Source organism: Lichenostomus cassidix, chromosome 14, assembly GCF_008360975.1.
Source record: "Lichenostomus cassidix isolate B80296 chromosome 14, HeHo_3.0, whole genome shotgun sequence".
Classification (NCBI taxonomy): Eukaryota; Metazoa; Chordata; class Aves; order Passeriformes; family Meliphagidae; genus Lichenostomus; species Lichenostomus cassidix.
This window is the reverse complement of record NC_139495.1, coordinates 8,158,632-8,446,989: the sequence shown is the minus strand read 5'-3', so window position 1 is coordinate 8,446,989 and position 288,358 is coordinate 8,158,632. Positions and strand designations below refer to the sequence as shown.

Genomic DNA, 288,358 nt, shown 5'->3' with positions numbered 1-288,358 from the left:
ATAACTAAATGTTTACAGTGAATTTGTCCCTTTGGTGCTGAGAGTTGAGGATTGCCTATGGAGGCAAGGCAAGGTGAGGTTTGTGATGGTAACTGCATGCAGTGCTTAGAGTCAGCTTGCTTTCCCTGGGTGATGCTGCTCAGTAAATGAATATTCTGATTTAAGGGTGTTCTCAGGGCAGTTACAGCTCCATGGGGAAGGACTTGAAGAATTGCACCTGTGTTAAAGTGTAAGAGTGGTTTGAATTGGGGTAACCACAGAATTGGCCTGGAGCTGCCAGGACATCCTGTTTGCTGCAGCTGGTTGTGTCTGCAGATTTTGGAACATTTGAAGCTAAATCACCAGGTGATTTTTTTTTTCTTGTTCTTTAGTTTTATTTCTCTTTCAAGCTGTTGCTCTCAATACTGATTCTAGTATCTGTCAATTTAATTTGTTTTCACCAAGTACCTTACATAGTAGCTTACCACAGCATAAATGTAATGATTTGTTACATTTTTGTACTGCCAGAAGTTTACCTGTCTGGGACCACAAGTCTGTTTGATTTTGTTTATTACATCAGTGTCTTCATGACATAAAGCAAAGAGGCACTAGAAATGCAAGAGCTCAGTCACAGTGCTCCAGGCAAGAGATAATGGTGCACACACAGGAGGAGGGCAAAGTCTCGCAGGGAATATTCAGGCAGAAAGCAGAATAAGCATTCCAGCTCACAGTGCTTCTGACAGGAACATGCTTGGGATTGTCTCAACTTCACATCTGGTTTGCAAACTGTGGACACAGAGTGTGGGATGCCTGAGGGCAGAGAGATGCAAACCAGAGTAACCTCTGACCACAATACACCTGGATTTGGGATTTTTGCATAAAGTGCTCAGGTTGGACATGTCATGCAGCATATGTCTAGGCAGTGTGTGGTTGATGAAAGAGCATGTTAGAGAGGAGTGTGTTAAGTTGTAAAAGACAGAGGTTGAGCTGTGAGCAGATGAAGACAAGATATGATCAGTGTGTATCTTCCTCCAAAAAGTTAGCTGTAGGGAAAATATAAATGGTGGTGGATAAGTTTGTGATGCCATAAGGCTGTTGTCAGTCACCTGGGGAGGCTGTTCCTAGAACAGCTGCTGCTGAAAAGCTCCTTCCCTTTGTGTTCCTCTGCAGTGACTCTTTGCACAGCTCTCGATGGCTGCTCTGGAGAGTTTTCTTCTGAACCCATCTGCCGCTGGGAGACTGGGGGAGGTGGCAGCACTGTTTTAGGAAGGAAGACTTAAAACCAATTTATTTTGGTTAATAAAATGTGTGCCTGTATGACTAATGGAGTGAAGAGAGAGACCATCTTTCTCCTAATTCAGTTATTACTTTTTTCTCTCCTCCAGCAGCTTTTCATTCAGTCCAAGAGGGGAAAATGTCCACAGGTGAAAAGTGAGACTTTTCAATATTTGGTGACCCCCTCACTTTTCAATATTTGGTGACCTCCAAAGCAAGCATCTGTAAGCAAAAGTAAAAGATATATTGCCGTAGGTATTACTTAATAAATGAAATGAAACAAGTTTTTTGATTTGTTTTAAAGGGCTTTAGAAGAGTTCATCATTCTGGGGAGGTCATCATCACTGAGTTCTTGATCCATTGCTCTTTTTCCTGTTGGAAACAGAAGAAGGAAGTATGTCCTAATGAGTCTCTTTTGTGACAATGTTATACTTTGCTACCACCTGGAGACAGGAGCAAGAACAAGGACAAGGGGCATAGGGCATCTAGAGACAGCTGGTGTCTAAAAATACCATTTAAAGAGATGAGATGCTGGGCTCACTGTAATATAGAAAAGGAAATGCAGGCTGCCTGAGGGACTGGATGTGACAGGAGTCTGTGTGCATTGGCAATGTCATGTAAAAGTGGGAGAGAATTCTTCCAGAATTCTTCACTTCCAGCCTTGGAGAAGCAGATGGGATAAAAAGTGAGATTGTAATTGTTTTAATGCTGTGAGATGTTTAATGTGTGGATGAAATTTTCATGAATTAGTTTATCCTTAGCAATAAATCTTTTAAAAACACTCTCCTTGGTGAGCCCCATTTCCAGTATGCAATGGAAGTTAGAAAATAAAGCTGAGGGGAAATGCCATGCTGAGCACAGCTAATGTTTGCCTGACAGCAGTGATAAACAGCCAGAAAGCTGTGTTTATGCATGAAAATTGTCCTTCTGGCTTTAGTTACTTTTTAAAAAGTACTTTTGAAAATAGCCTAAGAGGTCTTTTTTTTTGCCCAGGACTCTGTGGAGCTCATGTTGCAGCCTTGCACTGGAGTTCCAAACCCACAGAGCAGAGCACATTATGTGAAATAATTGGAAAATGGAGCTTTGCAAAAATGTCTTTTGAAGCAATGTGGAATTGGCTGGTTGCCTTCTATTTGCTTCTAAGTTCTCCAATTGTTTAAATACCACCTTTTGTAACAACAGTGCCATTCACTTGACAATTTGTCTCTTTATTCCTGATAATGTGCATGTTGGGGACAAAAATAGCCATTCTACTTGTGATCATCACACTTTAGCTGGATTTCAGACAAAGAATTTGGCAGATCTCCAGATAAAATATTACAGAGCAGCTCAAGCAGGCATTAATATTTGTTGCTTATACACTTGGTGCTTTGAAATCTCTATTGCTTCTGACATGTTCAAAAATAACAAGCTATTGTTCCTCTAAAACACAGCTTGAAGTACATCTGAATTGAATATTGCATTATTTTTGGATGGGGATATGTCTAGTGGAACAAAGACTAAATGTTATAGTGCAGGAGAGTTTTACTGAGCTCCTCTCTCCCTGCAGAGGTTTGCAGGGTGCTGGTGTAGCTTGAGCTTGTCCTGTTTCAGTTTGGAAAAATTCTTACCTCAGTCTCATACCATTCTTTCTGTGCTCAGAGGAGTGAGCTCTGCTCACAGAAATCAATTTGTCTAAAAGAGTGTGATCCTAATCAAGCACACCCCTGTCTTGTGGCTTTAGTAGGACGAGTTCATTTAAGTTACTCAGGTGTTGGAGAGCTGGAAATCCAGTAGTTGGAATTTCAGCCTTTTGCTCTTTTGAGATACCCTTAGTTTCTCTGTCTTTGAATGTTACAAATGTAATTCCTGATTTATTACCTCCATTTCTTGTAGTTAATTAAATCAAAACTATTAATTTTGAATATATAGAATGCAGCAACCCCCTATTTTGCAAAGCTATATTTGGTACAGTAATGCTGACTATGAGCTCAGTGAGCAAACTGCAGAAATAGTCCTAGAACTTCACTACTTATTTTCCAAAAGCACTGGAATACAGTGATTTCTTAATCACTCTGAATGTAATTAGCTGTAAAAAATAAATGCACCTGATTTCTGATCATAAATCCATACTTAAATTATGAGATATTTTAAAGCTGCACATTTGAAGGATTAGAGAGTGGAAGGAAAGCAGCATTGTTTCTTTATCTTCAAGCCACATGCAAACTGTGGCATCCAAGGACTGTCTTTTTGATAAGCTCAATATGGCTTATCTCCCAATAGAAGTATACATTGTTCTTCCCTTTAAATATATTCTGGGATTTAGATTACTTTCAGCTATTCCCTTTCTCCCCTTCTCAGTCTCCAACTTCGTTTTGTTTTTAACATGCAGAGAAAATGGTTTGCTTCAAAATATGTATCTTTTCATAACATAAATTCAAGGAGTGGATGGGGAAAGATGTATATGCTTGGCTGAGCTAATGAGAAAATGACTCAGTCTGTGTGTCTAACATCTCATATCACATAAAGTGGTTGACAAAGAAAAATGGATTTTGCCTTAAATACTTGGAGCCGCCACAATAACTGATCATATTTTGTAGATTACAATAGGCTTAAAGCAGCAATGAACCACGAGCCTCACTGCCTGCTCTCTCAGAAGTTTATAAATACCAAATGCAGCTCAGTAACAAATCCTTGATTTGCATTTACGTAAAAACGTATTTTGGTGACATTAAAAACCCTAATTGAAAGAGGAGAGAAGAAAGGCAGAGCTATAACCTTATCACCTCTCCCAGGAGAATATTTCCAAGTTATGGGGATACTGTATGAGCAAGTTGGCTGCTTCAAACCTTAGCCTTGTATTTACTGAGGGCAAGGGGAGGAACTGCTTGGTCCTGTGAAAACACAAGATATTCAGCCTGCTATTGACACTTGGGCTAAAATTTCACAGCCAAGCACTCCTGTAACTGCTAGCACAGGTTGCATTACAGACCATCACTGCCATTTTTATTGCTATTCCATTTTAATGAAGTCATCATGATGAACAGGTTTTCAATAAGGCCATGTATTTTGGTTGTTCACAGTTCTTCCAGTTCCCCCTTCTCATCAGATGGTGTATGATGTGAATTCAGTTTCTCCTCTGTGTGGGGATTCCCTGCTCCTTGTTGAATCCATCCATAAATGAAGACATCTTGTCTGCAGGGAAGTGGAACACCAACCTCTGTTATGGAGCATTCAGGCACTACTGATGGAGCACATGGTGCACTAAACCACTGACACTGCTTGAGTAACTAGAACTTAATGAAAGTGGAAAATTTCTAAGCCTGGAAAATGGGAGGGAAGATCAATATTTCTGGAAATTTCTATGTTGCTTTTCTTCCTCAATAAGGATTTTTTAATGATCTAGCATGTGAATAACATAAAGAAATGTTATGACTATTTTATGGTTGGAAAGTAACTTATTTCTAGATATTTCTATGGCATGTTTCTTATGGTTATTTCTCTATCCTGATTTTGCCCATTCTATACAATGTAAATGTATGCACATGTCCATTTATGAGTTTAGCTTCAATTTCGTCATCTCCTTTCTTGTATGATTTTTGCACAGGAAAATGGCTGTAGCATGACCTGAATTTTTAATCTTAAATTGCTTTTTATACTGATCTAGTTCTACCAAGGTAAAAGGGAGTATGTGAATGTGAGAGGTGAGAGGGATTTACTGCATTCTTTCAAAGTTAGATGCTATTGATCTCCTTAAGTGTGACTTGTTAAAGACATTGTTCATTACTGTAGTTTTTCTTCTGTATTGCTTACTCTGTAAGATAAACTTACTGAGGCCATCTGTGAGTTTAGAACTTAGTAAATTAAGAGCAAAATAGACAAGAGCAGTTGATGAGAGAGCAAATGTTTGGCAGGAACAGAACAAGGATATAACTAATAAATCCTGTAATGCTGAGGTTTGGTTTTGGTGACATTTAAAATAACGATCCAGACGTCTCTGAACATTCACATTTTGCCATCTCTAAGGGGGTAGAGAGGATCTCACTTTCTGCAGTGGTAATTTTTATGAAAAGTAGAAAAGAATTGGTAGCATGATGCTGGAATTTAAAAAAGAAAATGCAGCAAACTCTTGGTATCAATTTCCAGTGGAGATCCTGCTTGTGATTTCAGTGTTCCACTCTTTACAAGCCTTGCACATTTTTATAGTATCTTACACGTATTTTTTAATGCACATTAAACTTTTGGCATTGGTAATAATTTTTATGTGCTTTTAATTTCCTCTGCAGGAAAGAAGGTGATACAATTATGACTTGCAAATGGGGAGGTCATGGAAAGACTAGAGCAGAATTTAGGTTGGGTTGGTGGCTTTAGTGTTTAACCCAAAACAGTATTTTAACAAGACTCAGCATCCAGCTCTCCATTTCCTGCATTGTCAGGTCAGAAATGATGCCAGGCTGAGCACACATAAAACTGATCCTTTTTGTTTGGTGTCACATCCCAACACCGAGTAACTCCTTCTCCAGACCCCGTGCCAGCAAAGCTAATTCACTCAGAGTCAGTCCCCAGTGTTGGCAGCACATCCTAATGTCCCACAGTCCCTGAGGAGCACCACTGAGTTCAATGCAGGACTTGTGCAAAAAAAGAAGAAGCCAAATAACCCTCTGCAGCAGCTGATCAAAATAATGATATTTTACCATGCAGAAAAGTCCCTTCAGTGGGTGTGCAGCAGAACCACTGTTACCCATAGCAGGGGGTTATTTGGCTCCTCCCTGTGCAGTGCCAGTCATGGATGTCCCTTGGGACAGCAGAGCCACCTGAGGACAGCAGAGACCTGCCTGGGGCAGGGGGGCTGCAGAGCTGCTGGGAGGAAAATATGAAGCAATTGGAAAACTGCATTTTTCACACCTTTAACATTTCAGTGTGGTTGTTTATTACCCATCCTACATTCCTACTGGCAGCAGGGATCTGGGCAGAGAGCAGGATGTGCTCTCACGCTGTGCCAAAGAGGGCACAAGGGACATGTCTGTGCTGCTCAGATAGGCACATGCAGGGCTGTGGCACCAGCCACGTGCCTGTGAGTGTGGCCACATTATGGGCACTCAGTAGCTTTGTGAATGAGATATTATTGCACTCCTTGGTGCTGGGAAGCTGGTTTGCATACAGCTGCATGTCTTTAAATACCATTAACTGAAATTAATTAGGTAGCTGCTCCTTAAGTCTTTTGACTGTAATCCCATATCACAAGAGTACCATATTCAATCTGGCACAAGCTGCTCACAGGAGAGGCCCAGACCTAAATTAGCATCTAATCTAAATTAGTTTTAACCACTTGGAAGACTGGCTCATCTAGCCTGGGTTAAAGTCATTAGTGGTGAACTCTGAGAGTGCTGGGCTTGGCCTGTGCTGCAAGCATTGATGTAAAGGTCAAACCTGTGCTTCTTTGGTGTTAATCAATTGTAACTGAATGCTATGGCTTTGGTGATGTCGTTTAGAAAGGCAGGAGGATGTGGGATTCCTGAAAGCCAGGGTGAGAACTGAGATTTCATCTGTCTAGGATTCAGGGGGCATGTGTGCTTTCACCAGAGTGAACCCAGGCTCACTAATGACATCTGTTCAATTGCTGTAATTGGTGAATGGTTAGATTAATAGTAAGGGGATAATTTCCATTTAGCAATGGGTGGTTCTGCCATTAAAACATAAAATATATCGGAGAAATTTTGTTTGGAGAACATTTTTTCCTTTCCTTGTGCTTGAAATCATACAGTGGAACAACTTAGACTTTGTGCACTGATGCTTAGAAGTAAATACCAATTTTAGGAGAAAAAGAAATCGTTCAAATCAACCCCACATCCATTTGTGATTATAGCAGACAATCATTAGAAGAAGTGGGGCCAGAACAAATAAACCCTTCATAAATAGAAGTATTCCTCTGAGTGAAATAACTGTGCTGAGGTCAAAAGGTCTACTTTTATATGTAGTGATCATTTGTATAGTTATGGCTTTATGTTTTAGCAGGCAAAAATTTACATTGCTTATTACTTATAAAGAACATTGTACTGCTGAAGTTGTTAGTCTGGTGATCCTTAGCTCTAAATATGACATAAAGTAGGGTGGGTTTATTATTTAAATAGCTATTCAGCTGTGAATCCTTGAGCTGTCTCAGTGCATGAACCATTGGCATTTTGCCATTTTTCATTATGATCAATGGGCTGATTTGCCAGGCAAGAATCCTGCATCCCTTCCAGCACATGGCAATGTGCACTGTGCCTTTGGATATGGAAATATGCCTTACAACAGATGGACAAATGTTATCACTAGGCAACTGCATGAAGACAAAATAATCCTTCTACAAAATTGCTCATGGAGCTTTATGCAATCAGAGGATGCATTTTGTCTGTGTTTGTGTGCTAGGGAAAAACAATTTTTTGTTTGGTTCATTGCCCTGTAGTACTGATGTTCTGGTGGTCTATGCCACTGCTTTGTGGCTGGTGTAAGAAATACCATAGTGATAACTATGAAAAGGTGGTCTTTATTTTTCTCCATTACCTGGATGTTCATATCTTCCTGAACAGATGGCAGATATTCTTGTTTCCACAGGTCCTACTCCAGTGTCCTGCACGAGGTGCATCAGCTCTTACAGGAGTTGATAGCCAGGGTGTGTTGGGTGGTTCTGCTGTGCACACAGTGACTCCTCTCCTCATGGCTCTGTGTTCCCTTTGGTCTGTGGCAGTGCTGCAGTTTAGCCTGATTTTGGTTGCAGGAGAAGTTGTGTTTGCCTCAGGTGAAGTGTTCAGAGAAACCAAATGTAGCTACAGGCAGGAGGAGAATTTGGGTTTGAGTGCAGGCTGTTTGCTGCTGTCACATTTGGTATTGCAGTTGGATCAGAGATCCTCCCTCTGAATTCAGGGCTGCCTTTTGCCTGGTGTTGTGCAGCCACAGAAAGCTCTGATCACTGCCCTGATGACTCTCTTGGGTAGATAGATGAGAAACACAAAGGCTTGAAAAAAGGCAAAACAATGATTTTTATCATCCAGGTGACTAATAACAGCCCAAGAAGAGTGTGATTTAATAAGGTGCCACTGGAAGCCAGACAGTCCCACAGACCTTTTGTTTTAGAGCCTGGAGCAAGACAAACCTCTGCCAGAGCCTGAGTGGGGTACAGAAACACAGCGTTGCTTAGGAACTGGATTCCTCCTGGTTTCCCTGATTTGTTTGTCCTTGATAGCAGCACAAAAACTGGTGAGTGGCCTTGCGGAGGAGAACGATGTCACCATTACCTCTGAGGTTTCTGTTACCGTCAGTGCTGCCATAGAAATAAGACTTTCCACTTCTGTGATGTTTATTTTAATCTCTTTTCACAGATATTATGTGTGAATGAGGTATTAAATATTATGACTTAAGTTTGAGAGCGTAGATGAATAAATTGCACAGAGGAGAGGTCCTTGTTAAGGCTGCTTTCAGCTGAGGTCCTTAAACCTAGCTGACCACAGTGAAAGAGGTTGGTGGTGTTGTGAACCAGGCCCAAAGAATCAAGATGGGAGCAGACTTCTCTTTTTCAAGACCTCTTAGAAGGAAAAAGGTAGTACTGCCTCTAAGTGTTCTGCAATTTGATGTTGAATTCTGCTTTTCTTTTATACATTCCTATCTTATCAGATGTTGGCCTCATCCATCTAAGGGCTAAATGCTCGTAAAGAATTTTGATCCTTTCTGTCAAACAATTATTTATATGTTCATTTATTCACTGCTGATTCTCGTGGGTTTTATGATGCTTTAGGTGTGTACTGAGATAGCTACGAGACTCATCTCACAGAAATTTCAGCAGGAATTGTGATTAAGGTTTGCGTGATTTAACTCCTCTAAAATTACTCAAGTGTGGTTTGTGGGCTGATTGTAGTTCTCAGTCTTTAACCATGAGGTAAATGCTTTTTCTGTTGCTCTATTCCCAACTGTTGTAGAAAACAATTGATTACAATCAGTCTTCTAGCATTTGTATTCAGGTGTGGATTTTTTAAAAAGTCCTAATACATCAGAATTGCTTTTTCTGAAATAGCAGCCTCAGGAAAATTTAAAAGGTAATACTACCATGATCGCTAGACCTTGGAAGTTTTCCATCTATCTTCTTTCTCCTACCTGGCTCTGTGCCTGTCACTGTGGCTCTGCTGTAGTTGTCAAACTGGGTATGTCATTGCTCCCTGGGAATAGCTGGTACCTGTTCCTAAGACCATTGCTCCTGCTTGTTCCCTCAAAGCAGCCTCCTCTCCTCTTGGCTCTGGTTTTTGCTCAATAATTTTGAAGCTAAATCTCTCTCTGGTATGTTTAGGAGGCCAGCACCTTTTTTGACAGGTTGTCATTTGAACCAGAACTGTTCTCTTTTGTGCATGGGGTTTCTGCAGTCTCCTGGTTCACACTGATTGTATCTTTACAGATACTTTGTTTGCTGGATGTGACTCTTACCCTCCCACTTGATTTAAACATTCTTTTCTCCGAAGGCAGAAGTGTCCAAGGCCATCCTTAGTGCTAGCAAAAAATCCCAATCTTTTGTGCATAAAGTTTTTAAAATCTCCCTCAAATTATTTTGTCTGACAGAGATGCGCTCATGTCCAGATGCATTTCGAGTTTACTCGCCTAGTTGAAATAAATTGAGGAAAAATGCAGGTTGGGCACACAGAGCTTGTGAAGATTTTGGGTAGTTTTGCCTTAGATTAAGAAAAAAGAGCCAAGCCTGTAAACCCCTGTGTGTTCAGTAGCTGTGCAGCTCCCTGCTGTTCCCAGAGAGGAACAAACACTGTTGTGGGCAGAGCATGATAAATGAAAAGGTTTTTGAAATTACGTGGAGCTAAAAAATGAATTAATTTCTCCCGATGAGTACTAGGGAAAGGGAAGAAGCAAACACTGCTAGAGAGAATGGGGTGAGGGAGGAGGAGAAGGAGCTGTTTCCAGGCAGCTGTGGATAATCCTCAGTGCAGAATGAATGACAGACGAGTTTGGCTTTCATAACTCGTGGAGCTGAGCTTGCTGAGAGCACAGATTGCAGCTATATTGGAAAACTTCTCTCATAACTGAGAAAGTAAAAATACCAGGTAACAGTCACTGATGCCCTTTGTTTCATAGACCTCATTTAAGAGGAAAAACACCTAGCAATAGTAGGAGAGACTTTTAATACACTGAAGGCAGGGAGAATGTATTATATCAAAAGGATGACATAACAGGTGTGCCAACAGCAAAGTGCAGAAGATGACATTTTTATTACTGCAGTACTGCACACAGCATTGCTGAATTTGGTAAATATGAGAAGTTTGGAAGAGAATTAGCTGGGGTGAACTTTGGTTGGCTTAAGGGACTTGAGTATATTTGTGCTTTTTTCACTAGGCCCATCTCAGAGTGGAAAATGTTGTTGCAAGAGGAAATGCAGTAGTGGTGGTGTAAGGGTTAGGGTAATTTTGTAATTTTAACATTTAACAACTGTAGTTAATTTCTTTCACATATTAAAATCTGCTCTCTTATGTTCTCTCTAAGACTGCTAATCTAGCTTGCCAAATGCAAAAAAGTCTTTTCCAAAAAGTCCCATTAAAAAAATAGCATTTTCTTTTTTAATATGCACGTTAGTCATTGAGCTGCTTATAAATATATATAAACTGATATTTTATTAATATAGTGATTTAATGTGAGAAAACTATGAACATTCAGAGTAATTTTTTTAAGAAATACACAGTTTTAAGGAGCAGCAATTACATGTTTTTCATTCTGCATTTTTTTATGCTAGTAGGAGCATTTTTAGAGTTGCACATGGCTTTTAGCAAGCTCTCTCTTTGTCATTTCTGAAGATATGGATCAGCTACCCACATTACTTATATTGTTACTCAAGCTATCTTTCTTTGGTTTCATTGTTCACAATCAGTCAGAAATATCTAATTAAAATAAAATGCTTTTTAAAATTTTGGCAGATCATTATTTAAAAATAATATTGAATTTGATGTAATGAAGGGAGCATGCTATGGGAGCAGGTAAGGGAAAAAAACAAACTAGTATTGGAAACAAATAATTCAACATTGTGGTGCCAAGAGGAGCTGTGCATCTCTACTGACTACTTCTGAAGCAGCTCCAACCCCATCATATGCTGCTAATATCTCTTTTTCAGTGGGTCTTAGTGGGCCTTGGGTTCCCAAACCCCTGACTCTGAAATCCTGGAGCTCATCACTTCTCCAAAGGCTCCAACAGTGGGACCACGTTCCCTGGCTGCTGCCCAAAGGTTCTTACAGCAGCAGTAAATGAGCTGAGTAAGCACAGTAAGTCATTTTGGCTCCCATTGCATACACATTGGTGACACATCCACTGCCTGGCTTGGCAAACTCTTCCTCAGCCACAATCACAACCACAGCTCATGTTGGTGCCATGTAATAATAGCTCTCAAATATCAGAATTCTCCAAATGTATCAGCTGAGACTGTAGGAGTTGCAGCTCTGCATTTACAGATGAGCAAAAGGCTGAGGTAAGAGGAAGTGTGAGCTAACCTGGTTCCAGGTGTTTGTGGCTCCAGGTGTGCTGTGACTGCTTTGTCACACACAGCAGTAACTCAGGCTTTACCTTTTGCATCCATTTAGCAGTTGCTCACTAAAGCTTCAGAAATACTCTTTCTTCTGAATAACTGTTAGGGAGAATCTTGATCTACAACATCAGTATTCTGTCACCTGCTATATAAGTTTATAATTAACCTGTTATTGAAGTGTCATCTTTCTCTTGGCCTCCACAATGATCAGGCACGGAAAGGATGCAATTGGGTCCCTGGAAAGTAAATCAAGCTGTGGATGTGATGGTTACATCTCACACAGACAGAAACTTTGCATCTCCTCTGAACTTAATTCACTGCTCTCTGCCTTTCTGGGCTGTGGGCACCGAGATTATTTGGCAGCTGCTTGCCGTAGCAGTAAATTTGGAAATAATTCAGTGAGCTCTAGTAGGAAGCCAAGGCTTCTGACAATTGCCTGAGGCTTCTGCAATCCTCTGGTGCTACAAATCATCACGACCTTGCGATGCCACCCTGAGTGCAGAGTGCTGGAGAGGAGGAGTGCCCGACGTGCTGTGCTCTGGGGAGAGACATCAGCCTCTGCCGTGCCTCCCTCTTTCTGCTGCCACCTAATTGTTTGGGGAATTGGGAGAACCATAAATAAAAGAGATTAAATTCTGCCGCTTGGACAGAAGTTTGGCTTTAAAAAAATATCATGAGTTCCAGAGGAGTCATGCTTACATGCAGGATGGCTGTGTAATTCTGGGACAGATAATCATAATTTGTAGATCATTTGGAGCCTGTGATTGCTTGTAAATCATGATTTAGGATGCTGAAGTTGCTCTTTTGGTGAGGCTTTGTTTGGGGGTGATAAGTGTTTCCACAGTACCTGTTGTAAAATAATATTTCCATGATAGCCACTGTCATAGTTTATTTTTTGAGTTACATTTGAACAGGCGTGTCTGATGACATATCTGTTCTTGAATCAGCTGAGCTCTCAGGGTATAAGTGCCCATTGCAATTACAAGCATTAGATGTTTTTCTAAGTGTAAATATTTACATATTCTGAAAGCATGGGGAATTGGTCTTTCCTTGACATGACTTTCCTTGTCTAGAAGGTTTTCACTCTGTAGTTTACGCATTACCTATTATTTTAGAATTTTATTTTCAGTATTTTTGTCCAAATGCTGCAAACAAGAAGATTTAAAGCCCAGAAAGTCTGGAGCAGTATCATTTTCTCTTGATGATAAATGTTTTCACTCCAGACACAGTGTGCTGCTAGTGCTGTTTGCTCCCACATTTAATTCTTGTAAGCTGAGACCACCTCGTTGTGTTAGCAAGGATGCCAGCATTGCTGACTCACAGTCTAACTCATATTAATGAACCTTTCTTCACAACTAGTTGCAATTTTAATGAGATTTGCATTTCTGAGGCCTCCAGCACTTTCCACAATTATCTTGAGCTTGAAAAGTCTTTGAGAGAATGTTTATATTAACATTATCAAGTAAAAATATATTTTGTGGCACTGGGGATGCTGATGGGTGGGTGAAGATTCTTCAGTTCATTCTATGATCTTTAAAAATGTTGATTTAAAAGAGCTCTGCCTCTTGCCATGATCATATCTGCCCATCAGTAATTCTTGGTGACACAGTTCCATAGAGGTGGCATTCAGCTGACCAGGAGACCTGTCAGACCCACCACCCACACAGCTCACTCCATGAATCCTTGCTCTGCCTGGCTCTCCTTTTAGATCACTTGCACTCACAACCTGGGCAGGTTCTGTAAAGTAAAGCTGGGCTGGATAAGCCACAATCAAACTAAAACATGCCACTCATTTTTCAGTACAAAGAACAGAAGCGGAATAAGTGGTGGAAAAAGAAAAAAGGTCTCTCCTGAAAATGAACAAGGGTGGATTTTCAATGTTAGTCTTGCAAGAATGCAGATGCTAACCTTTATGTCTCTTATTGAATAGGCTGTAAATTAGGACAGTGCTCTCTCTGAAAGCAAGTGTAATGCTAAGTGTTGGGGAGTTCTTTTTTAGATGATATAATAAACCTGCAGAGATTTGAGGCTGAGTTATTTTCTAAATTTTGAGTGGAAAACTGAATGCTTGCCGCTGTGATTGCATTCCAGGTAGAAGTCCTGTTTTCACCTCCCACTCCTGTTTCCCAGGATTAGCCTATGTCTCTTTTATTGTATCCTGAATTATAATGTCAAGATTTACTTTTTACTGGAAAAATGAAAACCAGTTATGTTCACTGACCCATGTCAGGTGCCTGTCTCACATCATTTTCATTTGAATAGCTTTCCATTTGATCCCATAAGCCTCTCACTCTACAAGCTCAGAAGCACTTGCTTTGTTTCATGGTGTGGTTTGGTTCCACTGATTCAGCAGAGCTGCAGCTGCAGGGAATGCAGAGAATGCTCATAAAGCATGGTGGGATTTGGTCCTTAAGTTAGATATATGGAATTATTGCCTTGTTCGGTGCTAGTCTGTTACACAATCTTTTGTGGTCATTCCAGGAAATCCTAGCTCTTCATAATGATTTTTTTCCTGCAAGTTCCTTCTTTTCTTGTCCCCATTTTGCCAGGAGCATTGCATGGCTTAGAATGGAAAGCATTCCAAGAAGTCTGAATTGTTGGATAAATTACAGTATAATCAGTTTGCCCGTGTCCTTTGAAGAAACAACATGCTATTAAATAGAAGCTAAATCACTTCCTTGTATCTCAGCATGTACCTGAGAACACAGGTGCTTGTATCCTTCAGTGGCAACAATTGGGTAAGCACAGAACCAATTTCCTGCCCATTCTGCATCTCAGCATGCAGCTTTCACAGTGACCACCCAATTCCCAGATTTAGAAGTATTTCTTGACATTACTTATATAAGGGTGAAATTATCTAGCACTTACCTGGATTATTTAATAGTACACAAATCATTTTTAAAGTCTATAGAATCTGTAGGCATTTTATTTATGTAGATTTTTCACAAGAAAGAATGCATTTCAGCTTTCCTAGGATGAAGGTTAAAATTTTTGCTGGACTAACTACATTATTTTTGAGTTGTTCTGGGAAATAAAAGGTAACTTATAGTGTATATTGTTCTTGACTTAGATGTTTCTTCATTGAAACTCTCCTTGAGATTGGTAGTGATAAAAAGCATTTTTCATCCAGTGCATGATAAGTGACACATGTGAAAGGAGTTTATTTATTAGGTAAAGATTTACAGAGCTGTACTGCTACAAGACCAATATTTTTCTCACTATTTGCATTTATAGAAGCAATAAAGATCTTGAGATGTGGGCTAACTAAAATTCTGAGCATAGCTGGAGTTGAGATTTGCAAAATTTACACTAAAACTTTATTACTAGAATTTCAGTAATCTTGGTAGAAGGTCCTTGTGCATTGCTTGGCTCAAAACTGCACTTGGCCACATATTGGGTTTGTAATATAAAAATCTATTTCAGATTGATCAAAGCCTTTGTAATTTCTTAGATAAAGTTAGTTTCAACTGCAGGTTTACAAGAAAACCTTTACTCAAACCACTTTCAGGCGTTGTTACTACATTTTTTTACAGCCTTTTGCTACAGCTTCTGTGCTTGGGTGCTTGATTGCTCCTGGAGTGGATATTGACTTTCTGCTGAGACAGACATGGCAAGCTGATGTGTTTTGTTTAATGTTTAAAAGCTACTCAGGCAGCCTGAGGTTCACATCCACCTTGGGACAGGAGGGAGAGAACAGAAAAGCAAGATGGAAAGAAAAAAGAATCCGAAAAAAAAAAGGATTGTAAAAACAGTTCTTGTTCAATAAATTCAAATCTGTCTCTGAATAATGGAAAAGCAGATTTTGAAAAGCTTTTAAATTGTTCCCTGAACTGAGGTCAAGGAAGAAAATAATGCCATTCATAGTAGAACACCGATCAATAAGAAATCCAAATAGGATGGTGATTTTTATTGTGGTTATGTTTGACAGCATGAGTCAATGTGGAGATTCAGACACTCAGGTTAGAAGCCTGAGTTTTCTGTATAAATGAGAGATGTGTTTCCCACAGGCCGTTTGTGTCAAAGCTAAATGCCTGAAGTTATGCAGCTTCTCTCAGTTACCTTTCATTTGTTTCTGCATCTTAGCACAGCAATGCTCCCTTGAAAACATGCCTAGTTTAGAAATCCCACTTGTAGCATGACTTGCCTTTGCCAAACTGTTTTCTGCTGATGTTAGAGGAGTAATCTGCTGGTACAGACATTGGTTTTCTAGCTCAGGTCTCACCCTCTCCCAGCCTGCAGAAACCTCCATTGCCACTTGGGAAGATGCTGTGTTTGGAAGCACCTCGTGGTCCTTGTGGAGCTTGGTGCAAGCAGTGCTCTGCTGAGCTTCCAACAGCCTCAACCCTCTGCAGCTCCCTGAATGTGGGGCTGGAACTGATTAACTATATCACATTCATAAAGAGACTTGGGGTTGTCAGTTTTAGCACAAATGAGTTTAATGAAAGGAAGCAAAGAAAGAGAAAAATAAAAGTTATTTCAGTGGAAGAATTTCAGGGTCGTGTATTAAAGCATGTGAACAAAGGAATGTCTTGAATTCCCAGATCCAGTATGGCCTTGCAGAAGGTTGTGGTTTTAGTGAGAGTTGATGTGTGTATCTCCCTGCACTGCAGTCCATGTTCTGAGTGCCTGTTGGGAGCTGAGCCAGTAGGCTCAGGGCAGTTTCCACAATTTGGCAATTGCTGGACAAACCTGCTCTTACAAAGCATTCAACAAAAAAAGTTTACAATATTTGCCATCACTGAAAAGAAGTTAGAACACTTTTTCCCTTCATTTTGTTAAGACAAGAAATTCTATAAATTTTCTAAGGAAAAGCAGTAAACCATGTTGTGGCACTTTACTGTTAGTGTCATGTGCCAAAGCCATTATTCCTTCCCTCAGTTCAGCCTTTCCCTCCAGTCCATCTTTCCAGTGTGTCACTGTGAGCCACCTATTTGAAAATTTTCCATGTTGCCACTTCCACATAAGCCCATCACACCATCAGGACTAAAATACCTCCAAATATTTCTGCTGGGAAAAAATCTGGGACACTGTGCATTAAACCACTAAGCTTTCATAAATCAGTGCTGTTTCTTCATGCCTTGATATGCTTGGCCTTTTAAAAATTTGGGTTTTTTTTCATATTTTAATTGGAAGTTATTTGGAAGAAAGAAAAGTAATAATTTAACTTCATCCTGTTTTATAGAGTAGCCACCAAAGTGTGATATCTGCCATGGCTGGAGATCTTTCACTTGTTAAAAATTAAGAACTTGCTAGTGTTTGAAAGCAAAAAATGAGTAGCTCAGTTTTTATGTCTATCTGCTCCAACTGGCCCAGCTTTAATTTCAGGTTATTAAAATTCAGTCACAGTAACACTAAATATGGTTAATTCATAGGAATTTAGATTAAGTGTTTTGAGCCTGCAGACCAAGTTAGATTAAATAATACTGCCATGTGCCAATAAATTTTTGTCTTCCAGGATTCTACCCACAAAGATATTACATTAGAAAATTGAGGCAGTTGCTAGGGTTTCAGGCATATAAATTCGGAAGTATTTTAACTTTGAAAGATGTCAAAAAACGAGCCTGAAATGATTCTCTGTGTTCTATTCTTATCAAATTATCCATTTGAGAAGCTGCATCTGTAGAGTTTCATTAGCATTGCTTCCGAACCCTGTTACCACCTGCCTTTCTGGTTCTTTACTGATGGAGTTATTGAATTCCTCACTGGATGAGGTTATCTGGAGCCCTGAGGATAAAATTCTGAGAGAGCTTATTGCTCTGATAGAATTTGGATGGATTACTTACTATCACAAGACTGTTTCTTTTGTTATTTATATATATGTTTATGACATCTCATATAAATTTACAAACAAGAAAAGGATAGTACACTTATAAGGGATTTCAGTAGACATTCTGCTAAAGTTCTATGGCTTGCCATAGTCCTTCTGTATCATTTTAGCAAACTGACTAATAAGATGTTAAATGAGCTGTTTGGTGTTTCCATGGACTTCAAAGTGCCTGAAACTTGGATACAGTCTGTATTTTGCATAAGCTTTCCTCTTCTTCATCACCTTAGTCTGACTCTCCAATGTGTTAATTCTTCTCATTTATGATTTTTGATATAATAAAAACAGCTTGCATAGCAGAGAGAGCCTTAATTGCACATCAAACTGCCTTCTTTGCTGAGCTGAGAGAACTTGATATAGGGCAAATTTGAATTAAAATAGTGCTGGCCATGCTCAGAATTCATTAGCTGTTTAAAAATCTTAGTACTGTTAGCTAAACTGATGTGGCTTTGAATGCTGATAAGCCTGGAGGCATAAATGTTGTATGTGCAACACTGCTGGGCTGTAGAAAGAATGGCTGAACGTGAACTCTGTCTTCTAAATATGCCCAATTTCAGTGGATTAATGTCTGTAAAGAGAAATTAAGATTTCCCATCCATACAGAGAAACAAAACATTCTTTGCTCATGGCAGACTAGTTATGAACTGCTCTGCAGCTGCCTCTTGTGTGCCCATAAAACTGACACCAGCCTGCTCCCAGAACTGGGAACTTGCTGGGAGCAATATCCTGCTGCCTGGTAGAAAATCACAGCAGCCTTTTAACACTGTCAAGAGCCAAACTTCCCTATTACTTTACGACAGGATTACGTTATAGAATACTGATGTCCATTAAGAAGTAATAAAACAGTTTAACAACTCTAAGCTACATTTTTTTTTTCTTAGCTAGACACATGGGCTCCATCTACTACCCTGTAGCACCTCCTTATTGATCTCTATTGCACTGCATGGAATAGGCCAAGCTGTCATTGAAGGCACCTGGGCTGGCTCCAGGCAGATGATGAATTGATAGGTTAAATTTAATTGATGTGGTGTATTACTCTGAATGACTAAACTTGGCCGTATGTTACAGTGGAAGTGTACCTTTTATCTTTGTTTTCCTGGGTCTTAGGCTATAAAATTCTGGGCTACATCCTTTACTCAGGCTTACTGTACATTTCTGATACCATAGTGCTCTAATATCTTGCTGTATGTCACTGTCATCTGGGCTGCAAGACTAATGCAAGAATTCATCTTGGCTGTGTTGCCCATATATCCTTTGCACAAGGCAAAAATATTTACCAGACTAGAGATAGAAGGAGCAGTAGCTGAGTAATGTGTGTGCAAAATGATCTATGAATGCAGACCTCGATTGACTGGAAATGAAATACTGTGATAAAAATCCCATTTTTGAAATGTGTGGTTGTGCCAAGGAGTACATTGCCTGCTCTAGGTTTTTATAGAAGTTGTACAGTTTAAGCATTATTTTTTATATACTCACTGGAACATTGAGAAAGTGTACTTGTGGGTTTGGAAAAACAGTTATTGTAAGCCTATTGCCAAATTACCCAGTTAGACTTTACTGTGTGCACTTTACAGCATTCTGTTTCTTATGCCATTCTGGATTACAAAAGCTTTTAAACAAGGGAGGGAAGGTGTCAAGAGATGGCAGAACTGAGGATATTAAAATACTTATAAATTAAAACATTTGACTTACTTCAAGCTCATGATGTTTGTAGTAAAAGATCTACTTTTGAGACACTTGCTCTTTAAGCTGGCAACAAAACAGCTCATGGAAAAAACACTGTTTGGCTTTTAGCTGGGCTGTTGTTATGCTGATGGACGTGTACAGTCTAGAAATCATCACAGCAGACTTAGAGACTGATACCCACACCAGCTTCCTTCACTTGGGCTAAGAATAGGAAACTCCAAATGTACCTTCTCTGAAAGAAAGCTGAAGTATCCAAAGACCAGAGTGTGCCCAAACAGAGGCACAGTATCAATTTGATTTTCTTCTGTCATTTGCACAGGTATGGAAGCACCTCAAAGCAGCAGAGAGTAACATGGAAAACAGGAGAAAACACCAAGCAAGAGGCAAAGGCAGGGGTTCCCTTGCTACAGCCCGTGGGTGTGTGGAGAGCTGTTGAGCTGGCAGGGAAGGTAAGAGGAATTTCTGTCCCAGAACAAGGGAATTTCAGTGCAGTGCCTCCGAAACGTGTAATGGTTCTTCTTATTCCTGCGCTCACCTCCCTGCTCTGCAGGCACAGGGCACAAGAGATGACTCCAGCTGGGGACTTTTGCTTTCTTGTGCTTTTCCTGTAAGTCAGGTTCTGTTCAATGAAGAGTTACCTGCTTCATGGAGCTGCTGAGGATTTGCAGGAATAGGCAGTAAAGGGAGTGGGGCAGAGCTGTGTGGGGGATGAGAGCTCAGGGGGTGTACAGAGCTGTCTTGGTTAAAGCTTTGCAGGAATACCCTGATTCCTGGCATGTTGTGATAAGTTTTGGAAGGTTTTCAAATTCTGAGTGTGGGATTTTAGAGGGGATAAAAGCTCTAATTGCTGTGGGTGGTGTTTGGAGCCCCTTGGCCCAAGAAAGGAGAGTGGGAGACCTCTGGGAACCTGTGTGAAAAGGTGGCTGGGGCTGAAAGAGGTTCCAGCCCATGTGTTTTTTCTTTATATCTGCCAGAAGTTTAGTGTTGCTTTAAGTATGATACATTATGGAGAAAAGCTCATATCTATGAAAACACTTTCTCTTCTAAAGTGGCCTGGAGCCCTTCAGATCCAGGCTGCTGTGGTACAACCTGCAAATGGCAGCTCCTGCTCCCAAGAAAGGGGAGATTCATGGAGAGTGACCTTTCAGCCCTTCAGATATTCCATAAATGTGCTCTCCTGAGGTGCTGTTATTTAACTACAGGCATCAGAACGTGTTCTCCTGCTGGCTTGGCAGCTCTTGCTCATTGACAGGTTAGAGCAATTGACACAATCCCCACCAAGCCAAGGCTTTGGAAAGGTCATGCACAACCCAGCAAAGCCTGTCCCTTGACTTTTAATAGCAGTGGGAATCAAATCTTGTCAGAAACTGTGACCAAGAGAGCTACAGGAGACACAGCTTAATATTCTATTACAGATTAGAACTGCTGGGAAAACCTTTGAAGTAAAACAAGGAAGAAACAAACAAAAAAAAAAATTAAACTCTTTAAGGCTGGAGTCTTTTTGCATCCAGTCTGTCAGTACAGACTCTTTTTGATAATCTGTTGTATGTAAGGGAAAGGGTTGTGTTGTATGTAAGAGCTCAGAGTTGCACCTCTTTGGAGGTTTAGAGGCAAGATGCACTGTCAGCGATAGGAAATTAAAAGTTCATTAGCAGCCCTGGAACCACACTGAGTAGAACATTTTTGTTCTCTGTGGAATGTCCAAGCATCTGCTTTGCAATCAGGAAATGTCTTTTCAGTGTAGTAATGGGAGTGGGCACTGCTAAAATTGCTGGGAGTGCGAGCAGTACCAGAAATTAGTTTAACTAAAATTCATCAGCCATATGCAGTGTGTATACCACAGGTACCTCATGCTTCAGGATGGTGAAAATCTGCAGAAGCAACACTAAGCACATTAGTTAGTTCAGTATCTGTCATAAGCAGGTATACTCTTAAAAACAGGTTCTGTTCCCCAGCTGAAAAAGTTACCTGGAAGGAAGTGATGCTGAACTAAGTGATTGGTGTGTGCACTCTCAGTCAGAAGGGCTGTGGTTGCACATAAATAAATTTGTCACATATGCAGGCAACAGATAGATTATCCTGATTTGCTTGGTTGGATTTGTCTAAGGTACATTATTAAAAACAGGACTTTTTGCCTGCCTTGGAAGTCGTGTTCTAAAGCCATTTCCTAATTATGGTGAACCTAGTTCATGACTTCTGAAGGTCTGCTTGAACATCAGTGAAGCTAGATACAAGTATAAGCTGCTTCTGAAACTGGTGCTTAGCACTTGTAAAATCCTGCTAAAATGTGTAAGCTGAAGCATTCAGAACTGGAGGAAGGTTTTAAATTCAGCTGTCCTGTGTTCACTTGTAAAATGAGTATTGGTTTTCATGGAGTACAATGCATATATACAGTAGTGTTTTGAGGGCCTCTGCCATATGAACAGATATAAGTAGAATGAAGAGAGAAAAGGAGGTTTCCTGTCTGCTTTGGGATTTGGCTTTAGTTTGATTTATTTGTTTATATGGCCCCAAGGGCAGGCAGTGTGAGATGAGCTTCTGCTGCCACGGTTATGCACATTAAACTTGATGGAAGGCAACAGAAAAGGTTGATAGCAATGGTGTCTATTGCCAGCCATAAAGGCCTGCACAGTGTTCTTGCATTACACCTCACTGCCTGGGTTAGAATGCACTTGGTTCCTCACAGCCAATCTATATAAAAACGTGCTGCTTTTAAAACTGTAGAAAAATTCAGATGGCAGCTTGGTACTTCTGGTAATAAAGTGCTGCTACATTCATCCCATAAAGCAGCTCCAGCAGAATTCTGGAGTAGCCTCAGCCAGGGCTCTGCACAGCCCTGCCAGGCTGCCTCTCCTCTCCTTGCTGCTGTAGCAGCACTGAGCCAGAAGCAGGAGCTGTAAACTTTAAAATATGACTTTTCAGCCAGAAAGCCTTTTCTTGCAGCACTGAAAGCTTTTCCTGCATTTCAAGTGAGTGGGAGATTGTTTCCCCAGTCATAAGTCTGACTCCAAATACTATAGCAACCAAAATTAGGCCATACATCTTCCTAATAGTAGTTTTCAAAGGATTCTTTACAGGATCAGTTCAGACCATACAAAGCAGCAAGGTTTTGAGCCCAGACACCAAGAACAGCACCTTCATTAATGTATCACAGGATGAAAGGGGCTTGGGTGGAAACAGCACTGCAAAACTGCAGGAAGAGCATGGATAGGATGTTGACTCTGTTTCATCTGTTGGTTTGTGTGATGGTGCTTGGCATTATGGTACCTTCTCCATGGCTTTTATCAGAACAGCACTTGCTGTCTCCCTGCCTCTCCTGAGGGAAATCTCAGCATGATTTGGGTTGAAGGGATCTTTCAAGATCACCAAGCACACACTCCGTGGAGAAGGCTTTTAGGAGAGCAAGGTCTATAAATGTCAGAGGCATCTGTCTGCCCAGCAGCCTTGCTGGTTACTGTGTGTGTTGGGCTCTTTCCACATCCTGAGCCTGGCTGGCCTCACTGGACTCCTGGATCTTGTGAAGTGATGTGCATGGAGCTCACAGCTCCTAGAAGTACAAGTTCTTGCCAAAGCAGTGAGGATGGGTGCATACACTTGATAAGGGATCTCTGGAAATATTTCTTTCCATAAATAGCTGCTAGGCAAGTCTGCAGATAGATATGAAGTTAAGGCCAAATTTATCACACCGGTAGGCTTTGCTGGGAATACTAAATATTGATGTTTATTGTTAGCACGTGCATCACATTATGTGCCATTCATCTCAATATAAATACTGAAGTGTCTGACAAGGCATTACTCACCATGTATAACCTGTCAGAGCATGTCACTGTAAATCATTCATACTGTTGCAACCTCATTAATTAATGGTTAAGGAAAAAAAAAAACCCAACCGATTTTTATTCTTGCATGAGGAGCAAAGTTATGTTTTATTAAAGCAGTCACAGTGTGTTAACCTAGTGAAGTTCCCTGACTAGTTTTATGTGTTTCTGTACACATTTACAGTCATTCTTAAAATATCTCCAAAGGTGGGTTTTTTAGAATTTTCATAGTTGAAAATTACATATCTGATAAAAATTAATGAAAATTGTGTTCTTAAATCCTTGGGAAAAATCCTTGGGAAAAGCCAGTGAAATACTCTTAGATTTTAAGGACTAGTGCAGCCTCACAAGGAAAATCCTTAAATATTTTAGATTCCAGTGCCACTTACCTTAGAGTAATAACCCTAGTGCAAATCACCCTGGATTTTTGGCCCACAGACAACTTTTCTGTTAAAGAGTAGAACTTTATAATAAATATTTATTGGATCCTGCCTTTAAGCAGGCTCTTTGCTGCTGCATGGGTGGTGTGAGTTTTCTCTCTGGTGGAGCTCATGTACCACCAGGAGGACAGGGCCAGAGCTGCTGTGCTTCACTTGATTTTAGTCATTTGATACAACTTCCCTTCCTTCCCCAGCTTGGATTTTTGTACACATGAAGCTGAAGTCAATTGGTTATAAAAGGTTATCAAACACTGGCTAATCTATCCAGTATGTGTAATTAGAACTTAGAATCTTGTGGAAGCATTAGCAATCCTGGAGAAAATAATTAAAGCTGAAATATTAATATAGTAATGCCCCTCAAGAGGGGCAAAATCAATCACATTATTGCATTGAAAGAAAGATTCTGAACCTTGACTTAGATACCCTTTGTGTTCTGAATTACACAGCCTCCATCTGCCTCTGTTTTTTTTTAAAGTTAAATTAACTAGTAGGCGATTCTCCAAGAATAACAACTAGTGGATGGTGATTTTTTTTTTAAAAGGAAAAACATGTTATTTGCACTTGTGATGCAGGACCTGGGAAGCCCAAGTGTCAACTCCTTTCTGCAGAGGTGCAGCAGGAATAAATCTACAACATTCCCAGAGTTCCATCAGTGTAAGTGAGGGCAGAACAAAGCTGCAGTAGGGTAACCACTCCCTTGCTAATACCCAGCTCTTGCTGCAGGAGAGGTGCCAGGGCCATAAGTTCCCACACAGGAGCTGTGCCAGGGGAGGATGGTGCAGGGAAACAGCTCAGCTTCCTCAGCCGAGCCTGATCTCACCCAGGTGCATCACCTGCACATTCCACTGCCCCACGGAGGTCCCTAGAAACAAACCACATGTCGCTCCCAGATACCCCAGGGAGTCTGAGCTAATCATTTTGCTTTGTTTCATTAGCCCAGCTGTAATGTAGCAGAGCTAATGCAGTCATATCCCAGTTAAGGTACCAAGCAGCTTTAGCTGCTTATCTGCCATGGAAAGAACCACATTCACTTTTGCGATGAAAATTAAATGTGGAAATAATTCCCTTTTCCTTTTTGGAATATTACTGTGCTATTAAATAGGCTTAAGACCATTAAAGAGTAATGACATGAAGTTGCATGCATCATTATTTTATAGGAGATTGAATGAAAATATACTGTCTATCTGTTCCAGCCCTTGCCTAATCCTCAGTTTAATAGAGATTTGTAAGGGCCATGATGCACAGCCATTTAGTAATGAAGCAGTCCTCAGTCTCTGAAGCAAGAGTTTTAGTATCACCACTATGAATGAAGTAAGCATAAAAGATATCAAAGATCCCGTTTTCTCAGTCTCAGTAAGTTCAAAGTTTTTCTGTTAAATAGTGTAGTCATACCTAGAGAAATGAAATGCAAAATAATAGTAGAATATCAGATCCTTTGCTCTCCATTACTTAATGCAGCAGCTGGTTACAACCAAGTTTTCAGGGTGGCTGAAAACTTGATAGAGGTTCCTTTTTTGCTCCTGTTTTGAGAGAAAAGGATGTAGCTGTGCACACAAACACAGAGAAAGCTCTCTGAAGGGCTGCAGATCAACTCACAGCCGTGCACAATCCTTCAGCAATGTGTATGTTCTGTGCTGGCAGCAATTCTGCAAACCATGGAGAGGCAGGTCCTGCCCTGGGACTCACAGAAGGCTGGGAAGATGCATCCAGGGAGTGAAGTGCCTGCAGTTCCCCCAGCCTGTGGGTCTGGGAGGATTTGGTTTTTTTGAGACACTGCACTTCAAAATTTGATTTAGAAATAGAACTAGATTATATCAGTCAGAAACCTTCACACCTGTGTGTTGTTCTTTCAAAGTAAGGGCTGAAATGGAAAAGGAAATATTGCCAAATAACTGGAACATATATTCAGAATAAAATATTCATACAAGGAGGAAATGGGGTCTGTGCTTAATAAAAAAAGTGATTGTATGCTGTGGTAGCAATTATATATGTTCAAATATTGTGCTTTTCTTCAAATCTTGGTTATAAATCCAAAATATATAATTAATGATCCTATCAATAATGCATTTCTAATCTTAAGGTATGAAAGAAAATCCCCTTGCTCATTTTTATAGGCTGGCCCCTTTAGAAAAGTATTTCTTGGCATTGGGTCTTATCACGAGACACAAAGAAAAGATCAAGAGGCTGAAACCTATGATAAATTGACAGGGAAGTTCCTCTTTGGAGAATGCAAAGTGTTTGAAGTTTTTACAGATCCCAACTTTCCTTTTACCACAAAAGGAAAAAAGTGATTGCAAGATGAAAGCACCTCGTTGGCTGTGCAGACCCGTGATGGAATGCAATTTTATCTCCTTCAGTCACCATCTCTGCTCTGAACACGTTAAAACAGAAACCCATTAATGTTTGATTGCTGCATAAAATAAATTTGTGGGTTCAGACTCACCAAGAGCAGACCTGCTGCCTGTTCTATGAAAACTACCCTTACAGGTGATTCTAAATTGGTACTTTAGTGAGCTGTCTCAGCTCGACAGTGAGTCTAAGGCAGATGAGAAGTGAAGGTTGCCTTTATCAAGGGACTATTTCTGTCTGTTCTGTTGGTTTCATAGTGCTCGTTACTCTGCACTGATGTCCTAATTCTCTGTGACATATCTGGGGTAGTGCAATCCTACAGGGTCTGGTGTGAAGTGTAACATGGATGAATTTCCATGGATGCTCATCTGTAAAAGGTGCAACAATGAGTTGCCATTGTTCCAAAAGCCTTGTTCATGTTGTTCTTGAGGCAGATTGACAAGTGGTTTGGCTTAAGAGAAACATTACAGTCAATGTAAGGGAAAACCAAGATAGAGTTAGGAAATAGGGAAATCCTGCAGGCTGGGATGTGACCCTCCACTTCTCCTCACCAGGTCTGTGAGGCTCCCTTTCTTTTCACAGGGCTGTTTCTAATGACATGTGGTCACTCAAGTGACCTCCCAGCACAGTCAGGATTTGTGAATTGTCACAGAGTTAATGAATTCTCACAAATCCCGATGCCTCCACTTGGGAACAATGCATTCCTGTCAGCCTTCGTGCTGCTGGGAAGAGGCAAAAGCTGCTGCAGATGATGTGGGGAGAAAAGGAACCACTTGAGCACTGCTAACAACTGCTGTGTCCCCACTTCTGCCTCTGCTGAGTGTGTCACAGTGAGACTAAGTTATTCTCTTGACAGAGTTATTTATACACTCTGTGACTCAGCTGTCTTCTGAGGGATGGCAGCTTGCCTGCCTGAGCTACAAACTTTGTGCTGCCACTTTGTTGTTTTTTCCTTAAAATGCTCATTCCATGATCTTAGATCAGTGATGGAAGTGATACAAGCACTAAAACAGTGATGGGGGAAAAAAAAGTGGCAATTGTTTTATGTTAATCTTAAACTGAAAAGAGGGAAAAAATTGCTTTGCTGTTTGCGTTTTCCCTCCTTGTGTCAATAACAAAAGACCTTCTGCTGCAGGAGGATTAAAAAATAGGGAGTCAGTGTTTCCTCTTGAGCTTGAACTTCATTTTCTATCTGCAGAGTTTGTGTCTTGGTACAGTAATTTCAGTGGCTGCTGTGAAATAGTTCCTCATTTATAATAACAATGAAAAATCAGGATCAGCTCTTCCTTTGTTGCCATGCATTATGAAATTATTTTCTTTTGTGTGAGGCACAGGTACAGCTTCCTGAGATGTTCCTTGGCTTTTTGCCTGGGCTGTTTGGTCGAGTGAGCAAAATTTAAGGTGGGAAGAATATTCCCATTATTCTTGGGAGAACTCAGTTTGTAAGTCTTTGTATTACACCACTTCACTCTGGGTTTTGTGATGTCATTTTGCTGTGTGTTTTCATTCATTTGTAAGCATAAAGCTTTTTTTTTCCCCTTTTTTTTTTCTTTTTTTCTTTATTTTTTCCTCTGGACAGAATTTCTCCTCATATCCTGTGGTCTTTTTTTATTCTGTAACAGTAATTGTTTTGTGTTTCCTTGAGGCAATGAGCCATTCCACTGGTGGGAGATAATATTTTTTTCTTTGCAGTGAGATATGTGTATGAAAAGGCAGAGTATGTGGATTGGGTTTTAACCTTCAGTGCTGTTGGTTTTCACTTTTTTCAGTCTTCTCTCCACAGTCTTTTTTAGCCTAGTTTCTAGTGATTTGGTGGTGTTGCCTTTGTTTTTGCTGCAAGATAACTGAAGCTTAGCTGTGTCAGACGTTTGCATGCCCGTTCCTTTAATCCAAGTAAATTCATCTTTATGAATTCAAAATCATCCTTATTCATATTGCCCTTGTTGTTCATTTAAAATAGAAATCCCTTACCAGTGCAGCAGTGCATTCAAATAAGAATTCAGAATACTTACAGCCTGATTATTTTGGTGATATGTTGTGCTCTTGTACCAATACCTGGAGCCTCTTGGCTATACTACTTGTTACTGGGAGGGAAAATTGTGGTGGGGACTGAGGATATGTTCACTTTGACTGCAGGTAAACATGCCAGTCTGTTTGATCTTCAGCTCAATTATGTGGAGACAGATTTTTTTTTTTTTTAAGTAGATCCCTTGATGAGAAGGAGCTAATTGCTGGCCAAGGGTGCTCTTAGCTTGCTTCAAGATTCTGCCTAGCATGAGTCTGTTGCAGGTTCTTTGTGCTGACTGGATCTGAATAATCACTCATGAAATGAAAGTAGAGTGTGTAGGAGAGGAAATCCTGTGCAGAGGGGGATGGAATACTGATCAGCCATGTGTGAGTCATGACCTTATATCCTAGATGGCAGACTCTCAACCTTTATTTTACCTTGGAATTGGGTAAATACTGCCCATGTGCAATGAGGTTTCCTCTGCTGCATAGGAAATGCTGAGAAACATGAGAAACATGCTTCTGTCTTTTCTGGATTTGGTGTACTGATTGTGCCTCATGTCCTTGAGAAGGACATTTACTGCTCATGATGACAGTGTAGGTGGCTGTGGGTGGCTGAAAACAATACCTAAAGCCAAGAAGATCAGAAGGGACATTTCACTTGGGCTAGATTAAAGTGGAAAAGTCAGGCTAATTCTAATGTTTCACAGGTGGAAAAGCACAGAATATTTGACAAGCTGAAAGCTCAATGTGATTTCAGTTACACAGACACTAATGTCAAATAAGCAATTATACAGAAGTCAAATTTCTCCTGTAAATTTGTAACACAGTAGAAGAACATTATGCATAATTGCGTTACATATCGTTTTAAGGATGAAACTCATATTCCAGGCTCCATTAGCTTTCAGAGTCTTTGTAATATATCTGTTGAACACATCCTAAAAAGTTAGAGACAAGATTATCATTGATTTTTATTCACAGCGAGAGATTTAGTGAAGAATTGATGCTGCAGTTTCAGTTCTATTTCTTTAAATACCTGATGCCTTAAATTTTGATATCTCTATCCTCACAATCCTCACATTACACCAGTTATGATTCTGGGTGTAGTTTTTAACCCAGTTAACAGTGACTCAGCCATTGCTGCTCCTGGGTTCCAGCTCTGCCCTGTTGCCAGAAGTTACAGCCTGTGCAGCAGAGATGCTGGAGGCAAATCTCTGATTCTGTCTTGCCCCTGCGATTCACAGTCTGACATTTTAATGTGAATAGCAGTTTAAATATCCTAGGCCGTGAGCTGGAGTGACTGAGGAAAGGGCTCATGGGATAGTGATCTGAATGTGAAAGTAGCTTAAAATCAGTTTAGTCACCTGCAATCCCATTATCCCTTTTCTCCTGGCAACTTCGGACCAAACACTGAGCTTGTTCTATCCTTATCTGCACTAAATGTCCACTGTTTCTACACACATAATGGTTATTATCTAGAGTCAGAAAGTTGCCTTGGAGATGTGTCTATCTCAGAGGTGTTATGAAGATGATGACCCCTGGAAAAGACTAAAGATCAGCTGATCATCTGATACCAGATTACAAATAAGGTTATTATTCTTCTATGTCATGAAAAGCAGCTCAGGTGTGTGGTCTCAACTGTCTTAGGTCTAAAGCTGGAAAGTTTTTTGTACCTGGGGATGGTGATGTACTGAAAAAGGGGATGGTGGCTGTGTTTCCCAGTATGCATTGTCCTTAATGTAATGGTATTTCCATTAGACATGTAAATTCTAAACTAGGAAGAGTCTTATTTCTAGATAGTGTTAAATGTAGATACTGCTGCTTTAAATCAATGGGATTGATCAATTCTTTCTGTCTGTTATGTTCTCTAATTTCTGTTCCTCTGAGTTGTTTTGTTTTGCCACCACAGTGTGTCAATTTAGGTTTGTGGTTCTGGGTTAGAAATGGGGCTCCCTCTGTTCCCATCAGCTCTTCAACTTTTGAAAACTAAAAGCCTTTTATATTGCTCTCTTTTTAAGCTTATTTCTTAATAAGAATAATACAATATAAATAGCTGGCAAAAATAACTTTCTGCTGAAATGTGGTTCAGAAGCAGAAATTCAATTCTGAAAGTCGAAGCACTGATAGGAAAACCTGTAGATTCATAGCAGAAAAATTACTAATCTGATTTTGATGCAGAATTACGGTTTAATGAGAGACATTCCACAAATGTTGGATAACATAAAAGAAATAGAAAACTAGTATTCCTGCTCACCTTTATAGAGATACTTACCTGTTTTTAAAACAAAGTCATGACCAACCTGTGGAAGCCATAACACAGCTAGAATAACACAACACAAATTGCCTCATCCTCATGGATTAATCTATTTATTGCTGTGCAGCCTTGCCCTGCCTCCATTGTGGTCCAGAGTGGCAGCTGATAATGGGAGATACACAGTAACATAATGCTTTCTAGTGCTTTATCATATTCGGAATTTCTGTATTGTTGTAACACTGATTTTGTTGATCCATGCTGTGAGTACTGACCTGATCTTTTCCTTTCTCTGTCTCAATCACACTGTAAATAGAGGAACACAGTAATTTTCAGGAATGGATATGATTCAATAGCAGCAAAAGCATGTTCTCCATTTGCTCTGTGATGAAAAGCTGTATAAGAACCCCTCTGTAACAGGCTACTGACCCTTATAAAATGCTTTTGTACAAGTATACTCATTATCAGCCACTGTCAAAGAAACAAATTCTTTCTTTCCTCTCGAGGTAAGGTGCTCTGAATGACAAGCACAAGAGAAATAATACAGTAATTTGCTGATTTAAGGTGTGGGAAGTTGATTCACAGTTTACAGAAACAGCAGTGATGTCAGTCTACCAAGAAAAGATTTTTAGACTTCAGATAAAGGGATGCTTTTGACTGTATTTTGCACTAGAGTTTGTTACATGGAGATACAAAATGAACACCTAGTTTGTGTTGTTGACAGTCAGAGTTTGCATAGACAGCTGTAATATTTGAAATGCCTCTTTATTCTGTAGATAGACAAATTTACAGATCCTGCTGGTGACCACTGTCCTGTAATGGTAACAACTGCTGACAATATTACACCAAGCTACAGAATGCTTCCCCTTTATTGCATTGTTTTCTGCAAAACTATTACATGTTTTCTGCAAAGGCTGGGTTGAGTCATACATCTCTTTTGACTCCTTTATTAGTATTCTGGTTCTTTCAGACAGGTTGAACAACCCTGCTGACAGCATTTGGAATTCTCCTGGAAGCTCATTCTCCAGGTGTAGCTCTTGCAAGAGCTGTGCTTGTAGGGCTATCCTAAAAGTGGGAGATTTTGGGCTGCATCCTTCAACCTCCAGTTCTGGATGGGGTACAAGATAATGAGAGAATGGATCTGGAGGGAAAAGGAGACTGAGAAGAAACAAATATTCTTTCCTCTGTGGCAGCTCCCTGACTTTGCTGCTGGGCTTACAGGAAGATGTGAGGAGCGCTTGGTTCCTGCAGTCACACAGCACAGCTTTTGGAAATGTCAGGCTCGCTCCTGGCTCCCGCTGAGCACCAGCCGTGGCAGGCAGCCAGGCAGGCAGGCAGCCCCTGGATTTGGCTTCCCTTTGAGTCCCCAGCTGAACCAGGCACTGTGAGCATCCCTCCCAGGCACAGCTCTGAATGCACACAAGCGGAGGTGTGTGTTTCTGGAGGAGGTGAAGACTTGATAGAAAACGTTTGCTCTGTTTCAGATACTGCAGAGATAGCAGTTCACTCGCATCTTAAAACTGCCCTTAAGGAAAGGTATAAGTCAATATTATTTCAGGCTGAATAAAAGGTAGAGTGTGTTAATGGAATAATAATGACCGAAGCAGTGAAAGGCTGCCTTATTGCCTGAGATAACTTTGCTGCAGCAAGGCAGAGCTAGTGCCAAACCATTAGCTTGTTTCCAAAGGTGTTCTCTGTGCCCCTGAGCCATTGTGTGGGTACCTCACCTGCCCAGTGCACAGCTGGTGGCCACAGTGGCCAGTAGAGTTGGGCAGGTCCTGTGTCCCCAACAGGAGCTGAGCTGAGCTGCTGAGCCTTGCAGTGACACTGAGTGCCTGAATGTCCACGGGGGCTGTGCTGCCCTGTGGGGTGACCTGACTGCAGCTCCCCTTGTGTTGGGGGTTGAGAATTCCTCCCCATTCCTGTTGCCAGGTAACAAACGATCCGATGTTCAGAGTGATCAAGCCTTTTGTAAAAGACAATGGCTAGGTTTTGGGCAGGGCTAGGTAAGGGAGAGCCTGCTGGGGAACACTCTCTCTCGTGGTTCGGACGCTGAGGGGAGAGGCTGCTGCCTCCTGGCTTTCCAGCTGCTACCAGAGGAGATCCAACTGTGCCCTGTTTCTCTTCCCTCCTGGCTGGGTGAGCTTTGATTCAACTTTTCTCCTCACGGGGAAGGGCACGTTTCCCCCCCCCCCGGGCTGCGTTCCCTCGTGGCTGCTGCCGGGAGAGTCCCGCGGCCTCTGCTGCCTGCCCCCGCCCTCTGCCGCACGAGACCGCGGCGTTTGCTGTAACTGCAGAAATTCTCGCTGGCCGGAGAGAGAGAGAGAGCGCCCGCTCCTGCTGCCCTGTTCCCTCGCTGCCCTGAGCTGTTTCCTGCTGCGCTGCGTGTTCCTCAGCCCGTCGCCATTGCAGTTGCCGGACAGTGACCTGACCCTGCGCCACAGCGCCACCTGCAGCCGCTCGGGAGTCAGTGCACCTGCCCTGGCCAGCCGGGAGCTCAACAGCGCCCCTGCTGCTTGCAACCGTGATTACACCACACGGGAGAAAGTTCAGCAGCTCACATTATCTGCTGTTTGGTTTTCTGGTTCTAGTTGTGGCTTGCTCTTATTGTTATTGTTTGTTTATAGATACTAGTAAAGAACTGATACTCCTTTTTTCCCATACCTTTGCCTGAAATCCCTTGATTTATTAAATTAAATAATTCGGAGGGAGGAGGGGAAGGAAAATCACATCCTCTGCTCTAGGGGAGGGTTCAGCCTCTCTTGGCAGACACCTGTCTTTCAAACCAAGACAGATCTTGGCGCCCAACGTGGGGCACGAAGGCATTGGAAGAAAAGGAATAACAGTTTCTGTGAGACCTATTTTAGTGTGGTGAACATGAAAATCTCATTGAGTGGTACTATGCTGAGTATACCCTGGTTTGGTTGGCACATAATTGTGACCACATTTTTCCCATTTGCAGCTCCCTACCTAAACATGGGTCCTATAACTAAGGTTATTGTGGCTGTCATCCAGTTTGCACAATGGGCCAATAGGGTGAAGAACCTCTGGATCTTTCAGTTCATTTTAACGGCAGGCACATGGCTACAGTTTTTTGACACCGTCAGTACATGTTTTTGGAGTTTATTTGGTAATGGTACCTTTTGTGAGGAGATAACACCAGGAGAAGGTTCCTCTCAACCTTTTATTCATTATTTTGGGCCTACTCAACTAATGCTCGAAAGGTTTGGAAATTCTCTAAATGCTTATGATATCATACAGTGCCTGGTTTTGCTGTGGCTGATAGGTTTATCCTACCTTGCATTCCGGGATAAGGTGAAAATACCCTGGGTAACCATTCCAACACCTGTGCCAGGGAACAGGGATGCAGCCACAGAGCCCAAGGCTGTTGCAGAGCCTGGGGATACCCCACAGCCTGACTCTGTCCAACAGCCTGCCTCAGAAACAAACCGTCCAGAATGGGTGGGGGTGCTAGTGGAGGAGATGATACACAGAATACACCAGCTGCTGAAGGAATACATCTCCCTAGCAGGTATAAAACCCTCTTCTCGCCCCAAAGGGAAAGAGTCTGATGGTGCAGCAGTGGAACCTACAGATGTTACGACCATCCAGGTTCCAGCTGAATCCCAAGAGCAGCCACAGCCAGCCAAAGTTGCCTCTCTGGTGCGTACAAAGTATAAGACCAAATCAGTACGCCCAGTTAATGATGATGGGGAGCCATTGCCCTCACAACCAGCAGTAGAATCCGAGCCCATAATCATCACTGAGTCCTTCAACTTTGATACTCTCCGTAAGCTGCGAGATGATGTTAAGAGACGGACACACGAAGCCTTCCTAACCTGGTTACTTCGGGTTTGGGACCTTATGGGCCGAGGAGTGCAGCTGGATAATAATGAAGCAAAGAATTTGGGACCCTTGGCCCAAGACCCGGCTGTTGACAAAGTGTTCGCGAGGGAGACAGGGCCCCTTTCTCTCTGGGAGAGGCTTTTAATGGGTGTAAGAGAGAAGTTTGACGACAAAGACCAAATGCATGATCCCTACCGTAAATTGTCCTGGAAGACCATTGAGGAAGGAATCCAACGGCTGAGAGAAGCAGCCATAATGGAGATGCTCTTTGGGGGGGATGGACAGCACGAAAATGACCCTGATAAGGTCAGGTGCACCACGCCAATGATGTGGAACTTTATAAGGCGAGGGCCAGACCATCATGCCCCTTACCTTGCAACTATTAATGTTGCTGGCAATCGAGAGACGGTGGGTTCAGTAGTTGACAGGCTCAGGTATTATGCAAGTGTGATCAGTGACCCAATGCAGGCTCAGGTCTCTGCTGTGGTTAAAGACCTCAGGAAGGAGATTAAAGAGGAGATGAAGGACCTGAGGGAGGAAATTAGGGACGAGATGAGGAGGATTAATGTGGCACCAGTGAGAGTCACAGGCCCCGATACCAGAGCCCGACGCCCCCCAGCTAGAGAGAGAGGGTACACCCCACGAGCTGAGTTGTGGTTTTTTCTGCATGACCATGGGGAAGACATGAGGAGGTGGGATGGGAAGCCCACTACTGCCCTGGCAGCACGGGTGCGTCAGCTTAAGGAGAGAAATGCTGGCCAAGGGGGTTCTGCTAAAGCGAAGGTAGCCTCAGCTTCCCGTGGCCGACCTGCTAGGTACAATAGAAAGGAAGATGATGGGTCAGATCCCCTTGAAGGAACCTCTGAAATGTATGATCAGGAAGGGAATGATGACCAGTGCTAGAGGGGCCCTGCCTCTAGCCAGGTAGAGGTACGGGAAAACCGTGTTTTTTGGACTGTGTGGATTCGATGGCCTGGCGCATCAGAGCCACAAAAATATGAAGCGCTAGTTGATACAGGTGCGCAGTGTACCCTAATGCCATCGGGACTTACGGGAGCAGAATCTATTTCTATTGCTGGGGTTACGGGGGGATCACAGCAGTTGACCCTGGTTGAAGCCGAGGTGAGCCTGACGGGGAGGGAGTGGCAAAAACATCCCATTGTGACTGGTCCAGAGGCTCCATGTATTCTGGGCATAGACTTCCTCCGTAATGGCTCTTTCAAAGACCCGAAAGGACTCAAGTGGGCTTTTGGAATAGCTGCTGTCGAGGCAGAGGGCGTGAGGCAATTGAACACCTTGCCTGGTCTATCAGAGAACCCTTCTGCAGTCGGACTTTTGAAGGTGGAGGACCAAAAAGTACCAATTGCCACCTCGACAGTGCACCGCCGGCAATACAGGACTAATCGAGATGCTGTGGTTCCCATCCACAAGATGATCCGTGAGCTGGAGAGCCAAGGGGTGGTCAGCAAGGCCCATTCATCCTTTAACAGCCCCATCTGGCCTGTGCGCAAATCTGACGGAGAATGGAGATTGACTGTGGACTATCGTGCCTTGAATGAGGTGACTCCACCTCTGAGTGCTGCTGTGCCAGACATGCTGGAGCTCCAGTATGAGCTAGAGTCCAAGGCAGCAAAGTGGTATGCCACTATTGACATTGCAAATGCATTTTTCTCCATTCCTCTGGCAACAGAGTGCAGACCTCAGTTTGCTTTCACCTGGAGGGGCGTGCAGTATACCTGGAACCGACTGCCCCAGGGGTGGAAGCACAGTCCCACCATCTGCCATGGACTGATCCAGGCTGCTCTGGAAAAGGGTGAGGCTCCGGAACACCTGCAGTACATCGACGACATCATTGTGTGGGGGAGCACAGCGGAAGAAGTGTTTGAGAAAGGAGAGAAAATCATCCAAATTCTCCTGGAAGCCGGTTTCGCCATCAAGAAGAGCAAAGTCAAAGGACCTGCCCAAGAGATCCAGTTCCTAGGAGTGAAGTGGCAAGATGGCCGACGTCAGATTCCTACCGAAGTCATCAACAAGATCACAGCGATGTCCCCACCAACCAACAAGAAGGAGACACAAGCCTTCCTAGGCGCCATAGGTTTCTGGAGGATGCATATCCCCGAGTACAGCCAAATTGTGAGTCCTCTCTACCTGGTGACACGCAAGAAGAACGATTTCCACTGGGGCCCTGAACAGCAACAAGCCTTTGCTCAGATCAAGCAGGAGATCGCTCATGCAGTAGCCCTTGGCCCAGTCAGGACAGGACCAGAAGTGAAGAATGTGCTCTACTCTGCAGCCGGGGGAAATGGTCTGTCCTGGAGCCTGTGGCAGAAGGTGCCTGGCGAGACTCGAGGTCAACCACTGGGATTCTGGAGCCGAAGTTACAGAGGGTCTGAAGCCAACTATACTCCCACCGAGAAGGAAATCCTAGCAGCCTATGAAGGAGTCCAAGCCGCCTCAGAGGTAATTGGTACGGAAGCCCAACTTCTCCTTGCACCCCGACTGCCAGTGCTGGGGTGGATGTTCAAGGGAAAGGTTCCCTCAACCCACCATGCCACTGATGCCACGTGGAGCAAATGGATTGCTCTCATCACACAGCGCGCCCGTATTGGAAACCCGAATCGCCCTGGGATCTTAGAAATAATTACAAATTGGCCCGCAGGTGAAGACTTTGGCCTCACGGATGAAGAGGAGCAGGAACAAGTGACTCGCGCAGAGGAAGCTCCACCTTACAACCAACTGCCACCAGATGAAACACGCTACGCTCTGTTCACTGATGGTTCCTGTCGTATTGTGGGGGCAAATAGGAAGTGGAAAGCAGCTGTATGGAGCCCCACCCGACGGGTCGCAGAGGCTACAGAAGGAGAGGGGGGATCGAGTCAACTTGCTGAACTCAAAGCCGTTCAGCTGGCCCTGGACATTGCTGAAAGAGAGAAGTGGCCAAAGCTTTACCTCTACACTGATTCATGGATGGTAGCCAATGCTCTATGGGGTTGGCTGGAAAGGTGGAAGAAAGCCAGCTGGCAGCGTAGAGGAAGACCAATCTGGGCTGCTGATGAATGGCGGGACATTGCCGCTAGGGTGGAGAAACTACCTGTGAAAGTCCGTCATGTAGATGCCCATGTCCCCAAGAGCCGAGCTAATGAGGAACACCGAAACAACGAACAGGTGGATAAAGCTGCAAAGATAAAAGTGTCACAAATAGATTTGGATTGGCAACACAAGGGGGAGCTGTTCCTAGCTCGTTGGGCCCATGATGCCTCAGGTCATCAGGGCAGAGATGCCACCTATAAGTGGGCACGAGACCGAGGGGTGGATCTAACCATGGACTGTATCTCCCAGGTAATCCATAATTGTGAGACGTGTGCTGCCATCAAGCAAGCCAAGCGGGTGAAACCCCTGTGGTATGGTGGAAGGTGGTCTAAATATAAGTATGGAGAGGCCTGGCAGATCGATTACATCACACTGCCTCAAACCCGTCATGGCAAGCGCTACGTGCTCACAATGGTAGAAGCCACCACGGGGTGGCTGGAAACCTACCCTGTGCCTCACGCCACTGCCCGTAACACCATCCTGGGCCTTGAAAATCAAGTCCTGTGGAGGCATGGTACCCCTGAGAGAATTGAATCAGACAACGGGACTCATTTTAAAAATAGCCTCATAAACACCTGGGCTAGGGAACATGGCATTGAGTGGGTGTACCACATTCCTTATCATGCACCTGCTGCTGGCAAAGTGGAGCGATGCAATGGTCTGCTAAAAACCACCTTGAAAGCTTTAGGCGGGGGGACTTTTAAAGGTTGGGAACAACATTTAGCCAAGGCCACCTGGCTAGTTAACACCCGAGGTTCCACCAACCGAGCTGGCCCTGCTCAATCTGAACCCCTGCAAACAGCAGACGGGGATAAAGTTCCAGTGGTACACATGAGAGGCATGCTAGGGAAAACTGTTTGGATTGATTCTACCTCAGGCAAAGACAGACCCACCCGTGGGGTTGTTTTCGCTCAGGGTCCAGGGTGTACCTGGTGGGTGATGCAAAAGGATGGAGAAGTACGATGCATACCTCAGGGAGACCTTAGTTGGGGTTGAATTGTCCATAACACTGTGCGTGTATCCATATCTGTATGTATATATGTATATAATTAGAGTAATGCATGTGGGTATATAATCTAAATGTTTAAGCTCAATGTAACGTGTTGGAATGGGAAAAAATTCGGGGTGGATTATGTTGGGGGTTGAGAATTCCTCCCCATTCCTGTTGCCAGGTAACAAACGATCCGATGTTCAGAGTGATCAAGCCTTTTGTAAAAGACAATGGCTAGGTTTTGGGCAGGGCTAGGTAAGGGAGAGCCTGCTGGGGAACACTCTCTCTCGTGGTTCGGACGCTGAGGGGAGAGGCTGCTGCCTCCTGGCTTTCCAGCTGCTATCAGAGGAGATCCAACTGTGCCCTGTTTCTCTTCCCTCCTGGCTGGGTGAGCTTTGATTCAACTTTTCTCCTCGCGGGAAAGGGCACGTTCCCCCCCCGGGCTGCGTTTCCCTCGTGGCTACTGCCGGGAGAGTCCGGCTGCCTCTGCTGCCTGCCCCCGCCCTCTGCCGCATGAGACCACAGCGTTTGCTGTAACTGTAGAAATTCTCGCTGGCCGGAGAGAGAGAGAGCGCCCGCTCCTGCTGCCCTGTTCCCTCGCTGCCCTGAGCTGTTCCTGCTGCGCTGCGTGTTCCTCAGACCGTCCGCCATTGCAGTTGCCGGACAGTGACCTGACCCTGCGCCACAGCGCCACCTACAGCCGCTCGAGAGTCATCGCACCTGCCCTGGCCAGCCGGGAGCTCAACAGCGCCCCTGCTGCTTGCAACCGTGATTACACCACACGGGAGAAAGTTCAGCAGCTCACATTATCTGCTGTTTGGTTTTCTGGTTCTAGTTGTGGCTTGCTATTACTGTTATTGTTTGTTTATAGATACTAGTAAAGAACTGATACTCCTTTTTTCCCATACCTTTGCCTGAAAGCCCTTGATTTATTAAATTAAATAATTCGGAGGGAGGAGGGGAAGGAAAATCACATCCTCTGCTCTAGGGGAGGGTTCAGCCTCTCTTGGCAGACACCTGTCTTTCAAACCAAGACACCTTGTTACAGACAAGCTCTGCACAGCTCTGTCACCACAGCCTGAAACAGGAGTTAAATTCACTGCTTTGTGTGTGCTAACGAGGTAAAAGACTGAAAGATGCTCAAACTTGCCAAAAACTGCGTCTCAAAGTTCTGCCTCTTGAATTTTATATTCAAGAGCTGCGAAGTAATGACAGAAAGAGAAATTTCAGTGTAGATAGCTCTGCTAATTGAGCTAATAACACCTTCCAGGGAAATTGACAGATAAAAGTACAACAGGATTGGATTTCTGCTGGCTCCCAGAACAAAATTCAAAGAGCAAATTTTTTTTCTGGGAAGTATAGTAATTCCTGTGTTTGTGTTTTCCCATTCTTAGTTCTGTACTTAAAATAGTAATGCCAGGAGAGGCAGGAAAAAGTGAAATTGTGATAGAAATCCTGAACTGCTTTTCAGAGCAGTGCAAATAAGCAATCACGTTTCAAGCAGATCAGCCAGTAGCTTCAAACATTTCCAACATGAAATATGTGTGTGTTCCTAAATGTTTGTTGGTCACATGAAGGAGGATCTTGACAGTTTTTCAGATAGAGAAAATAAAACCATAAATCCTGTAAGCCAGCAGTGGTTTAGCCCCTGGAGCTATCACATTTGCCTTGAAGGTGATGGGTAGGGTCTCTCCCAGGGCAGGAGTGGGAATGGAGCTGCAGGAAGGGTGAGCAAACTCCCCAGCAGGTGCATGTTGGCATTTTCTGTGAGGGCACAGCCCAGCTTTGCTGCCCAGTGGGACACTTTCCATGATGATCTGCATGCACAGAGTGCCTCAGCTGTCTCTCTGCCTGCATGCCATTATTCCAGATTAATTGCTGCTCTTTCCTAAACGCCCTGGCTTCGTGTACTGACCTAGTGCTGACATTTCAGGCAAAGCAAGGGGCTGGTGGGTTTCTCGTCACTGTGTTGGTCCTTTACAGCATGAGAGGTGCTCCTGTTCCTCTGTTTTGAGTTTTCCAAGGACAAGCACTTGCAATGCCAGGACTGCTTTATGGATCTCCGTGGTCTGGGCAGAGAGACCTCCTGGGATGGCAGGAGCACTCTCCCTAAAGAGCAGACAGGGCTGCAGGTGTAGGACAAACCCCAGGAGCAGACACAGCCACAGGGGATGAGCTTGGGGCACAGATGGCAGTGGGAGAAGGGAAATGGGGTTGCTGCAGGCAGACAAGCTCTGGAGGAGCCTAAAGAGACCTGTGAGCTGGGGCAGTCACTGCAGGTGTGCTGAGAGCAAAGGGGAAGGAAGGACAACTTCTCAAGGACACAGAGGTGGGAAGGGAGGCAGCATTTGTTTTGAAATCAGAAGATCTGTGTTTTGTATCTGGAGAGTTCTGTTGTTCTTGTTTGGGATGTTGTGTTCTGTTTAAACAGGTTTGGAGGCTGCAGCCTGTGTGTGCTCCTGGCTGCTCTCCCTGCAGGCTGCTCCCTGCCCTGGGTGCCTCAGGCTGCCTCCAAGGCTTCCCACCAGGCTGCTGTGTCCTCTCCCTGTCCTCCCAGCTCCTCACCTGCATCCCCAGGGCAGTCTGCTCCTAATCTTGCAGCAGCAAAACCATCACTAGGCTTGCCATGCCCCTTGCACTCAGTGCTCAGCATTAGGAGATGAGGATCTACAGACACACTGCTGCTGCAGCTTTCCAAGTGGACAGTAGGTCCTGGGCTTTTCTTCAGGGAACACAAGCAATCTTCTGCCTGGGTTTATCCCTGTCAGTGCTCAGTGTTGTTGGAGGAACAATCAGTTCTTTCAATGTCCTAAGAAATAATTTTAGCCCTGAAATATTTTCATTTATGTTTTCTTTGACTTAGCTGGACCAGATAATATGCATATCTAAGTATTTCCTTCTTGCAGCTAAGTAAGTGGGGAGTTGCTAGAGATTGAGAGAGAATAAATATTCATGTAACTCTTAACTAAAGATTGCACTAGTTATTGCAAACAAAAATGCACTTTTCTTAAATTTTATACTGCTTCCTAAATCTTTCTTACTGTGAAAAGATTCACAAATTTGTGTAACTACATGAACTATATCCATCCCATGGACTGTGTTCTGGTGGGAGTTCCCTGCCCCTGGTTGGTCCTGTCACTGCACACAGCTGCCTGTGAGGATGCTGGGACAGCCAGAGCTGACCTCAGGCCCTCCTCTTGCAGGGACTGCTCAGTGCTGCAGAGCAGCAGTGGTGCAGCAGAGGAGAATGGGGTTTGTAGGCAATGGAGACACAGACTGGGTTTGGAGGGTTTGGAGAGGCAGTGGGAATGCTGGCTGATGAGTGTCCTGAGAAATCTGGTATTTCAGAGCAGCTTTGGGACCTCTTTCTGTCCTCAGCTCCCCAAGTTCTTATTGTGACTTATTGAGGTCTGTTATTTGTGCACTTCACAGGGTTGCTATGGAATTTATTAGGCTGAGTTGTGAATGCAGAGAGCAGTTGCTTTCAAAAGAGAAAGAAATATGGTTTGCAGGGCTGCCTACAGATTTAAAATATGCAAATTCCATTTCTTGGAAGCTTTAAGAAAAAGATTTCTTTGCCCACTTTTGCTCTCCATGCTTTGAGTTTGGAGGATTTTGCTTTCTAATTATTTCTTTTGGGGAGGGTTATGTGAGAATAACAAGAGAGAAACTCCTGTCTGATAACTCTCCCAGTTTCCTCTTCCATATGCACAAGAGGAACTACCTAAAAGCAGCAGCATCCTCCACACATATTTTTTGTTTAATTTGTCTTTTCAGTAATGCAGGAAGACTTTGAGTTGTTTTGGGCAGGGATTTATTCAAATTCACAAAACAAATAAAAGTTTGCTGTTTGAGGTGTATCACTGTGAGCAGAAAGGGCAGCAGATGTGTTCATGGAGCAGAATCCACACATCTTACTGGCATTTTAGGCAGGTAAGATTTCAAAGGACCAGACAGAGCAGCAAGATCAGGTTTGGGGCTTACATGTAGACATCTTTGTTCCCATCTTTGAACCCAGGGATGCAGGCAGTCCCTGCCAGAGTCTGGGAAGTCCTGGATGGGTGAAGGGCCTGGCAGGGAGGCAGATGTGTGAAGGTGGGAGGTGGAGGAAGTGCTCATAAGGTCAGACTTGATTTTGTACAGAACAGCTCAGCAGCACAGGTTGGTGGTTTTTGATTGCAAAAGAGCATTTGACTAATTTGATCTGTGTGATGGAACAAGAAATAAGCCAGGGCTGGGGTAGTTTTAGATTTTACCAAGGAAGACTGGAAAGACTGGAAAAAGAAAATAGTTGGAAAAGCAATATTTCTAGATTGCTTAGCTAAAGAATAGTCTTAGTGCAGTCAGATAACAGTCACAGATGGAATTTGATAGATGAAAAGGAATATAGTTCTGGATGATGACCAAGCAATGTTCTTGAGGGTCTCATAAAAGCAGAGTAAAAATAGGATTGTTAGAAGAGAATTTGATCTCAAAAATATTGGAAAGTATTTTTCTAACAGAACACCTAAAGGAAAGTGAAAAGAGAAGCTATCCAGGGACTAGCTGTGTTGAGGTCTTTCTGCAAACAGATAGTAGAGTTATCACTTCCTATCTAGAAGAATTTTATAAATTCCTTGGGGATAGTTTTCATCTGTATCTGAAGGAGGAAGTCAAATTCAAGGCATTGAAATATCACAATGCAAAAAGACAAACTGAAAGATACAGATAAACCAGGAATCCAGTAGATCCTCTTACTATGTTTTGATGAATTTAAACATGGAAGATTTATCTTTTAATTATGCCCCTGGGTACTTTCAGCCATCCCTGGATCTGCTTACCAAGGCTGTGACATTTTCCAAATGACCTCTCTACTTCTAGCAATCTTAAATCCTGTTCAAAATCATGTTCTTGATATGTCTGAATATAAAGTTTTAGGCAAGGTAATGGATTACATTTTGAATAGCTGCATGATCACTCTCATTTTATCTGTACTAGCTAAACCTTGATTTTTACCTTGGCTGGATTAGTTTCAAACTGACAAAACAGCTCTTGCTTGAGCTGGAGGAAGACCTCAGTCTTGCAAGCAAAGCAAAGTCAGAAGATGTCTCAGCTTCAATGCCAGTGTTGCAGGTGCTTTAGCTTCCTTTTATTTCACACTCCTTCCAACTCAACCCCAAAGCTTACACCTTCACAAAGTAACACCTTAATGAGGTGTTTCTAGTTGTGAGCATTTATAAAAGTGTCAGCTCTGCAGGCTGGGCACTAACTGTAACTTGCTCTTGTAAACGTGGGCATGGAAGCACAAGGGGACACCACATTGCCATCAGCAGTGGGAGCAGGAGCAGGGCTCAGCACTCCTGCTCCAGGGCTGCACTCAGTCACTGAGGGGCAATCACTGGTGGATTAGTTAGGAAAACCCAGCCAAGGAGCAACATTAAAACAAAATTATGCCGTTTTCTGGCAACTGGCAAAGCTAAATTAAGCCAGCCAATTCTTGATAAAATCACAGCAGGGAAAGCAGAACAAGCAAACCAGAACTCTGTTTTGCAGTTAGATCCTGTGCTATTTTTAAGTCGTCTTGACAGCTTGTTAAATGCCAGTCTGGAGAGCAGCTCCAAGTACTGACTCTCACTTCAGACATTTTCCACGGGAGGCTTTGCCCTGAGAAGATGACTAGCAGCAGAGTGCCCTTTCCATATGGAAGTCAGACCCTGCAGCAGCCTGGGGCCTCAGCCTGTGTGTCTTTAAACCTTTGGAGTTCTTTCTCCATATGGTCTCAGCCCTGTTCCACGCTCAGACTGGGCTGCACCATTTTGAACAGCACATTTTGATGTTTCCAGACCTGTGTGCTCTCTGCAGAGCACATTTTGCAGTAAATACAAGTTACACAGGCACCCTGTAGAGGTCTTGGCTATCCTCTGAGGGACTGTCAGGCATCCTCATGCTCAGTCACTGCCAGTGCACCACTTGGAGCAGTAAGAGAATGAATTTTATGAATATCCAAATAGACGTACAATTCGGTGAAAACAGGGAAAAAAAAGGTTGAAAAAGTTGTCCCAACTTCTTGGGAGGGATGTCATATTCACACCTCCCAAGCTGCTGTCACACTTAGGTGTTGTGTTAGGAGGAGGAGTTGCCAGTCTCTGCCAGTGGAAGATAGCCCAGCATGTCTCTTCTCTCCATCCTTGGGTGCTTTGCATTGTCTGGATAACTTTTTGTGACAGACTTTGAATAAGCTGGGAATGTCAGCAGCATAGCTGGATAGAGAATTCAAGAGACCATTTACAAAGGATCACAGGAAAGGAGCGTCTCCGTTTTCCTGTATGAGGCTTTGTGGTACTTGCAGCCTCTCATTTTCTATTAGTGATGTGCTCTGCAGAGTGAAGCAAAGCTTTCTTGTACTAAATTCAGAGTAGCATCCCTGATGCCTTGTAAATCTGGTAAGAATTGGGTACAGGAGCACAGAGTCTCAAGCATGATAATTCTGTAGATTTCTTTTTTGTATTGAAAATTCTGTAGTATCGGAAGTTACATTTGGATAACAGAATCCTATCACAATATATTTTAATATGGTGTAACAGAAACAATATAGTAATGAATTTATTTTTAAATACAGAAGATATCTGTTTATTAATATTTGAAGAAGTGCTGTCTTTTATCTCTATGATCTATGCAAGTATGATCTAACATTTAGATTTACTAGATTTCATATCAGACTCTTACATTTTAAAGAAGAATGGGCTAACCAATTAATATTTTATATGATAAAATTGTTCTTCCTTCCATACTTAACACATTATTTCAGGCTTTGTTTGTGAGGAAAGACTTTATCTTTGACAAACTGATCTTTAGAATTTGGAGTGACAGTGAATGGGTGGTTCCTGATCCTTCAGAACATACTTAGTATATAAAAATATTATTTACTGGAGTTTTTAAAACCCAGAACTGCAAGGACTAAGTTTAGAATGGAAGGAAATTATTAATAGAAATGAGAGTTCTATGCAACAGAAGTTATAGACATGGACCAGAGTTTTCTTGCATGTAAAACACAGCATTGTTTAATTCTGTTCATATCAGGTTTGAAGGATTTTTTGGAAGTATGGCTCCCTTTTAACTCCCATCTTAAAATGTTTGCCAAAGAATATATGAAAATGAAAAATGATTGTTTGGCAAAGAATATAACGTCAGGGATTTATGGTGATGGGCAGTTTGCACAGTTTGTTCAAATTCTTGGAGGATCAGATTCACACAATGTCTGCAGTATTGAAAAGCATGGGGAAAAATGACATCTATAGTGCAAAAACAATTGTGATTTTTTAAAGTACTTTGTTAAGTTTAAATGTTTTCCTAATACTTTTTAAAGCAATATTTCAAGGGGTGGAGTTTGGTTTAGTCCCATGGGAATTCCATGACAAACCTCTGAGCATTTACACTCTGAGTTGTGTCAGCACAACCAACGCCTGCAGAGCAGCCAGGCAGCTCTGATTTGCTTTTTGCTCCCACTTGGTTGAGTTGGGGGTTTTTATTATGCATTTACTGACAGTTGTGCTCTAGTGGCCTTGATTGCTAAAACTGATGTCTATTTATGGTGCCATTATTAGCATCCAAGTACATGTTGTTGTTATGTTGTTTTTAACATCCTGAAGTCGTACAGCTGGAGGTTTCCATTTAACACACTTGGGTGCACAGTATGCAGGATAGAACAGGATAATGAAACTCCATCTTTCCAGTTTTATTGGCCTAATCATCTGTATCTTTATTAGTTTATTAAAACACTCCTTCTCTCCCAGCCTATCCAAATTATACTGCCTAATGCACAGAGTGAGTTACCTTTACTTTAGTGTCACTGAGTGTGAGATATTTATGGGTTTTTTTTTTTAATGAAATTTTTGTATTTTGGGAACTTCATTTTCCTTATCAAATTCCATCATTTATCACTCACTAACTCCTGATGACAGTGTGTTGAAGTGGATCCTTTCCCATTACACAGTACCAACATGGTTAACCAAAACTCAAACCCAAATCAGATTTTATCTTTGCTATAGCTCTTAACTTCAGTTCCTTACCCTCAGATTGCTTTTAATTTCCACTTAGAGCATCTTACAGCCTCTCCTACTCTCTGCTGCATGCTATATCCCTCGTGTAGGTATAACCATAGAGAAGGGATTGGCATTGAAGAAAGAAAACAGTTTCATACATTCCTACATTGAAAAGCAGTTTAGCTACATGTCAGATTAAAGTTTCTTTCCCCAAAATGCTTGGGGAGGAGGGTTCAGAGACCCATCAGCAGCTGGTACCTTGCTCCCTCTATGGAGGAAATATCACCTTCTTGCAGCTGTATGTTTGCAAGAGGCACTAACATGACATTATTCTACTCCTTTTTGAAATCCTGAAACGTTGTGTTAGAGACACTGCTATTGTGTTAGTAATGTATCCAGTAATAAGAGCTCAATATTTTTACAGCCATCTGTGAATAGGTGTCACATTCGTGGTTTCATTATTTTCTTATTTCTTCCATTACTGCTCTGTTGTTTTCTCTGAGCAGTTTCAGGGGCTTTAGGAGTTGTGCTTTGAGGAAAAGACTTCATTGTGGGTTTTGCAGTGCTGAGCCTAAGTTGGTCATTTTCTGGAGTCACCTCTGCAGGGTCACAGAGTGCGTTTCTTGGTGCCTCCTGTCCTGGCTGACCCCTAAAAAGAGCTTCCCAAGTACACACATTGCCAGGAGAGTTTCCACATTTACCCTTGCACACATGCACAGAATTTGGGAGTAGATTCCCAAGTGGTTGCATCAAGATCCTTTTAAGTACTCGGATATGAGTATGCTTTGCATAATAATTATATATAGATGTAATTGCTGAAATGTTGAAAATACAAATGTCTCAATAGATGATTCAGTTAACTCATGGTAAGTGCAATAATAGTCCCTGCTGTGTTTCACATTCATCTCCCTGCAAAATGGATTTATATATTTAACAAAAAGTACATATTAATGCACAACTCTCTTTGTGCTTGTGGAGTAAAAGTAGGAGAAACACTTAAATGGGACAAGTGAACATCTTCTTCATAGTTACAGTGAGCAGTGGAGGAAAAGTCAATACCAGCATTGGTATTGTCCAGTGTGACAGATGATATTGTGAGCTCATGCAACACACTTGCTGTAAAATGACTTTTTGAAGTAGGTAATAAAAAAAAAAATCTGTTTACAGAATTCAATACTTGTCTAGAAGTTCTTTGTTTCTTTTTGAAGGCAAAACTTTAGTTTCACAGAATTGTTTCTGCTGCTCTTTTTGAGGCTGTCAGGACCAAAACAATCCCTGGACAAAAAAAAATAGAGATTGTCTAGCCCAGAAACTTGATCCCTTGATTCATCTTAAACTGCATTTTCTGTTTTGTTCCCTTTGTCAAGCTCTGTCTCAGCAGCACTGTATAAGGTGCTGGAAACCACTGCTAGAACAAAGCATGGCTCTGAAATGAGCTCTTGGAGTAGCAGAACATATTTTGTGCTTCTGGAGAATGACTGGAGAGAAACACAGAGCCTGGGGCATGCCTGCTCCTTGAGGGGAGGCTGTGCAGGCCTGTGGCCTGTGCAGGGTTTTATTTATCTTCCTAGCTGATATTTAAAATATCCCTTAAAAGCAATGCATTTAATAACAAAGGATTCAGTGGAAAATGCTGTTTCATTATAATTTTATAGTATGTTTCTGTTTTCAAATGTAAAGTAAATGCCAAGGAATGAGATTTTGAGATTGATTTAAATTCTTAAAATACGGGAATCTACTCTATGAATGTTTTAAAATACTGAAGACTTTAATCTACAAACTGGCAAAACTACTTTCTAAGGCATTTCTGATTTCTCAGTGTGATGTGTGCAGGCCAGGGAGAGAGGGAAGGACACCTGGGTGACTGTAAAGGTGTGTATTGTACACTGCAGGGACACTGAGCACAGTGCTGGTGTTTTATAAATCAGTTGTGTAATGTCCCAGTGCTCCTGGCAGTTTAGTGCCAATAGTGAGAGAGAAGATACAAAAATATGCCCAAAGTTATGTTGGAGCTCTTTTGGTGTGAAATAGGACAGAACTGCTACTGCCATGCTGTCATTCAAGTCTCACCTCTCTTATGAGCTGCACTTGGGCTTAAGGGTAGCAAATCTTATGCAAAGCTTTGCATTTTGTTATGTTTTAGTTACATATTGCTCCTCTTGGTCAGGTTCAAATGCAGCACCAGAGCTTAAACTTACCTGAACAGATCTTCCAAGTTTGGAGTTTAAATCAAGTCAGCTGTGAGACAAGAGTCCTAAAGAAACCCAGAGACCTCACAGGAGTGCTGGTGGTATCCCTGCACCCTGAACCTGGAGAATTTGTGTGCTTGCAGGAGATGGTGGTGATTGCAGAGGTGTGACAAGGGGTCCTGGTTAGGAGTGACCATCAAAGGCCCTGTGCCCTGAGCTGATAGCCAGCTCTGCCCAGACATGGCTTGAGGCTGTTGCAGGGCAGGAGGACAAATGGTGTTTCCAACTGGATGGAGTATTTGTGTTCAATTCTCATCACAATGTTTGTGTGAAATGTCCCTTTTCTGTGAAGCAATTGCAGAGCATCATCTGCATGGAAATGAGGGAATCTCCTCACCTGTCTCATTGTGTTCACCAAGGTGAAATACTTCTTGCAAAGCCCTTTCTGAATTTCATAATAGCATATAGTGGGAAAAAAAGTCATTAAATCTCCCCAAAATATAAGAAGTGTCACCTGTGTACACTGCATTTTTCCCATCTTGGCCTCTTATGTAAAACAGTGGCAAAATGTCAGCTGGAAGTAAATCTCTGTGCTCAGTCCTGTCACACAGGCAGAGACATCTCAAGCGTGAACAGTTGCTTCAAGCACTTTGCATTGGGAATCTTGAAACTTTCCTTTAAACCTTGAAGTGACCCCAGCCAGTGTCCAAACTGGCCAGGGAGACCAGATCTTCTGATCAGCACTGAATTAAAACTCATTTAGATAAAGAACTGATCCTGTTTACATGTATTAGTCACTAGCACCTATTAAATAGAACTGTGAAGAAGCATCAGAGGAATCCATAGGATCAGTTACTGTACCCTGTGGAAAAGATGGGTGTACAATATCCCCATCCCAGGATCTGACTTTTTTTTCCTGCAAGCAAAAGAAATAATCTCAGATGGGAAACTGTTGGCTTGAAAAGTCACAACAGCAAAGGTTCAAAGAGGTAAAGGCAAATTTGTTGCAGGACAGATTTTTTCCTTTTCTTTGAACAATACAGAAGTCCCTTGCTTGGTCATACTGTACTAGAGCTGTGCACAGAGGCAATTCGATATTTGCTTGGCTGCTTTTCTTGTTTCTAGTGGAAATACAAGTGAAAACTATAAATTATTAATCCTTAGTTTAGTTTTGCTAAATGTTGAGCAGCATTTAGAAACAATTACTTTGCTTCACAGCAGAAGTCATTAGAGGAGAGGGATTTAGCAGCTGCAGCTCAGGGTTTGTACAAGAGCAGGCTTGTTTCTTAGTTATGTGGTAGGAGTTACAAAGCAGGTAAAATTATTTACTTAGGCCTTCTATTTAAAGCTCAGTACTTGAGGAATTCAGAAGGTTTTGTTATCTTTTATTAACTGATACAGTAAAAAATACATTTCTCATATTTAAGTGACTCTATAAAGGAATGTCCTTTATAACCTTTTACTACTGCAACATTTTCACTTCTCCTTTCTTTTCTGTCCAGCTGGCTTTGCTGGGGGCTGGTCTTGTCCCCTGAGGCTGTGGCAAAGCCAGACCCTCAGCAAGGCTCCTCCAAACAAACCCAGTTCTGGGGATAACCAGCCCCTCTTGGTTGCTAGGAGCTGCTGGAATCACAGCCCTGCCAGTGCTGCTGGCACCCAAACTCTTAAATGCTTCCTCCATTTCCAGGATGCTCCAGTGAGGTGCAAAGACAGGGAAATCACTGTCTTTTCAGGTCAAGGGAGAGAGAAGCAATGGTGCTGCAGTTGCCAGGGTTTATAAAGAATGAGCAAAGCCCCTGGCTCTTTCAGCATTTAAAGGTGTGTTTTATTCAAAGGTATTGAGTGTGAGGCACTGCATTTCTTTCATTTCAGCTTCCAGAGGCTTTCTTCCCTTGGGGACATTGATTTGGGTTTCATGCTGAAGAGCCCTTATGAGGCCAGCAGGAGCCATTCCAGCAAGGGACTGTGCTCCTGTGGGGTCAGTCAGCTCAGGAGCAGGCAGGTTCCTCTCCCTGCACATCACAAACTTCCTACAGATAAAATGCACCTTATGATGTCCACATTGTGGCCAATGGATCAGAACAGAGTCTAACATCTTGATGTGTCCAACAGCTGGCCAGTCTCTGGCCTCAGCTGCCTCCATTCACCCTCTGTGCTCACAGGAAAGATGTAAAGCCAAATAAAGATATGTAATAAATAGGACTTGACTAATTTATTCACTCAATAAAACATCAATAGCTGAAAGTTAACTGAGCAAAAACAGACTCACACTAAAGTGCTAAATTAATACCTCCCTGCTGCACAGAATCCATTGCTTGAGTGCGTTTTGTAGAAGTTGAAAAAAGTGACATTATGTGTGAATGTGTTTTAAAGATTATTAGAAAGGGCACTCCTTGTGGGTAATTCAGTTTTCCATTATTTTTAGCATTTTATTTAGAATATTTTAAAGTAAGTTGTATTGGCAACTCCTGAACTGCATTGCCTAGCCACAGCTATCTATAGAGATGTTAAAACCCAAGAGTTTTGATCCCTTTTTTCAGCAGCTAACCAACATTGGATATTTTTCTCTATCTGGTATTTATTACCTCTTCCTCTCTACTGTGTTTCCAGCTTTCAGCCCTAGCCCACAGCAGCTCTGTGACAGTGCTGCAATTTTTCTTGCTCCAGCACCTGCAGCTCTGAAATGTCCTCGTGCTCCCCAGCACTCTGGCACAGGATGGAGAGCAGCACAGGACAGGGCAGCTTCCAGCAAACCCCACACCTCCCAGAGCCCCTTGACCTCTCAAAGAGAGTTTTGTGCATGAAGAGAGTACAGGACTCAGTTTATAGCAGGGCTAGACCCCCTTATCAGCCATGCTTGTCCCCCTGATGTGGCTTTCTGTGGGCAAAATATACTGCTGCAAATCCCAGAGTGCCTATTAAAAGGGCAGGCAGTGTTGTCTGTACCTCTTGATGGCCTGAAAAATGAGGGAATCTCAAACAATAGCTAAGAATAGGGAGGGTTAGAAATTAGCTAACTGTGAAGCAAAGTGAATTTTAAAATCTGAGTGTTCAAAGGGCAATACAGTAGAGAAGGGAATGGCAAAACCAACCCACATCCCTGGGCCTGAGGAGATTCTGAGCTAACCATGATTCCTGTCCTGTGCCTGCAGATCTGAGCTGTGTGGCCTTTGCAAGCTGATAGATGGCTCTTTGTAGCCTTGTACTATTTTTATTGCTTGCAACATTTCCTTTAACCACAACAGGGAAGCATTCCTCTAAAAGCAAAATGCTGACACACGTGAAGGAAACCCACAGTCCATAACACCATTTGGAAGAAAGAGATTTTTATGTTGTTTTCTAGCTTCCATCTCTGCAATGCATTTTGGTGATGGATGATGCTGTGAAGGATCCTGCCCAGCTCCTGATGCTGTGCAATCCCCAAGTGCTGCAGCTGGAGTGGGATTGCATTCCCCTGCAGTGGCAGAGTGGCTCCCCTGGGCTGTTTCTTCCCAGCACCACTGCTCCATCAGTCTGACTCCTGTCTGCATGGCAGCAGGGCCAGGGAAAGGAGGAACACTGATGTCTTCCTCTGTGTGGTGGATCCTCTTACAGGATATGGGTGCTAAACACCCTCCTGAAGTGTGAACCTTGGATTTCAATATAATAATTCTTGTCTGGACTATTTCTCTAAGCTTTGTGTAAATTGCTAATGTCATTTTACTTATAAATTATAAATGTCTCTACAATATGCCAGGTAATTTAATTCTTCCTAGAAATTAAGCCATTAATCCAATCTCCATCAGACATTTTTGTGCTTTTTCCTATAATAGTGCACAAGAAAAGCCCTCCTAAAAGCCAACAAAATACTACACTGTCCTTTTTCAAATCTCTCCTTGACTTTTGCCCCTAGAGCACTGCCAATAAAATATTCAGCAGCAGCTTGGCACTGTTCTTCTCTATTCACTGCTTATTGCATTAGTCACAATTATCTCTTTATATCCTTCTGCTGTTATTCCAACTCTGGTGGCCTTTTCCAGTTGTGCAAATATATATGCATGCTCTTGAATTCATGAATAGGATGAATAATCACTTTGGAGTCTTTGGAACAACCTACCTCCTTCAAGATAAGGATGTGAACAAGTGTTCAATCACAGTTTTAAATTGTAAAGTCTTTGGAGCAGGAATTGGTTTCTGGTAGGTCTCTATAATGCATTTTGCACTAGAGGACCAATACTGGACTGTGTCCTACTGTGAATAAAATGCAAAGGTTTAGAGGTTTAAAGCTCTTTATAATAAAGCTTGGTAAATAGGAAGTTGGTACTTTTGAAACCAGTAATTAATCACAGCAAAATAATTGCCAGCTATGAAGAAGTAATCAGGAATTAAAGCCAGCTAGGGTGGTGGTGTTTACTAAAAATTGCAAAGTGATCCCTCTGCACTTGGAGAGACAAATCCCCTTCTGGAGAGGAGCCAGGGCTCCAGAAGGGAACCACCAGCCTGGCTCCTTCCTGCATGCAGAGGGGTGCTTGGGGGGCAGGACTCCCCACTGGTGAACTCCTGCTCTGCAGGGTCTCTCAGATCCCTGAACAAGCCAAACTCACTAAGCTGGGTGTTCTTGCCAGAGGGACAATATCCAGCTCCTTCTCCAGCATGTTGGGAGGGGAGAGGGGATGCTGCTGTTGCACAGCCCCACTGACAAGAGTTGTTCTTTGCATTCTTTGCTTACCTAATGCTCCTCAGGTGGTTTCTCCTTGTTCTGTCTTCCCTGCAGCCCAAGCAGTGCTGTTGGCCCCTGCTGGCACACAGCCCTGGCAGTGTCTGTGGGGTGTTGGTGAATCCCTCACAGGAATTGCCCCTGTGGATTGTCTTGGGAGACATGAGCAGGGCTGGGTGCTTCACTCCCAGGCAGTCACTGCCTCACTGCTGATGGATGATTTTGTACCCTGCAGTTGTATTCCTGCAAGGAGCAATGGTAATGCCACATCCTCAGCCTCTCCATTGTCCTTGGTGTCTGTGACCCTTGAGGGGACCTCACAGACCAGTCACTGGCTGTCAGGTGGCAAGGACACTACTTCTGTATGAAAGCCTGATGTTGCTGAATCTTTCTGGGGTTAAATCTGAGCTCATGTAGTCAGTGGAAGACTCTCATTGATTTTAGTGAACTTTGGATTCTTAGCTGTATAGTTACAATGCAGTAAGTGCCTGGAAAGACAGGCTTTAAAACACCAAGGTATTGGAAGTATTGAGCTGCAAATGGAAGATGTGTCTTCAGATGAACTTGTGCTGAGCAGAGGCAACTGTGGTCAGTAGTGGGAATGTACACACTGCCTCACACCAGATGTGTTTGCATCAGCCCTCACAGCATCTTGGTGAGCAATTAAATGCCCTCACATTAGTGGAAATCTGGACACTTTCTTCCCAATGATGATTTACTGCATGAAGGGAAATGAGGTGTAGGAAGGTTTTGGATTGCAGCCCACAGGGTAGAAGTGAATGATCACAGTACTGGAGCCATCCTTCACTGGGCTGTCATCCTCTATTGGAAACTTGGAGGCTGTAAGCAGCAGCTGTCCAGGGAGACAAATCAGTTGAAAAAAATTATGTCTTACAGGTTTCCAGATAGTGACCCTGGGAAGATAATCAATTATAAAATCAATGTAATACATGGAACTTGGGATCGCATTCTGAGCACGCTGGGCTTTGAAAGATTCTGGCTGTGTTGGAAAATATGAATGCTGCAGGAGTCATTCTCCTGTCTTTATAAAAGATGATTTTATAAACTGAAACAATCCTAATTCACACATGCCAGCAGGTTGTCCTTCTCTGAGCGCACTGACTGCAGGTTTTCAGTGTTCTCCTTTCATGCTTTTAACACACATCATGAAATAGGTACAAGATGTTGTAATACTGCATCAGATGGAACAGGTTTAGGGACTGGATACAGCATCCCTGTGTGATTAATACAGAAATCTTGATTGCAGTAAAGTCAATGCAAAACTCCCACTGACTTTGGAAAGGCTATGTGTTCTTCCTACTTTCTCTTTTGGAGTTATTTTTTTTTCCCTATCTGGACTTTTAAATATGGTATTTGATTACCAAAATAGTCTTTCTTACTCTTTAAAGTATGTAACAATTGTACCAGCATGTCTTCTTCCTAGATGTGCCTTTCAAGTATTTCCTCAGAATATTAGAGCTGCTGTAGGAGAGGAAAAGAAAGGCAGATTGAGTGGCCCATAGCTAAAAACAAAGCTGACAGAGCTGGGAGGTGAACAAAGACACTGAGTGCTGACCATGGGGCTGCCCTCCCTGAGCTGCTGTTTTGTTTTTCCTGCTGTGCTTTTGTTTTTATTTAAAAAATACCAGACAGAGACAGGATTATAAGTGTAATTAAGACTCTTCAGGATTTGTGTCCCTAACTGTCTTGAGCACTTTTCTAAAAGCAAGGTCACTACAAGAAAGTAGCTAATGGAAATTTGATGTCTGTTTTCAGGTACCTGCCTGAGAACACTTTAATGTTTAATGTTTGGGAATACAATGTAACTGCACTACAAAAATCAATATTCTTAAACATTCCATTTGAGAACCCCAAAACAGAATATCTAATACCTATTAGGTTTCTCAAATCTTTTCTACTGAGTTCATAAATGGCATAAAGGATGCCACTGCTAGAGAGCAAATGATTTCTGTTTCTGGGAAGACGATTTACAGCTTCCTATCAAAAGGATTGTGCATGGCATCTGTTGAATTTTGCTGCCCATTTTCCACAAATACAGAGAGTAGCTAGAGGTTGCTTTTTGTTAGGGATAGTTTTGATCCTGGACAGCTCAGCAAAACAGCAATCTTTGTAATTTGGCTATTAGTATGTTGTTAATTTAATAATATGGCTAAAAGCAGAAAAGACTAAATGTAGAGTACAATATGCAATCAGTAAATAGAATTGTGACTCTACAGCAAGTTGTGTGAGTTCAGTTCAGATCCTGGCAGCATGTGCACCTCAGTCAGTGTGTGCTGAGGAGGGGAGGCTGTGTGGGACAGCTCCACACTTCCAGCAGTGCTGGAATATTGTTAACATTCATGTCACACTCCCGTTCTGTACCACAGGGATAAATTCTTTCCATTGGGGGTGGCATTTTGCTCATCAAAGCCACAGATCCAGGACTCTAATCTTCTTCTCCACATACTGGAGAGTTTCTTCAGTTTGAGACTTCCACCAATAGCTCTGCAGCAGTCACTTCTGGGGTGTGCAGCAGTCAGTTTTGGGGTGTGCAGAAATGCAGGGGGATTTCTGACGTGTCCCAGCTGAAATGGGGTGTTTGCATCCAGGGCAGTGCAGGCATGCTGCTCCTGCCTGTGTTTGCAGAGCTTGAAGTGTGCCTCTAGCAGAGAGGAGAAAGGAGAGGATAAGGAGGGCTGCAGATCCCTCAGGTCTGGGCCAGGACAGTCCTCCTCCTGGGGGCTGCAGCTGTTATTCAGTGCAGGGACCTGAGGTGAGCTGGGCTGGGATACCCTGTGCAGAGCATCAGATCTGCCATGAATGCATAAATGGGAGTGAGTTTCCTGCTGCTGTGTGCCCACTCAGAGAAACCAGCTCTGCGGAAACTAGGGAGTGTGAATTGGTTGAACTTTATAGGGTTTTTTTCCTGTTCTATTTGTTTATAAATCTCCATTTCTATCACAGACAGGGAGAACTTCACCAGCCATTCTAAGCAAATATATGGGCCTACTGTGAATTTGTGACTTGCTCAATGCTTTAAGGACATGCTGAGCTTTGTAAAGAAAACATTAATAAAAAACAGCTTATAAGAGGCATAAAGTTCAAACATACTGTGCTTTCTTGTTTATAACAAGATTTGCGTTCTTATTTTTTTACATGCATTTTATTAAAACTTTCATCAGTTTATTAAAACTTCCATAATTTTATTCTCTCTTTTCAATTACATATGACTTAATCTCAAGCACCATTATAACTCATCTCCAAGAGATGATGTATTATGAAAACTCTTCCTTGTTGATGTATTTGGGAGCAGGGAATGGCTGTAGGTTTCTCTCCTACCTGGCAGCTCTCCTAGGACATGCTGCCACAACAAGGCTGATAAAGCTACATGATCATCAGTGCACATTTCATTAATTTAGGGCAATGTGAAACCCTTCATGTTCCATGCAAATTTCATGCCAGGATGCTGTTTGCTCCAGAAGGTAAGAGACAGGCTCTGCTCTTGCCCTTTAGCAGTTTCCAGAAATTTAAGATGAATTTCATTTAACTTGAGATCCATATGTTCATCATATCGTGATCAGTGATAGATAGTTTTGAGTCATGCCTGGTGTTTTGAACAAATGACATTCCTTATTGAATTATTTTGGACACTCTCATTCCAGGCACATGGAGCAGTTTTGATTCAAGGTGAACTACATCTGTCACCAAAATTAGATGCTTATTGCTAGAGGAAGAAATTCCTTCTCCTTCCCCTAGAAGTCAGCAGTGTATGGCAGCATGTATTTTTACAATATTGGTTTTATAAGAACAGTTTCTCACTTTTACTCATTTGAGAATTGAATTAGTTTTTGCTGCTGCTTCACTGACTTCACAGAACATTTCCCCACAATCATTTAACGTGCTATTAAATTGTAGAGTGTGTTGTCTGTACATCTGATGATTTGATTTTGAATGATGTTTGTGTCATTACTAAGTATTTTAGTCAGCAACAACAACGCTGGTAATATGTAGTGATGCTTTTAACAATGAGCTCAAAGAGAGATGCAGAAGCCCTGGTGTAAAGCTGGCAGCGACCAGAATGGATGACTCCTGAAGCCTTTGAGGCTCAGTTCACTTAAACTTGCTGCTTTTGCATTTTCATCAGCTTCTTCAGTTTCTTCTATTTAGTCCAAACTGTGCAAAACTGGATTTCATAAAGCTATTTTTAAACAGTTCAGAGCTTCCAGTCCATGAAACATGGAGTGCTCTGAGGATTGTACTTCTTTCTAAATGTCTTTATATTGCATGTTGTTATTCAGGGGCTATCAAAGCCAGAGAAGACCTAACAGATTATTAACTGTGGCCAGCCATTGATTCTCCAGTTCTGGGCCTTGTTGCACAGTGCAGCTCATTCCATTGAAAATGAATCCTATTGAAGCCATACCAGTTTGAAAGTATCAAACAGGAGAGAATATTTGGTGAGTCCAAGTACTGAACTTGATAGAGAAGTTATCTTGGCTTAAACAATTTATCGTGTGGAAGATTTGTAAAAAAAGAGAAGAAAAAGGAAAATACTGAGTAGTCAACAATGCAGATTTATCTTGTTGCCCATATATGTTCATGTTAATGCAAAATCTGTTTATGTCTGGGGCCCCTTGTTGCCAATCTGTGGACACATTTTGCCCCAGCCTGAAGGTTTGGGGACACAGAATAGCTGCTGCCTTTTCTACCTTTTGGTCTTCAGGCTCAGCATCACTCCCTGGCACTCCTCATTAGCAGGACAAAGAGCTAATAGAGACTGCATGGCTTTGCTTTGCTCTCTCTTGGGGTTTTGGGGTTGGTTTGTTTGTTTTTCCAAGGATGGGAGAAGTGATAGGCTGTGATTAGCAGAAAACCTCTTAATTTGCTGCTTATTGGGTTTTGTGTATTTTTGGTTTCTCCCTAAAAGTCTTGTCCTAGAGAATTCTCCTGTGGCTCGTGAATGCTTTGCTTTGTGAACATTTAATCCAGCGTGGGCTTCAGCAGTAATTAGTAACATGGATATTTATGGAGACATTCTAACCTGCTTTGTTCATGAATATTTCACCATGGTGGAAATTTCACACCCAATAAATCACTAATGAAAATGTCATTTCCCAGCTGCACTTACCTGATGTGCTGTTAATCTTGCTGTACCCATTGGAGGCAGAATTACTGTCAGATTTGCAACACAGAAAGGAATTGATTTTTAATTAGTGACCCCAATAGTGTAGGTTAAAAATTATTTTTAAAATGGTGATTTAATGGCCCTTTTCATATAATGGCATCAGCTTCATTGCCTGTACTGATGTTTTCTAGGCTGCCATTCAAGCAGATCCGTTGAAGGACAGCCTAACAGCTGTTGGATTGAAGGGATCAAGGAGAGCAGTGGTATGGGGAAAGTTTCTGAAAGCAAGAGGTGTCAGAGAAACCCCATGGAACCCAGAGCCCTCTGTACTGATAAAGATCACAAGCCAAAACTGTCAGTCTGCTTGCAATTGGTCTCTTCCCAAAGTGGTCCTGAACTGGGCCATCCAACTCTTGGATGACATTTCCTGAAGAAAATTATTACAAAATAGATTATCTTGTTTGGAAAGATTATAAATTATTTTGCCTGATTGATGACTTTTATCCATTTTCCTAACATAATTTATATTGTGACCAGCATTCCTGTGGTCAGACATCTCTAATTTAAGGGAAAGCAGAATGGCACAGCACAAAAAGAGTGCAGCTTGCCTGAGATTATCACTGCAGGTTAATTGCTAAATGAAGAACATTAATGAAATATTAGCATGGAATGGACACTGTTAAAAATGATCAGGAAAAGGATCTGAATCATGCCATAGGAGGGAGCTGTAGCATTCTCCTTTCCTGAAAGCCATGCTCTCTAGCTGCATTTTATTATCCTGAATATTGCTGTCTGCAGATGCTCACGAGAAAAAAAAAAAAGTCATTAAGCACTGGTCAGTGTCAGTGAAGCTGTCAGCTCATTAGATTCTGCCAAAAACAGAATTTGCAGAGATCCAGCCCTGCTTTTGAGCTTGTAGGTGTGTGTGCCTTTGCACAGACAGTGCTCCTCTGTAAACTTTACAGTGAGAGCTCTGCAGAGAGGCTGTGATGGGGAACACCATCACCACCACCACCTTGGGATTCTCACCTGGATTGTGAATGCTGCAGCAGTAAGGCTTGTCTGTGTCTGTGCTGATTAAGCTCTTGATAAGGCCATATGTCTCTTGTGTGTCTGCTGCTGTGACCTTTCCTTCTGGAAGGATAACCCAGACTAGCTGTGGGCTACATTTTGAGATCTCTTAGTCTTGATAGTTGAACACACAAGTTGAGCAAATATCCAATATGTCTGAAATAAGGCCTTTTTTAATAACTGTTGCTAAAATATGAATTTAAAAGCTTGAACCACTCAGATTCCACCAAAATCCAGCCCAGTTTCTCTATTCACATGGCTAGATTTTGGAGCAAAGCTTAATTCCTGAATTTAGAGCATTCATTGTCTTTCATGACTAACAACTGCATCATGTTGGAGGTCATGGATCTGTGACATGACTAAACACTCCTCTCCCAGACTGCAGGCTCTTGTATATTTTATAGAGGTTCATAACTGTGGTGTTATTCACTGCCTTGAGATAACTCCTCTCTCTGAGGTGCTTTGTCTGAATCAACACTCCAGAAGCAGCTGTCTGTCCCATGAGTTGTACTTGCCTTCAACAGAAACACAGGGCACTGTCCTTGGAGAAGAGAAGGCAAGCATCTCTTTGAGAAACAGATGAACCATCAGAGGCACTATTGATTTCTTGAGCTGGGTGTGGGGTGGGGAGTGTGAGCTCCCTCAGGGAATGCACCAAGCAAGGAAAGCAGCCTGCTCTGTACATCAAATCACACCCCAGGGAGTTGTAGGGTAACATAAAAATGATACAGTGCCTCTTTGAGGCCTTGCTCATTTGTATTCTGTCTTGATGTGCATTTGCTCTGTGTTTTGGTGTTTGTAAAAGCAATGTTGATTAGGGGCTGTGTGCTTTCCAAGTCCCCATGCTCCCATAGTGAGTACAGCAGACATGACAAACCCACCAGGTCCTTCCTGCTTCCCACAGCTTTGAAGGGCAGCCCTGCTGTACCTCTGCTTTTAGGCCACGTTTTTTTAAACTAGAGTTAACTGTTCTTTGTTAGTGCAGTTTGCCAGCAGATTTGTTCCCCCTGTGCTGATCAGGGAGCTCAGCTGAGCAAACCCTGCAGGGCAAGAGGAGTTTGCAGGAATGGATCCCCAAGCTCATATTGTCAAACGCTTTGGCAAAATGGCAGATGAAATTCATTGTTGATAAATGTGCAGTGATGCACATGGGAGGAAAAACACACTTGGTGATGGTCTCTGAACTAGCTATTAACTCCAAGATCTCTTTCCTGAGTAGTTTTATAGGACCATCCATTATATTGTCAATTCAGCAGCAAAGCAAAACAAACCCAACCAAACCCCCAGCTAGAATGGGAGTAATTACTAGGAAAAGACTGGAGAATAAAGCAGAAAGCATTGCTGTGCAGCTGTCTAAATCTCTTGTGCGCCCACGTGTTAGGCACTTTATCCAGTTTTGATATCCTACAGATCTCCCCCTCCCATTTCAAAAAGGAATGATATAACTAGGAACAAGCCAGCATCAGATGAGATGGTCACATGCAAGATTTAGACCAACTGGAAGGAGGTACTTCTTCACAAAGCTGTTCTGAGCTGTGAAACTGTACCATTCACCATTGTGGATTGGGAAGGAGCAGGCAGGTAAATTCTCAGAGCAATGAGGGACATTCCTGGAAGAGCTCTGTGTGTGTTCCCTCTGGCTCTGCAAGGACCAATGTGTAACAAGGAGCTGTCACTCCCTGGATGTGATGTACCAGGCACTCTGCCCAGGACACCTAGACACAGGAACCTGGACCTTTCAATGATCCCATACAGCTTGGCTTTTGTCTCTGTCAGGCCTAAATCCTTGCTAGGCTGTTGAGCAGTGTGGCTCCAGATTATCAGCAGACATTCCTAGAAAGAAGTTGCAGCAATGTCATTCATCCAAATGTAAGGAGGCTGTGTGTCCTGATATCTGTCAGATAGCCTCAGAGCTCAGTACAGAAGCTTATTCTTCAAATATGTCTCCTTTTTAACAGTTATGAACACAGGGGACTTGGAGCTTAATGTAATTTGAAGTTTCAGGAAGGTATGAATGGTTCCAAGACAAACACTTGAAAAGACTGTTCCTTTGGAAGTGAGCTGGTTTGCTGCTTTACCTTTCTGTGCTGTGAGCTTTCAGCAGTTACTGGTGGAGCATTAATTTTTTACCATGAAATGCAGTGTCTCATCTTTCATTAATAAATTTTCTCAAGAGAAGAGGTGATGGCATTTAACTGTCAGGGCAAACAAGGAAAGCCTTGTGGAAGCTGAAGATTCTGCATGTTCACCACCAAAGACTCTGCAAGGGCAGCTGAGCTCTCAGATCCCTGTAGAGGTGCAGTCAAAGTCAAAAGATCTTTCCCTGAAGGTCTGAACCTTTTCAGAGAACAAAACCAAGCCAACAACCAGGGCACTCTGCTTGTGAATGTTCCTCTGGGATACACAGCTCTCCTGGCTTTGCACTGAAATTTCCAGAAGGAAACAAAACACACACATCACCTAGTTTGAACTGGAATTGTTGCCTAACTCCCAGCTTCAAAACTTTCTACTCTAAAGCCACAGAGAAGAGCTTTTATGAACCTGAAGACCTCTGTCCCCAAAGTTCTTCGCTGTTCATAGGTGTGTCTGAGCAGCTGTGTGATGAGCTGAGAACCACCCTTGGCCTGATGGAGCCAGGGCATGCTGTCTGCCTGTTTGGGAGACTCCTGCATTTGATCCAGAGGGATCCTGGTCCAGGTGGTGACACGGGGGGATGTGAGAGGTCTGTCTAACCCTGCACATTGCCACGACTGGTGCTCTTCATGTGGGAGAACAGTCATTTACAGAAAGAGAAGGACTGATCCTAAAATACAGTTTTGCAAATAAAAAGTCTTGAGACATCTAAGTCTTGACTGTATCACAAGCTAATACAGATATCCTAGACAGAAATCAGATTTTCTGTCTGCTGAGTTAGTGAATTTATTTTTAAAACAATGTTAATCTTTCAAAAGGGCAGAAGGACACTGTTTTTAAAAGCTATCTTGTGTACTAAGAAAAAAACAAAACCCAACCAGACCCTGAAAATAAGCTTATTGGCCAAAGTCAATAATGGACTAGAGAGAGGCAAAAGACTTCTTAGCTTGTGAACCAACAGAGGGACATTCCCACATGGCCATGCAAGGACTTCTTTGAGAAAATGCAGTTTTATTCTTAACTGAGAACTTGGGTGACTGTAATAGGAAGAAAAGATGACAAAGGCTCCACTGCACAATGAAGGGCTGATAACAGCACACAGATTATAATGATTTTTTCCCAAGATATTTTTCTTCACACCTCATTTCAGATAGATCTCTAAAAGTTCAATGGGACAGCCAATCTGAGTATTGAGAGAAAAGCAAAATCTTCAGAAAAACAATCTGAAGTTTAAACCTGAGGTCTCCATATTTCTGTGTCTTTTGGCACTCATTCAGGATCATGCTGTGCCATGTCAACATGTAATTCACAGTTCTTGTAACATGATTTTTTTGGCCTTGTGTGTCACATGGGTGCTTACAGCCTTTCATATCAAATGCAGTTCATGTAATTCCTAGAGGCCCTCAGTGTGTAAGGAAAAAATGTACATGACTTGCCTGATAAAGTCATGGAAGACTAACAAAGAGTGGAAAATGATGGGAGGTTCTAAGAGAGAGAGCTCTGAGTGTGTGAGGAATGGTTTTTACCATAAAATGATGTCACCTTAGCTCATGTAGATTTCTCATTGTTGCAGTTTAGTATTTAATGAAAGGGGAGAAAAATCCCCCCCCACATAATACGTTAGGGAGTTTTTGATAATCTGATTGATCCAGACATAAATGGCATATTCCAAAAGTGCTGTGTGCATTTGAAGCTGAGATTTTATTCTGATCATGGGATTAGACAAAAAAAAAGAAATTAAAGTTGCAATTTATGTTTCAGACTCTGCATAGTTCATTAAAATGAATCAAAGGAAGAAGAGCCAAGGGAGCCACAGGAGCCACCAAGGACTGCTCTGTCAGGTCACTGCTGCAGCACTTACTGGGCTTTGTGCAGTAAAAAAGACCTTCATAGTTGGAAACTCTGAGTGATAAAGGAGTTTAGCCACAATTTCTCTTTCTATGCTCTTTTCTGATTTATTGACGACTTTGAGGAGGTGGCATGAGCTGAATCCTGAAGCAGCAGGCTTTTCCACTTGTTTTTTTCTCAAACAGGAAAAGAAGAGCATAGGCAAGGCAAGCAAGATGCAATTTCTCCCTCCCCACCTACGGCCAGGGAGCTCACTGTGGGACTGGAGGTCAGAGAAATCTTTAAGAGATTGAATGCAACACAGGCAGGTGGTTTTGTTTAACTGATTTATAGATGTCTAAGCAAGATTCTTGCACAGCTCAATCCCTCTGCATACTGTGATGCCTTCCTGCCTTCTGAGCATCAGCAGTTGTGTTTGGGCTGAATCTGTGTGTGAAGCAAAAAAACCCACAGCTGACTTTGTGCTGGAAAGGGCCAGGAGCACTTCCAGATCTGCCAGGGGCTGAGGGATAGTGAGATCTGCAGGAGCACCTGTGGACAAATGGTATTTTATTATTTTATTATCAGACATGTAACAAAGCTATTACTGACATGGACAGAGGGATTGGCACACTCCAAAATGGATCCTTTCTGGGCTGCTCCATTCCAGCAGTGTGTAACCAGAAAGGGAATCTTCATCCTGCTTTGGGTTCACTGCCTCAGAGCAGCCTGAAGCAGTCAGAATTTGGAGTTGGTCCCTGGTCGATCCCATGGCTTCATGAGGCATCACAAACAGCTGAACTCTGCTGTGCCTTTTGCAGCATTTTACCCCTGCCTGGCTCTTCTGCCCCAGTTCCAGGCAGGGATGACACCACCTCTGTGCTTCTGCAGGCAGACAGGAAGGGGCTGTGCTGGATTTTGTAATGCAGGAGTGGAGGAAACCACTTACACTTTGCTGAGATAAGGCAGACAAACTGCCCTGAAAAAATCTGGATTGTTGTAAATCTGTTTCCAATAGCTCTCTTGTGCATTATTTTTAGTACAATTTAGTGTGGTTACCCATCAGACAATAGAATGATGACTTGCTATAGCTAAAACATGTATTAGGGAAAAAAAAGTTTTATCTAAATCAGATGTAGTCCTAAAAGAAAAAGCATTCATTGCTAAAAAATGTACTTCACCAATGCATAATTCAGGAAAAGTCATCTGGGCACATGTCCTTCCCCTACTCAGACTGAAATTAAGACTCCCAAATGTGTCTCCTGGGGCCAGTCTGCCCTGTCCATGCTCAGCCTGGCTGTCCCCAGTGCCACCATTGTACTTTATTTCTTGCTGCCAGCTGTGTGAATACAGTGCTGGGAATGGATCACTTGGCTCAGATTTTCCAAGCTGGGAAGGGTGTTTAAAACAGGAGTAGAGGACTAGCAGGAGAGAGGGAGTGAAAATTGATTTAAAGTATTTGAGTTGTAATTATAACTTTTTTTTTTACTTCATCTTCACTGCTTGGCTGCTCCATTCTTTCATCATCTCACTACTCCATGGCTGCATTGCTGAAGGGCCTGTAGATGTTTGGTTTTATGGCCCTTTGAAGATGTAATTCAGACTGATTTTTGAGAATCTTCACTCTCTCTGCAGTCTCTTCTCACTATGAGTGGGATTTTTTGCTGATTGTACCTTTTCCCCACTTTTTTGTGTATTGTCTGTTTACTGATGATATACTTTTTTTGGAGTGATTATTCATCTAGACTTGGAGCACTCAATTTTTTTCCCCCATGCCTTTGACAAAAGCTCTAGGGAAATTTACCATCCTGAATTCAAGAACTTCCAGGCTGTCACACACCCATGGACCCTGAACACATTGGCCCAGATGGTTTCTAGGTTCCTTAATATATCAAAGATTGTCCTTGAGGTTTGTTTTTGATTATCTTCCCATTTAATTTAAAAAGAATCACCTTATTCCTACTCAATACCAATTTATTATTCAAAGTCACATTTTCTGTCATGCTCTCATTGCTTACAAGACTAAGTCTAGAATAGCAAATGCTCTTGATGCTTCAGTGCCTCAGCATCTTGGACTTCATTAATCTCATGTGAATAAAGAAACTCCACACTTTTCATGGGGGAAGTAGAAGAAAAGTCAGGGCCCAGATTTACAGAGTGGTGGGAAGGTTATCAGGGGGCCTGGAGCTGAGAAAAGATAATTTAATTCTAATGCAAGAAAAGCTAAGGAATTCATTTCAGTGGTACATGGATGGAAATAGTTGCTCTATAGTTATGAAACTTGAGGAAGAATGTTTAAGAAAAGCCTGGATGTGGCACTCAGTGCCATGGCCTAGATGAGAAGTTGGTGTTGGGTCACAGGTCAGGCTCAATGATCTCAAAGGTCTTTTCCAACCTGGCTCATTCTGTGATTCTGTGAAGACCAACTTAGAGCTGGCAGTTGAAATCATTGGCACAGTTGATGCTGCCAAGAGAAAGTAGAGCCAGTGACTAAGCACTGAGCTGTGGAGCTCATTTCTGCAGCAGTGTCAGCTGCAAGAGCATCTCTACCACTGCTGGCCACAGGGCAAACTCTGCTTTGCAAAAGCACCCAGCATTGGGCTGCAGTGGTCATTAATTACAGAGACTGCACAAGTTAACAATATTCGTGATTACATTAATAATGTCACTAACTGCTTGTATCACAGTAGTATTCAGAGATGGTTTTTCTGGATGAAATACACGTCAGTGGTGAGGAGAGCCTTGGCTGAGCTGTGGGTGCTGTGCTGGCAGCAGCAGCTCCACTCTGGGCTTGCCCACGTGTGAGAGAAGCTTCCCACCATGGCTGGCAGGGCTTGGCAGGGACATGGTGACAGAGACATTTTTTGAGTGGATGGCAGTTGCTGTATCATCCTTATCTTCCAGTAATTTGGAAGGTATAATAAGATATATTCCCCCTCAGTGCATTTCTTTCCTAAAAATACCTACTTGAAATCTGAAACTCCTGAACAACGTGAGTCATTCGCTTCTTACACTCAGCAATTCTCTCAAAAGTGAATTTAAAATCAACTCAAAAGAAGGTCTTTCTGGCTTGGTTAGGTTTGATCAGAGCACTGATCTAGGTTTCCAGGTGGATCATTTGGGGTGAGGGGTGGTACCTCTGCAGAGCCCTACAGTGCACCCCCTGTTCTGGTGCCTCCAGCACTGCTCTGCTGAGGGCTTGAGCTGACAGAGAAGCTGAGCAAGACAGTCCAGCTTTGCTCAGGGAAAGAGATGAACGTAGCACTTTATTTTATGATAATGATACTGAATTCTGCTATGAACAGACTGTGCCTTGCGTTTTACATCTTTCACTGAACTTTGCTGTAAAAGCTGCGATAAAAATGAATTAAAATACTTTCTTCACTTGGGTTAGCTCAGTGTAACTCTTCCTCTGGGTCATTTACTAATTCCAGATGACTTGTGAATCCAAATGAAAGCATAGGTGTCTAAGCAGATGTCAGGGATCTTTCACATGGTCAGGACACTGAAGCTCAGGGTGTGGAGTTACTAAGATGCTCAGCATGTACCTGTTAACATGGCCTTTGGCAAACCCAGGCTGTGCAGTGTGAAAGCCTCTCTGTGCACTCTGGAACAGCTCTGTCTGCTCCCAAACTACCGTTTCTCCCTCATTCTGACTTTCCAGCATTATACTATTTAATTAGGAACTACATAAATGTCATAATACCCTTTAAAGCACAGTCCTCATCCCTAAGTCACTCACAAAACCACTCAAAAACACCTTGTCCCCAAGGCTCTGCCTGCAATGGCTGCTGGAGATGTTACTTGTTTGGCCTGTGACCCTTAATCAGATTTACTGGGAGTTTAACTCATTGCTTACATTACTGAGCCAACCATTTGATCCCTGCCTAAAGCAGAATGGAGAAGCTGGTTGCAGTCATTCTTCTCCCTTGATCTGGTAATCTCAGCTGAGGTTAATTTGTCAGCAGTACAAGCAGGGGAAATGCAGTGTGCCTGATCTGCATGAATGGAGCAGGAGAAAATGCACAGCCTTGTGATTTAAATTAATATTGATCCCACTAATAGGAATCAGAGGACCAAAATAAATTACATAAATGGAGTAATCAAGACGAAAAATTTCTTAAGAGTAACCTTGTGTTAATGGAGCTGATTTTTCTGATGTCAAGTAAAGACATAGAGAAGGATAACACACCATTTGTTTGGAAAGACAGTGGGCACTGCTGTCTCCTGCTCTGACTGCCCAGGACTGCTGAGATAGGAAATTATTTCTGAGGACCTAAGATAGACTTGAAAAAACCTATTTTTTCCTGTTTCGCCTGACTCTCTGTGAAAATACCCAAAAGCCTGAGGCTGCCAACACATTTTCTGTCTGATTGATAGCCCTATTTCCCTTCATTTAGGGAGTCTCCCCAGCTGGCAGGTGTAGGTAACCTTTGCTGGCAGGAGCTCAGGGAGCTCTGTGCTCCCACAGAGGGGCAGAGCAGCAATGCAGGAGTCAGGCAAACAGGTAGGGATGAAGGGGAGCTGGGGGCCAGGGAATCAGTTCAAAGCCTCTGGGCAACAGACAGACAGAGCAGATAACATTTTAAAATGCTGCTGCTCTGTACTCCTACATCAGCCCTTGCTGCACATGGCATTGCTGAACAGATGCTGCTTAACCTGTAACTCCAGTTGCTGAGCATGGAGCTTCAACCCACTGGGAAGACAGGAAGGGAATTGTGGGGAGTGAATTCAGGCCATCCTGGTGGCTGGGGCAGGGTCTGCTCACAGAGATCTCTGGGACATGTTTTGCCTCGTGGTGTTCTGCAGGGAGCACAGAACAGCAGTGTCTCTCATGGGAGTTGTGCAGGACTGTTTGTGACATCTTTGCTCTCTGTGGGCACAGCAGGACCCTGTCTTTGCTCCTTGTAGGCAGGGCAGGGGAGACAGCTGGCTCTGTTTGCCAGGTGCTATCTGCTGTGCTTTGGGAGAGTAGTGCAGGAGATTTCTCTTGCTGAGGAACTGATATGCAGAGTGCAAGTGGGACTCAGGCCAACCTTGTCTGCTGTGGGAAAAACATCATGGTAGAAACACTCAGTGCCACCCATGCTCACCCCAAATTCTAACACAGCCAGGCACCAGAAATACTTAGCATATTGTGTCTCATGGAGCTCAGAGTGGGTCTGGCAAGCCTGGGGTTCAAAGTGGCCATGGGGTGCTTGTTTCAAACTGCTCAGCACCTGGTTGGAGATGGTCTGTCCCTTCTCCAGCTCAGCTGATCACAATTGGTTCCCACTCCTTGCAGAGCTCTGTCACCTCAAGTTCAGCTGCTCACTCGAGGGCATTCAGTGGTATGCACATCCAGTGTACATCACTGGGGTTTCCCCAAGAGAAAACTTGGAATTTGGCATCTCCAGGTCACTGGTTTGATCTGTGCCCTTCCTCACTCAAATGTTCTGTCACCTTCTCCCATGGCTGCTACCCCTGACAGCAACTGTGGTGAAAAACATTCAGAAAGAGAGTGTGGTAAGAAAAAGGTTTTAAACAAAGTTTGACATTCAATGACGTTGCTTCTGGAGACTTTGAAACAGCTCAGGGAATTTGGATGTGTCATTTTCATTCTTTCTAGTTCTGTTCAATTTTTATTATATAGACTTTATTTAAATGTCTCAGACTGCATCAAACATTGCTATTACTGGATGTGGAACTGTGCTGGCTTGTGTCAAATGTATTACACACTGCTGCTTGTTTTTGAAATTTAACATTATTTTCGTGACATTTTTTTGACATTATAACTTTAGTCATTCAAACTTATGTTACATTAGTACTTTCTTGCATATTTAATACATATCTCTGCAGCAGTTGCCAAAGTCTTCAGACAAAGCCTTCAAAAATATACTAAGTATAAATCTTCATTAAAAAGTTTTCAGATTATTCCAGCTATTTTCCCCTGGTGATGATTTCTGTGTATTTGGTGGAGAGTTCCTGTGCTGTGGGTGCTGCACACACAAATTCAAGGGACATAAAAGAAAGACTAGACAGTGAATCTATAAAACAATATGGCTTCATAATAGCTGAAAAGCTACATTATCCCAAATACTCAGAAACTAATCTTTCCTATCCATTAACTGTATTGTTACTAGAAGAACATTTGCTATCAAAAAGAAATGCAAACAGTCAATATGGACATCTTAAAAATATTAGCTGGAGGAGTGCCAGGGAGGGAAGAGCAGAGTGTGCACATCTGCACTGTGCAGATGTTCTCTGCTGCATTTTGTGGCCAACAGAAGTGTGCAAAGACAGTTCTGTTCATCATTCGATTGAGCCAGTAATTTGCATTTAACACTCAGGATAGAACTTCTATCATCCTTCTCTTCCTTCTTCATTTTCACAGAAAATCCTTCCAACGTGAAAATAATTCCTTCCAGCTTTGAGGTGATGTATGTCCCAAATGCCTACTTGAGATCAGTGCTAAACACCACCACTTAATAAAGAAATTAGGTCTCCAGCAGAAGGACTCTGTATTGCCCACCTTGAGGGGCTCTGATGAGTAAATTTTGTCATCTGAATTAAGTCCTACAAAATCATTTGGGCTGTCTTAAGATCTCAGGCAGTTGAGAAACTCATGCAGTAAAAGCAGAGGAATGGAGATCTGATAATTCCCATTCCCAGTAAAATCAGAAATTACCAGTTGGAAAAAGAAGACCAGGGTAATCTTTTAGAACTTGGCGAAGGAAGACAAAGAAGGAAAAATAAGGAGAAATATCTCAGATATTTCTTGGGTTTGTAATTACAGGGGAAATCTTGGTGTTCCAGTATTTATGCTTTTGTCCCTCCAGATGAGGCCAGCAATTGATCCAGGTTCAGGAGGTCCCATTGCATGAGAGGAAGGAGAATAGAAATTTCTAAATGAAAAGGAACAGGAACAACTTTAAGCTTTGATTTAAAATCAGTGGTCCTCACTCTTTGCTGGCACATCTTGTGCCAGCTTTTTTACCAGTATAAAGAAAGGGCAAAATACATTTCTTCTCTGACTCACAACCTCTTCTGATGTGGCAGCAGAAGGTAAGAATGAGGATCATCAGAAAAACACACAGAACATTTGAAATTCTGGCTGTGTCTTACATTCCCTTGTACCAGACCAGCTCAAAGTCTCAGTTATCATGACATCATGAAGTCTGGAGCCTCTGTTTTTGAGCAGGGACCTGGGACAGAGCTTTGCCTCCAGCCCTGCAGGCACTGGGACCCCAAATCCCTGAATTCTGGGCCCCTTTTCCTTCCAGACCAGCTCTTCTCCCTTCTTTATTTATAGATGACAGCAGAAAAGCTTGACTGAAAGGATGATGTATGAATGTAGGGAGTATAGAGCACACTGCATGAAAAAATAATCAGTTTCTAGAATTGCTAAATTGACTTAGCTGAAAGCTGTGCCTGTAGAATCCCCAGAATATGGAATATTGTAATTAATTGCAATTAATAATTAACAGAAGGCAGTTAATGAATTGATTGTCATTTGTACTGAAGTACAGAACAATGATTCACAATATCAGAGGCTTGTGAGTTTGGCCAGCTCTTGTAACTGACTGTGTCACCATCACAGGAGCCCCAGCATACACCAGGCAGGGTCATTACATGGCATATACCTGGCAGAGGGTGTGTGCAGATCTCTGACAGTCAGAAAAATCTTCCTGCAGGTCACCTCACACTTCCTTTTCACACAGAAAAAGCTAATTACCCCAAATTCTATATGACAAGTATTTGAAATGCCTAATCACTTGGCATTATGGGGGAGGAAGAAATTATAGAAGTAGAAATTTTTCCAGACCTGACATGTTCATGGATATGGACTTGGCTGCTCTAAATTTCCATTCCAAATATCACAGAAAACTCAACTACCGAAAGAGGAAATTAATATTCAAAGCCAAGTCATTCAAAAGGTTATAAAACCTTTCCCTAACCCGTAAGTAGGAAAGAACAGTACCCAATGACCTTAGTACTCACGCTTAAATTAAAGACACGTCTTTAATTTAATTCACACATCTCACCCTTTTTGGAATAATTTCCATGAGCAGAGGATTTTTGCTGAAGGGAAGATGAGTTTTCTCTTAATTCCATCCTGCTGTGCATTCAGCCTCTGCCTGGCACGTGTCTGCCTTGTGTTTACATCCAGGGAATGCTGCTCCAGAGATGCTGATTAGCACCCTGAGCAGCACCTTCTTCCTGGGTCGTGTCCCTCATTATGTGGTGCTGCTCATGGGAAAAGCAGAGTGCAGGGGAGGGTTTCGTGCCTCAGTTTTGAGCTGCAGCACAGACAAGGTGCCTGCACTCTCAGGCATCATTTTCCAGCTGAGTTTTGCTTGACAGAGTGTGGGACCAGCCCAAGCCTCCTGAAGCACTCCCAACTCTGGTTATAGGAAACTTGGCCTGCAGTCCCTTCCTTGTAACTGTGTGTTTGCTGGGATGCTGTTGTGGCAGAGCCAAAGCAGGGGCTGTAAGCAGGAAAGTGGGAGATCAGCACAAAGCCACAGGAAAATTGTGCAAAAAGCAAATGTGGACATAGAAGCAGGGGAAGGAGGCATGGAGGAGACCAGGATGCTGTGGTGGGGAAGAGGGAAGGCAGGGATGGAGGAGCTGGGAGAAACTGGAGGGTGGTCACTGTTAGAAGACAGCAATTGGACATCTGGATGGGATCTAAAGACTTTGCAGAGGTACAGACAGGCCTGAGGGACATTGAAGGGGATGGAGAGTATAAAGGGCAAGAAGCAATAATCCCTAAGAAAATCTTAATAGAAATATTTGAATCTCTCATATATGAATCTGTATGAAAGTTTATATTGGCTATAACTATAACATATTCATCCTGGGGCCAATAAGAATGTTTTATGGAAAATAAGCTCACGCTGATTTAATTTCTTCTTCATGCTCCTCAAGGGCAAGTATTCTTTGGTAAATTTTCTGAACAGGTTTTAGAGCTGGACTACAATTGCTCAATAGTTTGTATTAAAGCTATTGCTAAAATTCAGAATCAATTAATGAGAATGGTGTTAGCTCACTGAACTTTGGAAAAGCAAGAAGGGAACACAGATAGAAATCTGCCTTGCTGTCCTTTTCACTGAGTTTGTGTCTTTTACATTGTGAAGCTTAAAGGCCAAAGCAGCACTGGGGAAATACAGTGGTGAACAAGAAAGTTGTTCTTCCCTCCTTAATTAAAGCTAATGAACAATTTAAACTCACAGTTGATTGTTAGAGAACCAAAGCCAGACTCATGAACTTTCCAAATGTACTGAAGTTCCCTGAAGTCTGCATCAGGGAACTGGCAGTGGCTTCATGTGTAATTGCTCAGCTGGCTTATTTGGTCTATTTTTCTTCCTTCTTTCATGTCTGACTCTGGCAAATAACATCCAGCAGAAGGAACTGTTTTTGCTCTTGTGAGCATGGTCCTGTGGCTCAGCAAGGATTTCAGTGTCCCAGGCAGCACACCCAGTCTGTGCTGGGATGGAGGTGGCACTGGGGCAGTGTCAGCATCACTCTGTCCCCATGCAGAGAGAGACCTCATCCCATGGCTGCAGTGTAACAGTGAGTCCTTGCTGCAATTCCTCCCTGCCTCCCACAGCAAAGCTGGAAAACTTGTGCAGTTTTTAGCCCTGCTGGCAGCCAGGCTGTTGCACAGCTCCGTGGCGCAGCTGTTCACAAGGAGAGCACCACTGACTGCCATCAGGGACTGTCACCAGACTGGTGACAACAGGGAAAACCCTTTGTGCTCATCTGAGCCCCAGGTGCTGTGTTAAGGGATGCCAGAGGCATTTCAGTATTTCTGATGGGACTGTTACAGGGATTGGAAAATGCCCCAGACCCAAGGAACTCTCTTGTTCTGAGCCATTCTTTAGCTCACATGAGTTCTCCTTTAAAATAAAAGTAAAAAAATCTTTTAAAAGCTCCCTGACATGCAGTGGAGCTGGATTCAGCAGGTTCAGATTTACTGACTTGAATTCACTGTGCCAGCTTCTGCAGGAGAACAATCTGGCATGATAAAAATTGTGTGTTTTTAAATAAAGTTCTCATGCAAATGCAGTTTAGAAGACCTTTAAAAAAAACAATAAATATATTCTATTTCATCTATGCATATAAATTTACATTAATCTGCAGCTAAGTTAACAAATGCTACTTTTTTCTTTAAATACTGAATTTGATGAAAACAGTATTTTGTGCCAAACTGGTTATAATGACTGTGTAATTGAGGAAATATATGAGACATTAAAACTCTGTGACACCTCCTTCCCATGCTAAAGACTGTAAGAGGGATAGATGGGACTAATAAATCCTTTCCCATCGGGAAGAATGTGAAAAAAACCAGGAAACAGTACAAAATATAGCCCACCTGGTAGTTTTATGGCCCTATCTGAATGCTGTAATCATTTTAAAGAGATGTTGATTAGTACCAGCAACAGGAGTTGAATTGGCAGCATCAGTAGCATCAATTTCAGCAGCAGCCCTGGAGGTCCTTAAGTTCCCATTTTGTGGCTTGGATGCAGATGATTCATCCAGTCAGCAGGTGCTATTCAATCTGTACTAAATATATGGAGCTAACAGATGAAGGAACGCAGAATTTGCACTTAGAGAAATAATTGAATGCCTCAAATGTCACTAAAATTCATTTATTTGAAAAGACATTTCACAGTGCCAGTAGAAAGTAGACAGCAAAGATACAGGCCCAGCTCTTTGGGAGAGTGAAAGTGGCCAGGCCAGTTTATCCCAGCTGGGAGTCTGGCATGGAGATGGTTCTTTCCCTTTTGTCATGAGTTTCTGTAGTTCTCACATCTGAACCTCTTGCTGCTGAACTCAGCAGTGGTTGGCTCCAGCCAGACCATCAGGATTCCTCTGGCTGAGCCTGAAGGAGGAGAGGCAAACCATTGCAACTCAGAAAGCTGGGAACACCTTTCCAGAGCTGCCTAAATGCTCTTCATGGACCTGCAAACCAGCATGATGCCATCAGCAAGTATCAATGATTATATTTTACAAGCAATTCCTGTCTTTCCACTCAGACCTTGTCACTGGGGTTGATGTGTTTCAGTTTGTTCCTGGCTGGGGTTTTGAGGCACACAATTACACATTCTCCAGAAAAGAGAATTAGAAGCACACAAGCAGCAGACAGAGGAGTATTGTTTATCCAAGGTTCCATATAGACTCAGACAGCCCCTGGTGCTTCACTTTCCAGTGGGTAAAGGGCTGGCAGAGGTACAGCATTGACACTCATTGTTTGCAGTGTTCTGACATTCCAGATGTCCATCAGAATTTTTTATCCTGTCAGTTCTATCATGTATCAAAAGTGAGCTGAGTCTGTAAGTGCTGTGTAGGACATCTCTGAACAGTGAGGATGAAATTCAGAGGGCTTGGCAGGATTTGCAGCAACTCTCACCCGGGACAGGCAGGGAAGGTGTGGCTCTTGGACTAAACCAGTCCTATTTTCACCTGCAGCAGGTGAAATGAGAGCTGCTGCTCTGCCAGCATGCTCAGGGTCCCAGCACAGTGAAATCCACTTATCCACAGAGTATAAAACATGTATTTTTCTCCTGAAAGCCCTTGGACGCTCCAGCAGTGTTGTACCATAAATACAACTTTTGCTGGACCTATTAGCCTGGCACTTTCTTTCTGCACTCTTTTCCATGGAAGCAGTTTCTACAGAATTTAATGACAAATTGGACTTAGATCAGCAAAGCCTTGAGCGAGCTGGCCATTGATCTTGTGGCAGAATATATCACTCTGTTATTCCTGGTGGTTCAGCTCCTATCACCATTTCTTTGTTTCATTTCCTTGTTGTTAATAAAAAAGAAGGGTGGCAAATACCTACTGTGCTCATTATCTTTTCTACACCCCATTTTTCCCTGCTAATTTCCTGAAATTTTAATTTATTTCTTTCTTTCTTTTTTTTTTTTTTTTTGGTACATTTTCCTTTAAGGCATTGTAATTAATGGACTGTACTAATTTCCTCCGAGACAACATTCTTAATTGCTATAATTCTCACTTATGTCTTTTAGGCATCCCTGCTGGCATTGATTCATTTCAATTTGCATTCCCAAATGCTGTAACTATAAATACCCAATACATGTAGGAGCTACTCTCTTGTCCTCTGAATGCCATACAGGTTTTTCTTTGCCTTTTTTTTTTTTTTTTGTAGCAAAACTAAATGGTGACTTATGGTGTAGCCCTATTTTAAAAGCTGACATGTGTGTGCTTTTATCATGCTTGTGCTTTGGGTTGGTGACAAAGCTCCAGGGTGATGTGTTCCACTGTGCACACCTGCCATTTTAGAACTATTTTGAGAATTATAACCTTTAGGGGTGTTTTAATACCAAATTGTCCAGACAAATGAGTTTTCCAGGGATAGGAATGACAAGTTATGACTAGGACTTGCAAATCTAGAAAAAAAAAAATAACGTGCTGGTGACACAAGATTTCTTTCTATAGAAGGAGTGTGAATGAGATCATCTGAAGCTGAAGGTCTCCAGCTTGATGAAGGCAGCAGGAGCAGCACAACCAGGCCATTATTCAGAAACATTTATTTCTGCAGTTATCTCAGTGCCAGGGATGATCCTGCCCCAGATCAAGGCTCTCCTGCCACTGCCCTCACCTCAGATTGGCTTTGAACTAAGCAGCTTTGAGTAGATATTTTGCCACTGTCAACCCATTTCTTGCAGAAAAGCCACAAGGGAGAGATGTAAATAAGGCAGAGCAGAGCAAAGCAGCTCTGTGTCCTTTTCTCAAACTCTGCCTCACTTGGACCTCCAGGTTCCCCATCTGACTTTTCACTCTGGCACAGTTACTTCTTGCAGGCACAGAACTTCAAAATGAGATGAAAATTACTTGGTTACACTTTAGAATGAGTGTATCGAGGTTGCTCCAAATGCAGTAAAAATATCCTCCACGGAGAAGTCCTATTTATAGATCAAAGAAATGCAACAAATAATCCACTGTTTTGTTAGTCTCCCTACAAATGCATTCCCATGGAAGGAAGATGAAATGTGGCTCTGCAGTCAGCAGCTGAAGCAGTTGCAGTTTCTGTATTGATGACAGAGAGTTGCAGTGGGCAAAGATTGCTGGATTGTAGTAAAATGAGGCAGGATTAACAATTGTCTTCTCACCAATTAAGATGATTAATCAATGAATTATGACAAGAATTAAAAGCCGAACACACTAAAATAATATTGATACTGGTGATTTAAACTGCTTTTATAGATTAATACTTGGCAAGTCTTTGTTGCAACGTTTCCTTCTTCCACACGTTTTTGTTTGGAATTTTTTACCTGCTTTTCAGTACTCTAAGGTCTTTTTATTTAATGGAAAGTACTTGTGAACTATCATCATGTTCAGCAGAGAATCCCATTTTCCCCTGCCTCATTTATTATTGTTGTAAATTTGCCATTCACTGACAAAAATGAGTTCTGTTTTCCTTGTTCTTTATGAAGTATAGAGTAAAGGGGTTTCACTGCAACATCTTAAATGCCAATTAGAATGAAATGCAATGTTGGCTGGCAGGAAAGCTCACCAGCCAGGCAGCCTTAGAGTCTAGATAAGGCTGTAATGTGCTCTGAGAACAGGCTGTGCTGCTTTTACACGTTTTGTTGTCATCTGTGCCCTTAAATGATGGGCTCTTGCACTGCCCAGGGTGCTTAGTGCAGAGCACCTTTCCAAGTGGGCTGTCCTTGTGCAGAATTTTGTGCCCCCAGGTCACTTGCCTTCATGTCAGTATCAGCACTGAGCTGGACACACTGTGATGTGCTCAGAGTGGACCAGGCTTTCTCTGCAGATTTGTTTTGGTTTTAAGTAATAATAAATGGGCTCATTCTGTTTGTGTCTGGGCTTAAAACAGAGATAGATGACTTAAAATGAGAGTGAATTAAAATTCAAGATGTGTTGGGAGCTTGAACGAGCTGGGCTGGGTTCCAGAATGCTTCATGAAGAGACAAAGACAGGAGGGGAGACAGCAGAAGTGGTGAGAGCAGACAAGGAAAAGTAAAGTGGTGGCTGGCAAGGAGCAGGGAGGGAGTGATTCCTCCCTGAATGGGATGTGATGAGAAGGAGGTGCTGCTGGGCCTGTGCTCTCTATAGAGCCAACTTTTGCTTTAAAATGTTTGTAAGTTAATCAAACTAGGAGGAAAATGCCTTGAAAACCTTGCCCCTTTTCCCTTTCACTCCTTCCTCCTACAACTGATGCTACTTCTGTCTTTGCCATTTTCTAATTTTTCCCCTTTCTACTAACTCTGTGCAAGATGAAGGAAAATACTCCTTTTTTCCTTGATTCCTTTTCCTCCCAAGCAGTCCTTTCTAGGATAAAAATCTGAAAACGGCTGTACATCCCTGGAAGTGTTCAAAGCCAGGCTGGATGGGGCTCTGAGCAGCCTGGTCTTGTGAAAGGAGTCTCTGCCCAAGACAGGGGGGTTGGAACAAGATGATGTTTAAGGTCCCTTCCAGCCCAACCTGTTCTGTGATTCTGTGATGATTCTGTGATTCTGTTCTGTGATTCTGTGACATGGAAAATGCTGCTTCCCTCAGGACAAGCCCAATATCAGGGAAGTTAGTGGTGGCCTGTGGAAGTTTGGCTGCAGCCCCAAGGAGTCACAGTCAGGATATGGAGCAGGCTGAAAAAATACCTTTTTTTCCCAAGTATTATTTTTTTTAAGTGTCAATTATTTTTTTTTTTAATTCCTCCTTTTGTAATTAGTTGGCATTCATTGGTATTTTCTTATTGAGAAAATGATGAATGGGTCTTAAGTTAACACTACTTTGCTTGCAAATGAACTTAAAAGAAGTCCATTTAATAAACAATAACAAATGTAATAGAGTTGAAGGGTGGGCCAAGTAATTCATTGATTTTTTCCCCAAATTAATTCATAAAATACATTTGAGCAATATAATTTTCACCTGGCTTCATAAAAATAAATAAGCATATTTTGCAAAGCACTATTAAAGTAGGAAGAGATGTACACAAGACAACCTTGTGCTCTGACTGGGATTCCATTTTTGCAAAAGAATGGTGTACTTTGTCAAGGAAAAATTAATAATTAATAATCTCATCCTCTGAACTGTCAAAGGAGATATGAAAGATTTTCTGGTTTTATGCAGAATTTTCATCAGGGAAAGCATATGCAAAAGGTAGCCAACCTGCTGTGGAATTGCTCCTCCAGCAGTTTTTCTTGTCTATAAATTCACAGAACTAATTGTACTCTGCTGTGCTCCTTCCACAATGTTAATGCAAACATGTGGGGCTGTTTGTCCCCTGCACTCCCTGTGAGTTCCTGTGCTGGGCTTTAGATGGTCCTGCTGAGCAGAGCAGGATGTGTCTGACCCAGAGCTGGAGGAGCTCAAATTGTTGTCCTCAAGGAGCACAAAGAATTAAACTAATTATTGACAACTGCATCTTGCACTGCAAGAGTAACCCAACTCTACTTCCTTCCCTGAATTCAGCATGTGCCTCATAAATTCTCCTTCCTGGGCCTGCCTGACATAGGAGCACACTTATTTAAGGTCAGAGCTAGCTTTTTGATAGCTTCCATAATGGTGACTGCCATTCTTAAGGATATATACTGTAAGAAATATAAATCGACTGGCCTTTGCTGCCTGCTGCTGTTTGTCAAAGTTCTCAGCTGTAAAAAATAAATATGATGGTGCTCCTGCTGTGGCTGGCTGGAGCTGTGGGCTGAGCAGGGAGTGGTGAATGGGTCTGTTCTGAGCAGCCTGGCTGCTGCCAGGGGCTGCTGAAGCCATTTGTTTGGGAAGGGAGTCGTTGTCACTCGAGCCTCAGCAGCACTTACGTTCCTAAGAGCAGGAAATCTGTATTAAAATGATTGAAGAGTTTGCAGCAAAGTAACTCCTGGAGCTTTACTGTGCTCTAGAAACCTGCTCCTTCCCCAGCTCTGCTTCTGCCCAGGCATTCTCTTCACATTAAGATGCACAAGTGGGAGAAGTGAAGTAGGGCTTTCTAGATTACACTTCACCAAGTGAAAATGAAGGCCAGAACCAGTAACTTCAGCAGCTTCTGAGAGCAGCTGAAGAGTCTGAGAGAGTGATGTAATGTGCAAAACACAGTAGAAGTTCACCATGGAAAAAATAATCTGAAGTGCTGGCAAGGAGATCTGGCTGTTCTTATGGTAAAGCACCACAGAGATCCACAAAGGGATTTGTGTGGCTGACAAAATTCAGCTGTCTGTGGGGATGTTCCTTCCTTGGCTCTGTGAGCTGCAGCAAAGACAATGACTGAGACTTGCTTGGGTTTCCTGGAGTGGCTGCTGAGCCCAGGGCACTTCCACAGCACAGCACATCTCTCTGGACATTCCACTCCTTGTTTTTTGTGTTCTTTGTGTCCAAGCTCTACTCCTGGAATAAGAGCAGGATTAAAGTAAAGAACACTGATGCTATGGAATAAGTGTTTTCATGTGCTGTGCAAAGTTACTTCTCTTTAGAAGATTTAGCTGTGCTGGCACAGCAAAGCTCTGGGTGTCTGTGCATGTCCCTCTTGTCCCACTCAAGTGTAAAGAGCAAACTCTGAGATGTGCTGTCGATCCTTACAGGCTGATAAAAATGCCTAAGTGACTCATGGATTCTTGATTCAGCTGTTCAAAGGAAATTGTTACAGCAAAAGTTGAGATGTACAGACAGTTTAGTCATGTCTTCAGTGCAGATGCAGCACCATAGTCAGACGTAGGCTGTGGCATTTTAAGATTTATCCATGATATGCAGAGCAGCTCAGTAACACATGTCCAACCCTTGTTCTCCTAAGGAACAGTGTAGATAAGTTTGTGGAAATATCTTTGGGGGAAAAGCCAAAAACCTGCATGTCTGGTCTGAAATTCAAAGTGAATTCAAACTAAAACATCTGGGGCATTTTGGAAAGGTTAGTTAACTGCAGGAGAAATGTAAATAAATCCCTACAGTCTTGATTTTCAGGCTTGAAGTTATCTTACATGTAGCTCTTGACAGAAAGCTACTCAAGTTACAGTCTGGATCACTTTGGTCTTCTCACATTCCTTCATCCTTGTGTGGCACCATGATCAGATCTGTTGAAGCTCCTGCAACTTGGCTACTGATTGCACATGTAGGTTTTTCTCAGATTTTCTAGAACAGCTGCCAGCAGTGAGCTCGGCTGTAAAATTCACAGTGGCTGAAAGGTGAACTTAGAAAAACACAAATGTAAGGAAGACTTCACACCTTTCTGCTGGTTGCATTTTATGGTGTACACTTCTTATTCAACTTCTTGGTGCAGCAGATCGTATGAAGGCGAAACTGTGAGGCTTTTTCCATCACAGCTCTTTAGCATAACAACACCCTTATTTTCTTCAAAGCTTCTGACTGCAACTTAACAAAAATATTAAATAAGTTGCACTGATAGCGTTCCTGTGCCTCCACTCAGAGCTCTTACATCGTCATACTGTTCACTTGTGACTTTTCCCCAGCTGGGCACAAGGTTTGGCTGGGCAGAGAGTGCTGAGATGATGCTGCAGGCAAACTCCTCATCTCTGCTCCTACAGCTGAGGGTGGCTTCAATACGGGTTTTTCTCCCAAAAATACACTCCAGCTTGGTAAGTGTTGTAACAACACCCTTTCTTTTTATGAACACAGCCTGATCCAAGCTTGACTGAAAGCTCTGTGCTCCCTTTGCAGCCCCTCCTGTGGTGTGGGTGTCTTGCTGATGGCCTCTAAGGGGTCCCAGTGTGTGACAGGGGATGCCACACACCACACAGAGCCAGCCAGAAGGGCTGTGTCACCAGAGGTGACTCCTCTGAAGTGTACAGGGTTGGGAGCCTGCTGGCTGCTGTCCCAGCTCTTGGCTGGGAAGAAGAAACAGGAGGAGGAGGAGGCTGCAGCCAGCCAAGGCATTTCTGAGCATGGTGTGCATGCAGGGTGTGAATCAGGAGCAGGCAGGGTGGCTCTCAGCAAGCTGTTCTGGAGCTGCTCTGCTTCCCACAGCAAAGCTCCTGTCTAGCACCAGCACAGCTCTCCCCGGGTGACACCACACTCCAGGTTTCAGTCCCCAGCAGCCTCAGCTGTCCCTCATGGGGACAGATTTCTGACCTACCGCTGATCTGCCACCACTGCCAGCCTGTGACATCTTGTACCCCTCTGGGATGCAGCTGGAAATCTTGACCAAAGGCTGTTTGTTTGTCTCCTTGGCTGTCAGACTCTGAGCATCAATACAATATCCTCTTGTAAAGACCTGCAGGTGTAAACGCTACACAATGCAAACCACTGAGAAGGTATTCTTTACCAATCTGTTGAAAATTTGGAAAGATTTCAGCCCATGCCCCCATTGCACTGTTTTATTCATGCAACACACATTGTGTTAAACATTGAAAACACTTAAAGACAAAGAGCAGAGAGAGGAAGGAAGAAAAATCTTGGTGAAAGCTGAAACAGATTTGCTGCAACTGCCCCTCCTTAGCCAGTCACCCAGGGGTGCTCTGACATCCTTTATCTGCTCCCATTCTACCCAGATACTTGAGGAAATACACCTTATTCTGTTCCTCCCTGAAAATTGCTTTGCCTTGATGGTTTCTCAGTATCAGGTGATTGTCAAGGAAACACAGCTCCCACTCTATTTAGGAAGTACACTTTTGAACCTTAGTGTAGGTAATGCACTGCTTTTCTTGACAGCCAATGGGAAGATCTCAAACCTTTAGAATGTTTGTTAAACTTCACAAGTTTTTCCTAATGACTTAAAACATTTTTTGAGAACTAAAACTTATTCCTGCCCTCCTTACTTTGATGTCTTTATAAATGCTGGAAGACTGTCTCCCTGTCTGCTGTGGCTCTACTTTTATGGCATGCTTACAGCAAAATCCTATTTCTGTTTGTTGTTGTAAGAACTCCCAAGCTGATCCTTAAATAGATCTGATTGCTCTGTAGTCCTTACTGCCTCAATTTGTCTAAAAAATATTGGTCTATTCTTTCTGGTTAATAAACGTATGCCCCTTCTGTCTGCCACCAAGGATTTAATTGGTGTAAGTAGTGCAGAATATTTCATACTTTCCACATGTGGATTAGAGGAGGCTTTATGGAATGTAAGTCTTTATATTATTTGAATAAACAGATTTCTGCTTTTTTTTTCCTGGTTGTTAATTTTGCTCGTTAGTTTTGCTCATTTATTTTGAGTGTGTTCTTCTGCCACAGGGATCAGTGAGACCTGAGATCAATAATTGCTGGAAGCAAAAGGCTAGAGGCAAGCTGTAGCTACAACAGGTTTTCCAGATCTGACTGGGAATGCTGAAGGGCAGTGCTGGTCTCCTATGTGTGAGTTTTTCCTGACATCCATGGCAGTGTCTTGGCAGTTGAGGTCAGGTATCCCTGCTGGAAGGGTTAATGTCACATCTTTGTCACTCTTATAGGGATGAACCTTTGATGTAATCACTCTGGTGCCATTACAAGGTAATGTATTTTCTCTTCCTTTGGAGTTGCAAATTGTTATTAATAGGTGTGTTTGGCAAATGTTATTTACACTAGATAAATCATTGGTACTTTTCTGCTACTTAAAGCTTTCTTGGTTGCTTTCCTTGTGCTCTTCATACTTCGCTCTTAAGCTCCCACTTAGGGCTGAGTGGTTGGGAAAAGGGTCTGTGGCAGAGTGAACTGACATCTTCGGGAATACTGGGGAGTTTTGTGTCAGCAAATTATTTAGAATAATCCTTAAGGAGTCCATCTGTCAATTGATTTGAAGAAATTTGAAGGGGCAGAGGATGCTGGTGAGAAATTGGGTGCTGCTGCTGCTAAGACATTTTTCTCAAACAATGACAACCAGGTGATGAGATCTGTTTTTATGAAAGGTTTCCTGTCTCAAAGAGAAGAGGGGTGCATCTGAGGCCCTGTGCTGCTGTACACATCAGGACTGCACAGATCTTGCCAGGGAAGCATTGTTTTTGGAGCTGTCACTGTAAGCTTGTGGCCTCTCCAAAACATCCCCAAAAGTGAACTCTCCTTCATGTGCAAACCTTGTGGCACTTGCAGTGGCAGCCATTGAGAGTGTGTGTCACCTTTGATACATCTGTTTGTGTCACAAAACCCACTGGTTTTTAATAGAAATGATGCGTGGAATGCAACTGATTAGTTGCTTCTTTTTTAGCTTTTTAATCAGAAATTCTGGGAGTGATATTTGTGTTTGATCCCTGCAGGGTCTCTAGTTGAGATCCAAAGTCTCAGCCCAGGGATGGCTGCAGTTCTCCCACTATAAAAGCTCTCAGATTACCCAAGGCTGTTCACACCTTGTGTATAACCTTCGATTCTCCCTCTTAAAGAAACAGCTGAAAATATCTGCATTTATGTTTTCTTCCTCTGAGATATTTAAAGCTCAAACCCTGTGCAGTGTTTTAATATAATTGTTATGTACAGTTCTCCCTGTGTACTTGCTCACTTCAGCAAACAAAGAATTGCACATCATTGATGTTCAGAGTCTGCAAAATTTATTCCCCAGGGTTGTTTATACACTATGCTTGTTTTATTTTTCTCTCCCAATGCTCCTATCTGTCAGATGACAGCTGGGAAATTCAAGATGTGTCTATATGAAATGAGAAACCATTTTCTGTTGGTTTAACAGACAAGGCAGCAGTTCTGGGAAGGAGGCACCACCTTAAGGCCTGAAAATAAACAAATATTTATTTCTTGTTCTGCCCTGAAGTGAGGCAGCACTTCTTGCCTCTTGCATTGTGCTCTTGGGCAAGATGCAGAGATGTGGCACCGAAATGTCCTCATCTGCAGAGGAAAGATAACAATACTTGTCTTCCAAGCAGGGATTTTGCTAGGATTAGACAGTGAATGTTGCTGTGTGTCCTTAAAGTGTAAAGTGATGAATGTCCCTGTGAAACACCAGGGACATCAGTGTTATTGGATAAATAGCAAACGATAATAAAAATATTAAATTGGATAGGAGTTTTAAATAGTTATTTCTCCAGGCTGCCAGTAACATCCTTTTTAAATCATTCAGAAGCAAATTAGCATGCAAGTGTTTCTGCCTCCATTAACAGATGGTTTTGGCAGTTTTTAGATTAAAAGATGAACAATGCAAGATTAGAAGTTAGAGCCTGTTATTCTCTGGCTGACAATGGAAAGCAGCTGTCAGAATCCAAGAGATTTCTGCTTCTAGTTAAAATATGCCACTGTTGCTTAAAGAAAGTCTAAAGGAAAGGGGAAATGCCATCTAAGATCTGGTAACATCAAAGGTGGAAATAGCTAAATACAGAGTTGTGTAAAAGCTCACCTACACCCACCATGGGGAGGCAGAGTATCTGATAATTCCTTTGCACGTGATCTGCCTTTTGAATTTTGCAAGGGTATGTGTGTTTGATCTCACCCAAGTCTAAAAATCAATGAAACCCAGCAGAGTTTTTGGGTGGGCTGGGGGATTTTGAACAAATCCTAAATGAGTTCAGAACAATGTCAGTGAGGCAGATGGATTTTGCTTGATATGAGCTAACAGAAAATCAGATTTGTTACCTGGAATCAGAGTGTATTAAAGGATCTCTCTGCTATTTTGAATGACTTTTCCTACTTATCTCCAATTTTCACTCTTCCTCAGAATTGTTTCTGACTTTCAGATTAGATAAACAAACATCCTTAGTCCCCATAAGGGGTAGTCTGGTGTTACACCTATTTAATGACAGCTGCTGTCAGAAATGCTCCCAGCCCCACTCTCAGCTTTGCATTCCTGCTGTCTATTTTGCACTGGATCTTGCACAGGTGGCTGGCCAAATTTGACAGAAAACTATCTCAGTAAAAAAAACCCGCAAAAGGTTTCTAAGGTGTACAAAATCCTACCACTCCTCTAGAAATTGCTAACAGCTTGATTGACTGAAGAAGAGCTGTGCAACTTGCAGCAACGTGAGATCCATTTTCTGTTGGGACTCTGTGCATGTGTGGTTTCTGTAAATGGCACCAGAGGAAGGAAGGAGTTAATCTTTTCCAGCTGAAACCTCTCTGATACCTGCAAACTGAATGGAGTTTGATGTATTTTTAATTCTTGGCTCCACACAGAGACAGGGTTTGGGATGGTCAGCGGGTGAAAAGGGATACTATTTCTGAGCTTAGCATAAATCATTCTATTTGCCTTTTTTTTCCTGTCAGACTTAAAACTTTCCTATTTTCTGCATGGTTTTCATGTCACTTCCTGCACCAGGATGAAATAAAATCATTTAATGCATGATAAAGAAATCCCTGGTCAGTTCTGTTCTGCAAGACCACTGCTGGAAGCTTTAGAGTGAGATAAGTGAAAGGACAACATAACTTTTCAATATCTATTTCAAAGACTCTTTTTTTTTCCCTGCTTAATCTTCAAAGACTTTTATTCTGTCACAGCTGCCATGGTTTGATCACTAATGCACCCACAGTGCTCTCTGTACAGACTGTGGGCATTCTGAGATGATGGGGGTGGTGTCTGCCATTACTGACAGGGTTGGAGCCCTGGGCTCCTGCAAGGAAAACTGTCATCCCTGGTATTTGCTGCATCCTCTTATGCACAGGTAAATCAACAGGAGCTTGGCATTCAGCAAAAAAAATCCATACAAATAACCCCCTGCAAACCCTCAGGAGGCATTAGCCTGAAAGCAACTGGTTTGGAGATTAATTTCTTAGAAATTTCGAAATGCAAAAAGATCTTCAGGCCTTTGAGTACTAATTGGATGCAAAGCTGCTGATTTGTGTGTGCATTTGGGACAGGCAGTGAGTGACTGCTGGAGGATGTTCCAGGGGCCCATGTGCCTGTGGGGCTCAGGAGATGGATTTGGTGTGAGTTGGCTGCTCTCCCCTCCTGGGCACGCACTGCTGCCTCTGGCTGCTGTCACTGGGACTGCACCATACTGTCCTGCTCTGGCTGGTGCTTCAGGAATTTCAGTGTTTCCCTGGACTGTGTCTAAGCCAGTTCCCAGTCCCATGAACCTGGGCCATGGGGATTCCCAGTGCTCCCATCCTGCACAGCCCTGGGCCCTGTGTGGGGCCAGGAAGGCACACAGGGGAGCAGAACACCCCAGGCATCACAGGAGCACTGGGGCAGGCAAAGTGACCCCACTGCTCTCTCACAGAGTCACAGGATGATCATTCTGTGCCCTAAGTGAGCTCAGGTTCAATTTGTCTTTGAGAGTGAGCAGAGCCTACTCAGCCTTCCTTACAGCTATTCATCAAAACCTCAGATAGTAATGTTTTTCCTGCAAAGAAGGGGCATGGCCTGGCATCTCCTTTTCCCTTTTCACTTAAAGCAGTAAATCTTCATTGTCTTCGAGCTCTAGGAGCAATTTCTCATCTCCATATATGCCCATTTATAAAGATGTTACTTATGCAGACATGTCTCCTGCAAAATGTTTTCTGCCTCAAAACACTCAGTACCCTTGAAGCATTCCATTCCCCTTTTAACACATCTTGTTTCCAGCCCAGCACCCTGCCCAGCCTTCTGCTGTGGCTTCAGCCTTCTCCTGACAGCAGGTGATTTGCAACTCATCCTTCTCCATGTGAAAGCAAAGCTGATCATCAGCCTCTCCCAGCCCACTGCCCCTTCCCTATAAAAGATAAAAGGCTGTCCTTCCTCCCAAGGCAGCAGGGGAAGCTTGTCAGGAGAGCAGAGGATCACACAGCCAGGCTTGTCACGTTAGAGGGGAGTCTGATGCTCTCCTTGGGGACCTGTCAGTCCATGTCACAGACCACCCGAGCAGCTCCAGGGCTCTCTCATTAGCATTCACTGTACTTAATGTGCAATTGTAAAATGCTGAACTCAAGGAAAACAGCCTGCCTTGAGTCCCATGGCCAACTGCAAGCTATCATAGCAAGATATGCTCTTCCTGTGCTGCTGGGGCAGCATTAGGCCAAAGCTAAATACTTGTGGCAAACCCATCTGGGTTTTACTCAGAAATGATTTGGTGATCCTCATGGTGCTGAAGAAATGAATATCCATGTAGCTGCTGGTGTTTGCTGTGGTGTTTTTGGTACACTGATGAGGCTGCTGCAGGACACAGTGGGACAGAGGAGAGAGTTCAGGGTGCTGAGGGCTCCTGGGCTCTGAGTGCCCTCAGCCCCACAGCTCTGCTGGGCATCTGCTGACCTGGCTTGACTCCACATCTGCCTTGCACTCATCTCAGTTCAGTGGCTTCACCAAGGAGGTTTCTTAAATTACAAATGTAGGAAGGAGGAAGATTTGAGCCCAGCCATGATCCCAGAAGCAATACCTCAGCAGTAAGCTGGCTGCTTGCAGGGGGAAGCAGAGCAAGGCCTGCCAGCCATGCTGTTTGAGGCTGGCTCTGATGGCACCAGTGCTGCCCAGCCAGGCAGGAGGGATCAGGAGGGATCACAGCAATCAGCCCTGGAGCCCTCCCAGCAGCAGGGAGGCACTGCATGCTGAGCTGGGCTTGGCTGAGCTCACCTTGCCCCATTTTGTGCTTTCTCAGTCCTGGTGCAGGTGTGGAGCTCCCAGCACAGCCATCACCCCGTGTTTGTGTCACCAAACTGTCACTCTCTGCAGAGCAGAGCCATCAGCTCCAGCCCCAGCTCAGGTCACAGGCAGGGGCTGTGTGGGACTGAGCTTTGCTCTCCCTGCTCAGTTCCTGCTGTGACACCTGCAGCTCTGCAAAGCCTCCCAGCATCACCAGCCCCTGGGTACATTAAATGCCACCACACTGCAAGTGCCCCAACGAGTTCCCTGAGGCTCAGCTACGTCACTGAATGGCACGACTTGTAATTCATCCTGTCGACAAGTGGGTGTGTTAATCAAGGGGAAAATTTGTGCAATTGGCTGATCCTGATTCCAATTAATTTCCCATTAACAGATTTCCTAAATCGCTAGCAGAATGCCTAGTTACAGATGATGCCAATAACTCTTGGCACATAAGGCCTTCCTGCCATTGTGGGAGGGAGTGGGCTGGTGCAGTCAGAAGGGAGAACTTTGAGGATCCTGGTGCTTTTCTTAAAGTAAGTGTTTTTACCTGAATATTTTTATAGAGGGGCTGCTTGCTGGAAGACGTGTGTCCTGGTCAAGATTGAGCCCTTTGAAAAGTGAAATTAGGTTTTGTGGGATAAGAAGCAAAGCTTGCAATAACATGTGGGTTGTGAAGTTTGATAATTTTGATTTCTATCCCAAATTATCACAGCTCTGCGTTAAGATTCTAGTCCTTTGCCTCTGTTAGAAATGGCAGACTTTAGCTTAGACATGATTGTCTCTCAGCCCCAGGTGGATACAAGTGCAGTTTAGAACCATGGCAGAGCCTGCATTCCTTAAGGAATGCTGTGTTAACCACCAGCCCTGGGAGCAGCCACTGGAGTGGGACCCAGCAGATCAATTACTCAGCCCTGGAATTTAAACAGCAGCATGAGGAAGAAAAAAAAAAAAAGAAAAATGCAGAGCAAATAGTCTGGCTGGGGGGAAGGAAAATAATTTTATTTTATAATTAAGCTACAAAGCAGGATGACAGACTGCATAAACTGAGTTCTGTTTCCCCAGACAAGCCAATTAATGTACATGGTTGGAATGATATGTGTTTTAACAAGCAGCATGAAGAATAGTGTGTTTCAAGTTAGGAAAGTCGCAGCTGAAGCCTTTAACATGCACAGTCAGCTAGATACAAAACACCAACAAATCTATCTTAACAAGCTTTTAAAATGTATTTGGAGTAATGAGGAGAAAATATAGGAAGACTTATAAACACACATGAAAGTAATTTCAGCAGTTATAGATTGCATAGCATAGTAAAAGCATTTTAGTTACTGAGCAGCAGTAAAATGTGTTGACTGTTTAATTTGTACACAGGTTTTTTTTAATAGCATTTTAAAAGTTGCCTTTTGGCAGAGAGAATACATAAGGATGTCAACTTATTGTAAGGCAGATGGCTGATAAGTGAGCTCAAGTTATCCTCAAGGTTAGAACAATTGTGTGAGAATAATGCTCCTGAGGATCTGGGATGTATGTGGCTGGGGCTGGGTCCATGATCAATTCCAGTTATGGATCCCACCAGCAAAGGCATTCTTGGATTTCAGATATGCAGAGCCAGGGCCTGGCCCAGCCTTGTGCTGAGCAACCTGCTCTTCACTCCATGGACCACAGGAAGGGCCTAAAGAGAAATTGTCTATTCATCAATGGTGATAATCAAAGGGAGCAGGGGTGTCAGTGCTAATGGTGAAATCACTGAGATTTCCTGCACATTCATTTTTTATCCAACAACTATGCAGGAGTCCCAAAGTCCTTATGAGACCTGGAAACTTCATCACAGGTATTTTTACAGTCGGTGTTTTCCATCATAATTCACTTTAAAAGTAATGCACTTCGAATAATGAATATATAATAGTTCTTCACTCTGGCCCAGAAGTTTGGTTTCCACACTTCCATCTGAGAGGCAAATGCTTTTCAGTCCTAAGGGCAGTAGTTAGCATGATAATGACAAAATGGTACAGAACTACTTGACCATGTGTGAAGTGCATGTAGCAGGATGGGCAGTAGTTACACCTCCTGCCTATCAGTCAAGGGAAAGGAGTGAAAATGCTGAGCGAGCTGCCAGTCCCAGGAGAGAAGGAATCACTCTGTAAGGACTAAACGGAAACATAAATGTGCAAGAGCAGAGCCTGCACTTCAATAGCTGAGCACGGCACTCTCTCTGCATGCTGCAAGGCTCCTTTTTGATGATTTGTGTCCTCCCCTACCCTGGCAATGCCTGAGGAGAATATCTGATTGTAAGGCAGTCTGGCTCAGGCTGAGGGCAGAGCTGAGCTCCTCTGAATCCAGCAGTCCTGAAAGTGCTGTGCTGTGCAAGTGCCTCTGACTGTTGTTTTAACTAAGGAATGCTTGGCCATTTGGCATTGATATCACCTGAATACAGCCATAGGTGTTTCAGCCTGGAAACTCAGTTCAGGGGTCACAAACCTCAAGCTCTCGTTTGTTGTGTTAAGCTGTTGTTTCTTGACTGCTCATCAATATGTTTGAATGCACAGGATCAGCAGCAGTGATTTTCATGCTGTTTGGGTGGGGTTCATGTGTGACTCCCTCATACTGCAGGCACAAGCCAAGGAGCAAGTGAGCTCTGTGCTACCAAACTCATGAAAGACTCCATTCAGTTGTGGCATTGCTGCTGAGCTGAGGGCTGGGGCAAAGCTCTGCTACACTGAAGACTAATAAGACCTCTCAAACTAGCAGCCCCAAATGTACCTCTCTTTGTGGCTTGGTGCAATATCCTATGAATCAGCGGCAATCAAGGCTTGTTTCCATCTATTTTTTCCCCCTCTGTGAGATGAAAGACCAGGGCCCCACCCTCGAGTAATAAAGTTTCACCAGCAGTTCCTTCTGCTTGTGGATGGCCCAAGTGCCTTCCCTGAGCAGAGAGCCAGCTCCAGCCATGTCTGGGCCAAGTTACACTGCACCATCTGCTTGTCATTATACAAGAGCGAGCAGCCCTGCTTTTCCATCTCTCTTACACACATTCATATGGCACTGCTGGACTCCAAAATGTGGAGGGAAGCTCTTTGCAGAGGTGGGTTGTGCACAGTTCAGCTGTGGAGGTGACATCGGTGCTCCCATTCCTCCCAGGGGTTAACCTGCTGCTGCAGCCATAAGCCTGCCTCAGACCCCACGGCAAATATTCCATCGTTACTGTTTGCACGGAGCAGGAAGCAGCCTTTCAGAATTCCTCAGGAGGAGAGCCATTTCCATGGGGTTGCTCACCCCCATCACCTGGTATCTGGGGGTGCAGTGTTATGAACCTCCTGCAACACACCTCAGAGGCTTCCCAGCAGCACAGGTGCCCTCCTTGTCCATGTCACACCTAGTTTGCTTTCTCCACTGTCTGATGTATCAAAGAAGTACCAAAACAAACTGCCACAGCCTCCATTCTCTTCTCCTTAAGTGCCAATGCCATCAAACAGCTTTGCATGTGTTTAATGCTCAGCATGGTCTGGTCACCTTGCTGGACACAAAAATCTGGTAGTTGAGCCTTGTGTAGCACTTGTATGGGAATATCAGCATGGAGAGAGTGGTGTAGGCACAACTGCCACCCACAAAGCCAGGTCCAGTAACTGGATCCATTGATGTCTCCTGCTTATGGCCCTTTTGGAACCAAGCGTGTGCCTTCTGTTACACGAAAAGGACAACATGGATGTGAGCTCAACTTCCAGGCTACAGAGCAGCCTTAAATGCAGCCTAGCATCCCTGATGGCAATCCCTTAAATGCAGCCTGAAAAAAGGAAAATGGGGATCACTAGTTCAGATTAAGTTGTAGCTTCATTTCTCTTACTTTCCCTGTGTTTAATTTATCTCTGCATTCAGAATTCCTCATGCCAATTTTCACTGACTCTGTTCAACTCTGCTTAACTAATTGCTACTTGTATATGCAAGATTGGTGATCAGCTATACTAATATTATTGACCCCTGTTTGCACCTTAGTGCTATCTGTTTTTCCCAGGTGAATGCAATTAGAGTGTAATTAATTATCAAAGAGCTATGTTCCTTTTATTCCGAACACTGTAACAATTACTGAGATCGACACAAAATCCTGAATGCATAATACATTGTTTTGTGCTTTCCCCATAGAATCCATTGGAGATTTCCTGGACAACAAACACAAGTAGTGGATACATAATGTATTTAAAGACCTATAAAAGTTTCATCCTTGAGGGCCCACTGGGAGGAGGATGGTTGAATTTAACTTTTAATTGTAGAGCTGAGAAATGAAATAGAGATAAGGTATGGTTACTGTAACTGGCACCAGACCAAAGCAAATGTTGGACGCAGCTATCCGTATCCATGAATACATGAGCAACTTTATGCTCTTGGGTTGTTTAATTGGATTCTGTGGGACTGCGAATTTGAGTAAACTTATTCATGCGTGGGTGTTTTCTCAGGATCAGGCTGTTGCGAGTGTTTTCATTGTCGAACAGAGGAGGAATTTGACTGTAGATGAGGCCATGTGTGACCCCGGGGTGCAGCTCCGCTCACCGCAGCCGTGCTCTCGCCAGGATCCCATGTCCCTGGGCAGCGCTGGGCACTGCGGCCACGGCACCCAGCAGGATCCCAGCTGCGGGAGAAATAATTTCTGAATCAAAGCTGCAGCGCTGCCGCGGCTTGAGGGCGCGTTCCGTGACGGGCTGGCGAGCTGCTGGCCCTGGGCGGTGTCCCGAGCCCTGTCCCCATCCTTGTCCCCAATCCTGTCCCGATTCCTGCTCCCTGTCCCCATCCCTGTCCCGATTCCCGCTCCCTGTCCCCATCCCTGTCCCGATTCCCGCTCCCTGTCCCCATCCCTGTCCCGATTCCCGCTCCCTGTCCCCATCCCTGTCCCGATTCCCGATCCCTGTCCCCATCCCTGTCCCGATTCCCGCTCCCTGTCCCGATTCCCGCTCCCTGTCCCCATCCCTGTCCCGATTCCCCATCCCTGTCCCCATCACTGTCCCGTTCCCCTGAGCCGGTGCTGCGGCGCCACCTGGCGGCGAGCGGGGGCGGAGCGCGGCTGTTCCCGGGGGAGCTCAGGTGAGTTCAGGTGAGCTCAGGTGAGCTCAGATGGGCACGGCCGCCCCTCTAGCCCAAGCACCCGCACGTGTGACCCTAACACCGCCCTCGCCTCCCCATCCCTTTGCCCGGCCTTGCTAGTCTCGGTTAATCAGCAGGCTGCCCCTCCATAAGCACACCCTCACCCTGCACTCCCCCCACGGCACTCTGTCCGTTCGTACCCTCCGGATGTTCATAACAACCGGGAATTGGTGTTCAAGAGAGGAGTGCTACGTGTTTTAATAATTTTCCGAGAGATTTTCCAAGAGCGGTGCTCTAATGCTGAGCTCAGCTTTCCATGGCAGGTTTTACTGGTTTGAGATGGAAAATAGCTGTTAAAAATGAGAAGGTGGAGAGGGAGGAAAAAGAAAACACCCCAAAGTCTAGTGATGACAGGTTGGAATACAATTAGCTGAGCTTCTCCTGGCTGGAAAGCCCTGAAATGCTGAGGGCTGCAGGAGATTCTTGCAATGATATTGCAAGAATTTTGAAAAATATGTTCTATATTGTCCCTAAGTTTTAAGTGGCAGGGTGAAAAAGCCAAATGTCATTGGTAGAACACATCAGAGAGTTTCTTATATAATTCCTCTCTCTCATCATGGTATTTTTATATATGCTTTCTAACATAAGCACTTATCTGAACACGCTGTGGGCATTCTAAAATGTCTCTGTGTACCTGTGGTGGGTGTCCAACACAAATGAGACCAGAAGATTTCAAGGATTCATTAAGTTACCACTCTTCTTGCTAGCTTATGCAGCTGAGAAACAGTGAACCATGAAGTCCAGGTTTCTAATATCCACAAATATATCCTAGGGCAGAGAGGATGATTCCAGGTCCATCAGCTGTGAGTGTGGCTTTAATGATTCCAATCAGTTTCCTCTGTCAGAATCTGAATTGAGCAGAGCAAAGAGCCAGTCTGTTTTTAACTCCTCCTTCTGATTAACAAAAATAGTAGCGCATGAAGGTAAAGCTTCTTCCCCTAAATCAGGATTTGCTCCCTGGCTGCCATGTAAAAATAACTCCAGAACAATATCTAGAGACACCTAACCTCTCTTCTTTCAGTTATATCACTTGGAAATTGATCATTTGCTAAATGAAGGTTGTTCCAAATCTTAGTTTGATGAAAGGCTTGGATTACACAGGCTGCTTTTCAGTGAGATTTACATGAGAAAAGATAACATTCTCCACCCTCACATACTTTCATTTCTGCTTTTCAAAGCTTTTCTTAGCCTCCTGCAATACTGAGAATTGCTTTTCTCTTCATTGAGGGAAGGCTGGTGACTTTGACAGCTGCCAGGGTATCCATAGTCTGTCACTCACAACAGCAAGTCACAAGAGCTGAAATCCTGCCTGCGTCTCTCAAAATAGGTTAGGTAGTTAGCAGAAGCATTAACAGAGCCATTCCTTATACATTATGATTAATTGAGCATGAATTATGAATTATAGTTTACATTTGGTGCTCAGCATGCTGCTTAGGAACACTTGTCACATGTGGTACTCTTCCATTTTCCAGAAAGAATTAAAGGATGTTTATAGAGAAGAAGGAAGTATTTTGATGTTACTGTGGCATAAATTGGAATAGCTTCACTGTTCAGTGATTTTAGTCTGGAGTTCATCCAGCATTACTCAAGGGATAATTTTACCCAATTTTTATTGTATTTCTTCCTTCAGATGTTTTGTTGTTTGTGGGTTGTGTGTTGTCTCTCCACTCCCATTTCGAGGGAGTTACAGATACTCAGGTTTGTGACTTCCCCTTTGTTCATAGTCCAGCTGCTGGAGGGCAGGCCAACATTACTCTGCTTTTGGGGCAAAAATCAGATGGTAGGCTTTTCATCTGTTTGGGTGTTTTTAACAAGGCAGAAAATGAGGGTTTTAAAATCAATGTAGTGTTATTTCACTACATCATTAACATAATGATAGTGGGGATGAAAGAGCTGTACTGAGCACAGAAGAAACATTAAAAATTTAATACACTGCATTACACGTAAATCAGGACAGGTATTTATTCCACAATTTTGAAAAAGCAGGAAAACATAACTATGTACTGGGACTGAAGAGTTTATTCTGTTCTGGCATTACGCTAACATTAGATTTTTCAGCTGAGTTCTAAACAGAATAATTCTGATTAAATGTACAAAGAAATGTGGCCATTTCACCAAACTCACCCCAGCCTCTGAATCTTCTAATCCCAATCCCACCAGCACATTGTTTGTCCCTCCAGCACACTTCTCCATGAGACCTCTTTTCTCTCTGCCCCACCTGTGACTTTCTGCTCCCAGGGAAGCTCCTTATTGTGTGCAAAATCCTGGTGCAGAAACTGGATTGCTTGGGCTGGAGACAAAGCTGCTTGACATCCAGGCACCTTCCCTGGGCAGGCTCTGGGGAGGCTCTCAGCCCAACACAAGTGCTGTGACTGTGACACAGAAATATCAGCTTCCTCCAGCCTGAAGGGTTCATCCAGGCCCTTCTTTCACTCTCACAGATTTACACTTCATTGCACATTACAGATCACTTAAATCTTCTTTGGGGTTTGTTCTTTCTTCATTTTTGTTATTATTAAAATAATCAACACTTACAGGTCCACAATGGGATGAAGAGGGGGAAAAAGAGTTCTTCAAGTCCCTGATTTCTTTTGAAAGTAAAGCTGCCCTGTGCTTATTTATATAGATAAATCCATGGTTCTAATTAAAACAGCTACAATGACATGTGCCAATATAAATGTATTTTTGCTTCTGCTTTGAAGGTGCTCATACATAGGTCTTGAAACTTTGTAAGCCTCATGGCTCTGTCATGGGATGTTCTCCCATAGGACAACCACAACATGGGTAATCAATTGTAAAGTACAAATTCTGGCAGTGAAACATCCATTTTTTAAGTAACTGTGAAGAGCAAATTGAGAAGACGATGTAGTTCATCTGTAGAAAACTCCCAATCAGAGAAAGTGATCATGGTTTGGAATTGAGGATTTGTTGAAAAATCTGGGTTTACCCAGTCTTAGAGACCTTATTTTTACAAGCTCTAATACTTCTGATTTTGAGAAAGATCTTGTAAAACAAAATCCCTCTACATGGAATAGTCTGAATTTATTTAGAGGCAAATATCTGCCAGAAGAATATGGCATGAAGAATATGGCATCCTTCTTATTCAAGGAAGATGTAAGGAAGGGTCATCTGGATGTTATCCACAGAGCCTTCTAGAGACATGCCTTGACAAACCTAAAAAATGAATGTTATTTATTATCTAAGGGTCAAGAGTACCACAGCAGAGGAAATAGTACAAACTACATCAAATCTAAATATTTCAGCAGTAGTTATGGTTATTGTACATGGAGTATAAATATACATTAATAGAATTCTTGAATGGGTGGAATTGGATTGCTCTGGGAATTCTCAGTTAATGTTCCCAGTTCCTACAAACTGCTAACCCATCCCTATTGGTACTTAGTGCCATCTTAACTTGTCCTACCTCACCATTTAATCAATATTTGTTTCTCTAGCATTAATTTTAATAGTGTCACTTTAAGCATATGATCTGAAATTCTTCATAATTAAAATAGAACATATCACTAAAAATGGTAATCTGTCCAGAACAACCTTTTTCCTACATTTATAAATTGAAAAAAACGAACAAAAAAAATCACAGGGACCATTTTTGTAATCTTCTTTCAGGTTGCACAGACATGAATTAGTTATGTCTTGGACCTTTTAAAGGGAATTTTTTTTCCTAAACCTGCCTTGATTTGACCTTTATACTAGAGATGATGAAGATTATTCCCTGAGAGTGCTGGGTGAGATGTTCTATCGGCTGTTTCAATCCCAACCTTTCCTTACAGTGCCCAGCTGCAGAGTCAGCCAGCCTGTTTCACTGACCTCTGCTGTGCCAAACAGTTTTTTGGTCTGAATCTTAATTCTCTTTTAAGTTAACAAACATTTTCAACCCCTAGAACTTTTCAGCAGAAAGGGTGTTCCTCCTATCCCCTGCAATTTCATTACCCCTTTGGATTTAACACCTTTCAGTTTATTAACTTCACCCACTGTGGATCTGATGCTGGATTTAGTATTCTGACAATGGCAGGGACAGTATAGAGTCTATATAGGTTATTCTTTAAAAGCTGAGGCACATCAGGATTGTATTTTGGCCATGAGGTAAGATGCCCATGCCCACAAGATTTCTGCAGTTTCTGTGCCTACTGAGTTCATCTGAGCTTATATTGTACCTTTGCTGCTGGTACATTTTCTTGCAGAGGCAGGATATACTACAACACTTATCTTCTCTGTGCTTGTGCTGGCTCTCAGGGGAAATTTGGCCTTTTTAGTATGCAGTTCAAACACTGTCTGAAAAGGAGTCAAGGCTTGGATAATAATTTTTCAAACAAATTTAATACACTGATTTCCTTGGGATGAAGATAAAGTACCGTTCCATCCAAGATGCACCTAAAGGGCAACTTGTTTGAGTTAAGTTTACTGAAACAGAAGTGACAGAATATCAATTTGTTTTCTAACTTCATGTCATATTTGAGAATCAAATAAGCAATTACACTAGAGTAAATTGGATTTATTTCAGTATCAGATTTGAAGTTCACTTGTTGGTTTATTTGATTGAGATAAAATAGCCCTTCATTTTACAGTAAACATGCTCAAGTACTACATTTGTTTCTTGGCTCCTTCAAGAGCTTGTAGTTTCTCAGCCTAGAATTGAAAACATTCCTGATACAGAACATGTGACTGACTGACAACACCAGAAGCCTTCCCTGTTGTAAGGTGATGAACACTCCCAAATATCTCTCACTTTGCAATGAGGTGACTTCTAAACTCGTGTCAATTTATTCATATCAACTTCTTTCATCATTTGCATTTACCAAAACACCAAAATTAAGTGTAAAGATAAGACCTCATACATATGTATTTGCTTAGTCTAAGGCTGCAACCAAGTGTAAGTATAGATCCAAGTTATATGACCCAAAAAGGATACAATTTTATCTTTTGTTTTGGAAATACAGCATTTTAAGATTCTTCCTAGATTTTTCCACATGTTCAACTGCCTTTAAATAATCCAAATTGTCCTACTAAAATGAAGCAGATTTCAGTAGGCTTCTGTTGTTTATCAAAGACTCTTACTGTAATTTGCTTTATTACTAGTTATGATTTACACAAATATTGCTGCTCCCTAACACTACCTAAGGCTCCTAGAGAGCTCCAAGGATTACTGCAAGGAACTGTATATGCTCACCTCTGGGCCTCCTGCTCAAGGTAATGGAATTTCTTCCTTTCTCTGCATTCACCCACAATATATTTTGCAAAATGTGTCAAATCAGAATTTTCCAATTCCATTTTCTCAATCTGAATTAATTCCCATGGTGAAGAGGCAAAGATCACATTGCTTTTGTTTCAGTTCATCTTTTATACAGAATTATTTTGGAACATTCTATTACAAATTACTTCTGTATTGAAAAGCACATTTTTTATCTGGAATTGTAACGCCTCTCTAGGCCAAACAGAATTTCGACGAAATATGTGAAGCTCTTTGCCAAATCCCTGAGCCACCCAGAGTCATTCCATTCTGCACAAATCAAATTCGTGCATTTATAATAAGTGTTAAAGAAAATCCAAACATGACAATTGAGGTTTTACAAGCCTGAAAATTATAGCCCAGCCATGATAAACGACGTTCTGACAGCAATGAAACTGAAATTTGGCGGCCAAAAGCTGTATTTAGCTGTTTGCTCTAATGGTTGTGCTCACCATGAATTCTGAAGGAGAGGAGCAATCTCAGCCCTGTAGTTGCAGTGTGTGCAACATGCAAGAGACTGCCAGGGATCTACATGCAAAATAGCAATTGTCAGCCAAAGAGATGAGCTCAGGCAGTGAAAAGCTAAATGAGACTCTAAATGAAGGACTCAGAGGAGCTGCCCACACAGGCTTCAGCTGAAGCTCACAAGCACTGCAGGACTTCATGCTGCCACTGTCTGCTGGGGTGGGAAATGCAGCACTCACTGGTTGGGTGCTGCCAGCCCTTCAAAAACACTGAATTAATGTTTCCTGTTTCTGCTGGTAAATAATGCTCTTTGCAAACATTCCCTAAGCCGTGATTTGGAGCCTCTCATTGCAATTGTTTCTGTAGATCCTTTCAGCAAAATAATACCATATATTAATGCATGTGGCTGTGTTTGTTTTCTAGCATCCTAAATGTGCAGATAGGAGACCTTGAGTTCATCTGTGTTTCCATGTGGAATTGGCAGGGCTCCTGCCCCTTTGGTCTACCTGCTGGCAAGTTCTGTGGAATCATAGCATAATGGGAGGGAAGGGATCCTGAAAATTCATTTTGACCTCAGGAAAAATCAGAAACACTTAAGCCATTTTGACAGCTTATTCATCTAACCTGGTTTTCAGAGACTTCACAACTTCCCCAAATGATCTTACCAGTGCTTAGAAAATTTTCTTAATGTCTTTCTAAATCTTTTCTTGTTGCAATTGAACTCAGAACAATTTATTGCCTTTCTCTTTGCAAGAGTCTTACGTATATTTGAAGGCCATGAGCATATCTGCTAACATTCTTCCAAGACATATATAACATATGTTTTCATTTATCTTTTTATTTTTTTAAGACACGGCACAAATAGGCTGTGTCATAGAATTTATCATCCCCAGTGTTACCCCATGCTGGGTTAAGGACTTGGATAAAGAGTTTGCTCATTGGCTTTAAGGAAGAGGTGGTAAAGAGCACAGGACTTTCTCTTCCACTTCTCTTCTTTAATCATTCCTGTGACACTTGTGCTTGGTCAAAAGTAGTATTTTGCAGATTAGTCCAGAAGAGGAAGCAAATGGCAATGTGAGACAAAGAGCAGCAGAGCCAGAAGTGTTCCTCCTTGTTCAGGGTGCCAGTTTTCATTTCTCCATAGTCTCACTAAGTGCTTTTTTTAGCCCTTTTGCACAAATACTTAGAATCCCGGGGAGGGGTTGCTCTTTTCACTCCTTTCCACTTCCTTTCCAGTCCAGCTGTGTCAGAGGACGAGATCACCATCCTCAAATAGTCTTGACTACTGCTCTGAAGGAGAGCAGTTTGTGAGAGTGCTGCCTAATAGGCTTCTGACAGAGCCAGCTGGGCAAGTTTAAAGTTTATAAATGGATAGTCTGTGCTATTTCAGACAAATTTGCTTGAGAAACTGAAGGAGTGTTCCTGTAAATGTTTTCAGTAGAGCTCTCTCCAGCAGGGAATGGTGACAAGTGGCTGGCATGGATGATGTCTCCCACTAGGACAGCTGGATGGGGAGATGCAGTGTCTGCAGCTCAGTGCCCAGGCCAGCAGAAAGGGCCTCTGGTTGTATCTTCTGAGGGATCTTGTTCTGAGTATAAATGTTTTCTCAGTCACATGCCCTCCATCGATGCTGACTTTCTCAGTTACTTAAATAGAAGACCCTGATATCCCTCCAGGAATTACAGTCTTATAAATAGCACTGGGAATTTACACCTGAGTTTACTCCAGCATAACTTTTCCTTTCATCTAAAAGCTTACTGTGCATCAGATTAATTATATTAATTTACCCTAGATGTGCTCTTAGCCTATGATAAACTTGGTGATTTCATCTCAATCATTCAGTAATAAAAATAAAGACTAAATATACCAGATTATTTAAAGGCTCTGTAACTGTGTCCAGATGAGTCTCCATCTACTGTTTGTAAGGAAATCACTTTGCTATTTTAACAAAAACATTGAATTTGAAAAGTGGAAGTGTGGAAAAGATGGGAAGAAGCACTTAAAACTGTTCTTTTAACTACACTGTGCACAGCAAAAATGGATTAAGGACCTGTTCTAAGATGATGGTATTGACTGTGATTCATAGCAAATTTAAAATCCATACAATGTCCAGTTTCATCATCTTTAACTTGTAGTGAAATGTTTTGTTTATAATGGCAGCCATTCCAAATAGATAAATCACAATTCAAGCTAGTTATGACAAAGGAAATTTGAAAGAAATTTAACAAATTGGATGGAAATGCAATATTATGAATTTCTCAAATATTTGATCTGCAAGTATCCATTGCATCCTGTGCTTGTGAATTCAGAATGCTTCCTCTGCATTTCAGAGCTCCTATAGTAGAATGATTCATTTCATCATCACATCAGGTAGCACTTGAGCTTGCTTAAGCAGTGCCTGATTGCAGTGGATTGGGTGGAATCACCTTTCTGAAGGTTATTCTGACACCTAGAACACTTGGTACTGTGAAACCCAGAAAATACTTGTGGTCATTCAGCAGGTTATCTGGACATTTAGAACCCCAAAACTCCACTATCTGCCTAACAAGTTCCCATGTTTCCATTTCAAACACCACATTAGCGTTGCTTATGCAGCAAACTCACATCATTGCCTTCAATGAGACTTAAACTGGCTGTGTGCATCTAATGTCCTTTGAAATTCAGGGACATTTGGACACCACATTCACTTGTGCACCTTTAAATACTTTGGCCTTAATTATCAATAACCTTTACAACATGATTTAATCAACCAGTGGTTCTCCACCTAGTCTTATTTTTTTTCTAATCTTTTACTCTGTGTGAAACAAATGAAACTAATATCAATACACCTCTTAATCCGCTAATCTATCAAACTTTTGTGTTACAAATATGAGGCTGGCTTTCAAGCAGCTCCTTCTTTATGCTTTGCTTAGGGTTCTAGTATTTGTGCTTAACATCTTCAGTGGATTAACGAGTAAAACCAAGTCACTTGTGATATGACTCTGGACCTATGTCTATTACTACTTCTCCTTGCAGCAAAGACAGTTCATAAGGTTTCAGACGAACAGAGAGCATTGAAATTATTTAATGTGTACTCAGCTAGAATCTTCATTGCTTTGGAAGAAAGCTTGGAATTTCTACACACCATTAGCAAATGTGCTAGTTTAAAGTGGGGCAAGGCAATGGAGGTGCTAGCAAGCCCTGGAAGACATAAGAAAAATAAGTTAGACATGAGATTCATAAACACTGAAGGCTCAGAGCTTGCCACAATGCTGTTTTTAGGGGAATGTCCAAAAGCCAAGGCACTAAGAGGCAACACTGTTTTGCAAAGGGAGGGTTAGAAATGTTATGCCAGTGTGAAGTTAAGAGCTGATGGCCCTGTAGCCACACACCAGGGTAGGTGGGGTACAAGCCACTGACTGCACTACAGCACTTGCACTGCTGTAAGTCAGGAGCCAGCATGGTGAAGTCCAAGGATGTCCTGCTGTAAGAGCAAAATCAGGCATCATTTCCATGTGCTGGGATTTATTTGCTGTTCGGGATTTACAGTCATCTCTGACAATTGCTTCTTGCAGCCACAAAACCAAGTATATCCTATACTGAAGCACAGCAATAACAAGATTTGAATGTCATTAGGGGCTGCTCCTACACATCTTGTATTAAAGCAGCTAAGTGTTTAACCCGTGAATAGAACTCCTATTATCTTTGCTTTTGAAACCTCAGTGTAGATCACTTAACCACTCTGCAAGAAATCCCATGAGAGACCAACAACAGCAGGGAACAAAGTTAGGCAAAAAATAGCAGATTGTATCTGCTAGAGCTTTTAAAATACATTTTTCATATGAGTGCAGTCAGCTTGAATATTACTCCTAATATAGATTAATTTAAGACAGATTTTTGCAGAGCATGAGGCTCTGAGAATTTGGCCAGATAGTTTTTTCACTGGAAATTTCTGCCAATTATATACAGCATAAAGGAGAGAATAATGCATGGAATGCATAATATGCCTTTTTCTTCACTACAGGAAGCTTAAAAAGAAATTATACATATCCTCTTTGTATTTTTCATCTGTGCTCAGGTAAATCTAAGTCTGAGGTAAGAATCTGTTTCAGTGGCATTCATCTAGCAGAATGAGCAACCAAATTTTTTGGTTTAGTTTTCAGGCAAGAATGTGGCCATTTGAGAAGTTTCAGTGCAATACAGGATCAGCTATAGTGTCATCAACAGTTGTGTAAATCTGGAGGATCAGGGCTGAGGACGTAACAGCAGTGTGAGATCTGCCTGTATGTAACTGATTGAGAAGGGACCTAGAGCCTCTTTGCCATACATGGACTATTGGCTTACTTTTCCAAAACTTGTATTTCTTTTAAGGCACACCAAATATCTTGTCTGAAAACTTCCTTTTCTTGTAGCATCCAAATTACAGCCAAACAGGTTTTTGCACCCGCTTTTGCTAATGACTTTCTAAATACAGGAAGATTAATGATGGCTATCAAGTTTGTTTGCTTAAATTTGTATAATTGTCTTTGCTCTGTAATATCTGACATAGCCCATGGTGTTGGCAGACCAATGTCAGAGGGAAGCTGAAACACCCCCTTGCCAGCTCAGCTGTTAGGAACTGCAGCAGGAAATTGGGCTACCTGTTCAGCTCCCCTCTAGCAGGGGAACACAACATGATTGCCCTTCCTCCCACCCCTGCCCAGGGAAACTTGCTCCAAGGGTTTGGAGACTTTATGCAGAAGCTCATGATAATGTCACTGTCACACACTGGCAAATTGTCCCAGCTCCACCTGGCATGCTGTGGGACTGCACAGTGCGGACAAGGGACAAGAGTGCATCAGTGGCAGGCAAATGATCTGTTGAGGCTGTTGATTCTGGGTTTGACATACCATCACAAACAATGTTTCCTGACAGAAAAGCTTGTATTAAATCAATTACTGCAAAATGGCTCTGTTTTTAAAGAATCTTATCTTATCTTATCACTATCTTATCACGTATGTTTTCAGAGCAAGCTTTCATATATATGAATATGCATTGTATCAGGAGCTTAAACATAAAACTTTGTCTTTGAAATAATGTGTTTTCCAGAGTTAGGCAAAATGAAAGGCTATTGAAATCTTCTTTCAAAAGCAAGTTTCTTTTCTAGTTATTGTTCCTGCAGCAAGTCATGATATCTCAATAGAAGTTTAGACACATAAACCATGTTGTAGGTGACTACTGGGATAAATCTCTATATATGCTTTGCATTGGTATGTCATCATAGTAAATGTAGTAAAAAAAATGGATGTTCTGAAAAGTGTCAGTCTTAGCAAAAAAGTCTCTTTTCTCCTTCTCTTCTCCTTTGATTACCTTTTTTTGTATACCACTTGTCTTTTTCCATCAAGTGGACAGACAGAAAAAAAAAAGCAAAACCTAGTATGAAAGCTCAAGCCAAAGAAACCAGTTCCTTCTGCATCTAAACAAAGTGTTATTTGCAACAGGCAGTGGCTGGCTCTAATTTAGATAATCCAAACTAGGTCACCTTCATGAGTCTTCCAGACTTTCCAACTTAGTAACTCAGACGGATAATAAAACAATTTTTAGTTAATGAGAGAACATCAGAAAAAAAAGAACTGCAGGAAGCTGTGAACTGCAGTATCTCCTTACTGAAGACAGAATGCCACATGGCAAGAACAGATGGGTAATCCTTCCGTGATTATCCTCGACCACTGGCTGAAAGAAAAAGCTGTCACAACACTGAGGGCTGTATATAAAGTACATATACAGCCATTTCCCCTCATTGATAGTGAAAGGTTTTATATGCTAAGAGATTATAAAGAAAAAGGGATGTTTTAATGTGATGGTGAAGGGAATAATTCTTCCATTTTCCTTCACTTCCTGAAGTGGAGCATATGCCAAGGTCCTGAACTAAATTTATCTCTCAGAAGGGAGATGTAAGATACATTCCACATACCCATTACGTATTTCATACAAACTGAACATAGAACCTGCTTTTATTGTCTTTGACAACCCTGACACAGTATGTTCAGTTGATAATTTATAGACAGTGTTAGCAGAATGAAATGTTGGTGTCAAAAATTTGGCTTTTGCATATTCATTGCCACCAGAGCTGGCATTTGTGAAGAGGCAAAATGAAATAAGAGTGGATTAAGAAAGGTTTGCCCAAATCTCAAGTTTTATAAAACCACCAGAATGAAAGGCATTTCTTGCGTGCAGCAGTCACATCTCCATTGACTTTAGTTCTGCCCATGCATATAAGGGAGAACCTGGATTTTATAATCCACTTGGAGAGTAGCCTGATGTAAAATGAGTACCTGGCAAAGAATCTTGGTTTTGTTTATCAAAATATGAAAATATGGAAGAGTGAATATTCATGGTACAGTATACCTGAGTGGTGAAGAACACACATGTAAACCATAAAAATGATTGAATTGCAGAACATGAAGTTAATGGTGGTTCTGTGGTTCCAAAAAAATGAAATCACACTTCCTCTGCCTTCTAAGTCTAGCAATATACACGTGTTTAAAACCAAAACCCAATGTTTCGGGAACTTCTTGCAGAGCACACAGTGACCTGAGAGGGTCACTGTCACCTGAGAGTAATCTGAGAGGGTGAAATTCTCAGGGAGTAATTCCCTACCCTGGTTTTGCTCTTTCAGATTTCATGCTTAGACCAGTAAGACTGCCAGACTCCCAAGGAAAAGGTCTATGTCCTCCATATGTGCTAAAATTATTAGGAGTGCTGTGTTGTTTTGGCTAGTGATAGAAGGAAAAGAAAAGAAAGAATTTGTCACTTCAGGGAAGAAGCCCAAACTTCAGAAGACATTGCTACTGCTGCTGCAGATTACTCATTGAACACTGCTCGGGGCCTATTTTCAATCTTTTCTATTCCTAAGGCACATTCCTTAGCTGCTATGATTTTTTGGATAGCATAGCAATATACACAGATTTGCTATTTGTTCTGTATTCTTCACAGATTTTAAGATTGAGTATATTAGAGATACCCATTCTTAGACAAATCAGTTCATTCACCCTTTTCCCCTTCAACCTGATAACATACATCTGAAATCTAAATTTTGATGTGATAAGGACATGACTGTTTTTAAGAAAAAATGCAAATCTTCACTCTGAAATAACTTAGTCTTTCACTGATTACAGAATGTGCTTCTAAACTGCCTATGAGTCAGGCTGTGAGTTGGAGTTCAGATAAGCCTGTAATGTTTGTTCACCAGATGGACCATAAGCTCTGCAAAGCAGAGCAAAGGATATTGCTTATTAACACTGCTCTCAACTTCACTTATTTCTTTGTGCAAAGTCTGGTTACTTGGTGCAATTTTAGACTGTATTTACACTGTTAGGAGGCGGGAACAATTTTTTTTTTATGACAGGATAGGTAAATCTCGCAAAGTAGATCAGACCAAAATGGAACTGAGTATGGTCCTTTTTTTACATAATTTTAAGTAGGCAAGATTGATACCTTCTTCTCTGAAACACACCCACACTGAATTTACATACCTGTGCAATGGCAAAAAATATTTAAATCAATTATCTCTTGGGGTTTTAGAGCAAATTAGCCAAGTCACAGTTGTTACCCTTGCTTAAAACTCCATCTCTTTGACAGTTACGTGTAACCAACATAATACTTATGTAAGAATCAAATCTGGTTTTTCTCTTTTATATTTTGTGCTAGACACTGATTATCTCACCTAACATGGGCAACGTGGGGAATTTTCAGAGTGGTAACTCTCTCAAGTGTCTTCTGTGTAACCTGATTAAATATTTTCTGATGCAACACAGCTCAATCAAGCTGCCATTATTCATAAATGTTATAATAAAATTCATTTAACAGTTTTAACTTTTATGCAATCTCTGATTTTAGTTTGCTCTTTGGATTGGTACAGTTCATTTTTTCAGTTTCTATGTCTTTTCATCTTTAAATTCTCAAGATGCTCAGCCTTGACCTTTTTATTTTTTAGTTGGAATCAGCACAAGAAAAAACAGTTATTAGTTAAATTCTCTTCCTTTTATTTGGCTGTTTTCTTTAGCACAGAAGAAGGATGTTTTGAACAGCTAGTTGTTATTGGTCATACCATATTTTTAAAAATGAACGCCATACCTACTGCACTGTCCTTTCCAGATTTTACATGTCTAAATATGGGTAAAGGAGGATGCTGGAGGAGGAGAAGTCTGCTCCTCTTTCTGCTCTGCTTTTTCTGTCAGTGCAGAAGTATCTCATGCTGGGGCTCCCACCCATACACAGGGCTGACTTTATACTGAAGGCTCAGATCTTTATGGCCTATAAATTATTGTGGTTTGGATACAAATCTTCTCTACAGACTGGCTTTCAGTAGGACACGTGTGAGATTGAGCATGCACTGCTGTTCCTCACTGCCCTATCAGTCACAGTAATTATATACAGAGATTAGGAACACCCACAGACATTTTCCAGCATAAAAATTACTCCATAAAATCTGGAGGAAATTTTCCAATAGGTCATTAAAATTTTAAGAAGCATGGATCACAAGTTCATCACAATTACTGCTGTGTTCCTTTTATAGAAAGCAGTGTTGCCTTGTGCTAAAGTACTGCCTGCCTTGAATGTTGCTGTTAGGGCTTTTAGCCATTTTAGGGTATCCATGGGAATGTGTCTCCCATTACCAGTGAGGTACACAGGATTGGAATCAGGTCCTGAGGCTCTTCACAGCTCTTGGTCATTTGGCCTGTTCAGTGTCTGTTTTATTTCTGGCACCACCAGCACCTCCAGCAATGTACAAGCCCAAGGGAAGACCGTGTGGAGCAACGACTTGCTAAGACCACAACTTCCTTTTGAAGAGAAAAGCATTTAATCCCAAGTGGAAGATGCTTTTATCTTGCATTTGTCAGCAAATTTGCTTGTGTTTATAATGCCCAATTATTTGATCGTTTGGAATAAAAATTATCCATCAACTTCGCGAGCTGTGCAGAGTAATTTTTTTGTTGTAACAGCTCATTTCACTGTACTGTGGGACCAGCAAATCTGATGCATGTGCAACTGGTGTGGAAGCCCGACACTGTCAAAATTTGTTATCAGGGGCTCTCTGCCATCACCCCAGCTGGCAAAAACGGGACACTGTTCCACTGCACGAACAGAAGGTCAGCCAGGCGATGCTCTGCTGACACACAGAGAGGAGCCTTTCTGGGCTGACTTTCCTGGAACTTACTAATGATGTATGTTGACCTCTCTGTTCAGAGACACCTTGCAGTCAGTCAGTGATACTCAGTGTGGCACTGTTCGCAACTGCCACATCCTTCCTCTGCTTGTGAAATGTTGCAATGAAGGATACCTCCTCTAAGGTTTTATTTGTAGCATTCTGGATCATGAGGAAAACTTCCTTAATAAAGGATGCTTCTGAATCTTACTACTTCTTTCATTTTCTTTAGGTCACAAACTAAAGCACTTCCAATGGAAACAAAATCCCGCTGGTCTGTGCAAATCCTACCTGGCTGTCATTTAAAAAAGCAACTGTTCTTAGCAGGAGATAATGTATTTTTTACCTTTGGATTTGTTTTGTAAAGCGGTTTTAGGCTTAGAAAAAGAGGCACGGTGCAGGCAGATTAAAAAAACTGCCTCCTTTAGTACTATCATCAGATAATGAGATCTTTCAGATTAGAAAGCCAATACCAGTATGGGAGAAAAAGGCAACTGAACTCGTCCGTTCTGTTCACTTTTTGAGCCACTGGGCGTTTCGCTACGCTCGCCCTGTGCCTGGTCCTGCAAACCTCACCGGGCTGGGGAGGTGCTGCACCTTGCTCTCATTCCGCCGAGCCGAAATGGTGCTGGGGACCCTTCTGCTCCATGAAAGAAAAAAAAGAAAAAAAGCTGGAAAGGATCTCTGTGTAGAGGAATTCGCCCCTTTCGGCCCAGGCCCGCTCTCAGGCGGGGCAGCCCGGCCGGCCGTGAGGCGAGGGGCGCGCGCGGCGCTCCGCCCGCCAGGTGCCCGCCCGCCCCGCGAGCCCGCGCTCCCTCAGAAGATGGCAGTCGCCGCCCGCCCCGCCGCCGCCCGCCCCCTCCTCTCTCCTCCTCTCCCCTCCCCGCTGCCGTCTGCCCGCCCGCCGGGAGCCGCCAGCCGCCCCGCCCCGGCCCCTTCCCCTCGCGCAGGGCCGGGGCTCGCCCGCCCGCCGGCGGCGGCAGCAGCAGCAGCAGCCCCCGCCACCGCTCCTCCTCCGCCTCCAGCCCACCCTCCTCCTCCTCCTCCTCCTCCTTCCTCTTCCTCCGCCAACCCCACCCCTGGCCCCGGGCTGGCCCGGCCGCGGGCTGCCGCGCCGCCAGGGCTCCCCGCCGGCTTCCCCCATCCCCACGCGCCGCGAACACCTCCTCCTCCTTCCCCCCCTCCCTCCTTCCCCACCTCCGCCCTCCTCCTGCTGACGTCTGGCTCTGCCCGGCTGAAAACTCGGTGCCGCGGCGGATGCGGCGGCTCTCGGGAGCGCGGCGGCGGCAGCAGCAGCGAAGATGGTGGCGGCTCCGTGCGCCCGGCGGCTGGCGCGGCGCTCCCGCTCGGCGCTGGTGGCGGCGCTCACCGTGCTGCTCCTGCAGACCCTCCTCGTCTGGAATTTCACCTCCCTCGACGCCGGCGAGGAGCAGCGCGGCGGCCGCGAGAAGCGAGACCGCGGCGGAGAGCAGCGGGGGCAGCCGCAGCGCCGCGGACCCGGCGCCCCGCACGGCAAGGCGATGGTAGGCGGGGGAGCGGGAGCGGCTGTGTGTCTCACGGCGTCTGGCGGCACTTCTGCCGGGACTGCGGCGCGGGGAACTTGGGGCGAGCGAGGCGCGGTCGCCCCGGGGCTCGCGTTCCCCGCACTCCGCGTGGGCGCCTCCCGCAGGTGCCGCGGTGCGGGGCCGCTCCTGCTCCCGGTCCTGCTCCTGCTCCCGGTCCCGGTGCTGATCCTGTCCCCGGTCCTGCCCCCGGCCCGGCCGGTGCGCCCGGGGTGCAGAGCCACAAAATGCATCCGTGGGATCCTCTCCCCTCTCCGAGAGGGGGATCTCTCATCCCATTCCCGGCGCTGCCTGCCGCGGGCATCCCAGCATCCCCGAACTTCGCGGGAGAGCCGCCTGCCCCACACCGTCCTAGGGTTTGTTTTAGTACCTCTTTGCTTTTTCCACCCTGGAAAGCGCACAGGCGCTATTCTTTACTGCACAGCTCTAACAGGCCCAGGAGGTGACGGGCAGTGAAATGTAGTGGAGTCATTTTATTCACCGCTGGCAACCGTGCCCACACAGGATGAGGACCTTGTCTCTTACACGTTCTTTTGCAAACTCCCCGGTTTTCATTCAAATGACTCGGGCCTGAAACCACAAGGGGTTGCAAATCTGGCGCTATTGCCAGTTGAATTTTCTATTTTTGCATTTTCTATTAGGTATGTGAAAAAGCAAATTAAGTGTTCTTGCAAATCTCAGATGTGTAGCACCAGTACTGGTATTCAGCTCAAGAGAAGCTTCTTTGGCTTTCATTTTATTCTTGTGGCAGTAAGCTTACATTAAGTAAGTGATGCCTCTCAAAGTGCACGCTTAGTTTTGTCAGTTTCTGTATTTTTGTTTACATCCTTGAGAGAGAAGGCAAGAACCTGAGGCTCAGAAGTGACTTACCCTTGTAAATTACTGAGTGGTTTGGCCTCGAAAGGCTGCAAAGAACTGCTCCCAGCACACAAGTACTCTGTCACTGACGTTTGGGACAACTTGTAGTACGTACCCATCCACTGTGTGTGGATCCTGCTCTGCTCTCTAGATGTGAAAATTAAATTTCTAGTTTATTGAATTCGGCTTTTGTCTCTACACATAATCTTATCTTGGTATTTGCTATATTCATAAATGTAGCTATTTAGGCTTTATTATTTTTCCTCCAGAACTATGCCCTCTGCCACTTTTCCTGTCCATCTAGCCTTTTAGGCTTTCATCTCTCAGTCTTCTCCAGCTTTTTTCCTTCTTGATGTCTCCACTGTGGGTTCCTGAGGTTGGTGGATGCTGGTACCTGGGCAGACACGGGGCCGGGAGAGGGCAGGCTGCACCTGGGGCTTCAGCCCTGCTTCCCAGCTCCTCAGACTTTCTAGGAAATCATCCTCATCTGTGGGCTCGGGGCAGTGTTGGAACGTGTACTCTTAGCAGTTGTCCTACAAATGTCCTGGCACGGTGTCCAGTTTGCACCCGATGTGCTGGAACAAATGCCAGGTTCAGGGCCGAGAGCTCATTGTTTCCATGCTGGCGACACGCAGACACAGAATATGAGTATTTTGATGCTGGCAGTTATGAATCACGCCTTTTGCATACAGTTTTGATCAAAGACCTAAAGATGGAGCACTGGGGTTCTGAATAGAAAACATGTTTTAAAACACATGCTGAGTGCACCTATTTTCTCCTCGTTATCTAAATGACTGGTATGGATCACACTGGGCTGTGCCATAATGTCTGACTTTGATATTTAAAAAAAACCCAAAAAAGCAACAATGCTCAAGACAAGTGGCAGCATACTTAACGAAGTGCTTTGTCAAGAGGTGATTTGGCAATGCTTCTTCAAGATGACTATGGTACTTGTGGCTTTGCTTAACCTGCACACTGGGAAGTGGCTGCCATCCTTAAAATTACTTTGTCAGAATAAAAAACCTCACACTTAAGTATCCGTTTATTGATTGTAATGTGTGCGTGGTGGAAAAGTGATAGGGAAATTGGCTTTGTGTGGACTTCTGCCTTGAAAACTTGGCACCCATCTCAAATTGGTAGGTAAAGTTACCTGTCTTGCCTATGTTACCAGTCCTGATTTCAAACTGGGTTCATGAGGAGAATCTCTGATAAATGGAATTGTATATAATCTGTGTGAAAGAAGACTTTTTTCCTGTTGCTTTGTTTCCACATTTCAATGCAATTTATGTAATACCCAAGCAAAGTTAGTATCCTTCTCAATCCAAGTTTCCCATAGTTTGTGTATGTCAAATTGTTTTGCAACAGTTGGAGAAGCTGGCTGGTGTGAATACAGTAGCTCCATTATATCCACATGTCTTGGGTTAAAGCACATCTGAGGGGCCCTCCAAGGATTTTTCAAAGATTTCTCAGTCTTGCATTTTAACCAAAAAAATAGTATTAATTCCAATGTGTCTTTGCTCTGTGAATGGAGTGCTGTGTTTTAGTACATTTTGAGGAGTATATTTTTGGAAGGCTGCTAAATATTTGTCTGTGATGTAGTACTTAATCACAGTTTTCCACTTTTTTCACTTGCCCTCCTAACTACCCTTACAAGAGCCTTTATACTAAACAGTTATGCAAAACAGATTTTGGACACTTGGCAGAAGACAGCGCTTTTCAAGGCTATGTCTGAAAGTTGCCGTATGGGGTGACAGTGCTTTTATTTATCTTTGTTTGAATTTTTCTCAGCCCTGTGTACAAGACTGAAATGAGAGTACCTATTTTAACCTTACTGAGTTGGACATCAGTAGTGTGAGGATTTGGTAATTTGTGTCTGTGGGAAAAGAAACATAATCCTTTGAACCAGGTGTTTAAAAGATGTTCAGATTCTTAAGTGCTTCATATATGTGTAATAAGCACTATCATTTGGTAGCTAAAATAACATTCTACCATAGTAAAAGGGTTGCCACTGTACCTGTGTGTAATTGACTAGGAATTGGCAACTTGGCAGAAAGAAACAATTTTGAGTTGAGCAATTTTGCAACTGAAAACACTTACTGTGCTAGATCCCCTGACCAGCTACATCTGGAGCTTTCATTAGTCATAAGCAGTTTCCTGCAGTTGTTCCATATTTAATTAAATGAGCTTATAGATACTTCTTTAGAAGTACCAACTGTATCGTTAGCAGTGATTTCAGTGGGTACTTGGAACCGTTCTTGCAGCTGCACCCTTTGCACAAGCTTTATTCAAGCAGCAGAACTCCAGTGTCAGAAACACAGAAGAATTAAACTGCCTTCTGAGAATGGGTTGAATTTTATGTAAGGGTCTTTATCTTTGAAAAGTATGCAACAGCTTTTTGTGAAAATACTAAGCGTGCTGCTCAGTGTCAGGTTTCCTTAACGCAGCCTGCTGGCGATGGTGGAAGGGGATGTTATGTGCTGGGAGCCCAAAGGGAAGAAAACGGGATGCAAATCCCTGCTTCAGGGCTGCTGAGGATGAGAGGGATGTGACAGCAGAGCATCTGCTTCTGTGGTGTTGCAGTGATGACAGGCAGTTGTGCGTCTCAGGGATGTGTCTGTGCTGCCCAGCTGTGCCCCTGTGTTGGAACTGGGTGTTGAAGGCACTGTCTGTGGGAATGTGCTGCTCCTTTGTGCCTCCTGGCAGCGTTGGGTTTTCACTGCTGCCTGTTCTGCTGCAAAGCAGAAATGCCAGTGCACTGTTACTGTGTCAGTTGAGAGAAATACAACTCTTGCCTGCTGGTGTGGGATCAAAGCATTTCTTCAGTCTGAAATTTTGTTTATTCTTTTAAAGAAATTGTATGTTTCTTTCAGCGTGAAGCTGTCAAAGGAGCCAAACATATCGATAGCTCAAAGTGTTCAGAGCTGCAGAATGAGAAGAAAGTGTCATGTGTTTGGGATCAGTGAGCAGTTTTAATTCCAAGCAAAAGTCAAGCTAGGGAGGACAGTCCTGAGGATCACCAGTGCCTCTCCTCCTTATTTTTATATCTGTGGTGGGAAATGTGGTATTTCTTCTCCTGGCAATGTGGAGAGCAAGGCTGGGTCCTCCATAGGTTGATCAGCTGAATGTGCTCAAGCCCGTTTTTTCCTGCTTTTTCCTTCCTTGTCACCTCCAAGCTCTACCAGGTTAAATGTGCAAGAAGCAAAAAGTCATTACAAAGTGTGCCTAATACCTGTTGGTTACTGAAGCTGGGAAAGGCATCCAGAGACTGCTCTGCTCCATGCCAAGGACTGTGAAAACCACGATCAGTTGTTGTAACTGAAAGTGAAGTAGCAGCAACTGTAATGCTGGAAAATACTGGGGGAATCATACAGCAAATAAAACCCAGGAGGCTTTACTCTGCTTTCTCTAAGGTTCATCCATCAGTTATTTCTCCCAGCCTTTTCCAAATGCTTCCCCAAACTAAGACCAGCGTAGAATTCACCTTGTGTATCATATAAAAGCGTGGGATTCTTTCAGGTTTGGAAATGAGAGTTTTCTTTTGGAGTGCATTTGCCCCTAGAATGTTTAGATTCTGCAGGTGGATTCCCAGCACTGTTTTGCCAGAAACAAAAACACAGCCCAGACCCTATCCTTTGCCAAACACTGGAGTGTTACCCATGTGGGAGGTATGGGACAAGGGAGTTTCTAGATGGAGCACAGCTTTCAGTGCAGCACCAGCATTAAAGCACAGCTTTGCACTGGGGTGGCAGCAGGTGTGTGTTGAAGGAAGGAGCATCTGCTGTGGGCAAGGATCTGGGATACTGCAGGAAGAGTTGCTGTAGTCCCTGGGAGTTCATGCTACAGAGTTGCATTTAAGTGTAAAATAAGCTGTTAAGCTCCATAAAACAAAAGAGTTTTCAAGAAAAATGGAACTATTTCACCCCTAATTTATCCTTTTTGCTTCAATCAGTGGTTATAGGTTCCATATATGTAGACATAACCAAATAGTACCTACTTAAATATCTTCCCCTCTAAGTAGCTTGTTGATGTAGACCTGTGGCCTCAATAATTTAATCTGAGCACAAAAAAGGAGGGAAAACTGGTTTTCAGGAAAATTTTCGTACCTGAAAGGTGCAAAGAAGCTTAATGTGAGCTAATCATTTGCATGTTAAACTTCAGTCCAGAGTGACTCAATCTCTGGAAACTGAGTCTCACTTGTTTGAGTACACCAGGCTCAGTGAAACAGCTTAGTTAAGGTACCCTGTGTTGTAAATAAAATTAATAGCATTGAGCTATTATGTGGCCAAAGGTGATCTATTTTTTAGAGAATGGGTCCATAGTACTGACTTGATGGTTAAGTACAGTTTTACTTATTATCAGAAGCTTAATCATGCTGCACTACAGTTTTAATAACAATTGAGAAAGAGAATAGAGGTAACTCATCATTTAGTAATGGCAAAGGGGGAGACAATACGTTGCAGCTGGAAGCTGTGTAATGATTTTTACAAAGTCTTAGCACTTAACAAGGCACACGTTAATAAAACAAACAAATCTTTGCAGTAAGAGAACTAATGTATGCATCATTTAAGGGGAGTATTAGAGCCAGATTAGATTGATGGTCTCTGGCAGCAGTTACCTTGTTAAACATCTTCTCTGCAGGAATGTGGGAATGTATTCTATGAAATGGATGGGAAGCTTTTTTCAGGCCTCTGGTGTATTTTTTTGTTGTGTCAGTTTTTTATTCCTTAATGTATGATAGGATTTTGCAGATGTTCCCTTTGAAATAGAAGCGTTTTAATTTTTGAGCGAGAGAAGACCAGCTGTTGTACAGGGGATGTACAAATCCCGTTTACTTCCTGTCAGCTATTGCAAAATGGGTACTTTTTGGTGTAAAAGGCCCTCATTACCTGCCACATGTTTTGGCTCTATTCAGAAACATTTTTCAAAATATTTCTTCCTTTTAGCACTGGAAGTCCATGATCTGTGATACAGCATCTTACTATTGCTTGCTGAATGGCCAGGAGTACAATGAAAGCATGAAGTGATCTTAATTTGTAGGAACAGTCAAATTATATAACCTCAAGGATTAATTTTAATCAAATACTTCCTGATTTTTCTTTACAGTGTTAAAATTAGATCTGGCACTTCACTGAAGCTTTTGCAGTGACTCTTTAATTGGAATACAATGTCCAGTATTTTTTTTTTCTTTTGATTTAGGCTGATTGGATGTCTGATTTGGGCAGATGCAGGAGCATCCCTGTGTGGATACTCAGAGGGCACATGGGTTCTGGTGTGTATAACTGCATCCTTCAGATTCCAGGTCTGGTGTTTGTCTTCCCCAGTCTGCAAAGTGTGCTTAATTAATGTCCCATCCTTCATGGAAGTGGTGTGGGTTGGAACTAATCTCTTCTTGGGAGGTAGTTGAGACCTTCAGCAAGGACCAGAACCAGCTTGTCAGCTGCCATGAGTTGGTACAACTCCATTAAAGTCATGCAGACCAGCTGGGGATTCTGGACCCACAAATGTAATTATTGTTATAGTAATAGCATCAAACAAGTAATCATTATTTTTACTCTCTCTTTTCATTTTGAAATGAGAAAATTATTTCCTCTTGGATCAGTGAAAGTAATTTACATTATGCACAATAATGGTCTACATGAAAATATAATTATTATTCATTTGTATGGCACCATCTGGGCACTAGAAGCTTCACAGACACATGTGAGGAAAGGTCTCTGTCTTGAAGAGTTTACAGGCTGAATAGCAAGTTATAGCTGCTAGCACTTAACAAGAGCCACAAATGGAACTCTGCAGCATTACCATCAGGGACCTGTTCAGCACAGGACTTCCACAAACCCTTCTTCAGTGATTTCCACTCACCAGTCAGAATTTCGCTGTGATTGGCACTATACAGCCTAAGGGTAGGATGAGTTAAAGGATTGATTAGCGTGGATGGATCAAGAAAGAATGCAGCAACAGGCTAGTATTATAAATTGGCTGCCCAGCTGGTTTGGGGCAAGTAAAGGATATTTCTAGGCTTCACTTGGAAGCACAAAATGATTTTTATGCCTTGTGGACCTCTGCTTCCTATGGAGTTATTCCCAAGCTTTACATCAAACACAGGACTGAATGCTTTACTGAATGTGAGTGTGCACTAGAAGTGAAGAGATCAGGCTTTTATAACTGTGGATATAAAAATTGAGCAACATGTAGCATTACCTAAACATATATACAGTGTAACCTTGCTGAGTACTGAAAGGGTCAGTACAGGACACTGAAATCATATGACTTCTTATTTTTAGAGATGATTAGAGAATTCCTCCAAGGGACAAACTATTTATAACATGTCTATAATTTGCTGCTATTTTTTTTTTGTGATGAAATTAAACCAATAAATGAATACCAGTTAATTTAAAAAGTTAGCTAAAAAAGATTTCACACTAGTGTGTGGTTGACTCTGAGGTCAGATCGTGAGGGCTTCCCACATATATTTTGTTTTCAAGCTTCTGTTCTGTTGCTGTTCTATTATTAGAGAGTAAGTGGGATGCTTATTTAAAACAATTCTACAAAGCTGAATGACACTGCAAACTTCAGTTTAACTTGGATTTGGTTGAATGAGTCATGGGCACTCATTTCTGCTCCATGCTGCAGCCTTTGCTTGCCCTTCAGATGTACTTTTTGGTTCAGTTGTATTGGTGGAATCTGAGTATTTTTCTTCAAGTTGATGCTATTCACTGACTTTTCATGATGGTCAGTTTTGGATTTCATGCTGCCTGAATTTCTGAGAGGTCTCTCATTTTGTTCTTAAAACTTAACCCATTTCTAGTTATCTTTGTTCGTTATAATTGCACTTTTTCTGATTCAGGAGCACACATGGTTCAGTTAAAATGTCTTCTTTGAAAGAAAAGAGGTTGTGACTGTATTGACTAAAGTGAAGCAAGCTCCCTGAAATTACATCCAGCCTGCTGACCCTTACTTGGGAAAGGAGCAAACAAACCTGAAAAATGATATTTCCATGGGATTTTTTTTGGTCTTTGGAGTTGCACAACTGCATATCACAGAGGCAAGTAGAGTCCTACATGTTCTAGCTGTGAACTCAGTGGGGTGCCAACTGGCCACCCTTGATAAGGAGTCCCACAGTTGCCAGTGTCATTAGTTAATTAAACTAAGGAACTTTTTTCTCAGTGTGGCAGTGTACCTGAAGCTGTAACTACGTAAATGACCATCTGCTAATTGTGAGAATGTAAACTAGACTTCTCTGTGGAAATGGAGTGCTACCAGGGATCTGCATTACAGTCATCTTAAACAAGCATGTAAATAAAAAATAAACTGTTATTAAGCTAATACTCTCTTGTAGAAAAAAGTACTCTCACAAAAACCAGCAACTTGTCTGCAGAGATCCACATTTGGGTAGCTAGAGATAAATCTAGGCACCTAACTATATTGACTTAGATGCTTACAGGCTTGCTTATGCGGTTAAAACTTGCTGTGGGTGCCTGACACAGCTGTTTAAATATGTAAACAAGAATTCAGATGGCCACCTTATGGCATCTAAGTTCAGCAACTTGGCCTACAGTGTGTAAAACCAAGGAAACAAGCAGAGGAGGAGTGAATGTAGTAAACAAAGCTGTTAGTGTGTATACACTAGGAGAATAATAATACTTTGCACAGCTACTGTGCCTCAAATTGCTTACATTTTGGCATTCACTTGAATTGAGTTTAGTCACTCAGTGGCATAAATAGAAACTTGGAGGTGCTGCCTGCTAGCAGAGTACAAGGAGCAGTATGAACTGCCTTTTTGGCAGTCTTACAACAAAAGATGTACAAGTCTTCAGTGCAATATTTTGATAAGTGATTGGTTCCTATTAAAATAGTAATTATGGCAATCATTATAGCTGTAGTTGGCTCTGACTGAGCTGCTAACTGAGTAGAGGACAGCGGGAGGAGGATTATGAAATATTCTTGTAAAGCCATCTGAGTCCTGCTCCTTCAGCTTTGTGCACACAAATGAGGATGTTTGTGTCTGTATTTTTGGTGTGTCATGTGCCAGTTGATGGCAGTGCTCATGTGCTGGGTGGATCCACCAGGAGAGAGCTGGAGGTTCCTGGGCAGTCTGCCTTCCAGGCAGCTCATCATCCCCGTGTCCATGTTTCTAATAACAGAGATATGATCAAAATAGGTGATAGTGTTTTACAGCAGTACAGTGATAAAATGGTGCAATAAGCTCACAGCCATCTGGCTTTCTGCAGTTAGTTCTGTGCTGTTTGCTGTGTCTCACCTTCATAGCAAGATCACATTGTCTCATTCCTCAGTGACACTGAAACCAAAGGAAAGTTGGGTAGGTTCTGCAGGTAGCCCTGTAGCTGTGATGACACTGTCCTGAGCCTTTCTAATCTAATTCAGTATTAAACATTTACAATGGCCAGGCTGCCACTGTGTGACCTCCTGTGCTAAGTGACTGCAAGTGATTAATGACTATTTATTAGGAGAAGATGGTCTCAAACCTGCTCCCTTTACAGTGTAAACAGTGATTTCTGCTCCTCACCCCCAACCCCCAGTTAAAAAAGATGGTTTTTTTTCTCTTTACTTTCTTTCGAAGTTGATTTTTTTCATTGCTGGGTGTCTAGGAAAAGCAGACTGCACTGGCCTTTTCCTGCCCCTCCATGTGAAGCTGCAGTGGGCATGTAGAGTGTGACTTTTGGGGTGCTTGCTCCCCTTGGTTAGAGCTTCAGTGAAATGCCCCATGAAATCAGCAGGACAGGCTTGTACTGCAAGATGAGCTTCTGTGTGGGGAACAACAAAAAGGGAGGTCAGCTGTAAGGCTCTGTGGGACCTCTGAGAGCACAAACAGTTTAAAAGTTGGAAAAATATAAATGCATTTATTGTGCTTTCAGAGAACAGGAATTTTCCAGAAATGAATCTCATAACAAATGACCATTTTAAGAGGTAGTTGATGCAGAGAAAGAGCCAGGTTAATTTGGAATTTTGGGTAGGCTTGTGTAGCCTGGGACTCTAATTCTGCAGGTGCTGGGTAATCCATGCATTTATGCACATATTCCACACCATAGAATTTGACCCAAAGGTACGTCATGTCAAAGTAGTTATAAGGTTTGTTTGCCCTTATACAACCAAATATAGAAATAAAAAGATTTCAGACAAATTTGATACAGTTTCTTAAAGTAGTTAGGGTTTTGTGCATTTTAGTACCATCACCAGTCTGTCAGACTGAACAATGATCTTGTGTTCTCTCAGAATATTTTGAATACTTCTCTGTTATTTAAGTTCTTCAGGGGTTTTTCACTTTCTAGTTGCATTGATGTAAATTTACAGTAATTTCTATATTGAGGAGGTGTGGATTAAGGTAACAGGCGAGGAAAGTACTTCAGGTCTCTATTGCACACTTGGTAAATAGTAACTCCATTATGAAATACTGTTTCACTGTTGAATAAATTGGTTGGATTTTGTTTTCCTTGCTTGCTGTCATTGGTAAGTTTCTTTCTTCCTGACTTGTGTTGTCCAGTTTGAAATACTGTTTCCTATTGGCTTAAAATAAACCCTTCTGCAGCATTTGCCTGCTTTATGTTGCCTGCATAGAGCAAAATGTATCCTCAATTGTTTAAATCTGTTGCCAAGGTTAGGATGGTAGTTTCGTAGCAACACAGAGTTACCACAGGTGTTAAAATCATCTCTTTAGTAGAGAGTTGGTGGTTTGGTGGTTTCTGTGTTTCTCCCCTTCCTGTTTACTAGAATGAAATGTGTTCAGGGCTCAGTTTTGCAGCTCTCATGCAGACAGAGGCAGGCATGCATACCTGTATTCCATAGTGGTCACATATTTGTGGTCAACTATAAGCAAGAGTTGCTCAGGCTAGAATTTTCCAGACTGACTGTTGCTTAGAAATATTTTGCTTTGCAGCATGCAGTTCAAACAAGTCTAGATGTGGCAAGTCATCACTTCATCCAGTTTGTGCTCTTTTAGTAGCAGATTGGTTTAGAAAATCTTCGTTTTTAGTATTAGTTCTGCCTTTGATCATTATCCTGTGTAAGCAAGATGTGTGCAAGATTTTTGTACAGGACTGATTTTGAGACACCTTTGTCAACTAAATTTCACCTTTTTCAGTGTGCTCAGTTGTTTGCTGTGGGATGAAGATGTAGATATGTAAGAGCTCAAGTGAAACAGCAGACTGAGATAACCTGTGGTTCTTCAGAGTCACTGAGTGCCTTCACTAGGACCTGGAGTGCAGACGTGGATGTGAAGTCAGTCAAGAATAGTCTTGTAATGATGATTATGTTAGGGTGGTATTTTTATACAGCCTTCGTATTTTCAATGAAATTGTTAATGTGAAAAGGCTCTTCAAATAAAGGTTGTTCTGTTGTCCTAAAGTGTTCCAGGATACTAAAAAAAAAAAAAAAAAAGAAAGTATTTGATAGCAATTCTTCTTCAAGTGGGTTTTTTAAAGATTGGTTCTGTAAAATTAATCTATAATTGCTCTTAATTGCTGTTCTGTGTTCCGAGTGGAATTACCTGTGATAGTAGAGATTGATGGGGCTGGACAGCTACAGCTTGAGTTTTGGCATATTTTTGTTGGCAGTGGTAGAATATTTAACAATTACTCTCCATTTTTAGTGTTTTTACGAGTGCAAAAACTTAAAAATCAGGATTTTTTTAAAGCGCTCTTCATATTCTGCTGGCCTTATTTAGTCTCAGTGAAAGCTGTGCAATGTTAATAATTTCATCTCATGCTGAATTACTAAGGATGCTCATGCAGGAGGACTGCACTCTCAGTTTTGCATTATGGAAACGTGATGTTGATGGCAGGTGTGTTGAATCCATCTCTGTGGCATTATGCTTTGCTCTGATTCTCTCAGTCAGCTTTTCAAAGGTGTGTAACTGGTGGACTTCCTTGGGCCAGATTTGAAGGGAATGGGTGTGATTTCTGAATGAGTTTGAAATGCCTGCTTTGTATTCAAGTGCATTACCTGTGTTAAAATTTAATTTAAATGTATTGATCCCCACCTAAGGAGATATTCAAATTACCCGTAAGTGATGATCAGCCTAGGGATCAGCCAGTGTGAGGTTAAAATGCAAACATTTATGTTGAAGTTTGTTTATGCAAACATTTATGTTGTTGTCTTGTATTCAGATGAACTTGTACAGTGTGTCAGCTTCAATGGCTGGTTTATGGTGCTTTTGACAGTTGGACTCCATGATCTTACTGTTAATTTCAACCTAAATGATGCTGTGATTGTATGAGCCTAACATTGATGAAAAATTAAGCAAAGCCTCAGGGTCTAGAAGAAAGGTGCTCTGTCCATGTGGCAGCAAGTGGATGTAGATTCAACTCCCAGCTTCACAGAAAGCTGCTTGTGTGGCCTCTTGCAGGAGGAAAACTGGGGCTGGCTGGCTCTGCTTCCCAGTCAAACAGAAGCACTGAGTCACTGGAAAGGGACATGGTTTGTGAGTCCCACTGCCTGGCAGACAACAAACATGTATTGAAGCTGCACTGAGAGGTGATATTTGCCAAGCAGCCATGTCTGTTTGGGGCTTTTTTAGTGACAGGGTGACTATCCTGGATAGACCAGTCACCCAGAGGAGTTTGAAGGTTTAAAGGGCATTCATAACTTGACAAGTGACTCACTGAAGAGAAGGTGAATGCAGAAGAGAAGGTGTATTTGAAGAAAAGCATGAGATGGTTTTTTTACCACAGTATCTGTTGGGGATTACTGTGACTAAGGAGATGGTGTCTACTTTGCTGTGACAAATTCTTATTGCAATACCAGTGCAAAAAATGCTGTTGTATACAGCTTCCAAGTGTAAGTCATGTGCCTGGCATCACCCTGTGCAGGGCTCCCAGAAACAGGCAAGCTCTTCTCTCTGTTTCAGTTTCAGAGTCCTAAATTTATTTGAGCCAAACCTAAAATTCTCAGTTGGCAAAATAGTTGCTAACCATTAAGGCACCCAGGTAGGTTGTGCAGGCACCTTCCCTGCCAGAAGAGATGAGACCCTCCTGCTTGGGGTGCCTGGTAGACCCTGGTTTGGTGGGAGGGACGGTCCAGGTCTAGCCAGTGATGGTTAGATTCTGTAACCAGTGCTGCAGGCTGGGGTTGTGCCTGGCTTGCTTTGCAGCAGCTGGTTCTGTTTTGGAGCAGTTGGTGGATGGAACCTGTTTTATCTTCTTTCTGCTACATCAGTAATCAGGATAATTTTTCTGTGAGCTGCACACATCTGTGGCCCAAAACCTGTGCTCAGCCTGGAGGAAGTCAGTGAAAGGTGACGTTTGCCACAGCTCAGCGCTCACTTGCCAGTAGTGGAAACAGCTTATGCTGCTTCAATTCTATTCATTTTATTTTTAAGGATTTAACACAGATGTTTATGAAGTCCTTTGGTTTGCACATATCAGCATAAATAAGAGTATCTTCTGAACATGCTTAGTTCCAAGCCTAATATTTCTTGTGAGATTACCAATCTCCTTAAGTAGTCCTTATGTGAGTGTATGAAGAGGGGAAAAAAAAACAAACCCCCAAACCTTTGGCCATTCCAGCTGCTGATTGTGAGCACTAAGTCCTTGAGAAGAAGCTTTTCTGTTATCTCTAATGCTCTAAAGCTTGCTGAATAAACAAAATGAACACAGATGTTTCCCGCTGGTGATACAGTTCATAAGAAGATACTACTCAAGGCATTGCTCAGCTGCAACTTAAACTTCTGTGTGCAGAAATCTGTGGACCAAACAATTCAGTTCTACCCAAGGAAACTTCCTGTGAAGTTGAACAGGCTTGCTGAGTAATACCTTTTATGTTAACAGCTTATTAACCCCTTAATGAATTATAGAGGATGTGCTTTCATGTCTGTGTCTGTGCTCCCTCTCTGGTCACTCCCAGATGTGTTTAAATTAGCCAAAAGCTTATTTCTTGCCACATGGAGATGCTGTGAGGATGCTGCAATGTGCTGCTGAGGTCAAGTCCTATCCTTGGAGGAATGACCATGTGGACAGGCATTTGCCTGCAGTCCTGGGGGGCAGTTATGTGGCTCATGGTTGAGCAAAATCAGAATCAAAATCAGTACTGTACAGGAATCGTTTACAGGTGTTTTAATGGTGGGTAAACTCAGGTTATGCTGGTTTTAAAAATTTTATAAGAAACTTTGTTCACACAATGAAAGAGGAATAACTGTGATTTGGTTGCAGTCTGTATTTAGGGACAAAGCAGCTCTTTGCTATTGCTCTGGTCAGGTTGCCTCCCCACTTACTCTTTTTGCAGTTATTTTCCTTGTTTAGGCAATTTTTTGCGAGACTAGGATCTTTAGGTTTATAGAACAGAGTTTAACAATGTAAGTGTACAGGGGAAACCAGAATCAATGTCCAGATCTTCAGTGAAGCTGCACCACAGCAGTGGATGTGCCCTGGGAGCAGAGGGTGCTTGCAGGATGCCCTGATCTTCGGCAGCTTTCACAGTTTGCCTACAGACGAGGTCATGGTTTGTAGAGGAGAGCAGGAGTGTGTTAAGGCTTTAGGACAAGCTTGAAGAATCTGACCGCTTAGACTGCCTGTCACTGCAGGACCTGCTGTTGTGTTGAAAAAAAGGAGAAAGCAAGCTTTGGCATATGCTTGTGAGGACTCATGTTTTAATAATGATTTCAGACTATGCGTTTCCTGGATTCTTAGAGGTATCACTTGCTACTGGAAGGAAGGTAACTTTAGTCACTTTGCTCATGAGAAGTTTGAAGCAACTTGTGTAGGATTAAATTATCTTAGAGCTGCTGATTTCTGTTACTATGCTACTAACACCTGACTTCTTGCTACCTCTGTTGCAGTGCTTATCCTCAAATCCCTTTCTGATGAAACTTACTGGTTTATTCCCCCATCAGGCTGAGCTTGGTGCTGCTGCAGTTGCTGTTAGCCCCAGGCAGTGACACATGGAAACGTTCAGCTCCGTGTTCAGTCGCTGCCCTGTGCCACAGCCACTTCCCAGGGCTGATTGCACGAGGCTGTCCCACTTTGTGGAGTTGTATTGGAAATGCTGGAGGCTGCAACTTCAGCCACCCCTCATCCCACACAGCGTGTCTGGGTCACCTGCAGGACAACTCATCACTGCTGCAGAGATGAACTTTCTGTTTGGATTCTCACTTAGCCTACCACGGAAACTTGCTTTCATGTCCATGTCTGTGCTCTCTCTCTGCTCGCAACTTTCTTCTTTCTAAAGATCAGATTTTCCTGTTCTCCCTTTCATTTTTTATTCTCACTGATGTGTATCTCTACTTCTGTTCTTCTGTCCCTTTTCTGAACAAAGATAATTTATTGTTTCTGAGCATTTGAGTAACAGTTTTGTCACCTTTTTGCAGAGATAGACCAACTTTGATCAATAGCAAAAGAAAGTGGTTGTAGAAATTCACATTATGCACTTGCATACTCTGTAGAGTGTCTTTGTAGCTGAGGCTTAGCATATTGCCTCTGGAAACGTGTTTCTGGCATGTAGCTTTTATTGGTGCAGCAAGGGACCCTGGCAAATGCTTCATGCTGGATATGAACTCACAGTGCTTTTAGATATTGAATAGTATGAATGAGGGCTTATGAACATCTTCTCAAAGAGCGCTGCAGTTTGTGCCCTACAATGGTGGCATGATATGGTATGGCAGAAATGGGAAGGCTGCAAAAGTACTTGAAATACTACAAACTGTATCAACAGTAAAAGCAATTAAATGTGGAAGGAATTTCTTAGAAAAACTGAATTTTCTGATGTTGAAGTCTCTTAATGAAGACCAGAGTCTCTAGGGGAATTGGAAGTTAGTACAGGTATCACAGGGTAATGTTCTGGCCTTAGTGGGACATGTCTGTGCTTGTGTGTTGGAATATCAAACACAGCTGGAGCCCAGGCTTTAGGTGAAATACTGTTCTTGGATACATTTGTGTGATTCATCCACATCACTGTGCAGGAGCTGTACATGGTGCTAATGTTTCTGTTAGCTGGGCTCAAGGATGCTGTGCTTGATATTTCTAATTCCTACCTTTTCACGATCACTTATGACTTAAAATCAGAACGTCCACTCTCCTTTAATATGTAGCATCTAATACATAGCAAATTCTCAACTCCTCTGAAGCTGGTGGAAAAATTTCCAATTGCCTTGAAGGAATTAAGATTTCACCTTAAGGCTTGTTTGCTCCAGTGTTTGTCCTTTGAGTTATAAACTCCTGGCACAGCTGTAAAACCTGAAATATTCAGTAGTGATTGGTAGTGACTGACTGCAGTCAGAGTCACCTGGAGCTTTTCACCAAGTTGACATTTTGTTCTCTAAGCTCAGGTTGATGTTTCCTTTAACATTTCTTACTCGAAATCAAGTTCAGCTTTGGTTCCATCGCCGAGGAGGCAATAGAAGCTCTGCCCTGAGCTAAGGCAGTGCAATGTGCTGTGCTGTGACATTTATACCATGGTAGATGCACCAACATCCTGAGCTGATGTTTAGGCTTCTTTTGCCAATGCAAAGCATTCATGGGTTTTTCTCCCTGCTTATGAAATGCTCTTGTTTCAAATACAGTATAAACAAATACACTTAGAATAAGTGCTTTCCCCCTATGCCCCATTTGTTGACAAATCAGCCACCCTTACTCAAATATGTATATGTACATATACATGCTTATGTGCAAATATATGTGTATCTGTATGGGGGAGGTGATTTCCTGCTATGTGAAAGTTGGAGATCAAAGGGTGAAAGCTCTCCCTGAAAGCAGTAGGGTTTCCCTGAAATCCCATCCCAGTTGCTGTATAAAAAGATTGATGTAGGATTTTGATGCTGCATGAAGCAGCTTTAGACTCTCAGTGAGAATTGTTTTGTTGCATAGAGGAAGACAAGGACACTAAATCTGTGGAGAGTGACTCTTGAGGAAAAAGAACTCCAGCAAATAACAAGGTGAAATTTGTATTCATACACAGCTCAGGTGTTTGGAGATATAGGCTGTGTGCAGAATTGTGCTGCTGTGACAAACCAGCTTTTTATTCGTAACAAAATTGTTGCTATTAGTCTCTTGCAGCACATCCAAAAGCACTTGTCACATTTGATTTCAGGTTAAAGCTGTGTAAAGCCTTCAGGTTTTTTTTTAAAGGAACTTTAAATTTTCCTACTTTCTGAGTTAAGTGGTGTCTGCCTGCTACTTTTTTTTTTCTTTTTTTGTAACTTGGTATTTATAACAAAAACTGCCAAGTAAGTTTTGTTTCATGCTCACTTCATGACAAAGTACATACTTGGGACAAGTTATTCTTTTATAGCTGGAGCAGAAAGCACACTAAAGTAAAGATTTAGAAAGGGAAGTAGTGTGTCTTTATCTAAAACAAATGTTGATAATCTGGTGACCTTTCTAACAGCATAAAAGTGTGATGCCTTGTATTTATTTGCAGTTTCCTTGGTTATCGGCATCATCAGTGGGATTCTGCCTATCTCTTGCCAATTTCTGTATTTTTTCCCCCCAATGTTTATGTTTGTGTCATCAGGAGTTTGGAGCATAAACAGTTCAGTTTCTGCAAAGGAAAATGAACTCTTGCTGGTCTTCTAGAAGTTATCAGCAAACGATAAAGAGGTGAGGAAATATGAGTCTGCAGTGTAGTAATGAGCAATTCCATTCTGGAGCTGTTGACAGGACACTGCTAGAGAAAGTTGTCAGAAAGTGAAGAGCAGCATCCTGCCATGATTGGGCATTGCCTGAAAGATCATAAATAAAAAAAATAAACTACCCATTTTTATTGTTGTGAGGCATATATTGAGAGTTTCCTCTGAGGTTCTAAAACCTGGAATAAGATTGGTAGTGCTTCTTTGTATCACCAAGCTGATCACTTTGTTTTAAGAGCTGTATTAAAAATCTCTTTGTCAAATAAGTAGCTGATCCTCCTTTCTTGGCTTGCTTTCCTTCCTCTACTTATAAGAGATCTGAAGAAGTGTTTTTCCTGTATGTATGAGTTGCTTCTCAGTAGCAGACAGGGCATGTCATCATGAAGAAGGGATTGAGTGTCCTCTTGGTAAGGCGTGATTGGAGCATCTTATGGTTGAGTGATATTTGACAGAACTTTGTAACCACAGCTGAGGTAATGATTTATCAGAAGTACCACCTCGGATGGAGGGCTGTGATGCCAGTTAAAACTGTATGGGAGCTGATGCACAAGGTAACTCTTACTTTTATGCACCTGTATTTCCCATTGCCTGTTGGCATCCTCCTAGCTTTAAAAATTGAAAGGACAGATATGACAGGAAAATGTAACATACAATGACCTCTGAGCCTTCTCTCAGAGAGTAAAGCATGTTTGCAGTTAGAAAACTGTGTTATTTGATGCTCCAGATTAAGTCCTATAGTAAACTTGGAGAAATACAAGATGACATAGCAAGTGAGGTGCTGACCTTGTTAGTTTTTCTTTGTCATCTGGCAGTTTTTCAGAAACTATCACTGTATTCATTATTTGTTCTCTATTTAAATTAGTCCTTGCTGCCACATTTCAGTTGGTAATGTCATCTTTAGAAGTTTAAACCATATTTAAAATGTATCTTAGGGTTAGAATATATAATGAACCTATCACTATTCATGATAAAGCATCCAAAGACGAATAAATTAATACTATGTAAAGAGTCTCTAGTTTTATAATTTCAAATTAATTCATAGCCTGAATTATTTTTTGATTACTAAAGCATTGATAATTTAATAAACCTTGAATTTTTGAGTTCTAGCAAGGATTTCAAATTAATGTTCCAAGTTGCAGTTCAGACCTCAGTGAAGTTGTCCAGCATCTCTGCAGTAATTTTACCTCAGTTAAATTAAATATAGAGTCGTCTTTGTCTTGGTTCCTGTAGAGAAGTGAACTCTGCACTTAAGCCTTGTGAGGCAGACCCTATACCAATGACTTTTGTTCTGCACAGTGCAAGAGGAGCTTCTCTCATTGTCCTCTGTCTCCTCCTGACTTCAGAGGATGTTACAGTTTATTACTGGGAGTGGGAGAAAGGATCAGTCCATGCTGGGAGACCTCTTGACTCTGCAGGGGAAATACTGGATACAAGGGGACAGAACTCAGAAGTTTTACTCTTGCTGACCTTTTTTTGTGGCCTTTGGTGGCCTCTGTGCCTCATTTTCTTTCTGGATTGAGTCTCTTTTGTCTCTTTGGATCTCGTAAGTTTTCTTTGAAGCAGGAATGTTATTTTACTATATCTTCAGCACAGAGAGGCCCCCATTCCCAGTGGGGTTATTCAGAGGCTTTTGTCTAATGTGTGACGATGGTCTGTATTGTAAAAAAGGCAAAGCAAACAAACCAAGAGAGGAGAATGTGCTTCTGATTTGAAGGCAGCTTTGTGCATAAATATCTGCTCGACTTCAGGAAACTGCAGTGTGTTACAAAAGAAATGTTTAGCTGCAGCTTTCCACACACTTCCAGTTTTTCATTTTTTCTCCTCTTCCTCTCTGCCTCTAACTGGTTCAGGAACATGCCTCTTCTAAATGACTATTTTGCTATTTTAACATAGGTAATTGGTCCTAGGACTTTTGTGGAGCTAACATCAGAGGCACACTGCTTGCTTTCTATTCAAACCACTTGGATTTGGCTGCAAGACTCTTAGAGCTTTATTGTTATCTCCTGGAATTGTGCTTAGTGGGGTTTACCTTTACATTGCTCTACCAGTTTCTCTTCCGAGCTCTGTTACTCTGTTTGCATCCATCTTTGAAGAGATATTCTACTGCATACTGTTTACTAGGAGTTTTGATTCTTTCAGCACTTCTTGTCTCCCAGCAGATTGATTTACAGACATGGTTTGGTACATGTTGCTGTTTGCCTCTTTCAGAAATGCAGAATCACGTCGGCAATGAAATGCTGCAGTTTCCTAACTATGGCAGTTAAACCAATCCGTGAAATGCAGGGATGGTAAACTCTTTAAAAATTGGGTTTGATCTCATGGAGGCTTATTACTGTATGATGAATAAATTATTTCCTCATAACATTTTCTGCTAAGATGTTCTTCCTGATTATTCATCAGCTTGTCAAACTTTTCCCTTTTATCCTTTTGTTTTAAATACTTTGTAAGTTCTCATTGATTCACTGAATTTTCCTAGTTTGGAAAAGAACAAGTTTGGGAGCTCTGAAACAGTTGCTACAATACCAACCCCTGAGAAAATGCTGTGGTTTTGAATACAAATTCAAATAAAAATTGGTTGGGAACATTAATTTTCTGCTAAATGCCGTTACATAAAATTCTCAGGGATCTCACATAAATGTTTAATTCCTACTAACAAAGCCCCGAGTAGACACTTTATCTGACTCATTCAAAGTTAAAAAAAGAATTAGTGCTCTCTTTGGAGTGAACCTGCAGGAGTTTGGAAAGTTACACTGTTAATGTGATTGATTTTTATGTCAAGGATAAATTTTTCCTTCAACATCCAAGTGCAAAGGTTCACACGCCTGCAGGGAATAACTAATAAGTGTGTGTGATTTCAAAGTCTTAGGGAGGCAAAGGAGCAGAGTGTTTCCATACAAAAATGCCTGGTTTGTTTCTCTGGAGAGCAAGAGGTCTGGTGTGGACTCTGTCAGGGAGAAACTTGTGTTAGGCTTTATTTGAAGATCCGGTCAGATGGGTCTGTGTGATGGAACTGCCCAGTTTCCCCTCTCTGGGATCTCTGGACACTGTGCCTGATCTGCATTCAGAAAGTCTTTTGCAGGCACTGCTTGGGATGTGACACTTTGTTCATCTTGTAAAATCACAGTCATAAATATTGGCTCATTTGCAGCGTGTCAGAAGCAGCCCAGCCCTGTTAATTGTACATTGGAAACTTTGTGCATTGTACAATGTAATTGTACATTGTTAACTGTACATTGGAAAGCCTGGCAGTGCAGAGGAGTGGAGGGGAGCCCATCAGAATTCCACCTGTGTGCACCTGCCTTGAGCAGGCCATGTCACTGGCCTCTCAGTGACCCCAGTGCCACTGCTCTGTTGCAGCAGCGTGACCCCAAGGGTCAGGGCAGCTGAGCATTGCATCCCTCAGCAGCTCTGCTCAGCCAAGGAGGCTCCTTGGAGCATGTGCTTCCAGGACAGAATGGGCATTAAACACTGTCTCATGTGCATGTGTCTGAGCAGAGAGAGCAGAAGCTTTGGAAAAATAAATATGTTTGCTTTTTTCTGACCAAATATTCTAGGGATAACAAATGGAAAAATAACTGGGCTTTGTGGGTAGCTTCTGTCTTCATCTGTATCTTTGTTTTTTGGTTGTTTTTTTTTTTGCTTGTCTCATCTGAAGTGAACAGGTTGTGCATCCTGCACACCTGCAGGTTTCATTTGTACTCTCTTGCAAACGTAGTCTTCAAGCACTTTCTGTCTTACAGTAATTAGTTGTTATCAGCTATCATTGTGTTGGTGTTGATTTCTCAGTTGCAGCAGGCTTCTATGTAAGGTGATGATCCCGAGCCTCAAATTGGGGTGTTCTACTCTTGCTCCTTACTGTGTTGGTTGCAAATACTTTCAACGTTGCTTACCTGCTTAAAATCTCTGTTCCATGCAGTATAGGTTAGTGTCACAGAAGCCTTACCTGCTGCTACTTAGGTAACAGAAAGATGAACACTTAAATATGAGTAAATGACAATACAAGAGTTTTATTGGTTGTAGGGGAGCTGTTCTGTGCTAGAACATTGCTGTTTTACCTGCCTGTTGAGGAAGGAATGGGTTTCTTGTACAGTTTTTCACTGCAAATCAAATTCAGGCATGGCTGAAAGTCTTGTGCAAAGGGATTCTAAATGTTATGCAGAAGATTCCCTGAGGAAGTTTGATAAACAAAGCAGCAATACCAGTTATTGCACATTCATTATGTCTTGTAGGTCTCTCTTTTTGAAAGGGGATTTAGACTTGTCCTACAATACAGATTTTGAAATTCTAATATTTTGGATAAGGTAGCAGAGCTATCGTTAACAAAAGCTGTGTTGGGTACAGCAAGGACCGCAGGTTTCCTAGCGCTTGAAATGATTGATGGAAGGAGACGAGCAGAAAAGCAAACAGCAGAGGATTATGTTTCAGGGCAGAGCTTAAGCTTTCAGGAGGAGAAAGATTTTATTTTTGCTGAAGTGCCTGTCATGGAGATGATGCTAGTGCTGGGTGCTGCACTGCATTCTGCCAGCCCCTGCAGACAGGTAGATGCTCAAGAAGATATCTGTGCTTTCTGTAAAAATCTTTCTCAGCTTCCCACTTTTAAACTTACTATCTTATGTCATATCTCTACCCCTTCCTCCTTTTCCCTGGCTGTTATCGCTGTTCCTCATCTTCTAACCACTCTTGGTTTTAGTTTTTCTTTTCCCCCCTGAATCCCAGCCACGTGTGCTGCACTCTCACTGCTGCGGTGCTTCCTCTTTGGGGTTTCTGCGAGGAGCTTCAGCCCCGCTTTGCTGGGTGCTCGTGGCACCCTGTGCCTGAGGCCAGCCATGGCTGAGCCAGTTCCTGTTCGCTCTGAGTGCTGCGTGGTGGCTACAAAATGGCCCTAAATGGCCCAGCTGTGGGGCTGCCCAGCACTGCTTGTGGTGTGCTCTGTAGCGGGGGAAACTTGGACCAGCAGCACACAAAGTTAGGAGCGTTAAGGGATAACATGTCAGGCAAGGTTCTGTCACAGACCCCCGAAAAGTGGCTCTCAAAAGTGCTGCTTCTGCCTTTCAGAGGCGCAGAGTTGTCTCTGGGGAAGTTTCCTAACAGTGGTTGGCAAATAGAGTGAATTCTTGAAACCACTAATACTTGCATAAAGTAACTGCCTGAGTTTTCAGGGGTAATAAAATCAACCTTGGTCTGTGTCTCAGCCAGAGTCTTGAGGAATTTCATATATAGACTGGACAGTCAGTGTAGAACAGTGTAGAACATCTGACTTTTTATTTGTTTATTAACAAAGCAGTTAACATTGGAAAATGCTCTTTTGCTGAGAATAGCACACTTTTATGTGTGAAAACTTAATGTTAGATTTTAAGGAACTAGAGACCAGAAAAAGCACTTTGGCACTGCCACACTTGTAGCATTGTTGTCGTCTTCTGTTCAACCCCATCACTTACAATACAGGCTGAATATATGGTACCTGGCAATGACTATACATGGATGATGTGGGCATTAGATAAATTCTTTGTCCTAAAGTGAAAGCATAGAAAACATTTGAGAAACTTTATCTGGAATTTTCATAGATCTAAATTCAAATTTTTCAACTTCAGTTTGATATTAAGAATTATGGTTAATTTCAAAGCATCAGATTTTCTTTGTGCTGGAAGATGCATTTTCTGTCCCCGTCTGCAACAATAGTTGAGCAGATACTTACTTGAATTCTAACAGTAGTGTCTGGAGTTTTGTTTTACTGTTTTAGTGTGTGGAAAGGTGTAAGACAATGTCTGTTTTTTTTACTAAATGGAAAGAATTTCATCAGGAAATGTCTCCACTCCAAATACGTCCAGGTTTTCTTTACTGCAATCAATACAGTTATTCATGGATTTCTGCTCCCAGCTCTCTCATGGCTATATTTAACATATGTCATTGTACTGGGCTACATCGTTTTAAGAAAGTTGTTATTGTTGTACAGATGTGTGCTGCAGTGAGGCCAGGGCTGAACACAGCCAGGGTGCTGTAGAAATGTCTCCTGCTCCTGTAAACATGAGCAGGGTTGCTGTGTGTTGGGTTGTGCTCAGGGCTGGTTTACATTCCTGTAGTGGCTGAAGTTGGCCAGCTCAGCACATCATCCATAGTGTACATTCAGCACCTCACAGCTTTGCATAAATAATTGCTCAGATAATCTGCCTAGTTTGTGTAGTGCTGAAAACAATTTGCTTCTGCTGCTGATGCCTATGGTGTTATATATCTGCTTGTTGCAATGATGTGTCTTCTGTTGACAGAACAGATTTATTTTATTTTTCAGGAATTTTGAGTCTCCTGAAATGAAATGACTTTTTCTTTTAAAGGTCAGTGGTTACATAGACGCAATTAGGAGCATCTTGGCTGGTTTTGTTGACAGGGATGAACCAATGTTACATGTGAGAAGCAAACAGTATATTTTTTTTTCTCTCACTCATCTGTTGTCTACAATCGATTTTCTGTTGAAACGTGATGCTAGGCAGTAAACATACAAGATTTAAAGTGAAGACTTCTCCCAAGCTAAGCTTTAGGATTTTTGGGATACATATATGGAACCCACTTCATTATGGGTGCAACTACCCACAGTTTTCAAGAACTTCAGTAAAGAGTGCAGATCTCTGGCACCATCCAGAGGGCATTTGCCACTTTTTAGTTCAGTCCCAGTGGAGTATTTGTTAACACACTTGTAATTTTCAAGAGTCTTTGACACTTAGACATACAGATGCCATTAGTTTTGGGTGAATGTGGCTCCTTCTGAAAACCTCAACTGTGTGTCCTTCAGTGGGACAGATCCCTTCACTGGGATCACCATTGCCTCCAACTTATATCACATTGGGATGCCCTTGTTCCTTCCATGCATTTTCCCACCTAGTAGCCTTCCAGCACTAGCTGCAAGAAGTTTAATTGCTCCATTCTACACAGCATATAAATAACAAAAATCTGATCTATTGCTTGATTGACTCAGAAGATTCTGCCATGCATGGTGTCTGGGGACAGTGGCTGATTTATGTAGCTTGGGTTTGGGATAGATGCCGGTGTTGCCGTGCCCTGTGGGGCTGTGCTTGCTGGGGCAAGGCAGGGAACGAGAACATGAGCCAGGCACCCTGCAGTGGATATCAGCTGCAGAGAGCTGGGGCTGCTGCATGTCTGAGAGGCAGCAGTGCTAGAGCTTGCTTCCTTCCCAACAGCGTGCAGTTTGCTAAGGCAGAGAGCAGGGCTGGCTGAAAACTGATTTCAAATAATACAGGGAAATTTCTACCCAACTTTAGGTAGGAATTAAGTTAATTTGTTATTGCTAACTTTTATCTCCCTACAGTTTTGATTTAATAGGCCAATGAGGAGTTGTGATTATATTAATTTTAGGTGTCATCCCTTTAGGGTAAAGCCATATTGTATGATTTTGAAAAAGAAGATAAATGCAGAGATTATCACAAAAGTAATTTTTGTCATTTCAATTGCTCTGTTGCAAACTACAGATTGCAACTTGACAAGAAAATGGGGTTGCAGCCTTTTTTGAAATGCTGTCACACCTGTTTTTGTGGTAAGCCTTTGAACTCTGAAAGGAAGAGAGCCCTCAGGCAAAGGAGGTACCCCCACAATATTTTGCTGAGGTTGGGCTGTAGTATGAATTTGAAATATCTGAGGGCCTTTTTCCCCCATCAAATTGTTTTAGATTGGATTAGGTTAGAGTAATCCACTTCATAGTAACGCTGGAAATCTGTAAAATGACATGGTAAAAAGATTCCTGATTTTCTCTGACCTCAGTACAAGTGTGATGCCTTGTAAATGTGTGTGAATCTGCTGCCACATCTGATCAGGAAATGAAAGGTACACCCCAAGGCCTCACAAAGGGTTGGTGGCACATCTACAATAAGAAATCAAGACCTCATCTCCTGGCTGCCTAAATCTGCTCTCATTTGTCTGGATCCATGTTTTCTTGTCATCAAAGAAGATGTATTTCCACGTTATCCACAGATAATACTACCTTTAGCCATTGCAGGTAGTCTCAGCAGTTTTGAAAAATTCCCAGTTATTTGCCAAGTGAATGGAAATCAGGAGCTGCTGGCTGGCTCTAAAATGGTGATGGAAGGGTGTGTCCAAGAGTTTGAACAAGGTCAGCAGTTCATTTTGTGTGTTTGCATGCATCGTTCATCTTTACCAAAACCCAGGCATGTTTCTCTGGGTTGGCAGGTCTGCTGTCCCAGCCCATGGCTTGGGCTCTTCCACAGGAGAGGCTGCTGGGGACAGTGCAAAGAGGAGCAGAGCTTATTTGTAGGAGCAACTCAATTCCTCATGTTTTCAACTTGATCACCTAAACACTCTTAACACTATTATCTTAACTGTCCCCTCCTTTTTTTTTTTAAATCAGCTGACTAAGCCTGAAAGTGGAAGTACGACTTTCATGCTTGAAGTGATATGGTTATTGCAAGAGGATTTTACTAAATTCACAGCTGGCTGTGGTTTGCATAGTGAGCATAAATTAAGCTCAGTGAGCTCTGCTGTGTTACCACCCTGTTACGTCAAGCAGAAACTCTTAAATACACCCTGCAGAAATCCCAAACAAGTCCTCTCCTGCTAAGCACTCTGTGTAGGTTGGTTTAAGTTATTAATAAGTTGCTTATCCTTGTTATTTGCTGAAACGTGGGCAGGCTGTTGTTGGGATTTTGTAAGCTACACAATTCAAATTGCTCTTGGCCACAATTTTTGATAACAGTGTATAGAATATTTGAAGGAGCATCTGTATAACCCTGAGCTGGCTTCATGGTTAAGGTGGCCATGGTGTGCCAGGTCATCTGTGACAAGTAGTACCGCTGACTTCCAGCTGTTGGTTGTTGTTGGGAGGATATGAATAAGAACATGTTAATTGATAGTCAGTGAGTGATCAACTTAGCTCTGTTATTTTTGTATGAAGCAAAGAGCTTTTGCATTACATATTAAGGTGTAGGAAGGATTTGCTTCTTTTTAGCTGGAGGTCTTTTTATCACTTTCAGAACACGCTGTGATGGCATACTTCAGACTTCTGCTTGTACTGATATTCACACCTGAAAGTAAAAGAAATTTGTAAATTAGGTTGCTTGCCTAACACCCCTGTTTTCTGGTTTGCATTTTTTTATATTTTTAAGTACTAGACCAAGCAGGATGGGGTAACCCTTAGTCTGCTGGCTGGACTGGCCTTGCCCTTGGTCCTTTTGGGTGTGGAGCAGTGCAGAATGTCTCTCCTTCCCCCTGCTGCACCCTGTGCCTCCTGCGTTAGTGCAGATTGCTTCCTCTCCTGCCCTGAACATGTCCACTTACCTTCCACTGTTCTGTGCAACTTATTCTTGGTGCAGAAGTTGCCCAGAGCTTTGAGCTGTGGGTGCCACTGTCAATCCTTTATCTGGATGGAACCTCAGCAGTGTCTGACGGCACCTCAGAAATATTTAAATATACTGTGGTGCAAAATTTTAGAGCTGGTGTAAGTTGTATATGCGTCTGTTTCATATTGTGAATTTCAATGGGCTTGATTGTTTGTGTCTGTTTGTCCATTACAAAGAATTTGGAAAATACTATTCAAAATCTTACTTTAGTTACACTAAAACTGTTGGTGGCTTCCTAAAAATTGAAAAGCAAATACATCTCTTGTTTCATGTAGTGAAAAGAGAAAAAAATTGGCTAGTATTTTTCAAGAACTATAGACAAAACGTGTTAATAGAGAGTCAATGTGGCAGATGTTCAGCTGGTGTCTCAGGTTAGCTCTGTCTCAGCTGCATTTTGAGGCTTGGCTCTCTGGGTAGCTGCTGATTTCAAGAGTCAGTCCCAGCTTTCTTTCCCCCACAGGTGTTACTGTGTGGGGTTCAGTCAAGTGATTTTTTTTACCCAAGAAAAAGAAAAGCAAGGCCCTGTAACTTCATAACTGCTTTTAAAACCTCATAATCATTATTCGTTTAATTTGGCTGAGTCCCTGTGCAATAATCCCAAGCGTTAAGTGTCCCCCTGGTGTCACAGGTGAGAGCAGCCTGACAGGAGCCCTGTCTGTGCCCTGCTTCCCTGGGAGCTCCCAGTGCCTGCTGGCAGCCACAGTCAGTGGCCTTCTTTCACCCAAGTGTCAAACTTGGCTGCAAGGTGCCTTTGGAAAGACACACTGCCTTGCTGCTGCACAAAGGAACTTGCTGCTCCTCAGGGAAATAACAAAGTTAGAGCCCTGCTGCTGATGTTATAGGATGCCAGCACAGCGAGTGTTTGCGTTCTCAGAGCTCTCTGCCTTGCCATTAACAAGGACAGATTGTGCAGGGCAAAAGGATTTGCCTTCAAGACCTGTTCAGCTGTGGGCAGAATTGCCATTAGAGTTTATTCATTGCCTGATACTTTTTTTTTTTTTTTTTCTTTAGACACCATCAGCTGGCATCCTTGGCTTTAAATTGCAAGGACTTCGTTTGTAGTAGATTGCTGTAAAGTGATATCATAATCTCCCTGTTCAGTAAAAGTCTTGATTTATATAGCATTGTTTTTCTCCCAGGATGTACATGTGAAAGGAAAGAGCATTCTAACTGCTCTTACAGCCCATGCAGTAAAAAAGTGGATTTTGGAGAAGTTAATGCAAAAAGCAAAGTTACTGAGCAGTTAAAGGGATTTATTAGTGTTAAGCATTTTACAAAATACATTTTTTTGGCTCCTGACGAGGTGATCAACTTACATTATTGAATGTAGAGGTCTCTTAAAATTTAATTTTTATTTTTTCAAGAGAAATTTAGTCTTAAGTCTTTCTTACAGCCTTAACAAAGTTATTGAAGGCATAAAGGACTTGATCTGGTAAATTCAGAGAAAGGTTTCCAAAGCTGTTGTGATACAGAATAGGAAGGAAAATAATCCAGTCCATCTGAAGTTTTGTGAGATCATTGGTCAAAATCATTGCAGTGTGTCTCCAGGTGGGGAGGGTGTGGAAGTCTTGGATGGTCACTTAGTGCAGAGTAATGCTCTGAAATGGAGATTCATATCTGTGGGTATAAATGGAGTGAAGGATTAAAACCTCTTAATGGTGAGGAGGCATTTTGATTGTATCAGAGTAGTGCTGAGCACATCAGTGTTTGAATGAATGAGTTCCAGTGTTTATGAAGAGTAAGACTTCCTTTCTTCTGCAGAGAAGTACTTATTAATTACATGTTTCAAGTCTTTATGGTATTTTTATCTCTTCATCAGTGATCTCCTCATCTGCATCTTTCATTACTTCCAGAAAATCATGGCCAGGATTGATGTCAGCCAGACCATCCTGGCCTCTGCTCCTGTCCTCCTGGGGGCTGTCTGCAGGTTTTAGCTCTTAATTACAGTATTCTGAGTAATTTCATTTCAACATTGTAACTCCTCCTTTTTGGGGTTTTATGTATTACTTTCCTCAGCTAGCAATCAAAATCTCAGAGGCTCATTTCCTTGCTTCCTTTTTCGGAAATGAGCTGTCTTTTTTAGCAGAACTGGAGAATAAGACCCATCCATTACTATTTAAAGATCCTGATTAGCACATGTTGAGGAAGGTCGTGAAGTTTCTTAACCTGCAGTCCATTAAAACAGATCTAAAAGGCTGTGCATTAATTAAATTTCTGCTTCGCTTAGAACAATGGTATTTCTTGCTTACTGAGAAAGCCCTGTCTTCAGACAGTATGAGCTCTATTTCAGGTGGGCCAGGCTTCCTCCTGGCCATTAAGGAATGAATGGAGAGGATGTGTTTAGTTGCTTTCTAAAACCTCTGTTTAAAAGCCAGTGACTGCTTTTTTGATGATCCTTTCTTTAGAAAACTACCCCTTATACCCTTTCCAATGTCAGATCTGCTCCTTTTTAATTCAAATTAAAAACATACCCAAAGTCAAATTCTGATGTGATACACGATAGGCATAAGCAGTGTCAGCTCATTTATACATGCATGATGGGGCAGGAGCAGTGTTAACTCATATTCAAGAAGACTTATGTTGTGTCCCCTAAAATTCTCAGTTTATTTTCAATCAAAATAGTACAAAAACATCAAATGTTTTCTTTTAAAGGTTTATTAGTCATCTCTTTAAAACAAATAAAGCCATTGCCTTGTACACTGTTGATTACATTGACAGATTTTGCTGTGGAAATTTTGTATTTTAAAACTTTTTACCTCTCTAAAAACATAATTACTCTAGGAGGGAGATAATGTTGCAAGACTGCATTATTTTTCAAATACAGGCATCTTGTTATTTATAGTTTGAGAGGTGTTTGATATGCATTGACTTTACTTAAAGGAACTGTTGCTCTCGGAAGCTACCGAAAGAATGAGCTGAGGTATGTTTCCTCTTAGATAAAACTGAATTTCCTATCTGCAGCCCAGCAGTCACCTGTCAGTTGCAGAATTGTTAGAATGAGAAATACCTTCTTCAGATTTTTATTTTTTTTTATCTGAAACACTTGTCTTGTATAACACTGCCATTAGCAATGTAATGTTCAGTAAATTATCTGCCTCTGACAGAGCAACAGTGTTTATTTATGCTTTAGATCAGTGATGGTATCTTCAAGGAAAGAGATGTTGTACATGTAGCAATTCTGGTTTTTTTTAAACTAAGCCAGGATAATCAGTCTCTTCTCAGAAGTGCTGGTTTGTTCCAGCAAGTAGGAATCTTTTCCTTATGCTCAGGTGAGAATCTGCCTACAACTTCCCACTAGTTTACAGTTTCCATGCTAATTTCCTTGAATGTATCATGCCAGAAACTGAAGTATGTACTCCTCAGTTTTAGTTACAAGTCAAATAAGCAAACAAACAAAACCCACAAAAAACCCCAAACTAAACAATCATAAAGAAACAAACAATAAACCCAAACCTCTCCTCTGGGAGTTTGGGATGGACTGGGTTCATCCATTCTGCATTTAGTTCTAAGTGAGTTTTTCTGTGCAGCTGAATGCTCGAGATGTTGGGAAACACCCTTGAAATTTGTGAAAGTCATTCCTGTCTTGTTGTATTTTTAATTTCCACCATAGTAACTCCCTGTCCCAGATATCAGTGCTGACTTTTGTCAGAAAGTGCCCAGGGCCCATTTTTGTGGCCAAAGGCACCCTGAGTGCCAGAGAAACGAGGGCTCTGTGCCTTTGCCGTCAGAGATCCCATCTCAGCGGATTTCTTGGCTATGGAGGAGTTCCTCTCTGGAACAATGCTGTGCTGTCTGCACCCCCTCTGTCTGCCTGCTCTTATGAATGCCATGTGTTTTCTTCCACTAACTAAAAGGAAGTTGTAGTTTCACAAGGACTTACTTGGCGTTCATTCCATAAAGAAGATAATTTGGTTTGTTTTGTTTTCTTGACTGGGTCAGCAATTAGACCATAAAAAGGATATGGCTGCAGTGATTAAAATGAATTAGCCAAAATGTTTATCAAGCTACTGAGGGTTTGATTACTGTAGATTCAGGCCAAAGGCTGAGCCTTTATGGCTAAATTAAATGCCTGTTTTTCTGTCAGCCATGACTGTTACATGGAGGTTAAATGCCTCTGTGCCAAAATACGTTGATATGCTCATGGCATGTGTTCTGCTCTCAGCATAACCTGAGAATAGTGGAACTCTGGTCTCCTTAAGCAGCTACTGCATTTATTTAGATGTTCTATTACAGGTTTTACAGAGAGCCTGTATTAGCCTGTAAATTCAGCCTTCAGCCTCCACCAAACAAGATACTGTGGAGGAAAACCTTTCAGCACTGAGTTCTAGATGCAGCAATAAGATATTTGTTTACATGGTTTTTCAGGCTGCATTCAGAGATGCTAAAAATGTAGACAGATTTCAAATGATGATTTAATTGTTTACAAGTGAGTGTTTTCTGCAGCATACAAAAGAGATGAACTAATCCCCAAAGGCTTTTTGATATAACTTGAACAGATGATTTCCTGACATTGTTATATATCCTGGTTTAAGGCGATGAATAATTAGCTATTTAAGTTAAAAAAAAAATACCTTGAGAACTAGATGTCAGCTGAAAAGCTGTCAGTAAATTGGGAACAGCTTTGCATGTCAAGTTGATTATAGCAATGAATAAAAGGAATTACAGGAAAATGAACCATGCAGTGTGCAGTTTTTAACTTCAGTCTCCCCACAGCTTCTCTAGTCTCATTCTCCAGATTCCTAGGGTGCTTGTGACACTAGCAAGCTGTGGAGTTCCCTTTCACAAAATCCTTTACTTTGGGCAACTTTTTCTTACTATTTACTCCACTTCATCAATGTGCAGTGACTTGAAACTTTACATTCAAGGGTTTCCCCTCTTCAGACCCGAGTGCCATTAATAACATCTTTTGTCTGAGTTCCTGAAATCTGGAAAGCCACTTAGTGCACAGCTTCAGTTCCAGGCAACTGCCTGGGATCAGGCAGGCAGCTCAGCTGAGGACAGCAGGTTCTCCTCCTCTGCACATCCTGCAAGCTGCCATATTTATCCTCCAGGAGCAGAGATTATTTTATGTTTTCCAGAGTGGATCAGATGTAACAGAGCAGTTGCTAGGTCTGAGCTGAATGTTTGTGGGATGGTACCATGTGAGTTGCAATAAAGGGTTTTGGGGCTTTTTATGCACAGCCAGAGCCAAAACCAACCTAATGCTCTTGGGTTAAAAGGGTACTGTGGACATAGCTAATGAGGATCTTGTCATATCATTAAATGTGTGATGTGGAGTAAGGTTGGTTTAAGAATGGTTTGAAATCATGGGATTGGGTATTGTTATTGTGTCCCATCTTAGTACAACCATGTTGGCTTCAGCTCCTCGGTTGGTTGTGTTGGAAATAAATGATTGGTTTGGGCTGCAGTGATTTTCATAGTGGTGCAGCATAAATACAGTAGCAGTGTGCACCAGGATAGGGATTCAAACCTGAGCTCCTGCAGTGTATTACTAAGTACTTGGCTGTTTATGAGGGGCTTAATGGCATCACATGAATGGATTGGTAGCTAAATGAAGGATTGACGAAGCTAATCTCTGTGAGAATCCTCTTTAATGAGTTAATGAGGTGTTCTTATGGGCTCCCTACACACACAGATGCTAATGAGAGTTTTTCTAACTTACCAAGTGATGAAACTTGGATCTGCATCCAGGCTGATAATAAAAATGATGGATAGGTTCTGTTATTTGGGAAAATATGTTTTAGTTCTGGCATGAAAACTGCAAAAGGGAGCCAAAGCTGCTGTTCTACCTGCATATTCTTTGTCTTTTCCTGTAGCTTACTGATAAAACTCAAAGTCTAGTGCTAAACCCTCAGTACTTCCAAAGCTGAAAATCAGCAGCTGTACTTTAAAAAAAAAAAAATTACCTATTTCATCCTTAAAAGATCAGCATTACTAAATTCTGAGTTCAAAAATTTCATTCAAAGTTTTTCAAAAGGTTGTTTGTGTGTTGGGTTTTTTTTGTTGTGTCTGTTGTTTTGGTTTGGGGCTTTTGGTTGTTTTCTCCTCCCCTGTTGTAAAGATTGGAATGTAGTAAGTTCATGCAGAGGAAGTGCCTGGTCCTAAATGGATTTATCAGGGACTTTAATCCATAACCCCACAATTTTTTAAGCTATATCAGGGAAATCATGAAAACACAACTTGGTGGGATGTAAGGCACTGTGTTATTTTTAGTGGTGGGATTTTTTTCCTGGCTGTGCTTGTATGGGAGGTCCCAGCCTTCCTCCTGTCGGTGCACTCCTGCATTCCTGACATGTGCCAAGGGCTGCATTGCTGCCACACATCTCGTTTGGCTCTTGGGCACCACAAAGTTGTGTTTATTTTCAGGGTGGCCAGTGGAGGGGAGGAAATGTGCAGTGCATGGGGCTGTGTGATTGGGGTGAGGGTGATGGATGACAGGAGGCTGTGGCTGAAGCATGGCAGATGTGCCTGCCAAGGATCTGGGGGCAGAATCCTGGTGCTGGATGTGTCCTCTTCACCTTAGGGCAGCCTTGCATCCATCAGACACAATCGAGCTTTAATGCAATCATCAGATTTTGTTGGCATGCTCTTTAATCCTCGTTCCAGGTCATTAATGAATTTGTTCAATATGACCTCCCCTCAGCTCAATACAGTGCCATTTATCATTATCATTTGTTTACAGTCCTGCAGCCAGTTCTCAATTCCAGGGCTGTGCTTGCCCCTTCCCAAGTCTTTTTGAATTAATTTTTCAATTAGGATTTTGTGAGACACAGATGCTGTCCTAAAATCCAGAAAATATGACCTCCACTGCGTTCCTTTAATCCACTTTCTCTGTAACTCTATCAAAGAACAAATAAAGCAATTAAATTTGTCTGGCAGGCTTTATTCCATATGAAGCTATACAGGCTACTTCTCGTTCTATTACCCTCAAGATTTTTAGCTAGATTTTCTTAACAAAGCTGACTTTCCCTTATCTTTTCCCTTTCCCTTCAGAAAGACCCAGGGCTGTGTTCCTAGCCTCTTGGTGTCCTCAGTTTATTCTTTTGAAACATTCTTCTCATGAGAATGGCAGGATGGAAAGGCTCAGGGCATGACCCCAGCTCTGTGCCAGGCTGTGCCCCTCTCTGGAAGGGCCCTGGCTGGTTGCAGAAGGGTTCAGGAGGGTGAAGACCTGAAGCTACTGCTCACAGCAGCGTTTGATGACTCCCCAGCATGGCTGTCACTCACCTGCTTTGAGAGCAGGGACTGCATGGGTGTCTTTTTCTGTGTGCAGTGCAAAATCTGGTGAAAATGTGCTTTCTTTTTGTTGTTGTTGTTCTTGGGGTTATGCCAACACCACTTAAGCTGGCCCACCACCCTATCTCTCTTTTCTGAGTGCTGTGATATAGATTTCCAGCTGGATTACCTGTGACAGCTCCGAGTGCAGCATGCAGCCCTGGTGCTGACTGTGTGACTTCTGTTCACAGCACAGCAGTGCCCGACTCAACTTTAAACTGGCCCTGCCCTGTTCTCTTCAGCTGCTCCTTTAATTTTGGAACATGTTCCTTACTGTGCAGGCTTTAATTTTCTTCTGGTAACTTGTCTGGAAACTTCAAATTAGCCTGATCTTTGAATTTGGTCACGGCCTTCCTGCTGATTTTTTACACAGTGTTCTGTTTCAGATAATATTGAGGCAGATTGTTCTTGTAACAGATGACGACTGGAGTGGTTGTCAGACAGGACATTTTTTCCCTATAAATGCAATGCTTATACTCTCAACTGAATTAGTGTCTCCTTCCATGTGCTTTTTTATGTAGCTTTTAAAAACACTTGGTTACTCTATAAATATAGACTCCTCCAGCTCTATTAAAATGTTGCAAGTGTTGCATAAGGATATGTGTAATTTTTTCTCTTTTTTTTTAATGCCTTTCCATCGCTAGAACTACAAATAACCCACATCCATGAGTGTAATTACACTCAAAATCATAGCCAGGCTGTACCTCGTGGGGTGCCCTCTTGGAGGCTTCCACAGCAGCATCCGCTGGGGAAGTGGGTATGAAGCTGTGGTTCACAGCAGCGAGGGTGTGTGGGGCTTTCAGAGATGAGCTGGGGCACGGGGGAGCAGATCTTTGTCAGCAGCACCCGGTACACTTTGCCATCTCCAAGCAACCCAGTTCTATTGATCCATTAGATTAGTGTTTCTTGTCTTTTTACACATTTGCATTTCATTTGTTTGCTGCCTGAAACAAACTGTGCAGTTTGTTAGAACAACTAAAGAATGCAGCAAAGCCGTGGCTCCTGCCAGCTCTTAATAAATTATTGAGGAAAGCAGGACAGTTGACCCTTGCTGTGAGTTGGTCAGATGTATCATTCTTAAGCACGGGTTCAGAAAGTGGTGTTGGAGCAGCTATGCTGTATTGAGGTGTCAAGGCTGAAAGATAAGTGTGCCTGGAGTTAATAAGTTGAAACATTAACAGTCTGTCACTCATACCTGTGAGACAGCGTGTCTGGCCTGGAGAGCTGACATATTCCAAATGTCAAGGCAGTGCTTGGACAGCAGCATCTCTGTGGTCAGACATATTTTACAGACAGCTGGGGAAGCTCCCTGCTGCTATCAATGAGCTGCAGTCGCTGGCCCTGGCTGTGTTCACAGGTCTGTGCTGAGCTGGCCGCAGCAGATACTTTTCAGGTGGTAAAAGACACTGAAGATAGGAATAATTCCAGCTTCATTTGTGACTGGAATGGTATTTAATAGACAGAAGATTCAGTGTGTGGCTTAAATGTTCAGTAAGATGGTATGGATTTATTTTGGGCCATGGTTTTTATGGAGTTATTAGGGAGTTCTGGGCTATTTCTGGGTACTGACTGTTATTGCAAGCTAGGGAATAGTAGGTGTTGCTGCAGTTCAGGTTCTGTAAATGACTATAGTCTTCTGAATGATTCCTGCAGACAAGAGGATAGTTTTATCTTTATGGAAAAGCAAGGAACAAGCAGGTCTTAGATTTAAAGGAGCTGCTCTTCCACTGCTGGATAAGCATGTGATTGTTCATTTAGGAGAGGACAGACCCTCCGATTTTTTGGCTTTGAAGGAGCTATACAGATTTATTTTACAAGCCAAGGATTAGAACAGTTTGTACCAAAGCCATCATCTATTAAAGACTGCAGTTGTTTCTGGTGGTGAAATATCCAGCATTGGGGTAGGCAAGGCAGTAGGGGTGCTGGGGTAGCCCTGTGTGTGAGGGAGGGATTTGATTGTCTAGAGCCTGTATTGTATGCTTGGGGATGTTGACCAAGACAGTACTTTTATGGAGCTGATAATGAAATTCCGCATATTAAATTTTGGTGGGTGTCCTGGCTTAAGATGCCCTCCCGTTCTTGGCAGCTTCTCAGCAAACTAAATGAGAAAATGATCTCGTGTAAATATATTTTCACCCAGTGGTTCATTTTTAGTTAGGATCAGTTCTGCAATTTGGCCACACAAACAGTTCATTTGTCAAAATTAGGGTCTGGCAGGAGCCACGTGGGCTCACGATGCTCCTGAAGAGCAGGCTGGTTAAGCTGTGCACCAGTGAGGCTGTTAGCAGGGAGTGCACTGATGGCAGCTCAGTGCTGTGGAGCAGCCTCTGCACACTCTGGTGGCCCCAGAGCTCACAGGAGCAGCAGGACCACCCAGCACCTTTTACTGGGGCTGCTCCACCTCTGCATGTTGGCACTGCACTGCTTCAGAGAGGAGCCCCTGGGAAGTGGCTGCATCCTTCTCATCCTGGCTTCTGTGTGTGAGTTGTCCCCTCTCCTGGGGCTCAGTGTCTGTCAGTGCCACACAGGGGACTGAGAGCAGGGCTGAGTCCTGGGCTCGGGTCTGCAGCACTCCTCGAAGGGTGTGGCTGTCAGGCAGTTGAGAAGCTGCTGCTGTCCTGCCCAGCGCTGCAGTGGGACTGTGCTGTTACAGGGACACGAGTCCTTGCTGCTGCAGGAAGGGAGTCAGCAAGCAGGGCTCAGTCCTAGAGGGCTGCCTCATGCTAACTGCATTCTTCAGTGCTCCTGCTTCTTGGAAGCTTTTGTCCTGGCATGCATGCTCCATCTGCCCTCTGCTTCCTTCTGTCTCTTCAGGGATAAGTGTCTGTGACTCTTGGTCATATGAAAATTGGGGTGAGTGGCTTGCAGAGCTGACAGCTTGACTGCCCCTTTTCTGCACGGTTTGTATGTGTAAGGTGGAGTTGTTCATGCTTTGGGCTTGGCTTCTGACACTGCTTGCCTGCTGTGGCTGCACTGGCTGGAATATCTCTTCACTAAGTGTTTGTTTCCAGGCCATTGCAGCTTTACTAAGTGGTGCAAAAATTAGTATATTGTTTACACAGTAATTTCTTCCTGAGAACCACTATTCGTTTGAACAGTGTTAGTGGGGGGGAGAAAATGATGCAAATGTGATAATTTCCAGTCCTGACATTTCAAGATCAGTCTTTCATTGAATAATTGTTCTTAATACATTGTAGGAAACATTTTCTATAATAATTTTCCTTTCTTGTAACTGCCTTTTGGAGGAGGAAAAAAGAAGTCAAATAATAGCTTTTACACCTGTGTACTAGACCCTCCTGGATGTGTGTTAAAATGCCCAGCAGAAAAAATATGATTTATGTGGCCTGTCATGACAAGCTGATATTTCTGTGGAATTGTTGTATTTGCTTGAAAGGATCCTCCACAGAGCAGTTACAGTAAGGGTCATGGGTACAGTCATACTAGCAAGTCCTTTCCATCTTTTCCTCTTCATGCAAACACTCTTACGGAGCCTTTGAAGTTAGCCTAAGACCCATCGAGAAAAAATAAAAATTAAAAAAAAACTGGGCCAGTGCCATGCAGACCACCCTGGAAATGCTCACCCACTGCAGATGTTGGTGCAGCTCCTGATAGTGGGCAATGTGATAGAAGTCAGATCTGCAAGACCATTTTCTGGGTGACTTCAGAACTTCCTGTTCCTTCCCAGCAGCTCCTGCCCAGGCTGGCAGGACTGGCACTGCCAGGAAGTCACTCTTCCCCAAATAAGACAGCATGTGAGATAGCTGGTGGTGCAGAGGCAGCTGCTAGTGTGACTTGTAGCTAAGGGTTACAATTAAGTTTACTGAACACTTCCTGTAATTAGAGGCTGGGTTTCATTGCAGGGACATGTCTGCAGGGAAACTCCGTGCATTGGTGCCCTGGCTGCTGCTCCAGGTCACTCGTGTCACCAGCATCCTTAGGATGTGTGGGAGGTTACCTCACTTGTGTTCTCCCTCCCGGTGGAGAGGTGGCAGAAATGTGAGCAAATGGCAGTCCAGGCAGTCCCTTCGAATCCTGGTGTTTTGTTTTGCATTTTGTTTCTGTGAATATACAAAGGCTTTGAGCCAAATTCGAGTGTGGGATAAAACCACAGGTTGGCAGGCTAACAAACCTCTGGGTCATGGAATGAGTCAGCAGAAGAGACGAAGCGACAGTGCTCTGGGATAGCTGTAACCCTCAACTGCTAACTGTGAAAACAGCACTGCCCACACAGGGAGCTGCTGTTATGTGGTCCTGTCTTGCAGACAGCAGAGCAATTGGAGAGGACTTGTGAAATATCAGTTTTAAGTGAATATTCTGTATCTTTGTCTTAAACTGTGGTTTCATGGGAAGAAGTACTTAGTGGTGGTGCTGGCATTTGTTATTGCTACTTACTGTCTTACCCTGCCCCTAGCTGCTGGTTCTTCCTTCACACCCTCCCACTGCTGGCTTTGCTGGCCACCTCTCTGCTGTGCCAGCACAGCTCGCTTTGCTTAGTGGCATGAGCTGACTGAAAGAACTGATTCAGCTGTAAAGTGACATAGAACAAATCAATACAACTAAAAAGGAACTTTACAAGCTGGTTTCCCTGTGTGTCTCATGGTCCAGCTGCACAAAATGTGGTAAACCTGCTGCAGTGTGAGTGCTGAGGTTCTGGGGAGAGGGCACCTGTGACTGGCACTGCTGCCAGGGGGCCACTACCCTGTGCCAGGCTACACACAGATCAGTGCTGCCTCCACGGATGGAGAGGAGCGACTAGAAATGTGTGAAAAGTTCTCATCAAGTATAAAAAGTCTTTTGAAATTCCTGCCCCACTCACCAAAGCTGAGCAGAGCTGCATGGGAACTAAACGTGGACAGTCCAGAAGTGATGGGAGAGGCAGGGAGCAGAAGGTTTGTCTGCAGGAACAAGTCCAGTGCAGCCAACAGCACTGAGTCTAAGCCCTGGGCTTTACTTCAGTAGGGCTTAGGTCATGTGTGATTTAGATTGAAGCACAGAGTTACCATAGTCAAAACTGGTGTCTCTTGAAACTGCTCAAAAAACATCTTTTGTGGCATGGGGGCAAAGGATATCTTGTGGTCAAGGTCATCGACTTTGCAAATTTGTCGTATTTCCCATATGACTTTGGAATACTTGGATTATTCATCTGTACCTCAGTTCCTCCAAGACTTCCTATCCTTTGGTTTTGTTTTTAGAAGGTTGCAGTGTGTTTGAAAGCATGTCTGTTTCCTTTATAGGAGTGAGACATTAACCCATTATGGAAAACACAGCAGCCAAACCCCAGAGCAAAATTGCTCTTCTCAATGTCACTTTTCACTAGTAAACAGATCTTACCCTGATCAGTCTTCAAAGGTGATCAATGTGTCAGGCTGTTTATACAGCAATGTCATAGTGTTTACACTCCAATCCCACTACAGATTTCGTGTGATCACAAGCACTGGAGAGCAATGATTCATTGCACTTGAAAAATGGCAGTCTGAAATTTCAGATGGGATGATTGCTGATGTCCCTGGGGTTTAGTTATCACAGCTCTGTGGTACTGTGTCAGGCTGCTGAAACCTGGTAGAATTAAAGTGGAACATACACAGACTAACCAAAACTTTGCTTTGAATGGTGCCAGTTGTTCTGCTGTCTTTTTCCTAAGTGTTTCCATGTGATAATTTGCTCTCTGACTCAGACCTTAGTTACCAGCTAATAATCCATGAGGACAGGCAGGTTCTGCAAAGCACAGAGGTTGGACTGCTAAAAAAAAATGTTATGTACCCTCATCCTTCACACATGGGCAATTCCTGTGCACATTGTCATCCATAACTGTGCATCAGACCATGTGCAGGACCCGGAGGAGAGCTCTGGGATTTACCCAAATGTGGCATTTATTTGGCAGATGGTTTAAAGAGCATGCCTCTTTCTGCAGTAAGGGTAAAAGTCTTTAAGTTGTCTTTGAGCTTGAATTTTTGAACTGTTTTTTGCAATTGAAAATGAAATTTGACTGTATTTATGTCCTTCCACCTTCTTCATCACCCTCAGCTTCCTTATTGCCTTGCTTAAAGAGGAGAATTGGGATGCATTCTCTGCAGTTGTGTTTTGGGGACCCTCAGGTCAGCTCCAAGGGCTGTCCTGAGTGTGGTACCTGTAACTGCATGAGTGGAGCAGGAAAATAAAATGGGCAGTTGGGAACTGGGTGAAGGAATTAGCCCCTGTGCAGGGCAGAGGTGACATCCAGAGACAACCCAGCAAAGTCTCTTTGTCTCACAGTCAGTGGAATGCAGGCTGAGAGGAAGCAATATTGTTCTGTGTCAACTGCAGTTGGGAGAAAGTGTTGGGTTTTTCCCTATCACCATCTCTAGCAATTGTGCAAAAAAATGTGAGCTGGGAAAGGAGCTTACTTGGTTTTTTCAGACTTTTGCTCATAAAAGCCAAGCTTCATTTTTTTTTCTCAGATAATTTGTAAGTGAACATGACATCTGAATGTTGTGTATTCTAATGATGGGGCAAAACAGTCCCTGGTGCAGTGCTGCACAGTGGTGACTGCACAAGTGAATACAGCTTACCACAGCCAGAATGAGGGGGAAACAAACAGGAAAAACTGTAGATCACAGGCCCATGCTGATGCATCATGACCCACATGGTGAAATAGTGCCATTTAAAACCTGCTTTGTATTTACAGCTTTCATTAGTTCAGGAAGCTTTGGAAATTAGTAATTACCATAAGAAATCCGTTCTATTCAGGAAATATTGGACTGAGTTTGTCTGGCTTTTAAGTAGTCTGAAGCCTTATCTATTACAGGAATCCCCTGATCTTTCCAGGATGTTTTATACACACAGTAGCTACTTCCTCTTATGGAAATACTGTCATTTGGAAGTGAACAGTACATGTTGAAAAGGCTTTTGTCTGCAATCAAATTGGCACTGACTGAGAAAATCCAGATGATCTCCCAAAGGGGAGCCTGTGCAGCTGAGCTATTCTTTGTTACAGTAGTATTTGGCTTTTTTTATTTAAACACATTTTGTATTCTATCTGCCCCACACACCTGCTAGTGTTGTGATCTTCCTGCTATGATATAAATGTGAATGGGACAATGGAGGACAATGTCGTGACCAAACTAGCATTGCTTGAGAGTCCAGCTGCAAAATGGATGAGTTTATTCCTGCTAAGTCTATACAAGAATAGCTGTGAGTGTTGCCATCATTTGTTTTAGAGCGAGGTTGTCCAAGGACAAGAGTCCTCTCACCTCATCTCTCACCTTCAGATGATTTTTTTCCTCCTCAAGCTTAGCTGATGACATGATATTTGGATTTCACTGAGGTTTCTCAGTTTCCTTCCAGTCTTGGTGTCATTTGGCCAGTTGTCAGATAATATCTACTGTATCTGTGTCATAATGGTACTCTGGTGTTAAATGCAACCTTTCAGCAGCCTGTTCTAAGTTAGCAGTGTGACAGAGGAAATCATGGGCTTTTTCACCTGTGCACACTGTGCTGCCTGACCCATGACTTGCTGAGTGGAGGAAAGGTATATCAAGGCTTCCAAGGCCAATTTCCTCCTTAACCTTTTTTTTTTTCTGGTTTGACAGCTTATTTCTTCATTAGTATGTTTATGGTGATTGTTAAAACAAAAGCTGCTTTATAGGCATAATTAAAACTAAAAGGAATATATAGCTTCTTGGAGGAATCCCACTTTTTTTTTTTTTTTTTTTTTCATTCTATTCTGTGATTTAACCAAAGGGAGAATCACAATGGCTCAAAACTCAGAATTAGTCTCGGGAGCCAGATAATCTGATAGACAAGAATTTTCTAAACTAAAAGTGTCTAATTTAGACAGATGTGATGGATTTAAGGGAGAGCACCATTGACCTGGTTCTGCTCTGTTAGGCTTTCCAATTAAACAGGATGGGGAGAACAAGACCTGTCAGAGTAATACCTGGACCAGCAGGACTGAGGTTTTAAATGTTCCTTATACTTTAAAAGATGTGCTTTTAAAGATTTTGCTTGAGCACTAATCCCAGAACACTAATGATGGAGTTTCCTATAGGGATGTTATCTCTTTCTAACCTTTTAATTAACAGGCTAAATAGACAATTTTGTTCTTTTGTGTTTAGAGTTCTTTAATGAGGTTTGAATCCTCTGGCCAAGCTAAGCTAAGGGTTCAGATTTTGACACCAAGGAAGATGCCATACCACAGAAAATGTACAGAGCACTTGCATTATAATGTGCAAATCTGGAGAGAAACATTAATTAGGAAGAAATTTAATGGAAAACAAAATAACCACAGCTAACTGCAGCTGTTAGGATGAAAAATTTTGCCAAGGACATGGCTAATCCTTTCACCATCAAATCTTGATCAACTTTCTGAAAAGGTCCTAATGCCTTGAAATTACAGGAGCACCAGTCAAATAGTAATCTGATATAAGCCCAGTCAATTGTAATGTATGGAAGGGTTGTAAAAGAGCATCAAATCAAAGATGTGAGGGCCCACACGTGGCCCTTGGGTATACTCCCATTACTGCAACTTTTTTTGCTCATCCAAATATTGTAGAGATTCTCTAAGTTCTGTGTGATTTCCACATGTCTGGAAAAGTGGTAAATCTTAAAAGAAAGTCTTTAAAAATCTTGCCATCCTTATTCAAGCAGGTTTTTTTTTCCTGATATTGCTCCTTTAGACCAATAACAGCTCAGAACACCTTCTTTTCCACTATTCCAGAGTAATGGCTGTTTCTGTCTGCTCTCTTTATAGATTGAACCTCCTAGTCCCTACACCAGCTTGGAGACTCAGGTTAGTACCACCCCCATCCCACTTCTTCCTGACAAGAGATTCTCTGAAAGAGAGCACTGGGCTGGTGTTGCCCCCCATATTTATGGTATTATCTACCCCTGCTGGTGTCCCTGGAGAGGGTGCAGCTGTAGCAGCCATAGCAGTAGCTCCTGACATGACTGACTGGGCAAGGAGAGAACCAGATTCCCTACAGGAAACTGTAGGTGTAGATGGTGAGAAGTACCTGGCATACAGTTGGACAGCAGCAGAATTGACTTGTGTGTGTTGGAAGAGAGGACACAGTCCTCAAGGCACAGTGAGCATCCTTTCATGGTGTTCTCCTTTCTTTTTCTATAGTCTTCTTCCCAGCTTTTTCCTGATTCCTGCTGCTGGTGTGTTACTCTCAAACACTCTTGTGCTGCTGATTTTTTCTTTAGACATTACAATGAACAATAATGAATCTGTGGAGCTGCCTGGCACCAGAAGGTCAAAGTGACAGAAGGAATTTTACAAAGTCACTGATGCTTTGATTTGTGTTTTCTAACAAGGCAGCATCATTGATTTCCATTCTTGCTGATCTTTGGGAGACAGCAAGGGCTATGGAACTTGCATACTGAAGATGAGTGTTTATTCAGAACACATTTCCAATGCCCCTGAGTGACTGCATAAATATTTCTACCTTTGTCTTCTGCTGGCCTTTCTCTGGGGAAAGCTTTTGACTGTTTTGTTATTTGTTTCAACAAGCCTACTACATCTATTTTGTGGACCTCACTTTGGAGCCAAGTCCTTGTGAGTCAAAACTGGCAAGGAAGGATCACACAGAGTTATACACAGTGGCATTATAAAGTGGTGTCAGAGCACAGTGTATAGTGAAGTACTGATCTGTGCCTGATGCAGAACTAAAAGTGTACAGTGATAATGAAGACTTATTTTGTTACTGACTTAAAATAGTGTAAGAACATGAGTTTGTGTCAGTGAAGGTATCCTGGAGTGGGGAGGGAGCAGACTGTCCCTCTGTGAGAGGTAGAAGTACATCTGGAAGACTTTCTCAGCTGAAGGTCAGGGTGCAACTTTGGTTTCTAGGGATGTATTTTTCTTTACCTAGAATGGTCAAAAGCATTCAGAATAACAGTGGAAGTTGATCTTTTATATCCTAAGAAATCATCAGTCTTAGCTGCAAGTGTTTCTGTTTTCTCTGCTGTGAAAAAGCACTTTGAGAAGAATAACATCAGCAGCTTGAACATTTATAGACTTGAACAGGATGTTAATTCCTATGGTTAGTAAAGAATCCCCTATGGTTAGTAAAGAATCTCCAAATTTGGAGAAGTTTCCTGCATGCTTTATTCTCTGCCTTTTTCTTCAGGAGCAGATAGAAGTAGAGCATTGCACTGCATTCACTTGAGCAGACTGGTGAGCAGCTTCTCCTCAGTGGTTTCCTGCACAATCTTGGGATGAATCAGCTCTTTTGAGAGTTTTTTGCCATTGCCTTCTGGTTTCCTGTCTCGCCTTGGTTTGGTTGGTATTTCGAATGTTGACATTTCAAACCCATGCTGTGTTCTGGAGGCCTTCTCATGAATTTTTCATATAATTTCCCCTCCTTTCCCTGGTCTTTCAATCAGCCATACAGCTGTTGAAAAATTTACAGGTATGGTTGCAAGTGACCTTCTAAAGAGAGAGTGGGGTACTCTTCCAACCTGTTCAGCTTTGAAGATGTCTTTGAACTCCTATAAGAATATATTTTGGTTTGTATGCAAATGAACAGAGGAAAGTATTGACTTGAGAGCTCAGCAAGTGTTCTCACTGATATTTTTCCAAGGAAAAGATGCACAATTCCCTCATATTCTCTCTTTCAGAGGCTTATCAAAGCAGTTAGGTCAAATTGGACCTGCCAAACCACACTACTTGTGCTGATCAAATAGCAGTTTAGTGGGGATCAGTGTGATTCATTTTCCTACCTGTGCTGGGACAGTGTGTCACAATATGATACAGCCAGATAAATTCCTATTCTTCCTGTTTTGTTTTTTTCCTCCAAGTGTGATTATGTAGTTCACAAACAACTATTCTTTAGCTTTTCTCATGTTAAATGGTGTGTAAAAAGCATGAATTGTGTAACTTATAAATTTGGTGCAATGGATTAACAACTGCTTAATCACTTATGTTCAAGAGAGTAGGATGTGGCAAATTTATTTGCAGTGTGTTGCAGATGATACTCATCTAGAGTAAAACCCAGAAACTTGGTCTTAATTGGAAAAAACATTTTGGAAACAAGCCTACCATTTCCTATCTCTAAATCTCACTGTGTGCTAAGGCCAAAGCCAGATGCCCCTGAGCATCCTTGAGGTGTTTGATAAGGTCACATTGTCATGGATCTTTTGGAGGTTGCAGGCCTGTTTGCCTGCACAGACACAGAGAGAAGCTGAGCAAACTTTGGGATGAAGCAAACAAAGAGAGAATGAAAGCTGTTTTCAGCAGTGAGGTGGTTGTACATTACATCTGAAGCAGCTGTGACTGTTTGTGACTCCTTTTCTCGTGATTTCAGAAGTTATCTCCATTAATGAGATTGTGGCTGTTTCCATTTCGCACTTCCCATCCTTCCTTTCACAAAAATAGCAGGAGCCAAATGGGACAGCTTTAGCAGCAGTTAGCCCAGAGATAAATTTTGGCCCAGTTTTTCATTCCCTCAGAGCAATGGAGTTTGTCATTGTCTTTGGGTTAGAGAGAAGGTTGTTGCTGTACTTCCAAAACTGTGGCTTTGTGCCTGTTACAAGTTGTGTGATGGATACTACAGAGCCCTCCAAGGCTGTCTGTGGGGTGTTCTCTGCACAGCATTACTTGGAAAATATCTGGGATGCCTTTCACTTTGGGGTTGGTTTGAAATGATACTGAAATGTGGGGTCTGTTTGTGTTTTATTTCATTTTCTCTAACAGCTACAGCTAAATGCAACTGAAAAGGCTTTTGTGATGCTGCTGTTTTTCCCCACACACCCCTGCAATTTTCTCTTCCTCAGGTTGTGCTAGGATTAGACCTCAATGGCATAAATAGCTTTTTTATAACAAAGTGATTTAAAGTGTTAATTCCAGTTCTGGGATGGAGAAGCATAGCACAGAAAATGCACAAAGAACTTCTTACAAACCATCAGATAATAATTGGATAAATATAGACATGCACAGCTGTGTTTTACACGCAGCATTTTCCAGATCTAGTTACAATAATATTGTAGCCAGGGCAGCTTTGAAGTGGCTATGCCCACTTCCATGTAACACACTGAGAATTGTGTCTTTTTCTGTAATTACTTACTCCCTTGAGTCCTGGAGCCCACAGCACAAGGAGAACCTACTCCTGGAGCTGTTGTTCCTGATACACAGAAGTAGGACAGCTTCTGTGGTGGAAGGTTCTTTAGCTCACCTGCCTGGGCTGCTGCACAGATCACACAGGCATTTTTCACATCCACCTTCCTCCTCCTCTGACTGCCTTGTTTTACAGCCTTGTTGCCATAGCTGTGCACTCCCTGTAGTTTTGGCTCACTGTCAAAGCTCCCCAGTATGACTGGGTGAGGAATTAACTGGGCTGTAGGGTGGCAATAAAAGTGTATCAGTAGCTGGTAAATCCCGTGGAAATATGGAGGTCTGCATTACCTACTTCTGTCTTCTGACTGGGAAAATGACTGCGACTGGATGGATTGTAGTGCTGAAGCCAAAGCAAGGTTTAAAAGAAAAAGACACAAATGTTTGATTGTCTTGCCTTACAAGTGTGTTTATTGCCACAGCTGATGACAATACTGAGGCAGTAGGCAATCCATCAGTTGTCACTGCCAAAGCTGCTAGCTGGACATTTGTGGAAGTGATAGAATTTGTCTGAAAACATTTTTCCATGGGAAATTAAGGAAGGAAGCTAATAATCTTGGGTTACTTGAAATGTTCCCTGTATTCCCTCTTTAGGAAAAAGAACCCAAAATTGTGACTTGCTGCTCTTGCCTCTTGTTAGTGCTGGTGGGAAATGTGTAGTTCAGTGTCATTTCCATGACTGAAAATCTTGTGCTGACCCAGGCCAAACAGGTGGCTTTTGTCGTGGAAATGACATGTCCCACATGCAACCAGCTACTCCCCCTCCCCTTCAGCACCTTTTTGTGGCATCCCAGTCATGATGACAGGGACAGCCCTGGCTGTGAACCGTCCCATCCAGTCACACAGGCAGCCCTGCACTCCTCCATCAATTTATTTCCAGCCACAGCAAGCCATGCAGTAGATAAGGCTGTGTGAGGAGGGAGCCTTTGGAAGCTGTGTCCAGTAATCGACAGACCATCTGAATTTGAGGCTTGCCTTTCAGTAGCTGCATTAGTGCCTGAGCTCAGTGCATTGTGTGTGTGTGGAGAGCTGTCAGCCTCAGAACAGGATTAGCAAAATCTGCCATGCAGTGAAAATGCCCGGGTTGTGAGAGTTGTGCTTCTCACACCAGCACAGCCCTCGGGCAGAGCCAGAGTGTGCCTCCCTGGTGTTTGGCATTCACAGCCATCACCCCAAAGCATTGCTTATGTCCATCCTCAAAGCAAAGCAAGACCAAACACACCACCCTGTCAAGGCTTCTTCTTTCTGAGAAAGGGGTGGGGTTTTCTGTCGTGGGGAGTGCTTGCCTGAGAGGTGGGAACCCCAGAGGGACCCTCTCCTTGGGCTGGATGGCAGAACCCCTCTGTGACTGCATCCCAGGGTGGCCTGGCCATGCTGCCCTGTGCTCTCCAAGGGGTAACTGAGATTTTGGAGAGTGCAGGCTGTGCTGTCCCTTGCAGGAGAGGTCACTTCCCTACTTTTTGTTGCAGCACTGTTTCTTTACTTTATATGTGCTGCTAAACTGGAGAAAAAGATCAGCAGTTTTAAGGCTGAAATCATGGCTGGAGAGCCTGTGGTGGTGGCTGCTGTGAGGTCGCAACTGCCAGGTGCTGCCATTGGTACTGGGTTAATAATTTTTGTGCATTACAGTGAGACCAAGCTTGAAGTGGAGCTTCCAAGAAAGGTTTGGCTACATGCAGGTTTGATGAGTTCCCCTCTCTACTTGGAGAGTCAGCTTTAAAACAGTTGTAAACCTGAAATAGTTTTCATCTTTCTGCCTATGCATAATGCAATTTATTATATGTGTTATTCCATGACTCCACAGGAACCAGAAAGAATTATTACTATTATTTCTTTCTTCCTGTGTCTTTTAGCATTTAATTGGGCTTTATCCTATGTAGTAAATGTTACCTACATTTCTAATTGCTTTTGACTGTCTTCTAATGTTTGACTTTATGTACAGCAAACAAAATATTTTTAATAAATGCTGATAATTAAATCATGATATTAGAAGAGCAAGCACTTAGTGCCTATAAAATGACACTAAGTTAATTATTTACAAATTATCTAGATGCTAATTTGGTTGTGGTCTTCAACAGTGCTTGGTTTCTTAGTAAGCAGGAAACATACAGCGTTTGATCACTGCTGACAGAGCACCTTTCTGGCAGCTCAGCTTTGAACTTGTGTTGGCACTGTTATCACGGTGCTTGCTAGCTGAACACAGTGTCTTACAAAGGTCAAAAGGTTAGTCTTGACTAATAACTGGTTTGTTGATTTTATTTTTTTTTTTAAAGGGCAAATTCGCAAAAGACAATTTAAATAACAAATGAGGCACCAAATCAGCCTCATGGTAACTTTCTCAAGGTGTGCTGCCTGTTCCTTTGCCTATGAAAACACAGAAATGTTGTGTAAATGGAGATCTTTACCTTTTTATTTTAGACATTAAACTTGCCATATTTTTCACTTTTTTTTTCTTTTGTTGAATGACTTTGTGTTCTTTACAGCCCAGCCTTTCAAAACTGACACACATAAAATTGTTGATGTTTTTTATCTTGTCTTTAAATTCTGATGTTCAGCCTAATTTAAAACGTGCACAGGTCTCTGCTCCAGATTTCTTGTGTCACCCTGTGCAGGAGTTCCTTTCTGGCTCTTCTGGTCCTGTGGCAGTTGGGTAGCCTGGCACAGAAAGTGCTGGTGACGTGCCAGTGCTGCTGCTGTCAGTGAATTGGTGTTTGTGTGGGAGATTTAGCACATGTAAAACTTGGCCATTCATAAGGAAATTATTTAGTTCAGCGTTTCTATTTAAAAGGTACCCGACAGACACGGCTTGTGCCACACAGGAGGAGCTGCCCTGGTTGCAGCTGGGGAGGTCTGTGTGGTTTCAGTGGGTGCAGGTTTGCTGAGCAGAGTTCCTCCAGGCTTCCTGCAGGAAGGCTGCAAATCCCAGCATGGCTGCAGCTTGCCTGAGGCAAACTTGGACAGTCCAAAAGCTTCAGAGAAGCTAAAACTCAAATGAAACTCTTGTTGGGGATCATACTCTGCAGTAGTGACCATGAAGAGCTCTCTACAGAAGTTATGTATGAGGAGATTGTCGATTTGATGAAGCAACTGGTTCCCATCTCCAACAAAACAGGTTTCTGGTGTGTATCTGGTGCCAGAAGGTGGAAGTCCAGGTCATGTCCATTGCCTGTAGGATGCCTGAAGTCACAGTGAAATGCTGAGTACTTGTGCAGAGTTGGTGGGACCAGTGTGGTGCCTGTGAGCTCAGGGGTGTGCAGATCTCATTCATGTAACAGGCATTCAGAGATTGTGTCTGGGTGTGAACTATATTTAAAAATATCTTTAATATGAATTTCCCACTGTCCTGGATTGTACTAAACATTGATGGTTTTGGTAAATTGTGGTTCCAGCTTAGAAGTAACAGTTTTTCCTTGTAGTCCATATACCACAATGCACACACAGATTTGGAAGCTGTTCATTTACTGTCCAGTGAACAAAGTTAGTTAAGACCTGCTTTGATTTATTATTACAAAAAGTGCCAGTATCATGACTGATCCATAGGTCTATGCCACTTCTGACCATTACCTAAAATTCACTCTGAAGTCTATGCTATTAAAATACAAGAGCATCATTTCAAATTGCATTTGCTCCAGAGTGGATTGGGAGGCTTTGGCATAGTGCCTAGTTTACACTAAGCCTGCCAGCAAAGGAAGTTAATCAAGAATTGTTGGTCCAAGGTGAATTCTTGCTCTGTTTTAGCTTAAATGACTTTCCACAGTAGATAGTCCTACATCTTGAGCTAATCCATTCAACTCCAGGATTAGGCTATATTTTCAAAAGCATTATTTCCTTGAAGATTCTCCTGAAGCAGCCATTTGAGCCTGTGTGCTCCATCCAACACCAAACATTGCATCATTCAGAAAATGTCTTTCACCCATTTGTTGAGTGGGAGAATGGGCATTGCACTCAGTCAAGGACCAGTGGTATCCCAGCTGGAAATTTTCATTGGGATCACCAAACCCTCTCCTGCCCCCAAACCCCATGGGCTCAGCTGGTCATGAAAATGCAGCATTAGAAAACTGGAGGTCACCTTGGAAAATTCAAACCATAAAGGGTCAACAGGGCTTGCCTGTCTGGCAAGGTGTGCTGCAAGGCACATGTGCTGCCTGGCAGAGATACTCGGTTCCCAAAAATATGTTTATTGTTTCTCTAAGCATCCCTGTTCCTCTTCAGACTTTCCTTCTCTCCCTTGTCACCTCCTGATGTAATTGTTGTGGTTCTGACAGCATATGTTTTTCCTCCTAGGTTTCATGTTCTTAATTAGAATTTAACTTTTAGTTTGATGTGTCCCATTTTCTGAATGTTTTTCACACTGAGATTCCTTGTGCTTAATGTCTGTCTTCCCTCGGTGGCAGCTGATTTTGTTCCAGTAATATTTGTAAATATGCTGCCTGGAGTAGAACACTTTCATGATGTCTTATTTCCATTATTGTCTGCCTTTGTGATATTGTATGTATCTGAATAACTGAAGTATTTTGATGTCTGAAAAAATACAGTGGAGACTAAATTCTGTCAGTACTATTTGCTTTTTCCATCCAAATTCAAAATTATAGGACTTAGGCTGAAATCAGACTGGTCTTTCTAGTTATGAAACTGTTGTTTTCGCTATGTATTTTGAAATCTTGAATAACTGTATGTTTCCACAAGAGAAAGTAATTTGCAGGGCTGAGTAATAGCCCTTACTCAGTAAAACACAAGACTTGCAAGTCAGGCAGTTGCATCAATGTGAATGCTCATATGCTTTGGTTGAAGGTGCTGTTTAAGTGTTTCCCCAAGTCTGGGCTGTGATGCAAAAATATTTGCTTATAATTTCAGTGAATTGGCTTTTGCTGTCTTAATAGGCTTTTTAATTATTTATTGGCAGTAATGCTGAAAGGGAGTGAATTTCCAGGATGTGTGCACTTTGAGTTGACACATGTGAACAAATGCATTTAAAATGCCTGCTTCAGCATCCAGCATGAAAGAAGGATCCATTAGGCTGCTCACAATCACAGGAGTGCAAATGCTGTGCAAAGATAGAGTGAAATTCCTAAAAATGCTGAAGGGTGTTTGCCAGAGTGAAGGCATCCAGCTGTCCTTGCCTGTGAATGAGAGTCCCATAGAGCTGAGCAGGAAAAGCTTTTCTTAGCAGTTCAAGGGTTTAGAGATTTGAGGTGGTTTTTCACTTGAAAACAAAACCAGATCTTTTGATATTTTCAGAAAAGGTGAGCAGAAGATACTCCTTAAGCACAGTGCTGTGTTATGCATGGACATACCAGAGGAGTCCTAGGGGTTCAGGGGTTCTCCCTTCTGACCTGCTGCTGAGCAGGGATGAATTATGGCAGTCACCAGGTAATACAAATTTCAGAGGACTCTTCTTTACCAGTGTTTGAAGCAAAGGGGAAATGCATGCTATTGACAGAGAAACAGCATGTGTGCTGCAAACTCATTGTCCTAAACATCCCTGTCCTCCCCCACAGAAATTCCTTGTTAAAAAAGGAAAGAGCAAGAATTTTCTCTGACTCCTAGTTGTCATGTTTTTGTGATAAACCTCGCCCATGCAGTAGCAAGGATGGAATATCTGCCCAAAGCCCCAGTCTGCCTCAGCCTGAGCAGAACCAGAAATACCCATTTCACTGGGGTCTGAGCTCAGGCTGGGCAGTGGGGGCTGCTGAGTGGTACCTCTGGAAATGGAAGTGCCAGGTACTGTGACCGACAGCCACAGGCAAAGTCTTACATTTCAGGTTTAATTAAAGCATCTCAGGGAATTTGCATCGTCTAAACATTATAACGCTCAGCAGGAACTTTGAGTCAAAGCCAAAGGATAATAAGAATTAAACCACATTTTACCCATGTACATTACAAGGATTTATATTCTTTGCTGGCACTGAATAATGCATTACTGTGGTGTCATAACTGGTGTTACATATGACCTTAGAAAATGCTGTGATCTTTCCAAGCATTTATTATTAAGTAAAAAACGAAGTATTTTTTTCCAGCTATCCCACTTTCATAGTTTTTTCAAATTTAAAATTGGTTTTGGAACATAGCCCAGAAAGAACAATTACAACAGCATCATTATTTTTAGGAAAATTTGCATAGCTTGCTTTTACACAGGTATATAAAGACATAATGGTACTAGATGTAGAAGTGTAGCTGTGAAGTGCTTTGCTTTTCTTTGCCAAAATTTCATTTAAGCATGAGATATCATCTCAGGGATTGAGAACAAACTTGTAATTTCAGAGAAAAATATGAAAGCTGCCTCTCCAATATAAACTTCGTTTATGTGTTACCAGAGACTAACAAAAGGAATAGGAAATAACAAATAGCTTAAAATCAAGAGTAACTTTTGCCCCTGCAGTAAAGCATATGTGCATCTAAGCAAGGAAGTGGACAAAAAGAAATCAACAAGAGTCTATATCAGTTACTGTTTGATCAGGTGGAGTAGAAACCTTCAAGAGCACACTGAGTTGCCAGCCAGGCCACTAAGTTTATTTAGTTGGCATTTTGGTTCTTTTCTTCAGTAGTCATGTTTGACAGCCACTTCTCCTTGCAGCCCTTTGTAAGGGTAATGTCTTCTTTACTGCTTGCTGCTGTTGATTTCTAGGCTACTTAAATTGTTTTTGAAGTTTGTCTTAGGTAAAGAAGGTTAAGGAAATGGAGGTAAATACAAAAATTATTCTGTCTGAGCTAATGAAGAGAATAAAATGTGGCAGTTCAGGCTGACTCTGGGTGAAATAGATGTGAAGCCTCAGTGGAGTCTCTGACATCTCCAGAGTTCAGGGTCTGAAAATCCTTTGCGAGCTTTGAAAATGTCACCAAATTCACACATTAAGCTGAGGTAGGGCTGTGGCTGTTCCTGTGTGTCCCTGTCTGCCTCTGTACATAGAACTGCTGCTTGGGTAGCAGAGAGCTGCATTGGCCAGGCTTGTTCCCTGGTGGCAGAGGGTAGGGGAGAGCTCTGAGGAGATGTTCCCCACTGTCACTGCGCTGGCATTCTCCTAACAAAAGCCAGCACAACGTCTGGAACACCTATGTGCCCAGGCTGGTTGTTCCTTGAGCACCTGAGCATTTCCTCTGAAGTACTACTGTGCTAACTGGGCTTTTTCCACAAGGACCTTTAGCATAATTTTATTCTTAATTAACTCTGAGCCAGCCTTCCAAACTGTTCCCATGGCATGTGGCTAAAGCAGGACTGCTGTGTAATCTGTGCACCATATGTAGGTAGGTAGAAAGCATGTGTATTTGTGTATTTCTCCTTTTGGTCTCTAATTCTTTTCTCTAGCAGATTTTCTGTCCTGTAGCCCAAACTCCCAAATGTTTACCAAAAACTTAAAAGGGCCTTGTCTTAAAAAACTTCCACTTTGTTATATCCCTTCCTCTGCATCAACTGGCATCAGCACCCTGTCCCTTAAGCACTTTTCTTTAGTGCAAGTATTGCAGGTGCCAAATGCAGCCTCCATGCCTTTTGTTATTATTTGTTGTTGTTAACTATATTTACTTAATATATAAAGCCAGAAATAGTTGTGCTTCTGAAGGAATGTGGTGCCCTTGCTGGTTTACAGTCTGTGTAGCTGAGCTGTACCAGTATCAAATTCATATGAGGTGTGCCCAGTTAGTGGGATCACTGAAAACTAGTTAATACTGATGTTTCTCCACAGAGCTGCATAAATGCAAGGTGCCTTGGCATTAGTTAAAGAATTTTAACAGGATCCCCTTGTTATTTAACAAAGCATTAAGTACTTGTCCAGAGAGCACAGTAACAACCTTCAGGCAGACTTTTAAACACCCAAACAAGCTTAAGGCAAGTAATTTTGGATTTTTGCATCACCTTTCATGTCTTATTCTTTGGGTTTGTTTGTGTTCTTACTGTTCTTGTGTGACTCAGAAGTATAGAGGCAAACACTAGCCAAGAGTAAACATTCATATTTTTATTATCATCATTAAAAAGTTAAGCTGTGTAAGTCTCTCTGGGTAACTGCACGTTGAGCCCAGGTGATGCTGAGATCTGAGCAGGACAAAAGGATGCTCTGGTTGCTGTTCTGTAGGTGGTGTCTTACAGCAGAGTACCAGATAACCTTGGACATGGCTTAAATCTGCTTACAATTCTGCACTAACTGGGCAGCTGCAAGTTTGCCTTGAACTTGTAGCTGTCATAAAAGAGCTGCTCTTCGGCAACTGTTCCAATCTCCAGAGTCTCACTGGCAGGGGTTTGAGCCCTGTTGTACTCTTTGATAATGACCTGAGGTGTCATTGGGTGCAATGCTGCTTTTTCCACGGGGGTCTTCCAAGTTTTTATGCTGGTGTTTGTCTGAGCTCACTTCTAGTGTGGGGTTTTGAACAATGCTGCCTTTGGAAGGACCATGGATGGTTCAAATGGCTCACCAGGCTCTGCAGTAACTGGTGTCCCATGCAAGAGACAGTGAGCTGGGAAGCAACCGCAGTGGAGACTATATCCAGCTTCAGCTAAATAATTTGTTGTGCACTGTTTCTCTGTTTATGATTCAGTTTTAAAGACCCTTTTAAGTGAAATTGGATACACTACAAAGTGTTGGTTTCATGTGTTTTATTTGCAGTTTAATCAGCGTGATCCAGCTGCCAGTGCAGGGGAAACCGGAGCTCGATTTTTAATTATCCCTGCTTTGCCTGAGTTAGGAATTCCCAATAGTGCTGTCTGAGAAAAGATGCCAAAAACCGCATTGTTCTTTAATTAGCTGTTGTAATTGTTTCAGTCTAATCTCCATGATTAGCAGCAGCATTAAATACAGCAGTAAGAATAGGCCTGCCCTCTTTGTGCTGCCCTAGTAAACACAATATTCTTACTTCTGGTAAGGGACATAATATAAAATCAATTAGAAGCCAACTAGTGTTGATTGGAAAATGATAAAGAGCAGTTACCATGAAGTGCAGATTGCTTTGTAGAGTTGGTTTATAACCATTCTTCTGGGATGGCTTTACTGCCCAGTTTTGGGGAAAGCACCAGAATAACAATCTCTGTTGCAGAGAAGCCTTTGGGGATCTTGCAGAGGCTCCATCCTTTGTGAAGCTCTAATACAAACTTGACAATAATCTTTGCTGCCACTAAGTTTAGTGCCCATCCAGTTTTGAGGAAAGGGTAATTTTTACCCCTCTGCATTATTAAGTATGGACAGTTGCAGAATATTCCCCAAAGAGACATTTTTTTATTCGAAGTTTAGGAGATTTTTATTCTGAGGTTCAACGCTGCTCTGCAGTGGTGTATCTGTAGCGAAAATTTTGCTTTGCAAAGAACATTTCTGCACAAGCATATGTATTAGATCTTTTTCAGAGTGGATTATGATACACAGACATGTAAAGATACAGGAAAAGTACTTAATGACATAGAAGTACAACTCCCATGCCTGCTTTGATGGTGTTGAGCTACCTGCTAAAGTACCAGTTATTACTTTTAAGTCCCTAAATACCTTTGTAAATTTGGCTTTAAGTATCAATGCATGTGGGAAAAGTAGGAATAATGCTCTTGGAAAAATGCAGATTTAAGTTAGGTCATGCAGTTTAAAGTGAGCATTTGTGAGTGTAAAATGATCACTTCTAGAGAAATGTAATTGCTGTAGTAATGGTTGTAGTCACAGACTGTGGAAATGAGAATATTTTGGCTGGTGCTATGTTTTTGTATAGTAATTGATACAACCTTTTATGTCTTCTGCTGCTATCTGTCAAACCCACTATGCTCCAGTGTCACCAGCAGAATTGGCAGCCTAGGCTCAGGTTTTGTATGTCAGAGTGCAGGTGTGACACAGAGCTGGGAGAAGCTTCCTCTGGATGTTAATCCAGCAATGCTCTGGGGCTGGAGGCGTTTATTGTTTATTAAGTCCCGTGAAGTATTCTTTCTGCCAATAGTATACATAAGGAAGGAGAGAAGAAAGATGCCATTTTTTCTCATCAGTTTATCTATAATTTTCCAGTTTATAGACCTGATTAAAAGTAGAAAGAAGAAATAACCATATATGATCCCAGTGACCTTAAAAACATGTAACCAAATTTGTTCTATCAAAAGCAGTCTTTGATAGATTCAATTTACTGATAATTTCACTCTTTGCTTTGCAGTAACAGCATTAAAATCGATCCACTGAAGTAGATCTGTACCTGGGAAGGCCTGAAAGCTAAATCCTACAGAGCTGTGACACAATCTTCCCATATTTTTCATGGATTCCTGTATTTTCTTTTCATGGTGGTGCAAAACCTCAGCCTATTTAGGTAAAGTGTGTGATTGTCTTTCATGATACTGGCTGGTTTTCAATATGAAGGTGATAAGCTTCAGCATGTGTGACTGCTGCTGTTGTACAGAGGACCATTTCTCCACCAGGCAGCCCATCTGTCCTGTTGAACTTCACTACCAACACATCCAGCTACCAACAGAATTCTGCTGTTGTTTAATTTCACGTGGAGCTTAAACCTGGTAATGAGCCAGAACATCTCTAGGTCTGGTACAATGTAGGCAGAACTGGGACACCTCCTTACACTGTAAGAGATACTAAACAATATAGGCTGGTTAAAGTATTGAAATGGGAAGAGTTGAATCAATATAAGATGGAAAAGGCTGGAGAATTAAGCCTGGTTTTCTGCAAGAAGCAGTTATTGCTTTCCATCAGTCACAGGAGGAGGCTGAACTAGGCATTAATTAGGTGACCATTTATATTGATGCTCCGGTGTAATCTCATAAAGTTTCTTTAAATCAGCATAAATAAGCTGGGCTAGTATTAGTGATCCCACACATAAAAGCAAAGGATTTCAGAACAGAGGAATTTTGAGATTGCAGTAAATGTGTGACCTGCTACACCCCTGGGGTTTCTGCATGCAATTTCTGGCAATATTTTGGAACCAGTGGAATCAGGATGTCTTCCTAGCAGCTCTGTAATCACAGTAAATGGAACCACCTATTTTATTTTGCTGCTTCTGATGCACTACGTTCATACTGTTCTGAATTCCCCTAAGAGAAAATACAGACTTAGCAGACTACATGCCAAATGTATTAAGTTCTCTGCACAAAAGCGTTGCAGAGATGTGTTAATTAATAAGTTTCTTTCCTCCATTTTCAGTCTCTGACTTCTCTAGAAGTAAAAATGGTTGCAGTATTTCCTTAACTTCATATTTCAGGAAATGTCTTGAAAACAGCAAAAAAAAGTTGGGAGAATTAGTGAGTTCAGTTACCACTGATACCACTGGGATAAGCTGAAAACGGGCAGAGAATTTGAAGGTAGAATGCAGTAGTTTTAGCATTTTACATTAATCTTTTCACCTCAGAGGTAAAGCAAAACACTCTCCTCATTGATGGAAGCTACTGTTATTCTTACTAAAAAGGAAGGATTTTCCTGTCATGGCTTTCTGTTTGGTGCACTTCACAGACTTTCTTTCATAAACCAACCCCTGAAATGTGGGATGGGAATGAACAGAGAGCACCAGAGTACCATTGTGCAGTTAAGGGATCATTAGCTTTATAAATACTTAACCTATCAGACATAGATACATTCCACGGTAGCATAAATGATCTCATTGTTATAAATGTACATTGGTTCTGTGCATTCACATTCTGCAGAGTACTTCTAGAAACTGAAGCCAAAGTTGCCCAAAAGAAGCAGAAGGGAAGAGGCCAGCTGGCAGGTTTGCTGCTGGCAGCAATGGCTGTGCTCAAGTGGGTTTGAGGAATTGCCCAGCTTTGGGGCAGCAGGAGGCCAATCCTGCCACATGTCCCTTCTGACACTAAGTGCTCTCTAGCATTTTTCTGCCCCCCTGAGACGTCTTGGAAATTACCTTGGAGTGGTGGAGTGATAGTACCTGTAGATTTTAAATAGGCACATATGAATAATTAATTCTAATCTCTCTGTCTCACCAGCAGCACCTATAAACATCAAGACTGTAAAATGTGCTTTAGGGTTGGTGAAAAATCACCTGCAGTGTTATTGCACTTGTATAATCCTGTCTGTATTTCTGAACTTGAATTTAAATAAATTACTACCATGCAAGCACTGATTGCACAAATGCTGCAGAGGTTCTCCTGCAGCTGTCAGCCATGGCCAGTCCATGTTTGGGCCAAGGGGAGAAGGTACCATCCTTGAAGCAGCTCCAACAGCCTTGGCAGCTGCTCCTGGAAGTTCTCATTGCCTAATCTTGCATCTAGAAACAAGCCAAGTGCAGTAATTGGCTGCCTCAAGTTTTTTGCAACTGTTATTTTTTAAGATTTTTAGTTAGCAACAAAGAATATGAAACTTTCTGTTCTTTGCTTCTTGGGTTGCTGTGCAATTATGCCACTGATGTGCTCATTATAACTTTTCTCCACTAATCCTCAGGGACTCCAGAGAGCTCCATTAGACTAAGTTCAGGCTGTACCAACTATATCAACCAGCAGAACTTCTCTTTAGGGATAAAACTGCATTAGAATTGGAGTACGTTTATTTTGAATCTCACACATGTATGTCTTGCTGTGGGACTTCCTGTGGAGCTGGTTAAAAAGGTAATATTCCGTCTTTCACTTGAACAGTCATCACTTTTCTTGTTTAGTTGTGGGCTGCTATGAGCTGAGGGTGTGGAAGAGATGATTTCATCAGCCCCAGAGCCAGGTCCTTTCTCAGCCAGGGCACACCCCACCCCTTCCAGTACACAGAGCTCCTGCAGCTATGAAATGCACAAGAGTCTTCCTTAACAAATATCATTTGGCCTTAAATCTGTGGAGTTCTAACTGGCAAAGTGATCTATGGTGGTTTTGTTTCATAAAGTACCCCAGAAGGTTTGATGTGTTGGATTGAGAAAAGCCACCCCCTTTGAGAGCAGGCACAAATCTGAAGTGACCAAGAGCCCTGAGGCTCCCAGGTAGTGCCATTGCCAGTGAAGAGGAGCAAAAGCCTGTCAAGCCACCTGGCAGGACCAGGAAAATTTTTACTTTCTTCTCTTTCTCCCACCATTGCTGCCTATAAAAGAGCTGGATGAAAGAAAAGGAAATCAATTGACTCTGTCCAAGCATTTTTCTGGTTTTAACTCAATTCTTTACTGAGGAGTAGAACTTCTTTGATTTACTAACTGAAGATCTGCCCTGACAGAGATGGCCTTGTCTGACTGGGGGGTTTGGACATTTTTTTGTTTGTGTGTGGTGTTTTTCTGTAGGTTATTTTTGAAACATAACTACTGAATCATTATTTGAATTCTTGGATTCTTGCAGGAGCAATCAAGGGATGTTGAAGGCTTCTATGGGAATAAGCTGCTTTTTAGAGAATTAGAGAATTTAGTGAATTGAGTGTTCCCCTGAAAGGGCTCCTGGTGAGATTATTTGCCTTCAGCTCCAGGGGATAGTAAGAGAGCTGATGATTCTGAGGCTGGTGATGCTTGGAGCTGGACTGGCCTGTGGCGCTCATTCCCCTCCCAACAAGGCTCCAGCAGTGCAGAAGTGGCCGAGCTGAGGCTGCACAGCCCTGCTGGGCACTGAAAGCACCTCTGTGTCCTGCACAGGCCCTTTTTGTGCAGAGCTTTGCCGAGACAGCCAGGGCTTGCCCAGGGCCGGCTGGGCAGAGGACGTGGGGAGGATAACGATTGCAGCGCGGCTGCAGCTGCGGACAGGGCGCTCTTTCAGCAGCTGCCTGACAGTCACGTTGTTCTTGCAGGAAAAACAAAATCCCCAAGGTACATCTGTGAAAGAATTCCTCTTCTGTACTAAAAATGAAATAAAAAATTAGCAGCGAACATAATTTTTCAGTTGAGTCAAAAAAATATACCATACCAAAAGAAACCTTTTTGCTCTTTGGTTTGCCACTAATACCAAAAGATGTTTCTTTTAACTCTGAACATGTTTGCATTGATCTGCACTGTGTTTGTACTTCAGCCACTTAATGACATCCTAGATCTTAAAATCTCAAAATCCAGATTGCCCTCTTGCTTCCTTTGCTATCACATGGTGGTGGTTACAGTTTTGCCTTTGTCTTGGGTCACAGTTTCAGGTTTTTCTCTCCTCAGAATAGCAACTACAAAGTATTTTGAGACAAACGAGAAAGAAAGGCTGAGGTAAAATTGGCAGACTGGTTAACTAGAGGATACAGCAATGAGTTCATATTTTATAGCCTGCATGGCCTCAGTATGAAAGTTAAGATCTTTAACTAGAGTTATAAACCTGTCATTACTTGGCATATTATCCGTTGGATGTATCACTTCATAGTGTGTTTTCTGGCCTTCTAGTCAGGGTGAAAGGCAAATTCAGAAAATCTCAGGGCTTTAGGATAAAAAAAGTGATCTTCATTTTCCTGATTATCTCTATTTCACATAAAGTAAGGCTGGAAGAAAAAATTTTTTTTCATTACAATTTTATTGATATCTTCCTGCTAATCACAGTGAGGTTTAAAAAAAATGTCTGTTTCTCATCTTATTGTTTGAAAAAGCCATTAAATTAGTTGCAGGGAAATCTTATGAGTCTCTATAGCTTGTTCCTAAGCTGTAGGTTTGCTGAGGATCTAGAAAAGGCAGAGGCCGTGGAATGTGCTGGTGCTGAGCATCTGGGCTGTCTCAGGCTCTTCGTGGCTGCACAGAAAGGTGGCTTTTTGGCCATTGCTCTGTTAAGAGCAGTACTGCTAAGAGTAACAATAGCATGTGAGTATAATTTCCTTTAGTCAAAGATATTAACCAAGAGAAATAGCATGAGCAATCTTTTCTCCTCCAGGTTTTCCCACACCCCTCCTACTTAAGAGATAATTTGCAGTGATGTGCTACATATATCTCCTCCCTGGATTTGCAGGTAATTTCATAGCCTTGACCATCATCTTTTGTGTATATATTTATGTAAATAAGGTAGAGAGTGTTTAGGGGGTACATGTCTCATAGACTGTTAAAATTCAGTATGTATTAGGACCTACTTTGGTACTTGATTTGGTTAATTCTTTTTCTATATTAGGAAACTTCTTCACATGGAAGAAGTCCCTGTGTGGAGTTAAAAAGCATTCTTGCAACAGCTGATTTGTTAAGAACCCAGGAGCTGCAAAACAAAATACTGTCATTTGTTAGCTCTAAATGAGCCCTTGTGCTCCTTCAAAGGGCAACATTTGAAAATTGTCTTCTTGAAGAAATTGTCTTCTTGAGGTCCTGACAGAGAGAAAAGCACCATCTCCCTGTTTCCTTTTCTCTTACATTTCTACCTTCTGTCACTTCTTTATGTGCATGTGTGGTTGGTTTTCTGTTTCTCCATGTGGCACTGAGAACAGTACAGACCACAAGAAGTCAGTGATGGCCACGAGCTGTTGAAAAGCTGCTTGGCCCCAGTTTGGATGTCATTGAGTAACCAGTGTGGCTCTCTTGACAAGTCACTCATTGCTGCAGATGAACAATCAGGATAGCAGGGCCTGCTTGCTGCTCTGTAGTTTCTAAATTAATGGTGTCATCTGAGTACAGCAGTTGCATCTCTTATTATGGCAATGTACAGTTGCTTTACTGGTGGCTAAAATCAGCTGTGGACCATATGGGTAGCTTCTAAGCTCTTTTGGATTTGCTAAAGTATTGCTCAGTGATCATGTACTCAAACGTCTGACATCAGAATGTCTATTATTTGACCTATAAAATCAGTGAAACACAGAGTGGCAGCTGCCAGAACTCTGTCAGAAAGACTTCATGACTTATCTAAATTTAATATTGGCACACATTCTCATATATGGACTTCGTGAGTTGGTTGTGAAGCCTCCCTTATGTAAAATGAACTGTCAGCCCAAATGAGATTTTGTTTAGATTTTTTTAGAAAGGGAATGTTGGTTAAAGGAGTCCTGTTTTGATACTTCTGTAGGATGTCTTGTTTGCCCGCAGCTTTCTGAAGCAGTTCAGGAAGATACTTAATTTTCATATTTTGGTGGAAATTATTTATTGCTTGTGCTGATATTGAAATTTCCAATATTTCAGCGGAGCTGTGTGTCATGGAGTGTTTGGGATGGAAGATGCTGTGTAAGCATCAGACACATTGCATTTTAGTGAAAGCTGGCCACAGACTGCAGCAAGAACACGGAGATAAATCATCCTTGTTTTCTCCCTCTGAATTTGCTGAATCTGCAACTTGAATTTGCTACCTCCTATTTTGCTTGAGATGAGCTGTAGTTTTCCCATGGAAAATGCCTTCTGTTTCACTTACAGGTCTGAACAACTCTCCCACCTGTCTATTATCATTGATTTTTGAATTCTCACAGTGCCGTAGGTCAGCCTGCTTAGTTATATTTGTACTACTTGATGATTGTTCTCCTTACATAGTGCTGTGCTACCACATTCACATGCCTCAGGGCTTGGAGTGACTTGTGTCTGTCCAGAGCAGTTCCCTGCTGCCTGAAGGAAATGCCTTCTGGCTGTCAGTGAGCTGCTGGAAAACCAGTGGGAACTGCTTGCCTCCCAGAGCTGCTGCTGGCCTGTGCAGGCTGCACAGAACCGGTCCCAGAACAGCTCTCATCCAGCTCTAATTTATTTGTTTTATTAGCTGTCTTATGCACATACAAGTTTTAGTGGGATGAGTGTCAGCTGCATGATAATTACAGCTATTCTCACTTCAAAATTAAAAAAATGAGACCAAAAAGCCTTAGGCTTCCTCGGGAGCCCAGGCTTTGTCAGCAGCCATGAGTCACCCTGGATTGAGTGAGTGTCAGAGATGAAGCAAACGTGCTGATGTTTCCTTTGTTCCCTAACCTTTTCTGAACAAGCAGCAGGGGTTGCTTCTCTGGGCCTTAGCACCTAAAATTTCACTGGGGCAGGAAAAGCTTCCAATCACAAACCTTGTAATTCTTAGCTCTGGGAAGGTGCCACATCAGCAGCTTTATCTGTTGTCATTGCAAAATATGGAATTTTTTTTACATTTTAACCACTTGTCTGAATATCCAGCTGCCTTTAACTGGATCAGCAAAGAGGATGCCTGTCAGAAAAGGTTTTTTCCTTCCACCCACTCCTTTGCTTACTTCATAGCAAAACACATCTTCATAAGAGATGTTGCAAATTTATGAGGTTGCAGAGAAGACAAACAGGCTTTTTCCAGGCTTTTGTTTAAAAAGCTACTTGATACCTAAGTGTGTTGATATTGCAGAAAAAAAAAATCAGGAAGTATGTAATATGTAAATTATATATAAAATGTAAATATATAATGTGTGCATAATAATGGCATCTGCTGTTTTTACTTTAGTCTTCAGCATATGTAGCATATTTTGGTTTCACATCTTTATAAATATTTCCATTTTGTGTGTGTTGTTAATAGTACTTGAAAAGCAGGAGAAAGATATCCAGTGTCAATACTAGCCTGTTTGAGGGGTGATAATTCAAGGAGACTGGGACTGTTGATGTTAGAGATGGCAAATTAAAGGAAGGCAGAAAGTTGTGAAAACACTCAGTGCTCTTCCATGCCCAGTCTCTTGGCTGAAGGTCATTACCAGCAGGACAGGCAGAGACTTGCAGGGAGTCAAAAATTTGACTGAAATGTCTGGAAAAGGAACAAGGAATCCATTTTTATTTGTTTTCTGTGATAACATAAGCCAGATTTTAGAGGGACAGAAAGTTTTTGTATTGGAGTAGCTTTATCCTGACTGTGAATTGGTTGGTTAACTATTCATTTTACACACATGAAAACATTTCTGTTAAACAATATACACAATCTGCTTGCATTTTTGAGGGCCTCTTTCTTGTCTTTCCAAGACCACCATATATGTAGGAGGGAGTTTGATTAATAAAACCATATGAAAGATGCTCTATGTAAACACTGAGACATTGTTACCATGCAGGGAGCGTAACCTCCAACCATTTTATTTGTAATAGGAAAAAATACATGCTCCTTTGAACATTATGAGCTGCCCAGCCCTGTGCTGTGGGCTAATAAATGCATGATAGACTTTGTCCAAATCCTTTGTAGCTGTGGTTTGCTGGCTCAGCAGTGCCCTGACATCCAAGACTTCCTGATTCCCTTTGGTGTAGGATGCTGTAGCCTTTCTAGTGACTTCTACTTGATTTTGCTCCCACTAGCAATGTCATGGCCACGATGGCTGTGACTGCAGAGCCATTTAAATCTGCTCTTGTGCCATCTGGGTCAGTCTGTGTCCTGGGGAGCAGCACCTGCAGATTCGTTTCATGTGGCTCTGTTGTTCCTGTGGGTTTCTCTGAGGCACACTGCAGCATGGGGCTCATGTATTTGGAAAACCTTAGGAGCCCTCAGCCCATCCTCGTTTCAGCTTTGTGTGGTGCAATCTTGAAGCTTGTTCCAGCACTGTGACCACAATGGAAATGAGCAACGTCCTGGGGAGTTAACTGCTAAAAATGTCAAATGCATGTTTTCATTTATACTCAGATCTTTTCCAGTTTGACAAATAAGCCTTCAGCTCTAAACTAGTCAACTCATTGTGAAAATGTTACTTTATCTGGAACTATGGAAAGAATAGTAAGAGAAGATGAAAGCAAACTGTTGATCCCAATTTGTTGTGTCACTCTGAGAAAGAAGAGGTAAGATATTGTCCTCAGGGGTTATTAGGGAGAGACTTAGAAGTTTTGTTTGATGACTTTCATTGCTGACAAAGAACTGGAAGATACTGGTGGCTTTCTTGATCCCAGTCAGGTCTCCTGAGCCATGCCAACATGAGGCCTCCCTGTTGGTACAACTGTGCCAGTCCAGCAGTGCAAAAGGTATCCTCGCTGAGGTGGATAGAGGGTAAGGATGGATGCAGTGGAGAAACAGTGCAGTCCTTGCTCCTTGCCTGAATCTGTACTAGAGCTTTAAGGTTGAAAAGTTTTGGGACATTTCATGTGCTTTCACCAGCAAGGCAGTAGAGGAGGAAGCCTGACTCATCTTGGCAGCACTTCACAAAACCTGCTGTCCTAACTTCAGGCGGAACCTGACCCATGGCTGTTTTATGTTCTCTTATCTATTTAGAAACAAGTTTTTTGTTCCTTGTCTGACAGGTTTGCAGCTTTGCAAAGGTTGGAACCCAAGCAAGGGCAGCAGTCAGACAAAAGGTGAACTATTGAACACCAAAGCAGAAGCTGAGAGATAAGACAAGATTAAAAGACAAACATAAAACACTTTGTATTTGCTATGGATGGCATCTGACAGGACAGGTGCCCAGCAGCAAGGTTCAAGATGGGGTCAGAAATTAGTCTGAAGGAGATTGATGGCTAAATAAATGTTAAATACACTCAATCCAGAGTTCATGTCTTCAAACTGTCTATATTTTCTAGAGAACAATCTAAATATTTATCAAACTCATTCTTTCTCGTATCCTGAGTGATGTGTAAAACTTTTGCTACCTATACATTTACACTTATATTTTAGAAAGCTGCATTGTTTTCTTAACGTCTTGCCTGATTTTTCTAAAATGCTCAGGGTCTTGGAGGTCTGGGCCCTTTGTTTAATATTTCTGGAAGCTGAGTGTCTATCACATGTGCTAATGTCACAGTCTGTGCTTGCTTGACATAAGTTATTATTGAAGATTAGATTTCTTCCACTGTAATTCCCTTTTCTGAGCCATGCATTACTCCTGCCTTTGTACATTTTGTCATTAAGTCTGCTTGATCATTTTTGTACTATCAAGGACTAAAATCTTTAACTGCTGGCAATTCCACTGATCTTCAGTCAGTTTTTCTTAAATAAATAATATCTGCCATACACTTGAGGTTGAACCATCATCTGCATGAGAGGTGGCCTACTGTGAGCTTACTTCCCAACCCAGAACTGAGCTCTGAACAAAGAAACATTACATCTCGTTTTTAGAATTACTGGGAAAATTTAGCCCTTGAAAAAAGTGCTCTTAGAAAAAGTGTGGCATGGGTTTTTCTAAATCTGGAAAATTGTTTCAGCCTTGTTATTTCAGTGTTACTTTTGCTTCGTATTCTTTGTAATGAAAAGTGACAGTTATTTTACATACTGGAAAATCTTGCATGATTGGTCTCAGTTCAGTATCTGCAGGAGGAAATTAAGATTACACTGCTTGCACATTAATGATGAGGTTCCCACGGCTTTTAAATGACATTTTACTTTAAATACAAAGATACTGTTGTTGGTGAACAAGATCACTGCAGTTAATCCTAATGATGAGGATCAGATCATATTTGAATTAATGTGATCTGTAATTAAAAACAACTGCTTTGTAATAGCAATTAAAACATTCCATCAGTAATTAAATACTGCTTTTTAAGGACTTTTTATTCACACTTAAAGGCAGTCAGACCGTCAAGAGGGCTGGTGTTAAGCAATTTCCTACAAATACTTGTCAATTAGTTTTTTCTTGTCAGATAGTTGCCTTTCACTTTGCACTCTTGGCTCTGCCCTTTCTCTGTGCACTGAGCTGTGTCTCTGCAATTTTACATTAAGTGCAATGGGGAGGCCATTTCCTTGCTCAGACTATTTTTATCAGACTTCATGCATGTTTTTTTTCTGGTGTTGGATATTCTTTATGTCACCATTCTCCCCTGCTCTGCCCCTCCAAATGCCTGGAAGAGCAGGGAAAGTAAATTTCCTTTCCTGCTTTATGCAGTATCATCCTGTTTTTTGTTCCTTGCTCAGCAGCCTGTTGCTTTGTACATACTTGGAGACAATTTCCAAGGTCGATGTGTTTAGAGCTTCATAAATTTCTTTGCCAGACAGTTCACAACATATGTGGAATTATATTGTAAAGAAGTATTGGTTCTTTATAGGAGATTGCATTAGAATGTGGGCATTGCATAGAATAATTAGCATTGCAAGCAATCCTGTTGCTTAGGACCATTAAAAACGTACTTAATTCACTTTTTTGCTTTCTGCCCATGCATTTTTGGTGGTGATAAGGAATATTCTAGCTTTAAATTAAAAAGAAAAAAAGAATCTGCACTCTTTTACCACAGCAGTTGCTGTTTATGAGTCAAGAAACAGTTCATAATTGGCATCTCTGAGAGGACCAATGGCTAAATGACACTGCTGGGTCAGCTGTTGCAGTGTGGTTGATCTAGGTGAGCGATGGGCAGTGAATAGAGTGTCCCAGTACCTGCCATGGGACACTGCACACACAGCCAGTGCTGCTCTGGCCCTTGGAGCTTTGTTGGCTGGGGATTTGAGCTCATCACCTAGATTGGCTCTGAGTTCAGTCCCTGCCCCACAACGAACACTGTCGTGTGTTTTGTGAGCAGGACTGTGCTGGAACATGCTGGATCTGTGTGGGGCTGACGTGGCTCACCAGGAGTGAAAGACTTCCTCCTGTCCATTGACTGCTGGGTGGGCACTGCCAGAATTTCACCTTATTTGTAAATACCCTTCTGCGTGGGAACAGTCTTGTTGACCGTACAGAACAGAGGAATTTGTATTTATAGATGTTGTGTAACATTGCAATTGTCATTCCCTCTCTCTGTGAACAATTGATGGCAGATAAGATGAGCTGGGGTTTTTCAACCACTTCTGTCTTGCTGCAATGTTCTGTGTCAGTGGGGACTTTTGGCCACCTAGCCCACATTTATTCACTAACTGGGAAGGAAAAAATAGTTCAAGTGACTTATTTTAATCATGTCTATAAAATTAACACAAACCACTTGTTTACTGGAAGCAGCCCCAGCTCATGTCTTCAGTCAACGAGTTAAGGATGATAACAATCTTGTTGCTTTTTACAAGACATTCATTATCTTGGAGATTTCAACGCAAAGAAAAAATGTTGCCTAACAGATTCCTAAGTCTGCTCTTTTTTAAGTTCCTTGAGCAATTCGAGGAGCCAATAATAGCCCATGTACATTTTAACAGTCATTCAAAGCCAGTACTTTCAGAAGAATGCAAAATTTATTTGGCCATAAACTGAGAATCTGGGCCATAGACAGAGCCACTCGTTTCTTCTTGATGAAGGCTTTTGCTGCTCTAAAGGACACACAGGAATTAAACTAAGTGAAGACGACAGCTCGCTCTGGGCTTTCACCGCCTGCGAAACGCATCCTTTCACATGCGGATTTACAGCGGGCTTCGGCTTGCATCACATTTCTTCAGATCTTCTCGGCTAACATAATTTCATGCTAATAAAGAGTAGTAAAGGGCAGCACTTTGAGCTCGGCTGCCGATATCTGGGAGCGATAGAACCGGGATGGTGTCCCCGGCGGAATCGCCACCCATCTGGAGCCGCGCTCGGAATTCCAATGCGCTACCTGCTGCGAAAGCTCATCTCCGGCTGTTTGTTCCTTTTGTGTCACAGGGTTTTTTCCTCCTTCCTGTTTGCCGTTCGGCTCATTGCTGGGCTGCATTGGTATTCCAGCCAGCTCGGGCTTGAGCAAACATTTCTGTGCCATGGCCCGGCTGGGGGCGGTGGGAGAGCTGGCAAAAGGCCGTGCTTCGGCATCTTTCCCGTGCTGCTGCTTCTCCCGGAGCATCCCAGCGGTCAGAAAGGGAACTATGTGCAGCCTGTCACCGCAAGGGGCTTTTCCAGGACGATGCTGAGGCGTCCGTGGGTTTACAGGCTGCTGTCGTGGGAAGCGATCTGCTGCCTGGCAGATGTGCACGAGGAGCAGGAGTGTGGACACTTGCTGAATTTAATTCTTTCATAGCAGCATTGTGGCACTGAGAGACAGTAGTTCATCAGGCACAACAGGATACTGGAAGTCTTTTCTCTTGGATATATGGAAAGCACCAACCAAAGGGCCAAAGCCTGCACAATGGCAGTATTAATCTGCCACCATCACTAAAGGGACACTGTGTGTGTGTCTCCCCTTGGTATTGCTTCACGTGGATATATCCATCCTTACAAACCACGGATTAGAAGTTGTTAGCTTCAAATCTGTAATACCAACAGTTCCCTTAGGCTGATTTCTGGCAGTGCCCTTATCTTGGCAGTTTGTGCATCCTACGCGAGATTTTAGGGAGAGATTTTCTTCCTTTCAAACCCATGCAAATATCACTCTGCTGAAGTGTTATTATTATGTTGGTGAACATCTAGGATTATAATTGTCAGGTGTCACTTTGATATTTGGAATGGTTGGCATAGTGAAATTACTAATGAGAAATACATGTTTTGAAAGATATACATAGCATGATGTGTGAGCTATCATTGTGCTGTCTCTGCAAATGAAACTGTGTTCCAGCAATCAGAAAATTCTCAAAACAATTTCTTTTAAAGAATTACTGTGCATTGCAGCAGTAGCTTGTGCAACAAGGTTGCTGTAGATTATAAAATATGCTTGTAAAAGAGAACTCTTCTGTTTATAAAAAACTAAATCCTGTCCTGCACACCAGGTTTGAGATATAAAAACAGTGGGGAACCTGTGATTGCATTTCCCATTGGTTCCATGAGAGAAAGCACCACTGAATGTGTGGAGTCACTAACAGCTGGAACTGAAACATGTCTTTGCCTTTCACCCTAACACAGTGCGTGGTGGGACTTGATGAGTGCTGCAAAATCAAGAGAAAAAAATCCAAAGAGCAACTGTTTAGAATGCCAAAGGTAGTAACCTCATCCTGCAATCATCCTTCCACTGCCCATTTAATTCCAATTAAGTGGAAATAATGCCACTGTTGAGTGTTGCCACTGTTATATTCCCTCACAGCATGTTTTGGACTAGTGCTGATGCTGCAGAAGACAACTTACAAAAATCCCTGATAAATCTGATAAAATCCACACAGTATCTATTTGTAGATGCAAATTTAAAGTTTCCAGCTCACTTTACATTATCTTTCTTGTTTAAAATAGTAAGGTATGAGGAAGATACAAGCAAGAATTTCTTGATAGACAGGACCCATTTTTCATCATTGTTTCTCTGCCTCCCATTTTTTTAATGCTCCAACATAATGATTTTTGTTAAAACAAATGAAATGGAGTATATTGTGATTTGATTTTCCTGTGTGGCGTGGTCTGTGAGCAGTGACTAAGTTAACATTATGCTGTGCTGTCCATCTGGTTCTGTCAGAGGATGTGGAAATGCTGGGCTGTGATCACTGACAGTGCGTGAAGGGAGTCTTTGCTCCTGACAGAATTGTAAGTGAGGAGTTATGGAAATATGACCATTGCTAAAAGCAGTGTAATTACAAATAACTGTTTTGACAGCACTGTGCTTAGAGCGTGAGAGGAAAGCTGCTCTGTGGCTGAAGAAGGTTGGGCACTATAAATCTGGTGTTTGGCTCAAATGTAGTCAGTATTTTTAGCACGGTACAGAAAAAGGGTTTGGTCTCCAAAATGAGTGTCTTTCCCAGTAAGGGTGGAGGGCAGTTTCCTCGAAAACTTCTTGATGTCTTCTAATGCATATATTCTTCATCATCTTTGCTGGAGCCAATAAAATGACAAGTTTTTGAACTTAAGGTGCATAATTTTTGGTGCCAGGAATTTTTATTCTGCTCCATCTTTTAACCCCAGAACTCTGTCATATTTCATCATGTTGTTAAAACTGCTCATTTGTAGAGCTCTGAATGGATTTGCAAGAACTGAATTCAGTACCACATAAAACCCCTGCTGAGGTCAGGTCCCAGGCTGAATTTTCAGGAAGGCTGAACTGCTTACAGAATAACTAAGGAGGTGGGTGGCACAGCATCCTCTAGGTTTTTCAATTTTTATTTTATGAGTGTAACTACTGATCTTGCAGAAGAACTTTGTGTGATGATACAAACCACTATGTAGCACATCCACAAATCCAGCACTGAGTAACTGTGTCCCATCTGCAGTCCCCTGCAGTAGTCACTTGTATGGAAGTGTTAATATTTCAGTCTCACCCAAAACAAGAAGAAACATGAAGGCCTTTCATTTCTATGTGCTTGGTTCAAAGACTCCTTGTGAAAAAAAGGCATGAATGAATCTATTTCTTTTAGCGTTACCCATATTAATAGGCTTTGCTCTTCATGCTTGTTGTATTGTAATTCTGATTTAACAACATTTATCAGTAGAAGATCACTGCAGGGTCTTTAATGATTATAGTTGTTCGAGCTGATAGTCTGAGACTATTAAATAAGGTCCAATTACTTCCCATTTATTTGTGTTGTTTTTTCCCTCCAAGTAACAAAATGTAATCCTGAAGTTCATTATTATTCTTTGCTTTGTATTCATCTAAATAGATTTTCTACCTAATTAAGGCTGTGTGCACTAAACTGACCGTATTTTACAAGGATGTTTTCATTTGTATGTGAGGGCGTCTTTGGTTTCTACCATCCATATTTTGATTATGTTTAATTTCTATAGCTGCCAGAGATCTATTGTGTGTCTCAGCAATTCACCCTGGGCTGCTCAAGATTGTTTAGATTGCAGTTGGAATAGGCCTCTTGATGAATTTTGTTGAGATCTAGTTAATAACAAGTCACCAGGAAGCAATTTCAAGTGTTTACTACTGCTCTGAAAGATATAAAATCTATATTGGCTGAATTCTGGATGAAAGAAATAGAGATGAAAGCAGAGGAATTCAGTTCAGATTAACTGTGGTATTTTTTATGGGGTAGGTCATTGAGAGAGGAAGGTCAAAAAATAAAAATGAGAGGTTGGCTGGTAATGGGTATTCAGTGTGGTTATTGTGTCCATGTTTTAAACATGCAAATGATTGGGCTTTGTGCCTGTTCTTACCTTGTGCTATTTACTTACATACTATCTCTTTGGGGCACCTTTGTCAAATAATGAAGCAGTACAATTTGGTGAGAAATGAAAACACTGAACATCTCACATTTTCCTTTCAGTATTGGAATAGCCATCAGGAAAAACAACCATGTAGATGAACCAGTTCTTGACCTTAGCTGCTGAACTCCTGATAGGAAGTTGTGGGGCATTAATAAGTGTCTGCTGCTGCTCTGCCTTGTCTTTTCAACCGAGGGTCCCGTTCAAGCATCACAGAGTATAGACATTGTTATAAAAAGTCACTTAAATACCTTCCCCTTGAGAGAAGACTGACTTCCTTGTAAGCTCCTTCATGTCAGCTTCTTGTTGGAAGGACTGTAAAACCCACCTTCTCTTGGGGAGAAGCTGTAGGAAAATAAACCCTCCAGGGTTTTCCTGAGCTTCCTCAGAGGCTGCGTTTTGCACTGTCAGGCCAGTCCTCCTTCATCTCTTTCCTAGTTTTGTGGTGAGTTCTGTTTAAAGATGTGGTTATGCTGAAGTGAATCCAGGAGCCTTAATAACACTGGTTAACGTTCCAGGACAGATGCTCAAATGAATGCTCTTTTGAGGGCTTGTTTGCCTGGGAACTGAGCAATGTGTTGGATCATGCAGGGGTGGCTTCCACTGCCCACACCCAGGCAGAGCTAAAGCTGCTGCACAGCAGAGGTGGAAACTGTTAAAATGTGGTTTTGTGTGAATATACAGACAAAGAAACTTGCCCCAGCTCAGCGTTGTCACTGCCCAGCTCAGCGTTGCTGTTTCTGCTGGTGAATTGCACTGGGAGGAACCTTTGCCAAGAGAAGGGCTTGAGCGTGAGGCTGGAGTCTTAATGAGATCCAGCAGCATTTGAAAGGGAACAAAATGAGTAAAGTGGGGGCAGTTAGTGGTGATAAATCAAGTTCTGTTACAGATTGAATAAATCTGACTGGTCTGTGCTGTCGAAGTCCAAACTTCCCTGAGAAGTTTAATTTAGCAGAAAACAAAGTGGTCAATTTTGGAAGCACTATGGATACGTGCTTTCACAGCTCCCTCTAGCAGTATTACAGACTTTTTAATAACCAGATGAACATCTGAAATTACTGTTGATACAATATGGCTTTTTGTACAGTTACTGTGCTAAGCTGGAACAAATGTGAAAATCTGTTTGGTCTCTTGAGGGATGCAATATTATTTTACTCCCTAATCTAAATCACTCTGAAAGTAAGTCACATGTTAGCAAGAAACAGAAAAACTCTTCTGAGGAAAGCAGCCAGAGTTTTGAAGCTGTTTTCATTCGATTTCAAACCAGAACATCTTCCCTTAATGTATGTATGTTAAAAGGGATAAAAGCAACTTCCATTAATGATGTTTTTATGATGCTGTTTCTAGTGTTTTGGATCACACTGCTGAAATTGCTGTTAAGGAAAAATAAAAGTGGATGGTAACAGTTTTGAAAAGGAAGGGAAAGATAATCCTCCAAACAATAACCAATGCAGATGTTCCACTGAGAGGTCCCCTGTGCACTTTGTGGTGGTCCATTTATTACTCTGCAGTTTTGAAATGCCAAGTGTTGCAATAGTTTTGGGCTGGCTCTGCCTGTATCTGTTAGTGCTGAACCTCTTGCTTTTTCAAGTATCAGAATCCTCTTTTTAACCCAAGTGATTGCATTGTCTCATTTTCCTTTTACATAACAGAATGCACTGTGTTTGAAGCTATTATATCTTTCATCTTCCCCAGCTTGCAAGTCAATAAACTTATTTTCACCTTTTGCATCTCCCTCTTAAATGAAAGGCATAAAGTAAAGTAATAAATTTCTCACAAAATGTTTGTCCCAAGTCTTCAGCCTCTGACAATTAACTTACAATGTACTTATTACAGCAAAACAGAAAAACATATGGAAAAATATAACTACATTAACATCTGCTGCCTTTCCTCCATCTGCTGTCTTTGGCCATGCTTTTGTTCAAACCTGCCAAAAGTATTCATTTTCCAAGGGTCTCGTGGCACATCAACCACATCTTCAATTAAAGTTCCCAATTTCTTGTTTGTTTTGATGGCACAATGGGATGTCTGCTCTGCATCCATGTGGCTGCTTGAGGGCTTCAAGCAGAGCAGTGGTGGTTTTACAGTTTGAAAGATGTGAATGTGGTAGGACGGAGACAATGGGGTGACCACAGCGTGAAGCTTGTTGTTCTGAAGTCAAGAGGTTTTGATTTCAACTAAGAAACAGCCCTCAAATGTGCAAAGATAAGAGCAGAAAAGAAAATATTTAATTGCAGAGATGCCATCCTCTGACTCCTCTGGCAATTGGAAGGTGTCATTATTGAAATAATTAACAAGCACTGCAAAATAATATGTCACAGAGCTGTGATTAATATTGAACAGAAACTTGTTTTAATTATCTTCTCATAGTTCTGTTTAAATTCTTCTTTAAGGTCACAGGGCAGGTAAAATAGATGTTTCTGTGACAGCTGACCAAGTCTCTGAGGCTTTGACATGTGATGCAGATTTTGAAGGTGTTCCCCACCTCCTGGAGCTGAGAGCTGGTTTGGACCCTGCACAGCTCACCCCAGCAAAGCAGCAAGTGCCTGCCTGAGCTCTGGGGCCTCAGCTGTGGGTGATCCTGCATGACTGCCCAGGCATTGCCTATTTTCACATGAGGTCAATAATTGTTGTGTGCTTTACTGTGTGACAGGAGGAAAAATACACAGTTTTTTATAGTCCAGGTGTTTGATTTATAGCAAGTCCTCAAGGCCAGCGTGTCCAGTACTTTGTATTTAGAGGAAGATCTGTGTGTTTTGTTGTTGCTCTGTGTATGCATATTTCTCGTTTGTTTTGCTGTGTCTTTGAGGAACCAAGCTTTGCCAGAGGAAGAATATGAGAATATGTTCTCAGTACAAAAAGACAGTAAAGCCTTCTGTGCTGGGGAGAAAATGAGTTGTCAGATAAACTGTAACTGTGAACATTTGCCATTCAGGTCTTGGTTACACATGGTCCATCCATCTGTGTAGTATTTATAGGACTTTGTTGATAAAGTGTGCAATGAATAACTTTTCCTAAGAAGGGAACATTTTCTTATTGTCAGGAGGAAGTGTTCTGCACAGTGCAATGAACACCTCTGGCAGATAAATGCAAGCTCCTATTGTGTGCCTTTGTGAGCTGATTAGGGTTTTCTTTCACGTTCCCTCCAAAGCCTCTCCAAAAGAGCCTTCCAGCAGCACGGTGCCTCTGCAGGTGTGTGGCAGGTGATGCTGGATCAGTGCCCACCTGCAAAGTGTGGGCTCTTCCTTGGCTTTGGTGCCTCGAGTGGGATCCCTCAGCCCCAGTCTCTGTGCCCTTGCTGTCTGCCCAGCTGCACACCCCAGTCTGCTGCTGTTTGGGTCTCTGCTGATTTAAATGCACATTAGGTTCTCTGGAAGCAGATTCGAAATTGGTCTAGTGCTGCATTTTTGTGTATTGCAAAAATTACCAGTCCTATTGCCTAATCCAGGCTGTTGGCAGAGGGACTCCTTCCAGGGGCAGTGGGAAACTCTGTGAGTTGTACCCAATGGCTGTGCAGTGTATTCTAATCCTGCAGGGGGATACCCCACTGAGAAAGGGCTGGCTTGTTGGAGTTTTCCTGTGGCCACTATTGGAGCCATAGTCTTTCACCTCCTGCCTTTAGCACGCTGCATACAAACTGTACCTGGAAGATTACAGGAGAATTTGTGACCTGGGCAACCCCAAATGCCTGTTTATGCTTGAACATGCTTAGCTTGGATGCAAATACAGTGGCAGATGCAAGTGAAACGAGGGAAGAGAGGCAGTCTGCAGGTGTGTACACTTAGCTGGGGTCTGGCTGAACTGGTGTGGGCTGTACTTGCAAAAGCCTCTGAGAGTGTTAACAGGCTGTCATTAAAATCCATTTGTCATTACAGACAGCTGTGAAGTTCTTCCAAATTCTCTGTATTTGTGCTAGGTAGAGTGAGCAGCAGCAGCTGCTGTTGGGTCTGTAGTAGGTGACAGCAGCAATTTGTTCCATGGTTTCCTCAGCAGATTGCAAAGGCTCTGCAGAAAACCAGGCTTTCCCTCCTGAGATAGATGGGACTTTGAATTCAATCCAGCTCAGAGTACCTAAGCCCCAGACCCTCAATCACCGCAGATGTAGTGGCTAATATACCAAAGAGCATACATTGTGTCTGACAAACTTTAATAAAACACACCACAGGTGGAGTTTGGAGAATTAAAACCTGTGTTTTCAACAGGGAGCAGAATCTGGAGAAGAATTCAAATTCTCTCATTACATAAAATGGCTCTAAGCATAAAATGTTATTTTTGCATTAATATTGTAATATTATTTTTAGCATCAATGGCAATCAGTATGTAATTGGCAGTGATCTCATGCACACTCCTGGGTACAGACTGTTCTTTCCCAATTTTGGAGTATTTGCTTGTTATTGCTGAGCTGCAACGTGCACACACTCAGAAGAGGCCCCACAGTCATTAAAACTCTCCATGCCGGGGCTCTTGCCATTGAGTACTCAGCAGTTTGACCTCTCTTTGTATCTTCTGAGAACCACATAAAGTTAGGACAGAACATTTCTGCTTGTGGAAATCCTTCTCTTAGGCCTGTGTTCTGTGATAGCCATCCACAGTGTCATGCTTCCTCCTGGAAATAACATTGCTGCAAAGTCTCCAGATGTTTCTTTATAGCGTCTTCCAGAAACCTGAAGCAGCTACAAGAGAGCTGGAGAGAGACTTTGTGCAAGGGCATGGAGTGGTTGGATGAGAAGGAGTGGCTTTAAACTGCCAGAGCTTAGGACTGTAGGAGAGGCACAGGTGAAATACATGCTCTTGGGTGGCACATGCTGTGTGTGACACCTGCAATATTGAGTAATTTAATAGGGTAACCTCAAATGAGTTGACTTTAGATAGAGTTTCTTCTGATCTATGCCTAAAGAAAATGCTCTATTGCAAAGTTCAAAATGGTGCTTTCAATAGCAGTGTAAGGTGTTGGTTTGAAAATGTTGCTTTCATCTTTGACTGTGGACACAGACGGTCTGTATTAATAGGCTTATGCTTCTCATTTGGTCCTGCTATAGCCTTCCATTTGTTTAGTGATTTGCAAGCACACAGATAAGAAGGTGCTGCTAACAAACAGCTAGATAAAAGTTGAAAAAAATGATGATTCAGACAGTGAACCTGCTGACGTATGCCCCATGGTACTGTCAGAAGTGGGATTGCCTGCTTTCAAGATCTTTCTGTGACATGACTGCCCTGTCTTGAATACCTTAGACATCCATGACAAATAAAATCTGCAATTAATCCAGCATTGTAAAAATAAAGTATTGCAGAGCAAGTAAAACCCATCTTCTGTAGCCAGCTGAAAACCTGATGTGCTGCTTTTGCTTGTACCTCTGAACTTCACAAACGAACACAACTTATTGTCAGCAGCTGCTGCTGTTCTAAGCTCAGAGTGCTGAGTTTCATTTCCTCTGCCCTGCAAATGTGTACATTCTGCTCTCACGTATGGAGCTTATCTTGAAATCATTGTACTGTACAAATCACGCTTGGCTTTAGTGCAAGCAGTCGAGAGGGAAATGCAGATCAAAGGTGGGTGGAGATTTCTGGTTTAGTGGCATTTAACACTTGCACCAACAGGTGTGAGATTGCGTGAGGCTGGGTTTGACTTTCCAGCTGGGCTATTTGTTACATGTCCTTATGTTTCAATGTATATCTATAGCTCTTCATTTTACAGTTGTTGTGCAGACCCTGCTTTATTTTTAGTCCCTGCTCCTCCCTGAGAGATGTCCCTGCAGACACTGGGTGTCCTTTGGGAGTTTTTGTGGTGTTCACTGTCCCTGGGGCAGGGAAGAGTTGAGGCCCAGCTTCATTTTGTGTCTGCCTTGGAAGCATTTAGAATTCATTTGTTTTTTCAGATTTCAGCATATAGGCTTGGAAAAGCATTTCCCAGAGAGGGCAAAGCACTCAAAGGAGGAGTTGTCTGGTGTCGGTTTGGGTTTTTTTAAAACTTCTTTGCATTCCTCTGTGTCAGACAGCTAGAGCTAGTTGCAAACTGGACATTTTCATGGAGAGAGAATCACTTTATTCACTCAGTAAACAACTTCTTCTAATGAATAAACTATTCAAACATTTCTCACAGCTGAGCTGCAGAGGTCAAACTGATACTGACTCCCTGCATGGCCTGGGATAAGGCATTATCTCCCTCTCCTTTCTGTGCAAACCCTGACTGTTAAATAGTTCCTCCCAGAAGAGGTGTGAGAAATAATTAGCTCATGCTGATAAAATGTTTTGAATACAAAATGTGGTTGATAGGTGCTAAAAGATGTTCCCATCAGTCATCATTAGTGATGCCGTCATTTCCCAGCCTCTGATTTTTGGCTAGGTCTTCCACAAGTGGAAAGGAAACAGGACAGACTCAAAAAGTCTATCAATATTTTTACTCCTGTCTTCAGATGTTTTAATAAAAGCTCATTGGTTTTATCTGCTACTGATCACTTTTGCAAACACAGATGTTTCTGCATCCATTGGTTTTAAAATTGCGTCCCCCACAAGTTGTCACAGTTGGAGCAAAGGCAGCTCAACCTCACCCACCCCTGCTGCAGACAAATATTTTACATGATCTATTCTTTCTCTTTTATATGGTAGATTTTGAATGTTGCAATGTTATGAGTTGCGTATTTATCTAAGAGTGTTGAGAGGAGGAACATGATGGTTAAGAGCTGACACCTGAGCCTGGCTCTGACCCTCCTGGGGAAGGTTCTAATGTGTAAAAACTAAAAAAAAAGAAGTGAAGAAGAGATGCCTGTGCAGGTGCCTTGGGCACCTCAGAGGCCTCTCAGCTCTGTCTTTCTGCTATGAACTCTAACACGGGGATTTTCTGCAGTATGTTGGATTGTGATTGATCTATGTTTTCATGTAAGAAATGCTTGTAATGCATGGGATGTGACTATTTTAGTAAGATGAGTGTAATTTTTGTCCCCATTTATAGGATGGCTATTTTTCCCACCGACCGAAAGAGAAAATGCGAACAGACAGCAATAATGAAAATTCAGTTCCCAAGGACTTTGAAACTATTGATAACAGTAACTTTGCTCCCAGGACTCAGAGACAAAAACACCAGTCTGAGCTGGTGAAAAAACCCTTAAGCAAACAAAAGGAGCACTTGAGAAAGAAACTGGAAGAGGAAAAGATGAAGGAGAACTTGCTGCTGGCCAAGAACTCCAATGAGGTGGTGCAGTTCAGTGATCACCCTGGAAAAAACAGCAGCATCAGCAACAATCTGAAGGAGATTGACAGGTCTCCCAAACATCTTTTAAAAAAACTTGAGAGCATCCCCTCTGAGGTGAAATATGACCAACCAGCCAAGTGTGAGGTGACGGGCAAAGAGGCCATCTCAGCCATGTCCCGCGCCAAGTCCAAGCAGTGTCGCCAGGAGATCGCGGACGTTTATTGCCAGCACAAGGTCGGGAAGCTGATGCCAGAGACTGTGACACGGTTCTGTGCCCTGGAGGGTAAGTTGGGGATGGAGAAGGAGAAATAACGTGATATCTTGGGGGAAGGATTCTGTATGATTGAAGTAGCCTTCTGATGACAAAAATGGCTTTATTGCAGAAATGTGCAACGGACTTAGTCTGTGAAAACAAGGGAGGCTTTGAGGATGTTTTAAACAGGGAATCATATGGATGTCACAAGCTCCTTGGTGGATTCCTGTAGAATTCACTTCTGCCAGATTTTTATTACACAGTGTGATCTAAGTATTCAGCTGCTGCTCCTGTTTATTTTAGTTCTTAATCTACAGACACAGAGAAGCATAGTCAAAATCTTGTTATGCTGTGCAGGAATTGTGTGCTTTTTGGTGGTCAGGGAGCAGCTATTGTGAATTTTGGAGCTTTATGCTAACCAATACATGAGTGGCATTGCTGTTATAGCCATATGACTATTTTTCTGTCACAGTGGAGTCCTAAGCATTTTGATAATGCAAGTAATCATCAGAGGTATAGTAAAAAAAATTTCAAAAGCACACAGAAAATCCAATTTTGTGGCTGACTTCTATTTTTAATGTTCTCAAATCAGCAAAAGTTATTTTCAAAATCACTGCTGGAGAGCCAGTTACCTCTGCTGGCCTAAGCCAAGCTTTGATTTGTTGTTTTGGTTTCTCCATGCTGTCAGATCACGAGTTACCTCCCAGCTAGCTGTCAGTTTTCATGTCTGAGCTGACCTTTTTCTACCTTTCAAAGGGCGTTTCATGTGCCACTGTTCATCCAGCTATAAGCTCTCCATAAGTAAAGTGCCTTTTAAAAAAAAGCAGCATTGATCAGTTGATCAGAGTGGGTATTGATCAAAGAAAAGCATTACCCACAGCAGCATTTGTTTATACAACAGTCCAGAGTCCCCACCCTATAATTGACACTTCCAGCCCATGCACAGAAGGATATACCATGTTTTTGTCCAAGCTGAAAGTGCAGAGGGAAGTTATAAACTAGAGAATAGGTCTTGCTTTGCGACTGTAGAATAAACGTGGTGATCCATGGGAATCAAAGGATGTTTAGTTCCTTTCATTGGTAACATCCTCTAAAGGCTTGTTTACTGCACCATCACAAAGCAGTGGCTACTGTAGGGAGATTTCAGTGTGGCAAAGAGGAGGATTGTGTTGCTATTACAGGTATTAAGAGGTTAAATTCCCTGTACCCACAGTGGAAAAGAGGAGCTGCCCCCCCGAATTTTTCCAAAAAAATACATCTCCCTGTAATGAGATTCTTAGGCTTTTAATTTAGATGGTGCATTTTACCAGGATGAATGGTGTGAGCACCCCCATTCCCCACCCCAGTGCATCTGTGACTGTTTTGTTTTGGTTTTTTGCCATGTCTCTTTTGGTGTTTTTTCTCCCTTTCTTATCACAGTAACACTCCAAATTGTTAAGCTGGGTGGGCAGACACTGGAGACAAGGAATTAATGGAGCAGGCAGAAGACTTGGTGTTCAGTGGTAAGAAGGGAAGAGGGTCAGTAAAGGCAGCAGAAGTTGAAGGGAAGATAAGGGAACGGTAGGGAGTTAATAATTGAGCAAAAGCAGACATCAGTAACAGGATGAGCATCAGCGAGTTCCCCTGGGCACCCCTGAGGTCCCACTGAGGTGCCACTGGTGGAATCCACTGGGATAAGCATGTCCTTGCTATTCCTTTCCCCTTCTTCCCTAAAGGCAGGGCAGTGAGCTCCAGTCTGTGAGAAAGCTGATGGAGGTCAGCACCTAGCAGACACTGTCCTATGCTTTTGGGATCAGGAATGTATCTTAGTAATGGGATCAATGCTATAAATTTTGTGTAGGTAAATGTATCACATATACAAATATGCAAGTGATATCCTGGTGAGAGCTGGGAGGTGTGTTGTCATTAGTGTGGGCAGACACTGCAACTGTGCAATTCTGCACACAGCTATGATTCCATGCCCTGCTTGGTAATCTGTCTCCCAGGGATGCAGGGTGACTTTCCAGAAGTTTTAAACAACTGCCATCCTTAAAAACAGGTTTCTCAAGAAATATTTATTGCTTCTTTTTTAAATACAGGATTTATCTCTTATGCCCTGCAGTCAGGATAATAGTGTGGTCTTAGAACCAAGAACAGTGTCACATTTTACACTTGAAGCCTTTCAGCATGTATGTACATAGCACATTGGTATAAATGCTTCCATTGTAATGTCATAGTAAAATGCTCAGGAAAACTGAGAGCTACAAATATGACTAGAAAAATTAAGAAGGTGTTCAAATATTAATAATTTAGGAAAAACTTGTGTGGTATGGATATATACTACATAAAAAAAATTAATGTAAAAAGACTGTGTCTAAAATTTTTTGGTTTGCTGAGCTAGAGTTTCATTAGTTTTTTTATTTTAGGTGGTGACACTTGTTTAAAAAGAATAATTGAGAGGCATCTTAATTTAGCCCGATGGATATGTGTGGAATGGATATATTTTCTTTGCCTCAAGGTTATTCCTCCTGCCCATGCTGACAGCTGAAGTTAACCACTTCAGCTGCCAGGTTTCCTTGGCAGAAAGTGTGGACATCCTATGTTCCTTACGAGGCTGCTCAGGAGCAGGTTTGGGAGCTTTGCTGTGGGGAAGTGGAAATGCAGCAGCACATGGAATGGGACACAAGCTGCTAGTGCAGGAGGCACCAGTGCACCAGCAGATTGGGACATCTGACCTGCAGAGGAGATCCACACTTCGAAGTCATATCCCAAATGTCTGAGTACAGAACTGTCAAGGCAGACATGGGGGAACCCCAAAAGTGCCCTGTGCCTACTGGAAGGCTTTACATGTATATAACTTGGTAGGTCACTTGAATTTTACAGCCCTGTTAAAGATCCATTGTCTGAGTTGAAGTGTGTTGTGGTCCCATATCTCTCCTTCCACTGTAGAACACAAACACTGCTGTTCATCACTCACAGAGTGACTCCATCCCTCATGAAAGGGGACTTCATCAACTCTGGAGGTCCTTGAGAGAAGTTGAACTTGGTTAGGAAGTGTTTGTGAAGCACTGGACATCAGTTTTTGGGGATGTTAGGATTGCTGGTAGGGGGAGGTGTGGGTTGAGGCCTTGGCACTTGATGTATTAAGAAAGTGCTCTGGTGTTTGTCAGCAGCAGTCAGACATCTGGGCTCTGAGTCTGTGTATTCAGCATGTGAGAGTTGTTCCCTTCAGTTTGGTTTGAACAAAGGTTTCCTGTCTGTTTCCAGCAAAACTGTGAAGTATAAATATTTATGCATTGGAGCAGCACATTCATCCACTGTCCCAACATACAAACGTGTTCCCAGTGCTGTGGTTTCCATTGAGATGTCATCCAGCGTTTAATCCCCTTAGATCTTGTCTCAGCTGATCAAAACCATGATGTTGTTAAGTGTAGCTATCAATCATGGGCAGGACTCCATCCAGCTGGATTGTCATAAATGTTAAGTGATACATTCACTTCAGTGGTTATCAATGAGAACAGGATCATACAAGCTGTTTCTTCTTTAAATATTTTATTGTTTCCACAGGCAACAGGCAAAGGAAGGTGATTATAAGGATCTTCAGTGTATAAAAGAAAGGATTGTTAAAACCAAGAGCATGATATTCCCTATCTGTTTGACATGCAGGTGTTATTTCTGTGAGGGCTGCAGTCCCTCTGAGGGCATTGCTGCTGAAGCAGTGGAACATGGACATGACAGCTTCACCAGTTACCTGACTTGCAGAGCAGGTGAGCTGGCATTTCCCTGCAAGCTGCTCCTAAAAACATGGCACAATTGCTCTGGCACAGGAGATTGGTGGCAGAGGCTTTAGGTGCAGCCTCACCGACACGTGGCTGGGATCAGAGCAATGGGCAGCTTGCAAGTCTCCCTTCACTCAGAAGGGAATGGTTGGCCTTCATAGAAGTGTGTTTTGGGGAAAATGCAGAATCCATGATTACTGTGGACAGGAGCACAGTCCTGGAATGGCCACTGTGACCCTGACCCTGCCCAACAGCAATGGGCAGCAGTGCAATTTGTAATTACACAACTCTACATTTCAACATGATGTTGAAGTTGTGATTTCTACTTACTGTCCTCCTTCTGAGATGAAAAAAGCCCAGCTGCTGAGCCAGTGGCTGGATTAATCCCTTGAGTTCTCTGTTTTTCACTTCCATGCGGATCATGGTAGTTTGCAGCTCTTCACCCCTTGCCTTGCAGGTTTGCTGGATGGTCATAGAGCACAATTGCTGCTTGGTCATTGCCACCAGGTCCAGGAGTCATCACAAGCACCATCCCTGTTAGTGTCTGCACCAGGCCTCCTCTGGGCCAGCTTCTCTCGGGTGCCATATCCCCAGGGGAGACTGACCTAATCCTTGCCATTAATTATCCAACCGAGTTTATTCTTGACCCAGATCCATGGCCCTAGACAGACCAAACATATGCAGCAGGGTTTTTTGAGAAGTATTTTCTAAGATGTACTTTTGGCAAATAAAAAATCCCTAGGAAAGCAGAGAGCCTCAAGTGATCCTGCTTTATTTCCCCTGGGCTTTTCTGTTTTCTTTTCTTGGTTTTTAAATCAAACAGGTTTTCTGCTACCTTCATCCCTGTGGGGTAAACCCAACTTACAATAAAGTAGGAAAATAATCAAGCTGCCCTCATTCCAAATCATTTATCAGCACTGAAAGAGTTTTTTGCAGATCAGACTTCCTTCTCCCTGGTTGCTTATTGATAATGCTGCTCTGGCACACTGAAGCAAGTGCTTTCAGCTTCTTAGAGGCTGCTGGGAAGAAAATTTTCCATTTTATTTTAGAAAACGCAACCTTTTAGTTTTCAAACTGAGAGAAAAGGGCTCTGGAGCTCTGCTTACTAACACACACAGCTAATAGCAATCTGAATGTGTATAGTGTTTTTATCTGGCAACTTCAAAGCACTCAGCAGAAGAAGGTGTGTTCTGCAGGAGGGGAGAGGATAAGTCTCTAAGATGCCAAGTACTTGTGGGGTGGAGCAGAGCTGTTCTTCAAGGCATGGAAATGAGAGCATCCTCTACAGAATTTTAAAAGAATGTGAGCTGTATTGAAGCAAATAGAGGATTTCATCTGCTCAATATGCATGTGTATGCACACAGTGACATATAAATGCGTGGTTTGTTTAGCATTTAAGGTTTTGGCAGTGCATTTCTGGACTCACTGGGTTTGATCTACAGATCATTGAACCCCAGATTTGTCTTTTTCTGCTGGTTTCAGGATTCCAAATGACATTGGCTGCTGCTGCTTTCCTGTGTGTTTAATCTGTTAGTGTGACAGAATCACTGTGGCGAGCTATACACAGTTTAAGGAGCATGTAAGAGCCACTGCACATGCAGCCCAGACAGCATTTTAATTTGCTGCACCACAGATGACTCTGGTTGCAGTAAATTTACTGTGAGTAGACTAATTGCAAAATAACCCTAATTGAGTAGTTATCAGCAAACAACATCCTGTGGAACAAAACTGCTTACAATTAATAGCATTTAAGCCATGCACTGGTATTCTGCAGAACGCTAAGATGTAATTATACCGTGTACAGAGATTGTGTTCTGTTCTGGAAACCATGTTTCCAGCACTGCTTTCATTATAAAGGGTCGTTTCAAGATTCAGTACTTGCATTTTAGGCGAAATGAATTTATGAAATAAGTGATGTGTCTCTCCCCTTATGTGTTTGAAGCAGAACCAACTCTAATAAAATCAGTGAAGTTGTGGCACTGTCAGGAGAAAAATGAGATCAGGAAGAGTATGGTGCCAGTGATTCTCAGATTGACTTTTATTATGGCCACACATGCAAGTTTGAATAGTTAAAACTGGGATGTAAGTAATGAAATATACTTTGTTGTTCTGGGTGAAGATGGGCCCTACCTCGTTGTATGGGTGAGGAATGCGGTGTATCATTGGAGTGATGGAAATTGATGTCAATGCACAGACCCAAAAGGCACATGAGCCTCAGTGTGGATGTGCAGACAGCCCCTGCCTTGCTGTTGGATGACTCTGGTCATTTGAAGGGACTGATGAGGCAGCCCTGGTGTAAGAGCTGACAAAACACTTCCCCCTGCTCACAGCTGAGTTGTTCCCTGGGCAGAGGGCCAAATGAATGAATTGTCCTTAGAAACTGATCTGGCCAGTGGGTAAAAACTGGACAAGTTTCTTTACCAAAGGAAGATGTGTGTACAACTTATAAGGGAACTGAAATTGCTAAAAATGTCCTTGTGGAATCCCAGACTAGGGTGACACTGTTTTGCCACTTCCCTGTGTCTCTGGTGACAGCTATAGTGTAGAGGACAGGGGAATGGTGTTTCTCAGGGATGTGTGAGATGGTGGCATTGCAGAGCTGAGGGATTCTTTTTCCAAAAATAAGGCTGTGATGAGCATGGGCTGGCTCTGCCAGCACTGTCTTGCATAGACAGCTTTGGTTTTAGAAGAAATTCAGTGAGGGGAAAACTGTTGGGTGTCTGTGCCAATTAATCCTCTCATTTAAATACAGATAGCTCCTGTCTAGATCATCTGCAAGTTTAGAAGTGGGACAATGAAATCAGCCTGATGTTGCTCCTGTTTTTTTCTCGTGATGCCACTGTCTGGTCACGTTTCTCCACGTTAGGCATGTCTGATCACCTGTGGGTCTGGAGGTTGCAGACTTGGTCCCTGACAGCAGACTTGCAGAAATCATCTGGCAAATGACATCTCAAGGAAATGCTGGGAGCAATGCATGACACAAGGAATGGAGGGCAGAAGGGCTGGAAAATTTATGGCCAGCAGTCCTAGTTCTCACCAAGGCTCTGTTTTGGAAAAAGTTATCACTTCATGGAGCGTTAAGAGGGGAGCATGGGCAAGCGTGGGAGAGGATAATGGCTAAGTATGTCCTTGCTGCAAACCTCCTGGGAAGAGAGCATGAGGGGAGCAGAAGCTCAGTGAATATTTTGATAAAGATTACTGTGTATGTACAGAGATGAAAGAAAAGTGCTTAAGTGATCGTTAATGCTTCCCAATGATCTTGAAATGTGTGGATAGAGTATTGGTGAGGAAAGTCAAATGCAACTGTGGCTGAAGAAAATTGTTGGTACAAGGGTATGAGCAGGGGAGAGAGGGGAGAGGAATCAGGAGTACCAAGAAACCCAACCCAAAATAAAACCAGCAAGCCCAACCTCCCCCTGTACAAGGAAAACTTGAGCCATACTGTTTTTCATACATAGTGTTTTTCATATAAAATGGTTGCTGGACCTCTGGAATGGACTCATTATGGTGATTTTATTAGACAGACCCTGAAGAGGAAACATGGCATCTAATTATCTTAATTTTATTCAGTGCTAAGCAGCTGTGCACATTAACATCAGTACTGGACTGAGCTTGAGTTAAGGCTGCACAAGCAGCTTCAATGTTATTCTTTCCTAATTCAACATTGCAACCTTGACAAAACTGTGTTAGGGTGTCAGTGTAACATACTATTTGTAAGCAGGCAGGTTTTAGACTTATTTTTTGTTTTAAGCCTAAAATGCCACCAAGGACAAAGCAGCACAGATTCAGCTCTGTCTTTTGAACCATTGCACTTCTCCAAGTAAGATTTCTTAGCAAATACTCAGTTTTCACAGGCATCTGCAGCTGATGAGCTATTATTTTGAGAATGGGGAATTGTCTTGTTCCAGAGATGCCATGCTCAAGGCGGCCACAGTTTAGTTTGAAGCCAGTAGCACTGACTGTATTATTTTAAAATAATTGAGGAGAAAGTATTGACATTTAATTTCTTCCTCCTGAGCCAAGGCAAAGAATTCTCCTCTTTTGTGGCTTCTTGAAACAATACCTTAAGTATGTACAGAGTTTGTCACAGTATTAAAAATATAATTAAAGGGAATGCACTCTGTTTCAGGAAGGTTTCTGAAAGGGTACATTTCTTTGATGTATTTCAGGAGTCACTGAGCTTTATGAGATCACAGGTTTGTAATGTCTTCCCCTGGAAATGAGGAAGAGTTGTTTAAGAGATCTAACTCTGAATTAAAATGCCAGCAATCTAGGCATGAAGCCAATCTTACAGGACATTATCACCATTTTAAGATTCCAAACCATAATTTACTTGTTTCTGTTGCAAATATTTCTTATGCAGAAGGTAGTTTTAAAACATCCGTCTTTTTTCTCCGTGGGTAATCATGACGGTTATAGAAAACCTGAATGACGAGAATCTGTAGCTGAGCAACCTTGAAAAAGATTTTGAAATTGCTCATTGTATATTTAGTCTTCCAAGTAAATGCTTGTCTCTGATAGTTTGAGAGCGTGTTAGAAGTGAATAGCCCTGATTCACGGCTCACACTAATATCCACAGTATGTCACTGATTTATCATTTAGCTATGTCAAATGAGTTACTCCTGATTGGCACCTTTGTAAGGAAGAACAGAGCACTCCCATCTCCCAGCAGCTACTCCTGTCACCAACAGGCTTAGCTGAATGCACAGTGAACTCTGAAGCATTTTACAGCTTTACTGTAAAATAAGATACTAGTTTAAAGTTCTGGCCCTGCTGAAAGGCCCATGGCAAAAGTCCATAATTTTTCTTCTCCAGCTTTCTCACCAACCCCCAGGGAGGCCGAAGAATTTTTCAGTCCTTTCTCCTGGAACTTGCTGCAGCTGAATGATCTCTACCATCTCTCGTGTTCAGTGCTCACCCATCTGTCTTCATCCATGGATGTTACTGTAAAAACGGTGGAAGATTTAAGCCAAAAAGCAAAATTACACTGTAGGAAAAGCATTATAACTTGAGCTCTGTGGTTTCTCAAAAATAATTTGAATAGCAGTTGTATGGATTTTCAAATTGAGAAATTTGTAGGATTTGTTCTGCAGGACTGAATTGCTTGTTGCCTTTTAAAATAGAATTTCTCAATATTGCTGTTCTCCTGATGAAACCCAGTCTTCTGCAGACAGCTCTGTCAGGAGAGAATTGACTGTGCTCCAGTTTCTGCATTCTCCTTCCACACCACCTTCTCTTGGGCTGCTACAACTTTTCTGGGTGCTGAAGGCTTTGAAGAAAGACCCTTCTACCTCCTAATGATGTCCTTTGTTCAGACTGAGGAGAATGGGCACATTTAGGTTGTCAGGGGATGGTACATGTCAAGCTCCTCACTAAGCTTATAAAGGCTTGGTAGATGAACAGTTTCCTGTTCATCAGCAGCAGATGCACACTCTCTGTGTTGTGAGGGGCCATGTTGTTGTCCACAGACAATGAAATTCAGTGATAACTTCAACTTCACACATTTTTATTAACAGCAGTTTGGATACTGCCTTTGAGTTATGCCAAAAGCCTGTGAATCAAAATCTTTTATTTAGACACCACTCCCCTTACTTTACATTGTTCCTTACTGCCATGGCAAATGAAGATTCTTGTAGGAGATCACCCTTTTGGCTTCTGTCATGCTGATGGTTTGGGGGCAAGCTTTGTGATTTGGAACATAAAATTTTTATGATATTGTACATATATCACATCTTTGTGTGGATCAGCTTGAAGAAGTTCATCTACAGAGCTCATTTCCTGCTTTCTTGGCAATTTTCTGTCTTGTGTTTGCTTACTTGAATGACCAGCTGTCCTTCAGGCATGTTCATGGAATAGCCTGTGCTGGAAGGGACCCACAAGGGTCATTGAATCCAACTCCTGGCCTGGCATATAACAACCCCAAGAATTCCTCCATGTGCCTGAGAGCATTGGCTTGGTGCTGTGACCACTTCCCTGGGGAGTTCAGTGCCCAGCCACCCTCTGGGGGAAGAACCTTTTCCTAATATCCAACCTGAACCTCTCCCCAATAGTCAGCAACAGTTGTAGGTCCTGTCAGGGAGCACCACAAAAAAAGCTGTCAGCCTAATGGATCTTCTTCTACAAATCTCATTGGAAACCACTGCTCAGCTGAAGTTCAGAGCAGCCCTCTGTAACTAGAATATAATGGCTTGGATCATCTCTTTGTTGCAGGGTGATTGTGTCTCTTTTGTGGAGACTTTCTTGCCCACACTAATGGAAGTGTTTTGTTGGAGTCTTGATTAATTTCTGTAACTCATTAAAAGTTGTAAGAGAAACACTTTGCTGGTGAGATTCCACCTTTGTTGGTGACTGGCTGTAAACAGCAGCTTAAGCAGTCTGGCTGCTTACTCACCTGTGGTTTTAATTGCAAATGGAGGTTGCCAGCCAGCCAATGGATATTGCTGTGCAGTGGAGCATTGCAAACCCTGCTACTTTCCGACTGAAAGCACTGTGTGTGTGATGTGCTGCATAATAGTGTGGAGCTTGACAGTAGTATGACTAAACAGAACCATACATTTTCATGTTCTCCATCTATTTGTGGGCTGTGATTCATTCTGGGCAATTGACTGAATAGTAGAGAGGAAAAGGGAAGTTCAAAAGAGAAATTTACTGCAATATATGTTTTACCCATTTGTACTTTCTCTTTTGCATGGGACTGAGGCGTAGGCGATCTGGAAGAATTTCAGTGTAACACTGAGCAGGTTTGAGGATTTATCCCCAGGTCATTCTCTCTGTCTGAGAGAGTCACTTTGGTCATCAAAAGCATATGAGGAATATACTCCCTTACAGAAGATAATGCTGGCCAGGAGAACCCAGCCTGGCTCAGTTGCCCACCCTGCCAGATAAACAAATTACTAAGGAGAGGCGTGGTTGACATTAATTGTGAGTAGAGCTACCAAGAGTAATTGTGGAAAAGACTTCTGCATAACACACACTGGATTTGCCAAGCCGGAGCAGGGGGAGCTATATGGAGCTGACGTGGTTTTGTAAACAAATCCATGATTTTCTGCCAGGAGGTGATCACAAACCCAAGCTTCCTGTGAAGTGTTAAAAGCAAAGTGGGCTAGAGGTTTAACTGATTAATAAAGTAGCTTTGCTGACCCCTCTTAAGTGATGTCTTACTTCAGTACATTTATTCAGTAACCTTTAGCAGTGAACCGTAAAATGTCTCTATGCACTTCTATTGCTAAAATTTTAAGTTCACTGAGAAATAAACAAGATAATTTTGTTCTTATAGGAGCAAGCAAAGATAAAGAGGTAGGGATTCTTGTCATCCCAGTCTGTGGAAGTTTATAGTCCAAAGCAAAGCCTATCCATCCAGTATTTGGGAATAAGAACAGTTTTCTGACAGTTCAGATTCTGAAAATGTTTTACCTCGCAGATCCCTGAAAAACAAGTGAGAAAATCACTTCTGACAGGCTCATGAGGAATATTACAAGGAAGCTACAGACATCTCTGGCATTCTTAACCTGGTCATCAAAAAGGAAATCTTACTGAGAAAACCCACTAGATTCAGCTCTGTCATTTACAATTGAAAAGGCTGCAGTTAACACACAAGTTTTCTCATTTTGATTTCTCTCAATCATTTCTGGCCATTTGCCAGACATCATTTGCCAAACATGCAAACATTTGTGTTTTCATGATGTTTGCTCTATATTGCTGCAAAATTTTAGGAAATCAATTAGTGACATTAGGGGACTCCAGTGCAAACTTGAAATGACTCAGAGAGTTCTACTGGAATCCGTCCAAGCAGAAGGATCACTTAAAGAGGAAGAAAAAGGAAAGATGCAATGTGATTGCTCTAGAAGTCTTTAAAGAACTCTCAGCTGAGGAGGGACAGCAAGAATATGCTCCATTACACCATATCCTAGGCTGAGCATGTAAGCACTAACTAGATATTAGGTTCTAGACTGATACTGGGGAAACTTTGGTTTCATTCTTTGATGTGCTACAGGCTTGTTGGGACACCTCAGACAGCTCATGCCAGGCACAGACCAGGTAATTTAACTCTTTAACTCCATTGCAGATACATGCAGAGCAAAAATGGTGGTGGTGGTGTTACTGTTAGTTTGGTATTTATGTGGATTTTAAATCCTGTTTATCAAGAGACTTGGAAAGAATTTTGTTACAAAATAACAGGGTTTTTTCTGACTTCCCTAAGGGAGTTTGGTGAACAAAAGTATCTTTAAGGAGGAAAAATTCCTCATTTCTCTCTTTTTCTCTTTTTCTGGTAGCTACTAGTATGTATAATATTTTAGTACCAAACCAAATCTATTCCCTACATTTCAGGGTGCTTAGGAAGGGAACTGTGGTTTCACTTATCATATATCTCAAAGACTGCCTGGTGCTATATTAGTTTCCACAATAAATTTCCCAAGGTAAAGTGACAAACCAGTAATTTTTCATTATGAATCAGCTATCCATGAAAGATTGGATTTAGGTCAAAATTTATTACCCTATGGAACTGAAGCCAATATTTAACATAATGTCAGATATCTTAATATTAGAGAATTCTAATGGCTATGCAGTTTTATTCAATGATGAAGTTATTTCAGTTGTGTAGTGTATGTCTGGGCAATTTGATATACAGAGCCTTGAGATGAAAATTGGATAAACATGGAAAATGGTGATTGATTGGTGGAAGGTTGCAATAATGTCTGCCTTGATATACCTTTTATTGTTAAATTATTTATCTAATGCAATCTCCTACACTTTTAGGAGTCTTTAAGTTGGCATTAAATCGATGTTTAAGTCTTCACAGTCAGAAAGGCCTCATAACTCAAACTGATAAATATCTTCTAACACATCAGGAGGAATAATGATACTTCTTAATATCTGAAAGTAAGAAAGGCATTATTCTTTCTATTTGCCATGAATCCCTGCAGAAGGACTGGGCCATAAACTGGAAGAATTAAGATTAGAAAACAGAAAGAAATATCAGAAAGCGAAAGTATAGTAGTATTTAGTCTGAGGAATTGAGAGCAAATTCTGTCTGCTTTGTAAGATGAGTGAAAATGTTCTCCAGGACTGAGCAGAGCAGTGTGAGTTGACCTTCACATGCTGGCTGTCCTCAGAGAGCCCAGCAAGGCTGACAGGAGTCTGTGGGTGGCTCATTGCTGCAGGCACAGAGGAGAGATGGATCACAGCTTTTTATCTGCCAGGGCACACTGAGCACCTGCTGCAGGTGACTGAGCCTGTCCCTGCTCTGTGCTCAGGGGTAGGAGCTGCAGGAGGGTCAGGGGAACAGCAGCACATGGCTTTGGAAGAGCTGGGAGCAGAAGCACAGGGGGCACTGGGGTTTGTCCTGGGAGCTGGAGGGTGACACTGATCCTGTGCAAGTGGCCATCCAAACAGGCTGTGCTCTGTGCCCCTGTGCTGGGGAGCCTTGCTGCTCTGCCCTGCATGGCCTCTTGTGTTCTTTTGTCTAGAGTCTGTCTACATACAGATTAATCATTTTACATGGCATTGTTCAGAAAACCCTGTAGGTAACTTGTTTTCTACCCCATCTCCCAAGTTTTATATGACAAGGGCCTGGATTACTTGTCTAGAAGGCAGATAAAAGGATCAGCAAGCACAGCTGAAGCTGCCTGTGTCTGTACCAGTTTAAACACCAGAAATATTAAGCATACTTTATAGTAAAAAAAAAATTAAATCCTTATTGAGATAGTAACTAACTCTAGTGAAGAGTGAATGGGAATGTGAATTCCTTTCTGCCTTAAAGGCAGAAATATTGTTGAAAACTAATGCTGGAATTTTATTCAAATAGTAGGAGACTTTTCATTTTTTGAGGTGGAGGTAGAAAAAAATTACCTTATGGATACATAGAATCTCCAAATGAGTTTTCATCTTAAAGAATTACAAATGTATTTCAACTGTACCTAAAATTATCCAGCTGCAAGAGCTTAGAGATGCCCTAAGTACACCTTCAGTACTTTGTAAGCTTGTCCAGAATTCAAGTAGAGTGTGAAAACCTTGCATCATCCCTGAATAACACATTTCAGAGCTGCTGAAATATTTTTCATCATTTGTATAAATCTTGAGTAGAACTTGACAATTTTCTTTTCATTATCTGAATTGAGAACAGGAAACTATAATTGTTAGCTGGCCTAAACTGCTGTAGCTTCATTTGGATCAAGCAGTGAACCAAAGCAACCATGCAGCTTTTCTAAAATGCCAAACCTCTCCCTTTCCAACAGCATTTCCCTATGCTGAGGCAAAATGGAGGAAATCCTACATTTCTTCAGATTAATTGGATTAAGCTAAACTGGAAATTGTGTAATTCTACATCCCTAAAACCTCAAGCTTCAAAGGGCAGTTTTTGTAGCAGTTCAGGCTCCCTACCTGGGCTTGTTTATTGCTTTGAACATGCAGACATACTTTTATGATTCATAATCATCCATAAAGAAATTCAGCAGTTATTTAAATGCTCTGTTGGGAATGCTCAGTAGTTATTAATTAATAATGCATCAGTAAAGCAACAAAAAGGCAGGTAAAGATGCAGTTAGAAGCATTGGCTGGGTCTCTGCTGCCTTCGGAATTGTGCTTATGTCTTGCTTCCTCAGGTTTAGCTCATCCTTGTGACTCTGGGTTCTCCTCTTTGTACTCCAGGCATTTTCTTTAGTAAATACTGACTGATGCATGAATTTAACCATAATTAAAAGTAAACCAAAATGCCTGTTAGCATTAAGAGGTATAAACTGACTCTTAACATTTTTTTCAGTGCCAGAAACGTGTCAGGGACTTGTGAGAACTCAAAACCGCTCAGTAATTTCTTTTAAATGAAGAAAATTTAAGGCTAAGTATAAAAAGGGAAAAAAAAAAAGCACACTAAAATCTACTTTGAACTCCTGTTATATATTGCCGAAGAGTTTTATAGACAAGTGTACTTTATTGCAATGCCACTGAGGATCAGTGCTGTGAAAGTCAGTGCAAACCTGGTGTCAGTGGGATTAGAGGTGGACCAACTGAATGTTGCTGCTTTTGAACAAAAAACAGTGGACTTTTTGGGAGATTTCCTATACTCACTGCTGGCCCAGAGCTGAGCTCTATTTGGCAATATTTTTTTTTATTTTTGCGTTCATGCTGATTACCACATTTGCAATATGTCCTATTTTTGTGTGGTAATAGGTAATCTGGAAAATTTACTTGGTGTGCAAGATTTAATATTAGGTCCTGCTGTCATGCTGACACTGAATTAGCTTTTTGGACTCTATCATATGTTCTCAGCAGGCACATATGTAATTAAAATGAGCCCACGTTGAGTTTCATATTAACACTCAAATCACCTTTGGCAAAAGGTCTCTCTGTTCTTTTGGGATTATACTCTAGGGCAATGTAATTACAGTGTCAAGCATAATTTTTACTTTTAAATACTTCTTCAGTTACAATAATGTCAAACTTTTCCACACTAGTTCACTTTTGGATTTGTAAAATCATTTTGTTCTAATAAAAACATTGCCAGCACAGGCATTCAATTTCAGATGTCATCTTCACCTCTGTGAAAGTTGTCCTGTTGAACAGTAAGCTTTTGGTGTCAGGAGACACTGGATTAGTCTACATAAAAAGTAATTCCAGAAATTAAGTGTTCTTTCATTAGGGAAAAGATGATACTTACTGTGACAGGAAGGTCAGAGTGGTCCAGTCTCATAAAAGAGAGGGTGAGAATGAGTGGGGGGTGTGGATGAACAATTCACCTTCCAGCAATAGTGTCTTGAGAAATAATATGAAGAGATTTTTCATCATTCTTTTAATGTCAAAATAAAGATAGGCAAAATGATATTTGACAGAAATTGCAGCTCAGATGTTTTTGATTCCTTTAGCTAGAATAGGGGATTGTTAAGGAGGCTCAAAGGTAATCTGCATTTATATAGATCAGGAATTGTTCAGAAGTGGAACATGAGCAGAATTTGGTTCAGACACGCTAATTCTCGTTTGATACTGATTTTACACTGACCATTCTCCATTGATTTCAGAGGGGCTGCAGAGCAGGAGATGGACTGAAATGAATTCAGCAGATGAATTGGACAAAGTTATGTTGCTGCTACTCATTAACTAACTCCTTGCCTTAACAAGTAATATTTCTTCTTGTCTCAATTACAAATAATCTGTGGGGAGTTGTAGCTTTCAGGCTGTGAGGAGGTTGAGTTCCTGCTAGGCAGAGGCTCACAGGAGTGTTAGCACAGCAGTGCTGCAGTGAGAGGAGCCCTTGCTGGAGACCCCAGTGGCTCTCAGGTGCTGTGGGTTTGCACCTCTCTGAACTGAGGTGCTGCCAGTGGGCTCCTGAGTGGCCCAACCCCTCGGGGAAGTGAAGTACAGAACTATTTCTGCAGCAAACCTGCTGGGGCTCCTTTCCTGTCTCCTTCCCTCAGGTGCTCAGTCTGAGGAGCACCTGCCCTGGCCTGGGAGGTGCAGGTCATGGGCAGCTCAACCTGCTGACAGCCAGGAGCCTTTGGGTTCTTAGTGCAACCCTCTGCCAACATTTATTTTTCCAGGTCTCTTTTTTTAAATAAACATGTCATTTTACAATCTGTGAGATGTTTCTTGCGTTTCACACATTTTCATCTCCTAAATTAGGTTTACTTAGCAGTTTTGCTGCCAGTTGATGATTTTCATGCCCTACTGTACCATAAAAGCCAAGTTGTGAATGAATTTGTTTGGGGCTCTGTCTTTTGGGGGGAGGAGGAACCGAATGACATCTGAACACAAGTTGTTTGGGTTTGTTTTTTTTTTTATTTTTCTCTTTTAAGCCTGCCTTTGTGATAGGGATGATCAAATAGCTTGTGTAAAAGTGAGAGATAGCGGGAGGAAAACCCAAATATTGGAAACCAATCCTGCTGGATTACATCTGGACCTTCAAAGCAGTTTTTAGCACTCGCTTTACCTAATTAAAATGCATAACAACTTGGATGTGTGCCTTGTCTCATAGTGTGCTGCACCATTAAGTTATTGCTGGAGATCCACACTAATGCATCAGCTTGCTTCTGCCAAGCTCCCCAAATTCAGTGGGGTAGGATAAGCTGTGCACAAGCAGAGCCTCCCTGTGCCAAGGTCCTGCTCAAACCTTGCCAGCACCCAGGCAGCAGCATTGGAAGGCAGGATCAGTCCCAGCTGCAGGAAATGGGAAGTGCTTGGGGCCAAATTTAGTACTTCTTACTGCTGACATGAAATGGAGAGTTGCAGAATGGGAATAGAGACTCTGAGGGGCAGAGTTAAGATAATTTTAGACATAATATCCAGTATTATTTTTGTTTGTAAAAGGTCAGCATTAATTTTTTTGTTTCAGACATTGCACGGATGCTCCTCTTGTGCTGTGTAGAGCAGACACTTCTACAAGTTACTGTTGAAGCAGCTGCTTGACATCCAAGGGCATCATAGACTTGTTAAAATCAGAGAGAAATTTATAACTCATTTATAAATTACTGTATTATTGCAAGAATGTATTTCGCATACAAATTCTCCCTTGGTGCTTTTAACAGCAGCCAGTAACTTATTTAGTCAATAAAGTGACGTTTTCTGCACATTGGATTTTTTTAACAAAACTGTAATGTCTATTGAAATACAGAAGAAACAACAGAATGTTGCTTTTGTTGAACATTTTCTGATGCTGGCAATTTGATTTTTCTTTTGTTTTCCTCCAGTGGTATGTTAATGGGATCCTTTTATTCTGTGATGGAGTAATGGAGAGAAAGTCCTTTATTTTAGCAACGAGAATATGCTGTTTTGTTCTATTCTTTGCCCATCACTTTAAGTGTGAATATACATCCTCGTGATGTATATAGTATATTAGTCCAAATAGTTTTCATGAGAACATTTTAAAAATCAAGCTCAGTTAATTCATAGTAGCTTGTTCCTTGCTGACAAAAACTTTGTATTAGGAGTTGTTTTCCCAGTTGTTTCAAGGGGATGAATGTTAAAAGTGCTCACCCTGTTGGGGCCCAGGTTTGGAGCTGGGCTTTAGTTCTGAGGGGCTGTGGAGCAGAGCAGGGGCTCAGCAGCTCTCTGCTAAGGGCATGTTTCACTCACACAGAACCCACCACAATGGAGCATGGAATTCAAGATATGATTTTCAAGGCACCCTAATTGGATTAGAGGGATTGTATTAAAGATATGTTGGCTATGAAATTTTTAGAGGATTAATGCCCAATGATTTTTTTTTTCCCTTCTTAAACCATCTTTACTAATCCCTCTTGATCAGAAGCAGCTTCTGGAAAGCATTCTAGCCAGGAAGGAGAGCCCAGCCCTACCTTTCCCATCTCGAGCAAGAGAGACACAGGTTGTTATATGCACTGCACAGACCAAAATTCTCCATTTTAGTTAGATCCAGATTACTCATTGTCATGGTGCTTGTTTATACCAAAAATGTGCATATTTATGCCTTTAATATTTTCCATGTTAATGAACAATTTTGGGGTGTAAGGGTGGCCTGTGCAAGAATTAGCATCCATCTATTTCTCCCGTGTTTTCAGCTCTTTATATATTCTAAAATCTAGCTCAAGTAGTACAGTGTCATTTATTATTCAGAGGTTATTGTAACTGAGCATACCGTACAATTACATTTTTGAAGTCTGCTGCAGGAACCAGTGTTAATTGCTTACAGTGGAATCTATTTGCTGGTGGAAATGTCATAATATAATTATGTTGCGTTCCTCTGTCTGACAAGCAATATACTCAGAGAAGATTGGTCCTTTTTTTCTTCCCTGTTGAGTAAAATTATTCCCATTCCACATTCATCCTTTAAGTAGCACACATGGTAGCAAGCTTTCTGGGAGCACATAAGCTGATCAATGATAAAAATAATTCATGTGTTACTATTCCCATGGGCAAATGAGAAGCACTTTGGGTTGTTTGACAAAACCATTGCTTTCCAGTGTCCTTTGACATAAAGGATATTTGACAATAGCTATGTGTCAAAAAATGAGTTGTGCTGAAAAATGTATACTCTGAGTGCAGAAATTGCATTTGTTTCTGTGGGAAGCTTGGTTTTTAGGTGTGCTGTTTTGCTTTAAATATTTCAATTCCAGCCGTTTCCTAGCTAATCTACCAGTGCATAGAAACTCGAAGCATATATATATTTATGGTACATACACATAAGTGAATCTGATTTCTCGCACATCTTTTATTGCCACAGAACCAGAGCCTGACAACTTTGGAGTGAAGTTGTGCAGACATGTGCAACATATTTGTCTTTCCTCTCTCTTTTGACTGTATTGTGAAATTCCTATTAATTTCATTTGAACTACAAGTGTTCACTAAAACATAAAGGTAAACTTTCCCACTTTGCAACACATTGACACAGGGAACAGGTATGAGGGTTGATTTTTGCTTTTGCTAGTGCAGCCTTTATTCTCAGTACCTAACTTGACCTTTTCAAACTAGCTATGAAAAATACATGTGAAAGTCTTTACTTTTTTGGTCTGTTTCCAACATTATGTTCATAATTATCTTGAGTAGAGAATAAAGGCAGACTCTGTCCTTCCAGTTCTACATTCAAAAAATAGGAGACAGATGTAATGGAATCTCAAAGGGAGGATTAACTTCTATTTAACAGACCAGAGACTCATATGGTATAAATTAACTTGGTCCTGGCCTTACACCAGCTGATTATAATCATTAACTGTTAATTTCTTAAGATTATTTGGGGGAAGGGATACTTTACATAGGACTCAAAAGATGACAGCACAGTAAAGCAGAAAGGAAAGACATTGATCAGGCAGGTAACAAACATGCTTTTATCTACCTATTCATTTCTTGGTAGTCTCAGCAGTACATAATATCTCCTGGGAGGTTATGAGAAGTAGAGATGTGTATAATTGCTTGTGTTTTCCCTCCTTATTGATTATTCGTGCTGTGAGCATGAGAGGAAGAGATGGTGTAAAGGTTACAGTGTGTCAGCCTCCAAACACACTGAAACAGACACTCCAATCAGCACAGGCTGTTTCAAATGCTAATTTGAAGTATAAGCCTTGATATACTTCTGTTGCTATTTTGCTTAGGATTTGTTATGTTGATATTGTTACTTTCTTGTTTGATGTCTGCCTTGGTTGCTCTTGTAATAACTGATTGGTTTTCAAGTTTTGTTCCTTGAAGGCTTAAACTTCCTGATGACTTGAGGCAGGAGAGAAAGTCTGAACTGAAATAAGGGCATTTGGTTTTCTTCTCGTCCTGCATAAGAAATCTGAAGGCTTTACAACAGGGAAGGGAGTGAGGCTCCTCAGAGAAGAGCTGACTCCAAAGAAGTCCATTGCTGGTTTTGGTGTGAATGGCGGTGAGCCTGCCACTGGTGTCCTGGCTGGGATGTAATCCATCTGCAGCAAGAGGGCTGACAGCCTCTGGAGTGTAATTCAGGCCACCTAAATCAGTGGTTGATTGTCCAGAAAATGCAAATTGTGAATGAGGTTTTATAAATGCCTCAGTCTGGGTTTGTGTCATCAGTTTTCTTGGGAGTGGTGGGATGACTTATCTTGTATGACAAATTCCTGTTCTCATCAGTTTGGGGCTGTTGTTAGGAGCATCCTTAGCAACCAGTGGTGGAAAAGATAACTAAACATGTGCCTCATCTCAACCCTTTCACTTCTGCCTTCTGTCACCTCTCCCTTCCTAAGGTTTCCCTGGCAGTGGTCAGTGCTGGGTGGGAGTCAGCTCTTGGAGCACCAGAGCTGAATGAAGTGTCTCCTCCTGCAGTGAGCTCTCTACCAGAGGAGGGTGGCTCCATACAGTAAGAAAACTCTCATACCTTATGTTTTAACCATGACAGACAGGAGTGCTCTTTTTCCTTTTGTCTTGGGTGTATTGTCATGGAACTGATGCACTCAGGAGTTGCTCCTAGTTGCAGTGATTACCTGGTTGGGCTCCACAAGTTTTGACTGTGAGTTGGGGATCCCATGTGGAATGGGCTATGGGTTTGCCCTGAGAGCCACCCTAGAAAATCTCTTTTATTTGATCTTCTTCTTAGGGCTGTGTGACACAGGCACCTGTAAATAGTGGTCTTTGCCTTTTTTTGTTGTTTCCAAGTGTTACCTCTCAGATGTTAAGTCACAGAATCATAGAAAGGTTTGGGTTGGAAGGGACCTTAAAATCATCTAGTCCCAGTCCTGCTGCCATGGGCAGGGACACCTTCCCCTAGACCAGGTTACTCAAGGCCTTGTCCAGCCTGGCCTGGAACACTTCCAGGGCTGGGCCATCTACAACCTCCCTGGGCAAACTTGTTCCAGTATCTCGCCACCCTCAGAGTAAATAATTTATTCCTAATGTCTAACCTAGATTTCCCTTCTTTCAATTTGTACCCATTACCCCTTGTCTTGTCACTACAGTTCCTGATGAAGTCCCTCTCCTAGTAGGATCTCCCTCTCCCTTCAGACCCCAGAAGGTTCCTATGAGGTCTCCACAGAACCTTCTCTTCTCCAGGCTGAAGAGCCCCAACTCTCTCAGCCTGTCTCCACAGGGAAGGTGCTCCAGCCCTCTTCCCAACTCCATGGCCTCCTCTGGATTTGCTCCAACAGCTCCATGTCACTCTTATGTTGGGGGCATCAGAACTGCCTGCAGCACTGCTGATAGGGTCTTATGAAAGCAGAGGCAGAATCCCCTCCCTTGAGCTGCTGGCCATGCTGCTTTGGATGCAGCTCAGGATTTGGTTGGTTTTTGGACTGCAAAGTCAAGCTAAAGCGTAAGGTGCAAGAGAAATGAATGATCTTTGCAAGGAATATTCCTCTCTATTCTTGGATCTCCTTTTCATTATTTCTCTGAAGTCCAATAGTAAAAATAGCCTAATGCTCATTTAAAAGGCATTTTGTATTCACCCTAATAACACTGATCATAATGTGCTAATTGGCTGTTAATTGATATGATAAATGGTATAATTATTATGAGATTCATTCTAATTCAACATTAATTAATTTACTGTTGCTTTTGAGTGTTATTTATTCATGGCAGTCAGTAGGAATAGGGAGAAAATGCCTGACTAACACACTCCAGCAAAACTACAAATAATTGAGATTGTCTCCCAGGAATGCTACCATTTTCATAATTAGAATAGTCAGAAAAGCAAGCTTGTTAGAGAGATGATTGGCCTGCCTAGATAAGTATTGTAGTAAATTAAATTTAGTGTGTGTTGCAAGTGCAGTATAGTGGAATCTGATAATTAGTTGGTCATTTGCAAGTCATAAAAATGGTTTCAGTAATAACTTGATACTGACTGCAAGATAGAACAAATTTTTTGTTTGAAATATGGTAGGCTGCTTCAAACCAAATGCTACCTGGTTTTGTTAGAAATTTAGTGACTATCAGTGTGCTTCTGCTGCACACACAAGTGTACATGGACCCTGAAGATTGATTTTGAACAGTCCTGTGTCGTCCCAACTTCTTTTGCAGGTTTTGTGATACAAAAAATTTCTTTCCTTCTTCTCAAGGTTTTTATATTTCTTCATTTACAGTGAATCCTGCAAATCATGTGAAAAAAGACATATTCATCAAAGTTTTCTTGTGCAGGGTGTCTTTCATGCTCCTTATTTTTCTGTTCGTGAACAGCAGAATCTGTAATTACAGTGAGTTTCCCTTTCTATATAAATTCTGCAGGGATGCAGAGCTGCTTATCAGCTCGCAAACTCACCATAGAGAAACTTCCAGTGATCTCATGATGGGAATTTCCATCTGTGAGGCAGTGACTCTTCTCCTCTGACTGCCCTAAGTTTATGCTGTCACCCTCTGAAATGATTAAAGAAGACTCAAAATGCCCACATCAGCAGCTCCTTTGTTCCAAACCAGGGCTTCTTCTCAGCATGGAAAGAACATTACCGAAATCTGTCTCTTTAATGTTGGATGCAGTAGCCACTGAGTGCTTCTAAATTATGTCTCACTGCTTCCCTCCTACCTTGCATTGATTTCTTGCTTATGGGTTACTTGATCATATGAAGTTACAGAGGATCATAAATTGCTCCTGTAATTCTTGATAGAGTCTGAGACTGAAAAATAGTAGAACAGGATTGTTGAGATAAAACATTACTGAAAAAAAATTGAATATCCACTCTTCAATAGCAGTGTGAATCCTGATTTTTTTTCCAAAGTGCTCAATGCTAACTCAGAGATAAAAAGTATGGGTAACAGCAATTTTAAGGAAATGTACAGAACACAACTGGCAATACTTCTTTCTGTAAATCATAATCATCCCTCTTGAATCTGCATGCTTAGGGGCAGTTGTGCAGAAGATCATCTCAACTGATTTCACCTCTCCTACTTTGCTAAGCAAATGAAAACCCACTAGGAAAAGCTACAACTGTGACCAGTCATGGTAATTATCTTCATCAGGAGCTTGGTTTGCTTTGCTAGAGCCCCTCACTGGCCTGGGCAGTGGAGGTGCTGGGCTCCATGGATACATAGGGTGGTAATGCCACTTCATGGTAGATATCTTATTTACCAGAGGGGTCTTCTACAGAGTGAATAGACCAGTGGGCATTTTACATATACATAATTGTAATGATTTATTTTTTTTTAAAAAGTATATGTAATCAGTGCTCACACAAAATCTTTTCTTTCACTCAAGATCTCCACAAGGGCCACCATGGAAACAAGTGAATCATTTCTTAGACTGGAGGTGAAAACTGGCATCCCAAAGTTGGAATTAATGCTGCTAAAGATAGTTTTCTAGACTCTGGCATAGGAAAAATTGTCTTTTCATCTAAGTATGCTTAACACAAGCTTTGCTTCAGAAGCTCCCTCTCCTGTGCAAGGTGTCCTCACTGGAGAGTACTACAGAAAGATGGACCCTCCCCTCTTGAGCCTGATGGCAAGTGATGCCCTTGCTGTAATGGACCATTGGGGCTGAGCTCCAGCAAGAGCTCTGGCTCAGGCCAGGGGAATGTTGCTGTCATCAAACCTCAGACAAAGACTTCCCATCAGCTCCTGATGCCTCACTGGGAAATTGCTCAATGACATTTTTTGTCATTTTTATTTAACTCCAGCTCCTTTTGTTTCCTAAATGAAAGTTTTGAATTTATTTATTTATTTATTTTTAGTCTTGCCACCATTTGTACAAGGCAAAACTAGTTTTGCTATCCTCAAAATGGAAAACATTTTCAGATGAAAGCCAAGCCTGGAAATTTTTAACCTGCTGTGTTGTTGAGTTGTTGAGCAATTGAAAAGGAGTTTATAGTGGAAATCTGAGTTCAGCAACTACCACTCAGCTGGCTGTTGCAGAAATGGTCCCACTGAAGGGAATGGGGCTGCTCCTGGGAGTTTAAGTAGGGACTACAGAGCTCTGCCTCTTTGGAGTGATTGTTGCTCATACTCCTGCTATAATGACAGGGCTTCTGATTGCATTTATGGATGTAATAGCAGTAAATAGTGTGCTGAACTACACAGCAATAACTCTTCTAATGTCCTCTATCCATTGATTCATGGATCAAGGCACAGGGTACACACACAGCTGTGCTCAGATAAAGTCAGCAGCATCCAGCTATCTCTGTGCAGAGGAGATCTGTTGGACAGCCAGGAGAATACCAAACTGAAAACAGAAGGTGATGGATAGATTTACAAAACATAAAATGGCTCACAAAATAGATTGAAAGATTGCTTTGTGCTGCTGGAGAAGTCTGATCCCATTAATTAACAGTAGAGGTAAGAGATCAGCAGATTGGCTCAGAGTTATATTGGGGGATGATTGAACATCATGTGGCATCACAACAAATGTGAAAATGATTGCACTATCTTCATTATTCTGCATTTAGTAATATTGCAACAGTTGAAGATTAAACTCTTAATTATGAGTATTGATTTCTCTGGGAATAGAAAGTACAAGTAGAAATTGCACTAGAGCTGAGATTCTCCTGTTATCTTTGAAAACAGGTACAGGTTTTCTTGCTAACACATTGATGTCAGCCCTGTCAGGCTTTGAGCAGGAAGCAAGTGGGCAGATTTCACTTTTCTCAGTAAGTTTGTGAAAGACATTTGGTGACAGAGCAAAGTGCTGTGGTTTGTTTTCAGCAGAGGATAGCACAATAAACACCCTTTGATACATGGGCTGGAAGATTTTTGTTAAGAGCTGGGTGTGCACTTGCCCTTCTGGTGAGGTTCCAGTTTCTCTGGAGCAATGCAATGTGAGAAGTTGCTCTTTTATCCCCTGTTCCCATCGTGTAGTGAAACAGCAAACTTTGGGGAAGCCTAAGACAAGTCCTGCTTCAAGGCCAGAGCTGTTTCACCTGTGCCAGATGGCCATAAAGAGGATGCTCCATTCACTCCCCACTCACTCATGTGCAAAGCAATTTTGAGGGTAGAGCTGTGCTCCCAAGATGGAACTGTAACAATCAAATCCTTCGTGGTTTTTGTTTTACTTTGTATTAACATTGTGGGATTTTTATTAAGGTTTGTAAAGCACTGGTCTGCCTAAGTTATCCTAGAAAAAGCTAATTCCCTAAACGTGTAGGAAACTTCATTCAACAGGCAATACCCACACTGAGAGAAGCTTTCTAGGTGAGATGGTGTGCAGCTCCAGTCCCACTGAGACTGCCTCAAGTGGCCTGTGCAAGAGGAGATGGGAATTCTCTTGTGTTGGTTTGACTCATTTTCCTTGGAGAGGCAGATGATGTCACATCCAGAGGTGACAAGTGTAGTGAGGCTGCGAATAGGGAGTGCTGCAGAGGAAAAAAGCTGCCCATGAATCCTCTGTTCCTGGTGGGTGAGAAGAAGGGGATCTTGGCAGCTGCATTTTGCAGCACTGAAGTGACTGTGGTTGGAGGCCGCTAGAATTATGATGCACCTGGATTGAGCTCCAGTGCATGGGGAGAATGCAGTGTAGTGATGTACTGAAGTAGCTGTCAAATCTGAGTGCTTCCTTAAAATCCTTTTACATTTTTATCACTAGTGAATGGGAGGATGTTAAGTGAAATCATCTAATGCATCTTGTGTGTATCCTGTCCCAAGAGCCAGAAGAGGATGTGCTGCTACCTGAGGCAGGTCATTAATACACACAATTATTAGTGTGTATTAGTGTGTGTATTAGCACATCGCTGACGTGATATGCTAGGCTTTGGTCTGCTCAAGTTTTACAGAGATGAAGTGGCTGCAGCTATTCAGGTCTTGACATTGGTCATGCAGATCTGAAGTTCTACTGTAGTTTTTAGTAAGCAGATCCTCAATTCAATGTTTTCCTGCCAATTCCATCTTCTTTGGAAATCATGCTGGTTCTTTATCAGTGAATTAGTGTGCAAAATAGATGGTGCTAAGCAGCCATGAGCTAAAACCAGGGAAGTGACAGTATAGAGCAAAGTAGCAGATAGTCTGACAGATGGAAAAAGTAGCATTCTTCCTTTGTGAAACTCCAGGCAGCCAAGAATAGGATTATATTAAAAAACCCATAATAGGATGCAGGTGGTAAATGCAAGTATAAAAACCTAAACCTAAAAGAGAAGGAAGGAACAAGCACATGAAAAAAAAATGTTAGAGAAGGAAAACAGCAGAGAGCAAAATAAGTCACTGCAGGAATTTATTGGAGAAAACTGATGCAGTGAGGTGGCATTTCAGGTGAAAATTTGAGAGGATTTTGTTCTCAGTAATTGCTAGATAAATGATAGTGTAGGTATTGAAAGCAAGTTAGATTAAAATAAAAAACCCACAAAATGACTATTTTAAATTCCCCTCACTTTCTGCATACCATTGCAGAAAGCCGCTGATTTCAGAAGGGAGGTATCCAAAAATGTAATGAAAACCACTAAAAATATTTTAGTCTGTAGATGGGACATCATCAGCTTGAAATCAAAGCAGTTTAAAAGAAAAATGGCTTGTTTTTGCAACTGCAATTGCCCTTCATTCCCCTGTCAGTTCTCTTTGCAAGCACATTTTCCTTCTCTCACAGGCCCTTTTTGTCCCTGTCATTTAGCAGAAACCTTAAGCATGTGCACAGTGAAGCTCATCAGCTGCACAGGAGAAACAGTAGAACTGGGCATAGGCTAATGGCCATCATAAACAAGCTAAAAATTATAGAAAAAACAATGTAAGCTTCTTTCCAATTATTTAATACTCTTCCAAATCTTACTGAACCAGTGGTGGAAGTTTTTTTTCAAGAAATACCATTTAAGTTATTTGCGTCCCGTGTGAAGTTAAGAGTGATTCATGGGGCTAGAAATTTCCTGATGTCTAGTCTGAATACAACTGGGGGCAATAAAGTTGCTCTAATTTAAGAGCAATACTATTGCAAAGAGCTGTTCCTTGAGTGGCTGTGGATGAGCAGCTTTGGCTAAACAGGGGATTTCCTTCTGGGACAATGTCAGCCTTGTCATTGTTTGAATACTTTGGACGCTGCTCACAAACTTGGAGGTGATTCCTTTGAAGGTCCAAATGTCTGTACTCAGGTAGAGCTTGAGCCAACTCCTAAGCATCTGGGTACTTCTCCATGCTTGTGCAGCCTTGTTCAGGATGAGCCCTGTGGGCATGGCCTGCTGCCCAAGGGGTGGTGGCCCTGTGTGGGGACAGAGCAGAGGGGTCCAAACCATGGCACACAGGCTGGCACCCCTCGTGAGTTCTCACCTGGCCCTCCAACGTGCCTTTGGAGAAAGAGCCCAGGTGGAATGTGTACTGCTCTCTGCACCCCTGCCCTGTGGATACGCTCAGAGATGTCCTGTGTTTTGTTTTTGAACAGGAAAAGCCAACAACAATGTACAGTGGGATGAGGACTCCGTAGAATACATGCCAGCCAACCCAGTCAGGATCGCATTTGTCTTGGTTGTTCATGGCAGAGCTTCCCGGCAGCTCCAGCGCATGTTTAAGGCTATTTACCATAAAGACCATTTTTATTACATTCATGTTGACAAGGTAATATATCACTGGTTATAAATTGCCTGTCTCACCATCTGTCAGTCTACCCATCTTTGTCATCTTCTTCATCTCCCTTTACCTCTGCTGCGTAAAGTGCTTGTCACTTTTTGTCTCTCCATCTGTTATGTGTTTGGAGCCTCTTTTTTTTCTTTACATTTTACTTGTTATCTTCTTTATGTAAGAGCCTTCATTTCTCCTTCTATGTGGATGACTATCTCCCCTTGTCTGTCTGGTGTACATTTAGTCAGCAGGAATTGATAAGTTGATGCAGACTGAGGCGGTGGCCCACTGGAGGCAGAACTTGGTTCTTGGTGCCTTGGGCAAGTTACATGCTGGAAAAGGGAGGTGGTAGCAGTCACCTCCTTTACAAGAGCCCTTTGGGATCTGTGATGACAGCTGGTGAATAAAGCTAATCACACTGATTAGTGAGCACTATAGTTGTAATAAAAAGAATTAAACAGGGTTCTCTGTCCATTTAGCAAAAGAGGGCTGTATACCATAGTAAGTGAGGGCAAAGCAATGGCAGCACTCAGTGAGTCAAGAAGTAGGGTTGGCCTTTAGTGAATGCAGGGAGAGACAATTTTGGACAGAATAACTTGAATGTATTACTCTTTTCTCCTGTAAAGCGATCCAATTACTTGCACCGGCAAGTACTCCAGTTTGCCAGCCAGTACCCAAATGTGAGAGTCACCTCTTGGAGAATGGCCACCATCTGGGGAGGAGCAAGCCTTCTGACCACCTACCTGCAGACCATGAAGGACTTAATGGAGATGAGTGACTGGCCCTGGGATTTCTTCATTAACCTCAGTGCTGCTGACTACCCAATCAGGTACTATGAGTATTTTAAGAATGTCCATGGTTTGTTCCTAAAGCAAATAATCATGGATATAAGCAATGTGCTGTGTCTGTGCTGTGCTGCAAGAAGCAGAGGAGCAGTTTCTTTTGTTTCACAGCAGAAAGCTCCTGTTGGTGAGGCTGATGTCTGACAGCCACACTTTAGCCAAGGATTCAATCACCTGACTGTACCCTGTGTGTCTTCCACTTGCCTTGGGGGGACTTTCACTGAGAGGTTAGTCATTATTGCCAACAAAAGGGGTACCTGCAAGAAAGGATGAGTAAAGTAGCCAGAAGTGCTGGAGTTCAGCAAATGAATCCCAGGCATGGAGAGATTCCTCCCTCCCAGGGCTCTGATTAACAGTTTGATTTGATGTCTCAGCAAGTGTTGAAGGTATGAATATAGATTTAGGTACTCCTCTCCCTTTTTTTAGTACATTTTCTGTGGAGCATAATGGCTGTAGAAATGACAAATAAGTTGCTAGGAGTCAATTATATTTTCAGCATCAGCCATTGCCTGAATATCTTTATTCAGATGGCATCAGGCAAAGAATTGCACAATCTTATCACATGATAAGGCTTGTGATTTTAAGTAAAATTATGTTCTTTCTGCATTTATATCACCCAGGCCTCAAAGCTGCTTTCCATAAGTTTGCTACATTGTGCAAAAGTAGGAAGTCCATGACAAAAACCCCAAACCAAAGAAAAAAGTGAAAAACCAAAAAACAAAAAAACAACAACCAAAAAAAACCAACAAAAAAACCCCAACAACAAAACCCTCAAGTATCCTTCAACTGTTTGGTTTAGGCTGTAAGAGGTACTAAGAAGAAGAAAAAATGAAATTGTCCTTGTGGCTTCTGTTTCCCTCTATGTTGAAATGAATCAATGAAAGGGGAAGTGACTTTCTTGGGTGATTTCCTGATGAGTGATGATATAACATGGTTTTAATACTCCTAGAAGAGAAATGTGCTTCCACTGGGCAGGCTTCTCCAAAACCTCTCTTAAAGTATGAATCCCTTCCTGAAGGTGCTTCTTGGACAGAAATTGCCACTGAGGTGAACAATGGCAAAACCCCTGAGCCCATCCCTTAGGAAGGATTTTGTGAGGACTGACAAAAAGCTTTATTGCTGGTGCCTGTTTCTAAGCACTCTCAGTGAAATGCAACACATTTTGGGGGAGAAAGAGTCACTGAGACTGCCTTGATATTAGAACATGGGGATTTGAATGAAGAAATCACAGTATTTAAACACTTTTGGTGTCCAACAGGAAGAGAACTAACAATTTTGATGTATCAACCTTGCTTATGAGGGAGAGTATGTAGTATTCTGTGTATCTCTTGAGTTTCGTGAATAACTAACTTTTATTCCCTATTACTCACTTTCCTGGTGAGGAATGCTCTATGGATGCTAAAAAGTGGATTAATGTGAGACCACAGAGGAAGAGGTAGGTGTTGGCACTGTGAATCCAACAAGCTAAATTGTAGGAGAATGATTGCTGAAGGTCTGCCATGGTTCTAGACTAGTGCCAGCAGGGGTGTCCAGTTATCCTGTGGTGTTGAGTCCACTTTAACCATCATGTAATGCTGAGGCCATGACCTGGGGCAGTCTGAACTGTTCTAGTTCCCTGTGGAACAAGTGAAACCACAGGGGCAGAAGGGGACAGTCACTTCCAGACATGGCCATCAACAACCACAGGCTTTGTGGAGCAGACTGCAGTCGGTTCAGAGTTAATGGATTCTTTGTAATAATGCTGTGTATCCTGCAGTCAGTGCCGTTCAGCTGGAGAAATTCCGGGCACTTGTTTCTTCAGAGGGGGAATTCTTGGAGGTTGTGCTTCCCCCTTGCAGCTCTCAGAGCTCTGTGGTGGCACCCAGGCAGGGGCTGAAGTGCTCACTTCCCTTTTTGCCAAAGGGCTCTGTTACCAAAACTGAAGGGAATGTGCTTCCTCTTCACACCATGATGCACTTCAGCAAAAAGTAAGAAGTCTTTTTCAGTGCTGCAACTTCAATGACAGTGACTTATAAGTAATGTTAAATATTTTTTTGTAATGTGGAATATTATAGCTATAAACCCCAGAAAATGTTATCAAATATCTATATGAGTCCATTTCATTTGCATGGTGGAGATGCTATAAATAAACATTATTTATAATCTTTAGGAAGTCATTACCTCCCTGCCTACCCCAGAGAGGGCTGATTGTTTTTCTAGGAAATACTAAATAGGGTATTTGAGGGTTTTTGGTTTTTTTTCAGACCCCATGCCATGATTTGTCAGATAATGGGCTAGGGGCACTTTACACTTCTCTCTGGTTAGTCATATTGCAGTGGGTTTTGCTAGGTTTCCCTGCATAAGAACATATGAATTTTGTGGATTAATGGTTTTTATCCAGAGCTGCTTCATATTAAGCTTTTGCTTCCCATCTGCCATTCCATCTGTAATACTGAAACCTTTACTACTTCTCTTCTGATAATAAAAGCTAATCCAGCCTTCTAAGTCAAAAAAACCTATTTAATATGTGGGGTTAATACAATATGATGAAGCCTAAATCTGTCCAGGGAGTAGTCTGGTATGTTCACAGACGACAGCAGAATTGCCAGGAGCCTTTCATCCTTCACAAGAGATGTCCAGAAGCAGATGTTAAGGATCACACAATATAAAGGCATGGGGGGAAAATATTACAGCTATTCATTTTGTGAGGGAAACAATTAAAAATGTGTAAAATAAAACATATGCAAGCCAGGAAAATCCAGATAGCCCTGTTATTCCTCATTATGCCTGAACGTTTTGTTTGTGGAGCCTGTAGGTCCAGCACTAGCACAGAGGAGGTCCTAATCCTGCAGTATAAATCACTGGCAAGCAGTATGGACATCAAGGTGCCTCCAATAAAAATACTTTGTTTTCATTTAATCATGAGGCAATATGCTGTTTGTTGGCCTGACTGAAGTGATGTGGTGTATTATCCAACCTTGACTTCATTCAGCTCTGATGAGCATTCTCAGCAGGAAAAGGAGGGATGGAATGGCTAAAGACAAACCTCTACAAGCACCTCAGAGGTGAGAGGTTGTGTGACTGCTCCTCCTTTTGCTCCATGCTTGTGAATAAAACAGGAGCACATGCCTGCAGGGGTCTCAAGAAATCTTTTCTCACAGTCATTTCATTCATAAAGAAATTAAAGAAAACAGCACGTTCCTTCCTTTTCTTTAACTTTTTTAATTTTAGTGGTATTTTTTTCATAATTTAAAGTCTTTTCTTTTGAGAGCCTCTTTCAAAACCTTGTGGGAAAGCTATCAATGTCTTCAACCTCTTACTTTACATGGGTATCTATTTGCATTATTTATTGTCTCTGACAAACAGCATAAAGTAGTCAACCTTATGTTCAGGGACTGAAATTTCACTCCCAACAAGGTGAACTATGGTAGAGCATCTATTCATGCTGAATGTTTAATGTGCATTGCAGGAGTCCTTGGATAATGTGGCAGGTGAAGTGTTGCACCACTTAAATTAAGAAGTTTAATGAGATCATTTAACAGTGAATGTCATGTCAGTGCTTACCTGGCCACAAAGCTTGTATGAAGAATAAACATAATGAAACATTTGAACTATTTATAATTTACAGTAAATCACCGAGCCTCAATCACCAAAGGGATCACCAAATCTAATTGCCAGCTAATGCTTGGTCTTTAATAAAGGTCAAGCAAAATTATTAGCAGAAGCTTGGGGAGTGCTTCAGAATAGTAAGAAAATAAAGTGTCTTGTTGGTGGAGCCAGGAATGCAGATACAACTAAATTTCCAATTAATGGGCAATCAGGTATAACAAAGGAATTTAAAAGAAACCCAGTGAAACTGCTTGTGTTTTGCTGCTTGACCCAGTTGTGCCTCTTGATGGCAGTGAACTTAGAAATCCCAAAGCCAGCAGGGCTGATGAGAGCTGTGTAATGGCAAATAAGCAAAGCCATTGGCTCAAAAGGCAGTTCCACTTTCACTCTGTCTCAGTTCTTATCAATTGAATTAATTTAACAATTCTATGTCTCACTGATAGTCAGACTCCAGAGCTCTCTCTACAGATATTTCCTTCCTGGCACTACATAAATTGGTGTTGGACATGAAAGCCTGGATAAAGGATACTGATTTCCCAGGGCTGAATTTGGCCTTACACCCCATATGGAGTGTTGCAGTGCTGATCTGAAGTGCAGGTCTTGCCACTAGAATAATGTACCAGGCACAAGGCAAATAGTACAGCGTTCTTTAAAGTGCCCTCTGGAATGTTATCCTGGCTGAAGCACTGCTCAGTTGTATCCCTACATCGAGATGGGAGTGCAGCACAGGTAGCTTTTGCACTGCAACATCTGTTAAGATGCCAGCGCCTGAGGATTTTAATCTCAGGATTGTCACTGACATTGTACGTGGTTTTGTTTGCTCAGAATATCTTTATCTGGCAAGCCAGATGTCAATCCACTCTTAATGCTTCACAGGGAATCTTTTTTCTTGTCCAAAAAAGAACTTTATCAGTGTTTTTCTTGAATCTGCATTCTCTGAGAATTTCAGGTTGCCTCTGTCTTTAATCCCTCAAATAACCTTTCCCCCTCTTCTTTCCTCACTTTGCCAGCACATTTGCTTGAGATTTAGATATATTTTGAAGGTTATCTTTTTGGTTTGTTATTCCACTTCTCTGTTTTTTTGTTAAATTATCAGTGGTTGGCAAAGCAGTGGTTTTGTGCATGGTCACAAATGGGTGGGGTGAAATGTGGAAATTATTGTGGCTTAAAAATTTTATTTATGTCTGATGTTAACATAATGTTTTCTTCAAGCTGGTAAACGTTAGTGATGGGAGCCCCACCCTTTCTCTGTGCAGCCACAGCAGCTCAGGTTACTCCTTCTGCCCTTCCCTCCCAGATTTAAGGATATAAAGCAGCTTTTGCTTTGGACAACTGTGACATCTGCAGTTCTTAGTAACTCCTTTGGACATTTAGTACTTCTGAGATGTGCTCCATAGCTTCAGTCAGGCAACAGAAATAAATGCACCCCAAACTGGAACTGGTTTGGCTACCCAGGCATCTTTATAGTGCATGCAGATTAAAGATGCATCAATAAGGCACAGTTTTGGAATAGGACTTTTACTCAAAGTACCATTATACTTGGCAGCATGTTACCCTGTTGATTACAGTGCTAAACATTGAGTCCTTTCTGTCTTCCTATGAGGACTGAAGCATCTGAGCCATGCCTGGGGAGCTGCCTGGCAGGCAAAAGCCTCAGATGCCCAAGTGAGCAGTTTGATGGGCACTGCAGCCTCTGAGCCCATGCTGGGCTGCCTGGCTGGTGTTCCCTTCTCTTCTGGCTTGGCTCTGTCATTGCTCACAGGGAGCTCCTCAAGCAAAGAGCCAAAGGGTTTTCATCTGTTTGCCATTTGCTTTCTGGATGCAATTCATTTTTACTTATTTATGACTGAGAAAAATGTCTGTTTCTTAAAAGAGAGTTAAATGTGAGTCTTGCCTGGATTCATTCAGCCTGATCTATAAAGAACAACAGCACAAATGTTGTGATGATGTGCACCATTGATTCCTAGGCAACAGTTGCATCTTTTGTCTTCAGGATGCTACAATAATATCTGGAATTGTATTTTTGTGAGGGTAACCCATGTCTTGGGGCAGAGGAAGGCACTGAGTAGCATGAGGGATCTTGCCAGCTCCATATTTCTCCTTTGCAGCTCCAGGGATTCTTATGAAGCCTGTCTTTCACTTACAACTCGTCTGTGTGGACAAACAGTGTGGGTGACCAAGTCAAGAGCAGGGGCCATTGTGCAGAATGGCTCTTGCACTTTAAATCCATGGTTAGCAAAATTCCCCATGAGATGCCCCAGACTGGCAAGTCCTTCCCATGGCACTCAGTTGCTCACTGCATTCCTGGGCAAGAAGCTCCAGTGGGGTTTGAGCTGTAGTGGGATGTTGATCGCCAGGGAAATCCCAGGTGTGACTTTCTCTCTTGTGTGCTCTCCCACAGCTGTGCTCCAAGTGACTTTGACTTTGGATTAAGTATGAGGTGGGTAATGGAAGCTGCAGAGAAACAGGTCCTTGTGTTTACCTGGGGTTTGTGGGCAGAAACTTTAATGTCTCTTCAACTCAGTTTTGTTTTGTTGGATTTTTCAGAAAGTTCATTGGAATCATTAAGCGAAAACTGTTTGAAAGAGAGAAACATTCCTACTATAGCATTGCATTTTGAACATGCTCTCCCTCCCTTTGTGGTCTCACTGAATTCTCTCAGGAGATTAAAAATTTGCTGAAATTGCCGTTAAGACACATTTTTTTGTTTAGATTACAGGATGCCACTTACAATAATACAGCAGCAAAATAATATCTGGGGGCAGTTCAAAGTGAAGATAACACATATGCTATTATACCTTTCCCAAGTCACTCTTAAATAGCTGTGAACCAAAAGGCCATTAAAGGGTGAGCCAAAATGTTGTTCTGATTCAGTCTTTTAGTGGTGATACTGAATTAGGAAGGAGAGGAAGAGATGAAGAGATAAATTTTTCCCTTGAAAACAGGGCTAAAAGTGTGATAGTTGAATGGTATTTGATGTTGAAAATTTTTCAGCCAGTTGATACCTAAATTCTGATCTTGTCTTGGTATTAAATTATGCACTTTGACATTTTGTTATTCAGGATTACTGCATTTGAATGAGCTGATGGAATGATTTGAATGAAATACTTTGCAATGGAATTAAAGCTATTTTGGAACAACAGATAAAATTTAAAAAGTGCTTTTGTATAAATAAAATGCAGTTGTTAACCCACTGTGGATACAGAGGGGTGGCACAATTGTACAGCCCCTCCTGCCTCTTTGCTTTGCTGTGATCCAGTGCAAACTCCTTTTTCCCAGAACCGTAGTGCAAGATAAGTGGGAAGCACAAGGCTGAGTTCTTCCAGTGCAGAAATTCCAGACCTACATTTTGCTGTCTAATCCCAGGTAGAATAGGAACTACTTGGCTTTTAAAGTTGCACCTTATTCCAGTTGAATACTTCTCTTCTGCTCGTCCTGCACAGCACTACCAGTGCATTTATATGATACTTCTGAATGTTTCTGTATAAATAGCAGAGCTGAATGCCACTGACTATGTTTGTGATGACCCATCTGTAGTTCCAGGCTGATGGGAGGGGATGAGGCCCTAAATGGTTCACTGTAGCACATTCCACTCTGCTGCACGCAGTTTAATTATATCCATCATTCAGCATTACTTGATGAACCAGCTGTAGGCACAAGCATCCCTAAGCTTTCATCAGGATAATTGCACTCTTTGCCACATTAGGAGCTGGTCTGGGGCCAAGTCTTTTCCAAATGCAGAGTCCATCTCGGTTTAAAAATTTGCTGCCCCAAAGTAGCTTCTAGCAGGTAATCTTGGAACAATGCATTCTCTGGGCAGCTGAAAACTAAAAGGTCTATAAATCCAAATTGGCTATTTGTGTCACCTTACAGCTTTAACTGGGGCAGCCTCAGATGTTTTAGCAGTGGCTCAGATTATTGTATTCTGATGATGGGATGCACCCAGGCAGTCAGGTGCAAGATAGCTCCCAGATGATTTCCATGACAAGGGTTTGCCAGGACTGTGGCTCTGCTAGCTCTGGAAGGGTCAATGTCATTGCTGAACATTTGTACAGCTGTATAGGGGAGGCACTGAGACTGTTCCCATGGGGCTGAAGTCACGTTGCAGGTGGCAGCTGCAGAACTACAGCTGAAGGCTAAAACACCCTGATCTTTCTTCCCTCTGGGAAACTGGTACATATGGTGCTGGGTGTCATCACAAAGTGCCTGGAGAATCATTTGTGAACCACTGCAGCCCAGGAGGGGAGAGGCAGCCAGGACATGGCTCCAGCCTGTCCACTTGGCAGTGCCTGGAGATCACTGGTGACAGACTGCCCAACTTAAGTTCACCTGCCTTTTCCAGCATCTTTTCTCTAGCTGAAGTGAACCACTGCTTCTCTTTGATGAAATAAGAGTGTATTGGTTGCAGCTCTGTTGAGCACAGCAGTGAGCAGGAACATCAGCCTCCCACCCTCCCAGCTGTTTCCCAGCAGCTCCTGCTGTATCAGTTAGTGGATCTGTACATTCCTGTTGCAGACATCGTCTCTGCCACTTGTTTGTGCCCCACATCCCAGCTCTGCATTCTTCATGGACTTACCCCAAAAGAGTCCCAACCAAGAGCAGGGCAAGTCATCAGCTGGTGCAAATTGTCAAAATAAGATCATTGCTCAACCCAAATAAAGGTAACAAAATGTGACCTTCTGTTGTTAAAACCAATTAAGTTTCCTTCCATCAACTCTGAGTTCATTATCCCTTTCACCCCCCAGGCCCTGTTCTTCCCTCTTTTTGGGCTTGGTGCAGAATTAATGTTAAATCCCATTAGCCTGACCCCATTTTCCCTGTTTTGCCTTCTGGTCCTTTGAATTGATGCACTCCGACAGGTTGATTCTGCAGCTCAGGGATCAAAGGGAGTGGCAGGCCCAGAAGGAGCTTCAGGAAGGGCCTGGTTTATAATAATTCACTTTACTTTGAAAGGAATTTGTGGAAGTGCCTCAGCAGCAGGGTCTCATTGGGTGTATGAAGAGCCCTGGGAGGCATCCCTGGCACAGAGAGCACCACATGGCCTCCTGCTAGTGGAGTCCCACCACTCCTCCCTTGGGATAACTCCAGTTAGGAGACTGAAGCTGCTCATTGGATGAGTGTATATTCCCTCTGGCCTTTTCCTTAGAAAGTGTGAGATGGGGGGTAAAAAGTTTCTTTGCCCAGGTGCATCTTTCCCACTGCATGCAAAGAACAGTGTCTGTTGGCCTCGTGCTGGTTTGGGAAGGATGCTGGGCAGGATGGGATGGGATGGCTCTGACTGCCTGGGATGACAAATGGGGGAGGGTGGGGTGTCAGGGTGAATCACTGTGAGCTCAGTCAGAGGAAGCAAGTTCTGTTTCAGAAACAGAGAAATCACCAAAATTTAACCTTAAAGCTGGAAAAGTGGCACCTTTACAACTGTATGCAGCAAAGCAAAGATTTCTCATGAGTCTTCAGCTGCAAGACTGTTGCAGCTGATTGAGGAACACACAGCCCACAGTGATGAACGTTAAATCCAAGTTGGATCTGCTGGGTAGGTCCATCCCTGGCACAGGACGTGGCCCAGGCTGACACCTGAGGACACCAGAGGGTCTCTGCTGTGGCAGGACAGCAGCATTGTACCCCCAGACTGACACTCCATCACTCTGCTGTGATGAGCAGAGTGAAGGAGATTTCTTTCTTCCCACTGTCTTGGAAGAAAGTGAGCATTTTTAATTATAATTGCTCGACAACTATTGAATCATTTTTCAGCAATTAGTAAATCATTTTTCTTATTGACTTGCACAAATAAAATGTCAGATTGATGTGGGAATGTATAAATTGGATGAAGTGAGTGGTTGCTTAAAATCTGTGCTCATATTTAATTTTAATTTCTTCTCTTTTTGCACAAAACTCTTGATAATTTAATTTTAGAGATGGTGAAGAAAATTGCTGAATATAAACTATGCCATGTAAAATATACACGGTATAAACAAACAAAAAGATCCTACTCAGCCCAATATCTAGATTTTTTCTTTTATACAAAGTCTCACTAATTTGAGTAACGAACTTGATAATTTCTGCAGCTCACTCCACTTGCTTATTTAATCAGTGATTATTGTTTTCATCAAAATGGGATGTATCGTCTGGGCAGATGAGGTTCTACATGAATATGCAGCAGCAGACAAACACTGGAAAAATACAAAGCAGTGAGCATCATTCTGCACTAAATAAAATCCCAGTGCTTTTATAAAGCTAAAATTATATCATGTTTAGTTTTAATAATTAAATATCCTTGGGTATTAGCAGCTGGTTAGTCAAGTATTTCAGTACTCTTTTTTTTTCAGATACTTTTCAGCAGACATTAAGTGGACTCAGATGTTTTTGTGAGATAGGATAATCCTGTCTGTCTTAACTCTTTGTAGTGCTGCATCCTTTCAAGTGATACTCTGGCATCTATAAGAGCATGAACCATCAAGAGTTTATGGCAGTTAAATGTGGGAATTTTCTATATTGATCCCTGCATTGAGGCAGTGATTAGAAATGGAATGGCCTGTTATGGTAATAACAGGTAAAGGCAACTTTGAGAAAAGTATATTATCTTGGCAAATACTTTCCAGCAGCTGTTAGAAGTCATGTGGTAATCGGCAGCAATTACTTTTGCTGCCACTCTGACACAATGAATGAGCCTTAAGAAAAGAAATGTCTGCTTGAGAATTCTTCTGATGGAGAATTACCTTCCATGAGACAAGGCAGGGAAGGACAGAGCAGTTCTCAGAGTGATAGGAAGACAGTGCTGATTTTCATCTATTAATATGTGTCACACATGGAACAACACATTTTCACAGCCTCTAAACTGGGAAACACCACAAAACCTTTGTTATGTTTTCCCATAGCCTATTCCAGGAACACAGAGCTGGGTTTCTGGTCTGGCTTACACAAGCATAAACTGAGTGCACTGTGCTGATTTTGGAGCACTAGAGATATGAAAACAGAATAAAGTCTTTTGTATAGTGATTTATCAGTAGAAAAGAGGATAAAAAAAGGATTTTTAAAAATTGATTAAAGGACTTGCAAGGGGGAACTTGTCTTGCTATTGAAGGTACTAAAAATATTTGTATTTTAAGAAACAAAATGTGGTTAATTTGTGCATTGCTTTCTTCAAACATGCACTTTGGACAGAAAGTGCATTTACCAATGTTTCTGTCACTCCGTAGTTTTGGGGTTTTTTTCCTAATGAGAGAAAAGCCTTATTGTCATAAAAGTTTTTAAATAGAAATATGCTGAAAAGAGACCTTGTTTTCTTTCCTTACAGGATTAAAACTAAGTAAATAACCTCATTAAATTTAGACATTCTGGGCATGAATCCTCTTTAGCCATGTGTCTCAATGTAAATAGCAGTGTGGCTTGAAGCTGTGTAGGTAACCTCTTCAGGTGCACTGCTGCTTCCTGCTCACTGTCTATCAAAATGGTAATTTACGTCAACAACCAACTTCGTTATTGATGGAAATGAAGAATATGATAGAACTTTGACAGTGTGATATTCAAATAGCCTTTCTGTGCCAAATTGTCAGCAGGTAGTGTGTGTTCATTAGCTCTGCACTCTGCATTCAGTCAGTCCTTACACTCTTAATGGAAAAAGGTTACAAACATTCATATTTGGACTTGTTGATGTCATCCACGAATCTGCTGCATTTTTACCATGAGAATCACAATTCTTTCCATTTATCCTGAGCACAAAGTTGCTGACTCAAGTGGTAATGGCAGCTCTTAGTGGAAGGTCAGTTAAAGTGACTGAGAGGAACATTGGCCTCATTGTGCTCTGTGTGAAGCCATCTGCCTGCATGTGACAAATTTCCCAGGCAGTTCTTCCCAGTGTGGGAAGTGTGGGCTCACCTGGCACTGCCTGTGCTGCTGCTCCTCCTCCCTTGTATCATTAATTTGGGTAGAATTCAACTTTAACCAGCATGGTGACTGTTGTTAGGTTGCCTTCTGAAAGGCTGCCATGAGGCACGGATGGTAAATACAGATAGGAACAAGTCCCTGCTGGTGCTGCTCAGGGTAGAGCAGAGCTGAGCTCTTACTGCCAGGGATCCTGGCCTGGCTCCAGAGCAGCTCCTGTGCCCCTCCATGCAGCCCTGAGGAGCAGAGTCACACACCTTCCACACTAATGCTGGGGATGTGCCATCCTGTCTGCAAAAGGGAAATCAAACACCCCTGTGCCTCATCCCTTACATGCCTGTTAACCCCAGCAGCAGTGAGAATATTTAACTACTGATCCTACCAGGGAACAACAATTAAAACAGAAGATTGTATGTTAGTGTATTTTTTTTTCAATTTGTAGATTTGTGTTGGTGGGATCAAAAGGCAGAAAAAATCAGGAAACAAACTATGAATGTGCCAGAGATAAGCAGACTATATTACGACTGCCCAAATTGCCTGTACTCCAGGCAGGCAGATTGCAGTGGGGACCAGGCAGACGTGGCAGTTCTCTCTCTTAGTTTTCACAAGCCCCTGAGCACAAACTTCTGCTTGTGAACATGACATGCACCAATGCCAAAGGAAATCTGCTTACTCAAGGCTGGCACCTTGGTTTAGGAGATTGGCACTGGGGGGTATGGGTTAGTGATGGGCTTGGCAGTGCTAGATTAGACATCCTTAAAGGTCTTTTTCAAACTAAGCATTTCTATGACTCTGTGTTTGGAGCTGACATAATGCTGAGTAATCATATGATTCTATGAATCTCTGGGTTGCTTATCAAAAAATGCTAAGCATTTTAGATCAGAGTGTAAGTTGAAGAGGCTAAACCCCACATTGCTGTGTTTTCTCTGTACTAATCTGCATTATTTTAATTTCTAAATATGAATAATGGGAATACCAGCAAAGCTTGATAAACAGTTTTTGCCAGCACTGATAAAAATGAGCATTTTTCATACATGCAGTTCAACTAAACTGACATTTCTTGTGAATGTGGTGGGAGAGGAATTTTGCTTTACTACAGTGTACACCTTTAACAAGTTTTCTATCCCTTATCTAAGTTAGACACACGTCTGTGCCTTTACTTAAAAATATTTATTTGAAATAGGCATTTATAGGCCTTTCTAGCAAAGGCTATCTGTCAGACACTCAAGTTCTGGACTAGCAAGATGAAAAAAAAAATGCTGGTGATGTGCTGATGATTCATAAACTTAAATAGAAAAAGAAATAGAAAATTGTTTAACAAATCAGGGTGAAACATTTCCATCCTTTCTAGCAAAATATCTCAGAGCTGCATGCATCAATACCAGGTTATTTAGGGAATAAGTCATCCTGCATGTAGCTGATTTTCTTTGATTATTTTCAGGTGTACCAGGTCTTGTGCAGTTGCACATATGGAAGGTGCTTCAGAAGCATTTGTTATTCAAGTGTTTTTCTGTGCATTTGTTGTTGTTAAGCATACAAATAATCTAGACTTAGCAATTGCATACAATTAGATTTATGAAAGGAAAATTACCTTAATGTATTTCATAGTTGTACTCTAAAATACAGTAACTTGCAACTTACAGCTGCTTTAAAAATCAGAGAAAAAGAGCTGCATATGCCATGGTATTACAGGGTAGTGTTTTTCTTATTTACTTTTTACTGCAGCAGCAGGGATGCTGAGAAAATATCATTGTCACAGACAGATGAATTCCTAGGATCAATTCAGAGCTACTCCTGGGACTGACGGGATTTTTAAAAATGTTTCATAAACACCAATGAGTTAGATCACAAAACATCAGTGATTTGGTGACATATCTGTAGTACAGATGGACATTCTGAGTTATAACTGGATTGGCCTCCCTGGAAAAGTTTCCTTAAAAAGTGTAATTGTGCAGCTGAGAGATGGAAGATGAGTGAAAGGACAACTGTCAGCTCCTAACCTTGTGTGTAATCATGGCACATTCTGCTGCTGAACACATAGACATATAGGCCATTACCAGTAAAGTAATTTATGACAATTCAGTGTGAAAGTTGCATCATTTTGGGAGAGCTCCAAGTGTGCTCCAAGTTCAGCACACACTGTTTAGTGCTTCAAATCAGAGACACAGTGACTGCACCATTGCATGGTGTGTTTGATAAGGTCCTGGAGATTTTAAATGCTTGTGTTGAAATTGCGCTATAAAATAATTGGAAATTGAGTAATTTACTTTTTTCCCAGTGAATATTTAAAGAAAGTCAAAAGCAACAAGTTACCGAGTTTTAATGAGTGCATGTGGTGAGAATTTTATTATCATAAAAGCTGTAGGGTTTATTGGCTGATATGGGGCTGGAGTTTTTCATTAGCCAAGGGCCTTTCAGGGTTTCATGGGATATAGCTGGAAAACATTCCAAACAAATGAATATTCTATTTTAAAAGAATAATGAGGCATTGAGGGTTTTTATAGACTGCAAAGTTTGCTAAACCAATATCTCTAATTAGATGGAGAAACTCTCTATAGAGGCTTTGCATCAGCGGCAGTACACACAGCAAATGTTTTAAGCATTTACATATCAAATACTGCTGGCAGCGTTTTGGCAGCAGTCCAGAGCTGTAGATAGTTTTAATCACATTTGTTCATTAATCCTTGGTGGAATTCTCTTATATGGTCTCTTTAGGATTTTCATTTAAGCATGTGCTGCTGCTTCTCAGCAGTGGGCTTATTTATTTATTTATTTCATAAATGCCATCTGAAGCCTTGAATTTATAGAAAATAGGTTGTGGAGTGGCTCAGGAAGCAGACGATGGAGTATATTCTATTTTCTCTCAGTGGATCTCCTTTGTGCCCAGGCATTTATGTACTCTCACTAGGAAGAGGTTTATTCAGCAGTGTGACATCTAAAAAAGACTTTCACTCTTTTTTGACTATGCTAGTTCTTTTCTTTTCCATAGGAAACAGACAATGGTTGAATGGGAAGCAGTAATTGAAAGTACAGCAAAGATGACTGTATTGCTAATAGAATGTCTGGAGCATCACACAGCACTGGCAAAGCTGCACTGAGAGGAGCTGCATCCCCTGTGATGACTGATCAGTGCCTGCAGCATCCAAATGCAGAAGGCTGACACTTTGAAATGCACAGGTGTGAATTCCCAGCCCAGATGGCAGCTCTGGTGCTGGAGCACAGCTCTAATCTCCCAACTACTCCAGCAAGCTGAGCTGCTAAGGCAATAGTTTTCCATTATCTTGTTCCTCGCTTAAACCTGACTTGAAAGACAAAACAAACCATTTAAGACAACACTGTTGTAAAAGCAGAGGTATTAACTGTCACCCAGAGCCTTCCACATGCATTTGGCCTCTGAAATCATATCTGCTGTTCTCATTTTTACAGTAGGTTTTATGAATGACTGTTGTTATAGGAATCAGCTTTGCTGAGAAAGGCCTGCCATGCTAATCTTTGTTCTGTGATGGAAAGCAAAGGCTAAATATAGCCTTTCCATACCTCTGTGCTGCCAAAAGCTTCTGAACTTTTGATCTAACTTGGCCAAATTATTGTTAAATTGTATAGGTTTTGGCATATTAATAATCCCATTGAAGTTACTCCTATTCCTTACATCCTTCAAGTTGCCCATGTGTTTCAATACTTTGCTGAATCAGGACATTTTTATTAACCATCTTTATCTTCCAAAAGTAACAATCTCTTGTTTTCCTTTTCTCATATTCTCCAAAGGCTTTCCTAATCTACTTCCACAGCTGCAAACTGAGAGCATCTCTGCTCTTAGCTTGGATTAGTCACCAGGGTTGGAGGGTTTGCTTAAAACCAGCGAGACCAGCAGTGCCTTTTGCTGTTGGCAGTGTCTGGTTGTGTGCAGGGACTCGAGTGCTCCTCCTGCTTTCTGCACAGACCTCCAGTGTGTTCAGACAAGGCAAACACCAAGTCAGTGTTTATCTTTCAGTTTTCATTTCAGTCCCCTGTGTATAGGTCATATTCTGAAATTATTGCAATGCTCAGCATGTGCTTACTGAGTGCCTGGTTTGCCTGCTCACAGCCTGGGACACCTCAGTCCTGGGCCAGGGGCTGCTCATGAGAAAACACTGGTAGCAGACCTTGCTTTGCTTTGGCAATATCTTCTGAATTCCCTTCTCGATATAGGACTTACCTTTCTCTCTCCCTTAGACCTGTAACTCTAATCTTGACCCCAATCCCAAGCAGAGGGCTTGGGGCCCCAGGGGCTCAGCCGTGTCCCCAGCTGAGCAGTGCCATGGGTTGAGTCCCTTTTGCAGCCTCCAGAGCCCCAGAGCCTGCCCAGCTGAGTGCTCCCATCTCTGAGCCCAGCCCTGTGGGAGCTTGGCTGAGTTTGCTGAGTGGCATCTCAGCAGGCAGGCACAGTGCTCTGCCCTGCCACCCCTATCCATCCTTGCTGACCTCAGGAAAGGTCTGGGGGAGATGGGCACCCCCATCCCAGCTGGCATACCTGCCCTTGATGAACACCAAAGCTGCATCTGTGAACTCAAACATGCTTTGTTTCCCCATCTCTCTTCACTTGTCATCTTCTCGTGGAAGCCCTCCCACATGCACAAGCTTTCTTCACATTTGGAGTTCACTGAAGGATTAGTTTCCCATTTCTCCCCATGTGCTGCACACCTGAAAATGCCCATTTTCTCTCAGCCTCTCTACACTCACACCATCCTCCCTCCCTGATAATGACACAGGTAACCAGCTGACTAATCCTTCTCCCTGGTGCCTCGCCCTCCAAGTGAGATTAATAGCAAAAGGAAATAGAGATGGGAGCTGTGTGGATGCATCCATCAGCCCCAGCCTCAGGCACCAACTGCAGAAAGGCTTTTTCCTCAATCTGTATTCATGCTGTGTTACACACTGGGGAAACTGATAGGAAAGTGATATGTAATATCAGTGTATTTTTAATCAGTAGCATGAACTACCCTCCCTCTCCCCATGACTTTATTTCCTTCTTAGGAAGGCTGTGTTGCACTTGTTACTTTCTGTTTTACTGTGATAGTTAGTAAAATATTTTGTGCCAAATTTATGCTCAGTGAATTATCCCTGAAATTTGTGGAGCTATAGCAGACTTTAATTTGGCAGTGCGGAGTTGTTGTTGCTCCCAGTGATGTCTTCAGCTGAAAATCTCAGCTTTCAATTGCCTTACTTAGAGAAAAAATGGGCCCAAGTCTCCAGCCTTTCTCCAAAGGAGTGCCAGAGGCATTGGAAATAGCAGGTGCCAGAGGCACTGCTGAGGCAGACTCTCCTCTGCTGCCCTGGGTGAAGTGTGGCAGCAATCTGTGCTAGAGGCATTTAGGAAATCTACCCCTGAAGGCAAAGTTTTCTGAAAGGTGAGGAGTATTTTAACAAATGCATTAACATCTGCAGCATGTTCAATACCTTTGATTTTCTTCTTAGTGTCTTGTGGTGGAATAAGTCGGAGGTGATGTGCAGCATCCTCATGGTGTTGAAGCAATCTGAATAAAAGCTTAATAGAAGTTCAGTGTGCTGCCATGCTGAGCATAGAATTAGTTGACTGCATAAATCTAAATGTCAATTAACTAAAACGTTTTACCAAATGGAACTATGATGTTTTAGTTCCATGTTGTCAACACATGAAAAGGAGCATATTAATTGACAATAAGTAAAACTCTGTATGAATTCTTTAAAAAAAAAGTTACAAATGTTCAAAGTAGGACCAAGATACCAGCAGTGTTTTCAAGAAGAGGGAAAATGTCAATTATTGATTACTTTGAGAGCTAAGCATCATTTGAAGATTTATAAGAATTACCTAAAAACTGAGAAGCAATGAGAAGTTTATATGGCAGCCCCAAGTACTCTACTTGGTAGACTACTGCTGAATAGCAAAACACAGGTTGGTGAGCAATCTAGAAATGATGATGTTTTATTGAGTGGTGTGGATTGTTACTTTGGTTGATTTGACTTTTATCCTGTAAGGAAATTAAAGCTCAAGCACTTCCAAACTCGATTATATTTCTAAAGATCATCTTTGCATGCCAGCTTTTGCCTAGAAACTCACCCGAAGATGTCAGCCATTGAAACCATTTCATGTGGAAGCATTGCTAAGTAAATTCACTAAATGCCTATTCATCCCAGTAAGATGGAGAGTCACTGGAGCAGCAAATGTGAAAATCTGCACAGCTTACTATACAGAAAGCAGTTTCTGAGTTTGCCAAATTGAGATGCAGAGTCTGACCCTGGGAGGTATTGCAGCTCCCATGAGGGAGTACAGGAGGAGGGTCTCAGGGTCTGTCAGGATGGTTGATTGACAGATAATTGGTCTAGATAAAATCAATGAGATTATGAAAATAGTTTACTTGGCTGATAACATTTCCAGGTTGTTGCAGCCTGACCCCAGAAGTTAAACACATTTTGTGCAGTTAAACATGTTCCAGTTTAACTTGGTTTTCTGTGGCTTATAATAATGAAATGTTTTCAAGATACAGTGCTATTGGCAGCTCTTTTATCTTGAGTTTTTCTGCCATCAATTTCATTACAGACCATTGCTTAAATGGTGTTGTATCAATAAGGTTGTGGGTTTGAATGCTATTCAGGAGATTAAGATCTTTTTAATGTGATTTATTCAGTTTTCCTAAATATGCTGACCTGGATAAATAGAGAACATTTTTTCTCCATTGTTAAAGAAATAAAAGACCACAAAAGCTGTCAAGCGTAAATACATTCTTGGACATGTCAGCTGAAATTTTGAAAATGCTGGTATCAGATTGCCTGTCATACTAATTGGAATTAACCTTCTAAACTCCTTTGTTCCTATTAATTATATTGTCTTTTTGACATCAAAATTCTCTAGCTTTATGCATTCCAACCTTGGCCTCTGTTACACAATGCAAAGAAATAAAATGCCAATAGATACTGAACCAAATTCCCTAGGAAATATCTAGCAAAGCATGTAAAATGGGACTATCAATGGAGTCATCTCACAGCTGGATTTTCACATTTAAAAAGTGTTGAGCAGTATTACTTCATACATAGTCTATTATAGTGCTTAAAACACCTGCCAGTGGTTGATAAGAAATTTGTTAAGGTGTAATAAAGCTCTGCTCCCTTCCAAGGATGCTTTCCTGAGTAGAGGGAGTCATTGAAGTTTAGCAGTAGGTTGGAAGTTTTTTTTAGGAATCACCTCCTTCAGAATCTGAGAATGGTCCCCAAATGAGAACAATAAGTGTATAAATTACACTAGACACAGTGGTTTTCAGAGTGTAATTTGTGTGTCTTTTGTTCTTTCTCTTGCAGGACCAATGATCAGCTCGTGGCATTCCTGTCCAGATACCGCGATATGAACTTCTTGAAATCCCACGGCAGGGACAATGCAAGGTGAGCCGACCCTTTCCTCACCTTATTTTAACCAAAGCACTGAGAATTAGTGTATGGTGATGGTTTTCCAGCATTACCTGATTGAAGAAATCCCCAGTCCAGGAAAAAGAAGTGAATGAGAAGGAAACCCTTTTCTGAGGATGGCTGTTTCTTTGTCCAGAATGATTCCTTCCCAGGGTCAGAGATGCTTTTGTGTGGAGAGAGGCACTAAGCAGATTGGAGTTGCTTCCTCCCAGGGGCTTGGCACAGATCGATGTTTGGTGAACAAGTGGCAATTGCCCCACCTGCCAGCACTGCCCAGCTGGTCCCAGCACACTCTTTTCCTATTTATTGATAGTTTTGCTATTCCTTTTCATTGCTGATTTTGTACCATAACAGCAGTCCTGCAGCACTTCCAGCAACTCCATATTCTGAATCCCAGTGGCTTTGCATCTAAAAATATTGTTTTATTCTGCTTGGGTCACCAGGTCTTCCCTTTATTCTGTAAAATGTCAAGTGTGCCCAGAGAATGTGACACGCTGAGTCGCACGTTCAGCACAGCAGGCAGGCAGAATAACTCACAGGTCTCTCTCTCTTCTTGGCCATTCTTACTCTTGTCACTAGATTTATCAATTCTGTCATGTTCCTGTTTAAATTAAGTCCTCACGAGCATTCATCTTGTGCATGCAGCAATTCTATAGCAGGTAGTAAAAAATAATACTGCGAGGAGTAATATTTAAAGCCAAGTCAACAGTTTTCACAGGAGAGTCGCTGGTTTGGGAAATGCAGAGTGTCAGAGTGATTGGCAGACTCAGCTCTAGCTGGCAATAGTGATCGACAGCAGAGTTAGTGTAGAAAAGAGGTGAGAAAGAGCAAGGAAAAGCACTTGGTCTCTTCTGTCTCCTTGCTCCCCTCGTGCACCTGAGTCTTCTCAAATTCCCTGAGCTGGCTAAGGAAAATAACTAATGAATTATGACACACCAGGATCAGGCTGGCTCAAACATGCCAACTTCAGCTGGATCAGAACAATTTAGATCAATTAAACACACTAAGCTGATATTAATTTAATAATGAAATGAGTTAACGTGCCACTTGTCCTTCCATCACAGGAATAACAAGCTCATTTAGTAGTTCAATGCTTCTCTTTGTACAACCAACTAAATACCTTTTAGCTTATTACAACATGTACCGGCTTTCAATTTTTTTCCTGGATTTCTACCATAAATTCCCTGTGCATCAGGGAGCATGCTTTGGGACAGGAGTTCAGATTTGCCATCTCTGTTTGCCATGGTTGCCTAATCCCTGAGTCCCATAAGTACTCCCACTGCTGGCCACTGGATGAATGGATCCTTTCACATTACCCCTTGGCATGTCCCCAGTTTTTCTGTCAGGGAGATAGAGTGGCTTCCCTCCTCCTGCACAGCCCAGGCAGCTGTAGACACTCTCAAGCCAGCAGCTGCAAACACCTCTGAGTAGTGCTGGTGTTTGGTAAAAATTCATTCCATTATTTCCAAAAGCTGATCAAAAAGTAGTTATTCCCTGTTTGTATTGCAGGTGAATTTCCAGCTGTACATCAAACTATTGAGAGAGCAAGTTTATCTGAAGTGAAGATTTCTAGCCTGATATTTCATTTTAGTGTTTGAGTGACTCAGTCTTGTCTAAACTGGGCAGTATATCCTCTGCTCTCCCCATTTAACACCCAGTCCCCACCTGACTTTCACGGTGTGCCCAGGTGTGTAAGCTGTGCTCATACCAGTGAGGTTTATCCCCATGGTTGGAATGGTGAAGTCCTCTGGGCTGAAATACCTTGTGCAAGCTCAGGCAGGTGAGACAAGAGCAAAGGCTCACCTAGGCTGTCACCTCATGTCCATGTCCTGCAGCCAATGTCCCCAGGGAACAGAAGGATGGGTAGTGGTGCTGCTTTGCAATATTCTCCCAACCTCTTGTGACCTTTGCCTGGGGAATTTCCACAGCTAAACTCTGTGACTTGCTCATTTAAGAGTAAGGGATATTTATTTTTTTTCCTATTAGTTTTTTCCAGTTTTTAAATTTTGCTCTTTACTTTGTCCTGTCACAGCCCAGGGGAAAAGAAATACCCCATGAAGAGAATGGTATGGCCAAGAACTTAGTAAGGTCTGGAAGAGAAGCAACAGCCCCAAGGATTGGCAGCAAAAAGTTAAAAAAAAAAAAAAACAAACCAGTATTTGGAAAGGATTTAGAACACAAGCCAGTGTCCATGTTATTGGGCAATAGAAGAAAATTCCCTTAGGATATCCTATCTCAAAGCACACTGGAACAGAATTTTTTGTTTAAAACAACTACTTTAAGCTGTAATAAGGGAGAGGACACTGGAGTGTACTGGCTGCTGCCCCGTGTACAGTAATGATTTAGCTGGTCCAAGGTGTTAGTCTCAAAACATGGGAGCTAATAATACAGGAGCACAGGATCTAAACATAATTGAAAGCAGTGTATAACCCTTGCTGATACTTTCAATTTTAATTTTTAGATGAATAATGGCTCCTTAATCAATAAGCTTTTCAATTGTCTAAGTCTGCCTTGTAAACAACTGAAAACCCTTAATTTTAAGTCATCATAGTCTTTGGATCATAGAATAGAGAAAGATTAGCAGTATCATCTTAAAGCTGAAATGCTTGTACAGCTCACTTACAATGTACTTTGTATTCAAGCCATGTTCACAATCAGTACATGTTTTACTGCCAAATAAGGAGAGAAAACAGGCTTCCTTTTCTAGAGTTAAGTTTTCTTTTAGTAATGCCAAAGTCATTAAAAAGTGCATTGCTCTGATTTTCCTTTAGTGACTTCAGCAAAGAGAATGGACATGAAAATGGCTCCTTCACTCAGCTGGAGAAGCATTATTTCCTGACAGAGGTGGATGTATGAAATGAAATTGCACACGGTGGCTGGAGTTGTTACACAGTGCTTAGTGGGCAACACATTTTCTCCTCTTTTCAGTGTCTTAGACTATTAAAAGCAAGTGAATAACCTGGTAGTTGTATAAGCTATTGCAATTTGGAGTACGCAGAAGATTTTTTCTTTTTTTGGCAGGAGCAGCACCTGGCTGATGTATTATAAAATATAAAGACAGTCAAATGTGACATCTTCAATGGCTGGCAGGAAGTGGGGGGTTTTGTACAGAAACCTTTCCACAGTAGTCATTTGGGAAACAGTGTAAACATGCTGTGAGGGCTGGATGCTGTTAGATCCTTGAGCAATCTCCAGCTCGTAGGCAAAATACAAACAGCTAAAGAAAAGGCCCTTAAAAGCTTGGTATGTATCCATATTATTTTCTCCTGCTGATGTTTTCTCCTCATTAAGGCTATTCTTTGCAGTTTTGTTGTCCCCTTTCTGGCTTCTGGGCTCCAGATAATTTTAGAGGTGTTGCTGAACTGTGCCAAGGAGCATCACAATCCCATCGCAGTTCTCAGAGGTTGGAGAAGCCTTAGCTACCAAAGGACTTGAGCATGTTCCCAAAATCTCCACTGCTGCAACACACCTGTTTCAGCCCCATTTCAGAATTGCCTTTTTTCCTCAGTGGCACATGCTGTTGTTGGTGTGCTGCACGCTGGGCTGATGGGGTTTGGTGGTCAGTTAGGAAAATGAATCACACAGTAAACGCTGCTGTGTATTGCACTGATGAATTGCCCAGTAAGTACCCAAATACTAGGGGAAAAAATGAATTAATTATCCCTGCTGTTGGAATAGTTTAACCACATAGGTCCTAGCAGCACTTAACACTGCTGCTCATGTAACATATTTGGTGGTTCCTTTGGCACAAATTACCCTCAGCCTTATACTTTTTTTGCTAAATTTTTTAGAACACTTGAGTATTCTGGAGCACATGGACTAAGATCTATTTTCTGCTTGGAAGTAGTTCAGCCCAACAGTTGCATGAGAAGTGTAGCGACTGAAATAGCAACATGCATCTTCTCTGCAAAGAGACTGCACTTTAAAAATTTAGACATTACAGCTAACTTTCAAATGTTCTTAGTGCTTTATGCTAAGCATTAGGGGAGCCATAAAGCCTTTACTGCTTCAGCTTGACAATTTGCCTCCTTGTAGGGCTTTTATTTCTGCTTGGTTTTGGAAAACAGTGCTCTAAGCTGTCAATGCAAAGAGAAACAAAAACAGTCATATGTCTTGACAAGGGACTAAGCAGGGTGGTTTTTGTTCTTAGAGTATACAAGCAAGATCATCCCCTGGTTCAGGAAGGTGATTAAGTGAGAAGGTTTGAAGCAAGCCATGGTTTATGGGGCCTGGACAGAATTAGGAAGGAGGGGGAAATTGAGATACTGGTAAAATAATCAGGAATCTCATTGCTATCTAAGAACATTGAGCAGCTCACTTCATTTGCAGTTGGATAAACAGTGACTTTTGAGCCCTGTCATCTGAGGTCCTGAGGCATTTTATAAAATGGTTATGAAGGGGAACATCCTTTTAAGCTGCACGGATGTTTGGCCCTGGTGTACCCACAGGTCAGTGGTCTGATTTGGTAGCTCAAAAACCTTTGCAGGAGGGAATCACACTTGCCCTCAGTCACTTGAAAGGAGGTGAGGAGACAAGAAACCTTCTAGAAAAGACATTTATTGGAGACAAACAGATGGCAAAATGTCAGGTTTCATATCATTGAGTGTGTGGTGAGTTCATGCTACATCTCTGCATACTATCATTTGCAGTTTTTGCTTATTTAATATAAAAAAGAAACAGAATCACTTGAGTTGTGGACTCCCTGATGGTGAGAGGAAGCCATTTCAGTATTGCTTAAAAAATACCATGTAAGTGAAGAATAGTGGAAAGAAACCCATAGGAGAGTCTTTCAAAGTCCCTCTTGAGTTTTATGTCACAAGGAAATGCATGGAACTGTTGACAAAACAAGGCAATTCCTAGTAGAGTCATTACTGCAAAAAATAGACTTTGCAAGTTTCCTACAACTAAAGGAATTTTAGAGGTTTTTTTTCATTTTGCTCCCTGGCCTGCAACATTTAAAATATTGAGAAACGTTAAGGCTTTTTGAGATTTTCTCTGAAAAAGAGACTTCTGTTTTGAAACAGAGAAGATGGAAAGTAAAGTTTTTCAAAACCAGTGGAAGTTAATGCATAGGAGAAGGTGGAGAAGAAGAAAGAGTCATGAGAAATTTCTTCTAAATGGAATGCAAAGATGTGATAGGACTAAACAACTGTGGTAACATGGGCTGTCAAAAAATCCTTCCAGTAGAGCCTCCTGTTCCCATGACTTGCAGCTCCTGCAGACCCACAGAACTGCAGGAACAAACATCACAAACTGCATCTCAGCTCTTACTCTGGGCTGCTCTGTCACCTGTATTTTGTGCTCTAAGCCAATGCCTGTCCTCCTGAGGGGCAGCTGTGCTGTCCCAGGGCAGGGTTTGGCCATCCCTGCCCTCCACACCACTGTGCTCAGCTGCCCATGAGGTCTGGTGTCCTCCTCTGCTGTGGGACATGCAGAGACAAGGATGACAAACACTAATCACATTTAAAAGTAAGATTCCCCTGTGTTTTCTGGTAACTCCTGAGTGTTTATCACAGTGGGCAAAGCTGCTAAAAGCATTTTAATTTCTGTGCTTATTTACAGCTTTGGCTTTTGCTCCTTAAATAAGCCAAATCAGGAAATAAACCCAATCTCACTAGAGTAAATTCAGTCAAGAGAGAAATTCTGTCTGATATTGCTGATGTTTGTTTCTGCCTTGGCATTAAAGCTTTGGGGGATTGTTGAGATAGTAATGTGTTTAAATATTTTCTTCTGAGTAAGGGAATTAGCAAAAGATAAGAATTCTGCTCTCATAATATTTTTGACCTCATAAAATTTGCATTTAGGATGCCACAGTTTAAGCACTTTGAAAAGCAAGTTACAATTATCTTTTCTCCTTCTCTTTTCCTCCATCATTTCTGTCTGTACTGAGAGTTATTTTGGAGGCCTTTTGAAGCAGCAGGAATTGTGTGTTCTGTGCTTTCCACATGATGCCTGTCATACTGGGTGGAAATCTTCCCCATCTTGACAGACTAAGTAGGTGCTATTTCTGTTTGACACTGTTCCCCTTTTCAAGCTTCAGCTCCATTTTGGGAGTCGGGGATCATCCCTGGAGGCTTTCAGCATGACAGGAAGAGGTCTTGGGAAACATACTGCAAGATCCTGTCCTTAGAAAAACAGATGATTATCTGCTACCATATAGACATTTTGCGTAAATGCCAATTGTTAATTATTTCAGATGTTGTAAATATTGTTTAATCCTTAGTAGAATAGAGTTACTGATGGAAATGGAGTGAAATCAGCTGGACTCAGCATACTTAGTGAAGTCCAGGATTTCTGGTCTGAGCAGGCAGGGAATGATTCCACTCTGTGCAGGTTTGGGCTTCATGAACCTGCTTATTATGAAGAATTTTTCAGTGCCTGGTTTATGGAAATGTATGGTAGCCTAGAGATTGCTCACAAATTACTTATTGCAACTGCTACGCTCAAATTGTCAAAATATTGTTCTGTGCTTTCTTGTTGGTTACCTAAACTGCAAGTTACTGTTTTATGCTTCCCAACTGATTGGCTCTGCTAAGTGTTTCCAGGGAGGCTGTGCAAACACTGCTGGCAAGTGACTCTCACATTTCTCATCTGTAAAAATATTTACTTGACTTTTCGCACTAAATGGACTTTCTTCTTCAAATTTTTGACTAAAGACAATTAAAAGAGGAGCAGATAAAGTCAAAACAATGTGCAGAGCTTGTCCACATGCACTAAGGGAAATACAGCCATGGTGTTAGTGGAGCTCCAAGCTCTACAGATTCTTGATTTGACATTGACTTTTGGCTTGTGATGAATTGTTTTGCTGGTGTTTTGTAACTTTTATTCGTAGTTCTTATTCTTAAATCCTGAGTGATGTCGATGAGGTCCTGGGGAGCTGCACCTGGTTAACAGAGAAATATCAATGGGACATTTTCTAGGCAAGAGGCCAGAAAAAGTAAACATTTAGGAAGAAACCTTTTCACCCTAAAAATACTTTCCTTTGAGACAAAAACCTTTTAGTGACAAAGTCACTGGTAAGTGGCATTTAGCAATCTGATAGCCTCTGATACTTTAGGAAGTTTTACTCATTCACAAACTTCAGAAAACAGAAAACTTTCTGACTTACATACTGTGTAAGTAGAGCATTCAGGAGTAGAGGTCTCTCCAAGCTGCCATGGTGTGCACTGTCCCTTGGAGAAAACCATCCAAAAGGAAGATACTAGATTGTGATGTTTTTGCTGATATTAAGTAACTGTGCAACAGTATTTATTAGTAGCTAAAATATATATTAAGAGCTGAGCTGTGTGTTTATACTCATGTTGTAGGAGTATGTGCTACACAAGTTACAAATGCTTTATGTGTTATACAGTCCTAGAATCTTGCCTGAAATGCATTTATAAATATTTAAATAAACTACAAAGTAAGAGGAGTTGCCTGAGCTGGATTGCAATCATGAGCTGCCTGGACTGACATCTATACTCAGTGTGACAGACCACGTGCTGCAGGCAGTAGGGTTTTTTTAGCAAAATATAAAAATAACTCTCTGGAGCCATGTAAACCCTGAGGCTGCATCCACACACTGTCAGGGCACAGTGGCACCTTTCACGTGTGGCAGTGTCTGATTGCTGAGCTCAGGTGGCAACACATGTTCATAATATCCTGTGTTTCCTAATTACTTTTGAGTGTAATCCCAGGTCCCCAAAACTGGAGGCTCTTTAAGAAGAATTAAAATTGATAAGGGGAAGCATAAAATGTCTTAGATGGAGAATTCTATTAAATAAGGCAAAATGGCATGCTTTTCTTAACCCTAGTCTTATTTTAATTTTACTTTCTCCTGGTTGGCTCCTTTCCTATCATCATTGTTCTCCTCCTGTTGTTTGTTTTAGATTAGGAGAAAGGTCAGTTGTCTTCATCTGATGATAATCTCTTTGTATTTGGTCAACCACACCTTGGTTCATTTGGATGTCCTTGTCCTGGCCAGTGTAGAGGTGTTCCAGTCTTACCTGACATTCAGGGTGAATGAAGGTGAATTTTTCCACATTGATTAAGATTAAGGAAATGCTATTGCTAAGCTTTTTTTTCTACTTTTAATTTGGGAGTTATCTGCAAGCTGTTCTGAGACCCAGGAGAGAAAGACAAGGGGAAAAACCACTCTCTTTTTGCATTTCATTGCTTTTTCTGAAGCTTGGCCTGGCTTTATAAAATGTACTGTTTTGGTATTCCCTTTAGTATAACCAGAAACTAATGAAATACAGCAGTAGACTAGAAACAAATCAGTAGGGTCATACTTTTGCCCTCCACGTTGTTATCGTTCTTTTTCAGAGGTGGCTGCAAGCATTCTTGGATGGCTAGTCAAAAATCTTTAGGAACTGTTTGTAGCGTTTGAGAGTTTTTCATTTTTTGAAAAGGCCTTTGTGGCATACAAATAGCCCCTTTCCCTTTCCCTCAGGCAGTATTCAATACGCTTAGAGGAAGTTCTTGCCTGCCTGAGTGCCAAAACTGCTATTGCTGGAGTAGCTGGGAGCATCAGTCATCCTAGAAGAGAGCCTGAAGGGAAAAAAGGGAGCCTCATCCACCTTTTCCACTTTGGTTGCAGTTCAGCTCTCTGTGCCAGCAACCCCTCCTGTTTAGCTTCCAGCAGATCTGAAATACACTTGGTCCTCTTGGCTCCCAAGGAACATAAATGAACAGCAAGCAATTGCCCCGTGGAGAGCTGTGTCTTCCCAGCCCCTTGGATAAATCATTGCTTCATAGGTCACAGAAATTATTGGCTTGGCTAATGCCTTATTCCATTTAGGTGTAGTGACTGTGTGTGAAGAGGCCCAGTAAGGGTGAGCCTTCTAAAAAACACCTGCTCTCTGTTCAGTTTATGGATCTGAAACCTGGTATGATGTTTCTAGGAAGGTTTCAAGAAGCACAAGCAAAAGGGTCATTTCTTTGGAGATCTCCAAAGGCATTGCAGCCCTTCAGTTGGGCAGTGCTGCCTTGCTGGAGGAAGAGTGATTGGAAAGTACATTTACTTTCTTCTAATAACCCAGTTGTATAAGATTTGGGGCCTGAGATTTGTTGTGAAAACAGTTGTACTCCCAGGAATTGACTCATTTCACTGCATATCCTAAGATTTGCTTTTCCAAGCCATTAGCTTGAAAATACCATAGAACTGTACACATACAGAAAAAAAGGAGAGCCTGTCAACTATTTTGGAAAACATGAAGCTATGAATCAAGATTTGCTGGGACCTTCTCATCTCTCGTGTGGTCATGTTCTTCTGCTGCCAAGTTCAGACAATAAGGCTGAAGCTGTTACAGTGCCAGGGAGCTGTGAGCTGCACCATGTGATTCATACAGGCTAAGGGAATTTGTACACAGAGCAGTTTTTGAAATGGCCAGGTGGTTTTTTGTGTTTGAGGGTTTCTATTGCAGTCAAATAACCTTCTATTTGAAAATGAGAGTAAAGGGTGATAAATTGGTAGAGATAGCAGCTGAAAGAAATTACTTCATGGAAAAGAACTTTATGTTCCTGTTTAAATATAGTCAATAAAGTTCTGTTATTTTCTTAAAATAATTAACTCTAATGAGCATTTAGTTTTGAGAGAAATAAATAAATGACCAAACTTTCAGGCACATTAATATTTGATTTGGAGATAACTGCATAAATATTGAATTTGAAGATTACATTCCAGAGCACTGCATTAAAATTGCAAGACTTTTCTATTATCCTTCATAATGGAACATGAAATTAGAAACTTGTTCATGGAAAGAAAAATTTCTCGTCTCTCGTTTACACGTTTTCTGCACTGTTGTGTTAACAGAGGAGCTCTTCTCATACTGTGAAAAGAGACATAGCTATCAGTAGGACATAGACCCTGAAGTCATTTACGGTCTTTTTGAAAATTAATATGCACCATTTCATAATTGCATCTCAGTTCTTTGATTGGTATAGAGCAGAACTTGAACCAGGGAGTTGTCTGCGGGGTTAATGCTCATGTTTCCAGATGCAGGACTCCAGAAAGCTTCGGTGGTGTTCCTTAACTTTTATTTCTTTTCTCTTTCCTTCAGTTGCATGTGTTTGAGGACCCCAAAAATGTCACCTTCACTTCCTAATCCTGAAACACCCTGGCACAGCTCTGTGTGGGTCAGGAAGGGAATGTGATGTCCCTCTGGCTGTATGTGCCACAGCTGTTGTTACCCTGCAGGTCCTGCAGCCAGAGGGGTCTGTGGCTGTGAGTGGCTGTGGTGTGTGGTTGGTGAGCATTTGTCACAGCTCAGAGCACATGGGATGTGTCCAGTGCAACATCCAGCACGGGTGGATGGCACTCAGCCCCTCTGTACTAATTCACAGCTGCCCTGCTTCTCCTTAGGGAAATCATTCCAAAATGGTGTAACAAATGGAAACCTGCGTGAGACAGTCTGAAAACATGGGTGGGCATCCAGTCCAAAGTGTTTTCAAACACCAATTGATTTCCCAGCTTTTCTTATCTTCTTATATTGGTCTCAAATAATTCATTTCCATAACTTTGCAGTTCTGCAGTTGCTCCTTTTATTCATGGTTCAGCAATAACAAAACATTGCTCCCCATAGACTTGAAAATGGAGCAAACTTGCTCATTCTACAGTAAAGACCAATACAATGGTATTTCGTCCTAATTGGCTATACCCCTGTAGAAAAATTAATGAAATAATAACATAGGAGAAAATTGGTCATTTTACCTTTGTGTACTTTCCTGTTTTTGAAAAAACATAGTTTTATTTAGAGACAGAAGCCTATCACAGATTGTGTTTAGTTCCTGTTCATGTTGCAGTTCTTCTGCAGTGGTTTGTTCAGAGATAATGAACATTATGGACTTTCCTGCCCTACAGCTCTGTCACCTGCACAGCCTTAGGACAGCAGAAGGTGTAAATGATGTTTAAAAGCAATCTGTTGATCTTTGCCTCAGTAACTGAACGTATGACTGATTAATCATTCATTAATCCTCTCTACATTATTTATGAATAGTACAGAAATATAAACAAGTGACCTTTTGATCCTTTTCTGTTTGAGAAAGTAGCTTTTTATTTATAAAGCTCCTGATGATAACAAAACACAAATTAACTTTTAATGGCTCCCCTTGCATTCCCTCAGATTTATCAGAAAACAAGGACTGGATCGGCTCTTCCTGGAGTGTGACACACACATGTGGCGCCTGGGGGACCGCAAGATCCCCGAAGGAATCACAGTTGACGGAGGGTCAGACTGGTTCCTCCTGAACAGGAAGTTTGTGGAATATGTCACTTTTTCTAATGATGATCTGGTAACAAAGATGAAGAGGTTTTACTCTTACACGCTGCTTCCTGCCGAGGTATGTGAATGCAAAGAATCCCTCTGTGTGTTCAGTGCAGCAGTGTTTGTGCTCATCCCAAAATCTGACTGATGTCAGAGGGGCTTTTGCCTCATGTCAGTAGGCTTTGGAGCATCCCACAGTGCGTAATGAAAATTTTACTTCTGTGAAGAGTAAGCTCTTTGCCTTAGAACACCTTTGGCAGTTGTTTATTGCTTTGTTTGTTCGTGGGACTTTTTTGCAAGGAATGGCTTTGTTTTATACTTCTAAGCCTATTAATCTGTTACTGAACAACCAAAAATCCAGCTGCCCTTTGCTTGCAAATTGTTCCTGCACAAAGCTTTTGAAGGATATTAGAGATGGCGAATTGTCTTCATAAGTAGCTTTCCTTGCTATTATCCAGCGCTTTTCTTTAAAAATATAAACCCTGCAAACAAAAGTTTATTGTTCTGTTCAAAACTCAGCTAGAAGGCACAGTCACAAATAATTTAGATCACTCAGGAGTCGCTGTGGCTACAAGTGATGCAGAAGGGGAGTGCACAGCAGTGTGGGTTCTGCCTGGTGTGCAGCAGTGTGTCAGGAATGTGCTCTGTCTGGGGAGAGCACAGAGCCATGGCAGCTCAGGTTGGCAGCCTGTGCCACACCTGTCCCAGCAGGTTCACTGCTCCCCTGGCTTGCCAGGCTCTGCTCCACAGGCTGCAGCAGTCAGCCATCCCCAGGAATACCTGGTGACTGCCTTTAAACCCAGAACTGCCTTGGCATTTTGAGGGATTGATGACACCAATCTTGCAATCTAGGCTCGTTAGCTTGTGGTGGAGCACAGCGATTGTTATCTTTTGATAGGAGTTTATTATTCCACACACATGTTGCATAATCTTCTTTTAATCCCATTTCTGTTAAAAATCACCTTTTCTCTCTACTCTGATAACCTTTTCATCCATTATCTAGAGAAATTCCTGTATTGCTATAAAAGGACACAGGGCAATGGGTAATTGGGTAGGGTTTTTTTGCCCTCTCGCTTGAATGAGAATGGATGCCTTTATGGGTTTAACTAAACAGTTCAAGCATAAAATCCATATTCACTGGGCTGTCATTTAACATTAAAAAGAGTAGGGGGATTATTTGGGGGCCAGCCATGCTAATGTTATGCTGGTTATTTATAGATCTTGCTATTGCTGATTTTAAAGAGAAGTCACTGCTCCAAAAATGGTCTCTTGCAGGGCTAAATTCATGACATTCCATAGCTTTTTTCTACAAGATTTTCTTTGCAAGATACATAGCTGGTTTTGTAAAATGGCCCTGCCTTCACTGACCTGTTAACCTGCTATATCAGTCCCCATTATGCATGGTTTATGTAATAGCTGATATTATGATGATATAATTAGGATTGCCCAATAGGAATTCCATGCTGCCATGAGCCAGCAAATAAAGACTTATGATTTCAGATGTAAATGCAGGAGGCAGAATGTCCTTTTGGTGCCTAGGGTGAACTGTGTATTTCAGATCAAAGCCACTCAACCTGCAATGCATTGCAGAGTGCTGAAGATTGACACCCACAGAAGAGCTGTCTGGGACTGTTTTTTTATCATAGTAACCAGGGTGATGATGTAGCTTTTAGAATTATTTTAGAAAACAACTTGAAATGTGCCATTAGGACATTGCTCAGAGAAATGGAACTAAATCTGTTAGACCAGGGAGTAACTTACAGAACAGAAATAATGGGAAGTTCTTAGAATTACTCATACAGCTGAAATAAAAATAAAATGGTTGCTGGCACTGGTGCCTTTCCTGGAGTCCTTTGGACTCCCAGTGCCCAAAGCTGGTCACTGCAGAAGAGCCGTTATTCTGTGCCAGGTTGCTGGAGCAAGACCTTAGCTGGGTGTCCTTACAGTATGGCTGGGTCTGTAGAGTGTTGGGATTTTTCCATGCTCTGTGGAATACAAGCACATATAGGTCTCATACAGGGCAGAACAATAGGGCTTATTAATTCTGTCATTTCAAATGAAAATAGGTCACCTGCATAGGTTTGGGCCCATGGGCTGAAGTGAAGGAGAAGATGGGAGTTTGAGGAGCTAAGTCTAAGGTGTGTGCTCTGTTTGTTGCAGTCCTTCTTTCACACCGTTCTGGAGAACAGCCCATTCTGTGACTCCATGGTGGACAACAACCTGCGCATCACCAACTGGAACCGCAAGCTGGGCTGCAAGTGCCAGTACAAGCACATTGTTGACTGGTGTGGCTGCTCTCCCAATGACTTCAAACCTGCAGACTTCCACCGGTTCCAGGTAACTGAGTGTACTTGCAGAGAGGCTCTTGCCCTGTGCTGGGTGTGGAGAGCCAGCTGAATGCATGGCTGCAGCTGGGAGAGGGAAGGGAAGCTTTGACTCCATCAGGCGGGTGGAGAGAGACATATGAGGAAGCTCTGCTCTTAACTTCAGGAGAATGAAAGATTAGTTCTGTGGTTTGGCTCTGGAGATACACTACTGCATGCTGAGGTCACAAAGCAGCTCTTTTGACTTCTTGGCATTGGTAATCTGCTCTGCTAGAAAGGCGGGAAACTTGACACATCTCTCACTGTACCACTATTACTTGGGAACTCTTGTGAGTTTATTGCAAAGAGTTTTTTCCAAAATTCCAGCTCAGGTTTTTTCATCACTTCATGAAACTCCTGGCTTTCAGTGTTAAACAACATTTATCATCTTTAAAAAAAGCTTAGAAGTTGAGTAGTGTGCCTGCTAGAGGCTTACATAGCACAAGGCAAATCCATTTTCATTATTATATTCATCAGCACGATTATATTGAAGTTTATCTCATGGTTTTGGGAGCCTTAGTCATGAGGTTTTGATCACCCAGGTTTGGCAGGACTGTCTTAAAAAGTTTAATCAGTTCCTCTGTGATAGTTTCCACAAGGCAGACATGAGAGCAAGTCCTGTGCTCCAGGGTGCACTCAGTCTCGAGGCTGTATCCGGCCTGGGTATCTTTTATTAAGAATGAACAGCCACTTGTTTCAAGGTCACCAGATTTGCAATTCCATCCCTCCAGCTCCTCGGGGTTCCCTGCATAAAGCATGTTTGTTCAGGCTTTGTGTGGGATGGGGAATGTGTTACCCTACAGCACAGAAATGATGACTGCTCTGGAACAGAGATCTTTTCTTTGCTGTAACGTGCTGCCTACCAAGCACGCTTCAAGTCAGTGACACAGACACTCACAAAAAGAGCAAATGAGACGTTATCTAAGAGAGATTCTGCTGCCCCAAACACCAATCCCAGTGAAGTCTCCAGCACAGAATAAACGGCAATTCTTAAAAAACTCCTGCCAGACTACAGAGCCTGACCTGCTCCAGGCTGTGAGCCCACAACAGTATTTCAGAAAACAATCAGGTAAGATGAGCTGGAAGGGAAGGTTCAAAATCAGAATGGATGTAAAGGCAGCTTCTTACTCTTGCTGCTGAGAGAGCCCCTCATGCAAGCCCATGGCACCACAAGGCTGGGGCTTGCTGTTCCCATGGAGGCACAAAGCAAGCTGAGATCACAAAGCCCACAGCATGCGCCGTCTCAGAGCAAAACTGAGCATCCTCAAAAGAATTTTCCAACCATCTGGGGCACTCTCGAACTCCTTGGCACCTCAAAACCCATGCTCAAATATGAACAAGGCAAAATAAAGACTTTTTGAAAGCTAATGGTAGTTGAGTAGCATATAAAGCAGTAATATGCCCAAAATTATGTCAAATGCAGAGCAAAAAATCTGGGCAGGATCACTCAGAAGCAGAGAAACCTCAGCCAAAGGTGGCACCACTCCCAGAGACCTCTTACCACTTCCTAGCAGCAAATCACACACAGAAAATGCTGCTCTGCCTTTTCTGAGCCCCTGTGCCACGGCACCCTTTGCTGCCAGGGCTGCAGTGCCTCTGGGCTAACATGGGGGTTTGGAGAAGATTCCCCACCCCTCCTGCACTTGGAGAGCTTCCCTGAGCAAGGCAGTGGGGGTGACTGCTGGTACGAAGGGATTGACACAGCTATGTTTCCATGCAATAATTATGTTTTTAGCTGAATTTTAGCATCACTCCTAATGATGAATGGTCCCAAAGGTGACCTTTCGAGTCATCTTTGCCCATGGAGAGAACTAGTTCATGTCCTCAACTCCAGCCCATTGCATAAGACAAAGCGTCGTGTCTGCAAGTGGGAACTCAGTGTCTTTTCCTGTCCTCTCCCAACAGCAGACTGCCAGGCCGACTTTCTTTGCCCGCAAATTCGAAGCCGTAGTGAATCAGGAGATCATTGGCCAGCTGGACTATTACCTGTACGGGAATTACCCGCCGGGCACGCCGGGGCTGCGCTCCTACTGGGAGAACGTGTACGAGGAGCCCGACGGCGTCAGCTCCCTGAGCGACGTGGCGCTCACCATGTTCCACTCCTTCTCCCGCCTGGGCCTGCGCCGAGCCGAGAGCTCCTTCCACACTGCTGGGGACAACAGCTGCAGGTCAGTGTGAGCCTGCCTGGCTGCTCAGGGGACACAGGGAACACCGAGCTCTGCTGGAGGTTCATTCTGCTGGGCTTTGTTGGCCACAGCTACGGCCATGAGCAGGGCCAGGCAGCTGCAAGTGCACAGCGCTTGTTTCCAGGAGTATTTATGTCCATAATAAAGCGTTGGTTATTCCGAGTTGACATTATGTGACCTGTTTGCTGCACTTTTAAGGAGCTCCTCTCCGGCCTGATGAAGACTGACAGGATCCAGTTGGGCAGTGCTACCCCCACTGCTGCGTTTCCCTTGATTAATTTCAGCAAGTGTATTATAGCCTCAGCTCCTAAACCCTCCGTGTGATTGCAGCAGAGGTCGTGTTCACCTCTATTATGCTTACCAAAAGCAGAGGACAGGATTTCAGAACAAATCTGAACACAGGCAGGTTAATGGTCCTTGCTTGTTTGTTCCCCTGGGAGCACACATGGAGTACAGCTTGCTTGGCTCAGTTTGCCTGCTTGGTGCAGCTCTCTGTGCCAAAAGGGCTGCAACTGGTAAGATCTATTAGCATCAAATACATAAAATATATGTAAGTGTTTATGCATCTAAATCTATACATATATTTATCTCAAATAGGTTCTTTCAAAGGAAATTCGCCCTATATTCTAGATTTCTTTTTCACCAAAAAGCCTGGCTAAGAAGAATTCAGTCTAAAAGGGATTTGAAGGAAGAATTCCTGAACTTAGACTTGCACAGAAAAGGCTCTCCATGGCAGATGTTTGCTGCCTGCACACACATCTGAAACCGTTTAGATTTAAAGCAGAGAGGGTTCATCTTCTAAAGTCTTACTTTACCATCTCTTAATTCCTTCTTCAGAATGTATTTCTGGGCCCTGCCTTTTTATCCTGATAAAAAACACATAGCTCCTAAGTCAGCAAACACTGAAGATGCTCCATGTGCTTTGATAGATGGACGTTGCCCCTCTTGTGTTCTCGAGAGGGAACCAAATGTGCCTTGACCTTCCTAAATTAGTCATGGAAGTGCTGAGCAATGTCCCATTTAGAAAGATGTGGCAATAAGTGCTCCAGATTCCTATTAGAGTTTTGTCAGTGAAGGTTACCGGTGCAAAGCAATAAAAGATCAATAACAATTAGATAGAAATAATCGCTAGTAGCATGCCTTCCTTATATGAAATAAAGGCAGACCTAAGGAAGTCCTGGGTCATTTGTCCTGCAGAGTGAAGCCAGCAAAGAGGATGGGGACTATGTATAACCAGTACTGAAATAATTTGACAATCACTTTTGTTCTCACTCCTTTTGCCACTGTTCTGATACTGATTTATATCAATTATCAGTTTCATTTCTGAGGAACTTTCCATTGCACAGGAACTCAAGGTGCTTTTCAAGCTTGCTCAGATTATAGATAGGGGACACCGTGACTGCAGCTGTCTCTGGATATAGCACAGCTCCTTTAGAGCAGGCTGGAGCTTCATGAAACAGTGCAGGGAGGAATTGCAAACAGTGATACAGAGTGGAGGCTTCATTTTCATACCTACCTGAGCTCCCTCAAGACACTGTGAGTCAGCATCCAGTTTAGATCAGAGAAAGATGGATAATCCTCATGTTTATGATTCACATATCTTTCGATACTGCACTGTCCTTCTGGGTGTTTGCATCTATACCTTCCCTCTTTCCCTCTGGTGATTTTGCTGTCTCTAACACAGTAATGCCAGGCTGGATTTGGGCTGAGCACCTCCACAGTGTTGTCTTTGCTGTGGGGCTGAGAGCAGCCCCGAGCTGGCTGATCCTGCAGGCAGCACCCCAGCTCATTTCCCAGCACTGCCAGGCAAGCTGCTCCCACCTTGGATCCCCCTTGGAGGCAGTGCCATGCTGGCACCCCAGCAGCCCAGGAACTGTTGATAAGAGCAGTGCCTTGCACACTTTGCTAACGAGAGCCAACTCACAGCCTCACAAAGCCCTGCCCCCCTCAGACTGCTGGGGCACCGACGGAGATTGAGTGTCAGCATCTTCCGTGGGAGCAACATTAATGTGTGATTGAGATTTAATTCATTTCTTCCATCTCTAGGCATTTTTACTCTCTGCTGCCAAGAGGCAATTTACTCAGACTATTTCAAGGATATTGTAAATATTTGCTGCTGCACACATATAAAACAGGAGGCCTTAGTACTCAGAACAGAAGTCAGATTGTTGTTGGCATTGGCTGCGTAGCTCTGCAGTGTTTTTGCTCAGTCCATCAGTGCTGGCCCTGTTGGTGTCCTGTCTTCTTATGTTGATTTCTCCAGCTCAAGAGATTTCCTTCTGGGTGTTGCTGACCTTGTACAATGGAAAGTCCTTCTTGGTTAGCTCCTCTTAGTGCTCATCCTTTAATTGTGGTAATGAGCATGAGGAGTCAGACTTAGCTGACTTATTGGGAAGGTGTGATGCTGGCTGGTTTAACTGGTGCTGCAGTTGATGTCAGTGCTGTAGAGTAGCAAAATATTTGATTTCTGAGCTACAAATAACACATTTTCAATTATTTATGCATCCATATGTACCCAAACATCGTTACAGATGTTTCTGAGACTATAGCAGACAATCAACCAAACATTTTAATTATCTGAAGCTGTGACTACAATGTCTTTAAATCTGAACTGCAACTGAAGGCTTCCAGATCTCCCAATGACTGGTTTTGCCCAGTTGTTTGACCTTTTTTCAAGGTTGTTGGGTTTTTTTTAATTATGAATAAAAAAATCATGGCAAAAGCAACCTCAAGTCTTTAAGGAATGTGAAGTTTTTTTCCTAGAATAAAGGAGACCTAAAAAGGGGACAGGATCCTGGTGTCCTTCACTGCAGTGCCACCGTGCAGAGCCCTACCCTTGGGTAAAGGGGTGGAGGGAGCCCAGGGGTCAGTGCCTGATCACACAGCTGACCATGCTGGGGCAGGAAAGGCAGCACCTGCTCTGGAGCACAGACATCCTTTATCCTACAGTTCATCTGAGCAAACAGTGCTGCAGCCAAACAATCTGTGTGTGCTCTGGGTGGCACCAGGAGAGGAGGGGAGGGAGAAGAGCTCTGTGGCACACAGAGGGACCTCCTAAAGAGCTTACAGCTGTGGATGTGGGATAAATGAGCCTATATTCTTAGTAACATATTTTTACATTTCGGGGTAATCGGAACAGCCTAAGAATATTTGATAATGAGTCATGAACACATTTGAAATCTCTTAATGTACAGTGGTGGATTTTCTCCTTGAAATGAATGCTCCTTAAGCCATTAGCTCCAAGTAAATGGAGATTTCATGTCTCTCTTGCATAACTAATGAGTGTGTGCTGTTTTACAGATACTACCCCATGGGCCATCCAGTTTCCATCCACCTTTACTTCCTTGCTGACCGTTTCCAAGGCTTCCTGATCAGGCACCACGCAACCAATCTGGCTGTCAGTAAGCTGGAAACTTTGGAAACGTGGGTGATGCCCAAGAAAGTCTTCAAGATCGCAAGTCCACCGAGCGATTTCGGAAGGTTGCAGTTCTCAGAGGTGAGTGTTCATAGCTACCCATGTAGTGTCATGAGCCTTTGGCATCACGAGAGTCTATACTAAATCAGCAGCCTTTGGAAAATGTATTTCCATGGAAATTTGAGGTGAGAGTGGCTTTCTAGCTAATGTACATCCTCATCATAGAAGGAGATACTGTTGCCTGTCCAGATCCATGGTCGACACTCATTTCTTACGTTAATCTGAGTGTCCTCACTCCCTTCTGTTTTAAAAACAAATGGAAGGTTTTTGTTGTTGTCAAAGGGGCTCAATAATTTAAAACTAACTTACAAGTTTTGCAACTGTGATTTTTGTGAGTGCTGTGAAAGGCACCTGGGGAAAATGACATTTTTCTGCAATTCCAGATGAGAATGGTGACATGTTTAAATGTTTCTCTCAAGTGTACGCTGAAAAAAACCTCATAAAATTAGTGATAGTCAGGTACTGATACCACACGTGAGCAGAATATTGATGTTGTAACACAAAGGAGAAAATTATCACAGCAGTGGCTGAGATTTCCCACAAATCTTGTTATTTTTTCTAGAAATTAGTCCCAGTATCTGTCATAGAGTATAAAAAATCTACCCTAAAATATATCAGGAAAGTTGACCACTAATAGGACCTGACATCTGTGTTCTGTTTTAAAGGTACAACTGTCTGAGCAGTTAATTTCATGATTTTTCTTGTTAAGCCGCAAATTTCAATTAAGGTATAAAATTGATTGAACAAATGTGTTGCAGTCATTATGGCTAAGTCCATAAATTACCATCTTCTTGAGCAATTAAGAAATGCCTAGGTGGGATTCAGTGTTTTGGTGTGCATGGCAAATCCATGACACTAATGTGCCATTAAAGAGATGGATGGAAAGTGTGTTTCATTTATCAATGTGTCGGATGGTAGGCCTGCCATTTCGTGCTGTGATAAATGCTCATACAAGCTCCAATTCTTGTGATTTGTGAGAGTATTTCTGCTGTTTATTTAGTGCTTTTAGTCTCACTTTAATCCTGATGCCTGCTCTGAGTCCTCTTTTAGAAAGCAACTGGGCTGGCAGCAGGGAGAGAGTTTTTTCCTAACTGTGTGGTGAAAAGAACATATTGATCTTGGTATTGTAGAACTCAAACGAAAATATTTAGAAAGGATATATCTGATACATCATTGGAGGCGTAGGGAGGAAACTGACCTGTGGCCAGAATGTAGTCAGTGGCTACTGGACAGGTCCCTCTGGCCACAGGGTACCTTTCCCCCAGAGGGAACACTTTCTTCCATTTGAAACTCACAAAAAGAGTTTTGGTGTCTGCTTACTTGTTTTCATTATATTTTCTCACCTAACCTCTTTAATTGTCCTCTCCTCTTATAGATGATTCATGTTTTAAAAGACCAGGAGGTACAAAGTAAATAATTTAATCTTTTTTTAATGATTTTTTTACTTTCTGCCTTCCCTTGGCCTGCAGGGATCTCTGCCTCTGAGCCAAATTAGTCTCTCAGTTACCCTGCTATAAATCCAGCATTAATTTCTTCAGCTTCAGTGTGGCTGGAAAGCTCTGATCTGCTACTGCTTATTAAAATGCCACTGCTTTGTCAAGGTCCCGCAAGTGAAAAACAAACTTAGCAGTTGAGCTAAGATGGAAACATCAGTGTTCACAGAAAAGAATGTTAAGATTTGTGCTCTTGGGACATAGAACTGCTCATTCTTTGATGACTTTCACCCCATGATCTGGCAGGAATTTAAAACTGAATGGGGCTATTTTAGCTGGGAACTTTCTCCCCTCTCTCAGCTCACACCACTGGGGCCAGCAGGAAGAGCACAAATATGCTGCATTCAGTGTGCTCCCAAGGGTATTTCTTTGTGACCCTGATGCACAAGTGGGGTTGCAGCAGAGATGGTGGGATCTCTCCAGTCCCTGCTTCCTGCCCTCTGCTCCTCTCTGCCTTCACCACACACCCTGGAAAGACAAGTGGGAAGCCATCAGCCAGCTGAGCTGTCCCACAGCTGGGGTGAGTTAGTGACAGCATTTTGATGGCACACGGCTCCTGCAGGCTGAGTCCAATAAAACAAACTTACAGGAAATCCAAGAGAGATGATTTCCAAGCATGGAACTCCCACACCTCCTAAAATTGGCTCATGCACATTGCACACACTATGTGTCCTGCCAGCCTGGGTTCAGGCAGCTTCTCCGTGGAGGGCAGGGGATTGATTTGCTGCACAGAACCAAAAGTCTCAGCTCACTGTCTATCAGTTGAACGCTAAGTTCACTTCTGGTCTTGTTAAGACTTGTGATTCATCACAGCAAATAAAATAAACTAGGTGGCAGGCAATTAGTGTGTATTGTGTGAACCTAATGGTCCTGTTTGTGGTGAGCAATGAGACACAAACCCATAATCAGGGTATAATTTATCTTGGGAAAATTTTATCTTGGGTTTGAACAGAGATAGAAGCAGAAGTTTTGAGCCAATGAGAGATTTCCAGCTTTCCAAAAGTATCCCGTGCACAGTGCTTGCTCTTGAAACCCAAAATAAAGGTGATTAAAATAATGATGTGGAAAATGTCAGTTTCTGTGCCACATCCCTTCATAATTTATCAGATATTCATTACTGCTTGATTCCATCCCATACTTGGTATATTCCATTTGAAAGTGAAAGCCTGCTTACAATGTTTTAAAGAGCTATGGAAGTTATTATAGAACTGTAGTATCTCCTGCCCTGTAAAATCAGACATCTCGGTACTGAGAACTCAGCTGTATAAAGTTCAAGGGTTATAAACCTCTAACCAGTGCTTTAAGTCAAATTCCCTATAAAATACTGTGCTTCTAAAAGCAGCTGGTACTGCAAGCTGTGCAGCATGGGAAAGTATGTCCCCAGCTGGAAACCAGACATGAAGGGCAGATCCCATGAGCAGAATGTACAGCCCCCTGCCTTTCCCTCCCCGAGGTGGTGTTAACTTCTGTTTTGCTTTAGGGAACCCAATGCCACACCTGCACAAAGCTTAAAACCAGATAATAATTGTGTTACAGTTTTCCCCCAAAAGCAGCCTTAGCTCTTCTACAGAGCAGTGTGATACACCTTTGTGCATGTGAACACACCTCAGCATCTTTTGTGCAGCCTGGTGTGGAGCAGTGTCACCTGGAGGTTGGAGCAAGGGGACTGTAACTTTCTGATCTCTGTTCTCAGGGATGAGAAACTAAAGAGAGGGGAAGCAGTTGGATGTCAGGAGTGAATGTTTAATTTTTGAGGATGAAATAAATTTTTTCCAATGAATTCTTCAGTAGGAAATACTGAATGTGGTGGAAAGAGCTTCCTTACAGACTTTTCTTTGCCCAGGGGGGTGTAGATTTGTTTCCCGTGTTGTGACTGTATTATTTCCAGGTCCCTTGAGCACCGGTAGGTGTGATATGGCCGCACTCAGTGAAGGTTGGCAGAGTAGATAATAAGGTCTGGTCAGGAAATTTTCTTTCTCAGCTAATTTCCATACATATTCAGTCAGTCTTGTCAAGAGAGCATGCACTGACAGCTCCTCGAGGCACTCGATGCTTGGGTCTGATATCTGGGCTGTGCTGTCTGGTCTGATTAGCTGGTGTGCTGGGTGAAATACCTCTGAAACACCAGAAATGCTGTGTTGATTGCAGAGGAGTGGAAAGCTCGTTTTGTCTCATATTCTGCAGTGTCATAGTCCGGTAGGAGGAATTTGTGTGATGACAGATGGATTTAGGGTTGGTAGGGTTTTATTTTACTGACCTTGTAGCTTTTTGCTTGCAGTCCTCCTGTAATTTGTCTGCCAGCCACAGGGATTTATTTAGAAGGGACTGGAGACTGGACAGTTTCCAGTACAGGTAATAGATGTCAGGTAATCATTGTGTTTTGGGGATTTGGGGGGATTTAGGCATTATATTGGAATCACTTATTCTCATGAAATGAGATGAAATCTAGAAAAAAAATCTCTGAAGCAAATGAGCTACAATTATTTCTTATGCTTTCAGGAAAGCAGGTTCTGACCATGCCCCTGTGAGGTGAAGCTTAGGGACAAGGACAGCTCTGTATGGGGAAAATCTGCAGTATCTACATATATTTTGAAAGTGGGGATCCTGTGGTCACAGGAGAATTGATGGAAAGGTTGGATAGTGCTCAGCCTCATAAACACATGCTGCCTTAGTGCTGGGATACACCAGTTGGCCTGAGAAGGCCAATTCCACCACTCTGGTTAGAGATGCTGTTTTCAGTAGTGCACAAGTGTAAATGACAACAGATTGGAAGTTTATGTCATCCTACTGGTGATGGCTGAACCATTGAAATTCATATAAAGAGCACTAGAATATGAAAGCTGCTAGGAAAAAGAAAGTTCCATTAAATATTTACACTAGGTTGTGAATCAGCTGGTTTACTGTTAGTTAGTGAATAAATAAATAAACCAATGTCACTATTATGACAATAAGAAAAGAGTTTACAAGAAATAAATTCCCCCATCAGGCAGGAAGGAACTGCAAGGAGACAGCATCCCATGGGTGGATTGTAGTAAAGGACTGATGTGACTTGTCCTTAAGTTAGCAGCAAAAACATCTTTCCTGGTCTTAGCAGCAGCTGGGCAGATCTCTGCTGCAGGGTCCATCTCTCAAATGTGTAATTTTCATGACCCAGAAGATTATGGGTCACTTGTTTTTTTCTGTGCATAGGCTGTGTCCAGCCACTAGCCTTGGTCCCTTTCTGACTGTGTCTGTGGAGGGAAGAGAGAGCAGCAGTAGCCTGTTGTGTCACTCTTAAGATAAAGAAAATCATTTTATCAATCAAAAGCAGACCAAAAAAGCAAGTCTTGCATTTGAGGTTGCCTAACAATTTGTGTACATATTATGATCTTAGGTCATGTTGCTGTCAGCTTTTATATGCATGTATAATTCATGTGATTAGAGAAATATGATTTGCGTCTCTTGAGAGCCCTTGTTTGCCACGAGGGTCTCAGCTGCTTACAGAGATGATGCTACCAGCACTGTGTTCTTTCATTGCAGATTGGCACCGAGTGGGACGCCAAGGAAAGGCTTTTCCGGAATTTCGGAGGACTCCTTGGGCCAACAGATGAGCCTGTTGGCATGCAGAAATGGGGGAAAGGCCCCAATGTCACCGTGACTGTCATTTGGGTGGATCCCATTAATGTAATTGCAGCAACATATGATATTCTCATTGAATCCAGTGCCGAGTTTACTCACTACAAACCACCTCTGAATTTGCCCCTGCGACCTGGTGTCTGGACAATAAAAATTCTGCACCACTGGGTACAGGTAGCTGAAACCAAATTCCTTGTTACTCCTCTCACCTTCTCAAATCAGCAGCCTATCAAACAAGGTAAGTTTTATTATTTGCTACAGGAATAATACAGTTATTGTGTCTGTAATGTGTCTGTAAATGCTGCTGTTAAAAATCAAGTAGCACTGTGTTAGAAAAGGATTAAAGAAAGGGATTTTATAGATACTAAGTCAGAGGAAGCTTTTGCTCTAAGACAAGTGGAAGTGTGTGTCTAGCCTGTGAAACACTGCCACTTTGAACAAAAGACTATTTGTATCTTTAAATTATGCATAGTTCAGAATCCAGAGAACTTCAGACTCTCAGTAATCTAACAGCTATCGTAAAAGCCATCATTTAGAAATTGAAAGAAAAATTGACCCTTCTGTGCTGCTTTTCATTCATGTTTGCTGTTAGAGACTTACATATGTTTAAACTGTTTTCTTGACCAAGTCTGTGTGTTCAACACTAAGAGCATTAATACATAAAATGCTGGATTAGACAAAACTACCCTAGGCCAGAGCTCACCTGACATATTGTCAGGTCCAGGCATTCACTCCTGCCTGATACCTGCCAGAACCTGCTTAGTGCTTGCCAAGCAGCTGTGTTACAGAAATAGCTACAAATACAGTCCAGGGACCAGACCCACACTGACAGTTTTTAGAAAGAAACCATTTTCTTCCTTGCCCCAGCAGCCCTAAGCCATCCAAATACAGAGGCCATTGTGGGACTGCCAGGCTCTGCAGGCTCCCATGTTTGCATGGCACAGGCATCATCCATCCAAGTGCCTGGGTCTGCAGCCAGTGCCACGACACTGTGCTGGGAGAGAGGGAACATCTTACAGCCACACCTGCATTTTTATTCACTAAGATCAAACCAACTTGTTGCTCTGAATATCTTTACCATTCTTCTTAAAGTGCTCGAGTGCTTCCATCTGCCCAGTATTAATATTCATAACTTTAGACATCTTAAATTTGCTAGATACATGAATGATCCTATTAAGTTTTCAGAAGTTCTTCTTCCTGACAAGGCAGCAAATAAACTGAGTCAGGCATTTACCTTCCAGCACAACGTGCTGCTTCTGTAATGCAAACACCAGCAGACAACTGCTGAGAGCTAATGCAGCCCTTATCTCGCTCAACAGGAGTTTGATTCCACACATTTCCAGCAGAAGAGTGAACTTACTGATTTCTGCTGCTAACGTTTGGTGGCATCGTTTCTTAAGCAGAAACTAAACCACCTTCAACCCACTGCTGCTACTAGCTAATAGGCAATGATAAATTGAGAACAGACACCATGTGTAGAAGGAATACATTGTCAAACTTTGAGGCAGCCTGCTTCCAAATGCAGCTGCAACCAACTCATCTGCTGGAAATTAATGAATTCCATGTTCTTTGGTAATTTAACATTTAAGGCATAAATTGGATGGAAAACGTGGCATGTAGCCAACAACCTTGCTGCTTTTCCCTACAATGTGAGAGCCCCATGGACAGGTAAATGTGTGTCACACTTCAAAAATAAGCCCACACTTTATGGTGTAAAGGCAAAACTCCCTTTGGTCCAAACTCTGAATCTGGAATAATTCCACTGAAATTGTGCAGTTACCCTGTATTGCCCATTGATATACTGGGCTCATATTTTTTGCTAAAGAGCCCTGTTCATTCATATGGTAACCAGAATCTCCTACAGGAATGAAATATAAAGCTAGGGAATGAAACATAAAGCTAGGGAACACTATTGTCTAGGAAAAAAGTCTCAGGAGTGATTTGCTACTGATGATGTGATGTGTAATCTCTAGATGACTGAGGCATGGAGGTAGAGAAGAAAGTTAATTACAGGGGCAGGTAGTGACACTCCACTGTAGTTAGAATTGTATTTACAATGCAAATTCCTCTTGTTTGTTTTTTTAGAGCTTTCTGTCTCAGTGACACTATTGTGCTCTGTGCAGGCAATCATCATTTAGCTTTGATTTCCAGCTTTTGTCAGTTTGTCACCACTTTATTATTTAAATACATTTTTCTCTGCCAAATAAAGGCATTTTGAGAGTATGACAGAAGAATTAGAACTTCTAAAAGAACGATTTCTGTTACTGTAAACAATGCAAAAGCTGCCAAAAATCTTCTCAAATGAAGGAATAGTATTATTTTCTTGCCTTGACATTGAAAATAAAACATACATCAGACTTAGCCTGGAGTTGTCAGTAGATGAGGGGAATTATGTTTTAGTAGGGATTTCTTTAAAATTTTCCCTTTTCCAACCATCCTCCCTGACCACCACCACCAACCCCCCACCCTGCCCTTCCCTGCCCTGATTAAAAAACAACTCTTGTCAGAAAGATTGCCCTGGACTGATAGATTTCATACCACTTTGTGTGTCATTTCCTCAATAATGATTCAACCCCCTGTGTCTCATCTACTCCAGATGTAGAAAGTGGAGTCCACAAAGTTACAGACATAAAAATCTCTGCATGATCTTGTATGCAATTTGCTTTTGCCTTTCTAAAAAGCATTTGCACTAAACTAGCAGCAGCCACTAACATCTTATATCCTGAGAACATGGACATGACAACAATCCCTGTATTTCCTAAATCATTGCTTATCTACACCTCACTTCAGCCCAGAGCACAGCAAGGAAAAGTTGTTTTGGTTTCCCGCCATCTTGAAGGGAGCCACTGGCTCTTCTTTTGAATAATCAAAGTAAAACACGTTCATTCCTGTATCATGACTCTCAGAATTCATAATTGCAATTCAAAATTTAAAAAAAAAAAAAAAATCGTGGGACAGCTGCCAGAAAAGATGTTTTGTTTAGCAGTTTATGAAAACAGCATATGCCACTAGTTTATTCATTTTTCTATTTCCATTTATTTATTAATTTTGGCCTAAATTCTGTGCATGCAAGCAAAACCATAAAGGGAAATCAAGAGGGAGTGTTTTCTTTGATATTGTGTCCAGATGTGAATAACTGATACAATGTAAATTGTTTTAAAAACACAGATTTATCGACCTTTTCAAAACCTGGATCTGTAAGAGATCAGGTCTTACATGGAATTACTGAGTAAACTGTTTGGGGTATTTCCACTGTAAGTGAGGCTACCTAAGCTATTTCAGTGGAGAGTCTATAATATAATATCACTTACTCCTTCCTGCTCCTCTTGCCCCTCCAGTCATCCAAATCTGTGTCTATTTTCTCTGCGTTGAGTTGTGTCACTGATCAGCTCTGCCTTCAGCAGATACTCTGGCTCAGGAGTGCCTCCAAGTATTTGCATGATTGGACAAAGAAAAAAAAGGAAGAAAAGGAAATTAGGTGAATTAGTGAGATAAATAATTTGGAGAAATCAGGTTCACTCTCTCCACCAGAGTCTCCTTCCCTCTACCTCCTGCACAGACAGATTCTGGTTTATTCTTCTAAACAACAATTTTGAGGTTCTGACCATATGGCCAAGTGTGTTAAAGCCAAGAACTCCATGCTTGTTGTAAGGACACAGGAGGGCTGCCAAGGACCAGCAGGATGCTCTAGGAGTAATTGTGCCAAGACAAAGAGGGAATGGGATGTGGAGAAGACAAAACCGGGAGCAGATCCGTGTAAGATCACTGGCAGTGATGGCACACAGGAGTGAGGGACTCTTGCTGGCAGCTTTAGGCAACTGGAATTTGAGTACTTGGAGACTCAGGGCCAGATGTTCCAGCTCTCCTGTGAGGGGGCTGCAGAGGCAGAGACTAACAACAGGTATCATGCAGAGCATTTAGCCAGCAGCTCACAGACTATAATCCAAGCTACCCAGCAGACTTCAAGGCCTAAGAAAACAGCAAATTTGGTAGAGGTTGGCTCTGCATTCCCACCATCCCACTTTCCCCCCTTCCCTGCTCTTTAAAGGCCAAGTGTGATTGACTCTCAGGGTCACAGTGAGGGGAAGAGAAAAAGCCAAAGCAATTTCATTTTTAAATTTGAGTTTATATTTGCAGCAAAGTTTCCCCAGCGCTCTCCCAGCTGGAGGGCTGATAATGAGTTGTCATCAGTTTAATGGATTGTACCTGTTCCATTAAAGACAAATAGGTTATTGGGAGCCAGTAGCAGCTTCACTTCTGGGGCAGAAAAAGCCCCAAAACCTCAAGATGATAGTAAACCCTGGATTGTAAATAAATGAATACATAAAAAGCCTTTCTACCTTCAAGCAAGGAGAGCAGTGAAAAAGAGCAACCTCCTTTTTCGCCTTAAGAGAGAACTTTCTCACTCAGTTCCCAGCTTGATGGCATGTCCTGGACATGGGGCTACTGATCTTTGCTGCTCCCATGGAGCCTGAAATACCAGTGCCTGGTCCCTGTGCCCCTAAAATGCAGCCACCCTGTTCAAGTGCTGACAGCATTAGCAGACGTGGGCGATGCACTCAGGCACCTCAACGGCCTTTTAACCTAATCCATATTTATAGATCATCTCAATTAGTAGATAGTGGGAAACCTTTGTTTCGCCCTTGGTTGTTTGCAGTGGCTCAATCAATTGTAATTGCATCTATAGGGATTATAAAGTGGGTGGCAACTTGTGTCAGAACTGCTGTGATTTCTTTAAATTAACCAGAGGTAACATGACATATTCTTGATAAACGCACTAATAGCAGCAGGCAGGCGCATGACTGCAGAAGAGCAGACATGCCCTGGAATCATCATTCCGAGAAAAACCCTGAAGACAGGGATTTGCTTCGAAATTTAGTTCAGATCCAGCTGACAAGGAGTCGATTAGCTCCACAATGAGCAAATGCAGCACTGTCTTGTTTGCTGCGAGAGAAAACAAACAAAATGTCAATAAAAAATTACCTCTTTGCCAGAGGGTTTCAACACAATTCAAGTAAAGAAATAAAGCTGTACGTTCTGTGTTGCTTTAAAAAACCCACAGGTCTAGCGCCTTAATGTGTACCAAGGTAACCACATCTTTCATTCTTTAGCCCACTCTCTGTCTAAACTAATTTGCTTTTCCTGCAAAATGAAGAGCAAACCTACACAAAAATGCTGAAATCCCAGCCTGTGTAGCTGGCTATAGGCTGCATGTTGAATCCAAAGAAATTAGTCCAAGAAAAGTCAATTGAGAAATGTGTCCTCCCAGAGTGAAGAGCAAATAAAAATGGGGGTCAAAAATAACCAAGTTTTTTAAAGCTGTATTTTTGAGTCAGTGAAATATATTTTGGATTGATACATGTCCTCCTGATGTGAGAGGACTGGCAGAAAAAGTCTGGCTTAATGTCTGCAATTCAGCTAATTTTGAATTGTTTGCTCTAACCATACAAATTTAAATGTCTAAAGACACATCTCATAGAGGCAACCCTTACATTCTTCACTATTTTTTCATTATCTCTTTCTCATGACACTTGACTGAAGTGTCAGTGCTTCCAGAGCACACTCAGTAGCTCCAGCCTCCTCTTTTACAGCATTTCAGGGCTTGGGAGCCTCACTGTCTCTCTTCTGTACCAGCTCAGTAAGTTTTGGAGTCTCTGTCATTTTTGCATTGATGCAAAGAGGAGCAGCCCATCTGCCATTGCTCGGATGAGCAGCATCCTCCCTCCTTTCTCTATTTTAACAAAACTTGGAGGCTCCAGGGGAGGGCTCTGAGTCCAGTCCCCAGCATTTCCTCTTGATGAGTATATGTAGCTCTGCACTCAGGTTGCTGTTACCCAGCCTTTCCTTTCTAGGACGTGCTGACCCCCAGTTTGGGGTGCTGTTGTGCTGTGGGGCCAGGCAATCCCCACCAGTACAAGGTCAGGGTTCTCTGTGTCTCATGCACTGGAGCAGCTCCATTCACTGTGGGCAGTGGTAGCCCTTAACACAATCTCTGCTGCTTTGCCAAGCGCTGGGTCCTGCAGTTTCTGCAGCTTTCATTCTTTCCAGTCCTGATAACCCAGCAAGTCCTGAGGCCTGGGACAAGTGTGAGGCTGAGCCAGAGAGACCAGCAAGTTCCATTTCATCTTGTTTCTTGTCTGAATAAAGATCTCTCTTGTTCCATGCATCAAACACATGCACAACAGGCCTTGATTCAACAAGCTCGTTGAATTGCCTGTTTCAATCAGATGATCCTGCTAGTAATGCCAATTCTTATTTATTTGGGGGTTTTTACTCAGAATGTTCCTATTTAATTAATATGTTGACAAACAGTCTTCCATATTTAATTGCTTCCAAAGGAGGAAATTTAATCATGTGTACTTGTTCTGTTTTTTAAACTGCAGTGCTCTGGCAGAGCACATTCCTGACACATGTGCATGGAATGAACTCATTTTGACTGCAGGTTATTGTGGATATCTACTATTTAAAATAAAAACAGCAGCTTAGATGGATGCAGGAATAGTTAAGTGATGTATAATGGTGATGGGCATGTGTTGAACCAGTTTAATTGGGGATTTGAAGTAATGGAGTTGCACGGTATTTGACATTAAAGACTTTGCAAATTAAACATCCCCTTTTTCTACTAGATAAATACACAGCTTTCTTGCCAGCACCTGAGATGCTGTCCTCTGCAAGGAAGAAAGGACTCAGTGTCAGGCTGCAGCGCAAGCAGCGAGGACATGTGGAAGGAATTGTAGCTGTGAATATGTAATTCCTGGCCTCTGACGCTTGCGGAGCGCGGTGGCTTTCCTCGCCTTGAGCTCCCTGAATGGGCCCATTTTCTGTTCTAGACAGTGTGTCTGTTGGCAGAGCTAAACATATCCTCTGTGCTGCCGGAGCGAGGATGCTGGCGAAGGCAGCTGAGAGCACAAAAAATGGTTGGAAATTTGCTCCCAATAGGCACTCGGTGAACGTTTTTGGAGGGTGTCATTCTGATTTTATAAGCAGCACCTTGGTACACTCAGACTCTCAGAAGTCAGCCAAGCTTTGACATGGGCAGCCTGACCCACAGTGTTCATTTTAGGTCTCTGAAAGCTTGTCACAGCCTGATACTGATTTTTACTGCAATATTGCAGATTTGGGGTATTGGACTGCATTTTGCTGAAATAGAAAGGTAAGGAAAGCAACCACAATGCAAAGCATCATTAGGGAAGGATTGAGATCTACTGTTCAGCACAGAAGCCTGAAATATAACTGTGATGAGGGAATATTTTCCCAGTGAGACTGGAGCACTTGCAGGAATCATGCTGGGGATACACATATTTCATTATGGGTCTGTTCTATCCAAGGCCATGTCCAAGGCCAAGGACATGGTGGTGTCCTTTTAGTACCAAGAATGGCACCACCTGGGTTTTGTAGGCAGATAGAGCTAACAAATGTTGTGGCTTTTCCACAGCAGGGTAAGGTTCATCTGTTTAGGGAAAAAATGCCTCAACAAAACAGGCTGAGATCTTGGCTCTTTCTCCTAGACAAATCAATGATGGCACTTGGATGTCTGACAGGGGCTGGCAGACTTCTCACACCAGGTGTCCTTGAACTGTTTCCTCATTTTGAGGTGCAGCCAGTCCTGGATGTCCTGCAGCTCTGGGGATGCCAGTTGTACGTGTTGCTAATCAGGGTGACTCTGTTTTCAGGGTCAGAGCTTTGCCTGCTAAGGCAGCACTTGCAGGATGAGCATCATGGTGAGTGGAGCCCGTAGTGCTGAGCACGAGGAGAGCCAGAGCTGAGCGCAGCCCCTGTGATGATGCAGCGTGTCCTCAGTGCTGGGAAGGGGCTACAGAGCACCCCTAAACCTTGGTCCTTTTGTTCCTTTTGTTAGCTATACCCTCAGATCCCTTTTTAAGGCACTAACGTTGGGTTTGTTTGTGCCTTTGCAGAGGAAGCCATCAAGTACCACAGCGGGCCTCCAAAGAACGCGTACATGGAGCAGAGCTTCCAGGGCCTGAACCCCGTGCTCAACATCCCCGTCAGCGCCGCCCGCGCCGAGCAGGCCAAGCGCAACGCGGGGCTCGTGGGGCCCCGCCTGGATGCCTGGGTGGACTCTCTGGTCAGCAGCGTCTGGTCAGCTGTGGACATCTGCAGTGTGGGCCCCACGGCCTGCCCTGTGCTGCAGGGCTGTGCCCAGACCGCCTGGAGCTCGCTGAGCCCCGACCCCAAATCCGAGCTGGGCCCCGTCAAGCCCGACGGCCGCCTGAGGTAGCATCCGCTGTGCTCTGCTCCGGCATAGGTTGTTAAAAGGGAATTGAACCTTGCTTCTCCGTGAATCTTGTGCCAGGTTTCAGAAACTGAAGGGAAAGTTACGTTTTTTTGTTACGTATTGCAATATAATTCATTTTAAAAAACAACAAAAAACAACCAAAAAAAAAGGGTTCTGAAGTTCTGACAAGGCCTTTGGCACTGCCCTCTCCATCAGCTCTGTTGGGAGCATTGTCACTCATCCCACAGCCTGTGCTGTCCCATGGGGACACGGCCATTCCGTGTGCCACTGCACCCACCACCGTGTGGGCTTGGAAACAGTAGCACCAAGCCATGGAGAGGACAGTGAAGGAGCAGCTGCTAAAGGGTCTTTTTTTAAATAAATTTGTCTGTACCTCTGCTGTTTCATAGGCTTTTCTTATTTTGCTACCATGAATAAATCACAGCAAAATTCCCTTCTACTTACGCTTCCTGGGGAGGTCAGTTCCTGCAGGCTGGAGCCTGTATGGCCACATGACCTCAGAGAATGTGAAGTAATTATGGTACAGCCTCACTCGAGTTTTTGATAACACAAAGTAATTCTGGACACCGCTGATGTCTGTTATCCTAGCTAGGGAAAATGAGCAAAAGCAGAAGATGTCAGATTACTTTCAGAGGTTTTTTCAGACTAATTTCACTATACACTCTAAATGAAACCAGTGTTCTGCTATAGTAGCCTTTTTTGTCTCATGCAGTCGGGTTCAGGGTCAGTGTACCGAGAATATTTATTGAAGAACAAAGAAGTATTTTGAATTTCAGCCCTTTCGAATCTGCAGGTATTTTTGGAAGCCACCAGTACCTGAATATTTTCACAGACTGCCAGTAGAGCAGGTGTGTACATGTAGGCTGGGGTGGGTTGTGATGTGTCTGCTCACATCCTTTGCTGATTTTGCTCATGAGCTGAGCTGAGTTCTTCTCAGGCAGTGGAGCTCTAAACCAGTAAAATAGTAAAATTGAGACCTAAGTCTTCAACAACAGGTTTCTTCCCTAATTTGAGTAGTGGCTAGTAAGTCTTAACACTAATTCCCTCCCTTGGTCTCAGATCTCCATCTTTCCCAAAGAAGGATCCTTCCAGGCTTTGCCAGGGCATCGGAAGGCTGTGCAGGATGTGGGTCTCTGTCCAAAGCCAAGGGAAGGAGAACAATGCCATGTTTCTCTGTGCTTTTACTTTATTCTGTCAACAATCTACCCTTGCCTGTCTTCAGAACTCCTAGCAGGCTGCATCCTGTTTTAAATAGGCATGTTTTGCATCATTTCAACCTGTATTTTCTACAGTAGGGAAAAATTAATTTACATTCCAAAAACTTTTAAAAATACCGGTTTTATATGCAAATTCATCTCCAACTAATGCATTTTACATTAGCAATAACATGCACTTTGTTGTTGTTGCTGTGTTACTCTCTAGTTAGCAACAGAAGCAAAAGAGACCATTAAAAGCTATTAGGGTCAATTAGGAAAGAAGTCCTGTTGCTGTTATAAAGGAAGGTATCTGTTCACCCTTCTGTGTGCATGGATAACTTTCTGCTGAGAGTTAAGTGTCCACATCAGGGAGGAAACAGGCCCTTAGATCATTCCATAATCTCGTCTCACAGGAAGGTTGAATTCCCTTTTAAACAACACTTGCAGTAGGACTGTAACACACAGATCCCAGTGGCTTGGAGTATCTCTGTCGTGTTGGTTTAAAGCTACTTCAGTTTGCTTTGGACTTGGAATTGTGGTGTCAGCTGTGCTGGCATTAAGGCAGAGCATTGAAATGTTTATCTGGCACAAAAATGGATGCATAGAAGGAACAATTTAGGTATTTATTATTTATGTTTTAGTCAATGACTAATTAGTAGGTGCTGCTTTTGCAGCTTGAAGATTATGTTATTTTACTAACTGAAGCTGCCTTTATTAAGAAAAGGCCTTCCCCCCCTCACACCTCCCTTTCTTTTTTTGTCTTGATTTTGTCAGTCATGAGCCGTAGCTTTAGGAAAGTTTGTAGCAAAGAGAGCTGATTGGAATATTCCAGTCAAGATAACGTTCCAGCTTTTCAACCAGCTCTAGAGGCAAGTGTGTGTGAAACCAGGGTTGCCAACATGTCTATGTAATAGAATCACAGTGTTGTTACTTATTCAGTGGGGTTTTTTAACAGTGCTTGTTTTTGATATAACATTCCTTTGTGAAGTTCATATTTTCTGGGGACCTCCAACCCTCACTGTGAAATCCAGGGCTTCAGTCACGCTGATGCAATGGCGACTGCACGGTTCAAGCCCTGCAGATTAAATGAAGAACGTCATATTTAGGGCACACAGTAAAATTCATTAACAAGCCCAGGCAGTGCTTGTTCTCAGTAAGACTCCTGGGGTAGTCACAAAATCTTCAGTCTGTCTTGCACATAAGCACATGTGTAGGGATGCACCCACGCACACGCATGCAAATAACTTAGTTTTTAAATTTGATACTTGTTTTTACTCTTAAGCAGGAATGTTTTTAAGTGCTTTTTTGGTAAGTTTCATTAAGTAGACCAAGCAGAAGGTGACAACAATCACATCTTCTGTGGTTAGGAAAAAAGCTGCCACTTTTATCCTTTAAAATATAAGGTGCAAATTATTTTGTTTTAGTACAAAAAAGGGAAAGAAAACAGATGGTTGCTGATACATCCATTTGCATTATATGCTAGGTTTAAAATATCTCGAAGAAAATTTATATGTGTTTATTTTCTGAAAGGCAAAAAGCATTTCAACAATGAAGTTTTGTAGCAAGCTGGCAACCCAGTGCTGCTGTTAAAATATAATGTGCAGAGCTGAAGGGGTTGATCCTGCAGTCCTTTCTTAAGCAAAACTTCCACAGAATGCTGAGTGAGGACTTCAGAGTCAAGTCCAGCATAAATAAAAGGTGTGACAGTGTGCTAGGGGTAAATGCTGTCTGTGTTTGAAATCATCAAAGATTAAGCTGCCGTGTTTGGAACATTTTCTGGGGACAATGTCAAGTTTTGGACCTAAACAGCCATCTCTACAACAGCTATTATCATGCAGACATGGATTCAAAAGATATATAAGAGACTTTGTGTCTGAGTTACAAAGTCCAGTAGTTGTGAATAAAAAACGTGTAAAGCCAGACTCTGCATCAGGGATCAGAGCTGGCTCCGAGCTGATGCTGCCAAGCCCAACTTAGTCCTGCTTAGTGGCTTCTCTGGTTTGAAATGGCAGCACTGGGAGCCTGTGACAAACACTGTCTATGGTCAGAAGAGAATAACTTCACAGATCTTACATTTGGTGAAAAGGAGAATTCAGAGGAGGGACCCACAGTTGGTACAAAACAAGTGAGTTATGCATCTTCATCTGAATGTGCAGGTGTTCTTTTCCAATCCCACTGGCCAATCTTTCCTGAACAGGATCCCAGCTGAAAGCCTGGTTTGATCAAAATCCCTTTCAGTGGGAGAGGTTTATATTTCCATATGCACACATTTGTCCTCTGTGTGTAATGCTTTGCTTGTTTAAATTCCCTGCCCATTCTGCACTACAGCCATGTAACACTCCTGTGATCAATCTGTATTACACAGAAAGAGAATGTGGCAAAATGCAGAACATCTACATACGTGATTTAATGAATTATGTCCAAAGTCAGTCCTAGCATTATGCAAACCTGTTTATATGGTAATGTTGAACCCCAAGGCTAAACGAAATAGCTCAAATGACAGTTTATTTTCAGATTTGTCCAATTCTTTCTTTGATGACATTTGGACATTGAGTAGTAACATTTGCATTTTCATTTTCTGATATTCAAGGGGGTTTTTTTTAGAATTGAAATTATGTCTTCATTTTTTGTGCTCTCGGCAAGCAGAGAATTTTAACAATTCCTTCATGATAGCAAGTGTTATACAAGAAAGTCCCTCTGTATCTCTGTTGTTAAGCCTTCATTATTGCTAAGCCTAGAGATACAGGAATGTGCATTCGTGTGTTACAAATTGACTTTCCTGGGTATTGGCTTCAGTGCACAATGCCTGTACAGTTGTTTAATGGTGTATTAACAGTGATCCTGCAGCACCTTCAAAAGTACCAACTAATGTGCATTCACTTTCCCTCCATCTCCTGCGGCACTAATTGCCATCCTAATGAAGCCTCCATCACTCAGCCACCATTATAGTGAGCACAGTAGTGAAGTCAGTGAGTCAGAACTGGGATAGTGTAAACCTGACCAAAGGGACGCAGAAAGGGTAAAGAAGATGCTGAAACTTTGCAAAAAGTTTGACACAATTGTGTTGCAACAAACCTTTGAGCAAACTGGGCTCCTTCTGCACAGCAAGGCTGAGAACCATTGATGCCCTGAGATCTCAGCTTTGATGTCCCAGATAAACAAGATCCAGATGGATCTTTCTTGTGGCCCAGCAATGAGGACCAGCTTTCTGTTGATTTCTCTAGTTCTCTTTCATCGCAGCCATCAGAGAATTGCCAGCTTGCTGCTGGCTATCACGCCCTCCTCGTTGTCTTCCCAGATCCCAAAGCTTCAGGAGTTGGCCACATGAAACCTTGGCCAACTCCAGCACTTTCCATAGAGCAGGAAGTTTTATACTTGAGTGAGCCAAATCCCCTAGGCTTCTTCAGAAACCCAGCTGCAGATGAGGAAAGTTTGCTTTTCAGAGCAGCCTTCAGTCAGTTCAGTACTTGCACACAGGAAGGAATTGGTGAAAGCCAGCAATTGTCCTGATTTTGTCCTGATTTTCATGCTTGGGAATCTAATTCAGGCTTGATACATGTAAGAGGAGACTTGGTTATTTCGTTATTTGGTTATTTCAGTAACAGGGTTAGACAGACCTGGTAGGAAGTGGTTGGTGGCCTTTCCCACTGGCCTTTGCATCAGTCTGGTTGTGAAAAGATAATGATCCATATGTGTCTTTATTTCTACCATTCAAGACCTCTGGTATAGTCTTGAGGATTTGTAGGACATTACCTTAGGCCCATATTAAATGACAATGATTAAATTGAAAACATCATGTAAAAAAGCCTCTCCAAACCAAACCTGCAGAATTCTGCCAAGACAGCTCCAGGGGTGACGCCGACAGAGAGGGTAAGGAGCAATGCAGCGTTAAGAGAGGACAGAGCACTGCCCTTCCAGAGGCCCAGGAGGAGTTCCTGAGAGGAGGAATACCTGCTGCTGAGCCCTGAGGGCAGCTGCTGCTGCAGCAAGGCACAGAGGAGCCAAAAAAATGTGAATTAGGGTTAAGGGCAGCAAAGAAGAATTTGTAGGACATTGCATTTTCCTGCAGAATCTTCAAAAGCAAGCAAACACTCTGATTTGTAATTCCCTTCAAAGGTGTACTCTAGACGAGATTGGCCTCCAAAACCTTCACGACCATCATCACAGTAAGGGAAAGAATAGTCAGGCTGAGAGCATTTAAAATTGAGGCTACAAGACCTTGCAGCCCATGCTATCCAGGAGCACAGCAGCATTAAGGTGTCTCAGTTCTGTGTGGCACTGGGAGCAGTTACCCCTCTTGAAGTGGCACTGCAGGTACCATGTTGATTCTGTTCCTTCTTACTAACAGTAGTGTGTTAATCACTCTGCTCTTTGCTTCTGCCTTGGTTACCTTCTTTTGCTCATGGGTGCTACCACAGCTGCTACCTCACTGTGTCTGCAAACACGTTTACCTGGGAACAACAAAAAAAGGTACCAGAAATCTCCTTGAACTGAATGTACAATCTATGCAAATTCTCTTTCTACTTTGTTAAAACCTAGAAGTATTACTTGTAACCTTGCCAAATATACAGCAAGATACTGTACAGGTGCCTCTGATACCAGAGTGACAATTCTAGGCGCAGTTCATGGCGCTGCATTTGTATATTGTAATGACTCGGCTTGTCTTTGGTTCTGTTGTAGTTAACACCCTCGACTGAGACAATAGCACTCCTGCTAGGGGAGCACCTTCAGTTTACTGGGAATATTCCAGAGGAGGATGTCTATGGCATTTCATTTTACTTTCCTGCTTAGATCCAAAACAAGGCACAGACCTGCTGGCCAAAACTAGGGTGTTGTTTCAGCTTTTCTGTGGGTGAATCCTATCAGCGTTGGATCGCTCGGTGTCTGTTCCCATTGTGGCATCCAGTGTGTTGCCCCTTAAAGAAAGCCTTACTTCCATACTTTCTAAATGTGGCCTTAAACTGTGTTAGGAACTTTGGTGTTGTCTGTGTCTTGCTCACTTTCTCTGTTCGTTGTGGAATGAATAAAAGGCACCTTGAGATTTCTATTACAGCTCAGTTGTGTTGCTGTCAGCTTACACTTCACAAATACAATAGAAATTGCTTACAAATGCAGTCTTTAAGGAAAGAAAATGACCTTCCCTTCGGGCAAAAGGAAGTCTCAGACATTCATATAAACCTTAGGAGATTATGAGCTCTGTCTTTTGCAACTCACTGTAGATAAGGAAGGTTGGTTTAATTACATACAAAGTACAAACTTAGTAACTTCTAATTTATCTTCAGACTACGACAGGACAGACTGCTCTCAGATGCACAAGACAAATTGTAGAGTAATTTCACTTATTTTGACATGGCATAGTAGCATTCCCCTCAGATTTGTACTGGTAGCTGGGAGAAGAAATATCCTCTTAATGGTATGGTTTTAAAATCTGAAGAACGTCACCACATGGGGCCAGATTTGGGGTGTTGGGAATCTAACAGTCCATTTAGTACACAGTGGAGTCTGATTGTCTAAATCATAAATGCATTTCCGAAAATCTGGCTTTTGGAACTTCATTCAAAGGTTGTCAAAGTCAGCAGAAACCAATGACTTCTGCTAAGACTTGTGTATGTTTGGTTTCTGTAATACTTTTCTCCATGTGAACTGTCTTGTTTCATTGAGTACCACAAATATTCCCAGCAGGCTGCAGTGCTTTTAGGAACCCCAAATCCTGTCCTATGTTGGTATTCAGATGTGGATACAACCCAAAGGCAACTGAAAAGGGTTTACATAAAAACCAAGGTTTGGGAAACTAAAATAATTAAATCAATGTAATGAAATTATTTTTCTGACTTTGTCCTTTTGGTTCTGTTTTGGTTTGATTGGATTTTTCTATTGCCTAACATAGTTCATAATAAGTTATTCCTGTTCTGTCATTTTCAAAGACTGGTGGTAATATAGTTTTAAGAAATAACTATTTTGTTATAGATCATAATATGCATAAAATTGTACAGAAATATTTTGTAATCTATTGAATAAGAAAAAAGAAAACCATGTATATACAGGAAAGTTTAAAAAAAAATTGGAAATTCAAATGGAACACACTGAAAGATGTAGATATTTTGCTATTTATTTAAAGGAGTATTTTATGAGATATTGAAATGTCTTAAATTGACCGGTAATCAAAGTTCAAAGTCAGAATGCTTTTCTTGTAGTAGAATGTGATTTTCAGCAATTATTGCACTACCCGTTTTTGCACCCTTTTGTCTTTCATTTAGCAGAAACAATGTGCCTTAGCTGTATTCTTTGTCAATGGGAGTTTGGTTGTTTGTCCAACAAAGCAAATTTTTTTGCAGAAAAAGAAATGGATGTATGAAATACTGTATTATACCAAAAACACTGCAGTGTATATAAATGCTTTCTGTCATACGGTGTTTTCAGATGCAGAGTTTTAAAATAAAAAAAAAAGGCTGTCTTTAGGAGCACATGTGCACCTTGTGTTATTTTCAGACCCACTAATGTGTGTCGTTTGAAAGAACTTTGCTGCTTGGTGATTTTTAGGAGGAAATATGGGCCTTTGAGCACTTCCAAGCTGTGATTCCAGTGCTGCTGGCTCACAGGCAGGGCTGCAGCCTCACCTGGGTGCTGCCCCAGTGCAGGGCTGCAAGGGGATGAACTCTGCAGGGCTCCCAGCGCTGCCAGCACTGCCAGGGATCCAGAGACACATCCAAGTTCTTGTTTTCAAACCCAGATGTCTGCTCTCGGGCCAGAGCCTCCCTGCCTGTTCCTGTGATGACAAGGAATGGTAGGCAGAGGGTCAGAAGGGATTAACAAGGAGCTCAACCTAAGTCTGTTTTTGGAAGGCTATTAACCATGAGAAGGGCTGGAGAAGTTTCTTCCATGCATCCCCAAAGGGTGCATCAGCCAAAGAGAAAGGACTCTCATGGCCTTATGAATGTCCATCTGGGTGCAGAAATACTAATTAATGCAAGGGCTGGCTGGTTACAAGAGCCGCAAAATCTGTGTCCTTTGCCTTAAGTGCAAGGATGAGCTCAGAAAAACACAATTCTTCTGTAGTTCCCTGGTGGGCTATGGACCCAAACCAGCCATTGCCCAGTGGGAGCACTTCCATTTATCTCCTGACCCCTGGTCTCCACACAGGGCACTGATTTCTTAGAGCTGCTTCCATAAATGTGATGGGGAAAAAGTTAAATTCTCCTAAAAGTCGGTGATTGGTATCTTTAGCACCGTCCTCATGATGTAGTGCAGGTTTGTCTCCCTGTGCAGCTTTTTGATGTGGGATGCTTGAAAAAAAACTCCTTGACGACCTTCCAGAAGTCTTTGACAGCGCCAGGAGTCTGCATGACTTTTCATGCACCCCCAAGCCGTGCTGCAGGTTCTCTTGGCAGCCAGAACTGCGTTTGATCTTGTGTTTTCTTTTCACCTGCTGTTCAGGAATTCCATTTTTTTGGCACTTAGATGCAATGAGGTCTGTTTAAACAGAGGAGGGAACACAGCGCTAATATTTTAGTCTTGGCACAAAGAAAAGATCTTCTGCGGAGGGGAAAAAGGAAAAAAAAATTCTGCTTTCAAATTTGAAGCCTGGTTTTATTTATAGCTGGTATAATAAGTATCCTGCTTTTGTGCTTGCTTATTCCTCCTAATCCAGCTGCTAATAGTCATGGCATATTAAAAACAAACCCCTCAACCTTTGTTTTAATTATCTCCAAATGTCTCATTGGCCGCTACTTTAGAGAATAGGAGGGGGGGAAGAAATCAGGCCACCAGGTGCTCAAGTGTTTTGTTTGCTTTGTAGACTTCAGAGAGAATCTGCTCTGTGAGGCACAGGAATCATGGTGCACTGTGGAGAGGTGATGTGAGGCAGTGTCACCCTGGCAGGAAGGGCTGTGCAGGTCTGTCTGCTGGAGACACCATCACCACATCTGTGTCTGCCACACCTAAGCTGTCTTACTGTAATTTATATTTCTAGTCTAGACCATGCTTAATTCAGTTTGCCAATAGCTGCCCAGTAAACCAATTGCAACAGGAAGAAGGTATTTAATTGCCTTGACAATGGGGATTTTGATATTTGACATTCCTTCATCTGTTACTAAAGAATCTGTAGCCTATTTTCTAAAAATCAGAAGCTGTTAGTAATCTGAGGCTTCACAAATGCAAACAGCTGTAAATCTTTGCTGTCTGTGAATGATTGAAAAACGGGAGATGTGTGAGGTTGTACTACAGTTAACCAGACACGGATGGCAATTCTTCATTCTTCTAGGAAAGATGCTCTTGGCTATTCTGGTCCCAAATCAGCCCTTTGGTGTGGGCTGCTCCCTGCCCTGGCTGCAGGGCTCTGAGCTTTGGCACAGCTGAGGCACCTACACTGAACCCCACCCAGATGGAGAAGGGCTGACCCTGGAGCTGGGGGACTCCAGGGGGATCAGGATCAGCATGTTCTGGAGTAAATTGCCAAACACCAGTTTGTCCTGGCCAGCTCTCAAAGCAGAATCGTGCCAGGTTCCTCATTTCATGGGCAAAGAATTTCAGGTTAATTTATTAACAGCATTAACACGATCCAAAAATGTCCTGCACTTTGCAGATTCAAGCCTCGAGCTGCACCCTATTTTGGAAGAGAGCAGATTGGACTTTTCACTTCAGCTAAAGCACGATGTCAATGTACACATTCCCTGTACACCGTGGCTGCCCCATCCTGGAGAAGCATTTGGATCCACAGCATTTGTGAATCTGGAAGCAAAGCTTTCTGCTCCAGCAGTGTGACAGCAGATGCTGTGGCCCCTGCTGGGTCTCTGTCAGGCTGCTTGAATGGAAATGAAAAGACTTTTGAGAAGCGGCAGGAATATGACTCGGTTTGGGTGCCCAGATTTGAAGGTTTAAAACAGCCATTTGTGCCTAATCAGCCAAAGTGAGTTATAAGATGTAAAGCACTTTTTCCTTCTCATCCTAAACATCCATCATGGTGCTCTGTGCTAGTTCCAGGCTGCCAATGGTCCCTTCTCTGAATTAATGCCTCCTCCAGAGCAGGCAGTGCAGCTCTGCAGAGCCCAGCTGGGCTGACACAATCCCTGCTCATGTCCACAGGCAGCACTGGGGCAGTGCAGCCTCCCAGCCTCCCTGGCCATATGGAAGCTTCATAAAACACTTGTCTGCCCATGGAGCAGAGTGTCAGGAGTGACAGCTCACATTAATTATGGACCATCCATAAAATATACATTGCATTTCAGTAAGACAGAGGCCAAATGTAATACTTCAATATGAATATAGTCTCTAAAGATACATCTGTATATCTGTGTGTAGATACATTTAGCAGTATCCCACACCACATGAGCTGCTTTAAGCTCTGTTTGTATTTCCACTGCCTGTAAGTTACTCCAAATCTGGTAGCATGGCTGCAAAGCACAACCTCTTCCCAAGGCTTTTAGTATTGCACAATGTATGGCCTTCAAGTAGGAGCAGTATTTCACTTGTATAAATGAGTTAAAATAGAGTTAAAATAATGTGCTCTTCTTAGTCTGCTTCTGTAATTGTTTTTTTTCCTTCCTAACTGGGACTTGCATAATAATAAAAGAGATTTGACTAGAAACATAAAGTACATTTTAATGTGATCTCATTTATGAAAGTCTACCACTGGATACATATGGCAAGGAAATGAAAGTATTCTTATAACAGATTAATAGCCAAGATCAAATATTTCACTTTCTAATAGAGTCTGCCTATATGTGCTTTAAATTCTTTGCTAAATTTAAATTTAAAAGGGCTTTTTTGGTGCCTTGAAAGCAAGCCACTGCCTGCCACATCATCCCCAATTTTCCATTACTGCTTACTGATGGTTTGCATTCATTAGCAGAGGATGGCTCCAGCCCTGGCCTTCAGAGGAAGAAATTACTTTTTGCCTTCAGTAAAGAAGAAAAAGTGCTGTGAGCTACTTCCCAGCAGCCCAAGCACAGCAGGACCAGCCAAGCCATGGGGACAGGCAGGTGTCCCTGGGGAGGGACAGTGCAGGGACCACTGTGGTCCATCACAGAGTGGGGATGCAGCTGTGCCTTGCTCACTGCAAACACCTTACACCCCCCAGGCAACTGGTGCAATATCCAAGTGCATTTAAAAGCATGCATTTCTTTCCAGAATTCCCTGTTTGCAAGCCTTTTTTGTCAGATTTAGTACTTCTCTCCAGAGACCCAGTAAGTCCCTAACCCGAGGTCTGCTGCATCAACACCTCAGGTACCCCAGGTTTCTCTCTGGGGTGCCAGCACTTGGCTGCTTGCTGACTCCACACTGCAACACAGCCCCTTTTTCCACATGGATGGGTAAGTGCTGATTTAATTTGTCCATTCCTTTAATTAATTAGCATCAGTTTAATTGGTATCAACATAATAATGCATTAAGAATTAGCACAAGCTGTATAGTTCTTATTTAGAATGCATCAGCATGAGTGTGAACCAGCAGCACAGTGACTGTAATGCTCTGTATCCACTCAGGGAAATTGCATTATTTGTACCATCTCGCTCTTGATGCAGCCTCAAAAAGCAAAAATTCTCTCTTTTTTGTTTTTCCCCCACACTTGACTGGCCTTGAAGATGTCATAAAACAAACCAAGAAGTATCAACAGGAGACTAACACAGCAGCCACACTCCGGGTTTATTTTTAGCCCAACTCTCTGCCTGGTGCATCTCAGCTCGTGCCCAGTGTGCGTCACACAGAACTAAAGGAGTTTGAAAGTGGCACTGCCATAAATGAACTCAGAATCCCCCAAGCCCCCCTTTCTCATCCTTATTAAAGGCAGATGAGAGACTGCCTGTGCTGGGAAAGGGGCACTGGGACATGCTCCCTTCACCCCACAGAGGAGATTTAGGGTGGGGAGAACCCTTAAACCACCTGTGCTTGAAGTGCTGCCTGCCTCATCCTGCTGTCTGGGCATGGAAAATGGGAAGTGGTGGTTGGCTGAACAAACTTAACAACATATTTACCCTTAGACCAGGGGCAACAGCAGAGCTGAGCCAGGAGCTGTTCCCGCTGCTGGGAGCTTCGCAGCCCACCTGCCCTTCCCAAATTATCTCTGTGCTGTCAAGACACTTGGCTTCTCTGCATCTCTGGACTAATTAATTGGAAAAAAAAGAAAAACAGAACAGAGCAAGATGAGAAATAGTGAGGCAGAGATTTGAGTCTGCATCCCCATTTTGGTGTTGGTGTGTGAGCATCCCTGCCTGCCTGGGAAATGCATTTTAGAAACTCAGTGTTAATGGCTTTCATTTTGGGGCTGCAGAGCAGGGCTGGCACTGCCCATGGGAACTGGCAGCATTCCTTTCCTGGGCTCCAAGTGCCTCCAGTCCCAGTGCCCAGAGAGCCCAGGCAGTGCCACGTGTGAGGCGATGACCGCATTTGAAACTGAGTTAGTCACGGCAAATAAATAACTTCAGAACAAGAGCTGGCTGAGAACTGCGGTTCACATTACAGCAATATTTTTAAGTCTTGAGAATTTCCTTTTCTCTACTCCAGTCTGGATAAAAAGTGTCATTAACCCCAAATACTGCTGCTCACACACAGGCAGGCAGGGTTTCTTTATTTGCCTAATGTTTTGGCTGGATTTCTGACCACCTTTAACTTCCTTTTCTCCCTCTAATTCTTTTAGCATTTCAGATGGATTAAGCTGAACCAACAACAAAAAGCATTAACTGTTTTAAATACATTGAAATAAATAGTTGTGAAAAGAAAAGCTGAGTCTGGCCCTTTTCCATGTCCATATATAACACTGCATTATAATTTGTGTCTTTTGACAAGTTCATCCCTGTTTTGTAGTGTGGCTCCATAGAAACCCAAGCATTATATCGCAACTCCAATGAAAAACCACCAATTATTGCCAAAAGCCTCCTGGGCAGCCCAGGAAGCCTGGCAGGGTGATGGAACCATGACCATCCCACACACCCTGGAGCAGGCAGGATCCCACCTTGGCCCCTCTGTGTCTGGAGGGGATGAACAAATGTTCTGGACCAGCCTGGCGCTGTCACAGCCAAGGGAAAGGCAGGCAAGGTTTATTCCCCTGGGAGGGAGGTGAGGGCACAGCCCCTGGGGAGTGAAGTGGGAGACTTGGAGCACTTTGTCTCAGCTCAGCCCTGCACTCTGGTGCCAGGAGAGCCCACAGAGGGATGGATTGCAGCCCTTAGACCCACGGAGGTTACCCTGTGTGAGCCATGAGGGTGCTGCACACCAAACGTGCCTGCTGGCTGTGATAAGGGGATTTCAGCTGCCGTCCAAAGCAGCTCTGTCTCCCAGGGAGGAGAGTCTGTGTTGACTCAGTTCTTTTGGGTTCATTTCCAAACAAGCTTAATATTCATTTCCAAGTGATTCATTCCCTGCTTTGCAAGTGGTTCTCCTCCCACAACCAGCAGCAAGACTAATTCAGATGAGTTACACCAGGGGATGTTTAAAGGCATTTTTTTCTGACATGCTGGAAGAATCAGAGTGTCATGAAAGTTCCTGTCCATGCACAGGGCCGATGAAGGGCTCTGGACCAAACCTTGAAGGTCCACTAGAGTAGGTATTCTAGAGTATTTATAAAAAAAGAAAATATGGGAGAAATATGAGAAACAGTTCCTTAAAGGGTAATAAAATCACATCAAGTGCATTTTAGAAGGAGAGCATGGTCTGTAAATCTAGGGTAGTTTTGGTTTAGGTAGGTTTTCTCTAGTTTTTAATATTTTTTTTTTCTGGGAGCTCAGTGGGAGACGGTGATACAGGTTGTAGGTTTAGCTTTTGGAGGGTGTAGGTTTAGCTTTTGGTGGTGAGGGTTCAGACCTCCTCTCATTCAGGTGCTGTTAAGATGAATGACTTTGAATGGCATGAAATTCTCTCTGTGACATTTCTGATAATGTTAGGGCAAACACTTTTACTTACCTCAGCCCCATAGATATTTCAGCAATATCTAATTCCAAGGAATCCTCTTTTCTTCTGGATTTCAGCAATGTTGGGGCTAGTTACCCGGTAACGTGGGTTTTAATATATGCCTTATAGCAGAACACCAGTCAATACTCTGCTGAGGAAACTCCCTCCTGAGGCAGGTGTCATCAGGAGCTTGGGAGTTTTGCATACTATCTGACTTTTAAGCTACTGTGGAAAAGCACAGCTGAGTGACAGCACTGCCATCTCCAAACCTGACTGGGAAATCAGCTGCAGCATCAGAATGTGTCAGAAGGGAAAGAAGCCTTTACTGCCTGGGGAGCCCAAGCTGTGCTCCCAAAGCCAGAGCCCAGGGTGGTGACCCCTGCCTGCACTGGGTTTTGCTCCATATTCAGGGAAAACTCATGTAAAGCTCTTCTGTGCTGCAACTTTCTTATTCTGTCTTTTTGGAGGTGTTTTGTCACCCATCCATCACTGCATGGCAAGGGTGGTGAAATATGTCCACCCACACAGCAGAGCACCTGTCCAAGCATGAAAATTTCCAGGGAAGCCTCTTTCCTTCTCCCTCAGGTCTGATGCATCACCAGTCACTGCAGCTGCACTCTCTGGATGCTGTTATTCAGGCTGAATTATTTGTAAGTTCCTGAGGGACTAATCAATAGCAGCAAAGTGATAAATATTAGCAGGTGCCCCTTGTGCTGCCTCAGGGCTTTCCTGCCTGCAGTGGGAGCAGAGCTGGAGCATGCTGGGGACACAGACACAGCCTCATATAGACAGGGAAAGGCACTGGTGACAGCCCCTTGGGTGATGCTTGTGTCACATGAGAAGAACCCTCAGAAGATCTCTGTGACATGGACAAGAGCAGAGATCCAGAGCAGTGGGTAAAGATGAAGGGTTCTGCCATGCCAGGCCAAGTGTAGGTTGTGTCCACAGCTTCCTGCTGCTGTTTTGTTCCTCATGATTTTCAGTGTTGCATTTATATGCCGGCAAATGTGCTGTTTAAAAACATTTTGCAAATGCAAGCCTGTGGAGTAGTTCCCTCATGTATTCCGTGTGCTCCAGCATTGCCTCTTCCCATCTGTGCCCACAGGGACCTGCTTTGCTTCAGCTGGGCAGAAATGAAATCTTAGAAAACTAAAGTAACTTGGGAGAAGCTGAAAGATGGTGTGTGGGTTTGGGCCATGCAGTTTGTCCAGGTTTGTGCTACCCTTCCTCCTGTTCTTGCACTTTAACCCTCATTCTCCACTGACCCACAGGAGCTTTACCTTGATCCAAGGCCAGGCAGGTTCACCCCCAGAGGTGCCCTCACTGCCCTCCTTGGTGGCACTGGCTGAGCTGCAGCTCCCACTGCCCCAGGAGTCCATCCATCCTCATCTCCTGGGAGTGATGGAACAGCCCTGCTGCTTCTCCTGGTTGCAGCTTGTTACACAAATATTGAATAACCCATTAGGCTGCTCCAGCACATGGAGGGATTTTTGGTTTTTCCTCCAACTGGAGACTCAGTGGCTGCTGTTAGCAGGGTGAGGAGCTCCGTGGCTCCTCTCTTCAGCTCTTTGCACCAGGAGGAGTGGCCCCAGCACTCCCTGAGATGTGTAAATTGTGTTGGGTCTGACAGCAGGGTCTGGTATAAAAATAGCACATAATGAGAAATAAATGACTGGTTTTCCCAGGAATTCTTATATTCAATTGATCAGCTCCTCAGGAGATTGCCATCATCTGACCCCGCTCCCATATGAGGTTTTGGCACTAAAAATGTTTGCATCAAAGCACCAGTGGCTCCCAGACTGCTTGTTTAGAATGAGGGAGTGACAAGTGAGGAAAACCCACTGATCTGCAGAGCTTCCTGCTGGGCAGCAAGAATGGCTGAGGGAGCTCAGCTCTGCTGGTGTCTGGCACAGCTCGAGCTGAGCTTTTGGTGCTCAGAGCCCAGAGCAGAGGGTCACACCCCACTGACAATGGCTCACTGCTGGGCACACCCCACTGCAGATCCACTGCTCAGTGGGATGGGATCCACCATCCCAGGCTGGTTCGGGGGGCTCTGAGCTGCCCAAAGGGCTGGAACATCCCAGGCAGCAGCAAACACCTCCTGGCAGGAGGAAGCTCTGTCTCCAAGGCAAAGCAGAGACCTGAGACCTTCCCCAAACCTCGTGGCAGATGGAGAAGTAATTTTGGGATCACTCATTTTCCAGTCTCATTCCCTGCCTGTTTGCATAGACTATTTTTAACAGGTAATTTGGTTTTATTAGTGACAAGGAGATAAATAAACACCCTGAACTCTTGGTTCCTGTAGAAATAGCTTTGATTCAAAATCTTTCCATTTAAGGACACAGCCAAAATAAAGTTCCCCAAAGAAGAATGGCATTTTCTAAATTTTTTTCCCCAGTAGCCTCAGGGTTGGGTGCCTGCAGGAGTGGGGAAACACAGGAGATGGAGGAGCAGTGCTCTCCTTGGAGCCCTGCCTTGCTCCATGTGCACCCCAGGACACTTTTAGATGGAATAAATTAGTCTTGGATTCCTTCAGATAGCAGAAATCTGTCCTTTCCACTGTGTAAAACCTACACCATCTCAGTTTCTGAGAAACAGCCCCTAAGAGCAGCAGTGTCCCTAGGGCTCCCAGAAAAGCTTTGGGAGGCTGCACAGAGCAGGAAAAGAGGATTAATTTTTTGTGAGCTGGTGATTGTGGATGTTTTAGTCTCCTAGATCAAATCTCACTACATCTAACTCTGCTGGCCTCCCTTACCCTCAGTACTTTCTTTGTTGGCAGATATGTTTGTAGCAAAACATCACTGAACTCAAATACCTAATGCTATTCTTATTATAAAAAAATTTTTTTGGAGGGCAGAGCAAAAAATGAGTCCAATTTATATTGTCTTTCAATCCTGAATAAAAGGGATGGAAGAATTATATAAAGAGCAGTGGAGGAACGGGCAGAGGCCCCACGGACCTGGACAGGGCTCATGTGCTTGCCCAGGGCTTGTGATCAGTGCAGCTCATCTCCAGCACATCTCAGCTTCCCAGCCTCAACACCACTGCAGGAACATTTTCTTTCTTCAGGTAAAACACACAATATCTTGGCTTTTACCCTTGCTGCTGGCTTCTGAAGTAAATTCCTTTGGAATCGAGTTTAATGTCTGTTTTAAGGAAGGATAAAAGACAACAACAACAACAAAAAATAACCCAGACAAACATCATTTTAATTTCAATCTGACAAAAAAAATAATAATAATCCTGTTTGATCGCAAATGGGAACAGTTGGTTGTTTATTTTCCCATTTTTTTATCAGCCCCAGGTTAACTCACAGAAATATTTTATTATTCTCCATTCAACCATTAAACTGGAAGATTGGTCTGATCTAGATCCTAGCATGATCTCGATGTAAATACAGCTGGAAATACATCCCTCAATGCACATAAAATAGCACTGGGCTTCTCCCAGTGTGTCAGCTCACAGAAGGCAGGATCCTGCCTTCAGCTTTTGACCACCCTACATGGTTTTGGAGGGGGAAAAGCCTCAGAGGGGTGTGAGACACTCACTGCCATGGCTTCTTCTGTATTTCTGGAGCAGAAATATTTTGCTAATATTTTGCTATATTAATATTTATATATATAGAATATATAAAATATATTAGCATATATATTATATATATTATATATATATATATATAAATATTACCAATATTTTGCTAATGTTTTCCCCCTCAGATTGTTCCCATCAGAGGCAGCATACATTAATTTGGTCCTCCTTTGTTTCCCAATACAGCAGCTGGAGCTCAGTACCCAACTGCTTGGCTTGGGACATTCCCAAAACTAAGACACAGCCTCAACATTTGATCAACAGTTCACTGTCCATTGCTTTTCCCAAATAATCCCTATTTACAACCAAAAGCTGATCCCTACTTCCTTAAGCAACAACATCTGCAATGTTTCTTTTATTTTTTCTCAGCTTTGTTTGGAAAGATTGGAAATAAAGAGAGAGGGGCAAAAGTGTGACCAAATGCACACCTTCTCAGCCATAAGAGCCTGGTCCTCAACTCCAGTGGGTTTAGAATCAAGCCCTGTATATCTCACCAATTTATAACCTGATTTTCTGGTGCTGGACAGTTCTCTCCTCCTCATGAGGGGGAAAGTATATATCCTTTAGAATGCCATAGTGGCCCTGTCTGATAAAGCAATAAAAAATGGGAGATTTAACAATATGTGCCCTTTCTGTGTGGCCTGCAGGTTTAGACTTGGATGCAAATATTTATGCACTTAATTTATTGCCTTGATTTTCTGCCATTTTGAGGAACTCCCACCACAGGAGGATTAATTTTCTTTACACAATGTTCTGTCCATCTGCTGCCCCGGTGGCAAGTGGCATCACTTCCAAGGATGCAGCAGAAAGCAGCAATGCAATATGAGCACAACTTAATAACCACTGTAGGAACCCCACAAACAGCTGAATGCCAAGAGAGGCACAGATGAGTTGCACTAAACAAGGGCTCTGAGAGGGGAGAAAGACACAAATCCTGTCATTTTTCAAGAGCTGAAGGTTTTGTTAGCAATTCCTAGCAGTGTGTGGATTAGCAGGGTGTATTGATCTCCAAGATGGGGAGAAGTGCCAAGGGAAGGGAGGGCAGCAGGGAGCAGCAGCACTGCCATTGCCATGGCACAGGTAGTGATGGATGTGCCACATGTGCAGTGGCCATGCTGGTGACACAGCCAGGCCAGCCACAGGGCCAGGGATAACCTAAATGCACCAAACATTCATGCACAGTATATTTCACACCTGTTCTGAACCAGGTGGGCTTTGCTGTAAGGGCTTGGCAAGCCAAACAAGCAAAATAAACCTTAAAGGTTGGCAGGAAAGAAGAAAAGGGCAGAAGTCACAAGTTATACATAAATAATTGTGAGGCAGCACTGGGAACAGGACATGGGGTTTGAGTTGTGTCCCCATGGCTCAGCTCCTGCAGCCCCCTGAGCTTCTCCCAGCAAAAACAGCAAACCTGAGGCTCCATGCCAGGGCTGTGTGCCCATGGAGCCTGGGGCAAGCCCTGAGTGCTGCTGCTCTGCAGGACACTCTGACACCAAGGGCAATGGCCTCTCGACAGCTGAATCCCCCTGAAAAGAGAGTTACCCTGTATATTTATATACAGAACTCCATATATTTGTATATAGATGCATTTCTTTGTCTCCAGATACATATGCACAATAGACTTTATTCTACATTCTGTACATAATGCAGACTATATATATATATATAGGTGTATAGAGACAGTGAAATAAAGACCTAGGCAAAACCAGGGGGCAAAGCAACTTGTTTTATGTCTGCCTTGAAGGAATGGGACCCCTCAAAGGCATGAGTCACTTATTCCCCTATGCAAGAGCAGATCTGACTGCTTCCAGGCCATTTTATTAAAAGCAGACACTGGAGCTTCATGAAAAGCCCAAATATTAAACTGTTCCATGTGGTGCACAAACACAAACAGGTTTGTTTCTAAAGCCTGCCCAACCTCTGGGCATGGGATAACTTCCCAAGCTCAACATAAATAAAACCAAATTTCCAGCAAAAGGACAACCTACAGCAGCTCTGGCTTCTGGGGAAGTTACTCTTTCCTTTGGCCTTAGAAATGAAATCATCTCACTCTTCTTCAGCACAAGGCTGCACTGATGGCTGTGAGTGCTTTACCTATTCAATTGTCCTCATCTCAACCACGAGTTTTCTCACTTTTACCCTTTTGATCGTTCCCCCATCCCACTGGGGGAGTGAGTGAGTGGCTGCATGGGGCTGAGTTGCCCTCTGGAGCTGAGCCATGGCCATGCACAGAGCAGTGACATCCATGGGGCACTGGTGGATGCAAATGGCAGCTTTCCTGCTGAGCTATGTGCCCAATTAGAAAACGTAATTACAAAGAGCTATTATCCACCTTTCTGTGCCTTTGACCAGCTAAGTGCCTTTGGACAAACCTGTGTAAGTGAATATGTGAGTAGCTCCACTGAGAGCCAAGCCTGCATGTGTTTAATGGCTTCAGGATTTGTGGAGCTCCATGCAAAAACCCAGAGAAAATAAGGGTTTATCTTTAACTTCAGCATGAGC

The 288,358-nt window shown here is 42.3% G+C and overlaps 1 protein-coding gene and 1 long non-coding RNA gene across 5 annotated transcripts; both read left to right on the top strand.

Moving 5' to 3' along the window:
- Positions 1–86,700: 86,700 nt before the first annotated feature.
- Positions 86,701–96,113, top strand: LOC146430798 (uncharacterized). Its single transcript, XR_014855111.1, has 3 exons — positions 86,701–88,049; positions 91,651–91,803; positions 91,962–96,113. It is a non-coding gene; the product is annotated as an uncharacterized LOC146430798 (long non-coding RNA).
- Positions 96,114–108,498: 12,385 nt separating this feature from the next.
- XYLT1 (xylosyltransferase 1) lies at positions 108,499–275,670 on the top strand. Of its 4 annotated transcripts, none has more exons than XM_085074773.1 (12): positions 108,499–109,045; positions 151,875–151,913; positions 187,746–188,268; positions 215,659–215,831; positions 216,461–216,663; positions 235,457–235,537; positions 246,664–246,880; positions 248,965–249,141; positions 251,076–251,335; positions 254,654–254,849; positions 259,841–260,174; positions 267,853–275,670. In XM_085074773.1, exons 1-12 carry the CDS (start codon positions 108,824–108,826, stop codon positions 268,173–268,175), a joined length of 2,748 nt encoding a protein of 915 aa, XP_084930899.1. In that variant the 5' UTR covers positions 108,499–108,823; the 3' UTR covers positions 268,176–275,670. The 4 variants fall into 4 exon arrangements, with proteins under 4 accessions (XP_084930899.1, XP_084930901.1, XP_084930898.1 ...); XM_085074772.1 differs by having other exon boundaries at positions 108,501–109,045; positions 251,073–251,335; XM_085074775.1 differs by lacking the exon at positions 151,875–151,913 and having other exon boundaries at positions 108,500–109,045.
- The last annotated feature ends 12,688 nt before the right edge of the window (positions 275,671–288,358 follow it).

Bases quoted from the DNA above. Each gene is read 5' to 3' on its own strand.
- XYLT1 (XM_085074772.1), top strand. From the start codon at position 108,824: ATGGTGGCGGCTCCGTGCGCCCGGCGGCTGGCGCGGCGCTCCCGCTCG. The intron at 188,269-215,658 runs GTAAGTTGGGGA...GTTTTTGAACAG, and splicing joins ACGGTTCTGTGCCCTGGAGG to GAAAAGCCAACAACAATGTA. The intron at 215,832-216,460 runs GTAATATATCAC...TCTCCTGTAAAG, and splicing joins ATTACATTCATGTTGACAAG to CGATCCAATTACTTGCACCG.